This window comes from Periplaneta americana, chromosome 7 (assembly GCF_040183065.1).
Source record: "Periplaneta americana isolate PAMFEO1 chromosome 7, P.americana_PAMFEO1_priV1, whole genome shotgun sequence".
NCBI lineage: Eukaryota > Metazoa > Arthropoda > Insecta > Blattodea > Blattidae > Periplaneta > Periplaneta americana.
In genome coordinates this window covers 80,068,861-80,316,745 of record NC_091123.1, presented here as the reverse complement: position 1 = coordinate 80,316,745, position 247,885 = coordinate 80,068,861, and the positions used below count along the sequence as shown (strand labels likewise).

The 247,885-nt window shown below is 35.7% G+C and overlaps 3 protein-coding genes across 7 annotated transcripts; 1 reads left to right on the top strand and 2 right to left on the bottom strand.

The window, feature by feature from the left end:
- Positions 1–4,375: 4,375 nt before the first annotated feature.
- On the bottom strand, positions 4,376–39,276 carry LOC138703221 (ankyrin repeat and SAM domain-containing protein 3-like). Of its 3 annotated transcripts, none has more exons than XR_011333005.1 (7): positions 39,243–39,276; positions 15,387–15,585; positions 15,058–15,176; positions 12,063–12,256; positions 8,132–8,268; positions 5,791–5,935; positions 4,376–4,945 (listed from the first exon to the last, which is right to left on the bottom strand). XR_011333005.1 is itself a non-coding variant. In XM_069830929.1 (7 exons), exons 2-5 carry the CDS (start codon positions 15,534–15,536, stop codon positions 8,261–8,263), a joined length of 471 nt encoding a protein of 156 aa, XP_069687030.1. In that variant the 5' UTR covers positions 15,537–15,582; positions 21,849–22,636; the 3' UTR covers positions 4,376–4,945; positions 5,791–5,935; positions 8,132–8,260. The 3 variants fall into 3 exon arrangements, 1 of the variants encoding a protein (XP_069687030.1); XM_069830929.1 differs by lacking the exon at positions 39,243–39,276 and adding an exon at positions 21,849–22,636 and having other exon boundaries at positions 15,387–15,582; XR_011333004.1 differs by lacking the exons at positions 8,132–8,268; positions 39,243–39,276 and adding an exon at positions 21,849–22,636 and having other exon boundaries at positions 15,387–15,582.
- Positions 35,837–115,695, top strand: LOC138703219 (DDB1- and CUL4-associated factor 8-like). Of its 3 annotated transcripts, none has more exons than XM_069830926.1 (10): positions 35,837–35,966; positions 36,603–37,446; positions 56,293–56,551; positions 61,694–61,929; positions 62,542–62,713; positions 65,684–65,849; positions 68,542–68,672; positions 72,834–72,953; positions 76,014–76,130; positions 80,254–81,519. In XM_069830926.1, exons 2-10 carry the CDS (start codon positions 36,713–36,715, stop codon positions 80,437–80,439), a joined length of 2,121 nt encoding a protein of 706 aa, XP_069687027.1. In that variant the 5' UTR covers positions 35,837–35,966; positions 36,603–36,712; the 3' UTR covers positions 80,440–81,519. The 3 variants fall into 3 exon arrangements, with proteins under 3 accessions (XP_069687027.1, XP_069687025.1, XP_069687028.1); XM_069830924.1 differs by lacking the exon at positions 35,837–35,966 and adding an exon at positions 36,154–36,315; XM_069830927.1 differs by lacking the exons at positions 35,837–35,966; positions 80,254–81,519 and adding exons at positions 36,158–36,315; positions 108,403–115,695.
- On the bottom strand, positions 113,044–120,163 carry LOC138703220 (BOS complex subunit TMEM147). Its single transcript, XM_069830928.1, has 4 exons — positions 120,033–120,163; positions 119,784–119,922; positions 118,975–119,196; positions 113,044–117,118 (listed from the first exon to the last, which is right to left on the bottom strand). The coding sequence occupies exons 1-4, from the start codon at positions 120,107–120,109 to the stop codon at positions 116,867–116,869; spliced, it is 690 nt and encodes a 229-aa protein (XP_069687029.1). The 5' UTR covers positions 120,110–120,163; the 3' UTR covers positions 113,044–116,866.
- Between the last annotated feature and the right edge of the window lie 127,722 nt (positions 120,164–247,885).

The following is a 247,885-nucleotide window of genomic DNA, read 5'->3' as shown; positions in this document are numbered from 1 at the left end:
ATAGTCCATGTAATGTACGAATTTTATGCGATTAACGATAAATATAACCTCGATCCAATTGTAGTTGGTATTAGAGAAACTTTGTTACTATGTAAGCAACATGTATGTTTCGATTGGGTACGTGGCCATATAGGAAACTCAGGAAACGAAAAAGCAAATCATTTAGCCAAGATGGCTGCAAATACGGAAACAGAGTACACACACTTAACAACCCCTCTCTTATGTTAAAATGGAAATGAAGGTTGACATGTTAAATGACTGGAATGCGATGTGGTTAAATAATACAAATGGCCAAATCACAAAATTACTGTTTTTTCCTACAGTTAAAGATAGACTAAACGTTAAGAATTATGAACCATCATACATATCCACACAATTTATGACTGGACATGGAATATTCAATTCATATTTTGAACGTTTCAATATTGACAACCCAAACGGCTCTTCATGTCCCTTTGAACACCCCACACAAACAGTCGACCACCTATTATTTCAGTCCCCGCTGCAAGAACTCAAGAGATACCGACTAGGAACCCATCTTAGCATGTGCGATGTAACTTTCACACCACCTATAACAAAAGTTCTTCTGAAGCAATGTTGCTTAAAGGAATTTCACAAATTTATCACTGATGTGTTTAAGACCTTGTAGAAAATAACATTCTTCAATGTAAGTAACAGTGTCCTATTTATTCTTTTGGGAGTCAACTTTGTAACTTTTAAAAGTGTGGCTGTTATGTTGAAGTGTATGTGTTGTAGCGGATGCTTGATTTGTTATGTATGTGAGTCGTAGTTATGGAATGCTTGATGTTATCGCAATGTCTTATTTATGGTTTGATTGTGTTCTGTGGCTATTGTGTATTAATTTATTATATATGGTATGGAAAGCTGCATATTTGTGTTATAGAGGACGGCTTTTAAGAAGTGTTACGTATGTGTGTTGTAACTGATTTTCTGTATGTCTCAAATTGATGCCTGATATTTGCTTTGCAATGTCTAAATTACGGATTGTTTATGTTTTGTTTTCATTGTGTAGGCTACTTTATTTTTCTTTTCCATTTGTCTTTATGGTTATCCTTTTTGCGTAAAACTATAGCCCTAGCATACATATGTAAAATAGGGCTACTCCTCCCATTGGAGATACAATAAGAACAATGACCGTGGTATTCCTACAGTATATCCCAAGTCATATACAGCTTTGAGTGACACATAGTGTTTACATAAGAAAATTAACTGCATGTTTATATCATGTTACTAATGTTCATAGTAAAAATCAAAATTAAACAAGTAGGCCACTTGATATGGCAATATAAAAGATGTAACCACATGCTACGTTTTATGCAGTATAAAAGATATAACTGACAAGGAAGGTTCACCAAGTGATAATGGATTTTCGCAACAATTTTTTCTCCATGTGTTCCATATGAAATAAAAAACCTCATAAATTTCTACATCCAGAGAAGACCTAGTTTTCGAGATATTATTTTTTTAAATCGCTTGACACCCATGTACTCGTATCTCCATTGCCATCACTAAGAAGTTGCAGCTTTGTGTTACTGTAAGGAAAGATGGGCTCTTTCGTAAGAAATTAAAACATTTCTGCTGAATGCCGTGGGACATCTTTTTTTATTGCAATTAGACTTAAGGCAGGCAGATAAAAGAAGAGAGTTGAAGGTCAAGTATACTAGTCTGAATGAGTCTTTCGTACCATTCAGTGCATAGACCAATCATAGCTTTTCTTTTTTTTTTTCACACGTGTGTTTGCTTCATTTTCAGTTTAATGATGAGAATTAATCTTATAAAAACTATAAACCTGTTAATAGGTGTGTATCATAACAGAAAACCAACACCAGTGAATGAAAAGAAATATGAACTAAAGGATTATTTACAAGGTAAAAACAAAGTCTCTGTTATAATAAATAGATATTGATATTTTTATTCCGGATTTGAATTCTTTAAAATATAATTCGTTTTCAGGAATAATTAATTATTTTGTCCAAGCAGAGTCAGTTGATGTCGATATTGAACAAGATTTACAACTATTAAGAGATGATGGAAGAGTTTCAGAGAAAGAACCAGAAGAGACATCTAAATGAGTCAACAGAGATGGTTTCAAGCAATAGCCAGTCTTCACAATCAACTTACGTGCCTTCATTGCTGAGGTCATGTGGGTCCGAATTTGAAAGGAAGAAACAGATTGTTGAATAAATACATATATACATACATACAGTCAACTTTGGTCATAGTGAACCTTTGCGGACCAGCATATTTCGTTCACTATATCCGAGGTTCACTAAAACCGAAGTGTCTGTTTTTATACTACTGATATTGCTATACATACAGTATTAATGCCTGTTTGGGACAGACCACGTTCAATATCAGTAATAATGTTTGCTTTATCTTCCAACTTAAACACTTTACGCTTTGACGCCCTGATGTTCACAGTTCGAAACTTGAATCTAATCTGGCTATGTAGGTAGTAGGCACTGACCGATTTCGCACCTCTTCCCACTAGAGGTATGCTATTATGTACTCGGCCTTGGAATTTCTCGGGGTTCACTTTTACAAAGATGTGGGAGGAAGGGTTAAGGACCATTATACTGTAATTCTTCTTGTATTTACCCATTGGTGTACACTCTACTCCCTTTTACAAAAGAAAACACTTTCTCTTCCTATTCTTCTAATAACCTCTTTTAAAGGAGGCAGAACTATTCCTTCCTTTATTTCTCACTGCATACACTATTCTCTTTAACATGTTTCAAGCTGTCCAGGAAGCTGAAAATCTCTTTGCCGCACTTCTGATTTATTATAAATGCTTCTACAATTGACCTGCAGCACTACTAAAGACTTAGCATTACACGACATAATATTACTGATCCCTGTTGTTTCTGCTGCGGCCGCCACCTCCCCCAGTTTCCACTGCCACTTCCTCCGCTGTTGTCTCCTCGATGCCTCCTTGTCATTCCTGGTTTCCACTGTCCTCTGCTGAAGATGCCACCCTTGTGAAAAGAGCCCCCATTGCTGCTGCTCCTCCCTGGTTGAAATGTACACTGTCTCTTCCGAAGTCCCTGTTGTCTAGCCATGAGTTGGGTTCCACAAACCGCGTACCTAGCTGCTCCACCACCCATTCAAATGCCTTGTTCGCTAGCCCCACTTTCTTCCAACTCACATCCTGTCGCCTGACAATTCCGCTGATGATTATCGCCGCCATTGAATATATATTTTTTGTTGCTGATAGCAAGTCACACAGGTCTGCCATCACGTAGTGAACATGCCGCAAGTCGTTCATTCCAGCATGAATAATGATAGTATCCGAATTTCCACGTTTCTGCCACTCGATCATTTTTTTCACCTCCTCTACATGGATTCCCAGATAGCATTCCACCTCCAACTTGGGTTGTACATTTCCGACATTTCGAATAATCAAATCGCCAATAACAACGCATGCCGCTCCATGATCCTGGTTACTGCTGCCTGCTCCCTGACATAGTCGACAATTTTCTCTGATCCATGTCCCTGCCTGGTGCAATGATAGCAAAGATCTTGAGAAAGATGTCTGTCACTGATTTCTGTGCTGAATAAAATGACGTGTACAAAGAAATTGGCACTGTAACTGAATTTGGAGTTGACTGCTTTGTTTACAAGATTTGAAGGACTTGGGTAATATTTACAGCGTCTGGCCGTGAAACCAGGTGGCCCAGGTTAGAATCCCAGTCGGGACAAGTTGTCTGGTTTAGGTTTTTTCCGGGGTTTTCCCTCAATTCAATATGAGCAAATGCTGGGCAACTATTGGTGCTGGACTCCGGACTCATTTCACCAGCATTATCACCTTCATTTCTTCAGACGCTAAATAAGTGTTGTAAAATAACCCACTAAAAAAAATATTTACAAACTAAATGGAGTTTGTGAGAAGAAAAGAGCAAAATTTGAAAAGGCTGAAACAAAAATAGATAAAAAACAATATAAAAAAACTAGAATTATGGCACTAACTACAAATTGGAAGAAAATTTACAATACAGATGAAGAATGGCTTGAAATAAATTATCTTTAGGAAGTTCCAACATACCATGAGCTTTTAGCAGAAAAGATTAGAAAAAGAGATAACTAGAAGAACAAAATAAAAATTGGAAACAGAAATGAGAATTGCAATGATATCTTAATCTTCTGGAACAGATAAGCAATGTCTAAACCATTTCATATATAAGTAGCTCCAATGATAATATTTATATTTACTATCATAATGTGTAGATTTTAACAAGTAATCGAACATCAAACATTACAGATAGAAGTTATTCAGTCACAATTGTTGACATAATTTATTATATTTATTTATCTTTCAATTTTAATACAATTATATATATACCTGTAGTCGTATGAATTAAAATAAATACTGACAAATTTATAGGCTACTATATAAAATTATTAATCCCCTAAAATAAAGTTATCACAGTATGTCAAATCAGCTGAAAGTATATCTAATATTTTTTATTCATTGAACTTCGTTGTCATGTTAAAAAAAATTCCATGTTTCGAAGCCAAAATTAGTAATCTTTCATTACACTTGAAAATGTTATGAGAGAGGAAACTAACAAGGGAATAAAATATTTTCATGTAAAAAGAAAGGCATCGCACAGAATTCCATTCAGAACAATGCAGTAGCAATATCAGAAAATTGCACATTATAGTACAGTAGGCTACTTTAAAATATAATACGAACTCATAGAGTGTCAGACAATAAAAGACTTATTTTTCAGTACCGGTACCCATTAATGCATAAAATAAAAATTTCACAGAGGACCGACCTCTTTCATATATTTATTATTTTTACTTATATTGTTTGTGATATGTTGGACACATCCGGGCATGTGATGATCGATGCTGATGATTCTGCTGCCTGTGCCGCCATTTAAAGATAGCTAAAGCCAATTTCTTTCTTGGTCCCAACCGGCTAAAAATTCAAACAGATTATTATTATTATTATTATTATTATTATTATTAGAATCATCATTATTATTATTATTACTACTACTACTACAGAGCCTTCAACTTACAACGCAACCTTGGTCACTGTAGGCAGGCGGGCGATAGGCTAGTCTCTATAGCAGAAAAACCCAGCAATGTTGTGTGGCAACAGGTAGGTGGGCGAGTGGGCAGATAGGCCCGTGAATGTGGGTTTGTTAAAACAAAGTGTATGCGAACAATCTTCACACATTAGAGGAACTTCAAGAAAATATTTGGGCTGTGATCTCCATTATTTCAAGATAGGAATTGGATCGCGTATTTCAGCATCTTCTTTGCCAGTGTGAACTTGTATTGAAGCTAGCGGAGATCATTTTGAACATCTTATGTCTTAAACACCATTCAATTGATTTTGCAGAAGATAAACTAACACTAAATAAGGGTAGAAAAAATGCATGCCAGGACCCTTAGCAGTTCAATTACCGCACAATGCCGCTGGGTGTTACCACTTTGAGAGTATGGCCAGCCTGCCAGTGTCTGGGTTGCATCTTAAGTTGAAGACGCTGTACTACTGCTACTGCTGCTGCTGTTGTTGCTGCTAAACAGGTGGAGGCGGTGGCGGTGGCGGTGGCAGTGGCAGTGGCAGTGACAGTGATGGCAGCCAGGAGAATAATAATAACAACAGTACTAAGAACAGCAAAACATGGAGTTGGCTGAGTTGATGGTGATTATGTTGGTAGTAATACTGAAAGCAGCAGCACATAGTAGTAGCAGCAGCAACAAATCAGTTGTTTAAATTTGAATATGTGCATTATAATTTATACATATACATACCAAACTCCAATTTCCTTTAGGTTTTCTTCAGTAAGCAAAAAAAATTGTTCAATACTAATGTTTTTTCTTTGAAACAGCGGCCAATAATCTTTAAGATCCAATGAAATAAAGAGACTTTCTAAGTCTAGCAGTGGCTTCTCTGAAACTAAGAAAGTATTGCAATTTACTCATAATTGTACTTGTGACACTACACTATTAGCAGTAGGGTTGTCAACCCTCCCATATTTCCCGGGATCTCCCATATTTGCCTCTAGTTTTTAATAGTCCCCCGGCTCCCGTATTTTCCTTCTCTTAGAGCATTTTCTCCCTTAATTTTTACAATGTAAAAATCATTATTCTAAACATTTGATTTTACCATGAATGATGACTGTTTATGTGATGAATTTTGTTGTTCAAGAAATACATTAAAATGTGCAGTGTTTTCGGAAGATAATGGGTTTTAGTGCTCACCTGTTTAAAATCAAACAATATTAATATTATAATTTAGGAAAAACAGGCTAGTTTTGTTCTAAGCATACCAAGTAGTAATGCTCATACAAAGAGGATGTTTTATCTCATGAACAATGATTGGACACATGTACGAAACAGTAGTACGACACATCTAATCAAATCAAATCTGCAAATTGCAATCAGCTTCAACTATTAGGCGAGACAAGATCTGTCTCAAAATACTCTTAATTTAAGCCTAAAAGTGTAGATGTGTAGAATAAAATTGCTTTTTAATACCCATGAATAATTTGCCAATTTTCTGTGTGAACCTTTGTCGATTTCTTAATCTCCCATATTTTCTTAAAAAAAATTGGCAACCCTAATTAGCAGTATTACATACTTTGTATTCTTTTGTGATTTTTTCGATTACTTTAAATGCAAGTCCTTGTTAATTAATATGAGTCAATTTTGCATGCAAATCATACACTAGTACTTATTATTAGTGAAAATTCTATGTACATATTAGAGACCTATTATTAATATTGAACTTTATAACTGTAGGATCTAAAATTTCACTAGAATTCCTTCTCAAATACTGTATAATACAAATATTTAGCAGTAATAATTTATGTAACTCATATCTTTGAAAAAAATAGTAGTAGGTATATCACGTAAGATTTTAACATCTTGAAATAATAAATATCTGAAACATAATTTTACTTAAGCATAATCAACGTATGTGTGTATGCATGCATGCGTGGAATTCAATAAGTAATGCAACTGGTTTTTTTTTTTTGTTCCCCTCCCTCCCTCGGTCAACTTGTGTATTATGTGGATCATCCTTCAATCTCCTCACATTTCCCACGGCCGACTTGATGTTCCCTTCACTTCTTTGTATACGGCCTTGACAATAGTAATATTTTCTTGAAATTGGATAATTTCTCAATTTCACCACGAGGCGCTGTCTGCCAAGCTCTGGTGTCCACAGAAGAAATACTCAATATGAATTAAAATAAATGATTAAAGAGTAATAATAACACTTATAAATAATAAATAAGAAAATATAATAAGTGTTAATATGTTTAGTTCTGTTAATTATGGTAAAAACGTGAGTTTAAAAGCAGGGAAGATAACACATAGTAACCTTTTCAGTTTAAGTGACATGATGACAGAGGCGTAATTTTGTAATTCATTTGCTGAGTAGCACCCCTAGGCTAAACTGCGATGTTTCTAAGTAATCACTTAGGGTAAACATTTACCATAACTTGTACTAAGTTTTATAATTTCACTCACTGCACTGGTACATTCCACTTGATATTGCAGATTCAAGAATCATAGTTTCAAGATTTTGCAACTTAGTGGATTATAAGCCACATTCTTCGAAGGAACAAGCTTTTCAGTTAAAGCTGCTGCAATGTTATCTAGAAGCGGCCTAACAAATTTCACAGTAATGATATTAGCAAGTCGTTTTTGGCCATCTTCGTCACAAATTGGGCATTGCAAGAGAAGGCATCTACACAGTAGCGGCTCAATTTCCGAACACAAATTTTCAACAAAACGATGAATGATTGATAACACTGAAACAAAGGTAGGTTTCGGATATCGCAGGGCTCCTAAATCTTGATTTGCAATAAGACTCATCAATGGAGAGCTATTAGTGTTCTGAGCTATACAATCTAAGCATCCCATGCAGGAGACCCTTTCTTCCACTATTCGTACTATATAGCCACCAATATATGTCAAACTTGCTGTTTTCATTGTTGGTAATGGAATGTCTGTAAAAAATCCATTCCTGGTTTACAAAAAAATTGCAATAATAAATAATAAGAACCACAGAAAATTTTAATGAAACACTGTAACAATTACTAGTAAATCAAATGACTAATTGTCATTGAATACGCCTATAGCTTACCTGATTGGTTTAGTAGCTGTTGCAGGATGTTTAAAACTGATTCAGGAATACTATATGGTGCAGCAGCGGTATCTGGCATATCTATTTCTTGAATAGGTCGTCCATCTGTGATGTCAGGTGCATGGTTCTCTACACTGCTGAAGTTTGACATGCACAAAATACCCATTTTCAATATCTTTTGTAAACTGAAGTTCACTGCCCTAGCATCCAACATGTCATTTGAACCAAACATACAGCGCAATGTACTAAAGAGTGACTCAACAAGATCAGTTGAAAATGCTCTAGTAATAACATAATGGTACCCATTTTCTAAAAGATATTTAATGCAGAGAACAGTTGATTTTGTTGTCAACGTGATAGCTACGTATGTCTCATTAGTTAGGAAATCTTTTTGACGTGTGCTACTTGCACACTTCGTTGTATGGAGATAAGAAAGGAAATAATTTTCTAGCCAGTCTAGATGATAATCATCCAAAGAGAAGAACTGTTGCTTATCACGATTTCTACTTTCCACATGATAATATGCATTGCTAATATCATGCATTGCGAACCACTTGTTGATATTTTCCATAAAAGTCAATGTCGCATCATAATCTTTGAATTTGTGGGTTTCAGGGTGTGAGCTTGCATTTTCTTTCAATGTTCTGATAGCAGCAATTACACATGGAGAAAATATTTCTTTTGCCCTTCGAACCTTCATTTTTTCAAATGCAGTAGGCTCAACGTGTTTTTTCGTGAGATATCTGACAGGTTTCACTGTATCATCTTTTTGGAGTTTGTGTAACAATTTCACATGTTTCCCTGAGATTGTTCCAGTACCATCAGACATTTCACGTTCCAGGAATTGGGTTCTGATATTTTTCAATATGTGGCACTGGTCAAAACTTAGAAATAACTTTCTGTTTCCATCACAAGAATGTGTGGTCACGGGTTTCAATGAACCACCTGAAAGATGCTTCATCATTGTAGTATTGCTTTTATGATTGTCAGAAACAATCCTAATAACTATAAAACCACATTTCTCGACTTCACTAATCACTTGCAATGTTAGTATATGTAACTCTTGCCCTGATAATTGTTTTGTGAAGATAAATGCACATGGTATACTGTAGCTGGTTGAGAGCCCCCTTAAAACAAAACACAAGACTCGATTAGCCACTACTTCTTTCTTGGGAATATCAAGTATTTCATCCTCATTTCTTTGTGCTTCTGTTGTTTCCTTGTAGCCAAAATAGTATCAAGCTTGCGATCGTATATTATCTTGGGGTTGATTGCAGCCTCATCTACAATAAGTGATGAAAAACGCTCAACTACAGTGAGGTTTTTTGCCTCTAAGACCAACCTTTCTTTAATCAATGGAGTGACACCAGACGAGCAATCAGCAGGGCCAGAATATCTCGTAAGTGTTCTCTTAGAAGGCAGTTTAAAAAAAACCTCTTGATTGTATATGGGAATAACCTTTAGGAGATATGTATTGCAGTATTATGCATTCTCTGATTGTCTCAATATTCCACCTTGGTATTCTCTTTTGATGATTAAGCAGCTGATCTAGGATAAATTTTGCATGAATACTGTCTTCGTCTGCCTCTTTCTTTACATTTTCTAGTTCCTTAGGTAACGGATCTCTTTCAATTAGTTGGAGTTTTTCGGTTGTTTTCGTTATTTCATCTTGCTTCTCTTGTAACACCCGATTAAGTCATGTAATTTTCACACGCAATCTGTTAATATTTCTTTTTAGCTCGTCAATGTTGACAGCGTCTATTTGCGTCACTTTATGGTCATTTTCAACTGGCAAGAAGGAAATGTCACTAACTGATGTTGAGCCATTCGGAACATCTTGTTCAAATAGTGAAAAACCAATATTACTAAAAGATTTGCGTTTCTTTGGTGGAGGGAGATCAGTTTTAGTAATCGTTCATTTTGGTCTTTTCATATTTGTCACTTTATACCTACGATAAAGATGGAATATTGTTGGCACAGCATTTGGTTTTAATCGTCTAAATTTTCCATTATTAGAATAATCTTCTTCCTTGAAATGTAAACTACAAACGACTGAAGATGGGGAGTTGCTGTTTGGAACGAAGTCTAGGCATGAAATCACTTTAAGCCATTTTTCGCATCTTTCCCTATCACTCGGAAATTCGTGGAATGATTTTGTTCCTCCACTCTTTTTTCTATTCGAAGTACACAATGGTACACAACAATTCGTCATTTTGAATCATATCATAATAAACTCACTTACCAATAGAAAGAAGCACAATATTTTAGTATTTAGTTTCGTACAAGAAACCATACACACATTCCTCAGCGAACCTTGGCAGCTAATGCCATCTGGCGGAAATTTCATATTTTCTCGATTACAGCTTTAACACAGGGATCAACATGAATTGTCAAGGCCGGTAAGGAAGAAGCAAAGCGAGCATCAAGTCGGCCGTGCATTTCCTCATGTAGTTTCAATGTTTTCTAGTAGGTGGCAGCAATACAGTTTGCTTTCAAAATGGAGTACGGCATATGAGTGAGGTGCGTGTAGTGATGGAATGCACTGGTATCTTATACAGAACAATCAGGGAATCACAATCATAGAATTTTCAGTTAGCTTGGTACTACATTTATGAGTAGTGTTAGCACCAGTGCTCTTCTTCTCGAGAAAAATGTGAGGGAACTAATTAGAAGGTAGTAATTGAATGTCTTTTAGCAGCAGAAAATGAGACCATCACAAACATCCATAGATACTTCAGAAATGTCTATGGAGATATGGTAGTGGTCGCCAAAGAGCGAACTGGCTGTCATCATCAGAAGCAAAAAAAGGCAATCTGTCAGATCTCTCACACTTCAGGCATCCTCCATCTGCAGTGATGGAATGCACTGGTATCTTATACAGAACAATCAGGGAATCACAATCATAGAATTTTCAGTTAGCTTGGTACCTACATTTATGAATAGTGTTAGCACTAGTGCTCTTCGTCTCGAGAAAAATGTGAGGGGACTAAGTAGAATATATTATAACATACAGATGGGGAGATGATTACTATTGCACTGGAAATTTGTCGTTTTTAACCTCCTTTTCGTCCAACTTTAAGATTTTCAATGCCTAAGCAGAGTTAAAAAAAAATTACGTTAAAAACATAATTGTTAAGACATTTCTCGGTTCTGTGATGAAAAATAAGACAAAAAGGTGCCGGAACATCATTCTGGTGCATTCTGTCAGAAAAGAAGAATCATCTGTACAGAGCTGCTTGCTCATTATGAAGCTGATGGTGACAATTTCTTATTCAAAATTGCCAAGAGAGATGACACGCGGATTCAGCACGTTGAGCCTGAGATAAAAAGGAAATCCATTAAGTGACATCCTTGGAAGTAAAAGTTTAAGACAGTATCCTCAGCTCGCAAGGTCATGGTCTGAAGGACTGATGTTGATCAACGAATTGGCTCAGAAATGTACATCAACACACTTAGAAAGTTGGAGAGACAATTCTGGCACATTCATCCCCATAAAGATGTGAACAAACTTCTCCTTCACCGTGACAATGTGAGGTCACACACAAGCATGCACAACCAAAAGGAATCACGAATCTTCAATGGATTGTCATTTCTCATTCACCCTACAGCCCAGACTTTGAACAGTCTGAGGAATGCAATCTGCAGGAAGTCATATGACACTGACAAGAACATCGTACCTGAAGTAAGAAAATGGCTCAGAGGCAAATCAGCAGAGTAGTACTGCAAGGGTATAAAGGCTTTCACATCTAGATGGCTTAAAGTATAAACCTTGAATGAAAAAAGAAAAATGTATTATTTATTGAATGCTTCTTTTTTTGTGTGTGTGTGCGCATGTGCCTGTGCTTGTGTGTGCACACGCTAAATGAATGTAACTAAAAGAAATGTTTTTTCAAATTACAATCATTAGGAAACTACTATTACGGCAACTTACCACATGATTCAGTATTGGCTGATAATAATTGTACAATATGAAAGAAACCGTGAGACTGAGCAATAGATATTGCAGTTCCTCCCTTCCAGGACATTTTGTAAGGGTTCGCTCCTGCTTCTAAAAGCATCTTCACAACATTAATCTTCCCTGCAGCTGCAGCTACCATTAGCACTGTATATCCATTGTCACAAGCTCTATGAAATAAAATTAGTAACTTCAATTATTAACATCTATCTATTAAGTCGTATTGAAGTGCTGAAAGATAAATGTAAACTCATTTCAAATTAAGAAATACACTACAATATTACTATTGATACCAGTACCACCACCAGAATTATTAAGATTATTAGGATTATTATTATTATTATTATTATTATTATTATTATTATTATTTTTATTATTACTATTATTATTGGCTGTGTTATGTAAATATATAGTATCCAAATGAAAAGTATCCAAAAATAAAAAACACAGTTCCTGTAGTTCCCACTTGTCTCTGTTATGTTCATATTAAATTGAATTACAAGATTAGCTTTAATATTGAAGTTAATAAGCATAACAACACAAACATTCAACAAAACATACACAGCACCCAGGTTTCTAAGTACTGCTATATACTCATTACAGTCTTGGAACCAGGTGTTTTTCCGTGTTTAAAGCTCAATCCATATTGCATTCTAAAATAACGCTGAACAGCCGAAACAGACTTTCATCAGCTAGCTGTAATATGCACCTGAATAGAAAATGGATAAAACTTCGATATTTCCTTTGCAATGTCATAAGCCGGAAGTAATATTAATCCATGGCATGACAGTCCATGAAGGACCAAGGTGGACCATCCGATTTCTAACTGCACATCCACATGCAGAGGTAAACGATCATCAAACCAGTTTGGGGGTAAAATGTGGTCAGCATGATGATCCCCCCAGTAAAACCAGCATAAATGGAAGTGTGTATAATAATATTTTCCGAAACATAATTTTTTATTTTGTATACCGGTATCATCTATAAATCCAATATTTGAACCTTCTCACTTATACATTAAAATGTGTAACTTTCCTACACCAGATGGCTAATCTGTGCTCAGTGAATTAAACTGGTTTTAAACAGGATTTAAGCTGGAAAATAAATAATTGTCGCAAAAATGCACAAACGTAAAATATATTTGTGCAAATTGCGAAAAAGCTTGTGCAGTATTATAAATAATTCTACAGAATGATAAAATTAATTAAGTATGCAGAAACAGAAAGTTATGTAATTTTTTTTCTTGGAGTTCTATTACTTTCAATCCATCTTACCACACTCTAGATATAGGTACTTATGTAAGTAAATCATTAGATGCACAGTACGATTATTTAGTCCTGACAGTCGCCGGCGATGTGCACCTTGATCAGGTGAATCCATTTAGTTATGCTAAGGGGTGTTTGGGTTAGTTACTCGCTTGTCTTCAGAGCATTTGGATGTCATGCGTGTGGTAGAGTGGTATGTTTCTAGTATAATTAAGCTGTACTGCATTCCTTTACTGGCTGCTCGCCCTTATCTCTACTCTGGAGCTCTCCCCACTACTCCTATTACTTCTCCTCTTTCGCGTCGCTGAGCTGTCAGGACTAAATAATCGGTCTGTAGGTATGTTTAGAATCAATTACTGCTGAATTTACATCACATTAAAATACGTTATTTTATGGGAACTCTAAATATTGAAATTCTTTACGAGTAGACCCTTCAAGATTTATTGTTATGTGAGTGTTAGCTTTTTTTACTGAAAGGTGGTTCCTAATTCCAGTTTTTACAAGATTCATGCAACTTAATTCTCGCACACAATTTACAGTATGCGATGGAATTATGTAAGTGAATTAGATGAAATTGCTCACTTAATTTACATGAATTGCACCACTCTTTGAAATCCATTCCCGAACATCTTTTTGGACATTGTCCATGCCATTAGCATTTCATTTAAATTCAGATTAGTTCAAACACATCTCTTATCTTCTTCATTACCATCTTCGTTTCTGAAGTCCAATGTAGTTGTCGCATTTTTGCACATTTACATTGAAAGTTTATTGCATTTTTAGAAGTCGAGTAGCAAAATGCGACAAATGCGACCGTGGCTTAAAGCCTGGTTTGAAACAGCAAGGAGTAACAAAAATTCCTGAAATGGATGCACATTACCCTCACTGAAATTCTTAAGGGCTTGAAGAAATGTGAATCGGCTGATTTGAGCACTGTGTGATTATGGATGAGGTGTGTGACATAGAAAGAGGCTTAAAAGGCATTCCATGATTGGGTTGCCCTTGCACTGTGATGACAAAAGAGAGTTCTTTTTTTAAACAAGTCTGTGCAATAAATGCAACTTATTGTGACAAAAGAATCAAAGAAGCCAAAGTCTGGAATTGTACGAATTCAAGCAAAGAGAAGAAGTTCTCCTTCAGCATGATAATCCAAGGCCCTGCGATGCAAAATTTCGATGAAGTGTCTTGTTACATTCATCTTATAGTCATGAACTCATGAACTTTCTCCACTGAACTTCCCATCTGCTTCATTCAATGAAAAATGGATTTTGAGGATAGCACTTCCCTGAAATTTATCTTGTGACTCAGACTGATGGCAACTTTTATATGATAGAGAAAGGAGATTTCTTGAATGCTAAAGAAATTGTGTAAACACGGAAGTGATTTTTTATAATTATAAAAGTAGGAAAATAAAGATCTGAATTATAACACATGTCAATTTTATATATCTTCCTCTAGTAGTACGTACTCATTAAAAAATGGGGCATTATTTTAAAAACCAGTTTCATATTAATATTGTCTCAAGGAAATAAAATACGCACAAAAGCGGGACAGCACAAATAAATTTAATTTCAGTTGTTTAATTTTGACAAAAATTCTATACATTACATGTGTTTATTCCTGACTAAAACAAAAACAGACAAAAAATCACGAAGCTGGTAAATGACAATGAAAAAGTTTACAATCTCTTTGATAGTCATACTTACATTATGTTTACATCTGCACCACGCTTGAGAAGAAATTTCACAGCATTTTCTCGCCTTCTAGATACTGCATGAAATAGAGCACTCCATCCTCTTTGATCTCTCAGATTAATCATATAGTCCTGATAATAGAAAATTAATATTGCTAATTAATTGTTTGTACTTAAAACTGATTTCTTTATATACAAAACAAAAATTAATATAAAATTATCAAGCAGAAGCATTAATTGCAATCTTGTGTTCTGTGTGTGATAATGTAAATGATTTTTTTTAATGTTTAAATCCTTTTAAAAATAGTATCATATTTAATATATAAAAACATGGTACATCACCTCGTATACCAACTCCAGCAACTTCTCATTACCATTTAAGGCTGCAAGCATAAGTGGTGTATGTCCGACAGTGTTACGATCATACTTGTCAACACCACATGAAATCAGCAGCTCCACTATCCTGTTATGATCATTGTAACAGGCATACATCAAAGGAGACCATCCGCTGGAGTTCTTCTTCACTATTTTAATGTTGCTGCTGATTAAACATATAAAATTAAAATCTGATATTGAACAACTTCATTAACAATGTATTCTTAATAAAACTTCTCATACTTCAAGTACCAGTATGGATTTTAAAAAAGAATAAGAATGATTCTTAACATTGTTGTTATTATTATTATTATTATTATTATTATTATTATTATTATTATTATTATTATTATTATTTCACATTCTTAAACTGTGTCACCCTGGTGGTCTAGTGACTAGAGTGGTGGACTTATAATCCTGTGGACCCTGGCTAGATATCCCCAGTGTACTCTCGATTTGTAACTTAAGTTGGGCAAGCCCTTAATCCAGGTAACACAGGGGTTTTCTCCAAGAGCTCCGGTTCCCCTTTGGCATCCCAACAAATCTCCAATTATCATCTCATCTCATCTCATGTGCAACTTAGAACAGCCTCCTATGGCGAACTCTGGACAATGACTCTGTCGGTAATTTGGTTTACACAAATGATTTCATATAGGTAAATGATGAACAGACAAGTACCCGCCATTAATATAAAAAAAATCCTAAACCAAAGTCTATTTATCGACACACCATATTGTAACTTGTAACATTCTGAAAACATCAACTTTGATATGTACAACAGTAAGGCATGAACTATCTGTAAAAGTAATAAACAAAGAATAAATTATATAATAATGTGAATCACAGTTCATTGGACAAACAAAAATGATGTCATCTTAAAGAAGCTGGATGGATCAGCACCCCATGTTAAATCTAATAACAGAAATGGAATAAGGCTTAACTCAACATAGAGACTTATAACAGGCTCGAAAGGAAAATGTTTCTCTTGTTCCTAGTATTATTATTATTATTATTATTATTATTATTATTATTATTATTTCTCACTTCTTTGAGACTTTCTTATATTTTACATGTCCCCTAAATGGATTATGGGCACAGAATGGGGTAAGTCCGGTGATGAAGTTGCTACCTTAAAGCTTCTGGGCCCATTTTGGATTTTTCTTCCAAACCAGGTGCAGGGGCATATGCAAGGAGGGGATTACCGGGTTTGAACCTCCCCCCCTTTTTTGAAATTAAAAAAAAAATTGCATATTTAGATTTGAGTATTTTTTTTATCCATAATCATTTCCCCTTTCTAATTTTTCATTGTCAGAGTAACAAAATCTACATCGACATAAGACATAGTCGTCCTACCTCTCCTTCAGTATGATCCCTGTGCTTGGTGCTGCGACACATTCGAATTATAGCAATGCTATCTTAATAATTACAGAGAGATCTACCGCCTAGTACCGACCTTTTAATAAAATGAAGCTTACACAATATGAAATTTAACTTGCTGTGAATCATATTGAAAAGGTTGTTTTGAAAGTTCTGCAGTGCAGAAGTTGTTAAATGTTGTACATTGTCCATTTTAAACTCATTTTAAGAGTGGTATTCACTCATTCTTTAGTTTGAGTTCTGACTTTATTGTGAAACGTTCCTTTAAAGTTTTGTATATTTGTCAGTTCATATTTTTAATATAAACATCACATTATCGTTTCATGTTTTTTGATGTATCTAAGTGATCACAAAGCTCAGTTTTACAATTTTTTTAGCATAAAGTCGCGTAGTGATTCTTGTGAGATTAGTGAAAATTTCACATTAGCAAATGTTTCTTTGCAGCCACAGCGTGACAATGTTGTAGTGAATGTTCTTCCCGAAACTAGTTTCACACTCCCCCTGTGAAAACTCAGCTGTAATGATTATGATAATAATAATAATAATACACAAAATTTTAAATACCTATAATGTAAATAAAACAGTTTTAATAATGACTCCCTCCACCTTTTAACAAAATTCTGCATACACCTCTGACCAGGTGTAATGGTTATTCCGCGTGACTCGTCCCCTGAACCTTGTCAGTTAGAGCAGGGTGTACCACAAGCAGACGAGGGTGATATTTTGATGTGAAAGGCTGTACCATAAGAGTTTGTCACTACCCCTTGCATCTTAAAATGGGTATTGGACAATTGATACAGGACAGTCAACCAATAGTTCAAATTCACGTACAGTGATATAATCATCATCAACATCACACCTGGCTTGTAGGAAATTCCAAACATACTGCGGGTGTGCTTCTGAACAGGGGCAGCGACATTTCCCCTAAGGTTAGAGCCCAGTTTAGGTGTGTGTATTAATCGAAAAAAATGTCATATAAACATGCGTCCTATTCTCAATATTTTCTAGCCCCTAATTTTCGATTAATGCACACACACTAAACTGGGCTTTAACCTTAGAGAAAATGCCACTGCCCCTGTTCAGAAGCGCACCCCATACTGTGACCAAACCAACTGGCTATAGCCTGAAATGTTGAAGGTTCAATCTTGCGTACTACTATTACTTCCAGGATGGCCCCCTGAACTTCCTGTCAAATTGAATAAGCTTATCTGGCTTTTCTTTGAGATAAAAAGTGATCGGAGCATGGTGCTGACCACACCACTTCATTGTAGTACCAATGTCATGAAAGCATGGAGCTCTATCGCCACACTCTGATGTGCCTTCGTGGAGTACAAAGGGGATATCTTTATCTTTTATTTAAACATTCTGACAGATATTAAGATAAATAATTCAAATTAAATCTCCCTTTAAAGTCAATTGACATTTTCTCATTAGACCTACTTCCAAAGTTCCTACATGATCTGATCTTTCATTATTTTAGATGATTCAAGTAGCTAATTTTGATGTGAATATACTACCCAGTCGAAACAGTGATCAATAGTGCGATATTTTATTTCACGTTACACATTACATTGCATAAATGATCATACGGTACCCTCATATTTACTGATACAGTAATGATTTTTTATGATGGTACGATAATCTAATCCACATAACAGTTTTATGTAATTATAATTATTATTGTTCAAAGGCCCCTGTCAACAAAGCCTGTTTTCCTGATAAGGTAGGTTAGGTTAGGTTAGCTTAACTTAGCTTAGCATAGGTTAATGAGGCTGGATGGGACTCTATCCCTTCAGGTAGGTTTGCCCGATTCCCAGATAGGATGGTTTAGGTTAGGTATGCTTAGGTCAGCAGGAGTTGAGGAGGTGAATTCTCGGCCTCATCTTGCCAAATACCATCTCGTAAACATCAATTTCATAAACTCTAAATAATCTGATAGCTATAGTTGATATAGCATCGTTAAAGTCAAAAGTGACATAAGTCTAGTGGTAGATTATATCAAATTACCTACAAACTATAACTTATTACATCCTGTAAAATGGAAGCACTTGTTATCCAAGAACTATTCCGCAACTTGATCAATGTGAAGACCTCAGACGCGGCTTCCTCAGATATAGTGGTGTATGCAGGATTTTGTCAAGGGGGGGGGGGGGTATTAAAATTATTTACAATTTACATTATGGGTATTGCTGAAATGTAATATTTTCACCGTCATCCAATGTTTAACAAATTTTAACGTCTGTTTAATTCTGTATAATAAAAAATGCTTGTGTCATTATTACACTTACACATTAATCATTTATATATATTTAGTCAACAGTTATTTGTATATGATAGGTAAGACGCTTTACTTTAGCCTACATAACAGTAAAATACATGGAAACATTCAAATATATTGAAATAAATTTGATTAAACACAATAATGGAACATAAAACCTACCAAGGATGAAAAATGAAACTCGCATGATGAATATATTGGAAGGGAAAAACTATGCCTTATGTCGATGTAGATTTTGTTACTCTGATAGTGAAAAATTAGAGAAGGGAAGACGATTATGGATTTTAAAAAACTCAAATCTAAATACGGTATCGGTATGTCATTTTTTTAAGTTCAAGGGGGGAGGAGGTTCTAACCCTGTAACTCCCCTTTGCGTACACCCCTGATCAGATATCCCCCTACCTTTTGCATATATATGCAATATTTTACATTGTGGTGTGAGGTTTTCATAATTAATTTTTAATCTAAGGAAAACAGTGATGCTCCTATGACGTTAATACATACGTCACCACCGTTCTACTTATGAAAACATATTGACTGAAAAATGTAATAAGCTAGTGTTAGGTAGAATTCAAACTCACGACCATGACCTTCAAATCTACGTCTTATTTACTCGTATATACCGGTACACCATAATGTACAAATATAAAGTGCTGGAGTTAGATGTAAAGTATGGTCTCAAATTATGAAAAAAAAAAAAAATATATATATATATATATATATATATATATATATATATATATGTATATACACAAATTAAATGTAACTTAAATTACCAATTTAGAGCTTGATATACAGCTTCATAATCACCAATATTTGCTGCGGTATACACATCAATGGCTGGAGCCAGTGTAACATTTTCTTTCACAAATACTGCAGGTAACTGCTCTCTTCGACCCACAAACTCGCACAAAATATTTCGGGAATTAATATTAGTGTCAGAATATTCCATTGTTATGTGGCAACGTTAGTTAAAATGAACCAGTCCTGTCTTAATGTACCGGTACTAATTCCTTTATAATATTAAAGTATACACATTGATAGTCACAGATTTAATGGAAGTAATACAGGTAGCCCTCGATTTACGAGCTTTGCATTTACGGCGAAAGATTGTAATATTTTAAATACTGTACTATTTTTTTTTAGTACCCGTTATTTACAGAATTTTGCATATTATTAGACTTTAAAAATATATTAGGACATGTATCCAATTTAGTAACGTGTGTTGTATGGCTGACTTGTAGCATGGTATTGCATAGTAGCCTATAATATACTGCACCGTGTAGTCTACTCTACTCACTGTATTGCGTATGATTTTTCGTCTTACGATCAACTCAACACGACGCACTATCGAAAAGTACCATAGTAGTATTATTGCTCATAACTTTTCGACTTACGCCACACTATCGAAAAGTGCCGTTGTATACTGTTCATGACTTTTCGTCTTGCGACGCACTATCGAAAAGTATTATAGTAAGCCTATACTGTTCACGACTGTTCGAATTACAACGCACTATCGAAAAGTACAATGTTTGCTGTTCATGATTTTTCGACTTACAACGCACTCTCGAAATATAATCCTGTCGTAAGCTAATAAGTCGAGGGCTAGGCCTACCTTTAGGCCTAGTATCTTGTCACTTAAAGTGAATTCTCTTGTTCTATTGTTGTAAATGTTTTTATTTGTTAATTTTACTTGGTTATTTAACGAAGATATATCAACTACGAGGTTACTTAGCACAGATGAGATTAGTGATAGCGAGATGAGGCCGAGAATTCGCCATAGATTACTTGACATTTGCCTTACGGTTTGGGGAAAATCTCCGGAAAAATCAAACCAGGTAATTAGCCCAACCGGGAATCGAACCCGTGCCCGAGCGCAACTCCGGGTCGACAGGCAAGTGCCTTAGCCGACTGAGCTACGCTGGTGGTTTGCGAATGGTTTTAGACATATTTACAAGATGTATGAAGAAGTAGCATTTCTTGTATACTGAGTAGGGCTATACGTATACCCTAAATAGGGTGTATTTAAATTGGTGTCAGATATTATTCTAGGGGCGCATTAGGCCTATATCGACCAAACGTTAAGAAAAGTTAATTTAAATAGGCTTATGCCTCTAGAAACGCGTATAATTTCTTCCCCACATCCCTGGAATACGATTACTATGTAAACACGATACTTTGACGTTTTAAGAGCGCGTATCGAAAATGGATATGATCAAGTATGTATCGATAGGCCTAGAATACCGGTAGTCCAGGTGTTTTGAACAGAGTACGACAAATCGCGGAAAACAGACTCAGAAATTGCATCGAAGCAGGAGACCATTTTGCTACGTAAAGTCACAGTCTACTATATACAGTCGCGAAGCTCAGTATGTAGTAAAAATGCAAACAGGGGTAGTTGCCCACCACTAGGATCGCTACTATCGCCTCATCATCGCAGATCTCTCTCCTAGCAGCCGACAAAATATGTTACACTTTCGTTGTGTTCTTTTGGAAAAATTAACACCTTCCTTCCATTATTGAAATATTAAATGCATAAAGTTAATTTATTATTTTAATGAAGTATATTAAATTCCACCATAAACTCGAAGATACCTGCAAGAAATAAGTTAATATAATTTTTGTTTGTGCAAAACGAACTGAAATTTACTATAATAGCTTCACTCATTCAAGATAATAGCGATAATTAACTATGAATTGAAACCAATAAATATTAATTTGCATTTCTCTTTACAACAATAATAATGGAAATATGAATTAATGGAGTAACTTACGTGTACCGGTACTTCTAGTGTAGGCTTATGTAGTTAACAAAATGGGACGAGGTTAAGCAATAATAATCACACCAGAATTGGAAATAAAACGTGATCCATACATTTTATTGTAACAGACTTTTTCTACGTCTCTAGTTAAAGCAACAAATAAAAATAACAACAAAATTAACAGCTATAATTAAAAACATATCCTTTGAAGAAAAAATTAGGCCTAAGCAATAATAATCCCACCAGAATTGAAAATAAAACGTGATCAGTAAAGTTCATTAAAACAAACTTAATTTTTCTACGTCTTTAGTAAAATAACACATAAAAATAATAACAAAATTAATAGCTACAATTAAAAATATATCATCTGAAAAAAAAGTAGACCTAACCTTTATTTCTCTGGAAATTTAGCAGCCTAAGTGACAGAACTTTGACCGGTATCTAATGTCCTTTCGGTTAGACTGAAACATTTCATTGTGAAATTTAAGGATATAATGTATTCTAACAGTCACAAAGAACTTCAAATTAACAGTTTTGTTTCTGCACAGCATTCTTGTGGAAACCCAGGAACCTTTCTGAATCTTTCGGAAATCGGAAAAAGGATAACTCTGGCCTCTTTCTCTTACTGTTGCTACAATTTATAGCACTACAAACGTCTCCTCCTTGTCCCATATTATTATTCCAATTATTATATTTTAGCCATTAACATTTTCATTATAACCAATAACGAACATTTCACAAGCATCAATGTGAAATACGCAACGAGCTAGCACTCGATAGAAATACGACACAGTCCAAAGTCGACCATGGACAGTCTATTGTTTTTAGTTGCTAACCGCTTGGAGCGCTTTATCACGAGATTTGCAAAAAAACACCTCAAGCTTCGCGACTGTATATAGTAGACTGTGGTAAAGTATTGTGCTTGCTTCCTTTTACTGTAGTTTGTTTCCGTTAAACTTTGTCTTGTTTAATGACATTGCGTGTTCTGTTATAGTGCGTGACTTTTAAGTATTTGCATATCATAAACATTTAAATTAGTGACAGAAGAAAGAATGAATTGCAATGGAAACATAAACAGAATGGAGGACAACAGATTAATTATTTGAAAAGGGTACGCGACTGGATACCTCAACAACAACAACAACAACAAAACCTTTAGAAAAGACAGCAACTACGATGGAAGGATGTCATAATTTACGAGCACACTGGAACTGAAGTAAATGACACGCAATACGCTATCGGATGATGAAGTGAAAAAGGTAGGCTATGTGTAAACAATGAAATCCTCTATAGCTTAAAAAAAGTTTCTAAATCCATGTTTACACTTTAAAACGGTTTGGTCAGTAGGAATACGCACCTAAATTATTTGATTTCAATTTAAATATACCCTGTGCCCAGCCTCTATTGGTTAGCAACGCGGGCTCCAAAGTCCTAACCACGAGGTTTCAGGTTCGATTCCCTACTCTGCCAAGAGATTTTTCCTTGGTTAGGAATTATTCCTTGGTATGTATGGTCTGGGTGTTTTTGTTGTCCTTCGGTTTATGAAATATTTAGGTAGGTATAATTAAGTAGGCCCTGTTATAAGTTTCAGGTGAAGACTGACGCACCCCACCAAAAATCCGCTATTGGTATCTCCTTAAGGGTTCACCAGAGGTCGCTTGCGAAGGTGTTTATGTTTTGCATTTGATTCACTCCTTTAATTGCACATTTTGACAAACGCGAACGTTTTTTTCCTGTCACTACACTGAACTGCATGCAACATTATCATTAGGGATCGGATTTTAATGTAATTATATATTCCTTTCAACCTAACCGTATATAAATAACAAATATTTGCAAATCTTGTAATTACCATTAATATATTAAAATTTGGTACTACATATTTTTACATATTTACTCCACATTACATATTATGGCTTTATATTACATAAATCTACATATTTAGGAGTTTTATTCATTTTTACTTCTCTAAAAGGAAAAAAAACTTCTGCTAGGGAAGTTTACAATTTGAAATACACAGATTTAAAAAGTCTTTTTACCTACCCAATAAAGGATATAGGCCTATTTCGGGACGAAACATAACGTCCTTAGTTCCAGGAAGTAATAGAGGCACTCGCCCCATACTGCCCACTATAAATATGAGTGAACAAAAGGCAACCTTTCTCATACAATTACCTTATATTGTAAAAATCATTCAGAAAGTAGCGTTGCCTTCTTGCGGTGAAGTGGGGCGAGGATGACATGATTTGTCTCGAACTATGATTTTCTGCACGCGTCTTAACAAGCCGCTCCCACGCAGTTTGGAACCTTACCCACCCTTTTCCTAATCCTTCCAGGGAAAACCCGTGTCAAGTCTGACATGAGCCGCAATAAAGTAGCCGACTTTTGAAAAGAAGCTGGAGTAAAGGAACAAACTGAAAAGATGTTGAAAGATTTAAATAAATAGCTTTTCAGGTTATTGCTTGACCTCTTTACTTTAAATTTAGTAGACCTATACGGAAATGGAATTTTTCGAGAAATTAGAAAGTATGGTTCTCGGCTGGAATAATCCTATCCTTCTCCATGAGGCAGGAATGTCACTTTTCAAACAAGAGTTTGTAAATGCCTATAGTTTGAGAATTTAGTAGGTACAGTACTTTGTTTTTTATAGGGAGCAGCTAAAATGCATGTGTCCCACATCTCCTCTCATTTTCTCCTAATCCAGTAAAGCGAAACCTTGCTTGCAGTACTGTTGTGTTGTTCATTTCTTTCAGTTCTCTAGTTTTAGTACCTACTTATTGTATAGAGTGGAAGTGAGTTTATCTACTGCTTTTAACCAACTAAAATGGCCCCTGTATCTTCAACCCTAACGACAAAATAAAATCATGGATTGCGATGGATGAAGCTTTTACTACAGATGGAAAAATAGTAATGTGTCAAGTGTGCGGTAAAAAAGTCGGGTGCTCTATGAAATCACAACTGGAGAGTCTTACTTATCCTATACCTGCCAGATATTGATATTAAATATTTTCATGATTTTACATATTTTGGTAAGTACATATTCAGCTTATTTTTCTTACATAAATATGTACATATTTCACACCTTGATATTACATAAAAATCCGGTCGCTAATTATCATATACAGGGGCGCATTCAAGGGAGGTTTATAGGGTTTAAAAAAATGACATATTTATATTTGAGTATTTTTTATTCATAATCGTTTTCCCTTCTTTAATTTTTCACTGTCAAGAGTAACAAGATCTACATCGACATAAGACATAGTCCTCCTACCCCTCCTTCAATATAATCCCTGTGTCTGATGCTGCGGAATGTTCGAATTATAACAATGCTATCTTTATTATAGAGAGACCTACCGCCTCGCCTAGTATAGACCTTGTAATAAAATGAAGCTGACACAATATTGAATTTAACTTGTTGTTTGTTAAAAATTGGATGGCCGTGAAAAAAATAAGTTTCAAAGATTGTGAAAGGATATTCATGAATAGTCGGCCTCGGTAGCGTAGTCGGTATAGCGCTGGCCTTCTGTGCTCGAGATTGCGGGTTCGATCCCGGCTCACGTCGATGGCATTTAAATGTGTTTAAATGCAACAGGCTCATGTTAGTAGATTTACTGACATGTAAAGAACTCCTGCGGGACAAAATTCCAGCACATCGGCGACACTGATATAACCTCTGCAATTGCGAGTGTCGTTAAATAAACCATAATTTAAAAAATTCATGAATATATGTTCCATTAGAACATAGTATAATAAATATACCGTAAAATAATAATAACTATACTTACTTACAATGCTTTTAGAGAACCCGGAGGTTCATTGCCACCCTCACATAAGCTCGCCTTCAATCCGTATCTTGAGCAAAATTAATCCAGTCCCTAGCATCATATCCCATCTCAGCCACCGGCGTAGCTAAGATGCTTGCCTGCCGCTCCGGAGTTGCGCTCGGGCGCGGGTTCGATTCCCGCTTGGGCTGATTACCTGGTTGGGTTTTTTCCCCCGAGGTTTTCCCCAACTATAAGGCAAATGTCAGGTAATCTATGGCCAATCCTCGGCCTCATCTCGCTATCACCAATTCCATCGACACTAAATAATATCATAGTTGATACAGCGTCGTTAAATAACCAAATAAAAAAATACATACAGTAGTTTGGAGATGCGTCTGGGGGCTTGAAGAAAGTAGTATGTGGCTCACCCACAATAAGATAGGCCTACATATCGCAATATTCTCGGACATTAGGGTTGTACTTCATTGCAGAAAACGCAACCGAACAGCAAGAAACCTGTATGTACACCAAATGCGACATGCGAGTAATTACTTTGATAGGGGGGAAGTAACTGGCCATCTTATCCCATTATCTCCTTGCCTAGTTGCCTCATTAGTGATGTCTTGTTGATGTCATTGTGGGATCCAGACCTATCTTCGGACAGTATTGACTAAACAACAGCAATGCTTCTTGTCAAAGTAGAACGTGCACATTGCAATATAATGTTATACACGTACTTGTTTATTTATTGCTGTTGTATATTTTTATGTCCACATTTCTGCTCAATAAGTACATGGAGCTAATCTCGATAGGCCTACACGTAAGTTCACAATACTTTGGATGATGCTTACATCACAGACCTACTCAGAGTGCAATAACGCGGATTGTGTAAGGTACGGTACCCAATTTGACTTGAGGACAAAATGACGAGATAGAGGATAAAGTCCTTTGCTTGTACCTCTGCAGTGGCTGAGTGCTCAGATCTTCATCCTGTCATGCAGACTGTCTTGGTTCAAGTCCCGGTGAGGTCTGAGATTTTTCACGTGACACTTGTGGCTAACAAGGTCGCAGTTGGGATTTTTCTCGGGGTCCTCTCGTTTCCTCATATTAGGCATCTACATAATTCCGTCAACATTTCTCCATTTAGTCATCATCCTATAGCATTTCCCGAACGCTTGCTGACGACAAAAGACGTTATAGTTATCTCACGACGCACGGAGGAGCTGGTCTAGGAACGACAGCAAGCAGTGAACCCAGCTAATGGGGTTTGGGAATGCGTCTAGCTTGAGGGTTATCGTAATAGATCATAAAAGATCGTAGTGTTGGTCCTATGATTAAATTGATCAGTATGCTGTCCTTAAACTTGCAGTACCATTTCAGACGGCATTTTGTGTAAACTCTGTATAAAGAGCAGTTTCAATAATTTTCACTATAGTCTTGTTGGAATGAAGATGTTATTTACGGCATTGAAATTACTTCCACGTTTGCTTTTACAGCGATTCACTTAAATCAGAGGTGGTCAGACGGGCAGGAATCGGGCATGCCTTGAGTTAGGTGGCAAGCATAGGGCAGTCATTGGTCTTAATATGAGGCAAGACGAGTTTAATGGCAGCCACTAATCTCCTAGTATAGCGGTTCTTAACCTGGGATCCGTGGATGGGCTTCAGAGGATCTGTGAAAGTCTCATAAAAATTAACATGTATATTCACTATCTTATTTTAGCGTAAAAAGCAAAAGCGTACCTAAAACATTTTGCCATCTTTTTACATTTTTCTGGGAAGAGGGTCCATAGCCTACACGAGATTTTTAAAGAGATGCGAGACTAAAAAATAGTTAAAAACCACTGTCCTAGTGGGATTGACAAGAGTAAAATGTTATGTTTTATTTAACGACGCTCGCAACTGCAGAGGTTATATCAGCGTCGCCGGATGTGCTGGAATTTTGTCCCGCAGGAGTTCTTTTACATGCCAGTAAATCTACTGACATGAGCCTGTCGCATTTAAGCAGACCTTAAATGCCAGCGACCTGGCCCAGGATCGAACCGGCAACCTTGGACATAGAAGGCCAACGCTACACCAACTCGCCAACCAGGTCGACTGACAAGAGTATTTTATCACTTTATTTCATATGTCTTAAAATTAGAGAGTTGTATTTATAATGTACTACGTACATCAGTGTTGTGTCGTACATGGAGGGCAAGGGAAGCATTACTTCCCCTTTTAATAAAGCGAGAAAGAAGAAATGTGTTGCAGAAATTATATTTTAATCGTGAGAACTGCGAATTCTCTAATCTTAAAATGTTACAACCAGGGGCGGCTCGTCCATAAGAGCTGCGGAGCTGCAGCACTCCCTGCTTTGACAGGAAAATAAAAATAATATTTATTTTAATCTTTAGAAGAATTGTTACAGCTTTTATTGGTAAATTGCTTTATATTTCATCTGGCCGGGAATATATACTATTATCTTATGCATAATCTTTTTGCGCGTCGACTGTATTGGAATTGACACTGCGTTCAAAGTCGTCCTGGGATCTGCAGGGTGGTCAGCTCATAGAGAGTGTGTCTTGCTTGGTCAGGGGGTAGAGAGGTGAAGGGGAGCAGAGGAAAACTGTCGCTGTTTAAAACCCATATCTCGCTGCAGTGGTTGCAGAGCCAGGCAACAAGGGATCTTTCCTCTCCTCCCACACCGCTATTGTAATGCTGCGTCAAATGGATTCTCTATTCCCTTAAAATTTAGTGACAAAATTTTTATTTTCTTTTCACATACTTATTGTTGTAGAATCTTATCGAGTTAATATAACGAAATTAATATTCTCTTTTGCCTTATTATTACGTATATATCCAGCCTCCAGCAGAACCTAATATTTGCCTTAACTCAAAATGATTGCACGAGTAGAATCCTTTTGATATAGCACGTAAAATACGAAAGAGACTTCTTTTTCAGTTTTAGAAAATTGTTGACCATCAGTATATCTGAGTGTTGTTTTGGTGTGACGTCTTAATACCGTAACTTACCAGTGCAAATGTGCAAGCACGAGTGTGTGTGAATTACAGAATATTAATTTTATTTTTCCCTTGCGGAGAATATTGATGTAATGAAGTAAAACTAAAGGGTCGTCCGTTACCCGACTTAAATTTTACTTAAGCTTCATCCAGCCGAAATAGTGCATATATGTAAGGAAGTATAACAATGAAATTTACGCTAAGCATTTGTGGTTACGTGGATGTGAACAAAAAAAATCTGTATTTTGTTTTCCTTGCCTCCTCTTCGGTGGTGATACTGCATGGACTAGGAGTGGTGTGACAGATTTAGGACATTTGTCCCTAAAAAGCAAAATGCACGAATCTTCGCAGTTTCACCTGAAAAATGTTGTTTCATTGGCTATGTTACGCAACTCATACTGCTGTGCAATTAAATGAAACGAACAGAACAAACATTCTCAAACATAATCAAGAAGTGATAAAAAATCGTGAAATTATTAAAAAAAATATTGATTGTATCAAATTTTGTGGCCAATATGAACTTCCCCTTAGGGGACATGATGAAAAAATGATTCGAAGAACCCTGATGTGTTTCGTGGGTTGCTACAATTCGTGAGTAATCTAAACGAGCCTCTCAAAAATCATTTTGAACATGTCACTGTTTAAGGTTATTCTAAGACAATTCAGAATGAACTGGTAGATTGTAAGTTGAGTGTCTGCCGATCTGAAATTCAGACTGAAATCGATGGTATTAGTTTATCTTAGGGATTAGCAAATGGTCCCACAGACATCTCCCAACTAAGTCAGGAAGTTTTGGTTTTTCGATATGTAGTGCATTTATTTTTGTCCTACACTTATTAGTAATGGTATCAAGAAGTGAAATCTACTGCAGCTCTCCCAATCCACAAGTTCACGAGCCGCCACTGGTTACAACATTCTTTCTCTGCGCGCCCGTCCTGGTCGAGGCGGATTCGTTATTCACATTCTTAGCTTGAGGCGCCTATACTGGCCAATAAGAATTCGATTATTTCTGTTTGATGATTTTGCTGTTAAAGAGAGGAGAATTAGTTTGGTCTTCAAAATTATTTAGGTGAGTTAGCTGATATCAGTTATGTATAGACCCAGAAACAAAACTTGGGCCACCTGAATTTTCAGTTCGAGTTATAACATAGGCTACAGCGCATGCTCAGTAAGCATTGTAGTGGCTCGCTATTACTTCAATTGTTCGTTTTTCTCTATCAATGTCTTGTCTTGCTTGCTGACGTCGATGAGAACTACAAGTTTATATTCACTTACAGTATGTCGCATCTTAAGGAAAGGAAGGCGACAGTGGAATTATTTTAGACAAAAGTAATATTGGGAAAAAATAGAGAAGTACTGATTTGTTTCCCCTCCCTGCACGCTGCCGAATTCTGTGAGACATTTCTGTTGCACGTAAACGAGATGAAACCCTTTTCTCGTCCAGTTGCAAGTACTGACAATCAAAAAGCTATTTTTAACTACCGTCGTTTCTCGAGCTCGCAGAGTTTCTGAAAACGCCTTCGCACTGCTAAGCCAAGTATTCCGCATATTTTGCACTCCGATCGTTATAAAGACAGAGGTTGTCGATTTGATTATTGTAGCTTGGTATTCGCTCAATTTACTTTGAGATGCATTCCTACTGTAGAGAGTAACAATAAACATTATGAACTAGACCCTACTGAACCACTACCATCCAAAAATATATCATTTGCTAGGGGTGGTGGTTTTGCGTATATTGATGGGTTTTATATACGAGATTCATTAACGAACTATTTCAACATTCGCGCAGGGACAATAATAATAATAATAATAATAATAATAATAATAATAATAATAATAATAATAATAATAATCATCATCATCATCATCATCCGTGGTGCCACAGCCCTTGAAACCGGCTGCTGACCTCATTTCCACATGCCGAAGCAAAGGTGGACGATCATCCAACCAGAATGGAGGTATCGTGTGGTTTGCACGATGATTCCCCCAGCCGTTATAGCTTGAATCCTTCTTCCTTACGAAGGACTTAAGGTCAACAAAGCTTGGTACCCGACTCTCAGAAGCACACACAATTTATTCGACAATTGGGCACTATGACAGCCAATCAGACCGCGGCGACAACGACAACCCACAACCCTCCCACACCTTAAATATTGACTTGCTACCAAATCAACGACTCCAAACCATTCTTTCAACAATATTAACACCAAATAACAGACAAGCCTAATTAATGCCACAGCTGCAAATGTGCCTGCATCATGAGCCACAATCCCTTCGTTCCTGCCGCACAAGTTCATAAAAACCCCTATAAAATACAAACACCCCGGACTGAAGAGGGCATATAAGTCCCAAACAGGCAGTATCTCGTGACAGGGATGCTAAGACATCACAAGCAAAAGTCTCAGTACCAGTCGTCCTTGATACACACAGCAGATCTCTCCGCACACGTGTACCACGCCACTGAAGATGTCCACCGGAGTAGTGGACGAAACGTTTGGTTGTATTACCGACAGACCACGGTACTTACAAATAACTGTTGACTAATTAATGTGTAAGTGTAAAAATTACGTACCGGTAAGCATGTTTTATTATACAAAATGAAACACAAGTTAAAATTTGTTAAAAATTGGATGGCTGTGAAAAAATTACGTTTGAAATATTTTATAAGAATATTCATGAATATGTTCTATTAGAACATAATATAATATTAATAAATATATCGTAACATAATAATAATAATAATAATAATAATAATAATAATAATAATAATAATAATTTCCTGGAAAAAAATTGTTGAGAAGGCCAAGACATTCAATTTTGAAGTTGTAGTACCTTGAGAAGAAGAAGAGAATAATAATAATAATAATAATAATAATAATAATAATAATGATAATAATAATAATAATAATAATAATACACACAATTTAAAATACCGATAATGTAAATTGTAAACAATTTTAACAATGACCCTCCCCTTGACAAAATTCTGCGTACACCACTGACGTACAGAGTTACTAATAAAGCGTACCTACTGAGGACTGCACTGGCCCGTAGTCGCAATGCATTCTTTCCTACTCTGCTTCCTTTGACAGTGAAATCTATAATCGTTCAAGGACACTTTGGCATGCATGCAGTAGTCGGAACAGGGTTCTTCCTCCATTTCTTTATTTCATTATTTTTATTCTCTTCTTTTTTCATGCCATTCATTTATGTATTTCTTCTTTTCTTTTTCGGTGCTTCCCTCCTTTTTTATTTTGTAATTGCTTTTTCTCTTCTATTCTTTTTTGGTGTTTCCTTTCTATCCAGATTTCTTGACTGCTCTAATTATTCTTTTCTCGTTTCATTTTTCCTTTCTTTATCCATTTCGTCATTTCTTATTTTCTTTTTTAATTTCTTCTGTCTTGCTGCATTTCTTGATTTCTCTATTTGAAGATGTGATCCCAAAACGCGTTCAATTCATTTTTATGAAAGGACTGGGCTAGTTTCTTTTATTCACCAATCTACAGAGTGAAAGAGTTTTCAAGTGACATGCACAGTAACACAAACTTTTAGACAAGGATTGACGTTGTTTTGGAAAAAAACATGCTTAAAATACAGTATAATGACAAAGGTTTCAAGCATAATCATATACGATATAGGCCTAAATGTATAAATCAGTGGTTCCCAACCTTTTTTGACTGACGACACACTTTACTGAACGCCCACGATATCGCGACACACTTACTTGTTTCTAATAATAATAATAATAATAATAATAATAATAATAATAATAATAATAATAATAATAATAATAATAATAACCAGTGCTTTTCTTCTGGAGAAAAGGTAGTGTAACTCTGTGTAGAATATTTTAAAACGGATGGGGAGATGTAGGCCTATTTTTAGTTTATTCAGCACCACCGACTGATTTGACAAAACATTTCCGCATATAAGACACTCGGGATTTTGTTCATATTCATCTCCACGCCACATAAAACCATATTGCAAGTATTCATCACTATATTCACTAAACGCGGTACGTTTTTGTGAACTCTGAAGGGAATTTTCGCTCACATGATTTGAATAACACTGCTGTCATCTAACCCAGAACTTGATTCATATAGTCTTTTTCGAAGAAAAAAATTGTCCATGAAAAAAACCTAAATAAAGCACTTTTGATAAAATAGTCGCATTATCACCTGCTCACACGTAATAGTCCTATTGAAACTGACCAATGTGTTCTGACGATTCTAAATTCTGTTTACTACCAAGTGGGAGGAGTAAACAAATTATTAAGCATTGTTGCAGGTGTTCACTTTTATTAAAATTATCTCCAGGCAGAAAAATTAAACTGAGCATTGTTGCAGGTGTTCACGTTTCATTGGTAAAGTATGTCTCAAAATAAAATGTACCATATCAAAGACCAGCGCGTCTGGCCGCGAAACCAGGTGGCCCGGGTTCGAATCCCGGTCGGGACAAGTTACCTGGTTGAGGTTTTTCCGGGGTTTTCCCTCAACCCAATACGAGCAAATGCTGGGTAACTTTCGGTGCTGGGCCCCGGACTCACTTCACCGGCATTATCACCTTCATTTCATTCAGACACTAAATAACCTAGATGTTGATACAGCGTCGTAAAAAAAATCCCATATCAAAGACTTCGTTGTAAATAAAAAATGCGTTGTAAAGAGAGTCTCTGGATGGCATAAAATTTATTTTTCAATTCCAAAATTTCGCGACGCACTCCATGGGACTGCGCGACACACACGTTGGGAACCATTGGATAAATCATAAAAATGGCCAAATGGATTGAGCGAGTTTTGGAATCACACTCTTCATTTCTTCTTTCCTTTTTGGTGTTATCTTTCTTTCTCTATTTCTTGATTGCTCTGTTTCTTTTTAATTTTTCTTTCTTTCTTTTTCCTGATTTCTCTATTCCATATTTTAGATTTATCATTTTTATTTTCTTTCTATATTTCTTGATTTCTTTAATTTTTTATTTTTCATTCTCAATTTTTATGGAGTAGTTTTGAAGACAAATTGTTTCGCACGAATCCGCACACATTAGAGGAACTCCAGGTTAACGCTAAGCATGAAATAAGAATTTCAATTTGTGAGCTTAGACGAGTGAGTGACAACATAGCAAGCTTGTATACGAGTGGAAGGACACATTTTCAACATCTACTGTAAGGTAGGTTTCATAATCTATTTCTGTTTCCGCCATTGTAGGCAGCATTTTACCGGCAGATGCTCAACTCTTCACCTGGAAGCCAGATTCTAAACTACAACAGTCATGTTGTATAGTAGATAAGTCCACAGAAACCCTCCGTTATTACAAATGGATATAATTTCGTAACAGTATATATTACTAACTACATAATAGTGTCACAAGAAAGAACGATTTTAAAAAATCCAGTTTTCAATATTGTGATATGTCAAATTTTCGGCGGAAACAATACATTCTGTAGAAGTGAATAGAAGCTGTTAATATTGGTTTCTTTCGCACGGATTTGCCAGCAGAAGACCTGTCAGCACTCTCCACTGGCATCGCAATGTTCGCAACCATCTTATTGAACAACCAACAGGAAAGTGGATTGGGCACTCTGGAGATCAAGACGTCTTTCGCAAGTGCCACTAAGGTCCACCGACCTGAATATCTGTGACTTATTTTTTGGGATTACATAAAATATATATTATTTATGTACCTCCAGTGCCTCAGAATCTGCAAGAGCTTCGACATCATATCTCCGGTTCCACTGAATTCACTTCAGCCTGCTTTGTGACACGAGGAGAGCACATTGTCCAACTGTGAAATATGCACTATATAATTTTTGAGTTTGTTGCTCTTTCTGGTGTCATCTGTCACCATTTTCATGTACAGTATATGATTACCAACAATGACGCTATACCAGTTTATAATCACGGAGGTTTTCTATAGACCCTGTATCAGTACAACTGCTGACTGAAACCAATTCAACAAGACGTGCCAATGAATAGCTTCGCTTTGTAGAAAGGGAAGGTGGGTGTTTAAAAGACATTCAAGATAACAACAGTATTCGTGCAATCTAAGAGGAATAAGATAATAATTCAATTCTACATTGACTTCGACTGAAAATACTGATTAATGCTCCCGTACATTGCGGTGAAAAAGAACTCGATCGATAGCTGCTGGAAATTTTTAAAATTGCATTGTGTAAATTGAATAGATTATATTCTTTGATAATGCCCACATTACATGATCCGTGAAAATTATTTTCTCGCCCAATCGTGTGGCACGAAAGTAAAAATCGAAATCAAAATTTGTTTCAGCACTAAAATCCAATGGATGCAAGTCCGTTGGGTGTTTGAACCCCGGAGCACCCACCCATCGATGCCTATGGCTACAAGTAGGCCTATCATTCCCAGAACAGGAGTGGTAAGCACAATAATCCTCAGGCTGCAGTGTAAAGGCTGGTTCACAATAAACCGGGAATGGAAACGACAACGAGAACAAGAACGAAAATATTGTTAAAATAAATGTATTTAAATGTGAGTATTCACAATTGACTATTGTGAATGCTCACATTTAAATACATTTATTTCAACATTATGTCCGTTCTCGTTCTCGTTGTTGTTTCCGTTCCCGGTTTATTGTGAACGAGCCTTAAGCCTTTGGATCCCTCTTCCGTAAAGAGAGAGAGAGAGAGAGATCCCTTACAAGGCCGTTGGGTATACGAACCACGAACCGCCCTAGGTTTACTAGGTAGGGCGACACTGCGGTGGTTTACTATTGTCTTCCGCAGTAAAGGAAAAAAAAGACATCACAGAACACCTACTTTCGTAGACGAAAGATAAATTCATTTCCCACGCCTAGAGTCTAGTCACGTATATACATTTGGTTTGGAATAGCACACGCTATCTACATAGCCACAACGACGGACAACCCGTTAATAAACCAATGCTATTTTCGTTTTTTTTTTTCCTTCGGAAAATAATTCTAACACTGATAGTGTACTTGCAAATAGTCTTTCGTGATGTTTGTTTCCAGTCATAATAAAATTGGAGAGTTGAAAACAACAGAACATAACAAAAATCTGAACATACGGTCAAAATATGGTTTCATAGTCCATGCCTTTGGTGGAATTTCAACTTAATTTTGCCACATTATTCTGTTTACAATAACATTTCTTGTGAAAGACATAAGCTTATTGTACGGATACTTGAAATTGAGTGCCACCATAAATAGCTCTTGGAGGAGAGTTCACTTGATAAGGTAGTGTTCGGTTGTACTGCATTGGTTACAGCCAAGGTGTAGGACGATTTGTTCTTTTTATTTCGAATCCGCTGTTGTAACACGTAATTAGCTACACCGCCAATACGGATTTAATTAGTTTAAAATCTAAACCCAGGTATTTAAAAACATCAGCAAACTAGTCATTATCATATATAGAAAGTTATTGAATAGTAAGAAAAGTGAAATTAAAGATCCATGCATACACTATAGCACATTTTACATCATAAAATGGTAAATGCCTCGTTACATCGTTACATTCTGTAGCTAATGCATTCAGTGAAGTTTTGATTTGGTTAGTGTAAGTACGACTCTGGTTGGCAATACTGGGTTGACGCAGACTTGGCGTCGAATCAGCTGTTTAGAAATTAAATCGAACGACAGAGGGGAAGAAGAAGTAATTAAGATTAGATGTCAACATTTGGTGCCCACGATATTGTATTATATTCGTTCCACTAGTTTATCAGGTATACAATTTGTTGTCAGCTGTGCACAACTATAGAAAGTAACGTCTATAAATATGTGAGCGTGTGTTTTTTGTGTCTGATACGAATTGATGATTTCTATTTTAAGAATGAAAACATGTCTGACGTGAAACGCAAATAAAAGATAATCTTGTTGCTCGATGTCACTGTACCATAGTCCAATATTACATTTTGTTTCGTATTAAATATTTACGGAGTTACCTAACCTGAAGAAAATTATTAATGATTTTGTGATATTTATATTACAGTTACTTGATTTTCACTTTTAGGTCCAATGGCGAAAAATAATGGATATTATTATGAAAGGAATGAAAGGACTCCATTGAGATAACAAATTACCACATTTCTTGTGCATACTGCCACATATCATTAATAAAAAATGGCTTCAAGCACAAAATCAGAAGAAACGATGGATGTAGATAGTGAGAAAGCTGCCACAAAGGACACAGGTGGGAATTTAGCTTCAGGAGAGCCAGTCGCTGATTCAGATGACAAGCTAGAAGTAAAATCTCCTGAAGCTGTAGGAAATGGAGAAACCCGTACGAAACGACAAATCAAGAAGGACGATAGTGGAATCTCAGTGGAGAAGTCTGAAAATAGTTCTGATGATGATGCCTCAAAAAAACAGAAAACGGCCAATGGGCGTTTGCAGGAGGGTGACAGTTCGATGAAAGGAAGTGGGTTTTTTCCAAAACTAAAGTCCAAAACCAAATCTAGAAATTATCGTGTAAAGAAAGGAAGAGGAATGGGTGAGGGGAGTTCAGAAGAGGATGAAAGTACAACAGTAGAATCAAAACAAGACTCGCCAAAGCCGGGAGAAGGACGAAGTAGTCCTGATTCTGGTCACCAGGAAAGCAGTTCAGCTCCTGACGATGTTGAGATGGAAGAGTCTGGAAAAAATTCTGCTGGATTAGAAACTGCAGGTGTTGACAGCACCAGAAAACGATCGAGAGCTTCTGAAAGTGAAGAATCCGATACTGGTGGCAGTGAGGAAAGGAAGACTGAACCGTCAGACAGTGAGCAGGAGGAGGAAGAAGAAGAGATAACACCAAGCGTCTTGCTGAAGCAGAAACCCAAACACAAGTGGTTTGTTATGCAGGAAGTTGTGAATAGGTATGGAGCCAAACTTATAGATATAATATAAATTTCATTGCATGTTTATATTAGCTTCTTTGGTGATGGCATACAAACTGGTTACTTGTTGTGGTTGCTGTGAAATCTCCTTTGATGGTGCGTATGGCAATTAAATTATATTCATAAATGATATTGTATGGTATCCACATTAGAAAGACAATTCGGCAGTAAGTATGGAGGAATTATGTAATTCCTTTTAAGTGCATTAGAATGTAGGCTAATAGAAATTAGGCGAAATTATTAGGATGTGATAACATAATAAAAATCTCAGGCGATTTCGCAGCAGTCGTAATAAGTAAGTTCTGGTGTCTTTGGTATTAATTATTGCTTTTTAAGACAAACATCAGAATTGAATCGTGAATTGCAGAAACAATACAAGTCACATTTTTTTCTCAAATTCAGTTTTTATATGGTTGTAATATTCATTCATAGGCCTTTCAAATGCTTCAGAAATCCCACCTGTCCTATGCTCAATATACATTTTACTGCAACAATAAGTTACAGTGAATTGCAGGATCACAAGTACAAGACATGTGGGATTTTTTAGAAACTAGAAAATGTCTCGGTTTACTTCCCTGGAATTCGTTTATTTTTATTGGTTTAAAGGAATGTGGAGAATTAAATAACCAATCATATACTAATTTTCCATTTTTGTATGTTCGTATACTTTTTTCTATTTCTTGGTTTAATTATTATATTTAAGTTAAAACAGTCTAGAATAATTTAGAAGATAAAAAATTGCCCTTCTCCTTCTTAACCTAGAATTTGTTTTAAAGGAATAAAGTAATTGTTGCAAGTCATGAATTGCAAAAACCCTGCTGAAAGCCTGAACCTCTTCACTGTAGGATATCCACAAGCTTACCTGTAACTCACATGCCTAGGTGATAAAGATTTTTTTCCCAGCAAATAAGTACTGAAGAAAGACATTTAAGTTCATGTGTGTCAAACATTACATCTTATTATTATGATGTGATAAAACAGCCACTTAAAAATACCAAGCACTTCTGAAGATAATCAGTTTTTGTGTTTCCTGAAAAATATATACTGAAATGAGCATGTGGAGTTACTGCAGTTCATGATTCAATTGTTAAAATTAGAAGTTCCTAACTGTGTTGTTCAATTCATAATAATCCATCTGTTGATAGGAGTGGGCCTAATGAGATTTGTAGTGGAACAGAAATTTCATGAACAGAAAAGCAGTGAAGCAAAAAGATCTTTTGTAATGCCTAGAAGATTCAATTTGTGAATTACAAATTATGACCTCCAGCCATATTTGTGTGTTTTTTCTGTTTTCTTTGAAGTTTTGTGCCCATTTTAATCTATTTCTTGTCGATAGAACTCCCCCTTTTTCTGTGTGTAAATGTTGAGATTTGCTATGTAAATATTTACTTCTAAAAACCATATAAGACTTAGTTGAGATTTAAGAATTTGGTCGAACATACATCGTATAATTTCTATAATTGTTCATTGTGTTTGGATGATTAGGTATTTCAGTTAACTTGAATAAATGTTGTAAGTATTCTCTTAATTTGGAGCAAAATTATGTTCCAGTTTTGAATTGCTTACATGCTAATAATAATTTATAATCACAGAGCATTCTCTTACATAATGTAAGTCGACTGGACAGTGCACGACTGGCATGAAGACCATGCAACACTTGGAAAACCGTCTCCTGCACGCTCGGTAGTCTAGTTCAGTCTCTCTGTAGGAGTGATTGTGTTGACATTAGTTTGCATGTTATTGTTCTGATTATGTTAATGAAGTGTTTATATTACCTTGTTCACATGGCACCACAGAAATTTACATTAGAGCAAGGAATTTTCTTGTTAGAGGCTTATCTGAAAAAGAGTAATATTGCAGAAAGGTAAAAAAACGATTTACAAGAAAATTTCCTAATGTTACCGTTCCACATAGCAACACCATAAGCAACTTCGTAAACAATTTAGAGAAACAGGGTCAGTATTAAATAAAAGCAACAAAAGACCACGACGTGTACTTACTGAGGAAAAACTGGATGAAACGGGAAAGATGGGAGCACACCCCACAGAAATCTCTCTGTTGTCTCGTGCAAAAAACTGATGTCTCTAAAATCACAGCATGTGAAGCTATTAAAATTCTTGGCTTAAGTGCACAATAACAGAGCGGGCGTATGGTAATTGCATAGATGATGCCAGCTGTTCACTTTTGAACTACTCTTACATCTCGTAAGTATTATTGTTAACTCTGATACTCTTGTCTATGCGAAGGTATCGTGGGGGTAGCGGGGAGCTTGCCCCCCCCCTCCCCCGCTGTAAGCCCCCCGGCTGTATTGTAAATGCAATGAATATCGTCTTTGCAGTTAGAGGAAGCATTGATACACATATATAGATAATGTCATTTTAATACTCGCCTTATATATAATTCACGTCTTCATTTGTGCTTTTGAATTGTCAATGTGAAGTTTCGAAGTACTAAAACACTACTAACATTAACCTATAGGCTTTGGATATCGTTTGTAAAATTGAACTTGATACACTGCACTGACGGTTCACTGCCCACTGTTTACTGTTGATTTCACTCAATGCTAGTTAATTGTGTTGTGTTAAGGGAACATCTGCTTAAACCCAATTTTCAATACTCTGAATTAAATCGTTGTTGATGCCATCTGGTGTGGGATTTCTATTAATGATATTTAGTATTTTAGTATTTATTGTTAATAGTTCACAAAAGTACATAAACTTAATAATTTAAAATTGATCTAGGCCTATATACAAATTATTAAACATAATAAATATATAATTTAATAACTAATTTTTCTATCATATAGCTATGTAATTTGTGTTGGTTCAAACTTGCACTTACGTCTGGTATATTATGGTATGAAGGTGTATTTATGTTGGAGATTTAGAGGTTGTTCTCGTAACTTGACTTTGTAGCATAGTGGTTAAGTTATTAGTGTGTCGAGTTGGAGATTCGAGGATCGAACCTGCTTAGGAAAGGTATGTAATTTAAAAATGTAATATGCATTGTAGTTAATTTAATGTAGGTTAAATATAAGTTATGTATGAAATTAGTGTCATTGTGGGTGATATAAGATATGAAATAGGAGATAATATTAACAGATAGAAGAGGAGGAGAAGAGAATGGGAGTGTAAGTTAATTTCGTTTTTATTTCCGAGTAAATAAGATGACGTTATGATTGGTGGTATTCGAAATATTCGCCTCTCCGGTATTGTGCACTTGTTCCAAATTTTTTAATTTAACTTAAGCCTTTTAGAGTGACAGTAGTGCATGAGCTGGAACCTAGGGATAATACGGTATCACTTGTGTAAACTTTTGCAATTGGGTTTTGGAAATGTTGCTGATGGTGTTGTGGACTCTGAATTAATTTGGTTTACAGATGAAGCACGTTTCATTTACATGGTCATCTTATATCCCACAACAATAGATATTAGGGTACAGAGAACTCTCAGCTCATATATGAAACTTCCATATACGACGAAAAAGTAGGCTAGGCTTATGGTGTGCCATAAGCACATGCTGAATAAGAGAGGCTGTATTTTTTGACAATACAATTAATGGACATAGGTACAGAACAGAATATAGACCTACGCCATTTTTTGAGCAGTTAAATGAATGAATACGGGTGTTCCTGTTTCCAACAGTATTCAGCAACTGCACATACAGCAGATGACTCTTTCATAAAGGAAATCTTTGAGGATAGGATCATCAGTAAAGGTTTGTGAACCTCTAGATCGCCAAATTTAACGGCCTGTGATTTTTATTCATGGGGGATTATAAAAAAATGAAATTTACAAAGGCAATCCATATTCAATTCAGGAATTATGAGATGGTATAAGAACTGAAATTAGGAAAATCACTGAATAAGAACTTGCACATGTGAACTGTAGGTTTCTTAAGAGATGTCAGAGATGTGTTGCAGTAGAAGGACATCATTTCCAACACCTCTTATAATCAAGGTAAGTTAAGTAATAATAAAACTGCTGAGCGTGCGGGAGACAGTTTGTCATGTGTTGCATGGCCTTTGTGCTGATCGCGTGCTGTGATTGCTCTGTACTGTTTATTTTCGTAACTATCATGCTGGCATTAGAAAAAAGGATAGGTCTATGATGATGATGATGATGATGATGATGATGATGATGATGATGATGTTACTAATAATAAACTTAGAATAAAATTGACACCTACCCGTTTCTTCATATGCACTGCAGAGAGATTTGAGATTTAACCCAGACATATTGGTATACAATCTAGTGATTAGAAGTTGTGCACCGGCACCTCTCAAAGTCTTCTTATATCATAATATATCTTTTCATTATTTTCATTTGATTTCTAATTTACAAAGAAAAGTAGTAGGCCTAATGGTACTTTGTGTACTGGATAATATACAGGAAGCATTAGTACTGGCTTGTAGCTAAATGAACACTAGCCTACGTAGTTCTTTTGTGGCTATTTTGGTATCGCAAGAATGCTAAAAATCTTGTTTGTTTAATTTTAAATGTAATACTCTGCTCCGTGAGTTTCAAAATAGGCAGTAGTTTTCCTATATGCATAATTTACTTGAAAAAAGTATTTCACTTTCTGATTATCATTTGTGCCATTTTAAAAGGGACAGTGTTGTCAGTTTGAAACGCTTGCAAAATGACTTTCATATTGCTTATTTTGTTAACATAAATGGGTTGTGATTTTTTGTCGTCATAATTTGTTGGTCATTATATTTTGTTTGTTTACTTAGTGATTGTATTGTTTCATTTGTAGACATGCTATCTAATGGTTCAAATGGATTTTCTGTAGCAAAAGGTGAAAGACTTGCAGATAGGTATATCAATATTTTGTTCGTTTTCTCTTGGCTGCATTGTCAACCGTGATGGAAGGGTACAAAAAATAAATTCAGTAAATGTTGATTTAATGCCACTAATATTTGAATAATCACTTTACCAACACTTGTATTACTATATTAATTATTAATCTATCAACTTCAGTGGCGCAGTCGGTAGAGTGCTGACCTTCTGTGCCCGAAGTTGCAGGTTCTGTTCTGACCCAGATCGATGGCATTTAAGTGTGCTTAAATGCGACAGACTCATGTCAGTAGATTTACTGGCATGTAAAAGAACTCCTATGGGACAAAAATCTGGCACACCAGCAACACTGATATAACCTTGGTAGTTGCGAACGTTGTTAAAAAAAACATAATTTACAATTTTTTCTGTCAACTGCAACTAAGTCCACTGCTGTGAAATAACTATTAGCATGTCTGACTGTGAAATGAGCAGGCCCGGGTTCAAATTCTAGTTGGGACAAGTTACTTGGTTGGAGTTTTTTCCAAGGTCCCCCCCCCCCCTCGGCTACTTGAAGCAGAATTGCTGGGTAACTTTCGGCGTTGGACCTCGGACTCATTTCACCTTCTTAATTTCATCTTCATCTATCATGTCCAATAGTTTCAAGTCGACTGAGAGATTTAGTAGATGTAGTGCCATGATTTGTCTACAGGTGACGTCTGTGGAGGCTGCACAGATCCCAGGAAGCCAAAGGGTCTTTCACAGCAGACTATGGCAGATCAAGGATCTATTAGTGCATGTACTGTCTGTCCAAGTGGTTATGTCGTATCCTGGTTTCTCCCACCTATTTCTGCTGACCCCCTGTAAATGCCAGTGTATGGACTGTTAGACTCTTCCCTGAAAATATTTGCTCTACGGAATTGGAAATCTACTTAATATTGTGTAACTGTTTAAAATAATTTTAAGAAAAGGGCCCTGTTAAGTAACTGTCACTTGATTTCTCCCGTTTCAACGACTCTGCAATATAACCACTTGGGCATACAGTTGCTCCCTTGGATGGATGGCACTGTTGTGGATCACGGTATCTGCAGTACTGCGATCTTCAAGTCAATGCAGGATACAGCAGGACGTAGTACGCGATTTGCGAACAGTTGTTGTGAGTCACGTACTCACAGGAATGCGATCCTGAGGATTTCAACAGTCATCCCACAATAAGGAGGTCAATAAACCTCAGTCTGCGGGCCCTCTTCAGAAAAGGGGAGGGAAACTGCAACTAAATAAACAATACCTCAGTTAAAAATCAAAAGAAATTATTATTGTATCCATAGACAATATCATTTTCATTATTAAGATTCCATGACCCACTCATCCTTGGTGACAGTGAACCGGTACACAATGTAGCCACTGCTTTATTTTATACACAACAGTTATACTTTTAAACCAAATATATTTTTATATCCACGGTCTTTATTAGGCCTATTTCATTTGGCTTTATTTTATAATGAAAAAGAAGAAAGAGATAGTTAAGAATCCATTTTAAGTACTCACTGCTTCATTCAATCTTGGCGTAGAGGCTTCATAACATGATGTTTTTTTTTTTTAGTAGAGTTACAGTTCATGTGTTTACTCCCTGGACAAATTGTCCTGTAGATATTACATACCAACATAATCTGCCCAGTAGTTCAGGAGAAAAAGTTATACACACAAATGAAATTGACATACAAAATGCCAAGCAATGCTTTTTCGGAATCAGAAATGCTGAAAACTTATATTTGCGTAAATATATCTAATTCGATTTTTGCGTGTATTAACTTCATCTATACTCTGCATACTATACTAGTTATAAGTTACTGATGTGATAATATTTATGGATTGAGTGTAAAAAAGTGTTCTGTCATAGATATTCTGTTGCTTATACAGTGAGTGTATTCGAACACTACAGTTGCTGCAAAAATGTTTATGTAAGTGACTTATACCATGCATATATTCAGAACAAATACATGACATAAATTACATTGTCTCCACGAGATTTTATTGAAAATAATAAAAAAGTAACTAATAATAATAATAATAATAATAATAATAATAATAATAATAATAATACAACAAAACTTACAAATGGCTTTTAAGGAACCCACAGGTTCTTTGCCGCACTCACATAGCCCACCATCAGTCCCTATCCTGTGCAAGATTAATCCAACAATAATAATAATAATAATAATAATAATAATAATAATAATAATAATAATAATAATAGTATAATAATAATGTTATGCAAAAATAAACAAAATCTCATTTTATTAAGAAATATAGGCGCAATATGTGTACGTAGGCTTAAGTTTAATGCATCTTTTTCTTCTCTTATGTCTCGCTTTCATAATAGAGTTTACATATTCAGTAGTATAGCTGTCAACCACTGTGAAGCAACGGTTAGCTTGTATGTCAAATGAAGAAATGCAACGGTTCGAATCCTCTTCTTGTCGTAGATGTTTAATAAGTTGTCTTTACTGACTGAGTTGAAGTTTGGAGGTGTTTTAGTGTATTATAGAGACAATCCACATTCTTACATTTCTTGCATTATGATTCAAATTATTGTCTTGCATGAATACAAGTTGCCACCGGCATAGCTCAGTTGGCTAAGGCACTTGCCTGCCAATCCGAAGTTGCGCTTGGGCGTGGGTTCGATCTCTGCATGGGCTGATTACCTGGTTGGGTTTTTTCCCCCGAAGTTTTCCCCAACTGTAAGGCGAATGTCAGGTAATCTATGGCGAATTTTCGGCCTCATCTCGCCAAATACCATCTTGCCATCATCAATTTTATTGTTGCTAAATAACCTAGTGTTTGATACAGCGTCGTTAAATAACCAAGTAAAAAATATATAAGTTGTCTTTAATTTCCATTTCTTCTATGCTGGGGATAATATCGGATCTTAATACATTAATATATTATTGGTAGACCATAATCCCGTTGATGAAATGTATTGATCCCACTTCTGCTGCACTTTATGCCCCCATTTCACAGCAGGTCCTAAGGAAAGAGTTGTCGAAGAGTTTACTTAGTTTTTAGTGAAGTGGAACTTCTTCTCTGTTGGGCTCTTTAACAAAATATTTCTCCCAGACAAGTCTCCCATGATATTCTCTAGTTCTCAGAAAGTACAAACATTGTTGTTGTTACACACATTATTTTTGGCAATTTTCACGAAGGGAACTACTTTGAAGGTGATCACATTATACTTGGTTAAAATGTATGTAAAAGTGTTTTTAAACCAGTCTCATTACTTTATTGTCCGACCTCGTATGAGAGTTTCAAGATACAAAATAAGCATAGATGAGCAGAAATTTGAAGAGATTAAGACTTTCAAATATTTAGATTCTTTAATTATTTCAAGTAATGACTTTTGAATGTTTTCCTTGTTTTCCCCTTGTTCCTTGTACTCTCCCTGTTCCCCTTGTACTTACCTTGGTCTCCTTGTCTCCTTATCTTCACCTTGTCATCATCCTTGCATTCCCATTCTTCTTGTACTTCCCTTGTTCTCCTTGTATTCTCACACATGCAACTTAAAGCTATGCACATGTCAAAGGTGATTACGCCCACACATAGTTTTACATTGAGGTATGCAGCATAGCTACCATAGTAAAGCTATGTGCCTGTCTACAGGTGATTGCATCCATATAATTATAGTTCTATGTAGAGATTCAGCATAGTAAAGCTATGCCCTGTTGACAGATCATTGCACCCACACGTAGTTTTATGTAAAGATATGCAGTGTAGTGACAGTCCTGTTGACAGTCATCGCATGTACACATAGCTCTGCATAAACATATGCAGCTGTCCCATATGTAGTTCTGCATAAAGATATGCAGCCTAGTAATGTACCTGTTGACAGGTGATTGCTCTCACATGTAGTTCTGCGTAATGATATGCAGCTTAGTAAAGCTATACACCTGTCGACAGGTGATCACACCCACATGTACAGTAGTTCAGTGTAATATGTAGCATAGTAAAGCTATTCAGCTGTCAACAATTGATCACAACCACATGTAGTTTTACGTAAAAATATGCACCTGTCCACAGGTGATCGCACCCACATGTAGTTATATGTAAAAATATGCAGCATAGGAAAGCTATACACCTGTCCACAGGTGATCGCACTCACATGTACAGTAGTTCAGTGTAATATGGAACATAGTAAAGCTATTCAGCTGTCAACAGTTGATCACAATCACATGTAGTTTTACGTAAAAATATGCAACATAGTAAAGCTGTGCACCTGTCCACAGGTGATGGCACCCACATGTATTTATATGTAAAAATATGCAGCATAGTAAAGCTATGCACCTGTCCACAGGTGATTGCACCCACATGTAGTTATATGTAAAAATATGCAGCATAGTAAAGCTATGCACCTGTTTACAGGTGTTTGCACCCACACGTAATTTTACGTAAAAAATTGCAGCATAGTAAAGCTATTCAGCTATCAACAGTTGATCACAACCACACGTAGTTTTACTTAAAAATATGCAACATAATAAAGCTATGCATCTGTCCACAGTTGATTGTACCCCACACATAGATCTATGTAAAAGTATGCAACATCAACAGGTGATCGCACCCACCCATTTTATATTAAGATATGCAACATTGTGAAACTATGCACTGAGCGATATTTATTAGGTTTTCTGGGGTTAACAGTTTGGAGGACCCTCTCTTATTTATTTCTTTAATTAGTGATGGTCGTCTCGGTAGCCTAGTGTTTGTATGCTTGTTCGATCCCAGATTCATGGGTTCATAGAGATCCAAGGCCGGCCAGCCAACTGCTGGTCTCATTTCCATGTGTCTTAGCAGAGGCTATCATCCAGCAAGTATGAAGGTATTGTAGGCTAGCACAATGTCCCTTCCATATTACAGCTGGTTTACAGAACTGGGCGTTTGCTGCATGCCATAGCTTTCCAAATTCATAACTGGGCACTGGTTTCATACATTGGCCAAAATTTCGTCAGAAAATTTCTTCCCCCATGAAGACACGATCCAGCATGCATTCTGTAATGTAAGTCCAAGCATGATGCCTTAGACCACGATGCTATGGTGCGGGACATTAGCTTTTAAATACTAAGGTTGGATAAAAAGTAATGGCAACAGTTCGATATTTCTGACATGGCTTTATTCACAGGGGTACAATATTTACGTACCTTTTATATAGTCGCCCCCCCCCTCTTATTTGTTTGGAAGGCGTGGTACACCATCAGCGCGTCCATCTTTGTTGATGTTCCCTATTGACCGCCCTATAGCATGGATAAGTTCATCTCTGGTATTGTACCGGGTCCCTCGCAGTGGTTCTTTCACTTTGATGAAAAGATCGTAATCGCATGGACTCATATCGGGTGAGTACGGTGGATGTTCCAGAATCTCCCATTGCCAGCGGCATAAGAGTCCTTGACAGCAGCAGCGGTGTGACTCCTTGCATTGTCAAGAAGAATGATGGGGTTCTGTATACAAAGTGTCGTCGTTTTCTTCTGAGTGCTGGATGAAGGTATTGCTGCAGGAATCTGCAGTAGTAGTCCGTGTTTACCGTCTGCCTTGGAGGTGCAGCGTGGTGCAGTATTAACCCATCAATGTCATACGCCACAATGCACATCTCCTTCACAGTACTTTGTGTAGGGCGCACTTTTTTTGGACGAGGAGAACAGGGATGCTTCCATTCATTTGATTGGCGTTTCAAGTTTGGTTCACACAAGCGAGTCCAGATCTCGTCCATAGCGACGATTCTTTCAAGAAAGTCGTCACCTTCCCTTTGGTACTGGTCCAGCAAGGCCTTTCCAAAAGGCTTTAACCCATTGTGCCACTGTGCGATATGGCAACGCTGCATCGCCACGTACTTCATGCAGTCCTTGTAAACATTCTTTTGCACTAAGACTTCGTGCCAATTCAATTTTGATCCAGGAACGTTGCTCTAGTTTTGTAAACATGTCTTAGGGCACTCGCACTATCCCTATGAAAATCAACGTTCTATACACTGCAGTAGATTGACAGAGTACTGTCGCCTCTGGCTGCACTAACTCATCTAACAGTCCTTGTTCATGTCCACACAGCTGGCAGCTTTTGAACGCACTGTCGTCATGTGACAGCAGTGTTGCCATAACTTTTTATCCAACCTATGTATAACAAAAGATAAATGGACACATCATTATTATTTGAAAAGGTATCTTCAAATCATGAGTTTCGCTAATGATCCTAAGTATAACTAATGTGTGAGGGAAGAAGAAATTTCTTCTGTTATTACGAACTAATGTCATAAACTGGTTGAAAGCATGTTCAGATAATTAGACACAGTTCTTGGACTTTTGTGAGTTTAAAGGAAATTATTAAACCAGTCAGTCTGTACAAGTTTACACCCCACTTCTCATTCAATCTCTGTACATAAATCAGTATTTCCAAAACTTTTTTCACCACAGAACCCTTATCATCCATTTTGTTTTGCTATTTATTATTATTATTATTATTATTATTATTATTATTATTATTATTATTATTATTATTATTATTGTTGATGTTGTTGTATATTTATTCAAGTGGGTGTAACTATATAATTGAAACTGGGTTAATAATTCACCTTCATTGTGCATTTTCAGTTTAATTGAAATTATAGATTTGGTATAATCAATATGAAATTTTATAAGAACTAAAAAAAATCATCTTTATGCTACAGTACAGTATTTAATAATTAACAAACATATGAAAGCTTAAGTAGGGCTATCTCTATAATTTTGTTCAGTGAGATGAATGTGTTTTTTAAGCCTGCAAATACTTTTTGGATCTGATTTTATAACAAAAAGCCTATATATACTTTTTGTATCTGATTTTATAACAAAAAGTCTGCAAATATTTTTTGTATCTGTCTTCTGCATTTGTCTCGTTCGGTATTTCTTTTGGTGGACACACACACAAAATCTAGTAATGAAAGTTGGAACATGAAAAATTACATTTGCATTTTAGAAGTTCGGTAATAATAATAATAATAATAATAATAATAATAATAATAATAATAATAATAATAATATTGTCCACACCTGTGGAGTAACGGTCAGCGTGTCTGGCCGCGAAACCAGGTGGCCCGGGTTCGATTCCCGGTCGGGGCAAGTTACCTGGTTGAGGTTTTTTCCGGGGTTTTCCCTCAACCCAATATGAGCAAATGCTGGGTAACTTTCGGTGCTGGACCCCGGATTCATTTCACTGGCATTATCACCTTCATTTCATTCAGATGCTAAATAACCGAAGATGTTGATAAAGCGTCGTAAAATAACCTACTAAAAATATTATTATTATTATTATTATTATTATTATTATTATTATTATCATTATTATTATTATTATTGGTGATGTTTCATGTTTTTTATAGACTATCGTGATTTTTGTATGCATTTTATAGTATGCTTCTATGTATAAAATGAAATTTTTAAGAACCATGTAGGACACTCATAACTCCTAGGATTTGCTTGTGGAACCCCTGGGCTTCTACAGAACTCACTTTGAGAAACGCTACCGTACTGGAGATGGGTGAAATATTAATAGTGATAAGTGCTATGAGACTATTTTTAGTAAAAGATTATTTTGATACTGAATGTTTGTTATTCTTTCTTTAATATGTTGAATATCTTTTGAACACATACTCTTAAATCTAATTCCATGGCTATGAAATTACATGTTATCGTATAATGAAGCAATTCAGTAGAAATTATGAATATAATTACGTGTTATTTATGACTTTAAATCAATTTTCTTTGACTTATTTCAATTGTGAAGAGTTGATATGTGACCCTGACCTTTGGTTTGCCCATGAAGCTTTGACCTTATTCCATTCTATTCTGGTCACATGACCAAGGAGTCCTATATTTGTAAATGTGTAGCGTATGTTCATTATCGTCACAGAAGTGAGACCTAAGTAGGCCATAAACCTAACCTTAGAGACTTGATGGTAATTGATGGTAGTGATATGTGGATATAGGTCAGGGTGGGATTTCGGATGGACACTGTTGGGAGCGTTTTTTTTTTACTTCATTCTAGGCTACAAAACGTAAATATAAAATATTGTCTTGACGCAAAAAAATCTGTTTTGAACTTATCATTTGAAAATGCAAGTTTTTGGCATCTCTGATATTGTAAAAGTAGTTTTAGGCATTTCGTTTATTTACACCAGTTTCTCCTAAATTGTTAGATTTTATTCATATTCAGTATCTATGAGTAAATTTGTCTGATCCAAGCACACATATGTCTGAATCTATGATTAGATTTATGATGATGATGATAATAATAATAATAATAATAATAATAATAATAATAATAATAATAATCACAATAATAACAATAATAATAATCACAATAATAACAATAATAATAATAATAATAATAATAATAATAATAATAATATCCTTTCACGAGTATAGATGTTTTTCGGTGTCCAAGTAGATTTTGTTTATTAGTCATTTTAGGAGTCTGTCGAGTCTTCTTTTTCCTCTGGCTGATTTGGAATTAATATGCTCTATCAAGTTTATTTCTCTCTCTAGAATTGGTATAATTTCTAATTGCGGTACCATATATATGTATAATATGACATTTGGCATCAAGCGCATTTCAAATCCAAAATTTAGTATTATTTTAATTAATCGACTTAAAAAACATGACTGTTCTGTATTCTGGATCCTTGTGGTCACCCTCACTGGAGGGCTGATAATTTAATCAAATCCTTCTCTCTATATATTTAATGACGCATTAGGGTACATAGAACTGTTTTCCTGCGGAATTTCATATCTGTTCAGGCTCATGTATTTTATCCTGTTTTCGAGTGGTCCAAGTTTCATTCCCATATAGGCCTACTAAATTTGTAACTGCCATTGTGTTATTGGCTCTTAATCTGATTGTTTGCTGTATTTGTTTGGGTTTAAAAATATTATTTAATAAGCCTGCAATTTCAAGAAATCTTGTAATGTTGACTTGAAAAAAAAAAAAACGCACACGCACACACACCTTTTACAAAAACTCCGTCCACATTATGCGATTAGATAACCAAAATCACGTCATCAGGGATGGATAAACATCCTGGTGTAACGACTTTTAACCTTCATACGTCTAAGGTATACCTCAGAGAGCCAAAAATTTTAACAATTAACAGATGTATTCTGTAGGACCAAAAATTAATCTTTACGCAAATATATTACATTTTAAAATTATTTTATTTTCAATTAGAATCTCACTTCTTGCAGGTTGTTGATCGCAATTACATTCTTTTGTATTTACTCCTCTTTGGAGGTTGTCTTCTGAATAAGCTATAATTATTTGGTCATCAACACACAATAAATTATTTAAATATGTGAGATTTTGAGTTCTAATTCCTTCATTATATGTATTGTTCCATTCTGTAACTATTTAGTTCATGCAAGCCAAGTTATTAAATAGGAACTAGGGGACATCCCTGTCTGACTCCTCTGTTTATTTGTTTATTTTGTACTTACGGTTTTATTGTTTCTTTTTATGTTTATTGTATCATATGAATGAATTTCTGTTATACTGTACAAGGTCACCTACTTACGTAAGTGCCCTGCACTCCGAACACTTGGCAGAAAACAAGCAAGTTCCATGAGCAAAAACCATGGGATGATGATGTACGAACAACAAACAATTCCTTCAGTAAATTCAGTCCTGTCTTTACATGAGGGTCTAAATAAAAATGCCCTTCATCGCAATCCAGACACAATAGGCACCTCTTGAGTAAGTTGTGGAGCACTCTTTTGAAGTTCAGATGTGCAGTCCTAGCTATAGTAACCTGAATGTTGTATTTAGTATTTATTGCTACATAAAATACAAAATAAATATACAGGGTGATTCAGACCACCCGTAACACTCATTTATTTCGGAAACTAGTGCATTAAAATTTTCGAGAGAATATTTATTACTAAAGGACATGTGAACTTTCACTTGAGCTTGATTTCATCAATCAGCCTTAACAGGAAGTAAGGTCAGTGGCGTATTACTTTAAAATTTCAAATGAGAGTCATGGTCAAATATGGTACCATTTGATAGAACTTTTCAAAACAAACAACTTTCATAGGAAACGTTTTTATTAATTCCTACTCTTTCAATGAGAAAATGTACGAAAAGACAATGGGTGATTCAGGCCAACCATAAGTCATTTATTTCGGAAACTAGTGCATTAAAATTTTCTAGACAAAGATATTTGTAACTAAAGCACATGTGAACTTTCACTTGAACTTGATTTCATCAATCAGCCTTAACAGGAAGTAGGGTCAGTGGTGTATTACTTTAAAATTTCAAATGGGAGTCTGGGTCAAATATGGTACCTTTTGATAGAGTACTTCAAAACAAATAACTTTCATAGGAAATGTTTTTATCAATTCCTACTCTTTCAATGAGAAAACGTACGAAAAGACAATGTCATCAATATTGAGAAATGTTAGAATATGAAAATGTGAACAAGACAATTAATATTGACAAATGTTGCTGAAAGACTGGACAATTCCATTAATGTTTATAAATGTTAAAACTATCTGCCATTCTGAGCAGCACACACCCATACTCTTCTTCTAACACTGTCAGCAACTCATAACACTTCGGCGTGATCAAGTGACTGGAAGGTCTCTCAGATTCGTTGTTTTATATCATCTCTTGTTGTGGAACAATCTTGATAGACTATGTTTTTTAACCGTCCATAAAGACAAAAATACACAGATTGAAGTCAGGAGATCGTGCTGGCCATGCCACAGGACCGCATCTGTTTGTAGTACGTAGGAGGTACTTGTAATCACTCTTAACTTTTAGGTAAGTATTTTATTAGTCACAAAAGTAATTCCAAAACTAGAAAAATTTACATATGTAGGTACAGAGAAAAACAAAACATTTCCTTCTTATTGTACATTGTTGCGCAAGGCCACCTGAGCTTATTACCTGGCTAAGTGCAGTGTACATGTAGACCTGGCCGTAGATACTGTATTGCGGTGACTAAAGGAAACCCTGCTGAGCAAGCAAAGGGGAAGGAGTAGTTTACTTGTATTCATCACTCGACGTTGCTGCTGGCCACTAGGTCTACACTCAGCTAGGTAATTGTGCGTGTGTGCCAACATTAAATGTACTTATCTAGTTTACATTTTCTTCTCGTAACATTTCTCAGTATTAATGACATTATCTTTTCATACGTTTTCTCATTGAAAGAACAAAAATTGATAAAAACGGTTCCTGTGAAAGTTGTTTGTTTTGAAGAGCTCTATGAAATGGTACCATATTTGACCCCGACTCTCGTTTGAAATTTTAAAGTAATACTCACTGACCCTACTTCCTGTTAAGGCTGATTGATGAAATCAAGCTCAAGTGAAAGTTCACATGTGCTTTAGTAATAAATATTTTTGTCTCGAAAATTTTAATGCACTAGTTTCCAAAATAAATGACTGTTACGGGTGGTCTGAATCACCCTGTATATTGTTTACGTAGCACACATCCCTTTGAGCAAGCTCGTGTTTGGGGACAATTCCTATAAATAAATATTTTGTACTAAAGGACATAACAAAGATTCAATGAAATTACAAAACCAATACATTTATTACAAAACACAATAATTACGGAGATAAAAATAGAGAGTAAAGTCAAGAACAGAATGTAAGTTGGAATGAATAGGCCCTAAATAGATATTGAAATTAAGAAAAAGAAAAAAGGCGAAGGGGACTAAATAATTTATATTTAAATATTCTTCTTGCGGATTATTTTAATATTCTTTCCTCTTCAATGTTTCCCAGAGATAAAAATCGCAAGGATTTAAATTGGGTGACCTCTCAGGCTACAATCCTTTGAGTTATAATATCAAACACCTCCATTATTGCATTCATTGAACTTTTGTTCCTTTTGAGCATAATGTTACTTCAAAACTTGAGTTGCTTGTTGCAGTGTATGCTCACATTTGTAAGAAACCCAGTTCAAGGAGCATGTACCTAATTCTCATGAAGGTAGACAAGTCTTCACTTTTATTTGCTTAGAATGAAACTGGATCCAATGAATTTATAGCCAGAAATGTGCCACTTAAACTGCAACAGAGAAAATTTTCATGATGATGATATAATCGACATTTTCATACACAACAGAACTTAGTAGGCTAAGTATGTGCAGTGAACTAACAGAGCAAATCAAAGAAATGTGAAAAACTGACTTCGTAATTACGAGACCTTTTGCAATCTCGAAAACAGGATTAATTCCTTCCATTGCATCCTGATCAAGTATCTAAACTGTAAACAAATGGCCATTAATTCAGCAGCCCACTAATTTGGATACCTGCCATATTGTGTGACGATTCTTAATACACAGTAGTTACTGCAGTACATACACTACTATAATAGCATCATGTGCATGATGCAGGAAAAAGTGGGGAAGCCACCAGCGTGGCTCAGTCGATTAAGGTGCTTGCCTGCCAGTCTGAAGTTGCGTTCGGGCGCAGGTTCGATCCCCGCTTGGGCTTATTACCTGGTTGGTTTTTTCCGAGGTTTTCCCCAACTGTAATGTGAATGCAAGGTAATCTATAGCGAATCCTTGGCCTCATCTCGCTACATATCTCGGTATCACCAATCTTATCGACGCTAAATAACCTAGTAGTTGATACAGCATCATTAAATAACCAACTAAAATAAAAAGAGTAGGTAAGAGATATGTACTGTATGTATGTAGTATTATTTTGTAAAAGATTTAGAGTAAAAAATAATATTAATATTTGTAAGTAATAATAATAATAATAATAATAATAATAATAATAATAATAATAATAATAATAATAATACCTTACACTATTTACCGTTTTCTTTTTCTTTTTAGTAGTGTAATATTAATATGAGTATTGTGCATCTAATTTGAAAGATATTGAAGACACTGTTTTTAAGAAACATCATGAAGGTCTTGAAAAAAATATATAGGCTTATATGAATGGGTGAGAATGAGATAGTCCAAAGCCATACTTTGAACCAAAGTTTTTTTATAAGCGTTCATTTCGTACACCTAATAGCATTGAACTCTAAATGTTTAATATGTTCTGTGAAATTTTCTCTTTGTGGCTTAGGATTATATTACTTTCATTCCTTTATATATATATATATATATATATATATATATATATATATATAAAAGACCTGGCCATCCTACCTCATTATCTCCTAGTTGCCTCATAAGTGGTGCCTTCTTGATATCACTTGTGAGGTTCAGAACTGTCTTCAAACAGTTGACTAAACATATATACAGTGTGGGTTAAAAGTCACTTTCCCCAAACACTTCCGTATATTTAATTGCATTCAATTTACATTTGATTACACATTTCTTTATAGATTTTGTTCAAAATAGAGGCCCTGTTTCTCGATACACAATTCACAATGTTTAGACAGATTTACAGATGGCAGAACATAACTCACGATTTTCACGAATGACTGTTTCATCATCTGTCGCAACTGATGTAGATCTTGTGGTTTTTGAGCGAAAAACATCATTTTTCAGGATGTCCCATAGCGAAAAATCACATGGCATCAGGTTGCATAATCTGGTTGGCCATTCTGTTATGCCATGTTGACCAATCTATTCATGAAATTACGGTTCAAGAAGTCCCTCATTCCTACACCAAAATGAGGTCGTGCTCCATCCTGATGTCATACACAACTACATATCGGCAAAACGAGAGCTGTTTTCAAGACATGACACTGGAAAAACAGTTGATGCATGAACATGGTTGCCAACCCACCACTTTATTACACCAGCTATTCTTTTTTTCAAGTTATGACATCTGTATATGTGTACAAGTATGAAACCCAAGAATTAATATTGGGGAAAGTGACTTTTGACCCATCTTGTATATCAAAGAATATTTTACTTAAACTTTGTTTTTAATATATACTGTAGGCTACTGTGTTCATTACCATCAAGTGTGTTATGCCATTGAGGTGTTGAGAATATTGTTGTCCTATTACAATTACTGCAATGGTTTCAGTAGTTCTACATAGTTGACTTCTCATTCCAGACAGAAGGGTGTGAGTGGACGTCGTCAGGGGGCAGAACTGTTCCAGCAGCGCTGCTACGGTTCTTTGCATTCAGTTCAGCGCCTAGAATTGATGTATAAGCTGGAAGCTCACCATGGCTGTGTTAATGCTCTCCACTTCAATAACTCCGGCACTCTCCTTGCTAGTGGCTCAGATGATCTCAGTATTGTTGTATGGGACTGGGCACTTGGAAAGTTTCTAGTTTCATATGACAGTGGTCATAGGAGCAACGTCTTTCAGGTTAGCTATTCAGTGAACTGTAATAAAATTATTTCAGTTATACAATCAATAGAAAAACTTCAGCTATGTTTCTGAATTAAACTGTTGGTGACCTAAGCTAGTGTAACCTATATATTATTTTAATGTACCGAAGTACATATGATATTTCCATGCAGATATTCTGCGTCATCATACGATGTGTAACCTATCCTGAACTTTTCACAATTCACCAGTTCTCCAATTCATAGAACTGTTTGCAAATGCAAATTTGATATCTACAATAATTATTGTAGGTTGAATAATTGTTTTGGAGCCTGGATGTACGAGTAGTTAATGTTTTTACTTAATATAGTTTATAAAGGTCCAGGCTATGTTCTCACCCCTCTTACAAGCAAACATCCTGTTGGGGGCAGATAAAACAGTTAAATTTTTTTATTCCACCATTATAATAATGTCAAAAGAAGTGCTTATACAAATTTTGCCACTCGACCACAATTACGACGCCGTCCAGAAAGTAATTTTCCCTGGAACCGTTTACAGAAAAAAAACACAATTGCATTTAAAGATTTATTGAAACAAATACAGCAATTGTTGCGCTGTTTGTCAACATATCCTCTACTGGAATTGAGACATTTGTCATATCATGGGATCAGTTGTTGTATCCTTTTCGTCAATCCCATAATATGACAAATATCTCAGTGGGGAATATGTTGAAAATTAGCTCAGCAATTGCTGTGTCTGTTCCGATAAATTTTTCCAATGAAATTGTGTTTTATTTCTGTTAATGGCCCATGGCGAACTTATTTTTTATGGCCCTTGTAATTGCGGTCGAGTGGCCAAAATTTGTATAAGCACTTCTTTTGACATTATTATCATGGTGGAAGAAAAAAATTTAACTTTTTTATCTGCCCCCCCCCCCCCCCCCCATCAGAATGTTTACTTGTTAGATGTCATTCTTGTCATTTGATATTTCGCTTTGATACTTTTAATGGTCTTAACCACCAGTTATAAGTTAGCATGTGATGCACATGATGTATTCTACAGTTCTTGTGACTTGGTTCTCTTGTTAGATTCTGAGTCTTGTGAAGTAGGTTTACAACCATTTTAATGGACATCATATCCACTCTAGTATACCATTCTTAACTCTTAGTGCTTGTAAATCTAGGCTCTGTCCAATTAAAAATCATAAATATATTCAGAATTGTGGAGTCAGTACATACAGTAGAACCTTTATTATCCGTGATAATGAAGGGGGTGGGCTGAACGGTTAATAGAAAAAATCGGATAATCCATACCATGTAATACTCGTATTTTCGTAAATTTAGTGAATAATATACTTTGGTAAAATTCCACTGTGGCTTTGTGTTTAATATGCTAGGTAGTGGATCACAAGTTCGCTAATTTAAGTCTCATTGTCAATGACGAGTTTTGAAGGGCAAGACAACTCCTTGTAATGGCTGCCTGTAGAAATTGTAGTCTCGTGTTGTATTTTAAACACTTTATACACTTCAAACTCATATCCTGTTGCGAGATGAACCACAGTTTCTCTTTTCCCAAACCACTCATTTATTTACACTTATTTCCCTCAATGCTTAGCACAACAAGATTTCTTTTGACACCCGTAGACGACATTTTATATAGCAGTTATACAGTACCACAATTCGAACAGTAGACTATATTGTGTAAAGGAAAAGGCTTGTAATAACACTCTCTAGAAAAAATAACGTGCTAATACAATGTACAGTACTTTATATATTTCTGCAGAAAAAAAGCGAGAGAAAGACAGATGGATAATCCACCAATAGGTTAATAGGATGACGGATAATCGGGATTCTGCTGTATTTTATCGATCCTGACTCTTATCTTCTCAACACTAACTCAAGATTCCAGATTTCAACATCTTGTACAGGAGGTAGAAGGAATTAATGAATACTAGGGACCAACATTCAGCTTTCTTACATAGCTACTATTTACCTCAAAAGGGGTGGGTCTGATGAAAATCAAATATCCCGCAACCAACTCCCTGATTCTACTGGTATTTGCCTTTTTAAAGCTACATCTATTAACAGAGTAAGATTTTGTTCCGCAGTAATGAGAACGATGAGAAATGAACTAATTATTTTAGTACGTGATGATTATATAATTCGTCAATTACACTCTTTTTAGCTTCTACAATGTGTGGATAGAAGATGGAAGAAACCGTTCTGTTTTTGTTAGCATGTGTTCTAAGAATATACGAAAATAATTAGGCTTAAGAGCTGGGATACCTCATCACTTACGTTACTACGTTTTGAGTATGTACATTCGTGCCAAAAGAATGACTAGCTGGAATTTTCCAAGTCTTAGAAAAGCGAATTTGCGCATTGTGGGATGACTTGAGCTGGGTTCACAAGTTGTTAAAACGGTTATGTCTTCATAGTTTCAATCTAAATATACACAAATAATGACAGATCATTTCTTTCCAACATTCTGTATTGTAACAAAGCAGAATAGTAATTAAAGGATATATACCACCCGTATCAGGCGAACATGGGGTCATTGAAGGTATCATTGAAAACTACTTAAAAAAACAACTTTTACTGAAACTTTTTTTTATAACTCTTATTGTTTACTCACAAAGCAACAAAAATAGTATCGTTTGAGAAATGCTGTATGTTGTTTATGTACATACTGTACCGGTAGTAGTACAGCATAATTGTAAACACTGCAAGTCTTGAAACCAAATCACTTTCCATCGTCTTTTATTTTGCATAGCAACAGTGAATTTTGTTTATTCGTCCATATGATGTCGTCTCCCTTTGAGTTTGCTATTTGGAAAATGCCATTCACAAATGAATAAGCATTCGACATGTTGATGATACTTGGAGAATGCCATCGGAATTGCAGAGAAGCAGCACATGTTTACGCAGAGAGATATCCATTGTGCGCCCATCATTTGTACAATGTTTTCCAGTGTCTTGCAAAGTGTGTGTACAATAGTGTGATGCAACTGAAACACAACAAGAGTGAGTGTATCAGACAACCTGTGAGGAATGAGAAAGAAACTACTGATGTCCTCGCTGCGGTGATAGTTAATCCTCGTGACTTCACAAAAAGGATTGCCCGTGACTCAGGATTGCACCATAGTACAGTGTTTACAATTCTCAAAGACAACAAATTTCATCCATACCGTATTCATGTCCATCAGGAACTTGGGGGACATGACTTCCAGACTAGTGTTGATTTCTGAAACTGGTTTCTAAACACAGACCATGATTTCGAGTTTAGAATTCTGTAGACTGATGAAACAGCTTTCAAAAGTAATGGTCAGGTGAATCTCTACAATGCCCATTACTGGTCTTCGGTTAATCCACACTGGCTACGTGAAGTGGATTACCAGCATGTATGGAGTCTCAACACATGGTGTGGCCTCCTCCTTGTCATAGGATCATACATTTTTTAGGAGAATTTGAATGTACGCATGCTTCCTCCAAAACATTTTGCACCAGTTGCTTCATGATATTCCCCTTGCGCTTCGATTAATGGTGTGGCTTCAGCAGGATGGCTGTCCGGCTCACTTTTCACGTAGTTATTAATCAGTTATTCCCCTATGGTGGATTGGAGGAGAAGGACCAGTAACTTGGCTGGCCTGATCTCCTGACTTCACTCCAAATGACTTCTTGCAGAGGAGAATTAAAGACATGGTCTATCAGGTGCGTCCAACGGACTAGAGAAGACATGAAACAAAGAATTAGAGAAGCCTGTGGGTCTCTCAGGTGTGCTGAAGTGCTCCGTGTAATCACGGATGTTAGAAAGAGATCAGGACGTTGGTTAGCACAAGGTGGCGAACATTTTGAACAATTACTATGAAGGGTATACATACATTAACAACGAACAGCATTTCTCAGAAGATACTATTTTTGTTGCTTTGTGAGTAACCAATTAAAGTTAGAAAATAAAAGTTTCAGTAAAAGTTATTTCTTTTTAAAAGTAGTTTTCAATGGTACCTTCAATGACTTATGTTCTTATTTTAAAATTTCGAAGTACCCCTACTTCCAGTTTGTTGTGGGAAATGGTACTACCACCAATCGAGTCTTTACATCGCAAGGGGAACATCATGAAGCAACTGGTGCAAAATGTTTTGGAGGAAGCGTGCGTACATTCTAACATTCAAGTTCTCCTTCAGCTTCAAATACTTGGGGTGTACTATAAGCAGTAATATGAGCTGTTGCCAAAAAATCAAAAGGAGAATAGCAATGGCGAAGGAAGCTTTTAATAGAAAAAGGAGCATCTTCTGCGGACCTCTGGAGAAAGAACTAAGAACGAGACTAATGAAGTGCTTTGTGTGGAGTATAGCATTGTATGGGGTAGAAACATGGACATTACAACGAAGTTAAGAGAAACTACTAGAAGCATTTATCTAGATATGGAGAAAGATGGAATGTGTGAAATGGACAGACAAAATAATAAGAAACGAAGCTGTGTTGGAAAGAGTGAGTGAAGAAAGAATGATGCTGAAACTGATCAGAAAGGGGAAAAAGAATTGGCTGGGTCACTGGTTGAGAAGAAACTGTCTTCTGAAGGATGCACTGGAAGGAATGGTGAACGGGAGAAGCGTTCGGGGTAGAAGAAGATATCAGATGATAGACGACATTAAGATATGTGGATCATATGAGAAGACAAAGAGGAAGGCAGAAAATAGGAAAGACTGGAGGATGCTAGGTTTGCAGTGAAAGACCTGCCCTTGGGCAGAACACTATGAATGAATGAACTTGATATAAACGCAACACAAAAGTAAGAATACATTTGAGACTACTGACTAGGGATTTTTGACAATTCATTTTATAGCTTCTGATGGAATAATGTGATATAATTGATACTGTGTAAGGGCAACACATGGACTAGCGAACTTTCTTTGGTGACAGCAACACTATGCTAAAATTATGGACATAGGAGGTAAAGGACTGCAACCTGAAGATGGCGGCCTTCAAGTATGTATCCATAATGAATCCTGATATGGAATAATATATTTTCTTAAGCTTTTTAGAGCTTGTCATTGTAATAAATTCCACTGACTCCAGCTCCACACAAAATGTATTCCAATCCTAATTCCACAGAAATATTATGAGAACATACTGAATTACATGACTGATTTACGCAATATATATTTTTATTCATTTTCAGGCAAAATTTTTACCATTAACTGGCGACACACATATAGTATCATGTGGACGAGATGGCCAAATCCGTCTAGCAGAATTATCCTCTACAGGAGTTTGCCGTTCAACCCGTCGCTTGGCTCAGCATCGAGGACCTGCCCACAAGTTGGCTGTTCAACAGGAAACCCCACATGTATTTCTTAGTTCAGGCGAAGATGCACTAATTATGAGTCTGGATGTCCGTGAGACGAAGCCAGAGAAGTAAATAATTGATGAAGTTTGTTATATTTTAACATTTTCTTTATTGCACTTATCTCTCTGAAATAGTAATTGTGGAAGTTTAGAGGCATATGTACAGGTACTGCAAATGACTGTATTATAAGACATACAAGACTGATATATTTATGAGTCGCTAAAATAAGTAATAGCTTATGTTTTGACTGAAGTGTTTCCTAATGTGTATGTAATATTAAGAATTACATTAAAAATTTTTGTTGCGGTAGCTTCAGCACATTTTTTTAATTGAAATCTATAAAACATTTACTGGTAACTTACATCACGAAAGAGGTTTATTGCTGTTGGCTGTTCTGTCTGCTGAACATAACTTAGCTTCAGAATTATATTATTCCTCTGTTAATGATGAATTTAGTAGCGTTTACTGTAAAGAAATGAGATAAAAAAGTCAATTGTATAATTTATAATTATTTCATTACACTGTACTTCAAGGATTCAATTAGCTAAAAATTAAATTTTTTGTATCCTCAACCGGATCATAGATGACTTTTGTCTACGACTTTGTAAGCTTTAGAGCTGTATGTGATGAATTATTTTCATTCTGTACTCCAGTATGTTGAAAGTATGATTTTCTTACAGGCTGTTGTATGTAAAAGATGGTGAAAGGAAAATAGCTTTGTACAGCATTCATACAAATCCCTTGAATAACAATGAATTTTGTGTCAGTGGTCGTGATAATTATGTTCGTATCTACGATAAAAGAAGGGTGTCAGACAGCACCCAGCTCAAAAAGTTCTGTCCAAGACATTTGGTAAGTAGCATCAGCATTAGTTTAGTCTAAAAAGCAGAATATTACATCTTAATTTGTTTTGCTTCAGAGTAGAATAATATGATACCATTCATTTTTTACGATCATAGAGGTCAAATGTAATTTTACTGCGTTCAGGATATGTATAATCAGTGCTTTTATTCTGGAGAAAAAGGTTGTGGAACTCTATAGTGGAAGGGGAGATGATTACTGTCCAGTGCAAGGGATGGGAATTTTATCGTTTTTAATCTCCTTTTCGTCCAACTTAAGACTTTCAAGATCTAAGTGGAGTTATAGGAAAAATTGTTAACAAATTTCTTGGTTCCATGATGGCATTCTGACAGGAAAGCACTGTGTATAATAATATGCGAGGCATTCAGAGCTAAAGTGGATCAAGTCACAAATTTTCATAAATTGAGTTTAATTCATTTTCTGATTATCTGAAGTTGGATCTTTTCCGAGCAGTAATGGATCAAGTCTTAATTCCAAGCATTCGCCGGTAGGTGACACTAGTCACTTTTTGGCTCAGATTATTTGTTCACGATGTTCTGAGCCAGAGTGTATCAAGTCACCAAAGCGTTGCACCAATTAACATCATAATTGTTTTTATTTTATAAATCTAGAATTTGAGAATGGAATGATAAAATTTTTGCTAGTCAAATTACATAATCCACTAGAGAAAGTTAACTTTAAGTCCTATTATCTCAAAACTACATCTGATGGACTTGATCCACTTTAGCTCTGAATGCCTCATATGTTGTTCGAAGATTTGTTTTTAAAAGTTTTTAACTTTTTAATGTAAAATAAAACATATTATTATTGTTATTATTATCATCGTCATCATCATCATCATCATCATCATAATCATCATCATCATTATCATTATTATATATACAGTAGTTATTGATGCAATATTCATAGTAATGAATTATAGTATAAAATATTATTGAAGTAAGGAAAAACAAGAGTTAATATTGTAAGAGAAAATACATAAACTGCAATATTTATCAAATATAATAAAATAAATATGTCAGCATTTTTACATTCATATTAAGTTGAATGCATACCCCTTGAGACAACTCCAGGGATACGCATACCATAGATTGAATACCAATGATGTAGAGGAACTTCGTGAGTAATGCCTGGTTTTTCATTGGACAAGTAGCAGTAATTTTGTGAATATATGAGCCATGGAGATGGAACCAAACCTCAGTGGAGAAGAAAGTAAGATGTAGGTCTCTTTCTCCATCATGCACATTATTCACAATCCATTCACAAAATGTATGCCTTTTTCCAGAATCACCTGTTTTTAGCTCATTAAACACAGTAATGTTGTATGATTTTACGATTTTTAATAGCGTTGTAGCTGTATGCATAAAAGAATGAGAAATTTCCGCTTGTTAGACAAGCCACATGAGGGGTTTCTAGGGGATTTTTTCCAAGTGGTGCCCAGTGTCACAGTATCATCCAACATTTCTTCTTATAGAAATACTACACTTTGAATGGAACACGCCTTGATACAACAGTTGAGTGACTCAAACTAATTGAGCACACCTCATGTGTGTGATGTAATTTGACCTTCACATGTTAGGAATTAACTAATGGTATTGAGAATATGGCCATATTTGACTGAGGCTCCCAGTATTTTATTGAATTATATTTTAACGTTTTTCTATATTATGCCACCTGTGAGCCTTTCTAGCTCTGTACACTCGAGAATTGTGTAAAAGGGTAGGAATTACCTTTAATTGTTTTTGGGAGGCGCCAGTTTACACTGAAGGTAACATTTGCCACACTGAAATAGATACTATGATTAGGGAGTGTTGAAGTAAGTGTTCTCGCTCTGAACTCGTGTATGGTGTGGAGAAAATTGACAATGTTGAAATATGTGTGATGCTGAAGACTCAATTTTTCCACATTGTCGCATGTGTAGTTTTGAAGTCTCGGATGATATAATCATAATGATATGCAAATATTCTCAACACGTGATTGAAGACCCCAGATTAATATTCTGAAAGTCTAAAATTCAAAATTCTTAACTCAAAAATGCCATAGTAAACTATATTTTCATAGAAATTGTGTATGTGTACAAGTATGTGCATGTAATTGTTTATTTGCTTCGATTTTCCTATAACACTATAATTTCAACTTCTCTTTTACATTAAATTATATAAATACACATTACATTGCATTTTGTACGTTTTCTAGTATTACTGCCATTTAGTACAATATGTTTATATTTTGAAAAGGGTATTAATTGAAGATTAATTTGGAAAAATTACTGACTACCTGGACAGTGATTGTGACAAACTACTCATAGATTGAGAGAAAATGAAAAAGATGAACAATTTTGTCTATTTGTGTTCAATTTTAGAAATGGAAGAACATGAAACTTGAAAATTTCCAGAAGAATTAGCAATGGAGGGAAGAGATAGAAATGTTGAACTCACTGCCATTCCTATATAATATAATATAATACTCACTTGTCAGTTATTAATGGTAGTATAATATTATATATTATCAGAAAGAAGAAAATTTCAGCTTTAAAATTTGCTGATGTTCAGTTCATAATATTGGATTCAAAAGATAGGTCTAATTTACAGGTTGTCTGATTGACAGGTTAGCTCTTTTGTAATGATCCCCACAGTAGATTCCTTTTCACCTGAATATGAAGAGAGATCCACTCTTTGAAACATAGTGTGTTTATATATTTTTTTGACAACTAGCAATGGAAAAAGTCCAAACTGCTTAATTATTGAAAAGTAGTTTTATTGACTTGTTCAGACAGCATAGATATAATTGTGTTGCAGTACTTTATGCTAAAATAGTTTAGTCTCGGGCGTTGTGTAAATTTAGGCCTATTATGTTAGGAGATCACAGAAATTGTAAAATTTGAAAATATTTAAAACGTCTTGTGGGTATTTTTGTCTTGATATTCTGTTGTATTAATCTAATTTTATTGTTTCCTTACAGACAAACACCGGCACGTTCACTCATGTAACGTGTGCTGTATTTAATTACAATGGTACAGAAGTCTTGGGCTCATATAATGATGAAGATATTTACCTTTTTGATACAAGGCATCCAGATGGTTCTGAGTACATACATCGATTTGAAGGCCATAGAAATAATGCTACAGGTATCACAATAGTTTATACATAATCAAGATGTTAATACAAAGTTGTTGGGTATTGCTTCTTATTTTACACAAGATGAAAGTGGTGTGGAATGATCTTCAAAACATTTTCAGCAAGTGTATACAGGATATGCAAGTCTGGCTTTCAGGTGGTAGCTCTCTGTAAAGCAGGTTCGAATAATTTCAAGGAAAAATTGTTCCGGGGCTGGGTATTGATCCCGGGACCCTTTGCTTAGCACACGAATGCTCTCTCGACTGAGCTACCCCAGGAACCATACACGACACCGTCACAATTTTTCCTTTATATCCACACAACTCAAATGGGCTGACAAGATGCCAGAACCCAACTTTGAGTGCACACAAATTCTGTGTGACTTAAACTGTATGCAGTGTACATTTCTTTCTCTGTACTTGGGTTCACCTTTTGTTACATTGTCTTCCTTGAAGCCAGTTTCCAATTCTTATTGCTTTCGTAATTCACCAGGAGAAACTGATGGACTATCATAACGTGATAAGAATGATTGACATCAGCAGCTGCCATTAAATGTTAAGAATAAGAGTAATCACTTTCAATTTATATTTCAATCAGTACTTCACTGCTTTATCTGGCTTTTGTCATCTTGAATAACTTAAGCACAAATTTATTAACAATATCACTTTCTCAATGCTTGATCTTGAGCATCAATTATGACTGAATGTATGAAATTATAGCACACATTTTTGTATATATAGCAAAATTGTTTTGAAAAAATAGCATTTTATAACATTAATTATTTGAAGAAATAGCATATATTAGCTGAAGCATGTTTGGTGTTTTATGTATTAGAGAGTGGTGTTTTATGTATTAGAGAGGGATAAATGAAATAATATATATAGCCTAAATGGTAATGGACATATCTGATCAGTGTTGCAATGTTTAGTTAAATAACTACCTACAGTTTCAATTATGTTGCCAAAAAAAAAAAAAACACGAAACATTGATAACACATTTTCCTATAACAATATAGCTGACACTGAATGGATGTATTCAAGTTGAAATTAAAAAAAGATCATGCATTCTTTGAAATCTCTCGTATCTCTATCATGATAGTATTCATTTATAGCCTTAATTCGCAGTAATGAAACTGACTTTAAAGGTTGCAATTGTGATGAAATGTGAAACAAACTTAAAAAAGGAACGAAAAATGTGCTTCTTATTTGCTACCATATTTGTCGCAGTTGCTATATTTTTCTACCTCTAATTGTGACGTCTCAGTTCATGATTACAGTCTGTTAACAGATGCATTCTTGAGCTTCTAATACTCTTGATGCTGAGTATTCTCGATTTGTCACCTTGTATCCTAGTACTGTAGTAGATAGATATTTGAGTATTAATAGATTGCTTCTCTGAATGAAAAAAGTGATCCTTCTCCATGATTATGACTAGGATTACTGCAAAAGGCGCAGTGGGAAGATGGATATGTACCATCTGTGTAGATGCTATGCAATGCAGTTTTTTTTAAATTGATAAAAGCCAAATGTCTCTCTTTATTAAACTCTTCTTTTTTTTCTATTATCATTTTTAGAGTAAAGTACCCATCAGCACATGATTACTTTTTCCGGAATCCATTTTGTTTTTCCATTAATTTGGTTTCATAAAATGTATATGATTTTTATTTTAAAATTGTTGTGTAAATTTTATATCCTGAATTTAGAAGATTGATACCGCTGTAATTTTCACAGTCACTCCCATCTTCTTTTTTTAAAAATTGGTATTACCAGAGCCTTATGTCAAATATCAAGGGGGCTTTCTCCATCTAAACTTCCGTTGTATAATGTTAATAGTCGTGCTTTGAATTCACTGCTGGCGTACTTGTAAGTTCCATATTAATATTATCACATTCTGGATCTTTGATGTTCTTGCACTGCTTTAGAACATCATTTAATTCATCTATGGTAAAGTGTTCATGATGATCATTATTTGAAGTTGGACAATTATCAAGTAATGTCTCATTATTCCATAATTGCTCAAAATATTTTATCCATATATTTTTATAAACTACTTCAATTTTGGCAGTCTCTTTAACATCATAATTCAGTAATTTTAAAATTTTGTAAGTATTAGGATTAGGTCTTGTTAACTCAGTTTCTAAATCTGAGAAAAACTTACTCCAGTTACTTCTATGACGTTTTCTGACTTCTCTTTTGGCTACTGCTTTTTTGTGTTTATAATTGATCTCATCTTCAATTTTACCTGTGTTTAGAAATCATTTAAAAGCCATTTGTTTTTCTTCTATAATTTTGTGAAGTTCTTCATTCCAGTTCCTGATACCATGTTTTCTGGTCCATTTAGTAGTTGAATTGATGTCTAATAATACATTGCACAATAACTGGTACCAGTAGAACATCCTTTCTCTATTAATTATTATTAGGACTGTTTATATAAAAATGTGTACAGTGTACGTAGTTTTAAACTTGTCATGCATCTTGTTACTTGTAACAAGAAGAAACCGTAATAGTGGTGTTCTTGAAACATTGAAAATAGATTTTTATTCTATGCTGTTTTTTCTGATAGGAGAAAAAAATCACTTTACCAAGTTGTATTTAGTGTAGAATATGTGCTATCAAAATTTCTAACTTTGTGTGTACATATTTTAATTATAAGAGATATGTTATATAACTATTTGAAAGAAATAAGATATACCTTTTATTATAGTGAAAGGAATAAGCTTTTTCGGCCCCAAGAGTGAGTACATAGTTTCGGGATCAGATTGTGGAAATATATACTTCTGGGACAAAGAGACGGAATCCATTGTGCAATGGATGCCAGGAGACGAAAATGGAGTGGTAAGAATAACAACGTAATTTTATTACTATCTCCAGTTCACATTTTTGCTTATTGTATTATATTTGTTTACATATCTACACATTTCTGGATAGAATTACTGAAGGAAATAGAAACAAGTAATTATTGTATATTTATACTGTACATAACTATTCACCAAATCGTTATAAGTTAAAGGATTTTGAACCAGCTATAGTTTTCAGAAATCAAAATCTTACGGATAATGCTAATAAGGAACGTTATCTGCACAGAATTGAAAAAGCGCCATTTCCAAACAACTTTCATAGGAAAATAAGCGTATGTACAGCCACATTTGCACACAGATATAAACAGGGTGAACTGTAAGTAATGTCACTAATTTCAGGGGGTTATTCTTTGAGATATTTCAAACAAAAAAAAAAAAGAGTAATACAGTTTTGCTTGTTTTTGCTTCCTTTTCGAAAAAAAAAAAATTTTAGATGAAACATTTCATAGAATAATATCCCGAATTTAAAAGAAAACTTCCAAATTAAACCAAACCCTTTAACTCTATTAAATATAGAATATAATCTAAATTTAACAGAAGTAATACTGAAATCAGAAGTAAACACTGAAATACTGAAACAATTGTCTTTAGAGACAATTAATATTAGGTACCCTCCACAAAACTGGCTTCATTTATACTCCGACGGATCCTTAGTCTCCAGAGAACAAGGTGCCGGTGCAGGTGTTACGTGCTGTCTCTTCTCACTTTATAGATCACTTGGATATGGAACAACAAGTTTTGATGGTGAAATCATTGCAATAAGTGAATGTCTCAGGAATCTTTTATGCCATATCAATACATTTAGGAATGCAGTTATATTGTCAGACTCCAAAGCAGCTATTCTATCAATAGTCTCTAAACACACACCTTCATCTCAAACAGCAGAAATAACTAAAATGCTCTCTCAATTAATATCACTCAATAAAAGAATTGTATTCCAATGGATACCATCCCATTGTGGAATCCTGGGAAACGAGAATGCAGATGCTTTAGCAAAGAAGGGCAGCACTGCTACTTACAGACCTGTTACTAAATCTACGTATTACTCTATGAAGAGATTTATTAAATCTACATACTTAGACTTCAACAAACAAAATTTGATAACACAATCCCAAGGGAAAAAATGGAACTTTCTGCATCAAAATTCACAGTTAATTCCCGATTTACCACGAAAATCGTCTGTAGCTGCATTTAGATTGGCAACAGGCCATGATTGTTTGGCTAAACACCTGCATAGAATTGGAATATATCAGTCCCCTAACTGCCCATTGTGCAACTCAAACCAAGAAATGGATTCGGAACACCTCAAAATCTGTGCTTCAGTGGCTGGTCATGATAATATCTTTGAAAAATATTGGAGTGCAAGAGGTCAAATGACTTTATTGTCAAACGCCTGGCATTAGAAAACAACAACAACAACATTTCATAGAATACTTTGGGAAAGCTATTGAATTAATTCCCAGTGTGCTCAGTTAGTTTAAGAGAATAGTGTATTATGTTGATAAATGACTGAAAGAATTTTGGTTTTATTCATCAAATCTGCAGAAATTTTATCTGAACAAATGTAACTTTTTGTTCTGCAAAGGGATTTTAAAATGTAATGCACTCTTTACAACTCTGTAAGAGTTATTGCCTGGAGAGAGAGAGACAGATACGTAGGCCTAGGTACTTCCAGCTTGCATGTGCATTTGTGAGAGGGATGGAGGAGACGAGAAATATAAACATAACACACACAATTGTGTTTAAAAACAGTTTGGAAAATTTGATTTCTTGCATATAAATTTACCGGTTACTACTTTAAAAATTAAATTGGGAGGAAACTATTTCTGACTGGGTGAAAAAAATGCTTGCAGTACAACTAATAGCGTTTTTTTAAGTCATGAAGTGGATTTGTATAACATAAAATAAGCCATTTTGAATCTTGCGTACACCACTTTTAACACTTGAATATAATTAATTGATGAACAAGTAGACTTACTCGTGTTAAATATGTATTATTTGTCAGGCTTACAGCTGTTTCAGTGCTTCACGCACCATCATCAGAGCCTACTAGATCGGGCTCTGATAATGGTGCGTGAAGCACTGAAACAGCTGTAAGCCTGACAAATAATACATATTTAACACGAGTAAGTCTACTTGTTCATCAATTAATTATAAAATAAGCTTTTCTTATTGCCGGTGTTTACCAAATATTTAATTAAAATTAAATGAAAGAGTTTAAAAATAATATATTTGATTTGTCCTCTGAGTTAACTCTGTGGTAGCGTGTCTGCCTCCAGACTTGCAGGCCCAGGTTCTAATCACTAGATTGTGCACCAATATCCATTGGGTTAAATTCCAAATCTCTCCGCAGTACATATGAAGGGAAGGCATATGTCACTGTTGATAGTGATTTGTCCATCAGATGGGGACATTAAGCCTGGCGGCCCCTCTTGGTGCTATTCGACAGGAGTAGGCTACATGCCGGCACCGGGTTTCTCTTTTGCCCTTCCTCATCTTCATCATCACCACTCATTCCATACACTGCACTTACACTAACACACATACACTCACCCTAGAACAAGACAGAACACTGCACAGATACATATCATGTACAGCGTGGCCTGCCGATGTGGTGTGCAACTAGAAAATGAGTCACAGTCCTGCCATCTATCTGTATTATGCGGAACCTGAGTCACGAAATGTGGTGAAGTGGGTAGGCATTGGATACATACATACATACATATTTTTGATTTTGTTCGTTTAAAATAAAATAAGCATAACATATTTTTACTTTTTCCTGTGGAGTCCTAAATATTTTAAAATTTTGTTTTCATAAGTGAAATAAGCATAACTTTCGTTTACATTCTCTAGAATATTCAAATGAGATTGTATTATAGAAATATTTCTTAATCTTTTAAGTTTAGTTTGAAATAAGCATTATTGTCTGTGTTCTCTGAACATTTAATTAAAATTAAATTACAGAATTTATTTTAAATTTTCCAAGTTATTTTATTTAACTTGAAATGAGCAGTATTCATTTCCCGTTCTCTAACACAGTTTAAACACAGTGTACATGGCAATGATCTCCCACACTCCTATTCAAAACAAGCCAGGTGGCAGGGTTGTTCAGAGCAACACAACAACCTAATGTGCACTCCCTACTGATTACAGCATTACATGATCCCACAATTCATGTATTTTAAAATGCACGTTTTTTCTGGAAAACTATTCTGAACATAGCAAAATGCTATTTGACATTTTTGTTGCTCTTTACTAAAGGAATCATTCACTACAATAAATGACATTACTTACAGTTCACCCTGTATAATAACATCTTCTCTGTGCTTCCATGCAATGAAAAGAAAGAAACATTAGAACATACCTTATTGGATTGCGCAACAGACTCAACAAGAGAGCTATAGTAATCGAAGCTAGCACAATATCGAACTCACAAAAGGCTAAATGATATTTTTATTTAAAACACCTTACAAACATTGGAGCTGAAATATACAAAAGATATTGAGTCATTGGCATCAACTGAAGCTGGAAGGTCATGGTAAGAAGTGAATACTGATACTGTACATAAGTACACAAACAGATTACCATACTATTTAAAAAATATATAGTAACCAGTACTATCTTTTTGTTATACTTTTGTACTAGCAGTCATCTGTCTTCTTTGCTTGTTTCCAAACAAAAATGGGTGATGTCAGTTGACATTGCCAAATTATGAATCTGAAATTCAGAATATTTCATTATCCACTAGTTATTTGAACCTCAGGTATATCCCCAAAATGTTCAAAAACGCAATCTTACTTTTTTTTTTTCCTTCAGAATATCACCATTTTAGTAGCTGAAAATAAACCACTGTACTAACAAAGCATCAGTAGTCACCAAGCATGCTTTATGTTTTAAATATATTCGCGTGTAATATCACTATACTTTTTGCTCACTGCTTAAGTTTATATCAGGTGAAAAAAGTGGATTTTAAAGGATATATTGTACCTCAAACTTTGTATTTTGTCAGTATATCTTATACTTGTTCAGTAGTTTTGTTCTAAAATTTTTCACATAGGATGATGATTTACAGTAATGACAGTTGCTTGGGCTTCAAATACATTGAAATACTATGTAATATTTGTAATGTCTGTTTTAGGTGAATTGCCTGGAACCTCATCCTCAGATTCCTGTGTTAGCTACCAGTGGTCTTGATGATGATGTAAAAATATGGGTGCCTTCGTGTGAACAGGAACCCACCATGGCTGGTCTTAGATCTGTAAGCACTTGATAAATATCTTTAAAAATAAATTTATTGTATTTACATAAAAACTGTTAATTCTATCAGTATGTTCACACAGACAGAGATGCCAACCTTTCATGTGGGTTATCAGTAATCCCATAGTGCTCGTGTCCCTCCTCGCTCACTTCTGGTGAAGTCAGATGTAAATTATGTGGGGCAGTTAAATGAAAATGAGTCAGATGCCAAAAAGTATAATAAAACACTTATTACCTCAAAAGTAATCTCCAAACCTGTTTATACATTTATCCCACTGCGATACAGGATGATAAATCTCATTCTTGAAAAAGCTTGTGGGCTGTCTACTGAACCAGTTCTTTACCCAGTCCCACACATCTTTGTCCAATGCAAAACAAAGTCCACGAATGTCTTTCTTCAACTCTCCAAAAATTTGAAAATCGCATGGGGAGAGATCTGGGCTGTGGGAGTGGAGGGGAGGGGTATTGAAGCATTTCCCAACCAAATCTCTGAATCGTATTCCTCACGGAGTTGGCAGTATGTGGGCTGGCATTATTGTGAAGAAGAATAATGCCGTTTAATAGCATTCCAGGGCGTTTTGACTTGATGGCGCATCTCAGTTTCTGTAAAGTTTCTTCATAACGCTGTGCATTGATTGTGGCTCTATGCTCGAGAAATTCAACAAGCAGAGGACCCCTAGAATCGAAGAAAAATACCAATGTCAACATGACTTTCCGAAACTTGTGTGTATTGCTTTGGACTTTTTTGGTGGGGAAGAATCCATGTGTTTTCATTGTTGGCTCTGCCATTTGCTCTCCAGTTCAAAATGGTGACACCATGATTCGTCCCCAGTGACAATACAGGACAGAAATGCATTACTTTCCTCGTGGTATCGTTGCAAGTGACCCAGTGAAGCAGCCATTCTGTTTATTTTTTGTTCCTCCGTTAACTGATGCGGAACCCATTGCCTGTAGATTATTTGGTAATGCAGATGCTTTGTCGCAATGACATGTACAGAACCGTGACTTATTCCCAACAAACGACGAAGTTCTTCCATAGTGAGCCATCGATTTCCCCATATAAAACCATCAATCTCAGCAATAACAGCAGGAGTGATGGCGCGATGAGCCTGTCCTGGGCGAGCATCATCTTGCAGTGACACAAATCCCTCTCGGAATCTTTTGTGCCATTCTAGTACACGTGAACATGACATGCTGTGTTTGCTGTAAACAACAGACATGCGACAATAGATTTCTCGTCCTCCTACTCCTTCAGCAATAATGTTGCTGTTCTTCTTTACATGTCTCCATTAGTGATGTTGGACGAACACACATATCTCTAACCTTATTTTTAGCACAATACACGAATGGCTAGCGTGTAAGCAAAGGTTATAACTGTGCTTTCGCAAGTCACCACCAGATGTCAATTCAGCAATCAAATTCCAGTGGTACCAACTTGCCCGTTGTGAGATATACGTATGGTGACCTGTTTTCATTTGACTGCCCCTCATATATTATAATTATGTGAATTACACGTTATCTACCACCTATGCAAAAAAAAAAAAATGCTTTGTGCCATGTTTTGTGTCTAGCAGCTGCTTTTCTGCAGATTTCTTCTTGAAGCATACCAGTACTTCTCCTTGCATTGTCATCTTGATCTTCTTAATCAGAAGTGATTCCAGTGTTGACATGGTTAATGTAAACCTGAATTCTGTCTGGTTTTTTCTCATAGTACGACTGAAGATTCTTTCTATAGGAGAGTCCGTATGAGGCACATTTAGTACTGTAAACGTAAATTTACTTAATGTTTTATACTCTCTTTCATTTTTGAAATATGCAATTTTGGTCTTATTTGCATCTGTATTCTAGATCCATTTATAACATATTCAGGAAAAGTATCACAGTGGTAAGTTGCAAATTCTCTTCAAGTCTGTCATGTTTACTTTCATTAATCAAATTTGGGAAACTTTGAATAAAATACTCAAAGAGATGAATATGAAACATTTTTCCTGTGTGATATATCTAAAACTTCTGCATAGTAAAGAAATTCAGTCAGTCTGAATTGGAAATTTCTGTACAGATTTTTTTTCCTTTTTTTTTTTTTTTTTTTTTTTGCAAGGAATTTACATACATACATACATACATACATACACACACACACACACACACACACACACACACACACATACACACATACAGTACATACAAGGTGAGTAAAAAATATGGAACAATGCTTGTAACTTTCTTATTTCTAATTTTATGAAGAAAATGTTTATACAAAAGTTGTAGGGTATGAAAGAAGGAATATTTTGAACATATTTTCAAATACTGTGCTTTTCATTTGTAAAGAATGTGCCAATGAGCCTGTTTTTTTAATGACACCATGTACTTATTTCCCCATTTTTGGATTCTTCAGGTCTCAGTACGTACGAAATCATATATATTTCTTTGCCATTTATAAACTATTGTTTTGTAAAAATTAGGATACCTCTTTTGATGACAATGTATGTGTACTGAATAAAGGGAAATTTTAATGCTTCAGTACTTCAATTTGGGGAAACTTAGGATTAAACAATTGCAGGCAAAAGCTAATAGAAACAAGTGAATAAAGCTAACATACATCAACTGAAGATGACCAATAATTGGTCAGAAACGTTAGTTAATTAAACCTTATGAATAATATTATTATACGAGATAAGTTAAGTGACGGAAATAACATTATATTAAAATCATAAGCATGACTGCAGTTTACTTTGATGGAACATGCATATTCTTTGTTGATCAGTTCATTTATTCATCTACCTCACTGCTATCATTATTACTATCCTAGTCTGATTATGCTTTCAGTCAATCTTTGTGATGGTATTCTTACACATCTGTGGTCATAAAAGATGCATTTAATCTGCTGTTGAGGACATGTTCTTTCCAGAAGTTTCTGTGTACCGGTCTATTATTATAAGTAATATTTGGATCTATATGGAATTTTTTAAGAGTGTTTCCTGACTTTTTTCTATCCAATAAGTATACCTTAATAGAAAGTTCGAATATTAAAGAAGTCTCATAATGCCATTAATTGTTTTAGGCTGTGGTTTCGAACTACAAGGGCCGTGAAGATGATCGACAACGAGATCCAGATGCATTTGATGGCCAGATGCTCTGGATTCTATGGAGACACATTCGGCGGACTGAGCGTAGAAGGGTAAGGAATCTTGTTTTTTTAATTCATTTTTATTATAGAGTCATTATTAGCCGAATGTCTAGAGCATTGGCTTTCCATGCTGGTAATCAGGGTTCGAGCCCCGGCAGATCCAACTGGAATATGTGGTGGACAAAGGTAGTACTTGGTGATAGGTTTTTGCAGGATACTTCCATTTCCCCTACCAGTATTCCACTATTTCTCCAGTATTCATCATCATCATCATCATCATCATCATCATCATCATCATGTGGTGCTATGTAGTTTGCCTCGCATGGTGCACAAGTGCAACATCTATGGCACCTAGTAGAACTATAGTTTCGACATATCACCTACAGAAGGGGATGCTTGGGTGAATGACGTAAGTCACATAGATAAAAAAAATTACAGTAATAAATACGAAAGTTACTCCACCTCTGTACTGTTCTCCAACCAGGAGATAAACCATGAAAGAAATGTGCTTACTATTGCGTCGTCTATTGGAGCAAAGTAGATAGATAATATTAGAGTTATAACATCAGTTTAAAAATCATGTGCTCTCCTGCATATGTTATTTCCTGTATGGAAGGATTCAAAGACCAGGAGATCAACAGTGATCTAATTTTGTAACTAGGGTAGTTTAAAAATATGTATATAGCCAATAGAGATACGAGTACCCATGTGTGTGACCTTATGACATCTTATGACATCAACATTCATTCACTGCATCACCCTGCTTCGTTTCATTCCCTGGAGACTTTCTCGTGGTTGGAGTACAGTAGACAACCCATTCAATTGTGAAGCCAGCAGATAATAAATAACTTCTTTTGACTGTGTGTAAATACTGTTGCCTTGATGCAACCACTTTGCATTTTCATAGCTGAATTTTATAGAACTTGGTATTGAACTCTCTTCCAAGAATTTTTGCAAGTCTAAGTGACATAAATCTTTCAGTATCATAAAATTATCTAATTTAATTACATATTTGAATATGATTGACTTACTCGATTACTTAAAACATACCTAAATACAGGTATCATATTGGCCTAAGTCTAGTGCAATGTTCTTTGCATAAAGCAGCCATGTGATAACTGTATTCGTAATAATCTCAGCCTAGCACTTCTCAGTCGTAAAAGAAGTCTAATTTAAAAACCTGCAGACTGCTATTGTATGTACGAATAATTCCGAAATAGAAAACCCTTTATAAAGAGCAATTACCCCCTGGTATTATATTTCCGGGGAAAGGAGAAAGGGTGGAAGGTGGCTGACACAGGGACGATGACCAGGTGTTTTGTTAAGGAAGAGAGAAATGTTAATTCTTGAGTCTTTTCGTGACTACATAGGAATAACTAACAAAATCTAAAAGCAGACAGGAGAAATGAATGCTTATTTAGTATTATCCCAGAAAGGGTGACATCTCAGTTTCAAGTGGTGCTACTCTTTAAGAATGATTTGCACAAAGAGTACAATGTTTGAAGGGGACTATGCCTTGACGCCAACAGATAAATTGAAATGTGCTGTTACTGATCCAGTTGATATTACAGCACGGAATAGAATTAGCGATGAGTCAATAATTGTGAAGGGTTTCAAAACATGCTGTGTTTTTAAATAACATGGATGGCAGTGAAGAGTATCTTTTGCGGAAGGTATACCAGTCTGAAGAAGGATGCATTTCCAGTTCGGAAGATGAGGTGATAGGAGGAGGAGATTGTAGAGAACAAAAAGAAGAAGACTGGGAATGATAACCAGATGAGGATGTTGCTAAAGACTGCGACTAAAAAATTGAAAATAGCTTTTAATATGCAAATTCCTTTAATGGCATAACATTTTCAAAGTGTAGATCTTATTGAGATGTTTTTACTGTTCTATAGAACATCTGAAAACTTGGGGTATTATGGTAGAGATCATACGAAAATTGGGCCAGTACGATGTTGCTGTGCCAGATTGACAAATTTAAATTTTTTAGTGGAATAAGTGATGACATCGTGGAGAGAACAAGTTATTCGTAGAAAAACACAGTTTTAATTACAAGATGTTAGTCATAAATGTAGAGAAATAAATTAAGGATTCCCCTCCCTCTCCAGCAAACATCAGAAATAAACTTTAGATGGTCTCGTTTTAGCAAATGCAAAATGTAATAATGAAATATATTCAACATTAGCAAGCAAATTATTGGCATGACTGAGCATGGTGGTGTAGTGGTTAATACATTCGCCTTGTATTTGGGAGATCTGGGCTTCGATCCCAAGGGCTTGCTTTTCAGACTTCGGTTTGTCATGGTTTTCCAAGTGTCTCAGGCAAATGCTGGGATTGTACCAACTACAAGGACCACGAACCACTTCCTTCACAATACTACAATCCTTCATAACATCATTTTGTTGTTATCTTCTTATCTTACACGAGAGGGCAGTCATCTGTCGGAGAAGTGTTGCATTGTTGCAACTGGTTGAATGTGCTCCCCTCTATCAAGAGGAAAGAGCATTGCTGAAGAGTGAAAAAAAGCCTAACAAAGGAAGTTATTGTCGTTACGATTTTTCCAAACTATGTATGCTCTCACTTCTAAACTTCCTTAAACATATTTCTGATGATACATAATGGGGACAGATAGGCTGGGTTAACCAATATTGATCAAAGTGATCTTTAATAGTGTTGAACTCCAAGTTTTGCAGTCCAATTGTGCCAAGGCTAGAATATTAATAACCAGTGTTTTACAGAACTGTTTCGAAAACATACAAATGAAGTATAAATTTTATAGTTGCATTTCTTTTATCAAGAACTGAAGTATTTTTACAAACAGTTTTCCGCGGTTTTCTCTTGCTGAGAAGAACGAGATAAACTAATTACAAATGATAAACTTTAAAGAAATAATAGTGACGAAGGTGACATACTTTCTCATTATACATTTTACACATTTTGTAACAATTCATGTCCTTGTCATGTTGCGAATGATAGTAATGCTAATAGTTTTTCTATTATTTAAAATTTCAAAACTTTGCCCAAATAAGAATATAACACTTTTTCTGAATTGTACAGAAATGACATTCTTTAATATGCGAGTATTTATCCATAATCAGATTTTAAACATATTTCCTTCTTTTCGAATTCAGCAGTACTGTTATTCAGATACTTCTTTTAAAATTTTAATTATTTTTGTAGAAATTAGCCCATATGTAACAAGGGAGGTTTACAACTAGTGGCCATTAAATCTTTATGAAAGGAGGACTCTTTTTCTTTCTTTGTAGTTATCTGATTAGAGAAAGTTAAAACTTGGATAAAAATTGTAAAAAAAAAAAAAAAGTAGAAATAACTCTGTATATAATAATAATAATAATAATAATAATAATACTTACAAATGGCTTTTCATTGCCACCCTCACATAAGCCCGCCATTGGTCCCTATCCTGTGCAAGATTAATCCAGTCATCATATCCCACCTCCCTCAAATCCATTTTAATATTATCCTCCCATCTATGTCTTGGCCTCCCCAAAGGGCTTTTTCCCTCCAGTCTCCCAATTAACACTTTATATGCATTTCTGAATTCGCCCATATGTGCTAAATAATAATAATAATAATAATAATAATAATAATAATAATGATCTTAGGAAAACCATCTTTTTCATATCAACTACTCATATATCATTTCATTTTTTGATTTATTCTACATAATAAAAAATCATGAAAAAATCGTTACATTTTATTTAAAGTAAATTGCTATAATGTGTTTTTATTTCAAATAAAGATTTATTAATTATTTACTAAACATATTACATTTCGTGTACATCATTTCGAGATAAAGTAACTGAATATGAAAAAAGTCCGTCCTATAATTTAGGAGAAATAGCTGTACATAGATTACATGCCCAAATCAACATTTTCGTTATTAAGAGTGTTTCCATTAGTCTCGAAATCGATTTTTTTAAGTGGTACAATATTTTCTCTTCATACTTCGTATTAGACAATAAAAATCAAATAAACTATTCTGATCATTCACACAATTGCAGTAGCTTCAACAGTTGCATATGTTCCAAAAATTGCCACTGCATTCAGTCAATGAACCCAGATGTTCAGCTTCATAATTTTATTACTTTGAATTCTCTAATGTTGTGTTGCCCCTTCAAACTACGAGTATTAATGACTTGAATTGCAGCAGTCTCAAAATCAAAGCTCACGCAGCTGGTCATCTATGCCTCCGTTTCCTGTCTACCGTGACAGTGGTGGTGGAGGACAGAGACCCACAGCGGCTGCACCTGATCAGGACACCACTTCTAGTGAGAGCTCCAACAGTTCAGATAGTGAGGATGGAGCACATCGTGTTCAGTGCTCCCCATCTTAAAAAATATATTCACCAGGTACCTGCCCTTGTGAGGGCCTTCTTATTTATTAAGGTATGTTTGTAATGATCATCTTGTTTGTGTTTGTTTTAAAATTGCTGCACAAGCCATGCAGCAAACATATGAAACATCTGAAGAAGGAAACTACAGTTACCTAGATTAAGAAATAAGAAAGTCCATTGTCCAAGATTTCAACGAATCTTTGTAAATTTCACTCTTCCATTTCTAAAATAGTGTAGGACCTCCTTTATTAAAAAGAGCATAGAGGCATAACAAATGAAGTTTTATGTGTGTTTAAGAGATTTTCTATATCGTATATGCCTCTGAAGATAGAGTTTTTCCTTTTGTTCATATAAGGTATATATTGCAAATGACAAATTATGAATGATAGAGCTGTGATGGTTAAATTGTGGTGTTTTCTACATGAAAGAGAGAAATATTTATACCATATGTTGGAAAGTGTGTGGTGTGTTTTCTTTCTACAGAAATCAGGTACCATGTCCAAACAACGTTGGTAAAGTATTCAAGTAATGGATTTTGCTTAAGGAATGGCATAATAGTAGAACTAAATTGATTTTAGTGACTCAGAAGGAATTTAATATAATATATTTCTCAGTGAACCTAAGATGACATTATTTTCCTTATGTGTAGATAGGGAATGTTCCTTCAGTCTTATAACCTAAAATAAACAAAATGATAAAAGCAACTTGAATCCTTTCACATACTGCAACAGATATATAGAACGAAATATTGATTAGATACTAATAACTATTTATAAGAAAACAATGGAAAGCGAGGTCCTAAACAAGGTAAATTTTAAGGAATGTTCATGAACAAATAAATACCTTCATTCTATCAGGTTCGAGTCCCGTTGTGGTAAGCTTAAGGTAAAGAGAAAGTAGTATTACATGACCAAGATTTAAAAAAAATCCTATTTTGTGATATACATAGAAATTTCACAAGTTTCACTAATGGTAATGTATTGTATTTAGAGGGAAAAATGTAAATCTGAAGCTGTATATGTACAATGGAATATAACATAAAGATGATTGAAAATAAAGAATGCCTAATGGGGACAGAAATGTTTGTGTTTGGATTTCAAATGATACATACAGACTTACTGGGTACAGTTTCTTGTCTGAGTAATAATACATTGTTCAGATTTCTATAAATTCGTTATTTTTTTGAAAATGTAAGCTATGATCTCAGTGACATGTCTGGCATAGGACCGTTTTCTTTGTTTGCACAATGGTATAAATTATTTTTCATGCAGGGAGCTGTTACTCAAGAGATTATAACAAAATTCACCATCGTTGTTGTTGTCATCATCATTCATCATCATCATCATCATCATCATCATCATCATCATCATCATCATCATCATCATCATGATCTGTGTTACAGTCCCATTTTAGTTTTCTTGCTTGACAAGTTTATTTACTTGATATTTAATATGATACTTTAGTTTAATAGCAAGGGATTTGTTTATTGATTTCTAATTGTTAGTATCATTATTTCAGTTTAGCATCTTTATTATAGATTTACTAGTGGCTGCTATATATCATGTTCATCAACCTCTAGTCTCGAAACAGAACTACTGGCCATAGAGGCAGCTCTTTTACATGTCTCTACCTTATGTGATATACTTGTATGCATTTTTCAGTGACTCGATGGGAGCTATTCTAAATATCATGAAATATTCTCCAACTTCCTATGCACAAATTACAATCTCTGTACAAAAAATATTAAATAAACTAAATCTTCAAAAAGAAATAGTATTCCAATGGATACCAGTCATTGCGGCATTACTGGAAATGAGATTGTTGATAATATTGCTAAACAGGCAACATCTTTGGGGCCAAAACTTATGCAAATAACTTCTTTAACCAGTGCATGTTCTGCAGTTAATTCTCATCTAACAACTTTATGGGTCGAATTATGGCTTTCTTCTGATAAAGGCCAAGTACTTCAAAACATTCAAAAGAAACCTAATGATTTACAAATGTTCCGTAACATTCCCAGACACATACAAACTTTCTTGGCAAGAGCCAGGACAGGCCATATTGTCACTCAGAAGTATCTTTACCGCTTTAATCTTGTTGACTCTAGTAGTTGTTGCTGGTGCAACAATAACGAAGAAGATTTGGAACATATCCTCTTAAACTGCCCTGTCACAAGCATCCATAGAACTAATCTAAAATCTGCAATCCCTGTAACCTTGGACAATTCTCTCCAGTACATATTGAATACACCTCATCTTTGGAATGTGGCTGCTGAAATATACAACAAGCATCGTGCTTTCTACCCATCATTCGTAAGAAGAGGAAATTCATAGTGAAACATAGTGGAACACGTGCTGTCAGCAAATGGCTGGATACATTACGAAGATTAACTAGTGGCTTGTGCAGCAAATGCTTCAAACTAAGTTCATTAGACGTTCAAATAAAAACTTTTCAGATTTATTTTCATTGAAAAATATCAGACATTTTGGAAGTTATTTGCTTCCATAATAATGAAACATACTCCCTCTGAATATTTTTTTTATGCCAAATACTTTTTCTTGAACCTATTCACCTTCAATTTTTGAGTTTCAACGCGAAAACACAAGTAACAATGTCAGGACGATCGGTGAATTTTTCATGTGGGAGTAAAGCAATAGCTATTTCAGGTCATTGTGGATTGTAGGTGAAAGTTAAAAAAAAAAAAAGTCAGGTTTGCTATGCTTTCGAACAATAGACATAGCATCTTGGTATAGCTGCTGCATGTAGAGCTTGAAATGTAGAGGGTAAAATCATTTTATCCTGCTAAGAGATTTTGCTGAAATGATCAAGAGACTACAAAATTTTGTAGGCCTCTTATTTTATCAGTAAGTAATACTGGCTTTCCTTAGGAACTGTAATTTCTGCGCCCTCTCGAGCCAATACTGAAGAGAATGACACATATAAGCATCTACACCACATCACCATTAAGTATATGAAAAAGACCCGACCTCACTTGATTAATAACTATAAACATATTTAATTTTTAATGACAATATTATCTTACGCAAGTTTTGTAGTTTTATATATCTATTAACATCATGGCATTAACTATAATAATATTTAATTTCTAATGGTAATAATGTCATCAAATCAAGTTTTGTAGATTTTAATATCCAATACACAGCTTTAACCAGAAAACTACACACTGCAGAATCAGACCTGTAAGTTATTTTTAGTAAGTCTTGAAGTTTTTAATAACTAATTGAATTTGAACTCTAAATAATCAGCAATCCTGCAGGTCACGGCCTTCGTGTAATAGCCTATTGTGTATTGTAGTCTGTGTTTTGTTTTATTCTGAAATGCAATTAGTTCTCATAACTGAAGAAAGATGGATTTTGGAAAATAGGAAAATTATGTAGGAAAACTAATGGTTCACTGAAAGTTACTATTTTTCTGAAAATCCTTGGATGCCAAGCTTCAAAATGACTGGTCATTCATTAAAATCCGTTCAGCTTTTTCCCGTAATTTCCATTACCAGTTTAAATTACATATATAGATTTTATTGGAACTCCGTCCTTTTGTCATGCCTTTGTACTTCAGTTTCCTTTTAACAATATTGCGTGTAATTTTAGAATTTTCTGTATGTGTTCTCGTAAGACTGGTGGGTTACCTATTGTTGACACAGTTTGCTATTATATATTGTTCTAGAACAGTGATGAAGTTTCTTTTTTGAACCTCGGGTCTCTCGTGATTTTTACAAACAGTAATGCCAACTCACTCTCCCTTTAATAAAAATGTAACCCAAAATTAAAAGTAAATACACACAAAAATCGAATTATCACTTCCACAACAAAAATTCTAAACTCACACAAATAGCAGTAAAGATTGATAGGACTCTGGTAGGAAGCAAGGCAAAAAATACTGTAGCTTCTAGCCATTGGAAAATAACATATATGGCAAAGAAATATATATATATATAAACTATACATACAATTTGAATTATTATAAACAATTTTCTCGCTTTCTTTGTGCCACTGTATGTCAGTTCTAATGCTGGTAGCCTGACCTTGACTAATCTCAGATCATGGTGTTAAAGTTGGAGTGTGGAATATGTTTATCAAAATTAATTTGTTAATTACATATTGTCATCATACCTACATGTATTTCAAACTCCACTACTTTCATCAGACAACAAATCCAAATCATCTTCCGTGTTGTTAGAGAAATCATAGATGTTTCTCATTATAGAATGGATGAATAATGACATTGGGTTTCTTGTGCTTTTTTTTTTTTTTTTTTTTTTTCAATGCTTGGGATCGTCACGAAAGAAGCTCTTTAAGAGAAAGGGAGTGTTCGGTTTTATTGAATGTAAGTGGAGAAATTACGCAAGGAAAACACAATACTGAAAAATTACGTCTTAAAAGTCTGGGTAATAAATTACTTAAAAGATGGGATGGAGGAAATTAGCGAGTGTATATGGTAGTTCATTTACTTACAGTACTGTTATTTTTAGACAGGCTCACCTTCTATACATATTCTCCAGTGCTCAACAAGTTTCCCTTTTTTTGTTTTGTGAAATTTGGTATCATTCTATGTGACTTGTCTTAACACTCAGTATTAGTGTCACAGAAGTACTCCTCATGAAATCTGATAAAAGACAGATGGATCGTAGGAGTATAGCAAGGACTGTGTGTAATTGTGCTGAGACAGACCATCGAAATTTTGCATTGCATTTTTTTCTTAATTTGCGGGTAGTTCATTTTGAGAAATCTGGACAATTTCCTGACGAATATTATCTTTGAGTTTTTGTATGGTATGCAGGTTCGACTTGTACACAGCACTTTTTAAATTAGGGCCTACCCCAGAGATGATAATCATAGGATGTTAGATGAGGGGACTGAGGGAGTCACAAATCCCTACTAATAACTCTCTCTTGTGGAAACACATTGTGAAGTTCTCTCATGGAAATATTCGCAGTGTGAGTAGTGGCAGATCACGCTTCCTGTCGATTAATTCTCTGAGAAAAATGGGTTAGTATAGTATTCACGTAAGTAACAGAATCAATTGTATTCTCAAAAAAATTTGGTCTTATGATTCTTTCAACACTGTTGGCTCGCCACACACCGATATTGTCATCATGGAGGGGCACTTCATGTACGAAGTCAGGTTTATCAGTACTCCAGTAATGATTGTTGTGAGTACACAATAATCATGAAGATGGAACCAGACCTCGTTCGAGAAGAATATTAAATGTGGGTCTATTTGTCCATTGTACACATTTTCCAGAATCCACTCACAAAATGTGCGCCTACGTACGGGGTCACCTGGCTGAAGAGCATGTGCCACAGTTATTTTATACAGCTTGAAGTGCAATAATTCAATAGCATTTTCCCAGATCCATATGAAAGTCCCACTTGTTGTGCAAGATGATGGAGATTTTCTAGGAGAATTTTTTAAACGATTACAAATAAATAAATAATAAATAAATAAATAAAATTAAAATAAAAATAAAAATAAAATAAAATAAAATAAAATAAAATAAATAAATTTAAATTGATTTATTTTAAATTAAAACTAAAAATAAAAAAAAATTTTTTTAAATTAAAATTAAAAATAAATAAATATTTTAAATTAAATTAAATTAAATTTAAAATAAATAAATAAATAAATAAATAAAATTAAATTTAAAATAAATAAATAAAATTAATAAATTAAATTAAATTAATTAATTCATGTAATATTTCTTTGGTTAGAACCTTATGCTGCTTTTTTGGTTTCTTAGGATGGACATTTCCAGTTTTCTGAAATTTATGATAAAGATTATGGACTGTTTTATGATCTGGAGCGTCTACATCTGGGAATCTTTATTGAAACTGTCTTCGAACTTCATGAGCTGACTGATAAGCAAGCAGACTTGTTACTCCCTCCAGTCTGTGGCAAACGAGTGCTCATAGGAAAAACCTCGTGCTGCAGGGGAAATCATAACTTATTGTACTGTATAAATCTTTATTCATGAACAAAGCATATTTAATGCATGAGGCCAACAAGCCTCACTTACAGTTAGAATTATTTCTGCCTAAAAATTCATTGCCCTCCTCTGGATCTAACCTGCATACCTTGGGTCCAGAAGCAAGCATGGTAGTTGCTACCCATAGATCACCAAGGACGACTAGTCAATGAAGATTACCTTTACCATTTACTATATATATATTTTTTTCTTTTACTAATGGCGGGTACTTGACTGCTAGTCATTCACCCATATGAAGCCAGTTGTGTAGACCAATTTACCGACAGAGTCATTGCCCAGAGTGCACCATAGGAGGCTGGTTTACACTACACCCACGATGAGCTGAGATGATGATGGAGATTTGTTGGAATGCCACAGGAGAACTGGAGCTCTTGGAGAAAACTTGTGTTACCTGGACCGTGGGCTTGGTCAACACAAGTCATAAATTGGAGGTACACTGGGATCGAACCCAGATGCACAGGATTATGAGTTCAGCTCTCTAGCCACTGTACGAGCATGGTGGCATGTACCATAAATGTAGACGTATATTTAATGGTTTACAACAACAGAATTTGTATTATCACCCTTTAGGTAGGTCATAAACAATAGCCCTTAAATGTTGGCAAGAGACCATAACAGAGTAACAAATTTAATGTAGTAGCTTCCTGATAGTAGTTACCAGATTTTTATGACTGAATGCAAGGATCAGTTTTAGGCCTATTATTATTATTATTTTTTAATTTTCTGGTACACGAGAAAATGTGCCCCATACATTAAAGTCCTCAATTCGTGATTTATTCTTCTTGGTAAACTGCATTATTTTAATGCCATTGTTCCTTTTTAGCCTCATTTTTTATATTAATAGATTTTGCTTCTGCATTGGACTGACACCATACTTCAATCCTTTTGGTATTATACTTGCCTCTTTGTCTCATTATATGGTTCTTTTCAATATTAAACTTGGCTCTGATTGACTGGACAATGTGACTTTTGGTATTCCACATAACTACTTTAGTACGATTCTTGGCATCTCTTAGTGCAGTCCCTACCCGGAGATCCGATTGAGGGACTATTTTACCTCCAGAGAATTTTACAATGAGGGACTCCATGAATCATAAGCAGTGAAAAATATAGTGGGACTGCGTTGGTGTTAATGCAGCTCATGTGGGTACCTCTTTGTTACTTGTTAGCTTAAACAACAAGTTTAAGCCCCCTCACCACGACAAGGTGAGTACCTACGAGAGGGTTAATGCCATTGTAAGTGGACATAATTTTATAATTTTGTCTACAGAAAAAAAGATCCCCCTACTTTCATTCATTATTCTGGTTCTGGTACAAATCCAGACTTATTACTAGTAACATCAGATATCCATCACGAAACCAAGAAAAAAATAATTGAAGACCCTGGATCTAGCCATAGAGTCATCATTGCTTCTATCCATCTCCACCAAAACCGAAGAAAAGAACCCTACAATAACAAAACAACATGGAACTTTAAGAAAGCGAATTGGAAACTATTTACAACAGAACTCGACGAACACTTCAAGGTCAACACACCACTAATGGAAAATACAAACTCAGATAGATTGAACAAATATTTCTGTGAATCTCTTCTTAAAATTGCAAAAAAGCACATTCCACGTGGAAAACCAAAAAAATACACCCCATTCTGGACAGAAAACCTGAATTTATTGAAACAAGATATAGATCAAGCAAGAACCAAAGCAGAACATAGCAAAACACCAGAAGATACTGAAGATTGGAGGAAGAAGACTGCCATTCTTAAAAAAGCAATCATAATGGCAAAAAAGAACAGTTTCAATAAATTTATTGAAAATATTAATTACAGAACCGATAGCGCTAAAACATATACATTTCTGAAGAATATTTCCAATACACAGGAAAATACTAGCCAACCTATTATTCATAATAACAAAACACTAACAGATAGTAGAGATATAGCAAACGCATTTAATAAACACTAGTCAAACTCTCACAGATTACATCCCAATATCAAAAAAACTGACAAATTTATCAAAAGAGAATTACATAAAAATAATAAAAACAATATTACTAGTACAAAACCTGAAATATTTCATCAAAATTTTACTTCCAAAGAATTAACTCTAGCTATACAAAATTTAAAAACCAAGAAATCTCCTGGCCCTGACAACATTCATTCCGAGTTTTTGAAACATGTGGGGGGAAAAAGCCAAGTCTGTACTTTTATCCATTTTCAATTTATCATGGAACACCTCAATTCCTGCAGCTTGGAAAAAAGCAATCATTGTACCAATTCACAAAAAAAGGGAAACCTGCTCATGATGTTAATAGTTATCGACCAATAGCACTATTAAGCATGATAGCAAAAACCATGGAGTCCATGATCTCCAACAGATTAACTTGGTATTTAGAATCCCAAGACGGTTTTCGACAACTACACTCTACTAATGAACAAGTCATACGCCTCGGCCAAGAAATAAAAGACAGTTTTAACAAGAAAGAAGATACCTTGGCAATATTTATTGACTTTCAGTTAGCATATGACTCTGTTTGGAGAAATAATTATTACTAAAACTCCAGAAATTAGGTATCTCCAGCAATATGTTCAGATGGATATCAGAATTCCTTAGTCAAAGATTCATTGCCACTAAATTCAATAATTCACTTTCTAGTTACAGACAAACATATCGAGGTCTACCTCAGGGCGCTGTCCTCAGCACAACTTTATTCAATATTTATATAAATGACACCCTCCCCATTAGAGGAATCAAACATGAAAACAGCACTATTTGCAGATGATATAGTTTTGTGGACTTCCGGATCTTACAGACATAGAGACAAAATTCAAAATTCTGCTCTTAAAGATCTAAATCAACTACATGAATGGAATACATCAAATTTGATGACACTTAATTTAAGCAAAAGTAGCTACTAAATATTTTCACTCGGTAAAAAAGAAAGAGAATTCAATATCCAATACAATGGCCAACACCTTCCTAGGACTTATGAATCCAAATATCTTGGAGTTATTTTCGATAGTAAGTTAACATGGAGCAACCATTTGAAATACATTTCTGAAAAAGCTCGTAAAAGATTCTCCCTTCTAAAAAGACTAGCAGGAAAGAAATGGGGATGCTCTAGGAATACTTTGAACATTACATACAAAATGTTTATATAGCCAGTGCTGACATACTGCGGAGAAATTTTAATTACTTCACCTTTCATAAACGACATAGAATATGTTCAAAACCAAGCTCTCAGACTCATTACTGGTGGAATCAAAACAACTCCAATAGATTCTATGAGATTCCTCACTAATATTAACAGTATCAAAATGACAATAGAAGAAAAAGCAGTGATTCAATATGAAAAACTTATCAGATTACCAGGAAACAATTGGCATTCATACAGTCCTCTCCATAGATTGAAAACTCAAAAAAGTTTCATATCCATTGTTCAAGAATTAAAACAGAAAATCAATATCCCGAATTTAAGAGAAAACTTACAAATTAAACCAAACCCTTTAACTCTATTAAATATAGAATATAATCTAAATTTAACAGAAGAAATACTGAAATCAGAAGTAAACACTGAAATACTGAAACAATTGTCTTTAGAGACAATTAATATTAGGTACCCTCCACAAAACTGGCTTCATTTATACACAGACGGATCCTTGATCTCCAGAGAACAAGGTGCCGGTGCAGGTGTTATGTGCTGTCTCTTCTCACTTTATAGATCTCTTGGATATGGAACAACAAGTTTTGATGGTGAAATCATTGCAATAAGTGAATGTCTCAGGAACCTTCTATGCCACATCAATAAATTTAGGAATGCAGTTATATTGTCAGACTCCAAAGCAGCTATTCTATCAATTGTCTCTAAACACACACCTTCATCTCAAACAGCAGAAATAACTAAAATGCTCTCTCAATTAATATCACTCAATAAAAGAATTGTATTCCAATGGATACCATCCCATTGTGGAATCCTGGGAAACAAGAATGCGGATGCTTTAGCAAAGAAGGGCAGCACTGCTACTTACAGACCTGTTACTGAATCTACGTATTACTCTGTGAGGAGATTTATTAAATCTACATACTTAGACTTCAACAAACAAAATTTGATAACTCAATCCCAAGGGAAAAAATGGAACTCTCTGCATCAAAATCCACAGTTAATTCCCGATTTACCACGAAAATCGTCTGTAGCTGCATTTAGATTGGCAACAGGCCATGATTGTTTAGCCAAACACCTGCATAGAATTGGAATATGTCAGTCCCCTAACTGCCCATTGTGCAACTCAAACCAAGAAATAGATTCGGAACACCTCAAAATCTGTGCTTCAGTGGCTGGTCATGATAATATCTTTGAAAAATATTGGAGTGCAAGAGGTCAAATGACTTTATTGTCAAACGCCTGGCATTAGAAAACAACAACATAATTTTATAATTTCAAAAACATTGTGACTGTTTGCCATTCATAAGATTAGTGCCAATAGCACATAAAACTGAAATGTTTACTTACTGATAGACTTGTATATATTTTTATGTGTGAATACCTATGTTTATTCTGACATAGGGTGACCAGACGTCTTTTTTTGTCCAGACGTGTTCTCCTTTTTAGACCTTTGCCCGGGGTTGGGGCGGATTTAAAAAAAAATCAACAAATGTTCTTCTTTTCTTAACTTGTATGCCTGATATTTTGAAATTATCTGATTTGACACCTTTTTCAAGTAATTTGCCAGTAGGTGGCAGCAGCATCGACAATATACTCTTTCCCAATGTTCATAACTCTCTTTGCTCCTCCTTTTGATAATAATTATAGTTCCCTTGGCTTTCATGTGCAGCTAACCGTAAAATCATTTTATATTATTTAGTTTTATCATAAATATGCTATAATAAAATAGATATTAACATAATTTTAAATATAATATAGGCCTAAACCTAAATATAAATAGATATTTTCTGTCCTCTTTAATAATTATAGTTCCCTTGACTTTCATATGTAGCCAACTGTAAAATCATTATTATTTTTATCATAATTATTGTGTAATAAAATAGATATTAACATACTTTTAAGAATGATATAAGCCTTAATCTGACTGTATTGACATAATTTAAAGTATAATATAGGTCTAAGCTTAAATTGAAGTATATATTTTCTGTCCTCTTTTTTCGAACAATGTCCTCCTTTTTGAAGTTTTGTATCCTCTTTTTTATTGATGTAATTTTAGGCACCCTATTCTGACTCGGTTGCAGATTGATTACAGCTCATGGAAAAGTTTGTCAGGATGGGTCAACAAAGCTAGAGGATTTTCTGAATTCTTATATTTATAAAATATCCACATCATGTTCATGTCTTGATTGGTGTTCCTGGTGTAGCTGCTCTTTTCATGGACTTGAATATGTTCGCAATACCTCTTGTATTTGGCTGTGCAATACTTTTTCTTTTAATTTGCTTTATGTTGGTAACACGTTTACACTGCAAATGTTTTACTCCGTTAGCACAATGAACTGAGCTTGTACACAGTTACTTCGAGACTGCGCAGAGAATTCACTGTGCATCGTGTTTATCATGCTCAGGACTGTACCATATATATTTTCATTACAATTTATTCTGATTATGACATTTTTCTTTCGGCTATATTTGACGAACATTTAAAATAAAACATCATAAATGAGCCACTGGTATAGCTTAGGTGGTGGCATGTTTGCCTGCTGATCCGGAGTTGTACTTTCGTATGGGTTTGACTCCCACTTTTGTTTTTTTCCCGAGATTTTCCCCAACTGTAAGGCGATGTCAGGTAATCTGTGGCGAATCCTTGACATCATCTCGCCAAATATCATCTTATTATCACCAATTCTAGTTGATACAGCATCGTTAAATAACCAAGTAAAGAAGGGAAAAAATCATAAAATAATGTGTTGTATTGCATGAAGTATTACACTTACGTGATACTACTTAAAATAATAAAGAAATAATTTTGTTTCAAAGATTAGAAAGTATGATGGACGGAAAAATTTTCAGGTTTTATTTTAGTGTGCAGTCATACACAATTTGTGCAGTAATAAAAGCAATATGTTCAGTAATAAAACATTTTGTGCAGTAGGCCTAATAAAAAATACAACAATATGTGAAAGCTGTAGTCTAATATTCATGAAAATTTACATTGTACTGTATAAGTTAGATGATACAGTTACAAAGAGAAAATAATATAAACAATTATATACACACACACATTCCGTGTTTGGGATTCATCCACAAGAGCGTCACGACATGAGAAAGTTTTACTTACCCTGTTGAGGATAGGCCACTGTCGTCTAACACATGGCCATCTTCTACGTGGCAAGCCTCAGCCGGAGTGAGGTATGCCATGTACCTATTACTGTCGAACACATTTTATTGCATTTCACGAAATATGACCTTGACCGTCGACAATATGCAATTTGACCGACTATGTGATGCTCTTGGAAATGATTTTAATTATACAAATGCAGTTCTGAAATTTTTATCTAATATAGGACTTGACAGGATGATTTAGTTTTTTATTGACCCATCCATTTTACTTATACTCTGGACCTTTTACATCTGGAGGTTACATTTGTTTGTTTTTAACACACTTGACTTTTCGGACCTTTTACATCCGAGTATTTTAGAAATGCGCCAGATAATTTATTTCTGGTGGCATTTGTTTTATTATTTTATTGTTTCTTTTTAAATACCGGTACTGGCTAGGGTCTGAGAACTGCTCACTTTTATGATTTTTATGCATTACCTTGTTGAAACTGCATTTGTGTAGCATGACGTTTTTTAGTTAGTTTTAGCATTCACCTTGTATTGTAGTGTATATGTTTTGGTTATGTTAAGAATTTTAAATAAGGGTACAAATAGCCATAGTAGCTGACACGCCATTTTAAACCCCACTAACTAAACAATTATAGCTGAATTATGTGGAAGTAATTATGTAAGAATCATCAGTATCTTAGAACTTGTTATTCTTTGTTGTACTATTTGTAGCGTTATTCTCATTCTTTGTTGTACTATTTGTAGCGTTATTCTCCTGCAAGCTGTCTTCTTGACATTTCTCAGCACAGCTGAATATGCACGTGAAGTACCCATTCAGAATCACCAGACTTTAAAATTTAAGTTCTCTATACAGGTTGGGCACAAAGTCCTATTACTCCTTATAAATACCTAAAATATACACACTATTCATGTAATTCTAATCATAATGCAGATATATATCCACTTTACAGTAACTGTGTGTGCTAAGTGTCCAAAGGGTCAGTATGTTTCCCATCATTCTCTTCACACAAAATAATACCTAGCCAGGTTCGGTGTGACTTTCACCTCAGCATTGCTTGCATACTGGACATTGCCAAAGAATGTGAGGTCAGGGCTGCGAGGTGGCCATTCAAGAGGAGCTGGCAAGATGAGTGACCCACGGCAAATCCAGTGTTGTGGAAACCTGTGACAATGCGCTGTGGGATTCCATCAAGAGCATTGTTGCACAGGAACATTACGACACCATTGATGAATTGAAGGACACCTTGTGATGCGCTTTCTAACAGATTACACCAGCAATGCTGAAGCGAATATCACACTGAACCTGACAACGCATTATTTTGTGTGAGGAGAATGATGGGGGACATATTGACACTTTGGACATTAGAAAACACAGTGTAAAGTAGGTGTATGTCTGCATTATGACCGGAATTACATAATTAATGCGTATATTCGAGGTATTTATAAGGCGTCATGGGACTTTATGCTCACCCTGTAGATACTAATTCACTAAATCGGCAACTTAGACCATTATTGTTAACGTGTTCCCTAGCTACTCCATTTTTAAATACCAATTACACGTGCTCAAGTATAATGTATATTTTATACAGTAAAGTTTTCTTGAATTCAAAAACAGTTATATGCAATTCAAATCTACAATTCTTGTTATTATTATTATGTCTGGTGCTTCATCTAATGAGTTCCAGCTAATATTTGAAATAATAATAATAATAATAATAATAATAATAATAATAATAATAATAATATTATTATTATTATTATGATTATTATTATTATTATTATTATTATTATTATTATTATTATTATTATTATTATTATTATTATTATAAATACCGGTAATCAATGTCATTATGATAATTTCGGTGCTGATTTGCGCAGTAAGCATTTCTTTAAAAACCTTTGTTCCTTATTACCTCCTTTTTATAGTCTCAGTGTGTGAAGTATGAAGAGAAACTATTGTCATGCTGCAATTAATCGATTTCGAGATTTTTACGGAAATACACTTTTTCAGCATATCTGATACCGAAAAAAAAATGGCTTTGAACATGCAGTGCATCTGTATGTGTATATTACTTTCTCCTGAACTAATAAACATAATCATATTCATTATCTACAAGTCAATTTATCGAGGAATGATTTCCATGAAATATTATGTTTTAGCAAAAATAATTGGGCTTTTAATGAAGAAATGAATAATTGTTACATAGAAAATAATTTCTATTTTCCTTTGTGAATTGAGCCTAATTTTCTCCTCAGACCGAACACATACAGGTAATAGAGACACTCTTTTAAAGGACTGTTGATTATGACCTGTGTTTCGTAAATAATTACCAAACAAATTCACTCGTGCATAAAAACACTCGTATGTTTGGTTATGCTTTGAGGAAGGAATATGGTGGTGTCTTATTATAAAATACCAATATATTTTAACACATTTATAGCACTTTTAAATGCACATTTTCATAAATACAAAATATTATAAATGATTACATTGTACGATTGACTATTTTATGTGAATTTGTTGAAAATGAATGACATCTACTTAGGGGTTAGGTACAGCTTACAGCAGTAAAATTTTTGGAAATATTCAATATTTTTTTCCTCCATTACAGTATCTTGTACAATAATGAAATTTGGTATGTGTAAAACACTGTTCTTCTGCTATATTAAAAAAATATATTTTTTTGATTTAGAAAAAATTATTTACATTTTTTTTTACAAATTCAAAATGGTGGCAGTTCACTGTGCGATGATGAAGCGTTACCCTCGTAATTCATACACTTGTTAACTTTTTCATGTTCTCTCTTATTTTATTACTGAAACTCATGTTTACAGTACCATGCTCTTTCAACTACATTCCTTAATAAATAATATTTTTTTTTTATTTTGTGTTAGATGAAAGTACTGATACTTGGCCATTTTTTAAAATGAATTTATTTTTTATCAGACAATCTATCAAAGGTAGAGAAGTGATCTTGCATCACATTGTAGATATAACATGCATAAATATACACAAAAAATTTCATCACAGAATGTTGGATAGTTTTTCAGTCATGTGGGAAATGCTGCATCACTTCACTGCACAGTGAAATGAACTTAAAAAAAAAAAGAAAAAAAAAAAGGAAATAATTTTTTTTAAATCGTAAAAATATTTTTTTCATATAACAGAAGGACAGTGTTTTACACATACTAATTTTCATTATTGTACAAATACAGTAATGGAGGAAAAAAATGTTGAATATTTCCAAAATTTTACTGCTGTAAGCTGTACCTAACTCCTTAAGCAATAGAATTTGTTAATAAAGTATACATTTTGTGTGCAATCCAGAAAACGAAAAGTCCATTAGTTTATTTTGGCTCATAGTAAATTATCTATGTCTTTTGAATAACTTACTTACAAATGGCTTTTAAGAAACCCATAGGTTCATTGCTGCCCTCACATAAGCCCGCCATCAGTCCCTATCCTGTGCAAGATTAATCCACTCTCTATCATCATATTCCATCTCCCTCAAATCCATTTTAATATTATCCTCCCATCTACGTCTCGGCCTCCCCTAAGGTCTTATTCCCTCTGGTCTCCCAACTAACACACTATATGCATTTCTGGATGCGCCCATACATGGGCTACATGCCCTGCCCATCTCAAACGTCTGGATTTAATGTTCCTAATTATGTCAGGTGAAGAATACAATGCGTGCAGTTCTGCGTTGTGTAATTTTCTCCATTCTCCTGTAACTTTATCCCTCTTAGCCCCAAATATTTTTCTAAGAACCTTATTCTCAAACACCCTTAATCTCTGTTCCTCTCTCAAAGTGAGAGTCCAAGTTTCACAACCACACAGAACCGGTAATATAACCGTTTTATAAATTTTAACTTTCAGATTTTTTGACAGCAGGCTAGATGACAAAAGCTTCTCAGCTGAATAATAACAGGCATTTCATTTATTTATTTTGCATTTAATTTCCTCCCGAGTGCCATTATATTTGTTGCTGTTGCTCCAAGATATTTGAATTTTTCCACCTCTTCGAAGAATAAATCTCCAATTTTTATGTTTCAATTTCGTACAATATTCTGGTCACGAGACATAATCATATACTTTGTCTTTTCTGGATTTACTTCCAAACCTATCGCTTTAATTGCTTCAAGTAAAATTTCCGTGTTTTTCCTAATTGTTGTTGATTTTCTCCTACATATTCATGTCATCCGCATAGAGAAGAAGCTGATGTAACCAGTTCAATTCCAAACCCTGTCTGTTATCCTGAACTTTCCTAATGGCATATTCTAGGGCAAAGTTAAAAAGTAAAGGTAATGGTGCATCTCCTTGCTTTAGCATGTCTTTTGAATAACAATTAAATAAAATAAACTAAATGATATAGTATTATTCACATCACAAAAGAACTGAATTGTATAATGAGAAACTATGTGTCAACTTTGTTGTGACATTCATTTTCGAATATATACAGAGGTATTGTACAAATTTTAACCCGTAATGTCAAAATTGATAGCACATTAAACATTTCTAATAACAGTATGAAGTCTCAATACAAAGCATGTACTGGGTCATCTAGTGAACTAGTGTATCAGACAAGTATATTGGATGTGCACTACATACACACATCAAAAAAGTGTTGCATCACCTCTCTAAGTATCGTTAGCATTCTCCTGTAGTGACTGTTTATGTTACGTGTACACATCAGTACTTTGAACTGTCTCTAAGCATAAACAAACCTGTACTGCAACCTATCTTTCGAAAACAAAACAGCATCAAAGCATAAGGAGAATATAAGTGGAAGTCATAACATTGGAAAGTAAACATTACAGACTTATTCTTATCACTATGTGGACGTTACTCACTTACTGTTATGGCAAGAAGACAAATCCTGACATTTGACTATGTCCGAATAGTCATACTATGTCAGGAAGGATTGTTGTCGAGGGAAGTTGCTTGACATGTACACGTGAATCAAAGCGATGTGATACGAACTTGGAATCATTATTTAGAAATACAGGTACTGTTGAGGACTTGCCTCACTTGAGATGTCCACGAGCTACAACTGCAGCCAATGATTGCTATCTGAGAATTTTGACTCGAAGAAATCGCATGGCCAACACTATAGGTTTGAATAATGATTTTTTGCAGGCCACAGGGTATTGTATATCTAACCAAACTGTAAGAAACAGATTGCATGATGCCAATCTTCATTTGAAACGATCAGTTTCGTATACCTAGACATCATGGAGTACGTTACAAATGGGCAATGAATCATGCAGAATGGACTGTTGAGAACTGGTGCAAAGTGGTGTTCACTGATGAAACTCGCATGTCTTTTGCCTGACATCATCGGCAATGTGTTTGGAGGGAATCTGGAAATGCTGCATGAGTACAAGGTGGAGGCTCAGTGATGTTTTGGGGTCACCTCATGCCTCTCCTGGTCATCGAGGGCAACCTCAATGTTCTACAATACAGGAACGACATTCTCCACCCTATAGTGTTACAGTATTGTCAACATTTTGGAGATGACTTCCTCTTCATGGACGACAACTCTCGCATTCATTGTACAGCCATTGTCAATGATGAACTTCGTGATGCAGATATTGTCCGACTGGAATGGCCAGCTTGTTCCCCAGACATAAACCCTATTTAGCATGTTTAAAACAAGCTGTTTTTGGACGTCCTGACCAGCCACGCAATAGGCGAGATCTATGCAGAATTTCCATTGAAGAATGGGACAATTTAGACCAACAGTGGCTTAATGAACTGATGGATGGTATGCCAAGAAGGATCCAAGCATGTCTTAATGCAAGGGGACGAACTACTGAGTATTAATTGGACTGGCTTGTTCAAGTATACAGTGAGAGAATAAAGTTCTGTTTTTGTTTACATTATGATCTGTTTTCCATTTAATGAGCAATATGTATTGCATGTGTGTTCCATTTCACTTATTACTTCCAATTTTGTGGCAAGTGCATTGTATGTTTTAGTTCATAGGTGATGCAAAACTCTTTTTGGTGTATGTATTGTACTCACTAAATAAAACAGATAAATATGGGTTGGGCATAAGTCATGGCAACTATTTTTTATGAAAATGCGAATGCAGTTCGAAATTTTGTGAATAAAATTCCAATTGATTGTGTTTCCAGATTCAAGTACCTAGGAGTGATAATAGACAGTAGGGGAAATTGGAAGTTGCAAAATGAATTGGCACGGAATAATGGAAAAAATGCATTCCAAGCAGTAGACAGATGCCTTAATAAATGGCCGAATATTGGGTGAAGAATTTTATCAACATCTATAATGCTCTAGTAGAATCAAAAATATTATATAATATTGAGATCTGGGGTAGTAGGTTATCCAGCAGAAACATCGATAAAGTAAGAGCCAAAATGTGTAAAAAAATTTCTAGGAATACCGGAGAATGCTTTTAACCTGGCAGTGTTACTAGAGATGGGAAGTGATTCGAATCTGGGAATTATTCTAGAAAGAAAAATAAAATATTTAGGTAATATTCTGTGTAGGAATGATTCGGCAGTTATGAAAACATGTATCTTTTGTATGAAAGCCGCTAAATGGAAATCGAATTGGCTGAAAGAGCTGGAAAGTGAAATAAACAGATTTGGTCTAAATTGGCTATGGAGAGAACTAGGGTCTATAAACACGAAAACTATTGGAAGAATAGTAAAAGAGAGGGCAAACGAAACTTCAAGACAAGATATTTTTAGTAATATGAAAGACCTAGGATCACTAAAATACTATAGGGAGGTGAAGCAGTTTTGGGAACAGGAAGAATATGTTAGACTAAATTCAAGGGAAGAGAGAACGGGAATGGCATGGTGGAGATTAGGTATCTGGAGACTCAAGAATAGGAGAGGGAACGTAGATAAGGATAAATGTCCTTTGTGTGGACTACCTGAAGGCGCAATGCATATTGCGTTAAAGTGTCAGGCAACGAATGATTTGAGAAACAGTTGGGTGGATAAATTTCTACAAATAAACGCTATAGTAGCTTATAAAAAAAATGAATGGTCACCTAAACGCAAGCAATCTGCATAAATTAGGAAAATTTCTGTTTAGAGTTAAAATTAGATGGGAAGAGAAAGTCAAAGCTCTAACGGAGATGGAATTATAAATGTTGAGTAGTTACACGATAAGAAACTACTAAGAGTAGTCAATGAAGTAACAGAATAATTCTTAAGAGAGTAAGAGTTTTAAATAAAAGAGGTATACTTATTAGTTGATTATTATTACTGTTATTATTATTATTATTATTATTATTATTTTTATTTTTATTATTAGTAGTATTATTATTGTAAACAGAGGAAACTTATAAGTTCAAATGTATTAATTTTTTGTTATATTTGTATAGAGTGTGATGGCATATTAAAAACTGGAATATATCTAATCCGCCTTGACGTGAACAATGATTGATGAAATAAATAAATAAATAAATAAAGTTCGAAATTTTGAAATATGCAAATGAAAGTGCAGGGTATGTGTATTAGTAGGATAGGGATCAAATGTCTATAAATGACACAGCATCATGCTACTTGAAAGAGCAGGATATGTGCATGTGCTACTTGAAAGAGTAGTATTTGTACACTCTTAGACAAAAAAAATGACCGGACTCTTGAAGTGTAAATTTGTCTAAGTTCCGTTCGGCTGTGCGCCTGATACACAAGACTAAAATCAGAGTAGTAAGGACGAAACCAGCGAGATCCAAGAACATACTCTTATACCGGCAAACAACGATTTGAACTGTGTGTGTGTCATAGCTTCGTGGTAAAACTCTGACTTCACACGCAGAAAACCTGGGTTTGTATCCGTCTTCGTATGAGTATATATATTTGTTTCGTTTTATTTTTTCTGTAGCTAGAAACAAATTATACATTTATTAACGCGCACAGGAGTTTGGATTAGTTAAAAAATTAAACAAAAACATTCAGTAATATCGGAGACTTCTTCCTAATTACCCTTGAATTAAAATAGATGCTCAGTTCTTGGATCTTCTCCCTTCTCCATAAAGAGTATTGATCAGTTACTATAATTTGTATTAATAGTAGTAGTAGCTGTAGTAGTAATAATAATAATAATAATAATAATAATAATAATAATAATAATAATAATGCAACAACCAGAATAATAACAATAATAATATTCATAGTATTACAAATAATAATAATAATAATAATAATAATAATGATCATCATCATCATCATATTAATAGTATTGCAAAAACGAGATGAATAATGTTAAAGACAAAACCAATGTTTTCCAGATATTGGCTACACTCGTAAATAGTGCCGTTACATATCTGCTTTGTAATAGCTCCATGGTAACAGTCTAGCTTCTTCTATAGGCGATTCAAGGTCGTGTACCCCGTAGGATGCAGGCGGTTATAGATGCGGAGGGATTACATACCCGGTATTGAATTTTTTGTCTATTTTGATTTTTGTTTATTGGTCTACGAGATGTATTTCTTTATTTTGTTTAATACAAAGAAAAGGATGATGTTTGTTTATTCCTATCCAAGAAGGATTTCTTTTACTTAAGGTTTATTTTTGTTTATTTCTCTCCGAGAAGATTTCGTTTAGTCTCTTTAAATACAAGATACAAGGGAAAGGATTGCTATTATGTATCTAACTTGCCCTTTGTAAATATTAACTTTCTGTTAAATATTTCACAATACTGATTATTATCAGTATACAAGGAGTAAAAAATGAGAATGAAAAAACAAAGTATAGACTGAGATTCGAACTGGAAACCTTTCGGATACAAGACCACAATGCTACCGACTACGCTATGCGAGAGAGACGATGACTCTTTAAGAAGCATGTTATATAATCATCATATAGTGGTGGCAGTGGAGTGTTGGAAACATTTACGACAGAAGAAATTCGTCCACGTGTGTATCATGCTCTGACGAATGCACCCGAAGTCTTCCGAATCGGACATAGAATCTGGAGCTCGGTCATTTTTTTTTTGTCTAAGAGTGTACTAGTGGGGTGGGATACGGTAGTGATCACACAGCATCATGCTACTCATGTTTACACGGTAGTTGGAATAGAATTACAGCACACATACCCACCCTAAAAAGCCATTGGGTCACATCCATTGTGCACAGCAGTCGACTCACAACTGCATTATGTGTAACTATGTGTAACATTACTATCGCGATAACCATATCACACTGTCATCCCCATAGTCATTACTATCTATGCGATAACAATATCACGCTGCCATCCCCATAGTGATGCGACCACATACTCATATAATAGCATACTCATATAATAGATGCAAGACATGAAGTCAACTCAAAACTGAATTCAAATCACTGTGCGATGACAATATATCACACTGCCATCTAGTGATACGACCACATACTATGGATGCCATATGACATACGGCATCTCATGATACTATCGATTGACTTAAAAAAAATAGTTGTCGTGACTTATTGAAATTTTATGATTTAGCCTTATATTTAAAGAGTTAGCAATATCTTCTATTATAAATTCGGCTTCCCTGCTGTGTCGTCTCCATTTCTTTACTTGCTATTTAGTCTCGGAATCATTGCTAGTTACTGCATTATTTTCATATGTTTTTACATTACATTATTACTGCTATCAACACCAACAGTGATCAATTTCTCAACTTCAGTACTCTCTACTGTTGTCCTGAATCTAGTAAATTATGCACTATTTTGTTCACATCTGCAATAGCTTTCATCCAGTCATACTGAATTGTTGTACTGAATGCCTCTGGAATTATTCTTTTCAACATAATATTATGTTCTATGTTTTGCTATATTCAATATATTATAATAGAAGGCCCATTTCCGGACATTTCAGAGAATTATACTTACTCTTTGCCCTGTATAATATTTTCAGGTAAATAATATCCACTACTTCAATTTAAAAAAAAAATTATTAATATCATAATTATTTCAATTCAAATATAATTTAATATTTTGTATTGAAGTTTGCCACGTAAATATCCGGAAATTGGAATATGTTGTTGTTTTCTAATGCCAGGTGTTTGACAATAAAGTCATTTGACCTCTTGCACTCCAATATTTTTCAAAGATATTGTCATGGTCAGTCACTGAAGCACAGTTTTTGAGGTTTTCCGAATCCATTTCTTGGTTTGAGTTGCTCAATGGGCATTTAGGGGACTGATATATTCCAATTCTATGCAGGTGTTTGGCCAAACAGTCATGGCCTGTTGCCAATCTAAATGCAGCTACATACGATTTGCGTGGTAAATCGGGAATTAACTGTGGATGTAGATTTAATAAATCTTTTCACAGAGTAATACGTAGGTTTAGTAACAAGTCTGTAAGTAGCAGTGCTGCCCTTCTTTGCTAAAGCATCCGCATTCTCGTTTCCTAGGATTCCACAATGGGATGGTATCCATGTGTTACTGTTTCCAGACATAAATTTTTTTTACAAGTGTCCTATTTCTGGAACAATGCATCTAAAACTTTTAAATTATTAAACTCTATTATATAGTACAATAAAAATGACTTAGGCCGGGTGCACACAGAATCAGACGCGGCGCGACGTGACGCGACTTTTTGTCTTGTGGTACTTGTCTCCCATTCATTTCTTATGATGTGGTGCACACAGAATCAGATGCAGCACGACGGTCGCGAGCAGACACGAGGAGACACGAAGAGACAACATTGAATGACTGCTTGAAGTTCGTCGCGAGGAGACTGTCTGATAGCTGCAGTGTACTGCGCATGCGTTAGTAGTGGCTATGATTGCACGCTTTCACTATCTACGAAAACTATTGTTGTGTAGTGCACATTATTCATAATGGAGCTCGATGCGGATAAATTAGTTGATTTAGTACAGGAAAGAGACATTCTGTACAATCTTTGAAACAATATCACGAGAATAATGTGGTTTCTGAAAATATGTGAAAAATTGCAAATGAGATGAAAGCACCAGGTGAATAATAATTTATAATAATAACACTGCATAACAAATGTTAACATTTTTTTTTGCACTAGGCATGTGCTATATGTTTTCTGTATAATTTGAGCCTCCTGAATACGAATATGACAATAAAAACAGTTGTTGGTTACGGTTTTTGAGAAATTTTGGAATTTATATCTATTCAAAATATTGTTTTATATAATGACAATAAGGCTAAATATTCACTGTTCAGAAGATTACAGCTTTCTTTTTCTGCATTTTCTTTTACACTGGGCATCAGGTACATCACGAGCTAAAGTCCAACAATAGTCTGCTAGCATATTGGTACTCCACTGTCCTTGGATCTTTTTTCCATAGTTGAAATTTCTTGATGGAAGCGCTCATCATGCTCATCACTGAAATCGCACAATTCTCGGGAAAAAAGTCAAGATGTGAGTGAAGGAAGTGAATTTTCAGGGAAATTTTTCAACCCCTAGTTTAATACGCCAACAGTAAATTTTTCACTAGTTCTTCATAGTTCTCACTTCCACAGTTATCCAGAAAATTAAATCAAGCTCCTTGAATGCAATCCAGACGGCTGTCTCTTTTCTTTCCAGCAAAGATTCGAAGTGATTGTCCATTATTTCTCTAATTTGTGGTCCATTGAGAACTCCCTATTTTATTTTTGAATCACTAATAGCAGGAAATGTTGAGGAATGCGCGCTGGTCTGAGTCCTCGTGGGGGAAGAAATTTTCTCATGAAATTTCGGCCAGTGTATGGGACCGGTGCCCACCTAGCATCGTGATGCACTTGGGGAGCTACGATAGGTAGCGAAAGCCGGTTGCGAAGGCCAGATATAACGACTGGGGGATCATCGTGCTAACCACACGATACCTCCATTCTAGTTGGATGATCGTTCACCTCTGTTTTGGCATGTGGACGTGAGGCCAGCAGTCGGCTGGTCGGTCTGGACTCTTCACGGGGTGTAGTGCCACGGATTATTAATAGCAGGAATTTTTTCCTGGATATTTTTAAATCCTTCAGTTTTATAATTTATCCCTTTAAGAAAATTCTTCATTAACCCTAACTTATTGTGTAAAAGGGGTAAAATTACTTCGCTTTGAGGTACAAGGGGATGATGTATAATATTTTTCTTCCTCGGCTCTAGTGATTTTCGTTTTATTTTATAATGCATATCTCGAGCGCGAGTCCACACCTGTGGAGTAATGGTCAGCGCGTCTGGCCGCGAAACCAGGTGGCCCGGGTTCGAATCCCGGTCGGGGCAAGTTACCTGGTTGAGGTTTTTTCCGGGGTTTTCCTTCAACCCAATATGAGCAAATGCTGGGTAACTTTCGGTGCTGGACCCTGGACTCATTTCACCGGCATTATCACCTTAATTTCATTCAGACGCTAAATAACCTAAATGTTGATACAGCGTCGTAAAATAACCCAATAAAATAAAGTAAAAAATCTCGAGCGCGACTGTCCAATTCGTACAGAAAGCAGCAAAATTTTCTGTAGCCTGATTGCATTCCAAAAAGCAATGCTACAAACTTCAAATCCGCACATATAAACCATTCGTATTTTGAATATTATCATTAAAGCACACTTTAAAGAAATACACGTCTTACACAGAATACTAACACCACAGAAATATCCTGGTAAACTGAAGCATTTTCATACAGCGAACCTGTTTCTTCCCCTCCAAACGGAAACGGAAAGGACAATAAAACAATTTCCGCTTCTAGAAGTGGTTTTGACATGGTGATATATTGCAAAATATAAACTATAGTAATGTAATTAAAGCTCACCGTGAAAGAAATGCACATCTCAAGTAAAATCAGGTAAACTCAAGTGAATTTATACCGCGAACCTGTTTCACTCCCTCGAAATAGACTCGTAGAAGGGCAATAAAATAATTTCCCTTTCTACAAGTGCTTCTAACATGGTGCCCACTTATACTAATATTGTTTTCACATAATGGGTCTTCACACTTGTAAAACAAAATAGTTACACACGAAATACGGTGATTTTTTAAATAAATTGCATAGAAAATTGATTATATTGTGCAACTCGAAAACCCGAAGTGATGGAACATTTTGCTTGTTATTTTTTAAATCAGGAGGTCGAAATTAGTAAGAATTTGTTAGTTTTATGTCTGGCGCAAAATGACTGTTGAGCAGTGTAATTTGTAGTAAGCCCAATTCTCTGCTCTATACTATCACTCATTATTGATTTAATACATTATTTTTCTTTATTGTGAGTCGTGAAGTAGTCATAAACATAAAAAATGACGTTTGTGCAGTACATTTTAATTTTAAGACTCTTTCAATCTTATACATTTTTAGGAGCTTGCGTCCTTAGGAAATAATAAGCAAATGCAATAGAATTTTTCATATAGACAGTCCTCTATTATTGACGCCATTTTCTAGCCTAGGCCAGTTTTCCAATCCCACAGCCAGCAAATCAGTTGTCGCGAGCAGACAGTTTCAAGCTGTCGCCAGGCGTTGTAAAGCAAAACGTAGTGTCGCGCCACGCCGTGTCGCGTCTGATTCTGTGTGCACCTGGCCTTATACTTCAGTGTTAATTATCACTGAATTCCTTAACTTTTTGCAGGGCATTTCCTGCAGGAGAAGTTCTCTTTCCCTATTCAACCAACACAAATTTCATAGTGGCAGGTTTGACACTGTCCACACTTGATCTACGACCTCATTTGTCCCGACCCTTCCATTATAGTAACCAATGCCAGTTCTTCTAGATTGATACTTTTTGTCATCCAGCCTTGTGCATTTTGAATGTCGGAAATGCGAGTCTTCACTTCAGTCATGGCAGCTATTTCCCCTATGTATTTTCTTTTGAATTTCAAATTTCTCCTTTGTGCTGTGTGGTGAATATAACTGGTTTTTATGTTGATTTTTGTTTTTAGGAAGAGTATGCAACTCCAGAACAGGTATCAATGTTGCAAAGGTTCTTTTTTCTTGAAGTTACACATTTTACCAGCAAACCACTTTCTGTTCGTTTTTGTTTTACTGGAAATGTTATTCATTGCTCTAATCTAAGTGATGTAGCTTCTGTCGATTTTGAAGTTTAGATAAAATTCAGAAGGCAGTTTACACTTTCTTGTATGGGCTTTGACTGGAATAAATGCATGGTAATAGCATAAGGATTCCATGGGAAAATTCCACAGGCTTCAAAACCATTCACTGCTGTATTTATGGACGCTGTTTTGGACTATGCAGCAGAAAACGCTTCTGATAACTGAAATTTAAAAGTTTAGAATATGAGTGCCCTTGCAATGATTTGCATGAGCATTTAGAATTAGAAGACACCTTCCTGGGCTTCTATTTTTGTTAAAGTGATCCACAATAGAAACAGCTCTTCATTTATGTAACTAGTTCTCCATCATAGTAAATGCTGATCTACAGGTCAGCTTATCACCAATGAATCTGCTGAGTGACTTGGAAACTTTACTGATGGAGTTTGTTTATATGCCTGTAACATTTATAAACAAAAATATCCAGAAAATAAACACATGAAATTACATACTTACCCGAAAAATAATGGTACCAGTAGTTTATTTGAAACTCCTAGCAAAAGAGCACAAAATAACAATTTACTGCAAATTAATGTAGAGATATTTTGCTTAATTGTTTAAACAACTAGTGCTGGATAAATCACTGTAGCAAACGTCTTCGGCATTGCCATATAAAAAAAATGTTCGTGTGAATAGAACAAACTTTCTCATAAATTTTATGGAATGAGTAATGAAAGTGCTACTTCTGCAGCCACCTAGTTTGTAGAGCCATTTATGTTCACAGCTATCCCATAACTAGATGAAAGTTAAATAGGTACTGTAGGTGAGAAAAGTCAAATGGCATAGGTTTTATTTCGGTGCTGTGTATATCGGGTGAGATGAGACCTTGCAGAACTGGATTGGTAAAGAAATGGCGTCTTCTTAATACCAGTAATCATTCTCTGAACTAAATGATTTTGAAAACTTAAAACCTTTAGACACAAAAGTATTAAATTTTTGTCTGTGTTTTCAAGACATCATACAAAGAGGATAGTTGCTTTATACAGCAAATGAAGAGCAGTAAAAAAAAAGTTTAATTTTTGGGTTATGTTTGGACATAGACAACGAAGCTTAATGTACAATTGAAGACTTCCCCAGAATAAGGATGTAACCAACAAAACTGTAATTTATGTTCTAGGAAAAAGGAAAATAATTTCAGGGACATATTTCATTAGGTGTATATTTACCAATAGTACCATTTGACTTATGAAGGATACAAGTTTATTCTGCCATTGAATGCACTAATTTATAGTTATAAATGTATGCTTAAAATATACCTTTTCCACCCAAGTCACACCTTTAATTTGATGTTACATCCTTTTCTGGGGAGGTCTTCAATTCTAGAATTTTAGAAAATTAAAATCTCATGCAACATGATATAACAATATAATGAAAATCTTCAGATTCAAGTTATGGCGCGCTGTAACCAATTAAACCTGAACCCTGCTTTGTGGTCAGAAGCCAAAAGAAGTAAAAGTACCAAAAATGATCTGGCTCTGAACTACTCTTAAATTAGGCCTATTTATATGTTTCAAAATGAAAGTGAGATTTAATGAAACCATTTTGCCAGAATTGTTGCATCTCCTAATGCATGAAGTGTTAATGATTATCAACATTAAAACATAAATGAATCTCAACTGTTAAGTGAACATGTCATTCCTTATCTTGTTTCAGATGTGAATAGGCAACGGGAAACTACATTCATTCTGTATGATTTTCTAAAGTACGAAATTTATAAACTATCCACTGAATTGAGGTGGCTCTAAGCTTGGGAAGTTTTAGGTGAAAGCTGTACATGATTCTCTTGAAAAGAAGAAAATATTATTTTCAGAATAATTAAAACATTGACATAGGAGAAGAAAACATTTATTGTAAAGTTGTATAATTTTGTCTTCATTTTCATTTTTATTAATTTATTTTTACAATAACAATTTCATTTACAACAGAGGAATTTAATTTTAAAGCCAAATAATATTCATTAGACAGAACCACCAATAACCCTGAAAAATTTAATGGAAATTTACTAGCCTATGCTGTGCTTGAAGTCACCATTGCAGACATTAAAAAAAATCTTTTTCCACAACCGAGAGTAAATGTCGGTTTCTAGGTTATCAAAATCAGGAGAGAAATATAACGAAACAATGAGACATAACAATCGTAGTTGCTGTGACATATGCGCTCAATAAAATAGCTCCAGCCAAATTCAATAATTATTATTTCAGAAATAAAATGCGACAGTTTACTCCCAATCGCGGAAAAAATAATACACTACAGGATCAAAACACAATTTTTCTCGATATATTTGTAGCCCTTAGGAGTAGCTCGGGAAAAACCATGAGTTTCTCTCCCTTAATTATTCTTCCCCCTCTTTCTCTCTCTGTTTTTTTCGTATTTTCTGAAAACAAGCACAAATATACTAGAAACGAAACACAAGCTTACATTTAACTTTGTCATCCTGGGACTCTAAATTACTTCATAGAACTGCACATTGACTCCCTGTTGTGAATGTGTTGCAAGACAAATGGAGAATTTAACAATTTAGCTTTGGAGTGATGTTGATACAGCGTCGTAAAATAACCCCCCCCCCACCCCAAAAAAATTGGTCTATGTGGTTAGCGTCCATTTGGATCAGTGCAGAGATCAAGTAGAGGTGGTTACTGTACTAAGGGGTATTGGTGAAGTTTTGGAGTGATAAAAGATTGGTAAGTTCATTCAAATTTACTGTACCTTCATATTATACAGGGTGTGTATATGTATATGTGTGTGTGTGTGTGTGTGTGTCCATAAATGTCGGGGCGTATTCCTGACACCAAAACATAACAAAAAGTTCATATGAACATGGATCCGCAAGCCCTTCGTTAGGGAGTTATGAAAGGAATTTCCTGTAGTGACCCCTGATTATGTAATTCACCTCAAACTTGCATTTTTCCCAATTTCTTCATTACAGTTGTTCATGACATTTGTTTCGTTTTGTCTGATTGCCTTTTATTGTTTTGTGTTATTCACAGTAACATTCATCACATCATGGTTTCTCAGAACTGAGTTACTGATTATTTGATACTGTACCTCTAAAGAATGTGGTTTATGCACAAAGGTGCTCCACCTCACTTTACTGTGATAGTTCGTCAGTATCTCGATAACCAGTTTCTGAACAGATGGATTGGTCGAAAGGGATCCATTGCATGGCCTGCCCAATCGCCAGATTTAAATCCAATGTATTTTTACTAGTGCTGTTGATCTATCAAAATATTTAGTCAATTAACTATTTGAATTTACTCGATTAATCGAGTTTTCATAACAAGGGTTTCGCATTGTTTCAACTTTCAATAGAGGTAGACTAGGTCACTGTCCTCATATCTCCATCTCTTTCTGAAATTTTTGTGCAAAGATTTTCCCTATGCTACCTGGTTTACAGTTAGAAAATATTGTGTTTTAAGTAAGCGATTTTCGAGAATTTTTAGTATGAGTTTGTATTAACAAAATAATACGTGGGGTGTAACTTTAATAGTGGGAACACTGCTGTAAAAGCGAAACGAGACGGAGTTAACTGTTGCCACTTCTACCACATGTTAGTCTATGTCTGCCCTCCTTCCCCCTGAAAGGGATCTAAGCAAGAACAGCGATCTGGTTGAAAATTCAATCTGCCTATGGTCGTACATCACGACAATGTCATGACGGTCTTGTTGAGGCATGTGGAGAGATGGTGTTACCATAAAGGACTGTGGCGAGGTGGGTTCGAGCCTTCAACGAGGAGCGTGACCGCGTGGAAAACATGGCTCAGCCGGGTCGTCCAAGTGTTAGTGAAGAGGAAGTGCAAGCTGTTTCTTCGGTATTTGACAACGATCGACGACAGACGGTACGTGAGTTAGCCCAAGAGATAGGAATATCGCATATGACTGTGTTTCGTATCTAAAGAATCGCCTAAAAATGAGAAAAATTGCATCTCGGTGGGTTCCTTGGGATTTGACAGAGGCACAGCGATGGATACGATGTGACACCATTCAAACACTTGGAGCATTATGATCGTGAAGAAGACGCCTTCTTATGGAGTATTGTTGGGCTTGATGAGACATGGGCTAGGTCATACAAACCTCTACTCAAATGAGTGGTGTCATTATGGGTCACCACTCAAAACAGTGGTGCGTTGTACCCCTAAGAATGTGAAAGTTATGCTGATTGTTGTGTACGACCCAAAGACAGAATGTTAATGCACAGTATTTCAGTCATTTTTGGAGCATAATGAGATCAGCGTTGTGAAGAAAGTGCCCACATGTTTTGCAGAACCCTCCCATCATTTTGCAGGATAACGCAAGGGCACACACGGCACACCCTGTAGCTGATTTGTATCGTCGCTGGGGGTGGGAAGTGCTTTTCCATCCACCACATTCACCGGACTTAAGCCCCTGTGATTATGATTTAATCCCAAAGATGAAGGAACCACTTTGTGACGTTCAGTTCCGGACCGTTCCCGATATTCTGCAGGCAGTAGGGCGGTCCCTCAGAAACATCAACAGAACAGGAGCTGCTACAGGGATGCTACGACTTCCACATCGCTGGCAACGAGTTGTAGACAATGCTGGTTACTACATTGAAGGACTGTAGAAGTTTCACAGATATATCACTGGTATATTCGTAATAAATAAATAGTTGCCATTATTAAAGTTACAACCTGTGTAATTAATATCAACTACAACCAATTAATTTTAATCGACTCGATTAAATATTTTTGATAGATTAATCTTACAACAGAAATTGATCGACTAATCGATTAAATCCCACAACACTAATTTTTACCTCTGGGAATATTTAAAATCCATGGTGTATTCAACACCTGTACCTAATATCGATGTTCTGAGGGAGGGTATCCAAAATGGATTTGATCAAATCTGTAACATCCCAGGACATTTGCACAGAGTACGGCAAAGTATAAAATGCAGGCTCAGGGCATGCATCGAAGCAGGAGGAGGTTACTTTGAGCAATTTATGTAAATGTGTGTTGTTAAATATATCACATGTATCATTACCAATAAATCCATAACTCCCTAACGAAGGGTTTGCGGACCCATGTTCATATGAACTTTTTGTTAAAGTTTGGTGTCAGGAATACGCCCCCACATTTATGGACACATATATAGATGCATCCTGTACAGAAAACTTCTGTTTCAGTTTCATCATTGCTTGTCAGTACATTTCAGTTGGCCAAATCTCCAGAGTAGTGAAGTAATGAGGTTACCCCAGTTTTGTTTCTGTTTATAAGTTAATGGATATGAAGTGTATGGGAGTTACTGAATATTTATTGTATGAATTTAATTCCATTTCCAAGCCAAAATGTTTTTTTGTCTTATCTTTTATATCATGTGATGCTGTGTGTCCTTTTACACAGGTGTCAGTCATATTCCATACTAGTGCATTTATATTACATCAATTATACTTATGATCCATTTCCACTCCTACCTACTTCCATTGCTTTAAGTCTGGCCTTGGAAATGTTCATGTCTTTGTACTACTGTACTATATCACTTGCTTGGTGCAAAAATTACACAAGTTAATGTTGATCAAATTATTCTGCTCTTTCAATTTCAAATCTGGGGACTGTAGCAAAAATTGCTACATTCTTAGTTCTTCAAAGAATCCTCTCCTATTGGGTAACTATACATCTTATTTTGAACGGGACTGTCCTATTTTTGTGTGCAATGCTTTTAACGGAAAACAAAGTTCCATTCAAGACATGGGTCATAGAAAACTGCTTCATTTGCTGTTATGTTTAAAATACTTTTTATACTATTATTGTGATGTACCGAAGTACATATCGACATTGTTCCAGCAATAACTCCTATGGGAAATATTTATCGATTTTCAGATTTTTGCTCTATTAAATAACTTAAATAGTGATACAGCAAATAATAAAATCTCTTATATGTAATTATATTTCTTTCTTTCGAAAATGTAAGAATTCACAATCCCCTATGTACTACTGCCATAGAATGTATATTTTGCACATAGGAGTTATTGCAGGAGCAACTACGATATGATATTTCCGTGTAGGAAACTAAGCACGTAGAACTTAAACTGAGAGGATTCAATCCGGCATCGGAACTGGAATCTGGTGTGGCTTAGTGGATGAAGCGTCAGCATGTAGAACTGAAAACCCGGGTTCGAGTCCCGGTGCCAGAGAGAATTTTTCTCCGCTCCACCCATCCTTCACTTTTTATACTGCTACATCGAAAAGTTAACCATTATCTACTTGATTTTAGAACTGAAGTCATTGTTTTGTAGCATTACTTTGCCACACAGTTTTATAAATGCAATAAAAGCGACATTTTGTATCATTTTAATGAAACAAATATACAAAATTATTGAAACTTAATACATTTGCTATTCACATTAACATTAACAGTACAAGAATTACACTGGGTTAATTTCGTGTAAGGAGATCCCAGGGAAATTGTGAACCAAATTATTGAAGGTATTTAGATGGCAATCATTCCATAGGCCCTAACAGTGTGATTAATTTATCATTATGTTTTCTTATGATTTGCAGCTAACTTTGAGACCTTGACAATAACCAGGACGAACAGAAGTAATAGTGTATGCACTCAGTGAGTTTACACAGATCTGCCGCAATGCGGTGTTGCTATCGCAAAGATCGTGACTCAGAGGGAGTTCACAGTTCTTGTTATGCTAAACATAATCCTTTTTAAAAGCAAATTTCTTCCATTTGACTCAGCTATTCGTAACTTAAGGAATACCTGTATAGTCCCTTATTCATAATTAATAATCTTTTCTCAGTTAATATTATTATTAACGTTTGTAACAGAAAATACAATGCGATCTGAAATGCTATGAAAGCAATAAGTTTAGTATTTAAAGTTGCGAATTCAGGGACAGAAAAATCTACAAACTGTTAAAATAAAACCAGAGTTGAATGATATTTTATGTACTTATAAATTAATTAAATTACTCATTATATGAATGATTAGTTGCCTGCTACTTTAGAGTGTTTGCGAGATGAATTGGCGGATTTACGAGTTTGTAATTCTCTTCAGATTTCGTTTGTCCTGAAGAAGAATCGGCACTTTTAAGTAGTGGTAAATCAATTTAGGAATAATATCCACGATATGTTCTCTGTAACAACCTGCTCCCAAGGACTGGATCGTAAGAGTATCAATAGTGTCAAGACAGTCATAGAAGTTATCACCCCACTTTACAGCTAATTTTTTCTTTAATTTCATTTTTCTTTGAAGTATGTCGTATACAGCTTGGGAGAGATGGGTTAAAAAAAATTGATGTTCCTATAGTCGCGACGTTGTTATTCCCGGCGTGACTCCTCTTTGCTTACACCTTAGGAAGTGAAGGCTCTATAAAGTCTAGATAGGTAGTATCGTTCGCCATTTTTGTTCTTTCGTTGCCGAGCTACCAGACGAGGAATCTATTTGCCACACCGTTAAACATTATCATTTCGTAGCTCCTGTGATAATAAATCAAATGCACTGTAATTGAGCAAATAATTGAGCGGCAAATAACATTGTGTGCTTTCTGCGAATGCCAACGAAAGAGCCAAAATGGCGGGCGATTATATTAAGTATTTATCGAGCCTTAGGAAATGCATAACGTAATCAGAAGCGAATCACAAGATGCACACTTTTAAATGTAGACGAGCCGCAATGTGATTGGCTGCTGGAAATAAGAGCGACAGGACTGTAGTACACTATTTCTTCTATTCGCCTGCTATAACTAACTTAAATTATATACAGATAGAAAAATCAATAGTTTTATTTCTGTTATGTAACAGCAAATTACGAACAGATATAAACAAGCTATTGAAATAACTGCAAGAAAATCATAAGTATAGAACAAAATTACTGAAACTTATTTCCTGTCACTATGGAAATATAGTTCAAACGCTGCTTGATGAGTTCTGTAGCAGTGTGAGAATAACTCTAGAATACAGATAAGTAGCTTGAAACTGTGCTGTTATGTTGCGAGAAATCATAGCCAACTGTACAAAAATATTGATTCATAGCCCCTTGTGTCTCTCATTCATCTTTTTGCACTTCAGTACAGGTACACTGTCACGATGAAATGGTATTGAAATAGACATTTCCATTAAAAAAAATAATGCAGTCAATTTACAGTGCATTGTTGCTGCAAAGAGAACCACTTCTTTTTTCTTTTTCTGTTATCGAATTATATTAAGTTGCAAGGAAAGAAATGCATTGCTACTGAAATAAATTAATCACATCACGCATCAGTAGTCCTCTCCTCCCCACCTCTACCGATAAGCACTTGTTTTTCTCAGGCTCAACACGAAAAGCACTAATGCTTGAACAGTTTGCTTACCTGTATTCTAGAGCCTTGCCATGTGGGATTTTAAACAGTTTTATTCTATTAACTAGTTTATATTTTAAAATTTGGTAGTATAATAAATAGTAAGTAATATGTGTTGAAAAGCTCATAGCAATCCTCTGGGTTGCAATCAATCACACATGGAAGTGTAATGAATGCTTTTCAACACTAGTGTTACAATATACTATTGTGACTACCATAATTCAAAACAATTACCGATAACAGCAATAAAATGTTATTAGTCACTAAATGTTATGAAATTAAATTAATGATCCTGTATGGGCAGGAAAAACAAATATGTTATGCCGAGCTTTACACAATTATTAATTTATTTTTCATTATTTCAAAACATAGCTTTCACAGAAAATTTATAGAACTACTCTATTTATTTCAAATAATACTACTTGACAGAGGAAGAGTGTGACCACATTGACTACATAAGTGTTGTATCCTATGCCTATATTATGTTTATAACACATCAGTCATTCAGTAATAAGTGACAATGTTTGTATGTGGTGCTATCAGCGGTAAATGATGCAAGCTGATAACAATGAGAAAGAAGAGCATCTGATGTGTGTTATCTGTGAGTTTGAAGACAATCTCATTTATAAGATATTCGTAGTGAGTTTAATTTGTAGACTTATCTGTAGTGCTCTAAAATGTTTAGCAAATACGAACAAAGATGCTCCATTAAAATTCAGATTGCAAGAGCCAAGAATGCTCGACAATGCCATACAGCATTACTGGAAGCTTGTGGTAGAGAGACTTACAATACTTTCTGGAACACCATTTACTACCAGCTGTGTACCATAAATGTCCAAATCTCCAGAATTCTCATCCTACATGCTACATGATGGTGCTCGCTCTCACATAGCTGTCCCTGTGGTTAATTTACTTCGCAGATGGACCTGGAAATTCTGGAGCATCCTCCATACTCCCCAGATATGAGGCCTATGTGATTTTGACCTTTTCGCGAAAATGAAATTACCACTTAGAGGAGTTCACTTTAGAACCAGACAGGCAATTTATTATAGCAGCAGTAGAGCAGTCTGTTCGAAGATTAGTACAGCAAGACGCTGTGGAATGGCATCCATCGTCTCCCTGAGATGTGGAGAGGGTTCTTCATGTTCGAGGAGATTACTTCTGAGGACTGCAACAATGTGACTGTTCCAAAAATGTTTTCTTTGTTGTTATTTCAAATGTTGCCACTAATTATTGAATGACCCGTGTATTACGACATTTTAAGTTTGGTAAAGCTCATTTCGAGGTGGGGTGAGTTCAAACTGAATTTAGCATCTGTCCCGTTTTTAGCTTAAAACATTATGGTCACCCTAGTTGTCAATTTATGTCAGACTTAAATCACTATCTGATTGCATTAAGTAGGTCTTGTAGTTGCTTACAAAACTGTAATAGTTTACCATCAGTCTTTCTTTTTATTATTAGAGATGAAATACTGTAAAGAAATTATGAATATTCCAGAACATTCTCATTTTGAAGCTTACAATTTTATGTCGCTGTACACAAATGTATCACTGAGGTACATCATGAGAAATATACATGTAATTTACACAGGGTGATAACTGGTGTCCTGTGCAACTGCCTTGTTTCCTTGCACAGTACAGCTATCTCTAACACATGCTCAAATTTGATGGCAGCCATTTTGTATGTATGTAAAAAAAAAGTGTAATTAAGTGATTCAGAAGGGAATGAGTCGTAAGTTAAGTTTCATCTTGATGGAATGAAATGTTTGTATTTTTACTTTGGCACTTTCCTATACCATTTGTTTCAATATTCAATAAATACCAATAGATTGCGCGAATCCTGCATAAATTTGTAATGTAGTAATGCCAAGACAGAGTGTGAATATAGCACGGACTAAGAGTGCTACCCATGGACCACTGATCGTAGCCTGGACAAAGAGCTCCATCAAGAGGAGCTTGTAAGAACACAGCAGTAGCATAGCTGTGACAACAGGAAGCAATGAGCGGTTGAGATCATGTCGAGACCACAGCCAAACTAGCGTTGCTGTAGTGATATGTTGCACCTGAAAAAGAAATACTGTTTATATAGTTCTGCATATTGTAATTATTCTTTCTCAACAAGTATTTAAAGATTATGAACATCTTAATCTTAAGTTCTTTTGACAATATATACCAAGTAAAGGTTGACAGAGAAGTTCTTTACAAACACCATGAGTATTGAGAAAATATATCAGGGTGTCTATCGAAAATGTCAAATAAAAATTAGTTACTTTTTAATTACAACTTAATTACTCAAAAGAACGATGAAAAACATTAATCACATTTCAGTCAACTTACAATCTGTCATCAGACTTTTTCTTAAGTTCCCTGATCTTCATTTCAATGGACATGCAGCCAACTTCTCTCTCAGCCTTCCTGATGTATTACACTTGCATATTATGTAATCACTAATCACTGACCTCCTGACCCCTGCAGCTCAGGCAGTGACACTCAAGATTAAATAAGTGAAGTAGAACAATATACGTAATTTCGTTACCCACTACCATTCGAGTCTTCTAAATTCGTTATATTTTGTTATCAATTGCTTAAATTAGTTAATTTTTAGTTACTTTCGTTACCGATAGACACTCTGTGTATCGTCTGCTAATGTTTCTCTCTTTTCACTAATAGGTCATGTTTATATTTTTTTCGGCATTTTTTGGTCATTTTTAATACTATGAAGAACTTTTAGATCATTCGGAATACATTTTACTTTCCTCTTTACCGAGAGGTCTGTTAAATCATTTTCTAAGCAAATAGGTCAGTAGTAATTACCTACTGAATAAGTGAATAACAGTGAAATTTGAGTTTTATAGTTTGGAACAGACTCTATAAAGTCCATCCCTCATTCCACTGAAGGCTTCACTTCACACAACGGAAGTAATATAAAATGCTTGACAGCAGCTTAGTTTAAGTAAGGACTCTGATCGCTACTGTTCTTTTGTAGGTACGAGGGGTCTTTAGAATTTATTTTTGGAAGGGGGAAACTTTCACCATGCTTTGGACAGGACATTGTGTCCTCAACATGGTTCGGATGGGATGTCTACTGTAGTAGACAGTATTTTTAACACAAAGATTGCAAGAATGCATGCTGCGCCCACAATTTGTTTTGTCATTCACACTCCCTCATCTGGAAGATCTGGTAACAAAAGTGAAGCACGGAAGGAGGAGATGGGGAATGAAGGCACTGACATGGACCACCCCTGATTGAAACACATTGTAAACCATCATTAAAATCTTATAGTTTTCCCTTAAAACCTTAATTTTCTTGCATGTTCTTTTCCTTTATCTTAACCACATTCCAGGAAGTTGCCTCCTCTCTCCGAGATTTGCAGAGCAGTCATTGAAACAAGGTGACTAATTTTTAAGAAGTTGTGGTGCAAGTACGGTGAATAATATTTAAATGTCATTTTCTTTTAATTTTATGTCTTTTTCCATTAGTTTAAGGGCATTTTAATGATCGTTTTAAGTAGATTTTTTGGTCATCTGCCCCTAGTAATGACTAATGAGATACGGACAGATCCTATACTTTTTTAATACCACACATAAAATGTAAACTTTCATCAGTCACGTTTTGGCCTCTTCATCTTTCAAACCCACCATCTGTCACTGAGTAAGTATGTTTTTTTCTTGCCGTGGTTATAGGACCGATTTAACTGGGAGAGTGCCTGCTTCAGCATTAGTTAGTCGCTATATGACCATAGAGACTTGCTGTAATTTTAATTTAAGGTAGCCCTTTATTTTGCCAATTGTAAAAGCAGGTTACTCCAATTTACCAGCAAATATCTCAATACCATAGAGACAGCAGGTATGCAAGAACAGTGTCAGTAGCACTTCGAGCACATAAATTAAGTCTAAGCATAATGAAATTTGTATTTACCAGACTGATGTTAGAATCCAAACTCTTTTGGATATATATCCAGTCGAATTCAGCTCCACGAGCACCAACCCAAAGAAGAAGGAAGCGAGTAAGCAGAATATCTGCTCCAGCCCATCCAATGCCAGCTGTCAGCACCTTAGCGTGACCTTTCCCAGGAATCCCCATTAAGACTAGATATAAACCACCTAAATCAGCCAAATCAACGGTGGCTTTCAAGAACTCCTGAAATAGAACAAAAAAAAAAAAAAGATTTACAATAATTTTAAATATGCCTACTGTTATGCAGTTTAGTTTTCTACTGTCTTTGTTTGCTAAATTATTTATTAATTAAAGGAATTTCATGGCCAGGCCATCAGTTGTCTGAAAAGCCTAGTAAATTCCATCTTATAACCATGTTTAAATGGCTAGTCTCCGACTAATGAAGCATATCAAGAGTGTTGAGTTTCTGCACGAAAATTATTACTTTAGGCCTAAGTTTATTTTATAATGTGATAAAGAACCATGAACAGTAAAATCGTCGTACAATTTTAACAATGACATGAAGAGAAACTGTGCAAAGAGTAGTGTAATCCATGCAGTAAGTAAATATCCATAATTTCACTTATATCATAGGCTTTCAAGAATAATTTTTGCTATTCAGAAATCGCAAAAGACATCTAAACATCAACTGAAGACTTTGTGTGTTCATTATACACAAATTTCATTGAAAGTCGTAACCGCTTGAGAGTATTGTGGCTAAAAATAAAAAGAATTTTATGTGTGTTCAAAGAATGAAAGGAAATTAGGCCTAACCACTGAGCAAACTTTACCCCAACAAAATCCATGCCTTCTTGTCCACCGCCATCATTTGCTGGGAAGAACGTTGCAAGTATCAACATTTTACATAGCTGTGTGAAAACATAAATTCCGCCGGCTTGTATACATTTCCAAAAGGCCCCATATTCCGATCTAAAAAGTAAAAGTAAGGTTAGAGTCACGTGTCATGCCAGTACCAATCACTTGAATAAGTATTTGACAGTTTAAATAATACGATATAAATACAGTAACACAAATCTTACAATCCAGAATACTTGTACGTTAAATAATAGGGTACGTAAACCAGGGCCAAACAATTCCCAAAATGATATAAAGTCATTTTCCCTTAGCTGAATGTGCTGCAGAAACACTTTCGATATATACTGCAATTACTCGAACTCGAAAAAGTCGAGAAATATCACAAGTGTCGCAAGTAGTATTTTACTTCTTCGCTAGATGTAGCGACATTCACATTTTGTAATATTCATAACTACCTGCATTATAATTTGCTCATCTAAAGTGGTTATACCTACTGTGTATCCCTTAGAACATAAGAGTAATGCTGGAAGGAGTATCCATATTTTTTTTTTCTAATAGCAATTCAGTGCTTCAGTATGTATGGATGTCGGAAACATGAAGATGCCAAAATTGACATCCACTACTAGTCCATTTGGTGATTGCTAAATTTACAAGGTGAGTTTCTGTAAATAATATTTTTTGCCTACTAAATTATTGAATAGCATAGAACGTATACTTACGCGTCGACTCGTAGACCAATTTATAATTGATCAACAAATTAAGTGACAATTTAATATTTACTTCAAAATACATTGAAGCACTTCAGTAGAAATGGTACCTACAAAATTTTGAAGTAATGAAATTCGAGATAGGAACTGTCATGGTATGATTAGTTATGGCGGTAGTAGAGGCAATACCCAGAAGTCAAATGGGATAATAATTACGTTTGATCCATAGCACGTACCTAGTAATTGGAGTTAAATGTGAAGAACACAACAACGATGCCTGTCCCTGAAGTGGTCGGATTTCTTGGCTTCAGCGTAAGAATTGCAAAGGAAATAACTGCAGTTGGTTTGTTTTCAAGTACTGTACTGTGAGTTCTCTGTGCCATGTCTCAGTTCAGCGTAAGAATTGCAAAGGAAATAACTGCAGTTGGTTTGTTTTCAAGTACTGTACTGTGAGTTCTCTGTGCCATGTCTCAGTTCAAATGTTATAATACGTATCTCTTTCCCGTTGTGAAGTAAGGTAAGCACGTGATGTTTCCATTGCATACGTCAAGCAGGCGCCGGGCTTCAAAGCGTGCTGCGTGACCCATCCATTGTCCGGCATTGAACTAAATCCTAGCAAACCTGTGTGCGCGATCCTTGGAGTGTCAAAAGCGCAATTTGGAAGTGCGAGATGTTGGATGAGGACATGGCGGGAGTTGAAGTCTGAGCTTAAACCCGTGCATACAAAAACATTACTCACCGAAATAATACTTGCCCCATTAGACATTTGGGAAAAATTGCAAGATACAGTATTGGTTCCTATATTTATGCATGTTTTGATGTATATTACGCTTTGGTCTTCGAAGACAGCATTTACATTCACTCTGTATAAACACCAAGTGCATGAAGAAGCCACGTGAGCTTTAATAAAATGTTGAAGTGGTACAAGAGCCTTCCGGGAGAGACTCCCACCAGCACAGTCGTCCTCTGAGGTTTAGTGGTTTACAAGTTAGTATTCCCAAGAAACTAGTTCGATTAATTAGCATGTGTCTCGGTAAAACTTACAGCAGAGTCCGTATAAGTCAGTTTCTATCGGATGCTTTTCCAATTCACTGCGGGCTAAAGCAAGGAGATGCACTATCACCTTTACTTTTTAACTTTGCTCTAGAGTAGCTATGCCATTAGGAAAGTCCAGGATGACAGGATTTGAAATTGAACGGGTTATATCAGCTGCTTATCTATGCGGATGATGTGAATATGTTAGGAGAAAATCCACAAACTATTAAGGAAAACACGGACATTTTACTTGAAGCAAGTAAAGAGATAGGTTTGGAAGTAAATCCCGAAAAGACAAAGTATATTATTATGTCTCGTGACTAGAATATTGTACAAAATGGAAATATAAAAATTGGAAATTTATCCTTTGAAGAGGTGGAAAAATGCAAATATCTTGGAGCAACAGTAACACATATAAATTACACTCGGGAGGAAATTAAATGCAGAATAAATATGGGAAATGCGTGTTATTATTCGGTTAAGAAGCTTTTTTCATTCAGTCTGCTCTCAAAAAAGCTGGAAGTTAGAACGGTTATACTACCGGTTCTGTATGGTTGTGAAACTTGGATTCTCACTTTGAGAGAGGAACAGAGGTTAAGAGTGTTCGAAAATAAGATGCTTAGGAAAATATTTGGAGCTAAGAGGGATGAAGTTACAGGAGAATGGAGAAAGTTATACAACGCAGAACTGCACGCATTGCATTCTGCACCCGACGTAATTAGGAACATTAAATCCAGACGTTTGAAATGGACAGGGCATGTAGCACTTATGGGAGAATCCAGAAATGCATATAGTGTGTTAGTTGAGAAGCTGGAGGTAAAAATACCTTTGGTGAGACTGAGACGTAAATGGGAGGATAATATTAAAATTGATTTGAGGGAGGTGGGATATGATTGTAGAGACTGGATTAATCTTGCTCAGGATAGGGACCGATGGCGGCCTTATGTGAGGGCGGCAATGAATTTCCGGGTTCCTTAAAAGCATAAGTAAGTAAAATATGCTTGTTTCTGTTAGAGGGTACAAGAAAAGTTTGTCAGATACATTCAATTTGAACCCTGAATTGTCTCCTAAGTTGGGAACATAGTTAAATCACTACCCATCAACACACTTTATCAGAATTACGCCTTTTTTCATCAGTATACAGGGTGTAAACGATATAAACTGCCAAAATTATATAGACAGTACAGTAGTGGCAAAAAGAAACCGGACCGACCCTTGTAGCTGATACAAAAGAATCCTGTGCTGTGTATTGTGTCAAACTGTGGTAATTTCAATATGGATAGTGAAGCCAGAGGTATGTACTCTATTTAATGTAAAAATACTCAGTTATCTTTGCCGAATAGAGATAGAAATGTAATATTGATGCCAGATGAAAATAAAACTCTCAAAGTTTTTTCGTCTGTAAGTTTGAGGCACTGAAGGAAACAAAAGACGGTAAGAATCGAACAAATGCAATACATTTCATTGTTACAATTAATTATAGAAGTTGGATGTGTTTTGTGACTAGCAAAGTTTGAATCTGAGACTCTGAAATCAGCTACAAGAGTCGGTCCGGTTTTTTTTTTGCCACTACTGTACATATAGGTCTACTGAACAACATATCTAGTGAAATTTAATTACATCTTATAATATTATTTTAATATTATGTTTTTAAGATTGATAGTAGTTTCATTATTTGTTACATTTCGACTGAACGTAAATGTTATTGCCAATGACCTTGCACTCAAAATCAAACACATAACAATATACAACAGAGTAACAAACGATTGCTTCAGCGTACATACCGGGCAAAGTAGCCTAAATAATGACTGTATATTCTCTTTTCTAAAGACTCTAGACTCATAGAACACTTTTTTTTTCTGGGAAAACCATGATACGAGTAGCTACAGAAAAATACTACAAGCGTAGTGTATCAAAGCTGCATGAGATTATTACATCTACATCTACAATAACCGTGATCTAGTGATTAACTCTACTATCCACAAAAGGACTCTCATTTCGCACATGGCGTTGTCGTCAGTGATTTCAAATTGAATTTTATATCAAAGCTGCATGAGATTATTACATCTACATCTACAATAACCGTGATCTAGTGATTAACTCTACTATCCACAAAAGGACTCTCATTTCGCACATGGCGTTGTCGTCAGTGAATCAAATTGAATCTGATTCCGGTGAATAAAATTACCACTGTTTGACGTCACTCTTTCGTATTACATAGCCTATAAAATGTGACAAGTTAAGGCGTAGTCATGTAAAAAATTCTGCGCTGTATCAGAGATACACCAGCGCGTAGAATAAGTCAGTCGGTTTCGAGATTGAAAGTACAATTATGTTGATTCGTTTGTTTTATTTTTGTTTCGGTTTACAAATAGGGAGTATGGATATGTGATAAGAAAAGTAATTAATGAAGGGCATGCAATATATTTTCTCGTAATATGAGTGGTTAGCATGTCTGACCGTGAAACAAGCTGGCCGGATTCAAATCCTGTTTGGGAGAAGTTATCTGATTGAGATTTTCCCCCGAGATTTTGCACAACTCATTGATGGAAAATGCTGGGTAACTTTCGGCGAGCCACCAGAGTAGTTCAGTCGGCTAACTGGTTCCGAACGAGTTCTAAAGCACTTTGGAACAGGTAATTGGGAGTTCAGTATCGGTTTGGAACCAGTTATAGTCATGTTGGAACGCATTTTGAGCTACTGCGCATGAGCAGGCAGTTCAAAATCGAATCTGGACAGTGCTGGAACAAACCTGATGTAATACTGTAACCTAATGTGACTTAACAAATATGATAATAAAAAATTTCAGGTAACTATATGTTCCCTTTGAGTCAATGACGATAAATTTCCGTATTATTTCGTTTGAAAAACCGAAGAGACATAGTAACTATCTTTGAACAATCCATTATAATTATTCACTGACCGGTTGGTAATACTGAAGCACAGAGTTACTGTCAGCAACCTTATCCGTCCAAATTCTGCCATCAGTTTGGATGTAGTGCGGATGTAGAGTTTGCAATCAGCTCTTATTAGGCCTGTATACAATTTAAACTTACAGTTACTGTGATTCTTATATAGACAATATTATACTCCAGTAATATCATTTTATAGAGACCATGACTTTGTAAATTGCTATTATCGACGCTAAAATCTTTGAAGTTCAGTGCGGTAGATACTGCGTCATTAAACTGAGGAGAAGAAGAAGTAATGTGGCACGGCTATAGACATACTGTACTGTACATTCTCAAGCACAACGAGAAAAATTACTTATTTATGTTGCAGGTAAAGAGCGAGGGATCGTAGGAGAAAGGTAATAATTAATTTATATTTATTAAATTTGTAGATAGCTTTTATTAGGCCTTCTTTACCTGGCAAAGTTGGAAGGATCCATGTGCAGATAATTTGTGTTATAATTTTGAAATAGGGAGCAACCAATATACAACTAGACAGCGGATAGGATTTGAATTCACTATCCCTGTAAATACTATATTTTCATCCCTGCGTACATCACGGCCTACGGCTCTTTTTATATAAATATAAATGTTTACAATTCATATACTCTACCGCTTACAGTTGGTATGTGATTTCTATAGATAAGCTGAAACCTTCAACACGAGAAAAATAAAGTTAGGATCACTGGTTATTAACATTTTGTATTACAATGCAATAAAGTAGCCTAGATTTTATTGTGTGTATGATATTACAGCTGTTAGCGCTTGATTCCAGCGTCGTTTACTGGCTTAGTTTTTTCTGAAATAGCCTACACTAAATTAGACTTGCAGAATATTTTTTCTTCTTTCTTCTCATATTTAATAATAATAATAATAATAATAATAATAATAATAATAATAATAATAATAATGAAACTTCGAGCTCGCTACGTTCCACACACGGGACTGACGTTATTTTATGATGAAATGAAACTGAGAGATTGTATAACTTTACAAATCTACAATATCTTGAAAAATAAATAAGCGAGTTTTGCTAAGGTCGAGGATCAGTGGCAAGTTAGGTTTGGTTTGTTCAAGTTTTTGGTATGCCTTGCATATATAGGCCTCTATATACTTTTCTTGAAGATGGAAAGCGAGGTTTTGTAAGGTTTAGGATCAGTGACACATTAGGTTTGGTTTATTGAGGCTTTTGAAATGCCTTGCATATGCGCTTTTTGATAGTTAGGTATACAGACAGATTAACCCTGGACCGAAAAATGGAATACTTTTCCGCTTAGTACAGCCAGCCTCGTGGTGATACCACAGAGTTACGTGATCATAACGTGGGGAAATGTCGAGCAGAATCATCGGTTGGGTAGGCTATATTAGAAAGGAAGGCATTTGAAGCGGGTTGGATGTGTTTACAGCGTTCGCAATGATCACAACACGTCTCTAGAGTGGTATACTACAATAATTTTGACGTTATTTTCAATGATTTAAGTTTTTTTTTTCTCCCGTGTGTGGTGCATAGCGGGATCTAAGCTTCACCATTAACGATACCATTAAGAATAATAATAATTTCTTATTCCTTTCTTTGCTTTTCCGAATCTTTTACTACTACTACTACTACTACTACTACTACTACTACTACTACTACTACTACTACTACTACTACTGCTGCTGCTGCTGCTGCTGCTGCTACTACTACTACTACTACTACTACTACTACTACTACTACTACTACTACTACTACTACTACTACTAGTTTTCTTTTTCTTTCTTATATACAGTAGTCTTCTTCTTATTCTTCGAGTTCTTACATAAATTGCAGCCATTAAATTTATTACTTTTTAATGGTAATGTTGTTTAGTCAACTGTCCGAAGACAGGTCTGAGCCTCACAAGTGATACCAACAAGACAGGTGCATGAATCTTGCTGAACATGTTGCCATGTCTCCCACGCCAGAATATTAACAAATTTAACCATGCATTATTATTTAATTTCACGAAAACCTAGTAGAACAAGCAAATATTTATTTAAACTAATATTAACTCTTTGCTAGATATACCATCTTATGTAATTGTTTTTGTAATTTTACTAACGATATAACAGCTTAACGCAAATAAAATAAGGAAAGAAATATTTTTTTCTGGGAAAACTATAAAGTTTTGACCCTATGCTGTATGAACATTTTTTGATCGTGTAGACCGTCCTCTAAGACTGTAAAAAGGACGGCACTGTATACGCACGCACACACATACACACAGAGGGATGGAGTAACCTCTGTACTAAAATGGAACTGGTAATAGATTATGAAAAGAGATTTGAAAAATCTAAGTTTTTTTTTCCTCTAGCATTCACCACTTTAGAGGAAATTGTTATGTTTCCATGAAACATTTGGCAACATCGCGCCTGCTGCAGTAACTCTAAGCCCAGATCACATATAGATTGCTCATTCCTATGTTAAAATCGATTGCACTTTGAAGAGAATAACCGTCAGGATCGTCACCTGTCCGCCGTAAATGAACACGAGATGGCAGTATAGTCGCTAATGCAATTCAAATGGGAGTTATGACGTGACTCCTTAAGTAACAACTAGATGGCAGCATAGTAAACCTGACAAAAGTTATCGTCAAAGCCTATAACGCCGAGCAATCTGGGTATAATATATGATCTACGCTCTAAGCATGCGCGGCCTGCACTCCTTACCTTCCCCCCACCTATACTGTACTCAGTCGGTAACACGCGACCGCGCTGCGTTGCAAGATTTATTTCAACGATTTTCGCTATTATTCAATTTAAATTCATGACTAAACGGTTTAATTTGCAAAAAAAGATTCAAGACATTAATTGTTCAGATTATTTTTACCTGTCTGTTTGTATAGCAATCAGCCATTTCTCTGGGGCCATTACCGCAATAGATCGCTGCAAACATTGAGCAAAGACTATTTTTTTCCTGCTTAACGGTGCTTCATGGAAGGAAAAGTGTAATAAAAGTTTTGTTATATTTAACATGTAGAATCATCTCTTACATTTTGGCGCAAAGATTACCATCCACCCTATATACAGGGTGAAAAGTAATTAAACCGACAAACTCCGGGAGGTTGTATGGGACACCAAAACAAACATTTTTCTCTGCGAGGCACTATTTTGCGATTACACCAGATCTTAATGTAACACAAACCATTGCCATGCTTTATTGCGTGAGTCTCGCTTAAAACGTTTACACACAAAAATTACTGCAAAAGATGTTCAAAAATACCTCCATTGACCTGTACACAAAGGTTACATCGGCAGGATATGGATTGTCTAACGCGGTGAAAGACAGATTATCGTTTATTTCCCCTGCTGCAGCAAATATCCGGGACACCAGATCATTTTCTGATTCAATTAGGGTTGCGTAAACAAGATTACACATCTGTCTCCACAAAAAAAAAAAAAAAAAAAAAAAAACTATAGGGGTCAGATCAGGAGATCGAGGAGGCCAAGATACAGGGTCGCCTCTGCCAATCCACTTCCCTGGAAATTGTTCAAGTAGTCACGCAGACGATGTGAATTTGTAGAATAGTCATGAACGGAAGAACGCATACACCCTCTGCCTGTTAATAAAGCACTGCACTGGGTCAAGACGTACAACAAAATATTAATTCGTAGAGTAGTCATGAACTGAAGAACGTATACGTCCTCTGCCGATTTAATAAAGTCTCTGAAGAAAATACGATAGTAGAGAACCGTTTTGGTGTGCCATACAACCTCCCGGAGTTTGTTGGTTTAATTACTTTTCACTCTGTATATATTTAAAATAATTTGTTTAACGATGCTTATTAACTAATAAGTTATTTATCTTCGATGGAATTAGTGGTAGCGATGTGAGGCCTGGAATTTGTCTTGTAATTATCTGGCATTCGCCTTATAGTTGCAGAAAACCTCAGAAAAATCGCAACCAAGTAATAAGCCGCAGACACTCCCGAGCGCAGTTTCGAATCAACAGGCACACACGCCCATTGCCTGAGATACGCTGATGGCAGTGCAGTTTTAAAAATAAACATGCCGGTGCAGGAACCGCTAAGGAGTTTGAAATACTGCACCTTTCTCATTCGGAAATTCAATATTGGTACTGCTAATATTTTACATATTTTAACTTTACTTTTCCTTGTTAGCCTAAATATTTTTTCAGGTTACTTTGTGGAAATTTGCAGATACTCTTCTTTCTCTATTGCGTGAGCTTGGACTTTTTATTAATGTGTGTGTGCATGTATGTATGTATGTATGTATGTATGTATGTATGTATGTATGTATGTATGTATGTATATGTGTATGTATGTATATGTATTTACAGTATGTATGCATGCATGCATGCATGCATGTGTGTATGTATGTATGTATGTATGTATGTATGTATGTATGTATGTATGTATGTATGTATGTATGTATGTATCCAATGCCTATCCACTTCAGTTTACGTGATTCGGGTTCCGCATATAGCGGATAGATGGCAGGACTGTGACCCATTCTTCTAGTTGCACACCACTTCGGCGGGCCACGCTGTATATGATGTGCATTTGTGGAGAGTTATTCGTTTATTAGGATGAGTGTATGTGTAAGTATTCGTGTAAGTGTAGTGTATAGAATGAGTGAGGATGGTGATAAACAGAGATAGCATCTTGGGGACCGATGAGTTTGGTTGACTGCAACACGGAGTATACACTGAATCTTCGTTGCTAGCGGCAGAAGGTGAAGATATACAGAAACATCAAAACTCAAGGAGCGCTGTTTATTGCTGAATACGTGTTGACCGTGTAGTTCAGAATCAGGATCGGATCTTTGAATTTTAATATTATACAACTATGTTGGTCGTCTAATGAACATAAACACTGCTTGCAAGGAACGATGGGTTACATAAAAACATTGATAGAAAATTAAATAAATAATATATTAAAAATGAAAATAACCTAAAGACATGTCTTTTTTAATGCAATGTGCTATCGTAACATATTTAAAAATAATTTTGCCTTAATGTTACATAGATTGGCAACTTTTTATTTGTGTAATTTTCAATGAAGACTTTAAAGTGGAGATTTTGTAGTTTAAAGAACGGGATGCCAGCCTTTACCATAATCTTACACAATCCAGTTAAAATTGTGATTGTTTATTTGAAGTGGAATTACCTGTTGGCAGATCTTCACTTTCGTTTTTCGATGCAAGTTTTCTATTTTCTATGTGTTTTATAGTGTTACAATATTGACGTTTGTCATCCCGCATGTTTACGCTACACAGTTTGCAAGTAATATATTCCGCGTTCACTTCAAAACACTCGCCTCCAAATTCTGTCACAAATTGATGCTTCTTAGATCCCTTTTCTTCGTCATAATGTACTATAGATGCACTATCTATGCAGATAAGTAGCGTACTGGCGGGTAGTTACAAACTATATGTGTGTCGTGCTGAACCATCAGTTGTTTATTTCATAGTGTTCCTCCATACATAGTCTGTTGTGTACATGTGCCGCTCTTGCAGCTATACACATCTTATGCTCCAGCATTCAGTTAACTTGCATGCACAGTGTTCCCTCAATCGGTCTCCGAGATGCTACGTCTGGTGATGAAGATGAGCGAAGGAGAAGGGGAAACCCGGTGCGGCACGTAGCCTACTCCTGTGAATAGCACCATGGGGACTGACAAACATAACGTCCTCGTCCGACAGACGAATCACTATCAACAGTGACATATGTCTTCTGTTCGTTATGCACTGCGGAGAGATTTGGGATTTAACCACAGTCTACTATACAGGGTGTTTCAAACATACGGGGAATAATTTCAGGTATGTATTTCCCACATGTAGACAATCAAAATAGTTCATTACGACATGTGTCCGGAAATGCTTCATTTCCGAGTTATGGCCTTCACAACATTGAAATTCACCGGAACGTTTTTCTTTCAGCAGGTCGTTGTCATTACAGAAGATGTTCAAAATGTCCACCTCCTGCTTGAATACAGACCTCACATCGATGTCTCATTGACCTGCGAACACGATCCCAAACTCCAGGAGTATTGCGTGTGTCCTCAGAACATGCCACAATTCGATTCCGAAGGGGTTCCAAATCAGGCACCGGAGACGAATAAACCAATGATTTTAAATAGGCCCACAAGTAGAAATCGAGAGGGTTCAGATCAGGTGAGCGTGGAGGTCAAGCAATTGGGCCACCTCTACCTATCCGTCGATCAGGAAACCTTTGATCCAAGTACCGGCGAGCCGTACGACTGAAGTGTGCAGGAGCGCCATCATGCAAGAAGTGAATATGTTGACGATTGATCAGTGGAGTGTCTTCTAAAACATGAGGTATGGTGTTTTCCAGGAAGTTTGTGTGCGCCTGCCCCGTAAGTCTGTTAACAAGTACATGGGGTTCAACTAATCGATCACCAATGATAACCTTAGCTTCGGAATGAACTGTCAGAGTGCCCTCTTAATGTGTCCTTTGACGGCAACGACCTGCGGAAAGAAAAACGTTCCGGTGAATTTCAATGTTGTGAAGGCCATAACTCGGAAATAAAGCATTTCCGGGACACATGTTGTAATGAACTATTTTGATTGTCTACATGTGGGAAATACATACCTGAAATTATGCCCCGTATTTTTTAAACACCCTGTATACAGTCACGTAGCTTGAGTTTTGAGGGTGCTAGAAACAATAGACTGTGACGGTACTATTTTGCATTGCCTGCAATGAGGCGATATTGGCGATCCTAGTGGTGAGCAACTATCTAATGTTTGCATATTTACTACGTATTGAGCTTCGCGACTATATGTACTAGACTGTGATTTAACCTAGGTATATTGGTGCACAATTTAGTGATTAGAAGTTTTGCACCGCCATCTCTCCCAGTCCCGAGGTAGAAATTTTACAGGGATCGAACCCGGGCCGGGTAGTCTGGTGGCAGAAACGCTACCACAGAGCTAATTCGGCGGACTGGACTTTTTATTAAGATTTCCATAATACTCGATACATCCATCCATATATGTCTTAAAAGACAGTATTCATTCAGTTATTAATTATTATTCTTCTATTTACCCTAAGCTTGCATCGCCTTGGCTATTTAGATGTTACAATGATTTTATTTCCTCTTTATAGAGTTGCCATTATGTTGTTTTGCCGTTGCTGTATCAGATATTGAAAGTGGTTTTCAGTATTTGCTGTTATGATTGCGTGAGATTGTTTTGAGGCTGGTTCACAATATACAGGGAACGGAAACGACAACGAGAACGTAAATAATGTTCAAATAAATGTATTTAAATGTGAGCTTTCACAATATTTAATTGTGAATGCTCACATTTAAATACGTTCATTTTAACAATATTTTCGTTTCCGTTCTCGTTGTCGTTTCCGTTCCCGGTTTATTGTGGACCAGTCTTTACTGTTGCAGCCTATCATAAACGGGAAAAATTCACTATAGGAACCTCTGAGTAATCGAAAAAGTGAAAACCATACTTCTAAAGAAAACTTCATGCCTACTCAAATTCACACGGAAGTCTGTTATGCTTGTCAGCAAAAAAAAAACTTTTTATAGAAGAGCTTAGATATGAGTTTCAATCGCCATCCACGCGAGGAGCAGAATCAAACATACAGAAAAGAAGAAAGAAGACAGAGACATATGGCCCGAATTCTATAGCACGGACATCGTGTTGTGTTGAGATTGGACGGGACCGAACTACACGTCTCGACCAGATTAGCTGCCCTCATTTCACCACAAAGTTTGCAGCGAAAAGAAGTTTCACGTGCGTGCGCGAATCAAAAGGAAGACAGTGCCACCAATACAACAAGAAGGGAAGCAATTGTCTGGGCCATCGGCGTAGCTCAGACTGTAGCAAGTTGGATTAGGTTGCATTCGGGCGTGGGTTCGAGTCCTGCATGGGCAGGTTACACTGGACAACAAATTTAAACTCTGTTTCTGCCCTTTATATGGAACTATGTAATTTTAACTAAATAAGAGGTGCTGAGTTCATTTCTGAAAACCAAAATTTTCTAACACATACCATTTTTGTGGTACACGCACTTCACTTATTTACACAAATTTGTTACAGTAGCACATGAAGCAACCTTTGTTTGGCCGAAATTCACAAATTAAAATGTCTTTTTGACCTTTTACGTTTGTAGAGAGCTTCTGCAGTCTCTTTGATTAGTGACCAGCAATATTCAGCCAGTATACTTGCATTCCACCTTCCACTGAAGCGCTTTTCGAAGGTAGATATTTCTTGATGTAACCTTTCCCCGTGTTCATCGCTTACAGCACCAAGGTTTCTGGAAAGAAGTTCAGGTGGCTTTGAAGAAAGTGTACTTTCAATGACATGTTGCATCCCATAAGGTGAAAGTAGTGCAACATTTCTCTAACATTAAATAACCTTTTATTTTGGAGAAACAGTACGTGCTGGACAAAAACCAACTGCAGATTCGTTTTTGCCATCACATACAGCGAATACACATATTTCTATAAAAATGACAAATTTCATGTTGTACAGTGTTGAGTTGTTCCCGAAGTTTTTCGAAACTGTAAGGTAGTGATGTATATTCAAGCCTGTAAGGACTGGAGCGCGCGGCGAGAAGATACAGTAGCTCTGTGCACGGGTTAACTTTCTTCCCCTACTAGAACGCACCGAAAGAGGGTTACTGTGCAAAGGTTGTCCATGCATAGCTTAAGTAGAGCAGCGATGTATAAAACAAGAAGAAGACACTGTTCTTAATATGTGGAAAGCATTGCATTATTAAAAAATTAAAGATTCAGATATGCTAAACGGAAATGATTCCACATAAATTAGAACTCTTCTATCGCCCACATTCCGCAAATCCAGGATTTTTGCCTCCAGATTTGCAGTTAAAATTAAGTGATCTTTCACATAGACTACTGTACTACTGAAATATACGTACAATGACGAGGACTTGTTTAGCTTTTACAATTCTTTCAACTATGAATTATGTCTCAAGATTCGTAGATTTGCAGCGAAAATTAGTCTATTAAGATTTTCAGCAGCACAAACGTACCGGTAGGTTTTTATGAACCTAATAAAGCCAAGATTAAAGGCCGAGCTATTGGATCATGATAAGCGCCCTATGCTTACATTTGCTTCTTTAAGTAAAATTTTGCGAAACGTAATACGGCTAGTGGGAAGCGGAGATCGAAGAAGAGATCCTGGCGAAATTTTATCTCAAATGGTTTATTTTTGCATAACAGTATTGGTATTATGATATCATTGATGTAATACTTCAGCAGTTTCGAAAGTTTTATACGTGAATGCAATTATTTTTAAGTTAACTTATTCATTCCGTATTGTAATATACAAGGAACATTTTGTTAGTTATTCAAAATCGTACATAGCCTATATAGTATCTTCGACTGTGAAATAATTGTATTGCATTTATTAAAAATGTGTAAACAAAAGTACAAAGCGTTATTGCATCTCGACTTCATAATGTTAATTTTGTTTACCCTTGTCTTTCGGTCGCTTCTATTTGTACGTTACACTCGTATATACTGCAACCAGGTAGCACGCGAAAGAATCGGAGAAAGTTCGCGCGCAATTTCTTTTACATCCCTGTTGTAAGGCGAATGTCAGATAATCGCATGGTGAATTCTTGGACTCATCTCGTCAAATGTCATCTCGCTATAAACAATTCCACCAACAAACACAACAGCCTTCAGGCTGAGGTACGTTCGCAACATTTAATTAATTAATTAATTAATTAATTCATTATTTCCTGCCCAAGGGTAAGTCTTTCACTGCAATCCCAGCATTCTCCAATCTTCCCTATTTTCTGCCTTTCTCTTAGTCTCCGCATACGATCCATACTTTATTGTTGTTCATCGTTTGATTGCTTCCCCGAACTTTTCTCCCGTTTACCATTCTTTCCGATGCATCCTTCAATAGGTAGTTTCTTCTTAGCCAGTACCCAGCCAATTTCTTTTTCTCTTTCTACAAACCCAGCATTCAGTTTCAGCATCATTCTTTCTTCATCCACTCATTTTAGCACAGTTTTATTTCTTATTCTGTCTGCCCATTACACACGCTCCTTTCTTCTCCATATTATCCACATTTCAAATGCTTCCAGCAGTTTCTCTTCACTTCGTCGTATGTCCATGTTTCTGCCCTATACAATGTCACACTCCACACAAAGCACGTCACTAAACCTTCCTGTGGAATTGCTATCGTCCTTTTGACTTCCCGGCAGCAGCTCATATGTTAGACCTACTACTTAGAATACACTTAAGATATTTGAAGCTGTCCAGTCCACTTACTTCGAATATGCACGTTTAACTTCTTTTTCTTCTTCTGGTAACCATCTTGGATTTATCTTCATCCCATACTGCTCATGCTGTCATTTAGCTCCCGTAGCATATCCGTTAATATCGTCTCCTATTCTGCCATATCACCAGCAAAACTTATGCTCTTTATTCTTCTTCCTCCTACTATCACCCCATCCATGTTCTGAAAATAATTCTCCACTAAATCCTCCAAATAGATATTGGAAAGTGATAAAGGATGAGAACAAAAAATAATTATCTAAAGTATTAAACTTACACATTCACATACACTTAAGTGACGTATATCCAATCAGTGCACATAAATACTTAGGCAGGTGGTGTCACGGTTACATTTATTTTGTGTACAGCTAAAACGTTTGCGAAGTTTGTTGTTTCTAGTAGACTATTCATTCCCATTTCACTTTTGTAGCATGTTGTATCCAATTATCAGGGGCAGGTATTTATGGAGATTAATTTTATCATTTGTGTTTTTTAATATTGGTGTCGGCAGAAGATTGTTGGAGATTGATTTGTACTATTGGCGGAGATTAATGGAAATTTTGGAAAATACAATTATTTTGGAATTGGAGTATTAATTGAGTATGAATATTACTTTCCAAATAACTAACATTAAAGGTTCGTTGGATTCTAGTAAAGGTGCGGTATGACCAATAGACAATATTTGTTGGATTGAGACTGTATTTAACACACTTTCATTAAAAACGAAAGAAAAAAAATTGATTAAATGGCGATCTTATTCGTGTTAATTATGTAAGCATGTGCGGCTTACAGCTGTTTCGGTGCTACTTGAGGCCATCCTCAGAGTCTTCTGTGTCTCGGCGTCATCTCAACTTCGCTGTCTGTTGTGTGAGTGCGTTCGTGTGATGAAGAGTTGTGTCAAATAGTGTTTGTGTTCTGAAATTGATCTGTGTGTTGAATATTTGATTAGGGTGTGTTTTATTGTGTCTGTATAGTTCATATTGTTCTAGTGTGTTGAGTTTTTGGTTTTTGGGTTGTATGTGTAGGATTTATATGTCTGTATTTATGTTATTGTATGTGTGGTTGGCATTAGTTATGTGTTCGGTATATGTAGATGTATTGTGTTCTCTGTTTATTACTTTAATGTGTTCTTTGTATCGAGTTTGGAATGATCTGCCTGTCTGTCCAATGTAGAAACTGTCGCAACTATTGCATGTGAGCTTATATACGCCTGTGTGGTTGTATTTGTTTGTGTTGTTTGTGTGTTGAGATGTCTTTGTAGTGTGTTTTCTGTTCTTTATGCTATGTTGTATTTCTGTTTTCTGAATGAGGATGCGGTCTTGTGTGTGTTTTTGTTTTCGTATGTTAGTGTGATGTATTTCTTGTGTTCTTGTGTTTTGTGTGTTTTTGTGTTTAAGTTTTTGTTTTGTCTTCCTTATGATGTTGTCTATTAGGTTTGGGTTGTAACCATTTTCTTGTGCTATGTATTTGATTGTGTTCACTTCTTCATTGTAGTGTTGTTGGCTCATGGGTATGTTGAGTAATCTATGTACCTTGTCCTGAATGCAGCAGCACACAAACAACACAAACAAATAAATACAACCACACAGGCGTATGCAATAGTTGCGACAGTTTCTACATTGGAGTGGACAGACAGGCAGATCATTTCAAACTCGATACAAAGAACACATTAAAGTAATAAACAGAGGACACAATACATCTACATATGCCGAACACATAACTAATGCCAACCACAAATACAATAACATAAATACAGACATGGAAATCCTACACATACAACCCAAAAACCAAAAACTCAACACACTAGAACAATATGAAATATACAGACCCACTAAAACACACCCTAATCAAATACTCAACACACAGATCAATTTCAGAACACACACACAATATTTTACACAACTCTTCATCACACGAACGCACCCACACAACAGGCAGCGAAGTTTAGATGACGCCGAGACACAGAAGGCTCTGAGGATGGTGTCAAGTAGGATCGAAACAGCTGTAAGTCGCACATGCTTACATAATTAATACGAGTAAGATCGCCATTTAATAAATTATTTATATTCAAGTGTTAAAAGTAGTGCACGAAAGATTCAACATGGAAAAAAAAACTTGCAGCCCTCAAATTATTAGTGAAATGTTGAATTCTCTGTCTTTTGAGTCTTTTACTAATGTAATCAGAACACCTGGAATACCATGTAATGTAGCCTACTTGGATATATAACAAATTCAAGTGAAAACAAAAGACCCGAAAAAAGAACTCAGAATATGAAATTCACTATAAAACGACGTAATAGTATTAATTCGCGAATGTGTTCATATTTCGCTATTAGAACTCTATTTCGCGATTTGTCACGATTGTTTTATCTGCATATTATTGATCAGAATCAGTTAACTCTTTGCAGCACAAATTAATTTTTTATATTTTTCACATCATGGATCATAACAAAGCTTCGAATTATTTTTTTTTTTCAACATTTTAACTCTGCACACAATTTCAAAACACAGATGGCACCTCTATGTATACTCAAAAGGTGGTTCTTTGGTGGAATACCCGTGCCATAACATTTGGAAAGAAAGGAAACTGTGGTTCTTCTGAACAACTACTATGCTGGAAAGGGTTAATTAGTAAATATTAGCAAAAATCTATTTTATATATATTATGTCGTGATTTTTGCGATCTTCGTAAATACCCGGCCCTGCCAATTATTATGTTTATATTCACCGTCCAATTATTATGCTTGTATTCACCAAGTTTTCTGTAATAGCTGATGTACGGTAATTAATAATTTCTGTAGAATTCGCCTTTTTGTTGTAATATAAAACAAGACTTATCTACAGTAGCTTCTTTTCATGAGAAATCTTATTTCTCTCGTGTTTAATTTTATTGGGCCTTCTTTTGGAGGAACACAAATGTTGCGATCACATGCTTAATGTCCGAACTACTGAAGTGCTCTTAAAACGCGTTTTCTTAAACTTACCGAGTTTGTGAATTTTACTTAACATTTGTAATATTTATTTAAATCATCTTACTTATAGGCCCATTATAATTTCACGCGTATTTAATATTTGCCTTGCTTTTAGTGGGTTAACACTACATGCAATTCTGTTTTATTTTTTGGAAGACATTTTCACAACAACAAAAACTTTAAATGTATTGTTCAGAAGAAATATGTTTGTAATATTTGATATAGGTACTTATATCGTTATATATCCTACATGTATTATTAGTGATTACCTTAACATCAGCATATTGTAGTTACATTTATCTACTTCGGTTATGTAATGTTGACTTTATATCACCAATAAAATGTTGTAAACACATTCTTTACGTAACTAGTTAGGTAATGATACTTCTAATATACAACTAGTTAGGTAATGATACTGCTATTACCTAAATGGTTGCGTAATGTGAACCATACATTAAATAAAATAAAATGTTCACAATTTGTTATATTAATTCCTACAGTTGACGATGCTACATAAGACTGAATAGTCGAAATATTGGTTTTATTAAAACATTAATTTTGTATCAAAGTAGATAAAACGTTGTACTATAATATACTTATCGAAACTTTATACAGTATTTACAATACTCGACTGATTTATCAAACTCGTATTGTAATATGAAACGTTACTATACTCATATCGTAAACTATTAAGGCCCATTCACAATGAAAATTAAACATAACCGCAACATAAACACAGAAATTTGCGCCCAGGCTACCAAATGAGATCATTCACAATGATTCACATAAGCATTGACATAAATATTACCGTAAGACGTTAACATGAAAGTTTGCGAACTCCAAACTTTCATGCTTATGCTTACGTGATTTGCAAACAGAACACAATCGTGGAGCGCTGAAGTATACGACAGAATATGAGGAAATGGCGTCGTTGTTATGTTTCCATGGTTACCAAGTATGTTTGCGGTTATGTTTATGTTCCCATCGTGAATGATGGTATGACTTCTTGATTTTACCGTAACGTTTATATTCTTAAGTTAACGCTTACGTTATGTTTGATTTTCATTGTGAATGAGCCTTTAGGCTAATTGCGTTATTCTGTTCTATTTTACTATGTTCTGAGACTATTTCTTTCATGTAAACCTTCAATTGAATGTTGTAGATGAAAGTGGACAACGTTGTCATATTTCTTCGCTGTTCTTATTTTCATTTAAATATTTAGACATAACTTTTCTCTAGTTATTGCATCGCTGAGTTTATTATTATTATTATTATTATTATTATTATTATTATTATTATTACTATTTGGTTTGGGTATTAAACTGTAATTATATTTAGTGACTATAGTTATTTGTATGGAAAGACTAAATCCTTGGATATAAAACTAATAGTCAGGAATTTAAAATGTAAAACTTCACTCTGATAGACAACCAGTCCAAAACAGAGCGGAGCGCCGCCTCCTTTCTTAACGGAAACGAATCACGTACGCATATTACGTATGCAAAATACTTCACAGTGCGCGCAAGCGCTCGATTCGACGAATTGAAAGTCCAGGGCAAGGGGGAGAAATGAAGAAGGTTGAATCGATGTTTACGACTGTGTGATTAGGGCGTTGCATCTACTATTTCTTGCAGCTACTTCCACCACGCAGGCTTATGTGTTGTTTTTTACCATCATACTTGCCCAGAAATCGATTCTTAGTTCTCTCATCTCAGTGGCTTATTTGCACCATGTCACGACTGCTGGTCACAGCAGTCATATCTGCCAGTTAATGCATTGGTCACTTTATAACGAGTTCATTTTAAAATGTTTTGTCTGTCCTGCATCAGTAATAGAGCAATTCTGCTTAATGCTGGATTTGTAATGTTCTTTCTTACAAACAGTGGCGTAGTTCGGAGGGCCGAGGTGCAATTGCTTTGGTTCAGAATTCTTACGGACGCAAAATAATAAGAAAGTAGTAATAATAAATAAAAAAGATGGCAGGGGATTCGTAGAATCTGTATAATTGCTTGGAACGTTTAAGCGATGGGTGGCTGTATGGTTTATGGATTTAGATGTTTTACGTTATGATGCAGATGAAATAATCAAATATCCATCTTGAATCTTGCGTACACTACTTTTAACACTTAAATACAAATTGATTGATAAAATGGCAAACTTACTAGCGTTAATTATATAAGCACGTGTGGCTTACAGCTCTTTCGGTGTATACTGTACACCATCATCAGAACCTACTAGATCATGGCGTGATCTTGATATCGTTGCCTGTTGTAGGGGTGTGTTTGCGTGTTGAAAAGTGGAGTCAAATAGTGAATGTGTTCTGAAATTGATCTGTGTGTTGAGAATTTGATTAGGTTGTGTTTTAGTGTGTCTGTATATTTCATATTGTTCTAGTGTCTTGAGTTCTTGGTTTTTGGGTTGTATGTGTAGGATTTATATGTCTGTATTTATGTTATTGTATGTATGGTTAGCATTGGTCTTGTGTTCGGCATATGTAGATGTATTGTGTCCTCTGTTTATTGCTTTAATGTGTTCTTTGTAGCGTGTGCCTGTCTGTCCAATGTAGAACTTGTCGCAACTATTACATGTGAGTTTGTGTACACCTGTGTGGTTGTATTTATTTGTTTGTGTGTTGAGATGTCTTTGTAGTGTGTTTTTTGTTCTTTATGCTATGTTATGTTGTATTTCTGCTTTCTGAATGAAGATGCGATCTTATGTGTGCTTTTGTTATCGTATGTTAGCGTGATGTATTTCTTGTGTTCTTGTGTTTATGTTGAGTTTTGTGTCTTTTTGTGTTTAAGTTTTTGTTTTGTCTTCCTTATGATGTTTTCTATTATGTTTGGATTGTAACCATTTTCTTGTGTTATGTATTTGATTGTGTTCACTTCTTCATTGTAGTGTTGTTGGCTCATGGGTATGTTGAGTAATCTTTGTACCGTTGTCCTGAATGCAGCATGTTTGTGTTGTATGGGGTGGTTGGATGTGTTGTGTATGTGTGTGGTGGTGGTTGGTTTTCTGTATATTTTGAAAGTGTGTTTGTTGTCAACTTTTGTTATGGTGATGTCTAGGAAAAATATGGAGTAATTGTTTTCAAGTTCCAGTGTGTATTGAAGTTTTGGGTGTATTTTGTTTATGTATTGGCGTAGTTTGTGTATTTGTCGTTTGTTTCCTTTGTATAGTATGAGTATGTCGTCTACGTGTCTGTGCCAGTATATTATGTTGTCTGCATATTTGTTGTGGTCATTGTTGAGTATGTATGTTTGTTCTATGTTGTGTAAAATATCTCTGCTAGTATGCTAGAAATGGGTGATCTTCAAATATCATTATGCATGTTGGATTATTTATTAAGAGTTATTTTATTTGTGTCATTTCAGCTATGTTACGGTTTGCATTGGCCTGATGCCGCTAAGGAACAGTAAGGAACAGTGATACCTTGCGAGTTTGCGAGTTGTATGTATGCGCTCCCGCCATTTCCCCTCCCCCCTCCCGAATAAGTGTCCACTTCAAAGTTCCATGTTAAAACGTAGGCTACGCTTTACTTAGTCTTTTATGAGCCAAAAGAACTACACACAAAACCTAATTAAAAAACGCAGGTAAATTTTTAATACTTGTATTTTGATTAAAACTTGTTCTAATCTGCTCAGAATAAAATTTAATTTAGTAGTAGGCTTTACCGGAATCTACGAAGCTGCACTTCTTGAGTGTAGTTAATAAATATCACGCACATCTTTTCCAGGATACCGAAATCAAACAAAAAGCTAATAACTTCCTGGTATCAGAACTCCAATTGCATGTTGAAGTTGTCCTAACCAAGTTGTGACAATCATACATAGCCGTACATGCCACATCTGCACTGGTGTTTCCCGCACTCGTAACTTTGTTAGTGTCTGAAGAAGCCGTTGACTGCGTTTGTTTTGTTCTGTAGTGAAACGGAAATCACTTCGAAACAATTGAAGCTCTCCCTCAACTGTAGTCTACTATGTTCCAGACTGAACTCTGCTATAAAGAAGGCTATACGAGTAAATGTGTAAAATGATACGAGTACATTGAGAATAATAGTACCATTCTTATTTATAGTAACGCAAAGCTGAATCGAAGGATATAAAAGCGACAATTTTTATTTCTTCTTATTTCCACCAACATTAAAAAATGATATTTTCACTTTTTGCATAAGATTGATGAAGGACCGTACTGGAATTTTTGGCAATGAAACATCGTGCTGGGGTTACCAAAAGAACTTGTCAGACTACGCAGTGTCCGAATGTCAAAGAGAAATTAAAGGGGAAGTATCACGAATGCAAAGTGTTAATATGTCCGTTACAAGATAACTCAAGCATTCTGACAATTTGCGACAAAATAAGAAACTTACTTTTTTCAGATGTTATAATTAAGTCCGTTCACATCTAGTAATGGGAATATAGTTACTTCCCGGCAAAGCAAACTTTCGACGCGGAAAATGTGTGCAACAACGCTGTCACGTCATCGTATCGTAACATCTCGTAAATGGACACGTCTTGGTCGACTGCAGCGCCCTGACCTACAGGGCCAAGTCGGAAGTTCGCCTTGCTCAGTAGTACTACCTCAAATGCTTCAAAATCAAAACAATTGGGCCTAAATATTTATATAAAGTATAAAGAATTCTTTGAAACAGTTCCGCACTTATTATTTGAATGTCAGATTTTAGAACTAAAAACATATTGCTGAAATACTTGGAACTTAGTATATACATACTAATTGACACCATTGTTAAAAGTATTGTTACACAGACATTTTAATTTTTTAAGCATTCCATCGTCTGTAGCTTATGTAATAAATTAAGTTAGTGCACATTTCATTTTTCTAGCTATAACTTTAATTAGGCCTGTAGCCTAAAGGCCCATTCACAATGAAAATTAAACATAACCGTAACATAAATACAGAAGTTTGCGCCCAGGCTACCAAATGGGATCATTCACAATGATTCACATAAACACTGGCATTAACATTACCGTAAAACGTTAACATGGAAGTTTGCAAACTCCAAACTTTCATGCTTATGCTTACGTGATTTGCAAACAGAACACAATCGTGGAGCGCTGAAGTATACGACAGAATATGAGGAAATGGCGTCGTTGTTATGTTTCCATGGTTGCCAAGTATCTTTGCTGTTATGTTTATGTTCCCATCGTGAATGATGGTATGACTTCTTGATTTTACCGTAACGTTTACATTCTTAAGTTAACGCTTACGTTATGTTTAATTTTCAATGTGAATGAGCCTTAACATATTGTTTGGAAGATGTGACTCATAATTGTACTTATATTGTTGGCATACATCGTAATTAACGAATATCACACTTATCTGGTTGCTATACAAACAAATGAAAACGAAATGCTGTTATAGTTAAATAAAGCATACAAGTTTTGAAATGTACTAGTTCTATATACCAACTCGTACCTTTTTTTAGACTTCTCCGGTGCTAAACTATCACATCCGGAGCTAAATGTCTATTCTACTTCTGCATGTTCTGATACGTTGTCTAATACTTCTTTCATAATATTCAATTAATACATAACTTTTTCAGTATCGGAATATGGCGTCAAAGTAAACTGTAGTTATTTACGTAAAACCAAAAATACCTACATACTCCCATAACAATGACAGGCAATTCATGTTTTGATCTTTGCTGTTTTAATTGCAATACTCTTTTGATATTCAAATTAATATTGATAATGTCCATCGTCCAAAAAAAAAAGTATGCAATACACATGCGTTAGTGCGTTATAATCAGGAAGCGAAACTTGTTGCCCGACGAAACAAGTTTGATATTACTTTACTGTAGGTACGGGTTTGTTTACTTGTGCATGAGTAGTCATTGGTCAGCGGTGGAGAGGGCTAGGCAGAGATCACAGATTTCCACATAATGACATGAAGCGTAGAATGAATAGTAATTTTTAATAATGTAGGGGAGTCGGTAGGCAAATTAATTATTTCAGTTTGGACTTAAAGCCTGAAATACAAGAATTATTTAAGCATGTCAGTAAACTAGTGATTCAGAAAATTGAAAAATGCGAGTTACATGATTCATAGCCTATTCATTGTTTGTAAATTTAAATTAATTATTCAACCCAGAAAATATTTTACAGATAAATGTTGATAATGTTAATGCATTCACAGAAAAGGTTAACAAAATAAATTACTTCAAGGACGAATCATTTCAAGGAAAAATTGTTCCAGGGCCGGGCATCGATCCCGGGATCCTTCGCTTAGCGCACGAATGCTCTCCCGACTGAGCTATCCCAGGAACTATACACGACAAGTCTGCATAATAAATTCGTTACTGGAGGTACGTTAACAGGAAGCCACAATTTAAGTCACACAGAATTTGTGTGCACTCAGAGTTTGGTTCTGGCGTCTTGTCAGCCCATTTGAGTTGTGTGGATATAAGGAAAAAATTGTGACGGTGTATAGTTCCTGGGATAGCTCAGTCGGGAGAGCATTCGTGAGCTAAGCGAAGGGTCCCGTAATCGATACCCGGCCCCGGAACAATTTTTCCTTGAAATTATTCAAACCTGCTTTACAGGAAGCTATTACCTGGAAGCCAGATTTGCATACTTCAAGGATATAAAAAGTATCGATTGCTGTGGAGCATTTCTTACTTTGAAAGAAATAGTTTTGAAACAGTCATCCAACACTTCGAATGTTAAAGTTAACATGTTTGAGGCATTACGAGTTCTCATGTAGAATTATCCTAAGTTTACACCTGCTGTGTTGAAATATGTCTGTGTTTCTTGTGTATCTGTTGAATAAATTGTTGTAAAAATTATGGTTTATTTAATACGCCAGTAAATCTACTGATATAAGCCTGTCGCATTTAAGCACACTTAAATGTCATTGACCTGGGCCGGGATAGAACCCGTAACCTCGAGCACAGAAGGCCAGCGCTATACCGACTACGCTACCCAGGCCAACCAAATTGATATATGAAACCTTTTTAATCATTATTTGTCGCCTAATGCGTTATATAGGTTATTTTTTCACGTAAAAATCTCTTTCCAATTTATATGAAATTATTGCGATTATCTTGCAACTGATTAGCGCTAGAACGTGAAATATTTCTTTATCACGATTTTTTTCGAAGGTAATACGGAATTCTGTGGTCTCTAGCCCATGATGCAAGTTACTCGTCGCAGTTGATACAGCGCCGTAAAATAACCAATTAAAAAGTTACTCGTAAAGCAAGTAAATAGCGAACAACTAAGGCACAATGGGACATGACCCACGCCGCCTTCTATTGTACACAGTAGAGGGACTTTAGGACACAGTTAACCTGAAGCCACTTGCCTCTCTCCTATCGGGCAACAAGTTTCGCTCCCTGGTTATAATGCAATTACCACACTAGTATCGCAATATAGGCCTACTGCTGTAAAATAGGGGTACTGTAATTAGGGATATAATTGTTACTATAAAGACGCAAATAAAGAAAAACGGAAGATAGGACTGTTTATGACCGAGGACTACATCATTAACAACTGTGTGGCCAGAAAACGTCATAAAAGAATTTCAACTGATTCCACTTAAGCATTATATCGTCATAATCAGAGACCGGAAGTTTAGGCATTATGAATCATTAAAAAGGCAGGCAAAAAGGCATCATAAATAGCTAAAATAGGCAGGCAAAATTGCATTATAAATAACTAAAATACGCAATAAAAGGCAATTACAAAAACCTTGCACTAGACCCACAACCTTGCACTTTTTACAAAGGGATTTCGGCAACAAGAAAAGCTTTACATAAGTCGAATTCAAATTGAGATTTTCGACTCGATGTTGCAATTACTGTTGGAAGTAAAGAAATCATCTTCCCAGTAGCCTTGGAAAGTGCATTTTTGTGTTTGGTTGTACTGATATGTTGCGATATGAAATATTTAGCTATATAGCTACAACAACGTCGCAATGAAAACTGAAAGAAAAATAACCGTTAAAAATAACGTTAGACTCTCAATCATTGTTGCCTTGTCAAATAAACACAAGCGATAATTAAAACGCTTACTGTTATACATAATTGCACGGCAGCACTCATTGATGCAAAGAGAATATGAACTGACTGAAAGACAATAAGTCGGTGAAGTCACTTACATTGTAAGCGGTTATAGAAATAAATTAAAATATCCTGTAGGCAATTTTTAATAATACATTAATCAATAATAGATAAATAATCAAATAAAGGCAAAAAAACATTTATTTTGTAAATTAGGCATTTATATTAAAAAAGGCAGAAAAGGGCAACATAAAACTGTGACGTTTCAATCACAAAGGTATAGTTCGAACAGATTTACTTTCAAAATGAAGACAGATTTAAAAAGGCATTCTGCCAAAGTTCCGGTCTCTTGTCATAATTTTAGTTCGGTTCCAAGATTAAAAACACAAGTCTTTGTGGGAAATATATTCGTCATTTGGTAACTGAGAACTAACATGGACAAATGGCTTTACACTCCATGCGCCTTGTCTTGGTATGTTTACTGGTAGCCGTCTAGCCACGGCGAATGGCAGCCCATCTCATTGATTTCGTTTTCAGATCTGCTATGCCTACTGCAGTCTGCCACTGACATTAACATCCCCTCCTCTCAGCCTGTTGACATGTTTTGTTGTTGCTGCAAGCTAATGCTAGTTCTTATTTGCAGAAATACAGTCTGATTCGTTTGGGTATGGATACTATTAATTTATTATTATAAAGCTATTATGATAGCAGGAAACATTTCTTACTGGTTAAGATGGGAGTTTCCATATATGGAAATCAACAATGCATAATCTGAAAGGAGAAATGAAAATCATAGATGATTAAAATGGCTACTACATATCAACAGCTAGCACAATGTGTCTGCCTTTGCAGCAATTCAAATACGCATGAATCCATCTGTTTTGTACTTTTAAATTTTTTCAAAATTGTCTTTTTTTTTTTTTTTTTTTTTAGAAATTGACGTTATTTTTTCTGAAATTGATATTCAATTTTTTAAATTATGTTTTATTTTAACGACGCTTGCAACTGCCGAAGTTATATCAGCGCCGCCGGTGTGCTGGAATTTTGTCCCGCAGTAAATCTACTGACATGAGCCTGTCGCATTTAAGCACACTTAGACCGACGAAATTGATATTATTTTTGACATATTTTTTTTTTTAATTAATATTATCTTTCCCGAAATTGATGTTATTTTTCCCAAAATGGCTGTTATTTTTTTTTGTTGGCATTTTTTCCGAAATTGATGTTATTTTTTCTGACATTGCTATTTTTTTCTGAAGTTGATGTTTTTTCTCAAATTGTTATTTTTTCCGAAATTGAAGTCCAAAATTAGTGTTATAATTTTTTCTAAAATAGTATTCTTTCCGAAATTGATGATGTAATTTTTTTTTTCGAAATTGATGTAATTTTTTTGCTAAATTGATGTTTTTTTCCTGAAATTGTTAATTTTTCCGAAATTTATTATATTTTTCCCCCGAAATTGATGCTATTTTATTCCGTGAACTCCTTTTTTCCAAAGTTAATCATATTTTTCCGAACTGTAAGTTACCTTTTCGGAAATTAAACTGACTTTTTCTGAAATTAATGTGAATTTTTCCAAATAAAAGTTGATATTTTCCGCAAATGAGGTTGGAAAGGTGTACTTCACTTAAATTGTGCCGCTTTCTACATCTATAGAATATTTATAATTTGAAACGGCACCGTTTACTTTTCGTTGGTCATAGAATACAGGATTTTTCCATGCCCCTGTATTTGAGCTGTATCCCCTTTGTCTCTACGTCTAACTCATCACCGTGGTTCTTTCTTCTGATCCTGGACTCCAGTTCCCCACGGCACAATACGCCTGTGAGAAGGGAGGGTGGCTGTGTGGACCAGCTAATCTATGGGAACGAATCATCTCGCAGTCTCTTCCGTCAAACGAATGAACCCTCTTTCCTTGATGTTTATTTCCATACTCATTTCCCCGGAAACGTAGGGAAATGAACCAATATTTTACTTCCCCATCGTACGACGACGTTGTGTGAACATGCAAAAGGTTGAATTATAGATTAATACAAAAATACACGTAAGAGCTGACGTGACGCCGAAAGAATGGATTTTAGCTGTAGGTATAGTTATGTGGGTATCTGTTCATTCTTCGAGTAAACTTATCCGGAATATATGAATATGATAGTAGAATTTTTACTCGAAATAATAACGGTACGTCAGCAATATTTCTCACACTATTACTCCTCGACGTACAGCTTGGTGGGCAGCCATGTAAAACTATTATTTAAGAAATCTATTAGTATTATTGCAGTTCTTTGAATATACAGAAACATCATTTTATTTTTAGTAACATTTCTAATATTAACCTGGCTATACCTTTGGATTAACGGTTGAGAATCGTAAACACCGTTCGCTACCCCCTTCCACGACTGGAGTTCGATGATACTGACGTAAAATACAAACAAATCACTTTACGAGGCATAGGAGGGAAAAAAGTAGTCCATCCATTTACGTAAACTAGGAAATATCGCGATTTTGAGTTTCATAATTTTCATTACCGTCATTTCCCATAACTATGGTCCTGGAACACAACTATGGCCCACGATAAAACCATTCAAAGAACATTGTAGAAGAAACATAGACCGTTCGTAGATAGCTGCAGTGACTTGACTTCAAACTACACTACAGCAAAAATAGAGATAAACGAGGTACTGCGTTATGGAGTACAACATGTGAATGGTTGTATCGTGGACCATAGTTGTGCTCCAGGACCATAGTTATGGGAAATGACGATAGGTTTTTGTTATGAAAATACAGTACAGTGTTAACAATAAGTGCTTTTACTCACGAATTGAGCTATCCATTCGGACGTATTCATTATGCAGTGTATAATACTGGGTGTTCAGTTCAAAATGTGTCTTGGCTCGCTACATGCCGTCATGTGGCTAGCTGATGAGCCTAGAGAATTCAGTCTTCCTACACTTCCGCAGCTCAGGTGTATAATCTAAGAGGCAGAGAAGTTGGCTAGCAAGTACGGCGTTCATTCTGAAGAGTACGTGCCGATACGTACGGTAACGCCGGTAGTGGCAGGAATGTGAACTGTTTGGAAATACGTACTGTCGAGATATGGGGAGAGGGTTAAGACGATTACTTACGTATTTGTTGACATTAACTTCGACGATCAACATGGACACGGAGCATTTGATTTGTGTTGTGGAATGTTACCATACGCAACCGATGATAACAAATACCCTGCGTACGACTTGCCGGCGCAAAACACAGTTCAAAAGAGGTTATGGTAGCACACAGACCGTACAGACCGCCATCTGTATCTACGACGTTCAAGTTATACCGTACACATACTCAAGTTCAGATTGAAGAACGCCTTAAATAATAGGCAACTTCTCTAACATATAAACTGAAACTCGCTTCAAATCGGTGACCCAACAACAGTGACGTCATGACACACTTTGAAATGAACACCCAGTATACTATTTACAGCACATTAGCGTACAATATAGAGAATGAAGTAAATTGAAAAATAATCATAATATGGATATTTAAACACATTTTTGAAAATAGTGGCCGTTCATTTCGATACAGGCTTCAGTTCCTTTATGTATATTATCGCACTGTAGACTATTGTACCTAATTCCAATTACCAGTTTCGTCCTTCGTACTAGTAACTCACAGTTGAAATAATCCTGTACCTACTGTATAAAAGAGTACCTTACGTACTGTAAATTCAATCTTCACTTCTGCCTGATCCGAAAAGATAAAATTATCTCAAGAAGGTAAACAATTTTCGTGCGGGAGCGACTTCAGTTATCTTTCCTTTCTCACCAACCCTGATCTGGAGTGACTTCGTTAGCCGTTTTTGTGAACTTTTTTACTCAGAATAGTCCATACTACCATCTCCTAAAATAGATTTCTCTTGAATCACCCTGTGTATGTAGAAATTATGAATCCAGCAACAAGCAGAACAACAGTAAAATGGAAAATAAAGAATGATAAGCCTGCTATAATATACGGAGTGTCCCGGTATACACATTTTGAAACACTATTTCTCAGCAACGAGATGAGACAGAAATACGATGTTTGGAGTTTTGTATTCCTTAAGCCCGTACATGTTCAAAATGGCCCCCTTCCGCCACAGTACACTCCCAACAACGACGTAGAGAGCGACATACCAACTGGATTGTTGCTAATGGAATATCATTACAGGCAAGTTCAATCTTAACTCGCAGTACCTCCAGTGTTTGTGGTTTTGTGGCGTACACTGTGTCCTTTAGAGCTCCCCATAGGTAGAAGGTAGAAGTCTGGAGGGGAGATCGAGGCGAGAACTTCGCAGCACTTCCTCTTCGTCTTATCCATCTCTGAGTGTGCGATCGAGAAAATTCCTCACATTGACATGAAAGTGAGCTGGAGCCGTGTCTTGTTGAAAGTAAATCCCATTTTCATTCTCAAAGAGATCATTAAGACGTGGAATCGTGGTTTCCAACATTTGCAGATATTTCTCACCCCGTAACAGTCCCTACGAAGAAGTACGTCCCAATTATTCCTCTGGAAGACAGACCACACCATACTGTTACTCCTGGAAGATTGACGGCATTTTCTTGAAAGATGTGTGGGTTTTCGTTAGCCCAGTACACACAATTGTGCCGGTTAATTGTGTCATTAAGTTTAAATGTGGCTTCATCTGACCAAACAATTAAGTCTTGAAAATCTTCCCTTTCATCATAAATATTCAAGAACCACTCATAAAATTCCAGTCGCTTATCTAGGTCGTCCTCATTTAGTGCGTGAACAAGTCTCGGAATGTAAGGCTTTCATTTTTGCGCTGGCAAAATTCGATGAACACTGGATTTGCTGATACCCATCTCACGAGAACATTGCCTAATTGACTTCTTTGGGGATTGTGCAATACTCTCGTTATCGGTGGAACTTCTCTTTTTTCCGCACAGCCCTTTCAACACATCTTGCACCGTTCCGTCGACTTCAAACTTGTCTCGGATTCTTGTGATAGTTAAACTTGTTGGTGGTTGTGTTCCAAATGAAACCCTCCAACGTCGTTAAACCTCAACAATATCTTGACTTTCCAATAACATTTCAGTATCCACTTACGTTCATCGAACGATAATTGCACCGCCATGTTTGTTTATAAACAGATGAACACGTTTCCATGCTTTCCACTGCCTTCTGAATCATAAACCTCAAAAATCATATTTCTATCTCATTTCTTTGCTATGAAATAGCATTTCAAAGAGTGTATACATCAATTTGGGAACTCCGTATGTACAGTACATGTTCTTTAAAATGCCTTGTTGTAAGGTAAAAGCTCGGTTTTGGATAAGTGTCCAATTGTGGATATTTTCTGTCTAGACACGTCCATTTTCAATTTTCTTTTTTTCCTACAGAATCTGGAACTCTGCAAAACCTAAGATGACAGGATTTGTAAGAAATGCAAAACATAGAGACCTGTTGTAAATGACCTTCTCTATAAAAAAAATCGGCACCTCATGCCTATTTAAAAAAAAAGTCAGTTCTTGAACCTTAATGTCTCCGATTATTAAATTTGTGTGTAAGATATATGGAGTTATATTGCCATTTTTTTTCAAATTTTTAATAATCTCAATTATTGAATTTTGAGCCACCGGCGTGGCTCAGTCGGTTAAGGCGCTTGCTTGCCGGTCTAAAGTTGCGCTCGAGCACGGGTTCGATCCCCGCTTGGGCTGATTACCTGGTTGGTTTTTTCCGAGGTTTTCCCCAACCGTAAGGTGAATGCCAGCTAATCTATGGCGAATCCTCGGCCTCATCTCGCCAAATACCATCTCATATCACCAATCTCATCGACGCAAAATAACCTCGTAGTTGATACAACGTTGTTAGATAACCAACTAAAAAAATTGAATTTTGGACACCCGTGGTCCGGTTTTGGATAATATTGTGATTTTCGACAAATCATTTAAAAACACACTTTAATTCTTGAAGCTTCATTATTTTGTTGACAAACGATGATTATCTTTCAGAAGTGATCTGCACAACAAAGAAAATTTTGTAACCTTATTAAAACCCAATTTATACTCGTTGAAAAAAAAATCCTATCAAAAACCGGGCTTTACCTTAGCTATTTTGTTGCGAAACTTTATTTTCCGATAGTGAAATAATTTAAAAATACAATACAGATTCTGATTTGCTGCTGTAAAAGAATATTTCTAATTTATATGTTTAAGTGCAATAAATAATTTAAAAGCATTTGTGTGAGGGTTTACAGAGAATAATTTGTAAACGCGTATTATAACACGACTTTAAAATTTTTCTTTTTAAATTTTATTCTTAGTTTTAAAATGTTCGGTAACCCTGATATAAGCTCATACAAAAAAGTTAATTTAAGTGACAAATTTCTCAAAATCGAGTGTTACAATCTATTGATGGTGTCACTTTTCTCTTACAGTTAGATAAGAAACATTCTCGAAAAAAGTGAACGGGGGTTTCAGGACATTCTGATTGCGTGAAACGTTTATAGGCTAATGAAATTAGGTAAGACGATACAACCTTGTGTAAGATTTAAATGTATGTAATGAACGGAAAGTAAAAATACTCTTTTTCCTTACTATAGTCTAATATTAGGATAACAGGGTATGAATCAATTGCCCGCAAGTGATCGATCGTTCAGTTCGAAATTTGAAAATAAAATTATTAACCGAAAACCGGATTCAGTGTCAGCGTAATACTGTACTTTCTTAAGATTTTGTATAACTACTTTCTAGTTTTCGTCGGAACATTTTTACAGGCTCCCAAATTTTGTTTCTGAATCCGACTCTCGACTCTCTAACTCCGACACCCTGGTCTATATTGATCCGAACTCTCTTTCTGAATCTGACTCCCACTCCGATTCCCACTCTTGGCTGCTAACTCCACTCTGACTCTCATCTCAACGCCCGTCCTGCCCCAGACTCTCACATTCACTCAACTCCCATTTTTGACTACGACTTCCAACATTACCCCGACTGCCACACTAACTCAGATTCCCCGCTTTTGACTCAGACTCCCCGCTCTTGATCCCGAAACCCCACTATTGACTCTCGACTTCCACCCTGACTCCGACTCCGACGCCACTCTTGGCCCCAACCCAAACTTCACACCGACTCCCGCTTTTTACCTCGACTCTCCGCTCTTAATCTCGACTCCCGCTCTTGACACCGGTTGCCCGCTCTTGGCCCCGGCTCCCCGATCTTGGCCCCGGCTCCCCGCTATTGACCCCTGCTCCCCTCTCTTCACCCCGACTCCCCGCTCTTGACCCCGACTCCCCTCTCTTGACCAGACTCCTCTCTCTTGACCCCGGCTCCCCGCTCTTGACTTCGACTCCCCGCTCTTGACCTCGACTCCCCGGTCTTGACCTCGACTCCCCGCTCTTGATCTCGACTCCCCGCTCTTGATCTCAACTCCCCGCTCTTGACCTCGACTCCACCCCGCCCTTGACCTTGACCCGACACCCGGCTCTTGACCCGACTCCCCGCTCTTGATCCCGACTCCCATCTCTTAACCTGGCCCCCCGTTCTTGATCCGACTCCCCGCTCTTGATCCCGAACTCCCCTCTCTTGACCCGACTCCCCTCTCTTGACCCGACTCCCCTCTCTTGACCCGACTCCCCTCTCTTGACCCGACTCCCCGCTCTTGATCCCGACTCCCCTCTCTTGACCTCGACTCTCCGTTCTTGATCCGACTCCCCGCTCTTGATCCCGACTCCCCTCTCTTGACCCGACTCCCCTTTCTTGACCTCGACTCTCCGTTCTTGATCCGACTCCCCGCTCTTGATCCGTCTCCCCGCTCTTGATCCCGACTCCCCTCTCTTGATCCCGACTCCCCTCTCTTCATCCCGACTCCCCTCTCTTGGTCTCGACTCCCTGCTCTTGATCCGACTCCCCGCTCTTGATCAGACTCCCCGCTCTTGATCAGACTCCCCGCTCTTGATCCGACTCCCCGCTCTTGATCCCGACTCCCCGCTCTTGATCCCGACTCCCCTCTCTTGACCTCGACTCTCCGTTCTTGACCCGACTCCCCGCTCTTGACCTCGACTCCCCTCTCTTGACCTCGACTCTCCGTTCTTGATCCGACTCCCCGCTCTTGATCCCGACTCCCCTCTCTTGACCCGACTCCCCTTTCTTGACCTCGACTCTCCGTTCTTGATCCGACTCCCCGCTCTTGATCCGACTCCCCGCTCTTGATCCCGACTCCCCTCTCTTGATCCCGACTCCCTGCTCTTGATCCGACTTCCCGCTCTTGATCAGACTCCCCGCTCTTGATCCGACTCCCCGCTCTTGATCCCGACTCTCCGTTCTTGACCCGACTCCCCGCTCTTGACCTCGACTACCCTCTCTTGACCTCGACTCCCCTCTCTTGACCTCGACTCTCCGTTCTTGATCCGACTCACCGCTCTTGATCCCGACTCCCCTCTCTTGACCTCGACTTTCCGTTCTTGACCCGACTCACCGCTCTTGACCCGGACGCTCCGCTCTTGACCCCGATTCTCCGCTCTTGACCCCGATTCTCCGCTCTTGACCCCAATTCCCACTTTTGACTCCTCTCCCAACATTACCCCGACTCCCACTTCCACTCTGACTCAGACTCTACAGTTCTGATTTAAATCCCGGGAGCGCATCTTTCTGATATTCTTGTTGCTTCGTGTCTGCATCTTCTGCCTGGCATGCTCAACAATCTTAACATACGCGAATATCAATACAGCATTGTTTAGATGTGGTACTTCCATTCCAAGGTTTAGGTCCATGACACGTTCCCAGTCTAATATATACTTAAAAACTATTTTTTGTTACCTGTGTTGATCGCATCATCGCATCGCCTTCGAGGTCGTTCCAAATATTCTGTTCCTTTAGAAGTTTAGGTTTATAAATAATAATCTACATGGTGGCATTCTTATGACATGGTCTTTCCACTTTTTCCGGTTTTATATATTTTATCAGCTATATTTAACCGGCCTAGATGCGTTTGAATATCTTAATTTCTACTTCTGAACTTTACCTTCTATAGCAAATGTCGCATAAAATGCATCTATAGTATAGGCCTACATCGTTTGTCTTGAGTTATTTAAATCCATATCTCACTTATCTCAATGCTGGTTTGGAAACTATATTGTACAATTTTCATTTAGGCTCTACCCCTAGTGTTTGTTTTTCCAAAATATTTTTAATAAATCCACGCATAGGTGAAATTTTGGCAAAAATGTGACAAAAAGCGATTCTCAAAGACCAAGGACACCAGAATAAAATTATGTGACACTTTTCCTTATTAAGATGAAATAAATGGCAGAAATTTTTTTCAACGTGTTTTTCTTTAATTTTCGACGTGTGGAACCATTTATATATTAATTAATTAAATTTATTAAAATTACAGTATCTCCAAAACCATCAAAGCTAGATGAAAGAGATTTTGCACAATGTAACTGACATATAAAAGTAGCATGTGATAAAAATTTCAGCTCAATAGATTTAAAACTGTAAGATTTAGTAATTTCACCTATGCCTTCTCTTAATTTGTTATATTTTATCACATATTTTCAGATCAGCATTAATCTGTTCAACACATGTCTTACATCCAAGTATGTGAATGATGAACTTGTTCAATTATGTGGTGGTGGTGGTGGTGGTGGTAGTGGTGAGGTGTTGGTGATATTCCAGTTGTATTGGTGAAATGGTGAGAAGACTGATGATTACAGGAGATTGCTGTGTTGAGGTCATAGTGATTGGAGTGTTTTTAATTGGTTCCTTTTACGACACTTTATCAACTGTGATGGCTATTTAGCTTGAATTTAATGAAAATGCATATTTAAGCTAATTTTCGTTCGTTAAGGAACGTGGTGATAGTCGTTCGTTTCGCTTTTTCTTCGTTTACGAAATATGACTTGAAAAACGATGCTATTTATGCCGCTTCCTGCGCGCACACGAATCCTCATAGTTCGCGACACCATATCACAGCTCTCGCATTAATGCTCTAGTCAATTTGGTTATTAATGGGAAAAAATTAGCTCCTGCACCGGGGATCGAACCCGAGTCTCCAGTTATACGCACTGGGCGCTCTAACTACTGAGCTACGCCGAGGCTCAATCTACAGCACCAAAGGAAAAATACCAAAGGAGAGACATTCGATCCGGTGCTGTGGATTGAGCCTTGGTGTAGCTAAGTGGTTAGAGCGCCCAGTGCGTAAAAGTGGGGGCCCGGGTTCGATCCCTGGTTCCGTTAATAACCAAATTGATTAGAGCATTAATGCGAGAGCTGTGATTTGGTGTCGAGGAGCAATGAGGATCCGAGAGCGCGCAAGAAGCGGTGTAAGTAGAAACGATTTTCTAGTCAGTATACTTCGTAAACGACGTAAAAACGAAACGAACGACCCTCACCACGTTTCGTAACGAACAAAAAATCAGCTTAAATATGTATTTTCATTAATTTAAAGCTAAACAACCTGGGACGGCTTCCTCCTGAGTGAAATGAAGTGATAATGCCGACGAAATAAGTCCAGCGTCCAGCGTCCAGCGCCGAAAGTTATCCAGAACTTCCTCTTAATGGGTTGAGGAAAAAATCAGGGAAAAACCTCAACCGGGTAAATGTTCCCAACCAGGATTTGAACCTGGGCCCGCTCGTTTCACGGTAAAACATGATTGTGCTTATAATGAGGAGATAGTGCTTTTGGTGGCAACATAATATAAATTATGGTGGTGAAATTATGGTGTGTAAGATGGTGGTGATGGTTGTGATTATGATGCTGATAATGATGATGTATGCGACGAAAAGACGCAGAACAATTGAGGGGGTCAGCCCAACAATAGTCTAACCATCTCCAATGCGAAAAATTAAATATTGACGCAATCTGTTCATTTTGACGTATACTATCTTCCTGCGAAATGGAAAAGACCAATTCACCATTATATAGCTTGTTACGAAACATGTAATCTTTCCCCTAAAACAGCCGTGGCGAAAATGCGGTCGTGCGCCGAGCCACTGTGTAACCTGCAACGTGCATAGCACCTATGGAGGGAGGCGGACACCCGAAGGGGAAGTGAAGCAACTGTCTGACTTATTAACGGTTTTTCATTTTCCTTGCGTCAAGCACTTAAATAAAATTTTATACAGTACAAGGCTACAAACTAAAGTTTAGTACGTGTAACGAAGAAAGAAATAAACAAGAAAACATAGGACACATTATCACAACCTAAAATTAACTGTCTTCAGAATGTCTCTGCGACAGAGTTTCAAAATCAGGAATTATGTCACTTACAGCCAGTCGTAGTTGATCAAGAAGGTATTTGTCTGCCAGTCGTGATCTAAATTTGGTTTTTACTATTTTCATTGTTGAAAATAATTTTTCACAAACGTAAGTTGTAGCGAACATGGCTTCAAAAGAGCAAGCGAAAGCCGAAGGTTCGGATATTTATTTTTTGGCAAAGATTTGAAAAGTTCAACATTTGTCAAGTCCTTACATCTAGCTTTCATTTAACATCATATTGTAAATCTGTGAGTTTAAATTGAAGATCTAACCGCATTATTCGTACATCTGCTGAAAAAGATCGACTTACAGAGATGATGATGATGATGATAATAATAATAATAATAATAATAATAATAATAATACTAATAATATTTAACCTTTTAATGTTTCATGAGTAGCATGTAATAACTTATAATGCCGTTTTATATTATACTACCGTTTTCCTCGTAATACTTGTGAACAAATCATAAATTTAATATTCTCATCATATTGGCAGCAAAAAAATGCGTCCTCCCATTCTGCTTGAAACTTTCGTTTTTGTAGAGGTACATGGTTTCGAGAGAGACATTGCGACGATACGCCACTCGCAGGTCAGAGACAAATACAAATGGAACGGAGTTTGACGCTAGTGAGTGAGAGGGTGGGGGTTGGGGAGGTAGGAAGCAAAGGAAATGCACAGCTATCATTGCAAGCCACAATGTGCTCGTGAGTCGCATTTTCGCCACGACTGCCGTAAAAGAATATCATTTGTGTTTGAGTGCAACGTTGGTCCAACCCCAAACAGCCAATGAGAAGTCAGTATCAAGTCACATGAATAGTTATGTAAATATTGTTAAAGGACTGAAGATAAAAGACAAACACACCCTTGATCTACAACATGTGAACTTGACACAAAAATATTGCAAAGGAAGGCCAATAAATTCATATAAAGCTAAGGATATTTGTGACCTTTCGAAATATGTTCTGCTGTTCATCCATTATGATAGTGTGATTTCTAAAAGTAGGACTGGGGAAGCTCAAATAGAAAATGTGAAGGATGAAGAAGGCCTCTTTGACTTACCTGATTATGTATAGGATAATAATAATAATAATAATAATAATAATAATAATAATAATAATAATAATAATAATAATGAGCCTACTGTTAAAAGGGCTATCCCAGAAATGACAAAATCTGAGAAAAATAATTTCACTCTACAAGAATGAATTTCTATAACTTCACTGGATGTAAATGACAGGTGGGATACCTCCCTTTTTTTTTTTTTTTTTTTTTTTAGAAATTTTTAAAGCAGATAAAAATATAGCATGAGCTGTCTAAAAGCCACAACAATTATGCAATGCAGTTGGGATTAATCCCTCTGCCACTGAGCGCCTCAATAATTGGAAATTATTGTGAAAAGCATTGTAAAACTTACACGAAACTATTAGAATTAAACAGTGTTTCATTAAGTGTAAAAAAACAATATATTTATTCCAACAAATTTCTTGTGCTTTCTTACACGCGAACAGATTTCAGTGTAATAATGGTCTAACCGAGAAAAAGTGCTGTAGGATCATCATAAAATCTATAATACATCTAAAATTTCTTAATAAAATGTTATATAACATAGTAGTTAAGTTGACTAAGCATCACACAACAACCCACTACCAACAAAATATGATTTTTCGAATTCTAGGAAAAACCAAAATTATATAATTTTAACTTGATTTTTATACGTTTTTAAAAAGTAGCTTAGACCACTGTTGCGCTGACCCTCTCTCTGGTGCTAAATATTGACATTTGAAATTTTGTTCCATGGCACCAAGTAACTGTTAAAATCCGTTAGAAAGTTAGTAGGCTATATTATCGGTATTGAAAAGACAGATCTGATTGAAGTATTGGTATAGCAGTTCAATAGCGGATGTAGGCCTTCGCGCTGCCCACTCATCAATTATTTTAAACCTTATTTTCATCCTTCTTCTCATGGTGGTGGTGGTGGTGGTGGTGGTGGTGGTGGTGGTGGTGATAAACCCTATTTTTCGCAGAACTCGAACCCACGACTGACTTTTGCATTTGGCGCTGTTATGATCGCCACCCCAATTACTGATGATAGCAGTAGGTATAGTTTACACCCTCACTGAAGGGGCCTCGTAACTGAATCCATCGCAGATCGTAACATGTCTTTGTTTACCTCTCCGTAGCTTTCACTCAGTTTAATGAAGACGGTCGGTTGCCATGGCTATGAGAGCCTGTTTACTAGTTAATGGAGACGAGGTCGTCCCTTTTCAGAAATTATTCGTCAGCTAGCAGCCCTCACGTTTTCGCCATCAGTCAGATTTAACCCCATACATGCTGCATCTGAACAGGCGCAATGGGCCGCCAATGAGGTCGCATCTCTTTTATATCGGACACGCCCATTCAGGCACCGATATCGATTGCACCCTAGAGCACATTATGCCGTGTGCATAGCATGATGCATTGTTCTCGTGCTGAATTACGGCTCAAACAACCAAAGAGTTGAATGTTAAAAACAGAGTATTCGCCTGTGAAGCAAATGTAGACAACGAAGTTACGGGACTTATATAAGTTCTTAGGTAAATACTTCACATTACTGAATCATATTAGATTCCCGCCGGATCCTCTAAGATTCGTGATGACCAAAATGATGTGTAAGTTTTCTCTGGATACTTATATTTCCCCTGTCATTCTGATTTTACCATTGCTTCTGTCTAGTTAGATTATCTTACAGATTTTGAGTAGCCTTTAGTTTATAAATAAGTAAATGTGTATGTGTATGTATTTATTCACATTGCAAATGGGTATATACCCGGTGGCAGTGGAAACTAATTACACTCAGTAATGACAATTAATAATAGGGTCTAATCACAATTAATAAAAATGAAATTAATAATAATAATAATAATAATAATAATAATAATAGTAATAATAATAATAATAATAATAATAATAATAATAATAATAATAATAATAATAATAGGGAGCATTCTAAATTAAATGAAGCACGATCACTTAAAATAACATTTAAAGTAAATCTAATTTGTATCTTAACCCTAAGTTCGAACTAAAATCCACGAGTATGATATGTTCATACCTGCACAAGTACCTTTCAGCACTACTCTCATTTCGCTGACAACTCACTCACTGCACTGGAACTACGACACATTTCACTGATTCTATCCTGATTTCACTGACACTTCAAAAACATTTCACTGTTCAAATACTTTGCACTGCCACTATAAACTATAAAGCTTCACTGACAGAAACACCCTTCACTGATACAACACTTCAATAAAAAAACATCAATTACACACTTTAAATAATGTGTATAATATACTATAGCCTATTAGTAAAGTCCTTAAGCCTATTTTTAAATACATTTTTGGTTATTGGTAAAGCCTTTAGTAAGTCTGCAGATAGAGCATTCCAGTCCCTGATAGTACGATTGAGAAAAGAAAACTTTCCAGTGTCCGTCCTCTGTCTTCTTTCCCTCAATTTATATGAGTGGTCGTTCCTTGAAGTGTAAACAAGTTAGTAAATAAATAAGTAAATCTGTTAAGGCAAGCTAAGTTAATGAGTGACTAAAATTGATTACAATTTATTGTATACTATTTTATGTTTTGACGGCTTGGCCGAAAGAGTTAATGCAGTGCAGAAAACTATAGGCCTAAATTAGCTAAATAAAGTAACCTAATGAAGTGGTTTAATATATCGAATAATAATGAAACTAAAATAATGGCTTATGAAGGAAAGCGCAACACCAACAATCGAAGGTTAAAAGATGAAATTAAATTAAATTGTCTGTTTTTATCTAACGACGCTTGCAACTGCCGGAATTTTGTCCCGCAGGAGTTCTTTTACATGCCAGTAAATCTACTGACATGAACCTGTCGCATTTAGGCCTAAGCGCACATAAATACCATCGATCTGGGCCCGGATCGAACCGTCAATCTCGGGCACAGAAGGAATTTTGCAGTGTTACATTTGTTCGGTTCCAATTTCTGTACATTTAAAGGACAAAACTAAAAATTTTCAATCATTTATTATCATAATACACCGCCTATCACCACTATACCGACTGCGCCACCCAAGGTGACTTAAAAGATGAAGAGTCTCTCTTGATAAAGACACCCAAACTTTTCGCAGTCAATATAATCACTAAAGGCTCTATTTACCAATTACTTCGTAATAAAAATCTATAATTAGGCCTACACATATGTTAAATCTTGTAAAATAGAATGATCAGAAGCGTTCTTAGTCTCTCATGGTGAATGTGACCAGATGTCCTGGAACTTAACATTTCCGACGTTTCGGAATTACATACAGGTTCCATCATCAGGGCGAATACAGTAGATACGACCAGAGTGTCGCCTACTCTGTTGTGCTCTTTATGCCTGGCTCAGTTGTTTGGAGTAGCTGATCCTATGAATCACGAGTTCATCGTTTTTAACTAATACATTTCGAAAAAACAAAAAATGAGCCAGGTGTATTAAATCCCTTGAATAGTTAAAAATGAATGAATAAAATTAATTTTTCTTCCCAAATTCGTTGCAGTTGTTAATGTTTCAAGGCAATAAATTTCATTTCATTTCATTTATTATATTCCATAGATCTTACATGAGCAATGAAGCTTTAAGATGTGGAACAAGTCAAAATTTTACAAGATTACAATTACAACTTTTACAGATTTTTACAATTTTTACAATATTTTACAATTTTTACAGTTTTACAATTTTATAATTTTCTACATTTTTTTTTACAATTTATTTATTTATTTATTTATTTCAAATATACAGAATAAAGAAATATAATTACAAAACAAACAAAGAGAAATACAAATAAAATAATACAAGCAATATAAAAAGAAGATACAGTAATATTAACAAAATTTGAGACTGAATGAGCTGCGCTCGTGCTCGGTCGCAGTTCAGATATAATATTAAAATAAAAAATAATAATATAAATAAATAAGTAAAATAAAATAGGAACTAAAATATAATTACAGCGGCAATGGAATTATATAATATAATATTAACACTATAGAAGAATAATATCGCACGTGAAAAGTAGGACTAATATATATTTCAAAATTATAGAATACAAATATAATATAGGTTGATTAATTCATACACATAGGCTATAAATTTATTTAATCAAATTGAAGATATTAACACGTTTCTAATTTTCTTGTTATATGTTAGTGGGTTACATGTTAGAAGTTCTGGGTGTAATTTAGTTTAAATATGAGCATTCACAATTAGCGAGAAGCTTATCGGAGCCCGGAAACGGGAACGTAAAAGTTAATTGTGGATGCTCACATTTAGATACATTTATTTTAACAATAATTCCATTCTCGTTATCGTTGTCGTTTCCGTTCTCGGTTTATTGTGGACTAGCCTTTAGTGTAATATGTTACTGGTCATCTATGTATGCAATGGAAGGGGAAAAGAACTGGCCACCCTACCCCATTATCTTTACGAAGCTTGAGTTGTGAGGGTATTAGAAACAATAGACTGTGCAGGTACTATTTCGCATTGTCTGTAATGACGCGGTAGTAGCGATCCTAGTGGTTAGTAACTATCTATGGATGCATATTTACTACGTATTGAGCTTCGTGACTGTATATACTAGACTGTGACATCACTCTCTCCCACTCATTCTGTCTCATTCTCACTCGCTCTCTCTTCACCTCACGCACCACGAATATCTCTCTCTCTCTCTCTCTACTCCTCTCCTTCTCGCCCTCACTGTCCTCGCTATTTTCGTCTCTCCCTCGCTTTCTTCCTCTTCTTACTCTCGTTTTCATTTACATCATCTTTTCTTTATTTCTATTTCTCTTCTCATTCTTTTTCTCACTTTCGCTTTCTCCCTCCCTCTCTCTCTCTCTGTCTTTTTTTTTTGCGTTCACTTTCACTCAGTTGTAGCGTATAAAACTTAACATTATAAAAAAGAAAAAGTCTATCACCAGTGGAGATAAACATCTAAATGAGAAAATAAAATAAAATTTCCAGATTTTAGCTGCAATACAAAATGGGCACTGCCCTCAAACTAAGACCTTTACGTTCTGTATAGAACCTCTTCCTCCAATACACAGTGACCTCAGATTTTTAAGAAGATTGCCCCCAGATGCAAGAGGTGAATATAAATAAGTTAACCCATTACGCAATAATTTTTAACATATCGAGGACATCATACCAGAAGGACGTATCAACAAATGCAGCGTTACTGAACAATTTTTAATTACATGTAATACAAGAAAAAGAGAAAATTATAATGGAATGGAATTTAAGTCAGGGGGCACGGAGGCCCAGCACTGCGACCTATTTAGATCTATTGCGCAAAGCCTCGATATGGGATGAGTTGCGTGCCATAGATCCCCTACGCGCACCAACCCAACCACATGACTCCCTGACGACTGGTCCCTACAGCCAACAGAAATCCATATACCATTCCTGCTTCGGCAACTTCCCCCAAGGCCCCCTGTCGGTCCGAGGCGAAACTCCTGCCCCGAGTAGGTCCGCCTCGGGTGGTCGTTGCAGAACCCATCCAACGTCGTTTAGCTGCGGTCGAGAGAGCCAGTAGTTCCGGGAGGCCGGCTGTAGAGTGATCTGAAAACCAGAAACGGGATGATGAGAGAGGAAAGGAAGTGGCGAAGATGAGTGGGGTTCCAATCGCCTGATAAATTTACCTGATATTCATCCATAGGAGTGAGGGAAAACCCTGGAAAAACCTCACCCAGGCAACTCGTCCTCACCGAGAATCGAACCCGGGACCGCTGGGTTCGGAGTTTGATTCGCTTACCCCTCAGTCACAACGGTGGACAAATTATGAATTTTACGTTTGAAATAAAAACGTATCAGACTTTTTTAAATAAAGTTTTTTGCACTATCGTGTTTGTTTATTATATTTACAGCTATTGTTAGGCCTTAAAAGTTAGAATTCCCACAAAGAAACTTGTTGCTAGGGAAACCACTCTTCATATCATAAAACTATACTAAAACAGACCCATTACAGTGCATTTATTGTTACCTTGTTACCTAGTGACCGAAGACATTCGTGAAGGAATCGACTCTAATAAAGTAACAATACTAACACTTCTTGACCTTAGCAAAGCTTTCAACTCTGTAAATTTTGACCTGCTGACTCTTAAACTGAGAAATCTGCATTTGTCAGAGACTGCTGTGAGTTGGTTCGAATCCTACTTACGGGAAAGACAACAATGTGTTATATCCGGGAATCGAAGCTCTTCCTGGCTTAACATAACATCAGGTATACCACAGGGTTCGGTACTCGGACCATTGTTGTTCACAATATATGTCAATGATATTGCATCTCTTGTAAGGCATTGTAACTATCACTTGTATGCTGACGATCTTCAATGCTACATCTCTTCCCGCTTAGACCGAATAAATGACGCTATAGATAAATTGAACGAAGACATTGACTCGATTGTGATATGGACAAAGAAATTCCATCTTAATATCAATCCTGGAAAGACACAAGCAATTATATTAGGAAACAAACGGCAAACCGACGCTGTAAAGCACCTCGACATTTCCCCCGTTAAAGTAAGTACAGTGCATATCCCTTTCAGTTCTTCGGTAAAAAATCTTGGCATTCACATGGATAATAATCTCAACTGGGGCGTGCAAATCACAGAAACCTGCAGAAAAGTATATTCTATTATCCATGTGCTAAAAAGGATAAATGTTCATCTTCCCTCTTGCTTAAAAAAGTCCCTTGTGCAGACGCTTGTATTTCCCTATTTTGACTATGCTGACATTTTACTGACTGACCTTTCCAGCGACAACAAAACGAAACTTCAACGTGCTCATAACTTGTGTGTACGTTTTGTAAGCAATGTTCGTAAATATGATCATATTACCCCATCCCTGGAAACAATAGGTTGGCTTAAACTAGATAAGAAAATAAATTTACATTCACTTCTACTTCTCTTCGAAATCTTGAACTCTTCTATTCCTTCGTACCTGTCGTCTCGCTTCACTTACCTTTCTTCCCACCACAATCTGAACACATGCTCTCGCCATGAAACAATACTAACAATACCATCCCATCGCACCTCCTCATACTCATCCTCTTTCACAATAGCCCTGCCAAGACTCTGGAACTCGCTACCTGCTAGCATCAGGGACTGTCGAAATAAAATTGAATTCAAACGCAAACTTACTAGGCACTTGGCCAGTAATTGAGACTCGTTCAGACATGGTTTCTTGTAAATAGTTCTCTTAATCTATCACAACATATTTCAATATCCGGTAATTTCATTACTATAGATTTTAGTTTTGTAGATTTAATTTGTAATTCAGTAAATACAAAAATATTCTTTGTTCTTAACTTCTATGATAAAATGTCTAACTTTCATTAATCAGGTAATCTTGTCGTACTTTAATTTTTATTGTAATTGTAATTGTAAATTTAATGTTAATTGAAATTTTATTGTTCATGTTATAGTTGTAATCCCCTGGTACAGGGGCAGAGAAGGCCTGACGGCCTTATCTCTACCAGGTTAAATAAATAAATAAGTACTAAATACTAATAAATACTAATACTAATTATAGTATAGTTTTGCGAAGGCTTTGGAATAACATAGCTCTACATTTTCAATGCAAAATATATTTTATTTGCAATTTTATAAATATGATCATGGTTGTGCAATATACGTTTGTGAAGAGCATTACAAATCTCGGAAACTGAAAAAACTCACTCTGCTCGTTTTTCTAACTTTTCCTCGATTTTGTAAAAAGCACTTCCCAACCATGACTTATCTTAATATACTATTAATGATGCATGTTGTGATTATGGTAGGTATGTATGTACTCCACAATTAGAAATTTTTACAAAATTTAACGCTTCATAAACACCAGTTATTGTCATACAGTTCAGGAAATTCGCAACCTGCGTTATCTGTTATTATTCCTAGGTATTCTTCATGGTATGAATGACTACATTTTGCGTATTTCCCTGTTCCAACAACACTTGTTTTATAATTGTGTGTTTTATTTTTACTTCAATTTTTATTGTACCTGAGTTTTTGAATGTACTTCACTTCCACCCCTTCTACTAATGAAGTTCTAACTGTCCTCCACACAAAACCAAGGCCGCATATAGTAAACAGTACTGAGTTAGTGAGTATAGTATGTTCCAGAAATATGTTCGCGTTTTCCAGTGACGAAAGAGCTTTCAATATTGAATCATATTTTCGCACAAGTACGGTCGTCCGTTTGACTATGTCGCATCCCGATTCCCCCCATCTGCTTCTACTCACCCATCTGTAAAGGCTAGTGGCTGGGTTGCCTTAGCTCTTTTCTGAAAACATTAATTTCTATTAGAAATTGAACGCCTACATAATATTATACAACTGTTTAAAATAACTTAAATAAAAGGTCCTCGTTAAGTAATTAACTGTCACGTGATTTCCTCCCTTTCTACGATCCTGCGACATAACCACTTGGACGGACAATAGATAGGATGTCTGAGTAATTTTATATTTTCGGATCGGGCAGAAGTGAAGATTGAATTTACAGTACGCAAGGTACCCTTCCATAGACTAGGTACAGAATTATTTCAACATTAGTTACTAGTACGAAGGACGAAACTGGTAATTGGAATTAGATGCAATTGTCTATAGTGCGATAGTATGCACAAAAGAACTGAAGCCTGTATCGAAATGAACGGCCACCATTTAAAAAAAATGTGTTTAAATATTCATATTATGATTATTTTTCAATTTAACTTCATTCTCTATATTGAATGCTGATGTGCTAAAGACTGTGTAATATACACTGCATAATGAATACATCTGAATGGATAGCTCAGTTCGTGAGTAAAAGCACTATTGTTAATACTGTACTGTATTTTGATTAAACAAAAACCTAATGAAAATTATCAAACTCAAAATTGCAATATTTTCTAGTTTACGTAAATAGACGAACTATTTTTCTGCCCTTCTATACCTAGTAATGTGATTTGTTTGTATTTTACGCCAGTATCATCGAACTCCGTTAGTGGAAGGGGGTAGAAAACGGTATTTCCGGTTCTCAACCGTTAATCCAAAGGTATAGCCAGGTTAATATTAAAAATGTTAGTAAAAATAAAATGATGTCCCTGGACTAAATGCGTACATATAGGCTATTCATCTGAATTTTACAGTTACGTAATTACGTATTATCATGTTGGCATTACTTTGTGTGGAATGATATGTCTTAGTTTGAAAAGACAACTTCTGCGACGGTGTTTTTAAATTTCACAATCTATCTTCGAAGAAATATTGATTCAAGTTTGAATCTTTGAAACTAGAAACTGACAGAAGAGAGATAGAATGGCCGGGATGCGAAGAACTCAGTGTTCTTATCCTTGTCTACAGCCGTCTTTTGACTTGCTTCACGTCTTCTTCAAAATTATCCCCGACACCGCATCGCAGTTGTTAGTAGTTTTAACCATAGGAAGCCCATCCCATATAATTCATTGCATCATCCTGTTATTAACAGCGAAAGGGTTTTAGTCAAAGCTACATTACATCATTGGTTTCCTTCTGCTAATAACTTGTTCGGGCCGAAACAAAAAGAGGGAAGAGCTAACTGCGGTAATGAAATGACATGGGCCACTAATACGTACGTCAATCATATGTTACATTAATCGCATTATCCCTGTTACTGAGTTCCGGACTGTGTTTTCCTCCCGGGATTTCTCGTTTTCCTGTTAATGAATGAAGACAGGAAGAGGAAAAGGGAAGTGGAGAAGGAAAAGTTTTGCGGAAATGAAAGGAAGAGAAACGAAAATGTTACAAAGAATGTTATAATGGATTTCTTTCGTTTCTTTTGTCATTCTTTTTTATCTTCATTTTCTCGTTTAACGAATCTCTGATTATTATTTTCTTTCCCATTCTTTTTTATTCTCTCTTTTTTGCCTTCGAAGCTACATGATATCAGGGTTTAATGGGACAGCTATACACTTTTGGCTTTTACCTCGCTTCGCCCCTCTCCCTCCCTGCTCTCCCATTGCTGGAGACATCGGTTATTGAGCGCTCTATACCGGAGCGACTGACATGTCCGATAAGCACAGGAATTAGGGGGGACGCCATGTTCCTTATAAGTTGGACCAGTGGCTGCATTCACCGCTATTATAAAGACCGACCCGTATTCATCCCTGCAGTTCGACGTTCTGGCCACTCTCGTAATTCTGATAAACAGCCCAGTTGCAAGGCGCTGGACTCTGCGGGATCATGCTAAGGTTCACGGCACATAAGAAAGAATAGGGACTTTTCCCCCTATAGGGACTAGAGACAGAGATATTAGCATTTCCAAGTGTTATGCATCCACAAGAAATAATCTTCCTCGACGTCTTTATAGGTCCAAGCAGTTCTCAATTCAGGTTGTCTGAGACACGTATTATGAAACTCAGCTTTCCCTCCAATGTTCTAGCCATAGCTAGACAAATACGTTAGAAGACCTCCAACTCAATGTACTGTATATGTTTTTTTAATTGCGACGCTGTATCAACTACGTATTTAGCGTCGATGGGATTGGTGATAGCGAAATGGTATTTGGCGAGATGAGGCCGAGGATTCGCCATAGATTATCTGACAATCGCCTTACGGTTGGGAAAAACCTCGGAAAAATCCCAACCAGGTAATCAGTCCAAGCGGAAATCGAACCCGTGCCCGAGCGCAACTCCGGATCGGCAGACAGGCGTCTTACAAGCAAACATTCTGATGGGGGCAGATAAAAAAGTTAAATTTTTTCTTCCACCATGTTAATGTCAAAAGAAGTGCTTATACAAACTTTGGCCACTCGACCGCAATTACGAGGCCGTCCAGAAAGCGATTTTCCCTTGGATCGTTTACAGAAAAAAGCACAATTTCATGGAAAGATTTATTGGAACAGATTCAGCAATTGTTGCAATATTTTTCGACATATTCCTCACCAGAAATTAGACATTTGTCATACCGGTTCGGATCCCAGGCGGCAGACTTTTACGACACAAGGATACAAAAATTGATCGCATGGTATGACAAATGCCTCAATTCCAGTGGGGAACATGTTGAAAAATAGTACAACAATTGCTGCATCCGTTTCAATAAATCTTTCCATAAAATTATGTTTTTTTTCTGTAAACGACCCAAAGGAAAATCACTTTCTGGACGGCCTCGTAATTGCAGTCGAGTGGCCAACATTTGTATAAGCATTTGTTTTGGCATTATCGACATGGTGGAAGAAAAACATTTAACTTTTTTATCTGTCCCCATCAGTATGTTTGCTTGTTAGCCGACTGAGCTACATCGGTGACATGTATATGCTCGAGAGGTTATTGAAATTATAAGTGAATGTTATTGCCAGTGGTGGCAAGTATCGGAACTCTAAGTTTTCTCAAAAGTAAGAGTTAGGTCTGAATTTAAAATTGCTCATATTGTCTTTATTTTCTACACAGTCTTAAAAATTCTGGCATTGGCTTAATACACAACAAATGAAATTTTTTGCATCACCATGACAACGAGTTTGTTTCTAATTATTCTAGTGATCGTGTTTCAGTTGACACTTACCTGTAACTTGACCTGCAAGATCGCCGTACATTAACCCAGCAGATTGTTGGTTGTGGGGCTATCTGAAGCAAATAGTGTTCTTGAGAGAACCTACAATTGATGAGTGGAAGGACTCCACCGTACACACTGTGGCAGATATTCCAGGTCACGAACTCAGAACTGATGTATAGCCTACAGCATTAGATAGAGGCTGTTACTTATACAAGAACAAAATGGGGACACATATAGCATCTACGATGAAGTTTTGGCAACGAGCGGAGATGCAAAAAAAATATTATTTCGTGTGTAATATGCCAATGCTGGAATTTCTAAGATTCTGTAGAAAATGAAGAAAATAGCTCTTTTGAAAAACCATATACATGTCATATTACACACCCCTATCGGTATTGCAGGTAGTCATTATTTCACCACCATCACAATCATTACCATTATCATTAACATTTTTTCATATTACTTCCCAAAAGTAGAAAGTACAATGATTTATCGGTTTAAGTACCACTTACGGATTTATGTCTAAATATGCGTAAGAATATAATCATTGAACATTAAACTGAAAACCATTGACAACAAATTTTCTCCGTTACCCTATCTGTTCACATCAACAGTCTATGTCTTTATTATACAAACATAACAGGGTCGCCAAAATCTAAACACTGACCAGATGGACAAAAGTGGCTAATATGGCTACTTTCTCCGAGACAATTTTTTTACTTGGTTATTTAATGACGCTGTATCAACTACGAGATTATCTAGAGTCTATGAAATTGGTGATAGCGAGATGATATTTGGCGAGATGAGGCCGAGGATTCGCCATAGATTACCTGACATTTGCCTTACGATTGTGAAAAACCTCGGAAAAAACTCAACCAGATAATCAGCCCAAGCGGGAATTGAACCCGCTCCCGAGCGCTACTCCTCATCGGCAGGCAAGCACCTTAGCCGACTGAGCTACGCCGGTGGCTGAGACTAAATTTTAAATAGGATATACAAAAAAGGGAGATTTTATACTTCCATAATAATATAAGATGAGACTAAATTCTAAATAGGATATACAAAAAAAGGAGATTTTATACTTCCATAATAATATCAGATGAGACTATATTCTAAATAGGATATACAAAAAAAAGGAGATTTTATACTTCCATAATAATATCAGATGAGACTAAATTCTAAATAGGATATACAAAAAAAGGAGATTTTATACTTCCATAATAATATCAGATGAGACTACATTTTAAATAGGATATACAAAAAAGGCAGATTTTATACTTCCATAATAATATAAGATGAGACTAAATTCTAAATAGGATATACAAAAAGGGAGATTTTATACTTCCATAATAATATAAGATGAGACTAAATTCTAAATAGGATATACAAAAAAGGGAGATTTATACTTCCATAATAATATCAGATGAGACTAAATTCTAAATAGGATCTACAAAAAAAGGAGATTTTATACTTCCATAATAATATAAGATGAGACTAAATTCTAAATAGGATCTACAAAAAAAGGAGATTTTATACTTCCATAATAATATCAGATGAGACTAAATTTTAAATAGGATATACAAAAAAGGGAGATTTATACTTCCATAATAATATCAGATGAGACTAAATTCTAAATAGGATCTACAAAAAAAGGAGATTTTATACTTCCATAATAATATCAGATGAGACTAAATTCTAAATAGGATATACAAAAAAAGGAGATTTTATACATCCACAATATCAATGTTATAAAACTGAAAAATTCTGTAAATAATGGGTATTCGTAATATCTTTTTAAAATTGTCGGTTTGGCAACGCTTATAATCAGTTTTCCCCATTATTTCCATGGGAACACAGCTAGTAACACCACAGTCTAGTATATGCAGTCACGAAGCTCAATACGTAGTAAATATGCATCCGTAGATAGTTGCTAACCACTAGGATCGCTACTATCGCCTCATTACAGACAATGCGAAATAGTACCTGCACAGTCTATTGTTTCTAGTACCTCCTCAACTCAAGCTTCGTGACTGTATATACTAGGCTGTGGTAACACTCTGGTCCCGTTGTGGCAAACTAACGAACTTTCTTGATGATATACCGTACATCAAAGGAGTTAAACCTTCGTCATTCTGGGGTATTCCTGGATAGCCTGTATTTTCCTCTCAAGACTATTTTTCTTTATAATTTTTCACTAGTCTGTTATGCGATATTCCATCTCTACGTGCAACACATTCACATCTTTATGATTTCATTCACTTCGCAGTATCTTACATTATAAGACTTAATATTTGGTAATAAATGACTAAACAATAAGAACACAAACCTAACCCAACACACCCTAATAAAGCTCTAATAACATTATTTTTTTCTGCTGTATTTTTTGCAGTATTTGTTTTTTTTTCTTCTAATCGTAAACATTTGCTTGGCAAGGAGACTAATGGATTAATCCCAAAGTCTGTCATTGGAGGCAACAACTTATTATAATAGCTTTCAAAATCTGTGTTTTCTTTTAGTGCATACAAAATACTGCCATTGTACGTGCTAAACCTTACACTTGACTACTGCAGAAAATAATTATTAAAGAATGTAGTCACGAATTTTACTAGCAACATATCGTTTCTCTTTTGTTTGACATGGCTCGGTACGGACTGGTCACTAGTGACGAGGTTAGTCAGCGCTACTGTAGCACACGCATTTTACAGTTGTTCCGAATCAGATTTTTTTCAATTACGTGTTGAAATTTAATATCCCCAACGTGTCGCAACTACGTACTTGCAGGTTCAATGAGCAGAGTCGTATGTTACGTTTGGCTAGCTCAAATTAGACAAGTTTCTTCACACAAGGCATACATTTCGCTAGCTTGGTTTGACAAGGTTCAAATTGCAAAAACCATTGTTCTGAGAAAATTAAGTTTAAAGTTTCATTATACTATAACCTTTTTATTTATGAATATTTTTCGAAATAATTTTTAAACCTTCTTAGATATCAATTAAAAGTAATTTTTACTAGTTCTCTTTGAAAAATCCCTTTTTAAATTGTAGAATCTGAGATAGTGAACATGCAGTTTGAACCTTGTAACTTTAATTTGACATTTCAGGAAAGTTAGAAAGGTGTAAGTGCACATAGAACTTTATCAAACTAACTTTTTAATGACTATTCAGAAAATGTCTTAGTTACAACTCCAGATTATAGGTATAATAAACAAACAAAAAATATGAAAACACTCTCTAAATTTATGTTGAAAAAGGAACATTATGGTATCAACTATAAAATAACATTGAATTGTGACACTTTCTCATACAAAAACGTATTTGGTCTGTACTATGTGGGTTGCTGAGTAGTAACTTCTGTCTTGCAAAGGCATGAATGGAATAGGTGCTTTGATGTCTTTTTTCAAATCTGATAGTTCAGTCTTCTTCTTTTGGTTTTTGGTTTGATATTCAAAACACTTACTAATCCTGTGAGACATGCTTCAACACTCATTCTCTATCTCATTAAACTTGATATTAGTAACTTTTTCTTGTTCATCTGTCTCAAGGGTTAATTTGCATTTGAATTCATGATATGTTTTTGCGAACTTCAACCTAGCTACTTGGGAGAATGGAACAGTCTTGTAATTTAACAGCTTCGCAGTTACTGAAAAATCCTTGAAATCTTCTGCTCTCATTTGTATTACCCGATGAAGATTACAACAGTTCACCTGCTTCAACATTCTTATCAGACCTATTGGGAAGTAAAAATCTGTGAGGTTCGTGGCTGTTTCTATGTTCCTATGTGCACTATCCACCTTTTCTATGCAGGAGTGCCCTGGTACATAGTATTTCATAGTGACAGATGATACATTTCTGTTGGCCCTTAAGAAATACAGGATTGCATTTAACATAATTGAGTTTCGATTATATGGACATATGAATCGGACCATGTAATCAATTCGGTGATGTCATTTTCTTGCATTAGTACATTCAACATTTTAAACATAGCACTTGCAATATCATTTCCAGTACGGCCTGCCATCATTTCTGGCCATATTGCGCCGAATACTGTTTGGTAATTGCATGGTATGCAGTTAAATTAATTGTATACATTTAACGTCCTTAAATAATAAACAAAAGGAACTGATGTTTGCATGGGGGCACATAATTACATTTTGCAAATCGAACAACAGAATAACAGGCTTGTCACTATATCTTTTTTCCTTTCTGCTCTCATTGCATTCCTCAGTGTTTGATACCTATCATATTCATTTTTAAATTCTTCAGTTATTGCGTGTATTTCAGCTACTTTATATTTTTCACATAAGTCGCATCTGTCACTTTTTGGAACATGAAAGTCGATATTGTACTCAGTGACAAATATGTTATAGTAGAGAGACTCCTTTACTGGTTTAACGTTTTCTTCACCTCACTTTTCCTTGTACAAATCGTACATCTTGGAAGTGTTCAAATGAGATTCTAAATAGTTCTTAGTATTTGCTCTGCAGTAATGTTACTCTATCTTGGGAAAGATTTTGTGTGGTGCCTTTCAAAATCTGCAACACCTTCGGGTGTTCTTCTGCCTACTTCTGACTTTTCTTTTTGGTCTGTGAGTCATACAGACAGCTGTATGTAACGATCCCGAAGAGTAGGCTTCCTCACCTGGTGACGAAGACAGAAGCTATCTTCGAAACGTCGTGAAATTATATTTTATCACTAGCAATGGAAAAAGTCCACTCCATTCTGTCAACAAACAGAATAATATTAAAATAACTTAGGTGTTGTATTTTTTAAACATTGATTGAATTGTATTTTGAACGAAGGATAACATGTTAACATAATCAGAAAACTTTCACATCATATTAGTGTTAGTGAAATCAGGATAGAATCAGTGAAATGTGTCGTAGTTCCAGTGCAGTGAGTGAGTTGACAGCGAAATGAGTGTAATGTTGAAAGGTACTTGTGCAGATATGAACATATCATACTCGTGGGTTTTAGTTCGAACTTAGGTTTAAGATACAAATTAGATTTATTTTAAATGTTATTTTAAGTGTTCGTGCTTCATTTAATTTAGGATATTCCCTGTTATTATTATTATTATTATTATTATTATTATTATTATTATTATTATTATTAGTACTAATTATTAGTACTATTATTAATTGTATTTTTAAGTAATAAGTTTATTATTGTCATTATTGAGTGTAATTAGTTACCACTGCCACCGGGTATATACCCATTGCAGTGTGAATAAATACATACATACATATTATGGCCATATTCTCACAGTTTTTAAGGTCATAAATATTTGCTCTTTTTCTAATATTTTTCGGTCATAAACATCCAGACACTACTCATAACTTAATACAAGAGTAAGCAGAAATGTCGTGGTAGCTGGTGGCCAGCAGAGGAACTCACTCTCCTCCCGACGGGAGAGGGGGCTTAGAACTCAGACCGTTGAGGAGACGGAAGAGGGCTTACACCTCAGACCTTTTAAGGGGTGAATGTGGGAGCTGTTGGGGTGGAATGGTACACAGATTTGGAAGAATGGCGGGACTGGTCGTCTGGGTGTTAGCGGTTAGGTCGGTTCGGCGTAGGTGCCAATACTTTTTGGTGCCAGTGTAGGTGTATTCATGTATACAGTAGATCATAAACTTAAAATACTAATAATGTGAACGGGGAAATCACTATAATAAATTAAAAAAAAAAAAAACAATTCTTCTTTCCTGTGTGCTGAAAATCCTTAATCTTTTTTGTATTAAAAGTTGAAAAATAGAAGCCCAAGGGATAGCTGGTGATGGAGACTAGCAACCGTGACAATTTAAGAAAGGAGATTATTTCCTAATTATGTACTCGTAAATATTTGACCGCTGGGATAAAAATTTTGACTAATGGCAACGAAAAATGGAATAATTCTAATTCAGAACTTATCATTGTTAATTTTCAATGTCATTACTTATACAATTGCAAATTGAGGTCCATCATCATAAATTGAAAAATCCAAATTTATTACTCACAACATTTTTGTTAAATAATAGTTTTTAAATAAACTGTTTCACCTCAGATCGTGGATCATAATGTGAGGAAAGATCCAATTGAGAGTTTTTTTATTTTATTGGGTTATTTTACGACGCTGTATCAACATCTAGGTTATTTAGCGTCTGAATGATATGAAGGTGATAATGCCGGTGAAATGAGTCCGGGGTCCAGCACCGAAAGTTACCCAGCATTTGCTCGTATTGGATTGAGGGAAAACCTCGGAAAAAACCTCAACCAGGTAACTTGCCCCGACCGGGATTCGAACCCGGGCCACCTGGTTTCGCAGCCAGACGCGCTGACCGTTACTCCACAGGTGTGGACTCCAATTTAGAGTTCAAACGGCTATGAGCTCTCCGTTTGCTGCTGATATACTGCACCCAGACTGTACAAAATTTCACAACATAATATATGATAAATATTTAGGTAGAAATCAGAGGTTGAAAAATTTTACTCCAGGAGGTAACAAAATTTATACAGTAGTTGACGGACGAGACCCATTTGATTGATTGCTGAGGATTGTCTAAGCCTAAGCTATTCCCTTGCATCGAACTCTTACAGACTGGTCAGGAGAATGGGAAAAGGTCACTTTGCAATCAACTGCGCAAACAAAACGTTAAAATAACAGAATGTCCCGCGCTGTGTTCGTCTCTGTGTGGACAAACTTGGTACGAGGACTTTGATGAAGTTGGGTGTAGTGGAATAAAGAGGAAGGGGAGGAAAAAGAGCGAGAGAGAGAGCGCGAGAGCGAGAGCTAGGAGGTTGAAATGATGGTGGTAAATGCAGGATAGAGAATTACAAAACGCAAATCCTTTAATATGTGCATCTTCAAGTAGCAAATGTGAAGTAATGTCTAAGGACATGATCAGTTCCACCGAACTCATACAGCAAACTAAACAGTTTAACATTTTCTGATTTTGATTAAATATTTACAATTCCCTCACGGGCTACGTCACAAATGTCCTAGGACCTGTTCCATAAAGCTTACTAATAGTAATGCTTAATATTATAATTCATAGGATAATATTAATTAGTGAACTAAATTCTATTCCATAAAGATTTTTACACACTAATGGTAGTATATCATACGATTAATTGCAAAAGGACAGCTTTATGCAAGAATGGGTTTTATAAGACGACCGAATGAGGGGAAGGAGTTACAATCCTATCAAGCATATATATTGTGTGTATGTATATGTATGTATATATATATAATACGAATCTTTCACTGTACTCATAAGTGTCTTCCATAAAATGATAGTCACCACTTTGCCTAAAATTCCTTGAATGTCGTATGTATTGAATTGATGAAAATGTTCGTAGCGTTTTTCCGCTGTGACAGGTTTTTATTTTAGTTGAATAGAAGGCAGAGATGAATTAGCAATGTATTCGGTAAAACTGTAGCCCGTCGTGACGGCCGTTTTTATTTATTTGTCTTACCAAAATGGCCATGTTTCATGGTTTATCAGAAGCGAAAATTACTGAAAAACAGCAGAAAACACGTTTAAATTTCCAAAACCAAATGAAACATTACAAATTCCAAACTTAAAATATCGCTAAAAATGGATAACGAAAAAAAAAAAAAAACAAAAAACAAAATAACTTACTTTTCACAAACATAGTACAGTTTATTATAATTCCTTTTATCAATTTTTACACCAAAAACGTACGTACAAGGCATACCGAAAACCTAAATAAACCAAATCTACCTGTCAGTAATTTGTAACGTTTAATTTGGTTTTAGAAATTTAAATTGTGTTTTCCGCCACTTTTCAGCAATTTTATTTCCGATCAACCATGAAATATGGCTATTTTTTTAAGAAAAATAAAAAACATCCATTTCCTTAAACAGATTTTCCACAGCGAAACGCGTTACTTTTCCATGACGTATTGAGAATAGTTCCAAAATTTTCACAAATATGTTTATCCAATAATACGCCATTGCCTTAACAAAAAAGACCGCAGTTTTTCAATATTCAACAACGGCCCCTTTGAAAATGCCAAAACCGTCCACTGACAATCACACAGACTACGCACTACACTCGTTCCTGCCTCTTTCACACGCACTCCATTGCTTCCTGCCTCCTCCATGGTCATTAACTAAAATATTCGATCATATAGGCCTACCTTCTCGGAGTACTGTATACTCGAATCTACTTGTACACAAACGTCAACTAGACGGAAATCCATGAACTATCATAAATTATGAAAAAAAAATGTATATATATATTGCCATACTAACTTAACCAACTTAGAAGGATACGGACCTCTGGTGACCGAAGAGCGACATCCTGCCACGAAAACAGTAAATTCACAAAAATGAAGAAAACACAGAACAAATTTTTATTGCTTGACGACCAGTTCTTAACTACAAATAAATGTCCTCACACTGACATTAACTTCGAAAATATGATTTTCCGCGTTGTCATGACGAGTAACATAATTACCATATATTCTCCTCCTACATTATCACTTTCTGCCAACGCTAGGGTAGTTTTTTGATTTCGCGCCTGAATAAATCTACTGATTTGGAATTAAAGAAGCCGTCAAACCAAGTTTGTAAAGCATCTCTGTTATCAAAGGAGTTCCCTTCAAGATTATTGGATAAAGAACGGAAAAGGTGAAAATTTAAGGCGCAAAATCGGAAGAATATGGGGAATGTGAATCAACTTCCAACCATTATCCTGGATGCTACTTTCGTCATGTTAGCGGAGTGCAGGCGTGCATTATCGTGTTACAGCAGTACTTGATTTAGTCTTCTCTGTCGTTTTTCTTCATTTGCGGCCACAAGGCCTCTGACTTGTTGACAATAAAATTTAATATCAGCAGTTATGGTTACATTCCTGAGAAGCAATTCGTACTACACGAACGCCTTCTTTATGCCAGCAGACTCATAACATCATTTTCTGTGGATGGACACTATCTTTTGCACGGGGTGTTGTGTGTTGAAACGACAGAATCATTTCCTTGCTGTGCTTTCTCCGATGGCATTCTCCCCGTATTCGGCACAAATGTTTCGAGGAGCTTCCGCTGTCTTTGCTCCTCTATTTAACACAAGCAGAAGAATATTTCGGAAGTGTTCGATTTTCCACTTGACACTCCATCTTCTTTAGCCCACAAATAGCACAAACTTCCTTCAAATCCGCAAAATTTAAGGCGTATTATTTTACAGGCACAACACTCCAAATAACAAATGACAAACGATCTCACGCCAGTGTTGTGATCGGTGATTACGAACAAGAATGCTACGAACGAAATGGAATTTACGGAAGGGAGGCACTACGACCTGTTACGATCTATTACACTAACCCTCAAGCTAAGCGCATTCTCAAACCTATTTCGACTGACTACACTAAGGTTCGTTGCGTACTCAGGTTTCGAGCAGGCAACCATCCTCGTCCTTTGACAAGTCCTCTCTGTGCGTCGTCAGCAGGCGATCGGGGAATGCTATGGAATGACGACGAAATGGAGAAATAGTGACGGAATGATGTAGATGCCAAATATCGGGAAAAATAGGAGAACCCCGAGAAAAAACTCAACTGCGACCTTGTCGGGCACAAGTGTGACTATTGGTTTTTCAATACAAAAATCCCAGACCTGACCGGGACTCGAATCCGCCTGCATGACAGGCCGAAGGTCTGACCACTCAGCCACCGCAGGGGTATAAAAAGCTTCGAACTTATGTATCAGCCTAATACTGTACATTTGTTCTTCATCACTATTTGAGTCAGATTCAGCCACTTTACTGATTTTGACTTATCTTAAATTATTATAACAATGCTTTCATATGCTTATATTCAGAAATTAATTTATTAGACAAAATGATTACCTTTATTTTTATGAAACACTTTGCTAATCTAATTTTACTAGATATATTAATTCGATAATTAAGTACCTGTAATAAGTAATATTTTGTATGAAACGGCTATTAATATTTAATAGTTAATAGTATTAATTTCTTACTCATAATATTAATATAAAAGTATGAAACTACGCAACACGAAATCTTCCCACAGTCAATCCAGGGAAATGTAGCCTATTCACCAGCGACGGGGAACAGCCTTTCTCAGAGAGCTTAGCTTCTCCCGCTACCATAATTGTTGTTGTATGCAATATTCATTCTCCTCTGTTTACAATATACGAGTTCCCCGTCCCTACACAATTTTTTTTGACAGTCGCGTTTGACCTATAACAGTAAAAGGCCGCCTGTATTTATCTGAGCTAAACCTGTTTTGTAGGGAACTTTTTGTATTTTACTATGATATAAACATACTGTACGAAAGTCTGGCATGAGTCTTGGACTGGGTGTTTGTCCCTTGTCTTGTAGTTATCCTGTGATGATGTGCTCACGATCAGGGAGGCCTGCAATATAAATGCGAAGTAAAAGTAGCAGAATTCTGTACTAACTGTAGTGAGCAATGATTGTGTATTTGACTATTTTTTTTCTGGTTTATAATTTAGATTAGTCCGCCGAGTTAGCTCTGTGGTAGCGTGTCTGTCTCCAGACTAGCCGGCCCGGGTTCGATTCCCGGCGGGGTCAGAGATTTTATTGTAAAATTCCTACCTCGGGACTAGGAGAGATGGCGGTGCACAACTTCTAATCACTAAATTGTGCACCAATATGCCTGGGTTAAATTCAAAATCTTTCCGCAGTGCATAATATGGAGGGAAGACATATGAGGGGTTCATAACCAGAGTGTACCAAGTCCATCTGGAATAGTTCAGAGATATTGAGTCTTAAAGTTCCTGGCTCACGCTTAGCAACCTTCACCTTCCATAGAAAATTCTGCCCTCTGTGGAGTAACAAATGAGTTATGGACTTCGTTTGTTATGGCAATTAATAAATCTAAGTTTTCTTCATCCGAGATCGTATTAATCCACAAACTGATCACTGGTGGGCTTGGTCCACTCTGATTGTGAGCACCTCAAATGTCACTGTTGTTAGTGATTCGTCCGTTGGATGGGAACGTTAAGCCTGGAGGCCCCCTTGGTGCTATTCGACAGGAGTAGGCTATGTGCCGGCACCGAGTTTCTCCCTCTCCCTTCATCTTCATCATCATCATCATCATCATCATCCTCCTCCTCACCCATTCCCTGAACTACACTTACACGAACACTTAACATACACTCGCCCTAGTACACGACATAACTTGTCACAGTTACACATCATGCATAACGTGGCTCGCCGAAGTGGTGAGCAATTTGAAAATGGGTCACAGTTCTGGCATCTATCCGCAGTATGCGGAACTCTAATCACGCAAAGTGAAGTGGGTAGGCTTTAGACACACACATAATTTAGATTTATTTTTATATTTCTGGTTGCTAGGTGGTAAATTCAAAAGTAAATTTAGTGTTGTTGCTTATCTGACCCTTCTCGTCGAAGCGGCAGAAGACTCAAATACAGGCGCATCAGCTCTCTTTCTTTATTTTGAAAGTTGTAAACAAACACTGCGATAGGAAACAACCTGCAAATCTTCTCGTAAGATAAGACGCAAAAAATGAACTCTTTGTAGCAGAAGGAATTAAAATAGTCACGCAATAGATATATTACTTGAAACAGAGAGTCGTAATTTGTTTCCTCCGAGCCCGCAACAGGATATTGAAAGAGAATAAACGAAAAGAAAATAAAGGCAAAGGAGAAAGTAATTTTCTTTCCAATCATACACAACATTTAAAGCTAGTCAGGATGAAAAGATATTTTCTTACGGTCCACTGATAGCGCAGGGGATGATCCCCTTCGACTGGTTGCCAGTAAATGCGCACCGGTGGGTGACTCAAAGGAATGAGGATCGAAATTATGTTAATCCCCTCATCGTACTCCTGCATTTCCCTCCAAGGCATCGTATCAAATGACTCAGGCATGCTTCGTTCGGGATCGAAACAAAATAGGGATTGAAATCAAAGAAGCGACTGTATTCCACTTACAGGATCTCAAGACGAGAAGCGTTCTCTCATGCTATGTTCGCTATGCGTTGAATACAGGCTGCGTTAACACCGTAACGGCCTTACTAATATACCGTATAGTTTTTATACGAGACTTATGCAGAGTTGAGACGGAAAACGTTACTAATAAACCATGCATAAGCGATGGGTGTATAAACACTCTGTAACTGTACGTGGGGATTGCTTTGCAATAGTTATATACACGAAACCCCTTGTTTAAGCGTTGTATATAGAGAAAAATTGGCCGCCCCTCTAACAGCTGTTCATATCGACTGTCATTTTATGATGATGGTTGCTTTGTAACCACAGAAGAACAAACCAAAGAGCACAGAATAATTAGAATAATATTGCTGTAGCTTGTACTCTTTGACCAAAATATAGCATGGTAATCGATCAGAACCAGTTGTACTATGGATACTTAACACGGCACATTGGAGAAGAGCTCTCTACCGGATGCAATAGAGAACCTCAGATATTCTATTATCTTTCGTAATGAAGTAATGACGAAACTATGACGTAGCTGTGTAACAGTTGTACTGTTATACACGACGTATGTAATGATTATTAGTAAGGAATTTACATACGAGCTATAAACGAGCTACTTACTGTATAAGTATAAGACAGTTAAGCGTCTATATATAGAATTATTCTTTAGAATGAAGTATATCTCACAATCTCAGTTCGGGGGGCAGGGAGGAAAGAAACAGCCTGTTCCCTCTGTTCCATGGAAGAACCGCCACGGGAAAGGACGTTATTTTGACTTTTTAAAGCAATTAATCATATTTCATCGGGTGAGAGATTTTCTCAAGTAGTATAGTTCATGTTTGATGCTTTATCTTCTGAGATGAATTTCTGATTAACAATCTCACTACCAATTCGATATTGCTTTTACCCAGTGGCGATTTCTGACCTGGGGTCTATTCCATTATTAAACTTTGCAACTTCGCAACATTTCATTTTTCACTTTTCAACTTTTGCAAAGTGAAAAGCGTTTCTGTTCCTCCATAAATTAGAGACTGCTTTGCACGTTTCATTTCAATATGGAAAGTCTTTGCATATCAGTAACCATTGCAACTTCAGGTTGTTGAACTCAACGAGTTATATTACTATAGAGTGGCTACATCGCCTTCTGGTTGAAGACAATTGAACATTAGTCCGCCATGTTTTGTTTGGTCAAAACAAAGGGCGTGATAAAGCTCGGATGGGATTAATTCCAGAGTGGAAAAAGCAAGCAAAGTCACCCCCCAGTCACAAGTCACCCCACGAGATCATACAAGTTAATTCCATTCGAGTTTTGCCAATCTTATTAAGTACACAGGAGATGCCTTTCTTGGAAATAACGAAACCTCCTTTATTGCAGGCTTCTTTTATTTTCATTTAACTGTACTTGGCATTGAAAAGGGTCGTAATGTACACCTCCCAAAAAGGCTCGATTTTCTTGGGAATTTCTGCTGTGAGTCGCCGTGCACTCTATGAGATCACTCACTGCTGGTCTGTCATCTCGCGCCACAGTTCAGCTGTTGTGCGACTCCTGACGCACATGATGTCATTCGAAATCGTTATCAGAGATCGGAAACAACCTGTATTAAGCATATGTTAATAAGTAAAAGGTAAAAAAACACACAAAACTTCACGTTTTATAGCAGCTGTATGTTTTATTAGTTTGACTAAATATAGCCCAGGTATTAAATGAGAAGTTATACTCAATGTACCCAAATCGAAGCACCTGAAGACAGATGAATGTATTCGGCAAAAGAAACATACATAATTTTTGGCTTCGTCAAAAATTTAATTACCTTCCATTTAAGCTAACCTAATACAGTATAAAGCCATGTAATTCAGTGCTCAAAGTGAGTTTAAGAGAGGCGACGGTATGTACCTAATAGGAGTAAAATATAGGAAAGGTGATGGCGAAAATTGTAAAAGATTCAATCATTATTTAGAAAAATTAACTTCAAAATTGAATATAACACTCGCAACTAGGCTGAGGCTTTTGGAGAATAAAATTATTCTTACATCTGACACAATACTGACAAATTGTGTGCTATATCAAATTGTAGAGTTCCCGCTTTGTTAACAAAAAAGAGCTCTACGCGACTACACATTAATAAATAGAAAATTGAAGTAGGCCCTATAAACACAATAAATCCTAAACTCTTGTTCGTACAAACTTATTAAATATATATTTCACTTATGCTCAGTCTGTCGTATCCATAAACGAATATTACGTTTTACGGTACGTACTTTAAATTTAAATGCAAGGGAATGAGACATTTTAAGAATTTTTAAAGTCATAATCATTATTTATTTATTTATAAATCAGCTTTTTATAAAAGCAATAGAGAAATGTTTAAATTAAATATTAATGTATCTGAAAAACCTAATAATAATAATAATAATAATAATAATAATAATAATAATAATTTATTTTATTTTATTTTGCCTGCCAGAGTTAAGGCCTTCTCTTCCACCCACTCAAGTCTACATTTAACACAAATACATAAGTAGTAGTAATAATAATAATAATAATAATAATAATAATAATAATAATAATAATAATAATATCATAATCACCATCCTTCACGAATTAGGCCTCAGTAGACCTGTTTCGGCCCCATCTAGTAGTCTTCTAAAAGGTCTTCCTGGTCGACGATGTCCTCTAGGTTTATACTGCATCATAATTTTTGGGATTCTTGAATTTTCCATTCCTCTTACATGATCTAGCCAATTGAATTTGTATCTGCTGATTTTTTCTTCTACTGACTCTACTTCTAATTGTTCTAAAATTCCTTCATTCCTTTTTCGGTCTAAAAGAGTATATCCTGCTGTCCTGAAAAATTTCATTTCCGTTGCTTTGATTCTGTTCATATTTGTTTTTCTTTAATGTCCAAATCTCGCTTCCGTATAAAAGAGAGGGTAATGCTAGTGTATTATATATTTTTATTCTTGTAGATTTTTGTACTAATTTAGCTTTTAATGTATTGTTTATTATTCCTAGAATTTGTGTAAATTTGGTAATTTTCTTGTTTACATCTTTTTCATTTTGATAAGATATTTCATAACCCAGATAATTGAAATTTTGTACTTGTTCGAGGCTTTGGTTATTGTGTATTATCTTATTCTGACTGGGTCTTGTCCTAAAAATGGCATTACTTTGATTTTTGTGCTGAAATTTCCATCCTAAAATCTTTTGATATTTTATTCAATGAATACAGGGTGTTTAAAAAATACGGGGCATAATTTCAGGTATGTATTTTCCGCATGTAGACAATCAAAATAGTTCATTACAACATGTGTCCGGAAATGCTTTATTTCCGAGTTATGGCCTTCACAACATTGAAATTCACCGGAACGTTTTTCTTTCCGCAGTCGTTGCCGTCAAAGGAGACATTGAGAGGGCACTCTGACAGTTCATTCCGAGGCGAAGGTTACATTCAGTGTTGTGTAGGCGTTAGACTGTGCGACATGTATTCAAATCAAGAGCTGGCAGAGGTACACTTCATGTATAAGGCAGACGGCAATGCTGCGCTGGCTCGTCGTTTGTACCAGGAGAGGTACCCACAGCGACAATGTCCAGATCGGAAGACATTTGTACGTCTCCATTACCGTCTGTGCGAGTATGGAAAATTTAACTCTCCTGGTTTGGGAAGGGGACGACCAAGATCTACAACTCCAGAAGTACAGGGGGAGATTCTGGAGGCTGTGAACATGACTCCTTCTATCAGCACACGAAGGGTAGCGTTGCAAGTCAATGTTCCTCATACGACTGTCTGGAGACTGTTGAAAGAGTATCAATTGTATCCTTATCATTTGCAACGTGTACAGGCCCTGTCATCAGCAGATTACCCTGCACGAGTTAGGTTCTGTCAGTGGTTCTTGCAGCAGTGTGGTGTAAATCCGAACTTAGTATTATTTACAGATGAAGCACAGTTCACACGAGATGGCATAACAAATTTCCACAATCAGCATGTATGGGCGTATGAAAACCCACGTGCAACTGTTCCATCTCATCACCAGGTGCGGTTCTCCCTCAACATGTGGGCCGGTATCATTGGTGATCGATTAGTTGGACCCCATGTACTTGTAAACAGACTTACGGGGCAGGCGTACACAAACTTCCTGGAAAACACCATACCTCATGTTTTAGAAGACACTCCACTGATCAATCGTCAACACATTCACTTCTTGCATGATGGCGCTCCTGCACACTTCAGTCGTACGGCTCGCCGGTACTTGGATCGAAGGTCTCCTGATCGATGGATAAGTAGAGGTGGCCCAATTACTTGGCCTCCACGCTCACCTGATCTGAACCCTCTCGATTTATACTTGTGGGGCCATTTAAAATCATTGGTTTATTCGTCTCCGGTGCCTGATTTGGAATCCCTTCGGAATCGAATTGTGGCATGTTCTGAGAACATACGCAATACTCCTGGAGTTTGGGATCGTGTTCGCAGGTCAATGAGACATCGATGTGAGGTCTGTATTCAAGCAGGAGGTGGACATTTTGAACATCTTCTGTAATGACAACGACCTGCGGAAAGAAAAACGTTCCGGTGAATTTCAATGTTGTGAAGGCCATAACTCGGAAATAAAGCATTTCCAGACACATGTTGTAATAAACTATTTTGATTGTCTACATGTGGGAAATACATACCTGAAATTATGCCCCGTATTTTTGAAACACCCTGTATAATCCTCTTTGTAAATTATTCTCTGAATTGGAAATTATGACTTGATCATCGGCATATAGTAAGGTATTTAATGACAGAGCACTGGTTATTTTGATTCCTGATGTGTAGATTTGGTTCCATTTTTAAATAATTTCATTTATATAAGTTAAAAAAGTTATGTTTTATTTAACGACGCTCGCAACTGCAGAGGTTATATCAGCGTCGCCGGATGTGCCGGAATTTTGTCCCGCAGGAGTTCTTTTACATGCCAGTAAATCTACTGGCATGAGCCTGTCGCATTTAAGCACACTTAAATGCCATCGACCTGGCCCGGGATCGAACCCGCAACCTTGGGCATAGAAGGCCAGCGCTATACCAACTTGCCAGCCAGGTCGACATTTATATAACTATTAACTATTAAATAAAGTTGGTGATAGTGGACAACCTTGTCGAACTCCATTATTAACTAATTTTCTTTCGGATATAATAATAATAATAATAATAATAATAATAATAATTAATAATAATAATAATAATTTATTTTATTTTGCCTGGCAGAGTTAAGGCCTTCTCTTCCACTCACTCAAGTCTACATTTAACACAAATACATAAGCAATAATAATAATAATAATAATAATAATAATAATAATAATAATAATAATAAATAATTTATTTCACTTTATTTTACCTGGCAGAGTTAAGGTCTTCTTTTCCACTGACTCAAGTCTACATTTAATACAAATACATAAGTGGTGGTGGTGGTGGTAGTTATAATAGCGTTGTGAAATATATTTTTAAAACTATATTATACAAGAATATTAAATGAAGTATTCATTGAAAAGAACGGGACATCTTATTATTCAAAGTCTCCCGTTGTTTCCGTTAGCAACATTATAACCAAATTACCACTTGACATAATTTCAAATCTTCATTAAACTATGGTTGCATGTAGGTCCAATAACAATAATTAAGAAACATGTTAAAGGAATTGTCATTGTACCAAATAAGTGGTCTCTGGACCAAAATGATTGCATTTTAATTATTTAAATACAATTTAAATTAAGTAAAATATTAAACGATTTATCCTGGATCAAATGTCCTATTTTAATTATGTAATTACTTTATATTTAATTCTAACGGGTGCAGCGGAGCGCACGGGTACGGCTAGTTTGTAATAAGAAGTTTAAGATAATGTTAAAGGACTATTTATTTTCATAATATTTACTTGCATCAAGAATTTCATTGTAGTTAAAATACTGACATGTCCATCCGTACATTGTATAAGCCTACAAAATATTATACATCAGAAGAAATATGCTTTACGAATCTTACGGCCTTACTTAAAATAAGATATATCTTCTGTTTTGTTGGTTCTGTGTGTGCAGTTGTATGCTGAACATACATCTGGGAATGTTCCAGCATTAAAAAATTCTTTTATATTAAACTGACAATATTAACACGTGTTAAGCACAGCACATTCTGCTTGTTTATAACCAAACAAAAAATGGGGTCCATAATACCGCCAGATTCCGCAGGGAGCGCTTATCAAAGGTATACTGCAGAGTCCGGTATACTGTACAGTCACTGTAGTATACTGTGTCTCTATAGTATGATATTTAACGCACACGCTGGCTTCTACCCGCTCTGCACAATACACTCCACGATCCGCACAGCTCAAGACCGCGCTTTCGAATGCGCCCTGTAATCAGCATTAGTGATTCACAGGAGCCCCGTAACGAGCATAGCGGCACGAGGACCGAATATCGTTCACTGCGCATCAGTCAAATGGGCAAGCTCTTCTTGCGTCTCCTCTAATTAAAAAAAATTCACAAAACTGAGAAAATTTGAGATCAAGTATGGAAATTTATTCTCTTTTTACATACTGTACTCTTTTCTTGGGTTCTTTGTCACTTGAATCACTTAATAGTAAATTTTCTCTTCTTATTAAATTTCTTCTCTAAATTGTTTCGAATCCGAAGCAAAAATGTACTGAATATAATAAATCTAATTCTAATGGCACAGAGACTTGGTTCTTTGCAAAAATTTCTCTCTTTTTTCAGGATTATTGTAATGTTGGATCAGAAGTAATAATATATTTGAAAAGTTTGCTCTACTTTTCTTTTTCACTTTTTACTTTGCAGACCAGTTTTGAAAAGTGATAGTGGAATAAAAACTGCAATGAAAAGTGGAAACTGCAAAGTGAAAAGTTGAAATAGGTCCCTAGCTGCAGATATTCCATTCAGTAGAAAGAGGAGTGACAATTGCTCTGTCACCCAACTGACGATCGGAATTGTCACTATAGCAGCCGATTCTGCGCGTAGTCACGTTTTATTATTTGTTAGTCATATTGTGAAAACGAATCCCTTTCCACATATTTCGTTACCGGTACTTATTTCTATTACGGTTAAATCTATGTTAGTCCACAACTGTGGAGTAATGGTTAGTATATCTGACCGTGAAACGAGCGAGCCTAAGTTCAAATCCTTGTTGGGACAAGTTATATGGTTGAGGTTTTCTCCGGGATTATCCTTCAATCCAATAAGAACAAATGCTGGGTAACTTTCGACGGCTGGACCCTTGACTCATTTCGCTGGCATTATCACCTTCATTGTATTCAGACGCTAGATAACCACCGCAATTGATAAAGCGTCATAAAATAAACCAATTATAACCTGTGTTGTATCGTTTTCAAAATGGACGGAGTTACGCACTAATAGACCAACCGACAATTTGAAAAAAATGAGATATTTGCACAGATCTGTTGATGGCAGGCTAATTTAACTCTGAAAAAGTCAAGAATGCGATATCTGAATTTTGCTGCTGTTTATAAGCAAAAATTCGTTTATTGTCTAAAATTAATTTGTTTTGTAATAGTATGAATGTTCTTGCATAAAATGTTTTATAAAAAAACAGATTTATTTCAATGGCCAATATCTCGCAACAGGTTTCTGGCGCTTGGTCTCTTATTGCGTAACTCCGTCCAAATATAAGATTCATAAATACAAGGTAACTGTAACATTCTGTGAGTTAGCGAACTTTATTTTTATTTTCTACATTCCAATTAATTGCACAAAGAATATCCAAAAATTCGTGAATTAACAATATTAGACCATGCTGTTCAGAAAGTACAAGTACTTACAGGTGTAAAATGAATTATCCTTTTCGTGAGGCAGTTTTCAAGCTATTTGTGTTTAAAGTTAACCAGTAGAAAGGCGACAGTCCTGTGTCAACCGTATCTTTTAGCTACTGTGAGAACTGTAGGATATGTTTACTCTGGAGCGTTCACACTATATCCATATTTGCTTCAGTTGAAAGGGGTGCACAAAAATTTGATAAGTGTTATTACAGGATTTTCAACGCATTCAGATATCGTCTTTTATGTCGGTTGTTTAACGACAGTATATGAATTGCGAAGTTATGTGGTGTCAGTGAAATTGGTCGTAGAGAGATGTAATTTGGGGAGATAAATATGAGAATTTGGTACGGGATTACCTTCGAGAAGAAGACGAACCAGATAATCGACTCGAACAAACGCCCGAGTCTTATGACTACACTTCAGAATTGCGAACTCTGAGAAGTTTATGTATCTGTGTCAATCTTAGGAAATATAATAATTAAAGTCAAGTAAATTTGTTTTGACTTTCCTTATAAAATTAATTTCATATTTTGAACTGTAACCTTTGTATCTGACCCACATTAATAGAAAAATGAAAGGAGTTGGTGAAATTAAATATTACGCTGAAGTCATTGGGCTTTGGTTGGCATATAAATGCTTACGTCATATTCTATAAATTCAACAATGTAAACAAGCATTATAATTATACAGAAACAAGTCCGCATATACTCATGTTTCAGAAATACTTCGAAAAATCTTGGGGGCATGTTCCTCACACCAAAACAAGAAAAAAGTTCATATAAACATATGTCCGAAAATCCTTAGTTTTTTTAGTTATTAATGAAAGTATATAATGAAACATCTGTTAGATATTGTCAGCTTGGTAGCAAGTGTTGCAACTTTAATCAATTCAGAAACTAATAACAAATGTTCAAATGACAAATGACTGTAGCAAACAAGGGTGCATCAGCAGACTTGTATCGATAACATCATTCGATTATCTAACAAAATGAATTATTATCGGTTACAAACTTAAGTTAAGTTGTTGGATTGTACCTCGAAACGCGTTGAACGTAAATTTTCATTGTTATGACTATGCGTTTCTGAATGTATTAAAGTTGCAACACTTACTACCAAGCTGACAATATCTAACAGATATTTCATTATGTTCTTTCATTAATAAATAAAAAAACCAAGGATCTTTGGACATTTGTTTATATTAACTTTTTTTCCTGTTTTGGTGTGAGGAACATGCTCCCAACACTCTGTACATATAATATAAGTTACTTGGAAGAGTTAATTATAATTCATTGGGATTGAAGTAGAGTGAATCGAGGGGAGATGACTATCGGGGGAAGATGCTTATTTCTTTGTAGTTTCACTTTCTTCCAAGAGAGAACGCCACGCGCATGTCTTCATTTCTCTGGTCTTCATAACACTGAGCGGTTGAATGTCTGTAGAGTGGAAGCTAACTCATTTTGCCACGTGTTCTTGTTGTGAGAAGAAGGAAAGCAAGAAAACAGCTTATTTTTCTGCTATAAAATAATTACAAAGGTATGTTAAAATTTTAATACATTCTTGAATTCGTAATAACTGTCAAACCTTTGTAATGGATATTGTAGCAGAGGTTCTAAAGTTTGTATTATTAACAACCAACGACCTTGTTCCGCCATCTTAGGTTGCGTCACAGCACTAGGCATCTTAACCCGATACTTGGGGAAGATGATCACTTTTTTCGGGGTAAGATGGCAACTTGTTGCAAAAGTTTTATTTTCTGTTTTATTGCAGGGAATCTATAAACATTAAGAACCTCTGACAGAATTCAGTGGATTGAGGACAGTCTTCAACTTGCGATGGAACATGTTATAACAGAGGGTATGAACTGTTTTAGAGCATCGCAAGCATACGGGATTCCTTACCGTACCCTTAAACGCCTCCTAAAAAAGAATGATGACAAGAAAATGTACTGGATTGAATTCATTGTGTGCAAGAAGTGATTGCACGAGTCTTGCACACGGCAATAAAATATGTACAATGACTGTTGCTAAGTAGTGATAAACGAGTGAAAAAGAGTCCATTAGCTTTAGATTAAGTCAATTTTGTTATATACATGTATCAAACCAAGTTCAGCTAAAATCATATAACAGTAAATGTGTTCATTGCATTTGCCATCTTACCCGACTACCGGGGAAAGATACCTACAGTGCAGGCAAGAAGAAAACCTGTATCTATAAACAAGGTAATTAATGTTTTCTGTTTTGTACCAAAAATATAGTTTCAAAATACCTTCCAGACTTTGATATTTCAATATGAAATTCAAAACTAAATGAGCAGTATCTTAAATTTTCAATAAAAAAAAAAGTCAGGCATCTTCCTCCGATTCACTCTAAATAAGGATTTATGTGCCATTTTGAAACTTTTTAAGAAAATGAGTCATATTTAGAATCCTGTGTTTGGTTATCTAAAGCTTTCAAGAAGCCCGCAAGGTGTAGGTATGTTTGGAGTAGACGTCATCCAACGCAACTTGGTTCCGGTCTGCTATTCAGTGAATATACGAAAACAAAACAAAGCTAGGCGATTGTAAATAAGTGCAGAACAATTTTGTAGCAAGTAGGCCTACGTCATTAGGAAAAAATAAAATAATGTATTTTATTAGAAAGAAGGAGAAATGTTTCATTTGAAACACTTAAAATGTTTATAGTAATTGATTTTATTGTCTAGAGACTCATAAAGCACGCACTCATAATAATATGTTTTATTTTAAGTTTGTTCTGAAATTTATATTCTTATATTTGTTAATCCCAAACATTAATTAGAACTGAAGTATCTAGATGCGTTTTACTTATTGTAAAAATCAAGGGTAGACAAATTCCCGGCGCCGGGTAGCAATGGCGACTAAAAATTGTATGTGGCGTTTGAATTATTTATTGAGTTCAAATTTTTTAAAATTTCGATTTCTTTTGTCACTACGAATAATATATAATGTTAACAAAATCGGTTGTAGGGAGAAATTCGAATGTGCTTTTCAAATTAATATCGTTACATTTGTTACGAGTCTCAAGATATTGTCCTGCATAGCTTCAGAGCTTCTCTGAGAGCGTGTGTTGCAATGCATAGATATTTAAGACATGTATTGTTTAATATATTTCAGTAAATGTATCTTTATCTTAGCTCGAATGGTATTCTCATTGCATGTCTGGACGAAATGAGGTGACTCCTGAAAGTAAAGAAGCTGGCTCCTGATTTTTTTTTTTTTTTTTTAAGTTTCGTTCATCCCTAGTAAAAGTTATCTTTTATTGCATATAAGCTGTCTTTAAATTTATACTGCGCTATTGTTGTTATTAAATACAAGTGATATTCCTGTTTCGACTTACACACACAGGTACATGAATAAACAGATGTAGGCACACAGTACTGGTGCATGAGGGACAACCCCTGATTCACTGACCTGTTGACTTGCAACTAGCTCTCTCTACGAATCAAGTATTACCGATATACACCTAACTTATATTAAAAATAACTAAACGCAGGACTCTACAGAGTTATTTCCGATCTCTGATAACGAATTTGAATAACAGCTGAACTGTGGCGCGAGGTGACAGACCAGAAGTAAGTGATCTCATAGTCAGAGTGCACGGCGACTCACAGCAGAAATGCCCAAGAAAATCGAGCCTTTTTGGGAGGGGTACATAACAACCCTTTCCGATGCCAAGCACAGTTAAGTGAAAATAAAAAAGCCTGGAATAAACGAGGTTTCGTTATTTCCAAGAAAGGCATCTTCTGTGTACTTAATAAAATTGGTAAAGCTCGAATGGAATTAATTTGTATCATCTCGTGGGGTGCGGCGACTTGTGACGGGGGATGGATTTGCTTGCTTTTTCCACTCTGGAATTAATCCCATCCGAGCTTTGCCAGTCTTATTAGGTACACACAAGATGCCTTTCTTGGAAATAACGAAACCACGTGTTTTGCAGCCTCCTATGATTTTCATGTAACTGTACTTGGCATCGGAAAGAGTTGTTATGTATCCCTCCCAAAAGGGCTCGATTTTCTTGGGCATTGCTACTGTGATACACCGTGCACTCTGATTATGAAATCACTCCCTACTGGTCTGTCACCTCTCGCCGCAATTCAGCTGTCGGTGTGATTCCTGACGCACATGACATCATTCAAATTCGTTATGAGAGATCGGAAACAACCCTGTAGTCATAATATACGTTGAAGCTAGTGGCACATAGTCCCCCAGTCTATGAACATCTAATAAAACGAAGGAACGAGTCTGGACTTTGATCCTTATTTATGTTATAGAGCTAGGTGCATAAATTGTTATTCGAATAAAAACACAATTTTCACAAATACGGCACATTGTCCTTATTTAAATCTTTATTAAAAATAATGTTATTTATTTGTGCTTTGATATGGACGCGAAAAAGACATAGCCCTATACACAGGGGCGGCTCGTCCATAAGAGCTGCGGAGCTGCAGCACTTCCTGCTTTTACAGGAAAATAAAAATAATTTTATTTTAATTTGTAGAAGAATTGTTACAGCTTTTATTGGTAAATTGCTTTATATTTAATCTGGCCGGGAATATGTACTATTATCTTATGCATAATCTTTTTGCGCGTCGACTGTATTGGAATTGACACTGCATTCAAAGTCGTCCTAGGATCTGCAGGGTGGTCAGCTCATAGAGAGTGTCTCTTGCTTGGTCAGGGGGTAGAGAGGTGAAGGGGAGCAGAGGAAAACTGCCGCTGTTTAAAACCCATATCTCGCTGCAGTGGCTTGCAGAGCCAGGCAACAAGGGATCTTTCCTCTCCTCCCACACCGCTATTGTAATGCGTCAAATGGATTCTCTATTCCCTTGAAACTTAATGACAAAATTTTTATTTTCTTTTCACATACTTATTGTTGTAGAATCGTATCGAGTTAATATAACGAAATTAATATTCTCTTTTGCCTTATTATTACGTATATATCCAGCCTCCAGCAGAAACTAATATTTGCCTTAACTCAAAATGATTGCACGAGTAGAATCCTTTTGATATAGCACGTAAAATACGAAAGAGACTTCTTTTACAGTTTTAGAAAATTGTTGACCATCAGTATATCTGAGTGTTGCTTTGGTGTGACGTCTTAATACCGTAACTTAACCAGTGCAAATTTGCAAGCATGAGTGTGTGTGAATTACAGAATATTAATTTTATTTTTCTCAACTTTCCCTTGCGGAGAATATTGATGTAATGAAGTGAAATTAAAGGGTCGTCAGTTACCCGACTTAAATCTTACTTAAGTTTAATCCAGCCGAAATAGTGCATATATGTAAGGAAGTATAACAATGAAATTTACGCTAAGCATTTGTGGTTACGTGGATGTGAACAAAAAAAATCTGTATTTTGTTTTCCTTGCCTCCTCTTCGGTGGTGATGTTGCATGGACTAGGAGTGACAGATTTAGGACATTTGCCCCTAAAAAGCAAAATGCACGAATCTTCGCAGTCTTACCTGAAAAATGTTGTTTCATTGGCTATGTTACGCAACTCATACTGCTGTGCAATTAAGTGAAACGAACAGAAGAAACATTCTCAAACATAATCAAGAAGTGAGAAAAAATCGTGAAATTATTAAAAAAAAAATTGATTGTATCAAATTTTGTGGCCAATATGAACTTCCCCTTAGGGGACATGGTGAAAAAACGATTCGAAGAACCCTGATGTGTTTCGTGGGTTGTGCAGTTCGTGAGTAATCTAAACGAGCCTCTCAAAAATCATTTGGAACATGCCACTGTTTAAGGTTATTCTAAGACAATTCAGAATGAAATGGTAGATTGTAAATTGAGTGTCTGCCGATCTGAAATTCAGACTGAAATCGATGGTATTACTTTTTCTTAGGAATTAGCAAATGGTCCCATAGACATCTCCCAACTAAGTTTTGGTTTTTCGATATGTAGTGCATTTATTTTTGTCCTATACTTATTAGTAATGGTATCAAGAAGTGAAATTTGTATGTACCGAAATCTACTGCAACTCTCCCAATCCATAAGTTCACAAGCAGCCACTGCCTATACACAATACATGTCCAGCTATAGCACTTTAACAAAAGTTTGTCATTACTCACTTGCAGATGGTTAAAACAATAACAGTATTACTGGATATTCTCATGTGCTTATAGGCTATAGGCGTACAATATACCAGTTAATTGTCAATTATCTGTGGCACAAAAATACTTCTTTACTTGTAAATTATTTTGAGTATTTACTGTTACTCACAGGTTCTTTCATTCCGTTCATTAGATACACATATCTTAAAGTACTTCTTCTTCTTCTTAATTTTAAATTATGATTTACTTAACGACGCTCGCAACTGCAGAGGTTATATCAGCGTCGCCGGTGTGCCGGAATTCTGTCCCGCAGGAATTCTTTTACATCCAAGTAAATCCACTGATATGGGCCTGTCACATTTAAACACACTTAAATGCCATCGATCTCGGCCGGGATCGAACCCGCAGCCTCGAGCATAGAAAGCCAGCGCTATACCAACTACGCTACCGAGGGCGACTTCTTCTTCTTCTTCTTCTTCTTCTTCATATATATTAGAAGACGTACACAGTCCCGTTTTTTTCAACCGATGCTGCTTTTGCTGGAATTCAGAACAGCTTTCCTCCCATCGTTTTGGAGGTCGTCCCAGAGGTCTTAAAGTATTTGGCTTTTTACTCGTGGCGATTTTTAGTAGAGATCATCAGTCGTCCTTAAAATATGAACTACCCTGGAAACTCTATCTAAAGAAATAAAGTAGGGCTACACCTCGTCTGGGTCCCAGGACATAGTGGAGTTTACGGCAATGAACAAACCGACCTATTGGCCAAGCATGGAGCTTCAATCCAGTGCAATGACTCAGAACCGTACGTTGTCATTTGTAAGTGAATAGTCAAACAGGCTCTAAAGAACATGATGAAAGGATTACTAGGAGCCTGGAGATCTGCAATATCTATGATTACAGACTAAACTTCTTATTAGAGAAGCAAAACCTGATTCAAATATACAACTTCCGGCCTTGGAAAGGAGAATTCTAAGATGGCTAACCGGACTTTTGACTGGACATTGCCATCTAAATAAGCACCTACACACATTGGGCCTTAGTGACGACTCAACTTGTAGGAAATGTGGGATGGAGATTGAGTCATCGCCTTACATTTTTCTGGATTATCCAGGTCTAAACAATTTCAGACATCGTTATCTCGGGAAACATTTATTGTCTCCCGAGGAATTTCAAGAAAATAAACACAGTAACATCGCAAAGGTGGTGTCGCATTGCTGTGTTCTGGATTGATTTCCAGCCCATGGGGTGCACAATGGGCCATTTGTGCCTAAGTACTACAGTTGAAATATATACCCTTAAATAAGAAGAAGAAGAAGAAGAAGAAGAAGGTTTGAATTTTGAGGACTTATCCTATTTGTTTTTTCGTTTCAACCGAATAGAGGGAAATGAACATCCAAACTGAAGACATGTTTTATAAACGTGCCGACTAGTCAGGTGTGCCACATCAGAAGCGTTGATGGAGAATGCGACGAAAATGGAATTATGATTGACAGAAGAGATCTCTCCGAACACACCTTTACAACGTAAACATTTCTTAAGCTACGCGAGAGAAATTATATATCTAATCACCGTATCATGGGACTTTATCAATGTCTGCATGTTGGTATTCACAACGTCCTCTACCGTAGGAATGTGATTTATTTGAGTACTGATTTAACTTTGACATTTCTTGCGTATCACGAGGTTAATAAAATGTCATTATTTGGGTTCTTTGAGTACGAGATTTCAGTCGGTTCAAAGCCAAACGTCTTACGTGAATGGGTGTAACCTTCCAGGGACAGTGTTGAATAACAAGTGGCCGGGAAGGGAGATGTTTGATCCCAGCGCTGGAAAGTCCAGTCTGTCCAAGTTCTCATGATACATGAAAGAGCGGCACACGCCTCTATTCAATTTTCTGAATTTACTGAAGTGTAGGGAAAATATGACAGTTATTCCCAAAGAAAATAATAAGTTTAAGGTTTAAGAAAAGAGAACCTCATTATTAATTTCATCAGCACTATTTCCATCTTCACCATCCTCATGTACACATTGACCATCGTCTTCACTCTTACATACTTCACTTTCTTCATCTTCATCTTAACCTTCTATGTCTTTATCATCATCTTCTTTGCTTTAATTTCTTCATCATTATCATCGTCTCTATCTATCTTCTTTGCTATCATCTTCGTCTTAACCTCCTTCGTTTTCATAGTCAACTTCTTTACTTCACCTTCTTCACTATCATCTTCGTCTTAATCGTCTTCATTGTCGTAGTCAACTTCCTTACTTCACCTTCACTGTCATCTTCGTCTTAACATCCTTCGTTCTCATAGTCAACTACTTTACTTCACCTTCTTCACTATCATCTTCTTCTTAACCTTCTTCGTTTTCATAATCACCTTTTTACTTCATCTTCTTCACTGTCATCTTCGTCTTAACATTCTTCGTTTTCATAGGCAACTTCTTTACTTCACTTTCTTCACTATCATCTTAGTCTTAACCTTCTTCGTTTTCTAGTCAACTTCTTTACTTCACCTTCTTTACTATCATCTTCGTCTTAATCGTCTTCATTGTCGTAGTCAACTTTCTTACTTCACCTTCACTGTCATCTTCGTCTTAACATCCTTCGTTCTCATAGTCAATTTCTTTACTTCACCTTCTTCGCTATCATCTTCGTCTTAACATTCTTCGTTTTCATAGTCAACTACTTTACTTCACCTTCTTCACTATCATCTTCTTCTTAACCTTCTTCGTTTTCATAATCACCTTTTTACTTCATCTTCTTCACTGTCATCTTCGTCTTAACATTCTTCGTTTTCATAGGCAACTTCTTTACTTCACTTTCTTCACTATCATCTTAGTCTTAACATTCTTCGTTTTGTAGTCAACTTCTTTACTTCAACTTCTTCACTGTCATCTTCTCCTTAACCTTTTTTGTTTTCATAATCAACTTGTTTACTTCACCTTCTTCACTATTATCTTCGTCTTAACCTTCTTTGTTTTCATAATCAACTTCTTTACTTCACCTTCTTCACTATCATCTTCGTCTTAACCTTCTTTGTTTTCATAGTCAACTTCCGTACTTCACCTTCTTCACTATCATCTTCGTCTTAATCGTCTTCTCTTTCATAGTCAACTTCCTTACTTTACCTTTACTATCATCTTCGTCTTAGCATCCTTCGTTCTCATAGTCACCTTTTTTACTTCACCTTATTCACTATCATCTTCGTCTTAACATCCTTCGTTTTCTAGTCAATTTCTTTACTTCACCTTCTTCACTATCATCTTCGTCTTAATCGTCTTCTCTTTCATAGTCAACTTCCTTACTTTACCTTTACTATCATCTTCGTCTTAGCATCCTTCGTTCTCATAGTCACCTTTTTTTACTTCACCTTATTCACTATCATCTTCGTCTTAACATCCTTCGTTTTCTAGTCAATTTCTTTACTTCACCTTCTTCACTATCATCTTCGTCTTAACATCCTTCGTTTTCTAGTAAACTTCTTTACTTCATCATCTTCACTATCATCTTCGTCTTAATATCCTTTGTTTTCATAATCACATTTTTACTTCACCTTCTTCACTGTCATCTTCGTCTTAACATTCTTCGTTTGCATAGTTAACCTCTTTACTTCACCTTCTTCACTATAATCTTCGTCTTAACCTTCTTCGTTTTCATAGTCACCTTTTTTACTTCACCTTCTTCACTATCATCTTCGTCTTAATATCCTTCGTTTTCATAAATAACCTTTTTACTTCACTTTCTTCACTATCATCTTCGTCTTAATATCCTTCGTTTCCATAATCACCTCTTTACTTCACCTTCTTCACTATCATCTTCGTCTTAATCTTTTCCATTTTCATAGTCACCTTTTTCACTTCACCTTCTACAACATAATCTTCATCTCTAATTTCTTTTTCATAATCATAAGTCTTTATGATGTTATTCAGTTCCATATTATTTTTGAATCTACATCTTCACCTTCATTTTCATAGTCACCTTTTCACCTACATCTCCATCTTTATTAACAAGACGGCTTAGATCTGAATTATAAAGACAGTATATTTAAAAAGGCTAACATTTCATAAACTCATCGCACATTCTATCTTCTTTCTTTTTGAAAGTTCATGATTTGAACAATAGGCATAATAAAACCCATTTTTATTGTAACTATATACCTATTATTTTCTACTTATAAGATCTAGAAAGCATAAATCTCCCCAAATTAGGTATTACCTGTTGTACATCAAATTTGTCGTTATATATTTATACGTGTTTGACACAACCAAAAGTTCCCGAATCATACTACATAAAACTGAATATTTTGTCTTTTCGATTGTACTGTGTTTGAAGTAGTAGTAATTAAGTTAATTATGAAGCATCCATTGCTTAAGTTGGTTCTACTTCCAGCTAAATCTCACAAACAATTATACGCACTGTCCACACCTATGGAGTAACGGTTAGCGCATCTGGCCGGGGTTCGAATCTCGGTCGGGCAAGTTACCTGGTTGAGGTTTTTCGGGGTTTTCCCTCAACCCAATATGAGCAAATGCTGGGTAACTTTCGGTGCTGGATTCCGGAATTATTTCACCGGAATTATCACCTTCATTTCATTCAAACGCTAAATAACCTGAGATGTTGATACAGCGTCGTAAAATAACCCAATAAAAAATTACAAGAACCAAAATATGTATACTTAATTATACTTAATGTTTGTCCTTACCATTGTATAACCTGAACAAGGATCTCAGAAGTAATATAAACACAGAATTAAGTAAATTGTTGTGTAAAATTATGTTTGGGAAGGTATAACAGGAAAAGAAGAGAATGAAATATCTCATTGTGTTATCAGAATTCTTTTTTCATAAAGCGATTAAATATACCTATTCCAAGAGAAGCTGATATAAATAGAAACCCGAAGAGTCCGAAACTAATTCTGAAAACTTTGTAAAGGACGTAAATTAAAAATCCAAACTTAGAAGCAGTGTTACTAGAACAGGGCAGGGTTTACGATAAAAAAGACTGGTCTTTTTCGTGCAGGACTATGTGGACCCAGATGAACTAGGATACTTATTAATAGCGACGGTCACGTAATAGTGATGTACTTACTCATATTTCACAAAATTGAAGGTGACTGTTCAAATATCCGAAATCAAGCCGAGGGTATGCGAAATTTTCTTTTTACTGAATACGACCTTAGGAAAATAAGCTCAGCGATTACTGGTATAACTCTGTGAATCATACTGTAGATGGTCACAAAGCCGTTTCTACATTATGAAATTGGAGGACGGTTCTACCCCTAGTAAATACAGTATTTGACGCTAGAAACTTCACAGGTCTCTTTACATGAATATGATTTATAAATAGAGAAATAATATTCGTGTAGGCCTACCTTTTTTAGAAAGTACGTCGTATAAAGATAAAAGCCGTAATAACCAGCCGAGCGCTGCAATGCATGTCGATCTAAATTTCGCAGTGTCGCTCTCGTGAAGCGTTTACTATTCTCAATTTCTCTTAAAAGGGTTTCCTACCTCCCTATTGTTGCAGGATTTAGGTCGGCAGATTTATAATTATATATACAATAAAATACCAGTTTCTTTACTCAAGAAAACGTTTTTTTAGGGATTTGACATTTCGAAGGAAACCCCACGCTCAAGGTTGGTTTTTATTACATCCAGGTAACTTTTTTACCCGTGTTTCTCAAAAGAAGAACTTTTAGGATTCCAGAAAGTGTGGGGTGTTTTATTGTTAAATCAGGTAAAATCTGTTGTTATATATATATTTTTTTAACAATTACTGCATTATATTGCATCCAGGCTTAAATTTTTGGAATCCTGAAACAATGATGATATGTTGGAGCAGATCATACAATATTCACTCATCGGTTTCTTTCAACATAGTACAGTTTGCGTCGTTCCTTTTTACCTGAGATTTTAGAAGACGCAAGATCGAAACAACAGAAAGCACCAGCTTTGTCAAGGAGATGAAAGGGCTACAAGGGACGCTGGTCTCGATATTGCTAACTTCAATTGGTTGTGAATGGTACTACAGTATAATATTAATATTTTTCTTCAAAGTGTAAACTATTAATGTAATTAAATTTACTCGTACATTTTAAAATAGGAAACATGTATTACGGTATGAATATTGTGCATGCAATCTATTATAAATTTCTTCACTGTCGTATGTTGAAGAAAATATGTCACCTCTTCATAGCTAGAGATTGCAACGTGTAACTAGTGAATTACTGTAATATTGTTTTGCAACCACATTTGATTTTATGACTATAATAACAATTTAAATATGGGAGTTCTATCACCTTAGAAATACATTAATTTAATTTGTTTATTGAACTATAGAGTTATTAATACCAGTAACTAGGAGGCCACCGGCGTGGCTCAGGCGGTAGTGCGTTTGCCCGCTGATCCGGAGTTGCGCTCGTGCGTTGGTTCGATTCCCACTTTTCTCTAACCGTAAGGCAGTGATGTCAAAGCAAGCGCAATTTTCTGACCTTGACGTTGTGCGCGGGCATCAAACGCTAGGTATGGAAGGAGGAAGAATTACGTATATGAATAAGCAGCCTGTTGGATTAAGAAAACAGTTATGCACTAACTTCAAATGGAAAATGAAATTTTATGTCATTTTTATATGGCTTCTTTCTGTTTGATACTTTATTTATTGTCTGTAAAACAAAAGTACTAACACAAATTTCTTAAAATTGCAGCTGTGTTTTAAATAATAATAATAATAATAATAATAATAATAATAATAATAATAATAATAATATATTTATACTGGCAGAGTTAAGGCCATAGGACCTTCTCTTGCACTCTACCAGGTCACAAAGTATACAATCAGTGAAATATTTAACAAAAAGTTAAAGAACAGAATACTAACATATTACAAAAAAATAATGATAATAGCATAATAAATCGAAACTAAACAACATGAAAATAATACCATAATATAAAAAAAAGAAAGTAAAATACATTGAAATATAGTAAAAGCAACTCATTTAGTACGAATAGTTAATATGAAAAACGTAAGGAAGAATATAACAAAATAGAATGTAATAAAATAAATGAATAATAATAATAACATAATAAAGAGTTAAGAAGGAATATTCACATATTCCAAGGAAAGAGATTGAGTATGACATGGTAAGTTGGAATTGATATTAATTGTATTTATAGCCTTATAAAAGTAATCAGTAAACTAATCAAAACAATATTATAGTACAAAGCAAAGTTACCTAGGTATATGTTTTAACTGTAACTAATATTACATAAGAAAACTCTTATCGCATTATGCTTTTAAGGTGATATTGGTGAGCAACTTCCTATCATCAGAATATAAATTATTTTCTCGAAATCTGCTGAAGCTACAGAGTTGACGTTTTTACAACGCATGGGCACATATCTTTTGTTTATGTTGTAACAGTAGTCGCTTTCTTAACTCGTTTCTTTACAAACATTTTCCATGCGAATATTTACAAAATTTTCAATATATTATCTTCAGTAATATGTATTTACGATATATTAGATTTACGAAAACATTATTTCATTACCTGTAAGGCTACTAAATAAACATATTTGAAAATTTCACTTTTTTTTATAAAAAATTGAGAAAATATTCCTTTTGAATAAAAAAGCAAACTTGTGAAAAATAAGCATTAAAATTAAAACATACATTCTTCTAATGCACTTACACTTCTCAGACAAATCTAAAAATTAACACTGATACAGTTTTAATAAGTTCTCTTCCCTTTATCTATTGAATCAGTGCTCGACCAAGCGGCATATAGGCCTACTACCTCTTTCGTCTGTCTCTTTTTCCTTTCTGAGCTCTAAAACGCGCGTTTGCGCCTATGGGGATCAGTTGACATGACTGCCGTAAGGCTTGGATTTTTCGAGGTTTTCTCCAACCGTAAGGCGAATATAAGGCGGACATAAAGGATATAAACTTGATGGGTCATGACTGTCATCATTTATTGATATTTTATTTTTAATTTTTTAATCATAAAAGCTAATAAAAGTAAAACTTTTAAAGATTTTAGTTCTTTTGAAACATTCTTAACTTAATAACTGACCGAATAACATATTTCTACTATATTTTTCTTACAATTTTGCGCAAGGAACGGAATTACAAGTATACAATAGATGTTACGTTTTAATTAAAAGTTTAACAGACAAAAAAATAATCAATACTTTACCTAGAAATTTATTCTTAGTGTGTTTTTTAATTCATTGTTAATTCTTAGTGATTTCTGGTTGTGCTCACAGATGGCTTGTCAACAATGTGACGCTGAAACGTGTGTTCAGCTTTCTGCCCGGCGACAGTTCTGATACACTATAATGTATTTTTATTTGAAGGCGGGTTAACTAATAAACCAGTACACTCGCAATCTCACTCGCGTTTGTACAAATTTCCTGACTCTAGACACGCAGGGAACTTTCCTTCTTCAAGGAAAATTCCTCTGGGGCTGAACTCGGGAATCGAACCCGGAACCTCCAGATCTGGAATTCAGCATACTGATCACGAGAGATAAATTCTTAGTGTCTGATCCCTTAATTAGTGCCATAATTAAAAACAAATAGGCACAATGTAAGCAGTAAATAAGAAAAGCAGCTTTTATACGGCGTTAAAGCTACTTTAGTGGTTCTGAATCCCTCATATAACGTTGATGTCTTTTAGTGGCAAATGTATTGGTGATGTGCTGCGCCACGGGAAATCCACCAAATGTCCGAATAGTGATCGAAAAAATCCCTAAAATATAAGGTTATGGCAGTGGTTCCCAGTGTGTGGGTCGTGTAGAGAAGTAGAAAGCTGAAGGTGGTAGCGAGACGATTTACAAAATGAAACCAAAAACACCTTAACATGAATCTGTTTTGAATTTATAAGTATAAACATAAACAATGTTGAACATAAGTATAAAAAATTTTCAGTATTAATAAAGTAAAAATAATTAATGCAGTAAACATGTCTGTATTTCAGAAAGTTGCTTCTCAAATCTGGACTGTGTATTCGATACCCACAAAGTGATATTTTCAAGTTCAAGGACATTTCTCGCTTTTGTTTTGGTGACGATCATAGGCGGAAACTTATTTTTTATAAATTAGGCTGACTAGACGTCCCGGATTTCCGGGACAGTCCCCGGTTTGGAGTTGCTGTCCCCGGAGAGCAAATGTCTCCTTTTTGTCCCCAGAAATTTTGATTTTATTTCAATGACATTTACACATGAATATTTAAGTATCGTGATGAAACTGCTGTGATTCATGCACATTTCTAAACGGTCCTCAGTACGAGACAGAAGAACCAGCAAGCACAGTATAAGATATTCTGCATTTTTTGAGAAGAACAAACGACATACCATCTTTGTCTTCATTCGCATTGCGCGGAAGCGTTAGAACTGCCGCAGTGTCCATTTTTAAGTAGTTCAAAAAATGAAAAGTTTTGTGACAAACCAACAGGTGAAAATTGGTGTGATGTTTTTCAATATTTCAAAAAAAAAAATTCTATTCCATTTGAAAATCTTCTCAAAATAGTGTCATTAATCATGTGTCTTTCAGTCAGTAATTCGTCAGTTGAAAGACTTTCCTCCACAATGAACTCAATCTGGACTGATGAAAATTCAAGAATGAAAATTGAAACAGCTTTGTTACAAGTAAAAACAAACTTTCATTTCTCATGTGAAGAACTTAGTTTGAAGCTGTATGGGAATGAACAGAACCTTAAAAGATATATTCTTCAGACCAGTACTTGTAAAATTTGTGTGTTAGAATGTATAATGTAAGTGAAAGACTTCTATACATGCGTCAGTACTGAAATTGAATTCTTAGTAGCCATAATTATGTATAGACGTTATGTGTGTTTATTCATTTAATTCAGAAAGTTAAGATACTCCCCAAATTTAGCGTGCAAAGTTCTATAATTGTATCTACTGTTACATGTAATTTCTGCAACAGTTCAACGGATAGTGACTAGATAAGTGTTTGTGGTTTTTCTTGACATTTCCGATGTCCCCTGTTGGACCATAAAAAAATCTGGTCAGCCTACTATAAATACAAGGTTACAAAAATAAAAAGTTTAAGGCCTTATTTTGCAAGCTCGAGGTATTTTTACACTCTTTTGATCGAAATCTGGTTTACGCTGTGTGAAAAACGTCTAGTTTCAACATTACATCTGTAGCTATATATTTCAATGAATTTCTGCGTCATAATTTTTTTTTTAATTTCAGCCAGTTGAACGGAACTATCTAAAAGCTGACTCAGTATCACTCTGTGGTTGTCGTAATTGTTTTGATTTTCTTCCAGAAATACTCAAAAAGTTGTTTAAAATTGTGCAAACTTAATTGCTTGTCCTCAAAAACATACTCAATATTTGTCGTATAATACATACGAGTATCTACCTAAATTATATTGTTAATATCTACATCCAAATACTCCTAAACGTTCCAGTAAGACAGATGTGCTATCCTTGGTTACTTCAGTTTCCTTTACAATAATTTAAATTATTATTTCATAGGCTAATTACATGTTGATTATTCTCTTCATATTTATTTCTTGGGGTCGTGGATGATCCCAGCTATAGAATACGTCTTTATTTTGTAATTAGATTTATTATGAATTTAAACTTTTACTTATAACAGTAACTGATAGAAGTAAACTCAAACACAGCATAAATAGTCTGCCAAGTAGTCTATGGGTAAAAGTTTGTAGGTTCAAGAGTAATTGCTTGTATTTGTAAAATAATTTTCTTTTACTTTCTACTGCAGCAGGTGAAGGAAATAAATAAATAAATAAATGAATAAATAAACAAATAAACAAATAAATAAATAAATAAATACATAAGTAGATAAGTAAATAAATAAGTAATTATATAAATAAGTAATTAAATAAATAAGTAAATTAATAAATACATTAATTCATTAATCTATTCATTCATTCTTCATTAATTCATCCATTCTTAATTAATTCATTCATTGTTCATTAATTTATTCATTCTTAATTAATTAATTAATTGTCTAAACATAATAATTAACACTTTATGCAATAACAATTTCCTTTTTGTGTTTTATTACGTGGTAAGTGAAAATGTTTTCTGATAATTGAAAAATAAAAAACAAAGATATACAATAAATAGTCTGCCATTACAATAATTAAAATAATTACTTCATTCATTGTTTAAACATAATGAGTAACTCTAGGTGCAATAAAAACTTTGAACTTCGTTTTTTATAAAGAAAATGCATGAACCTGCAAAAAGTCATAATTATTTACAAAAGATATGCTTGGGGTCAAAAAAGACTCCAGATAAGTACCGGTAGCATAACATTCCAGAGCAGCTAAGTTGCGAGGGTTAAGTAATATTTCGTGTAATTTTTACACCATATAGGCCTACTTGTATTTTGTCGTTCTTTGGGTGATATGCATTGGTTTTGAGCAAAATTATAGTTGTTTTAAAATTTACAGGAATTTGTATTTTTCGAATGGGGTAAGTACCGTATGGTAGTGGGGGGAGGGGGTCCCAAACAAAAGTCTCGCCCAAAGTGGGTCGCGCCTTCATAAGGTTTGGGAACCACTAGGTTAAGGTAAACTCCGCTAGAAATATCAAGCATCTTCGATAAGGAATAAATAAATGGAATAAATATTCACATTTTCTCTATTTATTCATGTAAGAAGCGTGAAAAAAGAAAGAAAAGTGTGAAAAGAGGTAAAAAGAAGTAATTGTATTTTAAATTCTGAACCCTTCAGTGTCTACAAATCCAGATAAAGATACTTAATCAAGTAATCAAAGATAGAACAGCCGCGGCTCCTGAATGATTTAAATGGACATGCATAAATAAATCTCCTCCCGAAAGGTAGCTACAGATGACGGCCGGGTGGATTTCCTTTCCACAACACGTATACACCACCCTGAATTTTTAACATGTTCTTTTTCCGCTTCTTATCCTATACGAATATTCATGAAACACAAAGTAGAGGAAAACAGAAATATTCACTCAAGTGTGTGTTGTTAGGGGGAGAAGAGGTTGCTGCATTCACATGGTTTACATATTCACCCCACCCAGTATGGGCTTGGCCAAAATTTGAGAAGGATGCTTGAACTGATAAGAACAGAGACGCTTTGCTGATCCAAGCAGCATTTCAATACGTATCACAAAAAATAATAGGCCTAATAAAAAACAAGGCACCTGAACTGCATATCTTCTGATTCTGGCTTCATCGTGCTACTTTTGGCATTTCCAAGTTATGATTAAGCTTGTTGAACAAAACTGCTTCAGTTGTAAATGTTTAACTAAATTGAAATTGCCGGAAACAATTTGATCCAATATCATTTTTCCTTAAACAGATCTCGCATAATCAGCCCAGATCGAATTCTAATTTCTTTAGTGAGAGTCTTGTCAATTGAGCTACAATTATGCCTTTCCCAACAAAGTTGCAAAGACGTGTGTATTAGTTCCAAGCAGACAAGGCAGGTTCCAGCAATTACTATGTAATAAGTGTTACCATCAAATGTCAGAGAGAATTTAATTAATTAACTAATTAATTAATTAATTAATTAATTAATTAACTAATTAATTAATTAATTAATTAATTGATTAATTAATTAATTAATTCATTCATTCATTCATTCATTCATTCATTAATTCATTCATTCATTCATTCATTCCACAATTTGTGTTGCTTTCGTGGATGTTTTACGGTACCTATTAATTGTTTACTTATTTATTTACTTACCCATTTATTTCTTTATTTACTTACCTACCCATTTATTTACTTATTGATTTGCATATTTATTTACTTGCTTGGTTATTTACTTGTCTGCTCATTTACTTGTTTGCTTATTTACTTGCCTGTTCATTTTCTTGCTTATTTACTTGCTTGCTTATTTACTTGTTTGCTTATTTACTTGCTTGCTTATTTACTTGTTTGCTTATTTACTTGCTTGCTTATTTACTTGTTTGCTTATTTACTTGCTTGCTTATTTACTTGTTTGCTTATTTACTTGTTTGCTTATTTACTTGTTTGCTTATTTACTTGTTTGCTTATTTACTTGTTTGCTTATTTACTTGTTTGCTTATTTATTTGTTTGCTTATTTACTTGTTTGCTTATTTACTTGTTTGCTTATTTACTTGTTTGCTTATTTACTTGTTTGCTTATTTACTTGTTTGCTTATTTACGTGTTTGCTTATTTACTTTTTTGCTTATTTACTTGTTTGCTTATTTACTTCTTTGCTTATTTACTTCTTTGCTTATTTACTTGTTTGCTTATTTACTTGTTTGCTTATTTACGTGTTTGCTTATTTACTTGTTTGCTTATTTACGTGTTTTCTTATTTACTTTTTTGCTTATTTACTTTTTTGCTTATTTACTTTTTTGCTTATTTACTTGTTTGCTTATTTACTTCTTTGCTTATTTATTGTTTGCTTATTTACTTGCTTGCCTGTTTATTTACTTGCTTATTTATTTACTTATTTTATCATTTATTTATTTATTTGTTTATTTACTTATTGATTTGTTTGTTTGTTTATTTGCTTATTTACTTGTTCGCTTATTTAATTCCTTGTTTATTTACTTGCTTACTTATTTACTTGCTTACTTATTTACTTTCTTGCTTATTTACTTGCTTGCTTATTTACTTGCTTGCTTACTTACTTCCTTGCTTATTTAATTCCTTGTTTATTTACTTGCTTACTTATTTACTTGCCTGCTTATTTACTTTCTTGCTTGTTTACTTGCTTGCTTACTTACTTCCTTGCTTATTTAATTCCTTGTTTATTTACTTGCTTACTTATTTACTTGCTTGCTTATTTACATTCTTGCTTATTTACTTGCTTGCTTACTTACTTCCTTGCTTATTTAATTCCTTGTTTATTTACTTGCTTACTTATTTACTTGCTTACTTATCTACTTGCTTACTTATTTACTTGTTCGCTTATTTACTTTCTTGCTTATTTACTTGCTTGCTTACTTACTTCCCTGCTTATTTAATTCCTTGTTTATTTACTTGCTTACTTATTTACTTGCTTGCTTATTTACTTTCTTGCTTATTTACTTGCTTGCTTACTTACTTCCTTGCTTATTTAATTCCTTGTTTATTTACTTGCTTACTTATTTACTTGCTTGCTTATTTACTTTCTTGCTTATTTACTTGCTTGCTTACTTACTTCCTTGCTTATTTAATTCCTTGTTTATTTACTTGCTTACTTATTTACTTGCTTGCTTATTTACTTTCTTGCTTATTTACTTGCTTGCTTACTTACTTCCTTGCTTATTTAATTCCTTGTTTATTTACTTGCTTACTTATTTACTTGCTTGCTTATTTACTTTCTTGCTTATTTACTTGCTTGCTTACTTACTTCCTTGCTTATTTAATTCCTTGTTTATTTACTTGCTTACTTATTTACTTGCTTGCTTATTTACTTTCTTGCTTATTTACTTGCTTGCTTACTTACTTCCTTGCTTATTTAATTCCTTGTTTATTTACTTGCTTACTTATTTACTTGCTTACTTATTTACTTGCTTACTTATTTACTTGTTCGCTTATTTACTTTCTTGCTTATTTACTTGCTTGCTTACTTACTTCCCTGCTTATTTAATTCCTTGTTTATTTACTTGCTTACTTATTTAATTGCTTGCTTATTTACTTTCTTGCTTATTTACTTGCTTACTTACTTCCTTGCTTATTTAATTCCTTGTTTATTTACTTGCTTACTTATTTACTTGCTTGCTTATTTACTTTCTTGCTTATTTACTTGCTTGCTTACTTACTTCCTTGCTTATTTAATTCCTTGTTTATTTACTTGCTTACTTATTTACTTGCTTGCTTATTTACTTTCTTGCTTATTTACTTGCTTGCTTACTTACTTGCTTGCTTATTTAATTCCTTGTTTATTTACTTGCTTACTTATTTACTTGCTCGCTTACTTACTTTCTTGCTTATTTACTTGCTTGCTTATTTACTTGCTTGCTTACTTACTTCCTTGTTTATTTACTTTCTTACTTATTTACTTGCTTGCTTATTTACTTGCTTGCTTATTTACTTGCTTGCTTACTTACTTCCTTGTTTATTTACTTTCTTACTTATTTACTTGCTTGCTTATTTACTTTCTTGCTTATTTACTTGCTTGCTTACTTACTTCCTTGCTTATTTAATTCCTTGTTTATTTACTTGCTTACTTATTTACTTGCTTACTTATTTACTTTCTTGCTTATTTACTTGCTTGCTTACTTACTTCCTTGCTTATTTAATTCCTTGTTTATTTACTTGCTTATTTACTTGCTTGCTTATTTACTTGTTTATTTACTTAGTTTGTTTACTTTCTTGCACATTTAATTGCTTCCTTATTTACTTGCTTACTTGCTTATTTATTTATTACATATTTTTACTTATTTATTTAGGCCTACTTATTTACTTATTCATTTATATTTTAAATATTTATTTACTTATTAATTTGCTTATTTCTTTACTTGTTTATTTATTTAATCGGAGTTGTCCGATTCCCTTCCAAATGCGAAGCCTCATTCTCTCCCGAAAAAGGTACAGGTCTATTCTCTCCCATCTGAAATCAACTTCACGGAGGTTATGTGTCAATTCCTTCCCTCCCCATCTGAAATGAAAACACAACTTCCCATCCCACTTACAAACTGAGGACTGTCATAAGTTCAAACTAATATCAGTGGCTTTGCGTTTAGCACAGTTCCGAATTATATCTCTCTTCAGGATATCGGAACTAACGCATTCATGGTTATACTCAATATTTCGTTCAATCATTATTTCAGTATCTGAATCAGTTTTAATGAAGCACTTAAACGTTCTTTTTAATGCATGTCATCTTTGCACACCGTCCTTCAAAGTCTTCTGAAAACTGAATTTAAATCCATTATATAAAATTAAGTCCTTTCCCTTCTCACTTAAAATTTTCGTAACCTCAGTCATAGTAGTAACTGACCCAAAACAAGCACATAACAACTGTCACACTACATGTATAATGAAAGCAGAGAACTATTGCGCTAGAAGTGAACGCATGCAGAAACAAAAATCAATCACAGTGCGTTCACAAAATAATTTTACCACAGTCTAGTATATACAGTCACGAAGCTCAATACGTAGTAAATATGCATCCATAGATAGTTGGTAACCACTAGGATCGCTACTATCGCCTCATTACAGACAATGCGAAACAGTACTACCTGCACAGTCACAAAAGTGGCTGACTTAGCTCTTTTCAGAAAACATTAATTTCTGTTAGCAATTGGACGTCTACGTAATATTATACAACTGTTTAAAATAACTTAAATAAAAGTGCCTCGTTAATTAATTGTCACGTGATTTACCCCCTTTTTACGACCCTGCTACTAAACCACTTGGACGGATTGTAGATAGCATATGTGAGTAATTTTATCTTTTCGGATCGGGCAGAAGTGAAGATTGAATTTACAGTACGTAAAGTACTCTTTTACAGAGTAGGTACAGAATTATTTCAACACGAGTTACTAGTATTAATAATAATAATAATAATAATAATAATAATAATAATAATAATAATAATGACTTTATTTAACCTGGCAGAGTTAAGGCCTTAAGGCCTTCTCTTACACTCAACCAGGATTAAAACTTGCTTACACAGTTGAACATAAAACTTGATCAGAATTAAGTAATTACATACTAATACATAATGAGAGATCAAAAGAGGTAGTTACATAAAATTTACCTCATAAAATAAAAATAAACATAGTGAAATACATATTAATTTGTTAGAATCAAATGCGAATCACATTAAAACAGAAGCCGATAATTCAATAAAAAAAAATGTACACAGTAAAAACAAAAATAAACACATTAGTATACATATTAGTACTGGATTACAATTAAGTATGATTTACGTAATTAAACCAGAAACCGACAATTGAATAAAATGTACACAAAAAATAGATTAATAATAAAAAACAACAACACAGTGGGATACATATTGGCGTTAAGTGATAAATAAACACGATTTAGATAACAAAAAAAAAAAAAAAAAAAAAGAAAATAAAAATAAAAATAAATAAAAATAAATACAGTAGAACACATTTGCAACACGTTAGGTCTGGCAACTCATCATAAGATACTTTTCTAATTTACATTTAAGGAAGTTAAAGTTCGGCAGCCCTTGACTTCAGGCGGCAGAGAATTCCAGTGACGAGAAGTAGCAACAGTGAAAGACGAAGAATAAAGAGACGAATAAACGAAGGACGAAACTGGTAATTGAAATTAGGTGCAATAGTCTATACTGCGATAATGTGCACAAAAGAACTGAGGCCTGTATCGAAATGAATAGCCACCATTTTCAAATCCATATTATGATTATTTTTCAATTTAACTTCCTTCTCTATATTGTACGCTAATGTGCTGCAGACAGTATAATATAGCCTACACTGCATAATGAATACGTTTGCATAGATAACTCAGTTCGTGAGTAAAAGCACTTATTGTTAATACAGTACTGTATTTTGATTAAACAAAAACCTAATAAAAATGATGAAACTCAAAATCGCAATATTTCCTAGTTTACGTAAATGGATGAACTACTTTTCTTCCCTCCTATACCTAGTAGAGTGATTTGTTTGCATTAGCTATATGCCAGTATCATCGAACTCCAGTCGTGGAAGGGGGTAGCAAACGGTGTTTCCTGTTCTCAACCGTTAATCCAAAGGTATAGCCAGGTTAATATTAAAAATGTTAGTAAAAATAAAATGATGTCCCTGTGCTAGACTGTGATATTACTCCATGTACAGTAATCAGGAGGGAAGGGGGCTACCTTTATTTCTAAATACAATTTTGCTCGGAGGGAATAGGGATATTATTATCTTAGGACTTTAATCGACCGGGAGGTATTTGGGCTGTGGAAATTGACTGCAAGAGGGAACTGATCCACACCATATTTAATTACATATTTATTTACTTTGGTTATTTACTTATTTACTTATGTATTGCTTATTTATTTACTTGCTTATTTATTTACTCACATACTTATTTATTTACTTTCTTATTAATTTTTGTTGTTTACGACAGTCCTGATATAATGTTTTATATTTTTGCTCAGAAATTCAATGATATTCCTTCTAAAGATTGCTTAGTAATTCTTACTTTCCAGCAAACGCACAACTGTGTTATTAACTCGTTTCGCCTTCTTTCTACTACTTGAATGAAATTACATTGGACACTGCATTAGCCATTCACTTGAAACTGCGCCACCGAGTAAATTGGCAGAGCAACAAGAGTGTTGTCTGCCTTGAATTTGAGAGAAATCAGAGTTGATTTGAATTCTGGCTCTGAACTTCGCTGATAGGTTCCTGTCTCTTCGAACGACGGCTGACTTCATTACGATTTTAAATCTTGAAAACTTACTCCCCACACCATTTACAGTCAACTCCGGATATAGTAAACCTCCACGGACTTGCATATTTCGTTCATTATATCCGAGGTTCACTAAATCCGTAGTGTCTCTACCCTAACCTTAAATGACAGGAATGAATGAAATTGTGAACAAGAAAATAAAATACTATACAGTAATTAAAATATTTAATTTTTGTGGAATGGATTAACTGTATATTGTTACTCACAGTTGATTTACTTAAACTATGCTGTCGACCCACGTCCGCTTGCGAAAGACCACGTTCAATGTCACTTATAATATTCGCCTTATCTTCCAAAGAAAACACTTTACGCTTCAATTCATTGTTCGGACACTAGAAACAGACTGATCGGGTAAAAAATGACAACGCTGTTATGGTGTGACTGCGTACTCAGCCTTGGAATTTCCTGGGTCACTTAATGGAATCTGAGATGAGGTTGATGGAGTTTGAAATCATTGAAATCTTACCTTCATTTATGCTTTGAATATAATGTCCGTTCTCTTTTAATAAAAGAATGCAGTTTCATTTTCCGTTGATTCGATGCTATTTGTCATAATGGAAATGTTTCTGAGAACAAAAAGCAACCCTTTGACGGTGGAGAATTCGAAATAACAGTAGAGCAGTGTGCCTGAGAACAGAATGGTAACCCTTCGACGGTGGAGTGAGGCAAGGTCGTCACGCGTTGCCTGGATTTACAGTACAGCTCATTGTCTAGAAATCACTAATCCTACCTTTGACTAAAGGAGTAAGAAACTTAAAATGTTCTCAAAACATTCTTTGAATTTTTATGCAAGAAGGTCTCATTTCAAATAAGAATTTGTCAGGATACAACTCAATGTTCAAGGTTCACTATAACCGAAGCGAGGGTTCACTATAAACGGCGATATTAATGTACTTTTTAATGTATGCGGGTCGGAACCAACGATTTAGGTTCACTATAACCGAATGTTTACTATGTCCAGAGTTGACTGTTACGTACTTTCGATATCACATAATTTAAGCTTTCGAAAGGACGAAAAGTTAATATATAAATTATATTCACTTACTAATTTGTCTAATTGATGTACTTTTATAGAATGTTTACATAACTGCTACTGTAAGTAGGTGTGCATGAAACAAAGTAAAATATTTTTTCATTTCCCATGTTACGAAACTCGTATGATATCGTGCAAGACAAAGGTACAAATGCTGATAATAACTTTGACTATCGAGAGCAACGCTGCGGCTGCAGAAAGATCTACAATTGAATACCTCCCCAGAAAAAGTGTGTAACATGAAATTAATTAAATATGTGACTTAGGTGGAAAAAGTAATTCTGAAGCATTCATTTATAACAATAAATGATTGCATTAAATAACTGAATAAACTGGTATCCTTGATCAGTCAAATGGTTCTGCTAGTAAATGTAGGCCTAACGAAATATGCCCCTGAAAGTGTTTTCTTTTCTCCTGAAGCGTGCATTATACAATAGAACCTCTATTATCCGAGGCAATGAAGGGGTGGACTGAACGGTTAAAAGAAAAAATAGGATAATTCGCACCATAAAAGATTTTAATAAATTAAGTGATAATACTTAAGGCCTACATTTTCGAAATTTCCTCCGTGATATTGCGTTTAATGTGCTCGGTAGTGGATCAGAAGTTTACTAATTTAAGTCCGGTTTTAAGGGTTAAAGAATCTCCTTGTGATGGTTGTCTGCGAGAAGGTAGGAATAATAGAGGTCCCGTGTTGTATATTTACATACTCGTACTTTATACAATTTATCCTTCTTTGTTATTAAATCGCAAAGTTGTAACACCAATCTCGTATTCTAATGCGACATGAGCCACAGTTTCTCTTATCCCAAACCTCTCGATTATATTTGCACATTTTACTGTACTTAGCACAACACGTTTTGTTTTTGACATGGAAGATGAATAATTTCGAAGGAAAAATTGTTCCGGGGCCGGGCATCGAACCCGGGACCTTTGGTTAAATGTACCAACGCTCTACAACTAAGCTACCCGGGAACTCTACCAGACACCGATCCAATTTTTCCCTCTGTATCCACAGGCCTCAAAGTGGGCTGACAACCATCAAGCAATCAACATTGAGTGAACACTAACTCTGTGTGACTTAACTTGTGGTTTTCTGTTAACGAACAGTGACGTATATTATGCAAATCAAGCTTTGAGGTATAACTCCCTGTGAAGTTGATTTGAATAATTTCGAGGGAAAAATTGTTCCGGGGCCGGGCATCGAACCCGGGACCTTTGGTTAAACGTACCATGACACGGAAGATGTTTCGCATAGAAGTTAAATAGTACGGCCACTCAGAACAGTAAAAATAAGGACGGAATAGTGCACGGGTTCGCAATTATTTGGAAGTTCTTGGGATCATTTCTTTGAAAGCAGGCAGTGTCTATTTTGCAAGTAACTGTTTCTGTTACCGGCAGCGGCATCATTCCTACTAGGTACATACTGTATAATGTAAAGGATTTTAAGAATCCCCACTAGAAATAACACGCACTAACAATGTACACGGCTTCATATTCATAAAAAGAAAAGAGAAATAGAAAGAGACAGTGGGATAATAATAGGGTGACGGATAATCGAGGTTCTACTGTACATTTGTTGGTTACATCCTTATTCCGGGGAGGTCTTCAGTTATGGTGCGTCACTGCTAGAAGGGGACGCTTGGCTGAGACCAAGTACTGCTAGTGGATAAAAAATAAACAGAGAAATCTCAGTTCCAAGTTACTGTTGAAAAAACGTAATGTATTTCTAGGCCTATATGCATGCTTTAAATTTCATTAAATATAACGATAAAATATAATTATACATTTGTGATCATCTTTTCTATATGTTTCTTTTTTCTATATTCGCGCATGTAGGTCTACTCGACACACTTATTTCTCGCCGACATCTGTCTGTAGATGACGTCACAGCATAAGTCAGTTAAGTCCTCTTCAATATAACAAAGCTTCATTAGAAAATTTTTTGAAACTTGGATCCCTGTAAGTATCACACACGGGACAAAAAATCGAATTAAATAATTGAAAATAATCTCCTAATTTTTAGCATATCACTGTACAGACACTATGTGATCATTGAAAAAGCTATGAACCTACCCAAATACTTTCGTTTCCTAGATATCTAACCGATGATTTTCTCAGACATTTCCACACGAAATGGTACCATCATTATTGTGCACTACAATGGAAAGCATTCTGCGTGCTCAATCAGCGCTTATATGCTAGTAATGATAAAAGTTATTTTGCCACTAGGTGGCAGGTAGTGCCCACCGCTATTAACATTATCACTATATGCAAAGTACCCTAAAATAACTATTGTTACGACGTCCTTAAGTACCAGAAGAGACGAGGACTTAGGGTGTAAAAAATGAAAACACAAGTCCACGACAAGCCATAAATTATTCTGTTGTTAACTTAACGGATCTGAAGACTATGTTCCACTGTCTTCAGTTTGGCAATCTGCGTCATGAAAATCACTCCACTACCATCAGATTCCTCACATATCTTACTAAAATCAAATAATTTCCTCTTGGCTTGCAAAGAGTTGTTGCTGCTGTCCGCCATGTGACTTGTTATGATTCTAATTTTAAAAAATCCTGAAAGCTTTTCAGAGCAAGAAGATAACTCTTTGCATTATGCTGCTGTTTGACGAGAAATGACAGGAAGTAAAACAAAAACAATTAGAAATATTATCAATGATCACTGCTTTGTAAAAGGGTCATTTGTGGGAAAAGTGTGACCTGTCACTATGCTGCCCCAAGCCCTTCAATTATAATAAATTCTTCTAAGTAGTTTATGCAAATATACGGACTTCCATCGTCTATAGGAATAGACTAGTCCATATTGTTCAGTTTATCGGATGTGACGTGAGCATTTCCTTGGCAACCGAAGTCGAATGCCTGCAGTGTAATTTTCGTTCCACAAAATTCTTTCATTCGTTCTATTAGTGTAAGTCGAATATAAAATTTTTTATTTTTTATTTTTATTTTAAAGGCTTACACTGCAGTTCGAGGCTTATTGTGCTTACCACTCCTATTCTTGTGAATGATTGGGTAGCCGAACGACCGAGCTCTTGTACAAGTACAGCACGCCGCACCGTGAACTTTACCAGGGCGATTGTATGGAAATATAAAAAAAATGTTATATTTTATTTCACGACGCTCGCAACTGCCGAGGTTATATCAGCGTCGCCGGTGTGCCGGAATTTTCTCCCGCAGGAGTTCTTTTACATGCCAGTAAATCTACTGACATGAGCCTGTCGCATATGAACACATTTAAATGCCATCGACTTGGCCCGGGATCGAACCCGCAACCTAGGGCATAGAAGGCCAGCGCTATACCAACTGCACCAACCAGGCCGACTATTGTATGGTATGGATGATGATGATGATGATGATGATGATGATGATGATATATGAATTAATGATGGCGAAATGAGTCCGAGGTCCAACGCCGAAAGTTACCCAGCAATTCAGCTTCAATTGGTTTAGGGAAAACCCCGGAAAAAAAAAAACCCAACCAAGTAATTTGTCCCAACCAGGATTTGAAGCCGGGCCTGCTAGTTTCATAGCCAGACGTGCTAACCATTACTCGACAGCGGTAGATAATATAGACGTTACACGTAAAAATAATAAAGAAACTTTGACTACTAAGATTATTTTAGTATTGGATAGTATGGATTGAAGGTGGAGGGGTGGACAAACTCATGCGCACTTAGGCCATTGCACAAGAAAATTTTGAAGTGGGTGTAAAGTGACTTGGTCATTCTCATTCAGATAGAGCTCTTTTACATTTTGAAGATTTGCGGCACGAGATTCGTGGTCCGGGTTTTATTTTGTGAATAACTTATAGGATCAAGTGGAAAGCATGATAAACCAGGACGACTATTTCTGTAGTTGTTGCTACTTACTTTTACAGGCAGTTATTGTACTGTACGTACGTTATATAAACATACATTTATTCTCTTTTTTTTTCCCTTACAAACACGTAACAAACCTGAAATATCTTCGCGCCCGCATTCGTAAACAGCACGGATTACGAACCAACTGCCCATTTACTGCAGTTGGCTCATTGCAGTTTTGTCAGTAAAATGCAGAATTGGTAAAATTTGTCTGGAAGGTTGTGGCTCCACCTGAACAGTGTCGCTCACTAATTTATGACTCAGTTCCAGTTCCATTGTGGCGCTGATCCTCGCAGGGATAATGATGCTGTAATGTGCCTGTCAATTTGAATATATGGCCCTCATTGTGCACGCAGATTGGCTAGCGTCACGTCTTGTGTTCCTGATGACCAAGTCTGTCTGTCCCAGGACTCAGCTGCTTCCAGTATGCGTACACAACTCCCCCAACCTTTCTCCAGTCCTTGCTTGCCGTCTCACCCCAAATTCCTCCCTCACAGTACAGGAAGGTTCACAATTTGTGCCCGTGTATAATCGGAGAAGGATAACTGATAGTGTTTGGTGACAGTTCTTTCGTAATATAGCAAAAATACAACGAAGCTAAGATTTTTGTTTGATTTATTCATATTATATTGGAATATAATATAATAATATAATATCCTATGTAACTATAGCGACTTACAACTTACAAATGAAGGGTTCAGAGCCATAGTGGGCCAAGCGCTGTTTATTAAAAACGGAGAAAGCATGGCTTAAAGTTAAGTGAATACCATAGTTTAATGAAGATTGACATATCATTTAGTTTTAATGTGTATAGTTTATATTATATCCATTGAATTATGGTAATAACTTCATTTTAACCCTTGTTTTCTACGGTTTTAGTAAATGGCGCTTGGTCCACTATGATTCTGAACCCTTCAAATGGCCTTTACGGAACCCGCAGGTTCATTGCCGCCCTCACATAAGCCCGCCATCGTTCCCTATCCTGTGCAAGATTAATCCAGTCTCTATCATCATATCCCACCTCCCTCAAACCCATTTTAATATTATCCTCCCATCTATGTCTCGGCCTCCCCAAAGTTCTTTTCCCCTCCGATCTTCCAACTAACACTCTATATGCATTTCTGGATTCGCTCATACGTGCTACATGCCCTGCCCATTTCAAACGTCTGGATTTAATGTTCCTAATTATGTCAAGTGAAGAATACAATGCGTGCAGTTCTGCGTTGTGTAACTTTCTCCATTCTCTTGTACCTTCATCCGTCCTAGCCCCAAATATTTTCCTAAAAACCTTATTCTCAAACACCCTTAATCTCTGTTTTCTCTCAAAGTGAGAGTCCAAGTTTCACAATCATACAGAACAACCGGTAATATAACTGTTTTATAAATTCTAACTTTCAGATTTTTTGACAACGTACTGGATGATAAAAGCTTCTCAACCGAATAATAACACGCTATTCCCATATTTATCCTGCGTTTAATTTCCTACCGAGTGTCATTTATATTTGTTACTGTTACTCCAAGAAATTTGAATTTTTTCCACCTCTTCGAAGGATAAATCTCCAATTTTTATGTTTTCATTTCGTACAATATTCTGGTTATGAGACATAATCATATACTTTGTCTTTTCGGGATTTACTTCCAAACCGATCGCTTTACTTGCTTCAAGTAAAATTTCCGTATTTTCCCTAATCGTTTGTGGATTTTCTCCTAACATATTCACGTCATCCTCATAGGCAAGAAGCGACTTATACAAGGATATAATTTTGTTTTTCAGAAAGATTCCTCGCCTGCCTATTTCTATTGCCTTAACGGTTGCTCGTCAGTTGCGTTAGCACAATGGTCTTCCATCCAGGATTCGATTCCCGGTCAGGTCGTGATGGAATTTGTTGTGTACAAAGCAGATATTTTAGTTTGTTTTTCTCGGGTTACTCCCATTTCCCTCTATCATTATACCACCAATCTGCTCCTTCCCCTCATTTCACCTATCATCTGCAATAATAGAAATAGGCTGGGGTGAAGTCTTGGGGTTGGTACGGATTTCCGATGTCGATATAGGAAGTGTTTGGGACTACGGACCCTGGGTCTTATCAGGTACTCGTCTGATGATGGAATTTGGCTCTTTCAGAGCTGAAGCAGGATGGCCCGCCTATCAGCTTTGGATTGATACATGCCACCCAGACTGCCTGTCGGACTTTGATAATCATCGCATAAATAGGTCGTTACAATGTGCCATGTAGCCACCGACGTAGCTCAGTCGGCTGAGGCGCTTGCCTCCCGATCCGGGCTTGCGTTCGGGCGAGGGTTCGATTCCCGTTTGGGCTGATTACCGGGTTTGGTTTTTCCGAGGTTTTCCCCAACCGTAAGGCGAATGTCAGGTAATCTATGGCGAATCCTCGGCGTCATCTCGCCAAATACCATCTCGCTATCACCAATCTCATCGACGCTAAATAACCTAATATTGTAGTTGATACAGTGTCGTTAAATAACCAACTAAACAAAATGTGCCATGTAAGACTAAGTGTAAAGATCCATCCCGGGTCCATCCCCCGAAAAGCCAAACTAAGCCATTGCCTCAACAGTTACCTTTGGTTTATAGAGGTTGCGGCAGAAACAATGACCCATTTAACATATTTCATTTAAGCATGAAGAAATACAACTACACATTATTAGTAGGCTATGCACTGTTCGAAAGAACACTTCATACAATTGGATACTCTCGGTTTAAGCTCCACCTCTTAGTTTCCCTTTAGTGGCCAACCCTCATGCACTGTGTCACATGTGTAAAAGGATTCAATCCGGCATCGGAATTGGAATCCGGTGTGACTTAGGAGATAGAGCGTCAGCACGTAGAGCTGAATACCCGGGTTCGAATCCCGGTGCCGGAGAGAATTTTTCTCCGCTCCACAGATCCTTTATTATATGATAACTCAGAATTCCTGCACGAAATATCATATGTACTTCGGTACATCGCAGCAATAGGCTATATGCGTATATAATCACTTACTGATTTAAGACGACGCTCATTTCGTCGGATCTCGGCCACTTAGTCGCTGCACATCAGTGTATTGGACATCGTGCCAATCTGTGACACAGTGCATGAGGGTTGGCCACTGAAGGAAAACTAAGAGGTGGAGCTTAAACTGAGAGGATTCAATCCGCCATCGGAATGGCGGTGTGGCTTAGTGGATAGAGCGTCAGCACGTGGAGCTGAAAACCTGGGTTGGAATCCCGGTGCCGGAGAGAATTTTTCTCCGCTCCACCGATCCATCATAATATGATAACGCAGACTTCCTGCACGGAAATATCATATGTACTTCGGTACATCGCAATAATAAGAAGCATTTAGCTTTTCATATCTCTAATTCAACTTTGCACTTGCTTCTTAAGCCTAACAATCACATACGTAGACACAGTATTTACATCGCTGTCGCACTGGTTTATCAGTTAGAAAATTATTACACATGTTTTTAACCGAGCATATTTTTAATATACTTTTGTGAAATGACTCTTGTATATATGTAATCAATTGCTCTAACATAGTACCTGTTAAATTTCTTGTATGCACACATGTTTGTTAACCTAATTTATAAATGTATTCAGCTTTTGACGTGAGAATGGCTCACTAGAGTTGAAAACGTTCATCAGCACATATTATGTAAAAAGCATTTGTGTAGCGCAACACACATTATATTACATAAGCATAGACGGCCATTAAAATAAAATTACACATTAAAATAATAATCAGTTTCTCAAACACACAGGGATTTGGGAACATGCCCTCTGTATCATGCCATCTATAATTATGTAAAAAATTGAATAAAAATATAACATATTTGAAGGAAACTATGAGTTTGTGTTAGGCTACTTTTATAAATAAAGTCCCATTCACTTTTAATACGAATTATTTCACGTGAAACATTCCCGGTTGAATTGAATGAATGTTAAAAACATTAGTCCAGCAGATTAACAGCAGAGATCGCTACACATAAATAGATGGCTTGCGGAATATTTTCACATTGCATGATTTGTCATTTTAGAATTCCAACATTTTTATTTGACATTTTCATGTTTCATATCTGAAAATCGGTCATGGCTGAATTGCGTTTAAATCTATAACTTTGCATTTATTACTTTCTTAATAGAGAAAACATGAGGCCGCAAATATGGTTTTGGACATTCCGATTTGCTTGTCTGTGAGTGAGTGACTTATTTATTTATTTATTTATTTATTTATTTATTTATTTACCGGTACCTATTATTTAGTTAATTTTTTTATTTATTTAATAATAACATATAAATAAAGAGGTTACATTAAAATACCCCGAAAGAGCAAAGCTCGTGTTCGGGGACAGTTCCGTTACATAGATACACATACTTTGTAGACAAAAGACTTAAGAAAAAAGCTCACATATAGATTGTAATAAACTTAGTAAATAATAATACTAATAATAACTGAGTGAAAAAAGAGACGATGTTTAGATTATTATTAGTAGTATAATTAGTGCAGGTCATGTTGATATAGTAACCAACATAAAATAGAAAAATACACTTAGGATAGGAATAAACTTGTTTTACAATATATGGTACATAATATATATACAGGGAAGTCTGTCATATAAATTTTTGAATTCTGGATCTGAAAATTTCATTGCTTAAAGTAGTCAATTCTGGATGAAATTTTATTATCGAATTATATAGCCGTGGACCATAATTTGTACTGTGTAGTAAAGCAGCAGATGTGAAATATTTAGGTTCAACTAATTTAAGAATTTCATTTCGTCTCGTATTATGAGCATGTGGCTGAGCTACAAATTTCGTTCTATTTTTATGATAGAATTTCATTAAAGAGTATTTATAAATTTGGTCAATTCTAAAAACATTCAATTCAGAATGGATCAAATTTGTTGGATAATCCAGTCGCCTTTTCAAACAAATTTTGATTATACGTTTTTGCAACATAATTAGAGGAAAAAGAGCAGTTTTTGTAATGCCTCCCCATCCAATTATACCATATTGGATAACAGATTCAACTATAGCCAAATAAACCAAACGTAATACATGAGTAGGCAAGTAATGGCGAAGGTTTACAAATTTGTAAATTGTTTTACGTATCCTGTTACATAAAAAGGTGATTTGTCTATCTCATTTCAAGTGCTGATCAACAATAATTCCCAGGTATTTCACATCTACAGATTCTTTCAGGCAAGGGCATTTACAGGTAGTAGAGAGTTTACAAAATGAGTTGTGGATTATTAATTTTAAATGAGAAAGTGATTTCAATTAGTTCAATCCAGAGACTGTTAAAGAAAATGGCACCAAAGTAGTTTTAGTTATATTTAGAGATAGCAAATTTGCATCAAGCCAGTTTTTGATCAAATTTATACCTACATTGGCATGTTTATAAGTGTCCTCCCAAGTTAAACCACTGAAAATCACCATCGTATCATCAGCGTAAGAATAACAGGAGCCATTATGTACTTTCAAATCAATGTTTAATAAATCATTAATATATATTAAAAATAGAATAGGACCTAAAATTGTTCCCTGAGGGACACCTATATCAATATTTACATTTTCACTGATATTATCATCAATTTTGGTTACCTGAGTTCTTTTGTTTAAGTATGATTGAAATAACTTATGCGCAATACCCCTGACTCCTATATCAAATAATTTGTCCAGAAGTAAACGATGGTTAACCGTGTCAAAAGCTTTCCTTAAATCTAAGAAAATCTCTAAACATTTAGAACCGTTATCCAACTCCTGCATAATTTTACCAGTGACTTCAATAATTGCGTCATCCGTAGATAATTTATTTCTGAAGCCATACTGATGTTTGGAGAGAATTTCATTTTTCTCTGAGTAATTTACTAATCTGTTTTTTAAACATTTTTCTAATATCTTTGAGAAGCTAGAGAGCAAGGATATAGGTCTATAGTTATTCAGACTTTTTCTTTCCCCTGACTTATGGACCGGTACAACTACAGCATTTTTCAGGGATTCTGGGAAAACTCCTTGGGTGAGACATAGATTGAATACATAAACAAGCGGTTTTAATATATGTTTAATGATAATCTTTAATGTGTTATTTGTAATTTTGTCGATTCCCGGTGAGGCATTATTTTTTAAGGATTTAACAATATTATAAATTTCTTCTTCGGTTACTGGTGATAAAAATATGGAGGAAGATGCGTGCTTATTATGGCCACTGCAATAATTACTTAGTTATTTATTTATTTTGTTTAGTTTAGTTTTGTTTTGTTTTATTTTGTTTTATTTTATTTTATTGTATTTATTTTATGTATGTATGTATTATTTTAATGTATGTATGTATTTATGTATGCATGCATGTATGTATGTATGTATGTAATGTAATGTTATGTATGTAATGTAATGTATGTAATGTATGTATGTATGTATTTATTTATTTATTTATTTATTTATTTCACGTAATTTACCAGCGAATTTAGTATTTAGTGTTTATTGCTGCATACAATACAAAATATATAGATATTACTGATGTAAAGCACGCCGTTTTGAGCAAGCTCATGTTCGGGGACGGTTCCTATAAATAACTATTTTGTACTAAATGGAACAGAACAAATTTTCAATAAAAACTACAAAACCAATACAGTTATTACAAAACAGGGATAATTACGAAGATAAAAGTAGAGAATCAAGTCAAGAACAGAAATATAAGTTGGAATGAATGAAAAGTATATTGAAATTAAGAAAAAAAAAAAAAGGGACATGAATACTAGGTAATTTGCTTAATGTTTTTCTTAGATTTATGAAACTCAAAGTAACCTAGGTCGGGATTTATCAGTGAATATATTAGATTATTATACTACTGAAATACTAACAGAAAAATTCACACTTGAAGAAACAATGTTTTATGTATGACACATAACGTAAAAATTGAATCGTGTAGAGTAGTGGTTCCCAAAGTTGGGGTCGTATAAAGAGCTGAGGGGATCGCGAGATGATTTACAAAATAAAACAAAATACACCTTATTAATATAGGCTACGTTTGTTTTGAGTTTTGAAATATAAACATAAGCAACATTGAACATAAATATAAAAAACAGTATTTATGAAGTAAAAATTCATTAGTGTGATAAATGAGCGTGTTTTTCAAAACGTTGCTTCTGAAATCTGGACTCTGTAGGCACACAGTGGTATTATTTTCAAGTACAAGGAGATTTCTCGCTTTTATTTTGATGACTATCATAGGCGAGAATCTCATTTTGTGTAAATGCAAGGTTACAAATTTCAAAATTTTTAAGAGCTTCTTTTGCAAGCTCGAGGTATTCTTGTACTCTTTTGACCCAAAAACTGGTCTACGCTCTGCGAAAAAATCTAGTTTCAACATTCCACTGAGATTTTCGTCACATACTTTTTTAATTTAATTTTCATTGCCGCTGTCTAAAATAGATTCGGTATCCATCTGTAACCGTCATAATTGATTTGAATTTCTTCCGGGATATATTCAAAGAGTTGTTGTTTGAGACCCTGCAAACTTAATGCATGTTCGCAAAGAAAAAAAAAAGTAAAAAAAAACTCAATATTTGTCGTAGACCTACAATACGTAGTTGAGTTTTTCATGTGTTCTTTACACTGGAGAAAATCAAAATTTATTTTTGTCAAGTGATGTCGATCAGACTTCAAGTGTCTATATAAATCTGTTGGGTAAAGCGCAAGCATTATTTTCTATTTGTATTGGACTATTTACCGTAGCGCTATGGCTCTAAACAGTGCACTAGGGAAGTCTCTCCGCATTGAAGACAGCGGAGTGTTTGTGCTCGCAACTGCAATTATGTTGGTAGCATCACCCGGGCCGGAGCATTGCTACACATCTTTAAATGGGGGTTGTTTAGTTAACGGTAGGCCTATCAGTTGAGGCCAGACGAGGTGTACTGCAATCTAATTGTGAGCGAGTGGTGGCCAAAGACTACTTCTGACAATGCTTTCTATTTGGTGGAATACGTTTTTCGCGAGGGTGATAAGTTTACGGAAAATGTGAAACAGAAATTTCATATGCGTTTTCCTAATTCCAGGTGTCTAAATTACGATACTGTACGTGATTTGATCAGTAAATTCAGTGGAACCGGATCAGTTCTCGATGCACAAAGAAGTGACAGGCCTACAATTTTAACGACAGAAAAACTTTGTGAAATCTCGGATATAATGTTGCGGAGTCCTACAAAATCAACGCGAAAATTAGCACAAGAAGCCGGAAGCACATAACGTTAAGTACCTCAGAACAACAGTGGGATATCTTGCAAAAATAAAATGTTAAATAATGAGGATAAAAATTGCTATTGAACATCGAGTGCATTGTGTACATAAACAAACTTTTGATTTAATATGAAGCTAAAACAACAAGAAACTTTGTTTACACATTGCATTCGATGTTCAATAGCAATTTTTATTCTCATTATTTAAAGTATGATTTTTGCAAGATATCCCACTGTTGTTCTGCGGTAAGAAGCAGACTTCAATAATTATTGTACCCTTTACAATTACAGTGATTCATGAATTAAAAGAAAGTGATTTGATTACGAAAAGAGTCTGCAAAATCTGCGATATATAGTAATAATCCAAAAAACAATCAATTAACTTAAGACTAATATAATTGATTATGTGCAGTCGATTACGCAAGAAACGTTAGTGAAAGTGGTTGAAAATAAGTGTAAAAGAGTCGAACTATGCCTTCAAGAATGAGGAAAACACTTCCAGCATCTGTTATGATTGTGGTGAGTATAGTCCGGGTCAGCTTACTTAATACCGTAAGGGTGAAACCTAACCATTTTCCCCCCCATTACTACATAAGCTAGTGGATTATGGTGATTTTCTAATTTTCAGGTTGAATTTTCTTTTGCCAACTTCGTTTAGAATTTCGGTAGTGAGAAATGCTACAACTGGTAGTGATTTTATAACTGTTATGTTGGCAGCAGTGACACAAGTTTTCAGTAGTTTAAATTCTGAAAATTCAAATTGTTCCAGATTTCTGAGCCCATTACTGGAAGTTAGTGAAATTTGAACATACTAATAATTAATACTAGTATTAATATTAATACATAATAGGTATTGTATGTGTTGCTTTGTGTTGTGATTACAGTTTTAAGATTAGAGTCTGGTAGACTAAGTATAAATAAATATAACATATTTCGAGTGATAGGTTACATGCCCTTGAGTAATCGATAGAAATACCATTTCACATTTTAATTAATTTCTTTCATGTTTAGACTTTTATTACAATAATGGAGTAAATATTCTTAAGCATACATTTCCAAGTGGCATTCGTTTTCGGAAATCATACTAATCATTTCACGTGATGAAACAAAATACATTTTTAGGTTAGGTCTCGTGATTCGTAAACTGTTTAATCAAAACAACGAATTTCATGTTGTCAGACAAAATACATTTTAATATTAGATCATACACTAATCTACTAACTACTAACATAATGTGCGAGAGGTCCGAAAGAAAAATATACTCTTTCACAAATTATTGAACCTTTCAGAAAACACTTCCCCAACATAAAGATGAGATGTGGTAAATAAGTAAGACATCGTTATTGTTAATACTATATAATAATAATAATAATAATAATAATAATAATAATAATAATAATAATTATTATTATTATTATTATTATTATAATTATTATTATTATTATTATTATAATTATTATTGCTGTACAGGACATTGTGTGACTTTATCCTCTTTTGGTGATATCTAGTATTAGTTGGCAACACTGAAGAGACGGCCAAATTAGTCTTTTAGGAATTACTCTTACGTGATCGTCAGTATACAAAGTTTACGTTTTGTTCCTAGCGTAAGTTCCAGCTACTACCAACATTACTGCAGTTGCTAGCGCATACACTCCGCTGTCTCCAGTGCGGAGAGACTTCCCTCGCGCACTGTAGTTTGTTGTACTAGAAGTGATTTTTATGTAATATTTCGTGTTATTATTTCACCATAGCCTATACTTGTATTTTTGTTGTTGTTTGGGTGATATCCACTGGTTTTGAGTAAAATTATCGTTGTTTTCGATTTTGCATGAATTTGTATTTTTCGAATGGGATTAAGTACCGGTACAGTAGTGGGGATCTCGAACAAAAGTCTCTCTTAAAAGTGGGTCGCGTCTTCGAAAAGTTTGGAAATCACTGGTGTACAGGGAGAGAGGTGTGTATGTAATTTCAGGAGAAATTTACAGTTCGAGCTAGAGAGACTGTTAGATGTCCTCTGATGCAGGAAAAAGAGATCACTTAACACTATAATTCCTAAGCCGATGCGAAGGGTTCTAACGGAGGAAGAAGTTGATGAAATTGGTGCAGCATTCCAAGGCTCTCCAAAGAAAACTGTTTCAAAATCCTCGAAACTATCTACTATAAATGTTTGAAGTTGAAACTTCACAGAATGCTTGTCGTCCATGAGTTACGACCCCGTGACGATGAAAAAAGTACATTTCTGTAATTGAATTTTATAAAATGTTGCTGATGGCATTGTTGATCCATATTTAATAATTTTCTCAAATGAGGCATGGTTCCATTTACATGGTCATGATGCTTCACAGAACAATAGATACTGGTGCACTGATAATCCGCGATTAATAAACGAAGTTCCCTTACATCTTGAATCTTATCCTCTTACGTCTGCACACTGCACAAAAAATGCAAGCAACGGACGCATTTAGCTTCTGCTGACCTTCAGGTGAGTCACCCGCTTTCCACCCATTGTGATTCCGCACGTCTGCCTGCCCGGGCCAGATCTGTATAAACGCAGTGACCTCCTACACCGCTCGCGGAACACGCATGCATGCCTTCACCGGCCCGAGCCCGAGCTGGACGCACTTTATGATACCAAGCCTACTTAGTAGAAATTACTAGATATTTATTTTCAATCAAAAGCACGTAATGGTACTTCAGTTCTAAAGAAAGTCAACGCCAGCTAGTCGATTTTTGTATTATAGAGAATTAATTGACGAAGAAAACTTTGAGTAGGAAAAGTTAATTATTATACACCAAATTATTCCTACTTTTTGTTGCAATTCAGTCAAAATGTTCACGCTGGAAGGTACAGAATACAGGACGTAGAAAACTTACAGTGGAAAACAGAATTTACGATCCCCTCTAAACTCTCTTATTACTCATAAATGAATGGCTAAAGCAGGGAAGAAATTTGCACCGCATTCACTGAATGAAAACGCTCGTGTGCACTGTTTTGAAGATTGCCCAACATCTAGGCGCTCGACACACTTGTCTCGGTAATGTCAGTGACCGACAAACACCGATTGCAGCACTGGAAAAGCGAATAGAAATACGTAATCAATCGATGTGTTATAATTAGGGACCGTCATTTGTTCCATGAGGCTGTAAGGTTAAGTATTACTGGAGTTTTTAAGTGGACTACGCGTGTGCATATGCAAGCGAAGTACTTGATTGGCTGCTCACGCGACTCATATTTGTTCAAGTTGGGCAGAACAAAACATGGACTGCTTTAACAATTACAGTAATATTTACAATTTAAATTATTTACATTGTGTACACAAGATGGCTACTAGAATACGCTATTTTTAATATTTACACTATCATAAAGAATGTAGGCCTACATTTATCACGCATTATTCATACTTTTATGTATAGTGTTGTGTATTGTAATGTAAGGCGTTTTAACCCATTAGGGACGGAGTTTTTCATTTTCACTTTTTCCACATTTTTTACCTAATTTGATACAAATACATCGTAATCTAACTAAAATAATAACTTTTTTAATTTTTAACTATGTAGTGTGATAGATACAGGCCGTGACCATATGTATGGTCACGCTAGTCCAATACATGTATACATTTTATGGCAACAGATACGAGTATGAACTGTAAGGATAGGCCTATGTTTCTTTTCCAAACAAATTTTCTTTTTACATGCTTGAATCTTACTTCGTGCGAAAAGCCACAAAATATGATAGACATAGTTCAACTTCACATTTCTTTGCATTGTGTGCGACCTACACTTAAGCCGAATTTGCCTGCACATTTTTCTTTTATTTCCTGGGACAGGTTCAATGAAATTACATTTTCGATCAAACCTCACATCAGCAAGAGTGTGCCCACCAGATTTCGAGGTTGAAGGGTGTCTGGGACCCTCAGAAATATTTTTCTAACACTGAAGATACATTATGCGCAATTTCCCTTCTGAAGTTCAGATAAGGAATGTTAGATCCATTCCCTCTCATGAGTAGCCAATAGAGATAAACAACGATCGAGAAATCAAGACTAACGGCGCCCGCAAACCCGAAAACCCGCACGACAATGTTGCATACGTCGCGTCGTTGACGTAAAGACTGGTTGTGAGTGTTATGAGATGTCGAGATAAATCACTCCCGAAGTCCCGAAAGTCAAGCAGTCTTGAATCGCCACAGTTGTTTATGCCTGACTGAACTTTTATCTACTTTGGCAACTGTTATATATGTATAAACAATCAAGGAGCCTATTTGAAACATCATTACCTTTCAGTGTATAATAATCCGTTCCCCAGTCTTTATTTAATTACTAGGCCCCTATTAAAAGGCTAGGAATTTTCTTTTCATATGTTTGAGATCAAGTGTGCAATCTCAAGTAAAAAGATATTAACATTATGTTTTATGTTTCTTAGAAATGCAAATTTATTTGAGAATTGTTCTTTTCTATTTATATAACCAAAGGTAATATTATATAATTAATAGAACCAGAACATTTTGATAACTAAGATACTGTTCTGTTTTGTCTTTTTGTCTCATTGAAACATTTATGTTATTTATTTCAATGATGTATGTTATTCAAAGTTACGAAATCTTTCCACGCCGACCAAATGCTATTTCGAGAATGATGAGCGAAACTCGAAGCGCACGAGAATGACGAGACGAGACTCGACAGACAAATGCAACGAATACAGCGAGCGAGAGCGGCAGTTAGGTTTGTTCATCTCTAGTAGCCAGGCATTGCAGTGTCCATCATCCAGGTGAATATAGGACCATCACCATTTCTTACCTCTTAATTCCGACGCGATATGTGCCTATATTTGCATCTATTAGGTCAGTTCCTCCCATGTATGTGTTGTACACTGTGATTAGATTTGGACGTTGAACTTTGATTCTCTTTTTTTCTGAGCGTGAATACCGATCAGCTGATGTTATTGGATTGATTCCATGTACTGCTGAGGCTACAATTACATCTGAATATTGCTCATCCATCTTGCCAGTAACACTCTTTCACAATATTGTAGTCACAGACAACCTGATAAGCAAAATAATTCAGCAATAAAGAAAAATGGACTCATGAAATACTAGTGCAATCATATGGTACAGCTGACGCCAGCGTTTTTGGCGTGTGTCCTAGATATATAGTGCCCAGTTTGTGAGCATGTTGCTAGTGCTGCCGAGCATGGTACCACTTCCTATACACGTCACATCAGCCATTTGCCAAACACAGTTGTCAGACTGACTGCGGTAAATGTAAAACACTCGAACTTAACGTTTCCATTACTTTTTCACACGCCAAAAACGGTGACGCGGACTGTAACACAGAATGTTCCTGGCTACACTGGACCAGTAAATTGTATTTCATAAGCCATTCAGTTAGGGTATCTTTAAACAAAAGGATAGAAGTATCAGTAACAATGAAAAGGTAACAAGAATGAAAAAAAAAGTCACTTTTCCTCTTAATTATGTCATGTTCCTTACAAAAAGCAGCACGGCAAATCAATGACGAATAAACAAAAGTTAGCTGACACCAGTAGAATGAAAGCGTTATCTTCCCATTTGACGAGACAGTTTTACCAATATTCGGAATGAAGTCAAAGCAAGTTTCGTTCCAACATTGAAAATTGGTTCAAAAACTAATTTAAGCAGCGATTGTTGAATAGCTGTAACTCTAATCACGCTAGTACATAATGGGTTAAATAATAGACCTAATAATAATAATAATAATAATAATAATAATAATAATAATAATAATAATAATAATATAGTCTACTTGTTTTGTAAATTGTGTATAATAGTGTATATATGTTTCACCAATGTAAGCCTACGTTGTTTATGATAGTATAAATATAGTAAAAGGGCTGTCAGATATTGACTACTCTCAAAAGCTGATTGTCAAAAAACTGCTTTTCGTCTCTAGAATGTGATCTTTCTTCAAATACTACTTTTGTAGAATATGATTTTTATTTTTAATATATCAATTTTCCTTCATTATGTTAATCATTCTTCTGGTCAAAATTATCATATTTAACACTAAATTGTAATTGTTTAATTCTTCGAATTGAATGTATTTAAACACGTTCACATTTTGCTCATTATTATTATTATTATTATTATTATTATTATTATTATGCTACGGTATTTTTATTTTATCGATTAATTATTTATTGTGTGCCTTAATTATTGTTCCGATGTTCTAACTTTAATGCAATATGTACTATATTTTAGGTTTTAGCAGTGATTGTATTTTGGGGGGGGGAGGGGAGAGAGGAAATCCTACAATAATATATATAATTATTCTGTTCAGTATGTAATCGCTGTATAGACGGTCTAGTGTTTTATTTACTAGAGATTCATTTCTGCGCTTTGTAACTGACTTCTAAATATTCTTTCAATTATTCACGCTTCGCTTCGGAACAAACGCCGAGGTACAGGCGATTCGTTATCTCGTGAAACGTACCTCCGCGTCAGGGGAAGAAGAAGTGAACTGGAAAGCTTCCCTCCCTCGCTACACCTCCACTTGCAGGTAGCTAGCTCGCTTACCCCCACCATAAGGTTCTTACTATGAGCTACAGCGCACACAAGCATTTGGTTTCACGAGATAACGAATGACTTATATAATCACTGTTTTTATAATATTTTATCTTGGTTTCCTCCTCTTCTGCTTTTCAAAAGTCCTTGAATTTATCATTATTCGAATTTATATAGCTGAAAGCTCTTCCGTTTCCAATCGCTATAGTTGCCTATCTTCAGCTAAATATGCTTCCATGTTTCTATCTCTGACAACTGTTCTCAGTCGACATTCCCAAGAAAATTGAGGTCTTCTTCTTCTTCTTCTTCTTCTTTTCCTCCTTCTCCTTCTCCTCCTCCTCCTCCTCCTCCTCCTCCTCTTCGTCCTCTCTTAAGATGTCTACCGGATAGGCTATAATCCTTTGGCCATCGGTGCTCTTTCATTCTGAGAAAATGTCAACCATTTCAGTTGCTTTTTTTCAGTGCGGTCTAATATTGTGTCTCCAGTATGTAATTTATTACGGATAGTTGTATTCGAAATTTTCTATAATCCTAATGTCCTAGCCGATCTTCTCAAATAATCAATTTTCAAAGCCTGGAGTTTTCTTTGGTCTTCATGAATAAAACCCGAAGTAATTTGATTTCTTTTTCAGATTGACTCTTTTAATTTTACATTTTTTACATTAATATCGTAACTCAGGTAATTAAAAATTATTATAAATGTTAGGTTTACTTGTATCACTGTTTCATCCTATGCGTATGTTCCATATAAATTTCATTGTTATATTTAAAGTTTATCTTGACTTCTTGGACTAATAAGTAAAAATGCAGAAGAAAATATGGTATGAAAGGGTAATACAATCATCTTGAAAGATAGCAAAAAAGGAAACCTAGTATAAAGCTGCTGTGAACAAAGGCGATATCATGTAGTCTGCGCAAAACAGATCTTGAATTTCTATAGTACCGCGCCCCGCATTCCAAGGGCCCAGGTGCGTCTGATCTTCAAGTCTCACGTATTTCTGTACATTTGCACATGAATTACCTTGACTATTTCACGTTTTTATGGCCTGGCATTTAGACATAAGACTCGCCTTTACTATTGTATTAGCTCTTGAAGTTGACGGATGAAGAATACTGTCGCAAGTACGACGACTCATAACAACAACCGATCATGTGACAGTGCCGAATTAAGAGTAAAAGTTGTTACTATGCTAATATGTTTAATCTGCTTGTTCCTAGTATGTTAATGAAGTTAAAATTTTAGACTTCTCGGTTTGAATTATTTATATTCCTTCCTTCGTTTCTTGTTTGCATGTTGAGTCAACTCATTTTCCATCCCTTCCCCATTTTTCTTCTTTCTCTTTCATTGTCTATTTCTTTTTTTCCACCTTCCATTTCATTTTTTCTTTCTTGTTCCTTCGTTTTTCCTTTTATTTGATTTTATCTTTTTCTTTTTCTCTGTCCTTTTTTTTTTGCTTAATATTTCCGTCCTCCTTTGCTATAGTCTTTCTTTTTCCCTTTGCGTCTTTTCCGCTTTATTTCCTTCTTAATTTCTTTCTGGTTTTCATTCTTTTTTCTCATTCTTTCTTCCTTTTCTTCTCTCCTTTGTTTCTACCTTCTTTTCTCTCACTATTTTCATCTTCTTTTCTTTATTTATTTCTTTTTTCTTTCTTTTCTTTCATCTTTCTTTTTTCTTCCCTTTCCTCTATTCTTTTCCCTTTCCTTTCGTCTTTCCTTTTTCCTTCTCTTTTGTCTTCTTTCTTTGTTTCCTTGTTTCTTTCTCTCGTCTTTCCTTTTTCCTACCTTTTATCTTTTCCTTCTTTCGTTCCTAACCATCTTTTCTCATTTTCTCTCCGTTTGTCTTTCAGTCTTCCTTTCCTTCCTTCCATCTTCCTTTTCTTATTTCCTTCCGTCTTCCCTTCCTTCTTTCCTTTTGTCTTCCATTCTTTCCTTTCTTTCCTTCCGTCTTTCCATCCTTATTTCCTCTCGTCTTCCCTTCCTTCTTTCCTTTCGTCTTGCCTTTCTTCTTTCCTTTCGTCTTCCCTTCCTTCTTTTCTTTTGTCTTCCATTCCTTCTTTTCTTTCCATCCTTCTTTCTTTTCGTCTTCCCTTCCTTCTTTCCTTTCGTCTTGCCTTTCTTCTTTCCTTTCGTCTTCCCTTCCTTCTTTTCTTTTGTCTTCCATTCCTTCTTTTCTTTCCATCCTTCTTTCCTTTCGTCTTCCCTTCCTTCTTTCCTTTCGTCTTCCCTTCTTTTCTTTTGGCTTCCATTCCTTCTTTTCTTTCCATCCTTCTTTCCTTCCGTCTTCCCTTCCTTCTTTCCTTTCGTCTTCCCTTCCTTCTTTTCTTTTGTCTTCCATTCCTTCTTTTCTTTCCATCCTTCTTCCCTTCCTTCTTTCCTTTCGTCTTCCCTTCCTTTTCTTTTGTCTTCCATTCCTTCTTTTCTTTACATCCTTCTTTCCTTCCGTCTTCCCTTCCTTCTTTCCTTACGTCTTCCATTTCTTCTTTCCTTTCGTCTTCCTTTCTTCCGTCTTTCTATCCTTCTTTCCTTCCATCTTTCCTTCCGTCTTTCTTTCTTCTTTCTTTCTTTCCAACTTCCCTTCCTTCTTTCCTTTCGTCTTTCCTTCTTTTCTTTTGTCTTTCCTTCTTTCTTTTCCTTTCGTCTTCCTTTCCTTTCCATCTTTCTTTTCTTCTTTCCTTCTATCTTCTCTTTCTCCTTTCGTCTTTCCTTCTTCCTTCCCTTCCGTCTTTCCTTCTTCCTTATTTCCTTCCGACTTTCTTCTTTCGTTCCCTTCCGGGTTTCCTTCCTTCTTCCCTTCCATTAGAGTTTCACTGCAATTGCGTAACGTCAGACTGTATTCTATTGCACGACACTTTTCGAAAGATGTGGATAATTTCATACTGCACAATGTTACAGTTCCCTGTCCTGGTAGCTCTAACGTCTTTTCTGCCAACATGCATGGTACATAGCTATGTTATGCAGCTACTCGTATAACTGCCTTAAACTTAGTTTTCACACTCTATATTCTGTTAAACTCAATTGCAACGATGATATATTGTAGTTTTTTTTTGTCTTAAGAACAGACTTTGTTCGCACGATGTGGAAAAAAGCATTGCTTTGGCGTGATTTCATATTCAAATTACGGATTATAAAATCCGACTTATTGGATGTGCTAGTACGATTGCTATGATTCTGTGAAGCAAACAGATTACAGCTTATATAACAATAATAAAAATGCTACTACTACTACTACTACTACTACTACTAATACTACTACTACTACTACAGTAATAATAATAATAATAATAATGAAAAGTGGAAAACAATGATACAATTTTTAATATTGTTATTATTATTATTATTATTATTATTATTATTATTAGTTTTATCATCACCATTATCTCTGCAATTGTCATTTATTGCGTTTCAGAGCAGTTTTTATTTATCAATTATGATGAATTATCATTTTGTGGAAAATTTCTTATTAAGTGGCAGGTAACAAGTGAAAATCTCCAAAGAATTGGAATCCCATTTATTTTCAGTTCAATAATTCCAGTGCCGAAGTGAAGTTTTTATTGTTGAAATTATTACGGAGATCATCATCATTATCATAATTCTTAAAAATAGACATTATCAAATACAAAATATATGGTTATTAGAGGAAAACAATTCGCTCCGGCGCCGGAGATCGAACCCGGTCCTTGATTCTACGTACCAAGTGCTCTAACCACTGAGCTATGCCGAAGTTCAATCCACAGCACTGGATGGAATCCCTCTCCTCTAGTGTTTTTTCCTTTGTGGCCTTACTCCATGATCGACATGTATATTATGTCAACTGGCATTCAACAAGAAGCACTCAATTGAGTGACGTGGTAGCCAGATTCCACAGTATATGCACTGTTGGGCGAAGAATCTACTAATCCGGTGCTGTGGATTGAACTTCGATGTAGCTCAGTGATTAGAGCGCTTGGTACGTAGAACCAAGGACCAGGGTTCCATCCCCGACGTCAGAGCGAATTTTTCTTCTCTAATAACCATTGTTAGTCCCGCGCCGTGGTCTAAGACATCCAGCCTAGGACTCGCGTTACGGAATGCGTGCTGTTTCGAGTTCTCATGGGGGAAGAAATTTTCTCATTAAATTTCGGCTAATGTATGGGGAGCTACAATAGGTAGCGAAATCCGGTTGCAAATGGAAGCTATAACGGCAGGGGGGATCATCGTGCTAACCACACGATACCTCCATTTTGGTTGGAAGATCGTCCACCTCTGCTTCGGCATGTGGGCGTGAGGCCAGCAGCCGGCTGATCGGTCTAGGTCCTTCGCGGGCTGTAGCGCCACGGATTATTAATAACCTTATTACGTCGGAGAAAATTCACAAACGATTAGGGAAAACACGGAAATTTTATTTGAAGCAAGTAAAGTGATAGGTTTGGAAGTAAATCCCGAAAACACAAAGTATATGATTATGTCTCGTGATCAGAATATTGTACGAAATGGAAACATAAAAATTGGAGATTTATTTTTCGAAGAAGTGGAAAAATTCAAGTATCTTGGAGCAACAGTAACAAATATAAATGGCACTCGGGAGGAAATTAAACGCAGAATAAATAAGGGAAATGCCTGTTATTATTCGGTTGAGAAGCTTTTGTCATCTAGTCTGCTGTCAAAAAATCTGAAAGTTTAGAATTTATAAAACAGTTATATTACCTGTTGTTCTGTATGGTTGTGAAACTTGGACTCTCATTTTGAGAGAGGAACAGAGATTAAGGGTCTTTGAGAATAAGGTTCTTAGGAAAATATATATTTGGGGCTAAGAAGGATGAAGTTACAGGAGAATGGAGAAAGTTATGCAATGCAGAACTGCACGCATTGTATTCTTCACCTGACATAATTAGGAACATAAAAATCCAGACGTTTGAGATTGGCAGGGCATGTAGCATGTATGGGCGAATCCAGAAATGCATGTAACTTAGAGTGTTAATTGGGAGAACGGAGGGAAAAAGACCTTTGGGGAGGCCGAGACGTAGATGGGAGGATAATATCAAAATGAATTTGAGGAAGATGGGATATAATGATAAAGAATGGATTAATCTTGCATAGGATAGGGACCGATGGCGGGCTTATGTGAGGGCAGAAATGAACCTGCGTGTTCCTTAAAAACCATTTGTAAGTAAGTAAGTACCGTAACAGATAAATTCTGTAGGACCAGAAATTAATCTTTACGTCGATACAAAATCTAGTGAGTTATGTATATTTTATATGCATATTAACATAATCAAACGTAATATATTACTGATTAAGTATCAGTATTATATACCTAACCTTATTATTCGTACGAAATTTATTTTGTCAGTGTAATTGCATGCATTTAGTTAGAAATTTGTTCCTTCTACGGAGAGATAGTTTAATTTGTTCCTAAACTCCCTGTAGCACATTAACAAAAGTATTTTTGGCGGGGGAGACAACCAGTTCTGAGCAATGGCCGACAACCATTTTCGGTTTGCGTAGGAGGAATTGTGCATGTGAGAAAGAGATGGATGCTGTGCATAAGTAAAAGGGGATGGGGAATGAACGGGCAACTAGGGGTTGGGATTGTTGAGTGACCAGAAGCTGGGGTAGTGGCCTCCAAGAAAGACGCAGGGGGTAGTATATGCCGAGATGACCAGAATTACCGAGGGACGTGCAATATGGCCTTCGCCCCCTCCTCCGCATTCTCTAATGTACGAATGTGGCGTGTGCGTGTGCATTATAATGAATGCAGGACAACTAGGAATGCGCAGGGTGGAATACAAGTTCCGGCGTAAAAGAAAAATATGCGATTTAACAGTAGCAAGATTTTGATTGATGTACGGATTGTGTTATCGTGAATCATAAATGAATATCGCCTGTGGCCGAGTGGTTAACCTCTCTGTCTTCATTCGTGGCGACCTGGGTTCGATCTCCGTCTGGGTCACGATTGAATTTGTGGTGGACAATGCGGACGCGATGGGTTTTTCTCGGGGTTCTCCCGTTTCCCGCACTACCTTGTCACCACTAGGCTTCGAAGTTCAGGTCCTGATGGAGGAGATACAGGTTGATTGATAGCGGAGTGTTGGAGATGAGGGAACAGGCTAGGGCTCGTTTACTTTTTCCGGTGTGGTTGAAGGTTTCGTATGTACTAGCACTGAAGATGGGACAGTTGGGAATACGTGAAGTCATTGCGATGTCGAGAACGAAATTCAATTGGAACAAATTTTTAAATAATATACGTTATTAAATGCCTTCCCCCCCCCCAAAAAAAAAAAAACTTACAGTAGAAATAAGTAATCTTATTTGAAATGGCAAAATGCGTCACAATTGGTGAAAAAAGTACAGCCTTAATTATGGAATAAAATGTATAATGACATGATTTTGAAGTACCGGTATCTACAGTATACTTAATACGTATACCGTTTAAATCCAAATTAGAAATAGAAATATTTAGAATATGTAATTCAAATTAGTATTAATTTTTAATTAGTATTTAATATACTGTATATTTTAAATAAGTATCTTGTTAATTTGTGATACCGATACTTCACTTCACTTTACTTCATTTGATTCTTACTTTACTCTGTTTTGTTATCAAGTTAACCTACATAACTTTCATTCTTACTTCTTACTAATATTACTTACTTACTTACTGGACGCCGTCACATAAGCCCGTCATTGGTCCCTATCCTGAGCAAGATTAATCCATTCTCTATCATCACATCCCACCTCCTTCAAATCCATTTTAATATTATCTTCCCATCTACGTCTCGGCCTCCCTAAAGGTCTTTTTCCCTCCGGCCTCCCAACTAACACTATATGCATTTCTGGATTCGCCCATACGTGCTACATGCCCTGCCCATCTCAAACGTCTGGATTTAATGTTCTTAATTATGTCAGGTGAAGAATACAATGCGTGCATTTCCGTGTTGTGTAACTTTCTCCATTATCCTGTAACTTCATCCCTCTTAGCCCCAAATATTTTCCTAAGCACCTTATTCTCAAACACCCTTAATCTCTATTCCTCTCTCAAAGTGAGAGTCCAAGTTTCACAACCATACAGAACAACCGGTAATATAACTGTTTTATAAATTCTAACTTACAGATTTTTCGACAGCTGACTGGATGATAAAAGTTTCTCAACCGAATAATAACAGGCATTTCCCATATTTATTCTGTGTTTAATTTCCTCCCGAGTATCATTTATATTTGTTACTGTTGCACCCAGATATTTGAACTTCTCCACCTCTTCAAAAGATAAATTTCCAATTTTCATATTTCCATTTCGTACAATATTCTCGTCACGAGACATAATCATATACTTTGTGTTTTCGGGATTTACTTCCAAACCTATCACTTTACTTGCTTCAAGTAAAATTCCCGTGTTTTCCCTAATCGTTTGTGGATTTTCTCCTATCATATTCACGTCATCCGCATAGACAAGCAGCTGATGTAACCCGTTCAATTCCAAATCCTCTCTGTATCCTGGACTTTCCTAATGGCATACTCTAGAGCAGCGTTTCTCAAAGTGTGTTCCCCGGAACCCCGGGGTTCCGTAAGCAACTCTTAGGGGTTTCGCGCAATTCCTGATGTGAAATTATTTACTTTTTAATCTCTAAAATATAATGTTATAAAAACATGAAAAAGAATAAGAACAGAACTATAACTGTTTATTCAGCCATTCTATTGGCAATTATCAGGACAAAAATGGGTACCGTTTACGGCAATCCAATCACTAATGCACATTGTTGAAATAATAATAATAATAATAATAATAATAATAATAATAATAATAATAATAATAGGTGCGCTTGAAATAACTTAAGTGTCTGCAGCTAACACATTTTCCAACAACAACGCACAGGTGTAAATTGTATACGAAATTAATTGAAAGTTCTGTGAAGGATATTTCGCAGAGTTGTTTTGACGTTCCTTCAAGAAAGCACAGGAAATTTCTTTTGGAGAAGAAAGAACATTATTTTGAAGTTCAAGGTAAGTTATGTGTTAATTGTGTCTCAACGTTTATTTAATAGAATATTCGAAAAAGCTCAAATATTTTAAAGAAAAATTGTGCGAGTTTTGTCATCCCTTCTGCAAAATTGTGTAAATAGAGAGCAAGACCGAGCTACGTCATCGTATTTTTAATACAGAGTGATATCGATCATAACTCTACTTTTTTAATACAGAGTGACACCGAATCATGGATCGGAGGCTTAAAACAGGATCATTAAAACAATCAACATCCAACTGTGCCACTAAACTTCAACTATCCCTAAACAAGTATGTGGGTCTGATGAAACCAGGTGTACAAAATAGCTTCTCGTCACCTGAAAATGTGATGGAGCCAATATCAAAAACATAACATGAACCTGTAATTAAAAAACGTAAATATAATGAGAGTTACTTAGCCTTGGATTTCATGGATGCTAAAAATTGCCCTCAGTGTGTAACATGTGGCAGAATTTTACCTAATAATTCGATGGCACCTTCAAAATTACGTCGCCATTTTGAAACAAACCATGCTCAGTTTTATAACAAGAATATTGATTTCTTTGATAGAAAACGTCGTGAGTTACTAAATTCACAAAATTTCTTAGCTCAGTCATCTTAATATAGTACAAATGAAAAAGCAAAAGAGGCATCTTTCATTGTAAGCTACAGAGTGGTTCAGGCAGGTGAGTCCCACACAGTAGCCGAAAAATTAATAAAACCCTGTGCGATTGACATGGTTAAGTGCATGCTCAATGAGAAGGAGGCTAAACAATTATCTTCCGTGCCGCTTTCAAATGAAACAGTGGCCCGTTGCATTCAAGATATGGCAGCTTACATCAAGGAAGAATTAAACTGTCGGCTCAGATCATGTCAATTTGCACTACAGATAGACGAGTAAAGTGTTGTAGTAGATCTGGCAGTTATACTAGTGTTTCTCCGTTAACATTATGAAGATGTTATTGAAGAATATATGCTAATACGTAAACCGCTGCCAGCTAATGCAACAGGATCTGAAATTTTCAGACTTGTTAATGAGTACTTTTGAAGAAAATCATATACCCTGGGACAATTGTGTTCATGTCTGCACGGATGGTGCAAAGGCAATGGTTGGGAAAACAGCTGGTGCAGTATCGCGCAAAAAGTCAGTTGCAAAAAATTGCAAAATCAGTCCTTGTATTTTACACCGTCAAGCTTTGGCCATATAAAAAATCCCACTGTCCCCCAAAAATTTTCTTAATGAAGCAATAAAAATCGTTAATTTTATCAAGTCCAGAAAATTAAATTCAATACTCTTCAAAATCATTTGTGACGACATGCTTCTCTATACAGAAGTGAGATGACTTTCTCGAGGAAAAACTTTAAGTCGACTCTTCGAACTTAAGGCTGAGGTGATGGCTTTCTTCATTGATCACCATTTCGAGTTGGACGATAGTTTGAGTGACAAACAATGGCTCTTGATATTTGCATATTTAGCTCAATTTTTGTGCTAATATATTCAATGCAGCAAATAAAATCAGGGCTTTCAAGAGAAAATTGCAGTTCTGGATGAGAAGTCTAGCCGGCCGTGAATTTGAGAGCTTCCCTGCTTTGAAAGATTTCCTTGAGGAGAACGAAGAAACTCTCCGAGAACGTGATGAAATCAATGAAGAATTTGTAAAGCATTTGGAGGATATGCGCCACACTGTAAAGCAGTATTTTCCAGAACAGGAAAGTGAAAACAATTCTCAAAACTTGTGGGTCAAAAATCCATTTGATATCTGAAAGATATGAAGCATTACTGGAAGTGACGTCTGATTCATCCCTGTAACCTCAGTTTAAGAATCTCCCTGTGGTGGATTTTTGGCACAGCCTGAGAAAAGACTACCCAGTGTTATCAAAGAAAGCTATTACAATTCTACTTCCTTTTGTAAGTATTTACCTATGTGAAACTGGGTTTTCTGCGTATACGTCTATCAAAACTAAATACCGGAACAGACTGGATGCAGAACCAGACATGAGACTTTAGCTTTCTAACATTAAACCCGATATTAAAGAAATATGCAGGCGTAAACAACAAAAACACTCGTCCCTCTGATCTATTTCAAATAGGTTTTTTTTTTCTGAAAAAATTAAGTACCTGAATTTTAGTGTGAATTACAAAACAGTGTTAACAATGCAAGTGGACTTAATTTCATTTATACTTGTTATATATTTACTAATCTTTGTAACAATAGCAAATATATTTCAGAAACATTAAATAATTTTTAAATACGAAAATGTATAACGTGTGGGTTAAAAAAATATGTTTAATTTTATTGGTAAAAATAAACCAGGATTACTCATCTTTGTAATAACAGCAAATATAGTTCAACAATATTATTTATAATTTTTAAATATGTATAATATGTGACATCAATAAAAATGTGTAATGTTAGTGGTAAAAGTACATTTGGTAATTTTTTTTTATTTTAGTAGGTTATTTTACGACGCTTTATCAACATCTTTGGTTATTTAGCGTCTGAATGAGATGAAGGTGATAATGCCGGTGAAATGAGTCCGGGGTCCAGCACCGAAAGTTACCCAGCATTTGCTCATATTGGGCTGAGGGAAAACCCCGGAAAAAACCTCAACCAGGTAACTTGCCCCGACCGGGAATCGAACCCGGGCCACCTGGTTCCGCAGCCAGACGCGCTGACCGTTACTCCACAGGTGTGGACTATTTGGTAATTTAATATATATATATATATCACTAATATTCCACTGGGTTCCACAATTCTATTTTAGGTTTAAAAGGGTTTCCGTGGATAGAAAAGTTTGAGAAGCGCTGCTCTAGAGCAAAGTTAAAAAGTAGAGGTGATAGTGCATCTCCTTGAATTGGAAACGTATCTGACAGAAACTGACCTATACGAACTCTGCTGTACGTTTCACTGATACACATTTTAATTAATGGAACTAGTTTCTTGGGAATACCAAATTCAATAAGAATATCATATAAAACTTCTCTCTTAACCGAGTCATATGCCTTTTTGAAATCTATGAATAACTGATGCACTGTACCCTTATACTCCCATTTTTTCTCCATTATCTGTCGAATACAAAATATCTGGTCAATAGTTGATCTATTATGCCTAAAACCACAGTGATGATCCCCAATAATTTCATCTACATATGGAGTTAATCTTCTCAAAAGAATATTGGACAAAATTTTGTACGACGTCAACAAAAGTGATATTCCTCGAAAGTTACTACAGTTAGTCTTGTCCCCCTTCTTAAAGATAGGTACGATTATGGACTCCTTCCATTGTTCTGTTACAATTTCCTTTTCCCAAATAGCAAGTACAAGCTTATAAATTTCGTTAGATAATGCACTTCCACCCTCTTGTATTAATTCTGCTGGAATTTGATCGATACCTGGAGACTTATAATTTTTCAGATTTTCTATCGCAATTTCGACCTGAGAAAGTGTGGGTTCGGGTATAAATGGCTCAGCAGTTTGTATTTCAATTTCGTCCCAATTATTTCTATTTGGCCTATATATATATAGTAGTTGTCCAAAATAGTTTTTCCATCTGTTCAGGATTTACTAATATTACATTCTTACTCAATAGAATACTTCACTTATTTTCATTTTAAATATATTATCATCTTCGTTTCTTGGTAATGAGTTTTACTCATGCGGGGGTTAGATTTACATTAAATAGAACATATTGTTTTCTAAATGTTTGATCTAAATATTGATCGTCTGCTGTAATTCTCTTGTATTATTGTCAGGGCTAGTAAATGAATGTTTTTATAGGTTTACTCAGAATTCCGTAAATATCTTATTAATTTCGGAAGAAATGGGAATTAGTCAAGGGAAGGAAGGAAAGAGAAAAGGACGGCAAAGAGGAGAAGCAAGAGGATTGAAGATAGGAGGGCAAGACAGGAAGAGTAAAGAGGAGAAAGGAGAAAAGGGGTGAGCAGGAAGAGGAACGAAAAAGCGAGTGAAGGAGAGTTGAAGAGAAGGAAGGAAGGAGGAGGAGGAGGAGAAGAAGAAGAAGAAGTAGAAGAAGGGTTGGAGATGCTGAGAAGGAGAAGAAAGGAGAAGGGGGTGAAGGATAGAATCTGGAGGAAAAAGGGTACGCGAAGTATTGGAACTATCGAACCCTATATTTAGGTCATTCACTAACAGCCTTTATGATGTATTTATGGAATTTAGATTGTTTGTACAGCGGCATTATAGATAGTCTTTACTGTTAGTCAAAATCGTTCACAATACAACACATTATTGTGCCAGAGCAGTACAAGACAATCATACGAACTAAAATTCACGACAGTATCACAGTCTAATATATACAGTCACGAAGCTCAATATGTAGGGAATATGCATCTACAGATAGTTGCTAACCACTAGGATCGCTATTATCGCCTCATCACATACAATGTGAAACTGTACCAGCACAGTCTATTGTTCCTAGCAACTTCATCAACTCAAGCTTCGTGACTGTATATACTAGACTGTGATAGCATGATGACATAACCTACGCGATAATAGTATCACCACAGTCTCATATATACAGTCACGCAGATCAATACATAGTAAATATGCATCCATAGATAGTTGCTAACCACTAGGATCGCTACTATCGCCTCATCACATACAATGTGAAACAGTACCGGCACAGTCTATTGTTCCTAGCACCCTCATCAACTCAAGCTTCGTGACTGTATATACTAGACTGTGGTATCACCACAGTTTAGTATACATATAGGCTACAGTCACAAAGCTCAATAAGTAGGGAATATGCAACCATAGACAGTTGCTAACCACTAGGATCGCTACTATCGCTTCGCCCCATCACATACAATGCGAAATAGTACTGGCACAGTCTATTGTTCCTAGTAAGTTAGTCTCAAAAATTCAAGCTTCGTGACTGTATATACTAGACTGTGATATTAATGAAACGATTTTCCGTAGGCCTATACACTGTAGATTAGACGGTTTTGAACTGACATCCTCTGCTATTATATGTTCATTCCGCACATTAATTTTAGCAACGACATCAGTGTTTTCTCTACAGTCCGGACCTGATCATTAAGTAGTTCCGGATTTCGATAGAATATATCTTCAGACCATAGTATTGTGTGCTTGCTAATGAAGCGGATAGGGATTATAAATAATAATAATAATAATAATAATAATAATAATAATAATAATAATAATAGGGTAAACTAGGTAGTTATTGACCAGTATACGGTGATTGACCGCTTCCTTTTTTCAAGTATATTGCGAATAAACCACGATCGTGATTTCACTTTTTGCTGCAACAATTATTTTTAACAAAATAATCTGCCCTCACTGAGGGTGACCATAAAGATCCAGAATAAAAGCACTACAGAATAATTTAGAAAGACAAAAAGATTAAATACAGGAATTGTTTAGTAAAACATCCAGAGAAATGAAAACCCAAAATAATCGTCAAAGGCCAAAATATAAATGGCTAATTTGTGGCTAGTTGTCACTGTTCATCCCACTGAGTTAGTGTCTGTTGTCTGAGAGGACTGCATAATCCAGTAACGCTTTGCTTGAAATAAATTCAAGTTAAGAGCTTTTCCTTATTTCTCAATGACAAACTAGTAGGCCTAGTAATAATAATTTTTTTATATTTCAGATATAATATAATATATTATAAAATTATGTATCAAATTCGTTTAATATTTGTATATAGGCCTAATATAATATAGGTATATGGTTTTACTTCTCATAAGAGTTTTGTTTTTCCATTTTCACTGCTATCAAATCATTACATATTTTAATTGTTGTTGGGGTCAACGTCTCAACTCTCGTTATAAAGGAACTCTAGAGTCTAGACATTACAGTTAATGACGGATTTATTATTTTATGGATCCAATTAATTTTATTGGAGTACATAATGTGCCTAGATGTATTAATTATGTGTTATATTTCCGCTGTGTCGACTGCTAGCTGGTGTGATGTCAGCGCCAACTCTAGGGAGAATGCAGAATCTCATGCTCTTACGCTCTTGCTGCTTGAAGGTCATTGAAATCAGTCCGGCTACATCAAAGGTACCGACGCGAAGTGTCCATTCTTTATAATCCCTATTCGCTGGCTAGCCATTTTACTTGTGCTTAGGAAAATATTTGGGGCTAAGAGGGATGAAGTTACAGGAGAATGGAGAAAGTGACACAACACAGAACTGCATGCATTGTATTCATCACCTGGCATAATTAGGAACATTAAATCCAGACATTTGAGATGGGCAGGGCATGTAGCACGTATGGGCAATCCAGAAATGCATATAGAGTGTTAGTTGGGAGTCCGGAGGGAAAAATACCTTTGGGGAAGTCGAGACGTAGATGGGAAGATAATATTAAAATGGATTTGAGGGAGGTGGGATATGATGATAGAGACTGGATTAATCTTGCTCAGGATAGGGACCAATGGCGGGCTTATGTGAGGGC

What these genes read in the sequence shown, in the direction of transcription:
- LOC138703221 (XM_069830929.1), bottom strand. Translation starts at nt 15,536, where the DNA reads ATGTATGCCTGTTACAATGATCATAACAGGATAGTGGAGCTGCTGATT. An exon ending in TGCTGGAGTTGGTATACGAG is followed by an intron (nt 15,177 to 15,386) that starts GTGATGTACCAT and finishes TTCTATTATCAG; the next exon opens with GACTATATGATTAATCTGAG. An exon ending in GGTGCAGATGTAAACATAAT is followed by an intron (nt 12,257 to 15,057) that starts GTAAGTATGACT and finishes TTTATTTCATAG; the next exon opens with AGCTTGTGACAATGGATATA.
- LOC138703220 (XM_069830928.1), bottom strand. Translation starts at nt 120,109, where the DNA reads ATGACTTTATATCATTTTGGGAATTGTTTGGCCCTGGTTTACGTACCC. An exon ending in AAGGCATGGATTTTGTTGGG is followed by an intron (nt 119,197 to 119,783) that starts GTAAAGTTTGCT and finishes GTTCTATTTCAG; the next exon opens with GAGTTCTTGAAAGCCACCGT. An exon ending in TGGATTCTAACATCAGTCTG is followed by an intron (nt 117,119 to 118,974) that starts GTAAATACAAAT and finishes TTTCTTTTTCAG; the next exon opens with GTGCAACATATCACTACAGC.
- LOC138703219 (XM_069830926.1), top strand. Translation starts at nt 36,713, where the DNA reads ATGGCTTCAAGCACAAAATCAGAAGAAACGATGGATGTAGATAGTGAG. An exon ending in AGTTCTGTCCAAGACATTTG is followed by an intron (nt 62,714 to 65,683) that starts GTAAGTAGCATC and finishes GTTTCCTTACAG; the next exon opens with ACAAACACCGGCACGTTCAC. An exon ending in CAGGAGACGAAAATGGAGTG is followed by an intron (nt 68,673 to 72,833) that starts GTAAGAATAACA and finishes TGTCTGTTTTAG; the next exon opens with GTGAATTGCCTGGAACCTCA.